This window comes from Rhinolophus sinicus, linkage group LG02 (assembly GCF_036562045.2).
Source record: "Rhinolophus sinicus isolate RSC01 linkage group LG02, ASM3656204v1, whole genome shotgun sequence".
Taxonomy (NCBI): Eukaryota; Metazoa; Chordata; class Mammalia; order Chiroptera; family Rhinolophidae; genus Rhinolophus; species Rhinolophus sinicus.
Window position 1 is genome coordinate 118286361 of NC_133752.1, and position 288358 is coordinate 118574718.

At 35.3% G+C, this 288358-nt stretch overlaps 2 protein-coding genes and 1 long non-coding RNA gene across 13 annotated transcripts; 2 read left to right on the top strand and 1 right to left on the bottom strand.

The window, feature by feature from the left end:
- Positions 1-2124: 2124 nt before the first annotated feature.
- On the top strand, positions 2125-30157 carry EPYC (epiphycan). The gene is made up of 4 exons (XM_074324861.1): positions 2125-2260; positions 4679-4857; positions 22705-22878; positions 28735-30157. The coding sequence occupies exons 2-4, from the start codon at positions 4693-4695 to the stop codon at positions 28903-28905; spliced, it is 510 nt and encodes a 169-aa protein (XP_074180962.1). The 5' UTR covers positions 2125-2260; positions 4679-4692; the 3' UTR covers positions 28906-30157.
- A 17495-nt stretch (positions 30158-47652) lies between these two features.
- CCER1 (coiled-coil glutamate rich protein 1) lies at positions 47653-48916 on the top strand. The gene has a single exon (XM_019742155.2). The coding sequence runs from the start codon at positions 47667-47669 to the stop codon at positions 48849-48851; it is 1185 nt and encodes a 394-aa protein (XP_019597714.2). The 5' UTR covers positions 47653-47666; the 3' UTR covers positions 48852-48916.
- A 15264-nt stretch (positions 48917-64180) lies between these two features.
- Positions 64181-230875, bottom strand: LOC109452884 (uncharacterized). 11 transcript variants are annotated; one of them, XR_012493882.1, is made up of 6 exons: positions 230772-230875; positions 217133-217272; positions 187436-187539; positions 144083-144172; positions 132292-132610; positions 111145-113263 (listed from the first exon to the last, which is right to left on the bottom strand). It is a non-coding gene; the product is annotated as an uncharacterized LOC109452884 (long non-coding RNA). The 11 variants fall into 11 exon arrangements; XR_012493886.1 differs by lacking the exons at positions 111145-113263; positions 132292-132610; positions 144083-144172 and adding exons at positions 64181-68049; positions 76023-76078; XR_012493883.1 differs by lacking the exon at positions 144083-144172.
- Positions 230876-288358: the final 57483 nt, after the last annotated feature.

Below are 288358 nucleotides of genomic sequence, written 5' to 3' on the forward strand. Positions count from 1 at the left end.
CTGAGAACTGAGGTGATGGATGGCACTAGAGGGGCGTGGGAGAACTTGGTTGATGTTGGAATTCCTTCAACATCACTTTGTCTGCAAGCTAGAAACTTGCCCTCAAGGATTACACATTCCCTGCCAAGGTGTGGGGACACTTGAAGCCTGGGAAGTGCTTGGGGACAAAGCCATCAACCTCTTCTCTTCCTGTTCGCAGTCTTTTGATGCATACTCAAGGTGGTGAAGGTGACTGTTCTTCCAAAAAGTGGCCCTTGGACATGGTCATTGTTAGAGCTCATTGGTGGGCTTGGCAGTGGGTGGGGAAAGGAAAGCGCTGAGGATGGGAAGATGAGCGGGCTTCTGCTGAAACCACCCCTGGTCTCCGTGTTTAGGGGGATGAGACCTGGCAGCAACAGCCAGAGGGGGCTCAGCCTTGCCTGAGGGGGCTGCATGCTTGGAAAGTGACCCACCCGGTGTAAGTTAGGCTGCAGATGAAATATCTATTGAGAGGAAGGGGAGCTTCTTCAAACTGAGGTGCCAGTCATCCAAGGACCCCCAGCCCATTGGCCCAAGTGCAGGTCACAATTTCTGTGGGGAGCCTAGGGTGGGAGGTAGGGCCCTAGGCACTGTTTGGCCCATGGCAATGATGCTCATGGATGAGGCTTGACTCCAGTGACATGTCCTTGAGAAGACCATGAGATGATGGGATCCAGGCTCTGTGAGGGGTCCTTTCACACCTAACCTCGCTGATGGCAGAGTTCACCTGGTCAGGTCGGCCCAGTGTGCTTTGTAATGAAGGCTGAACGTGTAAACTTCATAAAATAAATAAATGAATAAATAAATAAAGAGCTAGATAGATGATAGATAGATAAAGAAAATGTGTTGAGAGAATTCACAATATATAAAATCATCTAACACATAGTGTGGGACGTTGCTGCTAAATAGAGCCAGCAGAGAAACTCAGAGTCAGGCCCCTTTCTAGAAAAGTTTCTGAAAGTAGCCCTTATGTGATGTGGTGAGACTGCAAGTATGCTGGGAAGAAGTCCTTACCTCCAAGATGACCTCTCTCCTGTTTGAGAAGTCTTGATAGACTTCATACTTTACCTAGTACCACTGCTTCTGTTACAAATAAAACTGAACCCAGAAAAACTAATGCACACTGAGACCAAGTCGTTTGGAAACAGGTATGGATGGTGAGCCCTGAAGAGATGGGCAAAGAAGTTTTGTGGGAAGGAAAAATAGGAGGGAAACAGAAAGGAGAGTGAGCGTTACCACTCTATCATTTTGCCCAAGACCAAACAATACAGTATTCACTTCCTGATGCACAAGTGAGAACTAGACACCCAGATTTCTGTAAAGCATACCAGAATACAACATGCAAGTTTCATCTTTTTCTAGAATGTTTGCTGTATGAATGGAAGTGAATAGAAATGTAATATAAATGTATTTTCTCTCTAATCTGTAATAAAACCCAGTTTCACAAACCATGTCAGATTCCAAGAAACTACAACAAATCTTGTATTCGGGGAAAAAAGTTTGTTTTTTTTGTGTGTTTTTTTTTTAATGTAATTTGATTCGTTTGGCTCTGATAGATAAAAGAGAGAAAAAAAGTGTTTTTTTTCCCCCAAAACACTCAGATCATATTTATGATTATTTCTAAACATAATTTTTTGTAAATGTTCATACAAAAAGTTCATTGTTTCATTGCTCTCAAAGCATTCCAAGCAATCAAAATAATTTATCTATATATATATGTACTTTTTTTTTACTTACCTAGCATTAAACAGGTAAGGCTTTGCCATATTTACTGAATTTCAGTTAACATTAATAAAAAGTGAAGAAAGCAATTCAAGACATGCAAGGTTTAGGAAAATTATGTCTTATTAGAATATTTTTGAAATATTCATCTATATTATTACTGCATACATTAACTTCTTTTCTTAATTGGTGACTTTGTTATAGATGAGATATGTTAAAACCAATATTTTTCATTTAAAATTTTTAAGGTGACACATTGGCAATTCTAACTTCTTTAATATAATTTCAAGAGCTTTATATACTACGTAATTTGGATTCTACTGCTTGAGTGACTATAAAGTAGTTTGGGGTTTTTAAAGACTGTGAAGCATTTCTCAAGGTTAGCTTTTCCAAACAGAAAATTGAGTGTTACAAATTCCACCTCCCACAGACCAGAATTCACAGCCATTGGTCAGGGGCAAATACCACTGGCTCTGTGTCCTCAGTCACTTCGTGCCATTTCACCAAGTAGGAGCCAAAGGTAAGTTTTTACACTTGCTTTCTTCTTGGGTTAGAGACCTTTTTTTTTCCCCTACTAAAACAACCTTTAAAAAAATAATTCAACTTGCTTTAATATTTCATGGTGAGCTTTGATTCAATGGATTGGGTCTAATTTTTCTATGTTGATATTTACATTATTCTTGGAAAATCCAAAAGTCTGAATTAGCTTAGGAATGAATAACATACAGCAAAATCGTTGATCTTAATAATCATGACAGATGCCAATAAAATTATAGCAGTTTCCAATATGTTCCTTAAATGAAGTGCCCTGAAAGAGACCACATTCTTTGCCAGTGTAGACAGGCACTATTGATTGCTAATGATTGAGATATTATGCAAAAGAAGAAAATGATGAGATTTCAGGTATTTAACAAATATTCTGATCATATTGGAATTATGCATTTAGAATGTCTTTTTAAGCTATATATTTTAAGCATATATTTTCAAAATATCATAAACTGGTGTCAGGTGGACAACAGTTTCAAAGTTTCAACAAAGACACTACATTAAATAATAATATAATTACTTGAAGGAAGAAACATACTTTCTGTTTAAACTACATATGGATGTATGTTCTTCATATGTCTGAGATTCACACAGACTGCCTTGTTGCTGGTAATTTTAGGGGATATGTCAAATGCAGGTAAACTCTTGTATGTTGACATTTATAACCAAATATCAAGTATGAAGTGAGAAAAAGAATCAGCAAGTACATAATTTATTTGAAAAATGAGAGTTGCCAGAAGTGTACAAGAAAAAACATATATATATAAATACAAATATATATATATATATATATATATATATATATATATATATATATATATATATATCACTGTTAATGCTTCCCACTTGAATATGGGAGAATAGTTGAAAGGTTCCTGGAAGATTTGCAAATCACACAGTTTTATTAAGTAAGACTTTGTTGGTAATTGCATAGAACAGTTCCAAATCTGCAATCCTGCAAAGGCCTCTGCAAAGGCAAATAAAACAGAGGCTTAGTTTATCCAGTGTGAATAAAAAATTTGTTTGAAGAAATCATAGGAGGGGATAAAAAGGAGCTCCTTGTACTGCTTCTTATTCTCAGGGGAATTTCATATCCTTCTGCCTAACCCTGCTTCATAAAGATTTTCTTTCAAGTAACTGAAGGTCAGTTTGTCTGCCAGTGCATTCAAGTTTAAAAGTAATGTTTACATTGAATTCCCTTTATATGTGTGCATAGGTACAAACATCATGTGTACTGTTTTTAAAGTAAACCCAAGAAGTGTACCCCAAATCCAAAACTTTTAAAAGTAGACATACATGATAAAAAGCTTTACAAATACTTTGCTTCCTCAATAAATAATCACTAGCTGACATTTTGATAGGCCCAACTTAGATGTTTAAAATTAATCATGAGTTTTTTTCCTAAACTAAAATGTATTCAAAGGAGTACATATAAAAAAGAAAATAATTCAAATGGTAATATCTTGATTAAATCCCCCAAAAGCATAATGTTATCATGGAAAATAATTGTGCTTATTAAAGAATTACACAACAAAATATTTCTCTAATTCCACATATGTGCAAATCCTCCTCTAAGGGAATTTTGCCAAACAGTGCCTTTTAGACATGTATTCATTCCTATGAATTCTGAGTTTAAACCTTAGATAGCTATTAAGAATTAAAACAAAACACTAAAGACTAAGGGAAAATAACTTTCTTTTCTACTCCATTTAGTTAGGAACATGTTTTGAAAAATATTGCATGAAATTTTAAAGCATACACATATTAAATCATCTATATATTAATAATACCCAGAGGCAACAAAGAAGTAAAAGAAAGAAAAAAAGAAAACTTCATTATTTTGTCTGAAAAAGCCCTAGGCTTGAATGTACAAGAAACAGCTATGAGTCCTAGTTGTATCACTAACCAACTCTATCTTGGTTTCCTCATCTGCAAAATAGTGTAACAGTTATAGTGATCACCATCACCATCACCATCACCATCACCATCATCATCATCATCATTCCTACTTCTCAGAGTTGATGAAAAACTTAATGCTTAGCAAATTATAACAATCTTAGATAATGTAAAGACTTTTGTGAATAAGTGTGTCACAGTCTTTCTGCATCCCATTTTCCCCCATGCTTCTCTATAAAATAAAATCAATTTCACTGTAATTGCAATACCTACTGTGAAAACGTGGAGAGGTTTGTGCATTAACTTGAACGTCTGGTATCAATAATCCTCAGAAGTCATACAATTTCTTGTGTTATGTTTATAAATTATCCATGTAAAGAAAACTACCAGCTTGAGTTCCTCAATGCTGACATTGATCTATCATTCCTATTTAGTGCAAACTATTCATGAGTTATTATCAATTAAATATTTATGCATTTTAATATTTTATGATTAGGAAAATTTGAAAAAATGAAAGCATTAGCAAGACTCGTTCTGGGACTCATCATCTTTGATGCTGCTGTGACTGCTCCAACTTTAGAGCCCATCAACTATGACTCAGAAACTTATGATGCCACCGTGGAAGACCTGGATAATTTATACAACTATGAAAACATACCTATTGGTCGAGCTGAGGTAACTTTTGGAAGCATTGTGTGAGGAATTGCTGGGGATTGTTCTCTTCAAGTAGATTTTTGTTTATTTATAAATAGAGATGTTCTATCTTAATAATTTCACACAAGCCTTTTCTCCAGAGCATGTCAATCTGTTAGAGATAAACATTGGGACACTCTTTCACTTTCTTATGGTTCATTTCATTTCCTTTTCAAAGAGTTTCTACCAAGTTAGAACAGAGAACCATTAGAAGAAAAAGCAGTAAGAAAAAGAAAAGTTAAAATAATACATATGCAATTATGAGGAAGTTTGGGGTAAAAGAAAACAATGTGAAATTAAAATAAATTAGAAGAAAATAAAAAGAATGCAAAGAAAGGACAATGGGTTTGGAACTTCACTGCAATTCCAAGAGTGAATGTGCTTTCCTAAATGATTCTCTCTCAACAGTGATGTAGGCAATGGCATAAATCTGAGATGACATGCTCCTAATTCAATACTAGGCTTTTTACATAACTAAAGGATACAGACTAATTTTTCTGAATCAGAAAACAAACAGACCTTGAAATGCTGGAGTGTAATTAAAGTACAACATTGACAAAAAACTAATTAAGTATAAATAAACCAAAAGGGAAATTGCATCATTTTTTCAGGATCATAACATATTTCGGGCAGTCATTCAAATGTAAATCTTAAAATAACTACTTTTGATAACTAGGAAAATGAGATATTTTGACAAAAGCACATATTTAAATTGTACGGAACTTAGGTATATCTTCATTAAGATAGTAAATGTTTTCATTATTGTTTATGCTACCTTATGAAATACAAGAATCAGACTGTCACAGTACAATAGTTTTCACAAGTCTTCTCTCCTTACCCTATTTTTTCACTTCATCTTTCTCTCTTTTGCCATCATTTTTTTCACCCCACCCCTTTTCTCTTTTCCACTCTTTAGTAAATTTTCAGGCTTGACAAACCGATCACTTTTCTTTTGCACATTGGTTGTGATTCTGTTTTCAAAGTCTTTATTAATATTCACTCTTTGATTCATTTCCCTTATAGTTTTGTTATGCTAAGGAGATTTTCTGTTGAGAATGTATGGTCATTAATACCAATCTTGCTGTACGCAATCTCTATTTCTCTAACTGAAGGCATCAGTGCAGCGTAGAAGAAGAAAATTCTCTAATGCTTAACTCATTTACCCTGCTCCTTTTTGCAATGTGTATACATCTTAAAAAAATAATTCAGTGCATATCTGTTGCTATCAACCAAATAAAATATTTTAGTTTAAACTTCTTTGTCATTTCTCAAAAAAAAATAAAATAAAATAAATAATAAAATATATATATATATATAGGACTGAAGAGGTTGGATGAATGCCATAAGTGAATCCACTCTTTTGAGTAGGGTTGGGGAGTAAAGTCAAGGGACTGAATAGTGAAGTCAATGAGCTTTATCTGCAAACCTCTTTTAAGCCATTTCTTGCTTATAGGATCCATTTCGCTGCCCTGGAGGCCCTAAACATTCTCATAATATTCTGAAATTCTTTCTGCCATCAAAAAATATAACCTAATAAATATACTTACATAATATACAAGTTTATTAAGTATTTTTGCTTTTAATCTTGGAATAGCAACCTTCTTTCAAAGTACCAAATATGTGGCATTGTCTCCTTATACACCCAGCCCCCACCTCATGCTCACATCCCTGATTTCCACATGGGCCTAGCCAACCTCAGAATCCCAGTAGCAACTGAGGGCTCCAGAGTGTCGCTGACAATCACTGTGGTTGATTGAAATATGTAATCATCCCTGATTCCCTGATTTAACAATTATTTGTGGTGAAATCATATTAGAAAATTAATTTATAGTTAGATGATGTGTATATATATATATATATATATATATACATAGATATATATGTATATATATATACATATGCTATGATAACATAACGCATTTGAAAACATAAGCTATACATGATTTTTTTTGTTTTAAATTACAAGTTTTGTCCAGTAGGAAAAATCAACAAACCAACCCACTCACCCGTCACCTATGGGGAAAAAAATCCAAAAACAATATGATAGAGTAAGTAAGATGACATGAGAGACAAAATTCAGAAAAACTTCAGCTCTTCTTTTGTAAATTGCTTTCCAAACAAACAAATAACTAGTATTGAATTCCTTATGAGAAGATATGAAATAGAGCCATAGACCCAGCCATGTGAATGATTCTATAATATAGCTACTCATGATATTAATTTCTTGAATGCAGTCTTGGAAATTCAGATTCTGGTGACTCCTGGTAAGATTATTTGTCTCATCTTTATAAAGTAAGGGCAGTTGTTCCACATGTTCGTGATCCTATTCAACACTTTTTGAAGGAACACTGATAACACACCCATAGAGGGTACAGCTGATGAAATAATTGATGGTAAATGAAGCACATGGAGAATGGTGAGATCAGATTCTTTGCTTTTTGTCCTTAATGCCAAGAGTATGGTTGTCTGTTTTAGCCTAGAATTTATGTTATCTGTAGAAAAGGCAACTTATATTCTAAAATTGTAAATTTATGGGAAAATGAAAAATGTTTCTAAATGCCAGTTTCTTTCTTATAAATTCTAAGACTTGGCATTTTAGGCCAATAGTATAGATCCTTTGGTCTAGACTTCCAGTGATTAATCCTTAATGCTTCTGACATATGTGATAGGCAGAATTCTAAATGCCTCCTAAGTGGCCCATCCCTTGGTGTGTCCATGCTCTCTATAAGGCTTAACATCATGAATTCATTGGGATATCGCTCCTGTAATTAGGTTATGTTATATGGCACATTTGAAAATTTGAAAAGGATATTATCTTGGTTAGCCTGACCTAAACTCCAAGCCCTTTACATCAGTGTTTTGAGGTTGGGAACAAAATTTGAAGCATGAGAGAAATTCAATGCAAGAGGAATTGTTGCTGGCTTTAAAGATAAATCAGTCCACATAGCAACAAATGCAGAAATCTCTAGATGCTGAGAAGCGGACAGCCAGCGAGCCCAGAAGAACAAGTGTCCTATAGATACAAGAAACCCCGAGCTCCACATGGAACAAAGCCACTGACCATCACCTTACTTTGGCCTTGTGAGACCCTAAGGCTAGCCCTGGACTTCTGAGTCATAGAAACTGAGAGCTGAAAAATGCATATAGTGGTTTTAAGCTGCTTGGTTTCTGGAATTTATCACGCAGCAATAGAAAACTAAAATAAGTAATAATTAAACTTTTTTTTTTTTTTCTGGAACCCAAATTTGAATTTACTGCTGCAAAGCTTGCATTTGTAAGTCCAGTGATTTATCTGGGCAATGAGCCAAATCCCACCCCCCCATCTTCAGGTTTAGAATCTCAATAGAGCTTTATTGATTTCTACTGTTGGTGGTATGTTCATTACCTCCCTAGTGTTTGGGAAACGTCACAAAAGCATTTCTGGTTTTGAAAATTATATGCAGTAATAGTATTCCAGACTGTGATTATGATTTCTGCTGATCTAGAATACCCAGAACCTGCTGGATTCTGTGGTAGAAGCAGCTTTTAGCCCAGCAATTCTATCACAATGCTCTATCTTACCCAATGGATACATTTGTTGGTATGACGTAAAATTGTTGCAATTTTTACCGAGCTTTTATTTTACTTTAATGGTATGAGTAGGAACTGACTATAAGCTGTGAGACTACAATATAGACTTTTTGCTTCCTGGTGACTAATAGCTAAACCTGATCGAGCACTTATTGTGTGCCAGGTACTGTTCTAGGCATATCTCTACCTGATATGTGCTAGTACCTGATCAGTCCCAGGCATATCATATGTATTATCTTATTTATTTCTCACAACAAAACTATAAAGTGTATCATTATTGTCAATGAATAGATGTGGGTATTGAGACAAAGAGCAGGTAAGTAACTGGACTAAGATTACACAGTTACTAATGGTATATAATCATAGTGATGTTATCTTCTCATATCATAATATAATCTTCAGCAAATTAATAAAAGATTGTACTATACTCCCTCCATTTTCTACCATTTTCCAAATTGTCCTTTTAGCTTGATATTGGTTTTAATTAAACTGAATGTCAAGTGCTCCAACTCTCCTGAAAGAGAAAAAAACATTATTCTTCTACGGTAAATAATGTGAACTACAAGCAACCTGTATAGACAACTGACTGTTAATCTAATTACTATAAGAAAGAAGGGCTTAAAACTACTTCAAAGAATAATTGTGGATAGACATTCTCCAGCATATATCTAAGTAATGGGCATTCACTTCAATACATATATTTATTATTATATTTCTATATATAATAGCATATACATATAGTATTACCATACATGCTTTTAAAACTGCCTCAAATACTGTCTAGAATGAGATAAAGTATGCATTCATAAGTAAATAAAAATAACTAATAAAAAATATTGGTAATAATTGACCAATAGGAAACTTCTTGAATGAGAAATGCTTTCTTTACTATAACACACATTGATTTTAAAATTAAGGCCATTTTTTTCTTTTTCGTAAAACAAGTAGCTAGATTGTTTAAAATTATCCCTATAATGAAAATTTCATTGAAATAGATAAATTCAGCTTCAAAAATAACATTTATAGATGAAGAAGCTATAAGCTTTGTCAAAGGAACGAAAATTAAACTTAGTGGATCTGTAAGGATGGGAGAGAACTCAATGAAGACTGCTGTACCAATTAACAATTGAGCCATGATTTCTTTTCTCTTGTCATCATGATAATATGGTGCCAGGCAAAATAATTTTAGAATATATGTTAATACCCTGCAACACCAGAAATTACTTAAATAGAATCAAACTAATTTGGGACTACTTATAAAAATAAATGTCTATTTTAGATAACGATTTTTAAGAAGAATCTTAAAATGAGGTTATCTAAATGTAATCAATTAGTAATGTAAGACATGATTATTATTACTATTATTATTGTTATGAACAACTGAGGGTCAGAATTTTGCCCAAGGTTAGTCAGCTAGTAAGTTTCAGAATAAAATTTAAACCAGATCCTTTTAATGTCAAACCAGAGAGACTTTGGCGATAAAAAGCTCCATTATTTTTCTGCTTCTCTTTAATCTTTACTTTTGTTAGCTGTGTCCAATACTGAGGTTTCTTTTCTCTGAAATTAAGTAATTTGATTATTAGGAATCAGAAAAACAAGAATTTTCAAGTGATTATAATGAAAACAATATCTAAGCAACTCTCTTAGCTGTCAAAGTATTTAGGGGCGAGAGAGGTAAGATGATCCTTCTGCACTGAAAGCTGCTTTGTCAGGAATATGGGGATTGAGTAATCTTTGCCAAACCCCTTTCTTCCTCATCCATTTTCAAGATAAAATAGAAAATAAGATACAGCTCTCATTGCCAGTGTTCATGGTCACATTTTTTTACATAATTAATATGGATCACTTAAATCAATTTGAATACTAATGTTTAGAGCAGAATTCCATTGCACTTAACGTATCTACATGCCAGTATGTGAAACCCATCAGAATGTTCTTTAGTAACCCAGGCTGAACAGCTCAGAGCCTGTTAATGTATCTGGAAACAAACTGTTGATATAATGGAACAACACAGAATAGCTTCAAGATTTATAATCACCTAGTGGGTTAATTGGGGAGAAATATAAATTTAAAATTCTGTTTTGTTTAGTAAAAACTTGAGTCTGTGCTGAAATAAAAATCCAAATAACATTCTGGATTTCAAATACTTAAATAAAAATGGGACACAAACCCATAATTTAAATACTATCTGGACTTACTGGTTAAAAATTTACGGGCACAGTGGAGATCCTAAACGAAGAGAATAAGTAGGTAAGGACATATGCTTCCCAAAATGACTTTGCCTGGGCACTAAAATCATTAACACATATACACTGCAAAGAACGGTGGGAAAAACCACTGGTTTTGGTGTTGCTCATGTATTCACTTGTTTTATCCTCGGGAGGCAGTTTTTCACAGTGTTGAATGATGTGGTCTCTGGAGGCTGACTCCCTCTGTGGGAGTCCCGGTCCTTCATACTGTGTGGCCTTGGGCAGTCATGCAACCCCTCTGAGCCTCAGACTCCTATTTATGAGATACCTAGTGAGGATCAAATAGTGGTGACTATTTAATGTAGAGCCTGGCACATGGCAAATCTTTAATACACCTCAGCTTCAGTATCAAATAACTTATTCAATCAAAGCCACTGAAGCTTACTCACTGGTGACCAGAAAAGTCTCCATGGACGTGATGGGATTTGAGCTGACTGGGCATGGGTTCACTTTAGATCCACTTAGAAATATTTTTCTGAGAACGAGGAATAGGGGCAGGTAAATTAGACCAAATCCCTTCTTTTTCCTCAGAACCTCCCAGTCTAGGCATCTTATAAACACACACAGATACACACACACACACACACACACACACACACACACACACACACACACACACACATATATATATATATAAAACAAGATGTGGAGTTATCTATTGGGACATAGGTTTGTATGAGTTCAGTCACAAAATATGTACATATGCTGAGAGATTATGTCCCCAAATCTGTCATCAGTCTCAGACCTGACAGCAAATTTGAGATATAAACTATTCTATTCATCTATTTATCCATACCTTTTCTGAACAGTACTTAAGGCTACTTACATGAATACAAATGTGTACAAAAATAGATTTATAAACATATAAAATAAATACAAATATAGATAAAATATCTATATGCAATACTAGCTCATAATAATGTATAAAATATATAGTATTGAGTATATTGTATTATATAATTTATAAAACTAATTTATAAAATATATAATATCAAGTATATTGTATTATGTTCTCCACAATATTACATCTTGTATCATTTATTATTATTTGTTATACTACATTATGGTATCTAAAATATAAAAAAGTGAGGCAAAGAAAAAATAAGAGTCAGGAACATACTATGAAACCAAGAGCAAGGTACATATATGAAAATGCATACTATTTTTATTATAACACATATGGATATATATATATAATATTCAAATTTTTCTAGGCAATAAGTGTTAGGTTTTAAGGAATCCCATATATGCTCCTCCTATGACTTACTTAACTTCAGAATCAACTGAGAGAGACAGAAATGGGACTCAGGCAAATGAGTTCAAAATATCCCCTTTATTTCTGATAAAATGTAGGTTGAAAAGTATGACTTAAGTCTGAAGCGCCTATGGACTTCCTAATACAAAACTCCAGAAATAGACTAAGTCAGCAGTTGCAGGCAAGATTGGTCAACCACAGGCCTTAGGACAGTGCCTGATTCAGTAAATCTTAGTATGTGTGTGGAGGGACAAAACACAATGCAAGCTGTTGACAAGGAAACAATTCCCCTCACCCAGGCCTCATTCCTTCTACTCACCAATTACCCAGTCATTCTTCCTCCCTTTGGAAGGGTGAGGAAAGGGGCCAACAGAGGATGCATCCTCTCCACAAGACTGTGGCCTCTCCATTAGGCTTAACTATTAAGTTCAATAGAGTTCTCTCCTTCAAGAGAGAACATAATTTTCTCTCCTTCAAGAGAGAAAATCAACCCATTTTTAGGACAGTCATGCTCCAACTTCCCGAGACCTACTCCTATGCCAACCACCAGTCTTAGATGTCCTCTGGCAGTCTGTAGATCTTGACCCCAGTAGGTTCTGAAATGGATCCAAGCGCATTCATAAATTAATTTCAAATACCTCTCTGTACCTGAGATCGAAATTTCACTATCTGTTCTATGTTCTACCTCAAATTATATCAAGCCACATTATCTAATAACAGAGCTCATGAGAGGTTCTGCAATGAATCAAATACTAAGTAAATAGACTCCAGTAATACAATTCCAGAAACAGAAAATTTTGTTTCAAATAAATTTCCAGAAACACAAATTTGTATGTAGCCCCTCTCCTTCTATGACGCTTTTGAGGAAAATAAAAAACTACAGATTAACATCTCCTACAAATTTAAGTCTAAACTTGTTTAAATCTAAAGGGATTGAGTACAAAATCAGAATTGCTTGGCTTGTGATTTCAAAGTCCAAAGAACATGCACTCCAAAATGCCCCATCCTCAATTCCTTCTGCTTCACCTCAGCTAGACGGATTCTTAGTGCCGGGGTCAAGCTGGATCCCTTCAGGAACTGCCACCTGAGTGGACTCTTACAGATACAGATGTAGTTTCAACAGAGGCACATCAACTGTTATTAGTTCATTACCAACTCTCCCATGGCCTTGATATTTAAAGAAAATGAAGCATTAATTGCACACACATTATTATCACCACACTGACCCTAACCCCCATCAAATTTAAAGACCAAGTTAATACTGAGTCCCTAAAATATTTCTCCTAGGCAAAAGAATATTCCCCAAACCAGTACACAGTGTTGCCAAAGACCGCAAAAGAGACTTGGTGGTAACTGAGATGTCAGAAGATGAAAGAAATCTTGGTATAGCTTCATCCAGGTGTTGTTCAGCTTATGCTCACTGTCTCTCGTCTGCAAACTTTGAGGCCAAACACAATTTGGAGAAATTTCCCCCTAGGAGTTAAATTATGGCAGTGTTTTACCATTATTGGAGGAGCTGTTCTCTAAGTGTAGTTAGTACCTGAACTGGCGGCATCCTCATCACCTGGGAGCCTGTCTGAAATGCAAATTGTCAGGTCCCACTCCAGACCTAATGAATCCGAAACTCTAGAGGGGGCCTTGATCAGGGGACTTAACAAATCCTCCAGGTAATCCTGATGCACTTATCATATGAGCAGCACTGCTCTAAGAAATGACTCCTAACACAATAGCTTTACTCTCAGTAGCATTTGAGATATCCCTGCTTTCTAGTGTAGTTTTTAAATATGCTAGGGGGCAAGCCCAATCACCAGGCATACTTGAAGCCTCTCTCTCTCTTTTTTTCCCTTTCATCCTCAAAACCTTTGAATGTCCATTGTTTTATAGCCCTGGGTTCCTGGCAACTGATGCTGCTTTGTGTCTATCAAGTGAGAGATGCTCTTGTGAGCAATAATTTTCAGCAAGGGGTGTTCTCCAGCCCAGAAGCTACGTGCCCCAGTGGCTCCTATCCTTCTGCTATGGTATTTAGGAAATGTACCTCCCAGAGAGTTTCTGCTCTTCCCCTTGTTTTGTTGTTGTTGTTGTTGTTGTTGTTTCAGCTGGAGAACCAATCTCAGCAGATTCCTGAAAGGATACTGCTGTTGTTTCTGAAGCCTGTGGCCCCTGGGGGCCTAGTGAACAGCAGAGCTTCTATTATATTCCCATCAAGATTTTACTCAATATTTCCAAGTTCCAGGACTTAATTAGCATTTCTGTCTCCTGCATCCTATTCTGCAGAATCAGTTTCCCCTCTCGAGTGGCCATGTAGATGAATCACTTCTAGAGTTTTCAAAAATCCTAATGCTTAGGCCATACCCCGGACTATTGAAATCAAAATCTCTGGGAGTGGGACCCAGATTTAGTGTTTGACTTGTCCCTGCTATACTTTCACTATGAGTCAGTTACTATTTTTATTTAAGCAGTTTAACATGTTTTTGTTTTGTTTTTTAATTTGCTCCCTTTACTTCTCTAATACTATGTGCTAAATGAATGCCTTCTCTTCTCTTTCTGGTCTGGACTTTTGTCTTCCTAACAGAGTCTTCTAGAGTTAGTCTTGTAGCATCTTCTATAGAGACAGATTTAAAACAAAAAATCAGTAAATTATAAATCTGTCCAAAGTAACATTGTTCAAGAATGCTTTAGAAATCTTCATATTTCTGAGTTGAACAATCCTACCTCAGATATGTTCTGTCATCATACTAATTTCTAACTCAGGACTGGACGTGACATGTTATTGTCCTGCCTAGCCCTCTTTGATCTGCTTAATTTTCACCAGATCTTTCCTAATTTCACAAATTTCTTATTCTAACACTTCTAGGGCAAGTTACGGTAAACTCTGTCTAGAGTCTGCTAGGAACAGAGAGGCTTGCCCTGTGTTTATTAAGGTAGGTGAAATAATTCAAGAATCATGCGTGGTATTTTTGTCATTCATCAGGTTGTGCAATTACTGGCTCGTGATGTCAGTGCACCCAATACAAGATACAGACAGGTAGGCCCTAAAGGATAATCACAGTGACATCATGCCAATTTCTCATGTCAGATTTAATGTGGGCTTTAAAGAGGTAAATGCTATGCATGCAAATATATACTATTCACTACATTTCTTAACGTACATGAGAAGAAGAAAAGACGTCTAAAAAAGATGTTAAGGCTAGATCAAATATTTTTATAAGTGTGTTCTCTTTCGAGTTATTAGAACTCTGATTAAAGACATAAATATGAAAGAATAAAATCCAAGATATTTAAGATAAAAATACATCTACTATAACTATATTGAATCTCCAACATATACAGTATGGAGATACAAGGGGATCAATACATTTGGTACTGAGAGGAAAAAGGAACATCACAGAGTCAAATGTGGTCAAAGCCAATTAACTACTCTTCGGCAGCCTTCTATTGGCAGGATAATTTCCATCGTGTTAATGACTGCAAAAATGACTTATGATAGGCAACAAATTTAGATATTTTGGCCCTTAGAAAACAGCCCTTCCTTTGCCCTATGCTATTATAGAGCCGACTTACCTAAAGTTCTTGGTTCTGGTTCTACAGTCATCAACAATCTTTTGATTACAGTTCGGTTCCCAAGTGAGACTGCAGAAACTACAGAGACTATATTGGTGGCAGTAAGAGGGTTCAGGTTAGCGTTCCAGTTAAAGTAATTCTGCCTCTAAGAGATAAAGACAGGCTTCTAAACTTGCAAAATTTTGCAAGCCTTTACCACTGATAGTGAATGACAGAAAAAAGTTTTAAGGTAATAGTTATCTCTTTCAAAGGCAATTAGCTATTAGCTGGTCCTCCCTTGGCCATCTACTATAAATGCACATGCTTTTCTGTTCCAAATACCTTATATACATCATCATCATCATCATCATAAGTGAACAGCAATTTTTTGCAGAGAAGTTCTACATATTAAAAGACATGGTTTATTATACTTTGTGCCTCAATAAAGGCTGTGTTAGAAAGAACAATTTGCTTTGTGTTAGGGTGGAAAAGATTGAAACTTAAAAAAATACTAAATTACTCCATTATAAAATAAAGAGCTAGAGCTTGGAAGGTTCAGATTTCTTGGTTTTCAGTCCAACTTCTTTGTTTTCAATTACTGTGATTGACTCCCTCCCCCTATCCCCATTCTCATGAGATTACTGATTTCAGCCTACACTAAATTGTCCTTCTGGCATCCTTACTGGGGGAACAAGGGCAATAAGGGGAAAGGGAACATGAACTGACTTTGCTATGAGATAATGTTGCTACAGCCTTTGCCAAAGTTCCCTACCAATATTATTTGGGGACATTCAATTAGAACTAGAAGATACATTTGTCAGGACTAGATACTGGAAACCTATCAAGTTTTTGGAGCCTAAGGGAATGACGATGAATGGAATCCCTAATAAACTGGGATAAAACTCAAGGAGAAAAATCTTTCTGACAGCTAAATATGTAATATTGCCATTTTCTGGCAACAAAAGGAAATGAGAAAATAAACGTGAACAACAAAAAAATGCTGAGGTCTCACAAGAGACTAGAGAGGGTATGATTAAATGAAACCTTCAAATCATGAGTGCTTGTTTCTTTTGCACTGAATTTTTCATTTAAACATTGCATTAAATACAAAGAAGCATTATCATTTAGAGTTATGAATTTATGAAGAGTAACCATAATCTGGATAGATATTTAAAAAACAAAACAAAAAATGATGTACATGTTTTCATAAATACATGTATAAAATTCTAGCAAGTCAATATTAAATATTACGATTTTATACTATTATGATGTAAACCAAAACATACTAATTTTGATATTTGACCTGAAGACATTTATTAATTATATACATTTATTAATTTTGACTTATCAAGTTAATAAATTGCTGAGATGTAAAAATAAGTAAGTTGCAATATGGTGAATTTATTCAAATTTGGTGGTATAATATTTCAGGAAGTACTACACCAAAGAACCAAGATCAAAGAACAATTCTTTGTAAAAGAGAAATCAGAGTGAATAAGAGACAAAAATAAAAAAGAGCTAATTTTTTTTTCTAATGTTAACGATATGTACTAGGTAAATCAACAGATACAAATATTAAAATTGTTCCCTCAGTATAGTTGGGAAATGGATAAGAAACAAAAGTTGGAAAGGTCTATATTAGGGCAAATTATATTAGCAGCTGTGACAAACAACTCCAAAATCCCAACAGCTTAACACAATAAAAATTATATCTTGCTGAAAGTATTGTCTACTGCAGGCAGCAGGTTTACTGTCCTTAAAGTAGTTATTCAGAGATTTAAACTTCTTTCATGCTAGAACCTCACCATCTTCACTTTGGGACTTCAAGTCACTATGGTATCTTCTGTTGACAGATTGAGGGAAGGAAAAGAATGTGGAGAAAGTATATTTGCTCTTCACTGATTGGGACCAGATGTGGTATATTACTTTCTCTCCCATTCAGTTGGCCAGAACTAGCCACGTGACCCAATCTAGATTCAAAGAAAGTGGAAAATACATTTTAGGTAATTATATAAATACCAAGGAGGAAAATGCAACAGTTCAGTGAATGCATGGAATTGTCTTAGCCACCATGTTTAACCAGGCTTACGTTTCATTCTGATATAAAACTTATTTCTCACAAAAGTGAGAGAAAATTAATGCTGCTGAAATTTTACAATCTACCTATGTTATGTTATGTGATATTTTTGATACTTGTCAATTTCGGGGGAAATGTGATTGACTGCCAAGTGCTCCCACGAGGCTACGTGACCTCCGTGTGGTCTTCAGCCTTGTGGTTCAACACTGAGTGTTCAGCCTTCAGGGTCGTACATAATCAGTCATGATCAGATCAGACTGTAGGTTGATGAATGATGTCAGGGAAAAATTATATAAGGATTAAAATATGAACAAGAAAGTCCATTTATGAGTTTACAATGTGAATAGTCCTTTCCCAGTGATGCTAATGGGCACTTTCCCTCCCCAGAGCCCTTTTTTCTCAGAACGAAGATACCTAAGAAACTAGATTATTCAGCAGAATTTTATTTGGCTGACTACAGCATCAAAATTAAGGAAGTTGAGCAAGTCTGTGGCAAGACTGATTAGATTCAAATTCTAGTCTTAACAGCTTAGAAGTTGTGTAACCTCAGGGAATTTATTTAGTCCTCCCACCTCTCATCTTCCATTTTGCAAATCTATCAAATGTGCCCAATTATTGTACCTTCTACATAGGATTGTTCTGAGAATGACATGGGAATCAATGGAAAGAGCTTAACAGTTTCTCCTACATACCCTGTTTCCCCGAAAATAAGACCTAGCCGGACAATCAGCTCTAATGTGTCTTTTGGAGCAAAAATTAATATAAGACCTAGTATTATATTATATTATTATATTATATTATATTATATTATATTATATTATATTATATTATATTATATTATATTATACCTGGTCTTATATTATAGTAAAATACGATTGGGTCTTATGTTAATTTTTGCTCCAAAAGCCTCATTAGAGCTGATTGTCTGGCTAGGTCTTATTTTCGGGGAAACACGGTAGTGAGTATTCAATCCATGCAGACTATTTTTAGCTAAGTCATGATGAAATCAAGTGCAATTTCTTTTCTCTGAGTCAGAGATGATCTCTTTAGTGACTATACTGTTTATGTTCAAGAAATTTAATATCTCTCTCCTACATACAGTGTTGTTCTTAACACCAAACTCTTCTTCCCTAAATTCGACTTTCATAGGCTACCATGCTCTTCATTTTACTTTATCTTTATTTAGCTGTGTTATCATCAATAATGAGTCAAGATTTAAGAAGATGCTCTCAAGGACTTGGGAGAAATGGTCCCTTCACAGTTTGCATTTTTAAGACCAATTTTGCATCATGAGAAAAACCTAAAGTAATTTTCATTTCTTGGGGTGGGAACCTCACTGTGACTCTGTTTCTAATACTATTTTATGTATTAAAATCTGCATTTTTCCTATTCTGATAAGAACAATTTTATCTTTATTTTTCAATGAATATTAATAAGTTAACTAGGATCTCAGTGTAGACATGCTTTCTCATTCCTTAGGGATTTACTATAATGTCTGTCCTTTTTTCCAAATTGTACAGAACAAGCAAAGACAAGATTAACAAAACATTTTCCCATCTCTGCCTAAGTTGGCTTGTTAAGTCAAAATTGCAATAAATGTAGCTGAGATAAAGAGGATAGGAAAAAAGATAAGGGAAACCTCCTCAGTGTCAGGATTAGTTAACCGATGTCTTATTATTTAACACATATTTAGCAGAGTCATTACATTTTATAAATCCAGGGAGCACTATTCACATAAAATGTCAAATGAATAGTGCCTCTCAGAATTGTGTGGAATGGCTCTGACTCTGGGCATATAAACTCACCTTTCCCTCAAATATAGACTATACCTAACCAAATCCTTAGATCAGTAGTACGGTCAAAACCAGTTTCACCTAATGAAGTCAAAGCATACCTCATTTAGTTTCCTTTCACAATATGTTCACAACTATAATGAAGGTCCATTGGCAGCTGTGGAGATGTCTGACCCATAACTAATCATGTTTCACACCTGCTCTCCCATGAATTTTTAGTATGTTAAAATATTTTGTTACTCTGAAATCCAAAACTCCCCTTAAGGTATCTAAAATTCACATTGTTTACTTGCACTTATTCAACAATACTTATCAGCCTACTAATTGCTAGACATACTGGGGGAGGAGCTGGGAATGTAATGGTGAAAAAAATGAGATATATATTTACCCTCATGGGGAGATATCTATTAATCAGATATTCACATATACAACATAAAAATCTGTATCAGTTATCTGTTGCTGTGTAACAAATAATCCCAATTTTAGGTGGCTTAAAATACCATTTACTTAGCTCACAATTCTGTAGTTCAGCAATTTGTGTTGTGTTATGCTCCTAGTTTGCACTAGGGTCACTTAGGTATCTGCAACCAGCTGCTGGGTTAGTTCAGGGATCACTGGAATAAGTTGGGCTTAGCTTATATGGTTTTCCTCTACTGTACATGATCTTTCAGCTTCTAACAGGCTGACCCCAACTTGTTCATATAATTACTGGACAGGGTTCCTAGAGAGCAAATGAAAACATACAGTGTTTCTGGAGAACCATCAAAATTGATGCAACATCAATACATTCTGTTCACTAAAACAAATCAGAAAGCCAGTCTAAATTCAAAATTCAAGGAATGATAAATTAATCTCTACTTCTTGATTGTAGGAGAGCCAGCTGTTCATGTTTCCCTGGCCTCATTTCTTTGCATGCATTGCCTCACAACTTCATATCACAGTATGAAAATTGGTAAGAGAGGAAAACAGACAGGAGCCTAACTCACTTCTATTCACTAGTGACAATAAATGTGTCTACAATGCAAAAGGCTCTCCAGGCACAGTCCTTTGAGGTTACAATTCTGCAAGTCTACTGAACTGAAAGGCATTCCTTTTCCTTGGTCTTAAAAGTCATTTAACATTCCCATTTTAATAATAAGTAAGCATGAACAAAACAGTTTCTGATAAACACAAAAGCTGTTCTGCCTCATTATATTGGATGACAAGTGAGATCTTACAGCTTCACATCAAATCAGTGGAAAAACAATTATGTGCAAAAAATATGGGCAAACATGTTTCCTTTAAAGCTAAAGATTCAAGGCAACGTGTCTGGAATGTGTTTCTCCCTTTAAGCTGCCTTCATTCCATGAAACATCTGTCTCAATTTCCGCTCTTTCTGGAGCCTTCTTTTGGTCTCTCTGCAGATCCATTCTTTCTGAATCTGCCTCATTCTGACCCTGCAGATGGAAACCATATGTCTGTTTAAGGAAGTGTGCCCATTCTTCTCAAGTGGAGATTTCTGGCCATAATAGCTTCATGTATGGCTTTCTAATGCATCAAATGCAGTATAATTCGATCAATATGATTGAATAATTTGATCAATATGATTTGATCAGAATAATTTGATCAATATGATCTGATCAGTATAATTTGATCAATATGATCTGAACATTCATTACAGTATAATTTACTTTTGGTTTGATTTCATGTTTTAAATGTGTTAAAGTAAGCATTAACACATTCATTGATCCTTCTCAGCAAAATCTCTAAAATGAAGCATAGAGCTGTGAATTAGATATATTTTGCACAAGCAAAGTGTTTGTATTATAATCAATAAGTACTTGTTGATCATCTATTATGCCACAGCCTCGAGGTACAAAAATATGCGACATGACTGAGAGAGTCTACCAGGCTTGGATAGGCAGAAAGGGATAGAACCAATACAATACAGTGTAGGAAGGCCTGAAAGAGAAGACTCTGCAGAAGTATGGAAGGAGACACAATTCAGAACTGTGAACTGACACAAGAAAGTGTAGGGTTTTGTTTTGTTTTGCTTTTTAAGGATAATTTTCATTGGTGAAGCAATGTATTCAAATTTATCTAAGTGATGTTAAATAATATGTATCTTTAAAATGTTATGGTTACCCAAAACATGTATCTGAAATATCCATAAATATCTGGCCTAATTATTTGACACATGAAAATAATAGCTTGTATATCATTTTGATATTAAATGTTAGAAAGTCATTTGTGTGTTTTTTTGCTTGTTTAATGAAAACAAATAAAGAAGAAAGGTGAAAAGGATCGAAAGGACATATCAGGATGATAAAAGGGGAATTTGAGATTTCTGAAGATGCTACAAGAAAACTAGGCCCCAGTGGGTGGGTCTTGCATGTTGTCAACCAATAGTCTTGAGCAGATTTCATGATGTCACAAGGTCATCAGGCAGGTAGATGTTTATCAAGTAATACAAAGGCATAGACACTGAAACAAGGGAAGGGAGCTGAGAGTAAGGGATTATTTTAAATGCAAACAGTGTTCTTAGAAGCAATAACTCATTACTTAAACTGTGCAAGTAAGAAGAGAAAACAAAATGTAATCTAAAACATAATCACTGAAAAATTATTTGAGCATTTTTTCAATTTTATAAATGCCTCCTATTGTCAAAGCTCTCAAAAAGGTCAATGTTAACATACCCAGATATTGTTAGTAATACTTTGTTATTCAAAATAATAATATTGAAAATATATGAGAAATGGCATATCATAATCAAATCATGTAGTTTTCATGTCCCCATATATTTTATTTTAGTAGAAATGATACTTTTCAGTAAAATACAATTGGGGGAAGTATAAGTTATAAAGGAGCAGAATGTTTGAATCTAAGACACCCAGGATTAAAAAGGATTGGAACATGCACATCGATTTCTTACTAGTTATTATTTAGAATTAGGGCTGCAGGGTGAAGGGGACTTTTGAATTTCACTTTTCACACTTCTGAGTTAATTTGAATCTTTCACAACAATAATGCATTCTTGTAATGCTATTTATTTATAAAACAATGAGGTTTTTTTAAGCCTATGTAATGAACAAACATATAAAGATGTTTAAAAGAGCGAGAAGACCAAAAAAGGGGGGTGGGCATTGGAAACTATTACTAAGATTTGAGAATCCAAACTAATTAAGAACAACGTTAGCAGTAACTGGAACCTCATGTGCTCGCCCAGGGAAGCCGACCAGTCACGCTGTGTTGAACTTCAGAACACGAGCGACCTCTTGTGGCAAAGGTGGATACATCTTATATTCGTGTCACGGGCACACAGAGCGATTGAGAAGGTGGCCTGATAAAATTCTGCTTCTTTTTCAGATTGAAATAGCGACAGTGATGCCTTCAGGGAACAGAGAGCTCCTCACCCCGCCCCCCCAGCCCGAGGAGGCTGAAGAAGAGGAGGAGGAGTCTACACCCAGGCTGATCGACGGCTCTTCCCCACAGGAGCCCGAATTCACTGGGGTTCTGGGTCCAAACACCAATGAAGGTCAGGTCCATCAAAGCTGAACTGTAATTAAGTCCACTTGGTCATCCCTCAAAACTAACAAGCTCCATCTCCACGGGGAACACACATGACCCAAGGAGAAAGTTTTGCACTTGGCTAGGTTGAAGCAGGAGATACACATGTATTTTGTATTCAAGTATAATGTAGTTTCGATAATTCAGCTCTGGCATGATGGAAATTTTCACATAATCAAAGATTGGGAATATTGGTCTGGCATCATTATGCAAAACTTTTCCGGTGGAATGCATTTCTAGAACAAAGAATACACTATTCACAAAATCAGAATCTACTTATGTCTGAGAGATCAGGCCACAGCAGTTCCAGTTGACAAGATGATTGATGATGATGATGATGGTGATGGTGGTGGTAAGAGTACTAATAATATTTTGCATTGATTGGGCACGTAATATCTGTGGGCTATAAGGCTTAGCACTTCACATTATCTCATTTGATCATTACAACTTCTCTGTAAAAGTGTTATTATTAATCTTTTCATTATTACGGAGGAACCTAGCTCAAAAGGTCAGAACTTGTAGCTACTAGCTTCACACACTAGTAGCTTGGGCTTGAAGTGAGCTTGTTCTGATTCTTGTCTGTGTATGTGTTGGAAAGCAGGCTTCTTCTCAGTCCTAGGAAGCAGCAGAGAGAGGAAAAGAGAGGAAAGCATTCCATTATATTGGACTCCATCTTGTATGACCTGAAGGTGATCTAAACCAAAGCACTCTAGTTAATGAGAAGAAATTCCTGGTGCTAAATGTGATTCTGTGATTTGCCTATATTTTTTGTTAGACTTTATCAGTGCCAGCCTTGGGGGTATTCAAGTGGATTTACACTCAAATATTTACACACACATACACACAAACACACATGGAGAATGACATGATGAGGTGGGTTAGAAAAATTGAGTAGGGTTCCCATTGCAAAGGTTTAGTTAGCATTAAGTAAGTATCTGTATTCTAAATTCTGGAGATACAAAACTTTTCTTAAAATGACTACTCTTCTCATGAATATTCCTATCTAATACAGGAAGACAAACATGAACAAATTTAGAGGTCATAATGTGTTACAGGTAATATGAGAAAAGTTTGTACAGAATATAGTAAGAGAACACAAGAGAGAAGAGAGCATTCAGATCTGACGCTGTGACCTGCTGGATATACAGTCTTGACCAAAGCACTTGATATTTTTCTTGCCTTAATTTCCTCATCAAACAAATGGGATAATTAATAATAGATCTTACCTCATACAAATTTGTAAGGATTAAATGAATGAATTTAATGCCTGACCCATAGTAAACATAATAAGTGTTATTTATTCTCATTATTCTATTTTTGATAAAACTTTATCTTTTCTGTCACTTTCAATAAATTTGTCAGGGAACAATACAGTGCTGTTAACTGTAAACACAATGTTGTATAGCAGACCCCTAGAACTGACCCATTTTTGCATAAGTAAAACTTTATACCTGTTGAACAATAACTGTTGATTTACCCCCTCTCACCAGCCCCTGGTAACCACCCAACAACTCTGATTCTGAGTTTTTAGCTGTTCACTAACTATTTATGTAAAAAGTTGTTTTTGTGTGCATGTGTGTGAAATGCCACCTATATGCCAGCCACTAAATTGTTTTATGTACATTCACTCTTTGAAGAGTCACAACAACACTATGTATTCAGTGTTGTTATCTCTGCTTTATAAATAGGAAAACTAAAACCCAACATACTATAAAGTTGTCCAAGATCCTGGAGGTGGTACATTGTGGTGCTGGGGTGCAAACAGAGACCACTACGTCCTAACTCTCTAATGAATACATCATAATTTTTACACATAGCTAACTACGGAGTCTCAAAATGTATGAAGAATAAGCTGTTTAAAATTGAAGGGAAAAATAAACAATTCAACAATAGTTGGATACTTCAAAACTGCATTTTTAACAATGGGTAGAACAACTAGCCATTAGGTCAACTGGAAAAGAGAAGACTTGAACAACACTACAAGTCAATTAGGCCTAATAGTCATCTACAAAACGTCCCATCCCCAAACAGCAAAATATGCCTTATTCTCAAGTGTACAAAGAACATATCCCAGGATATACCATATACTAAACCACAAAACAGGCTTCAACAAATTGAAAAGAGTTGAAATCATACAAAATATTTTTTCAGATTACAGTGAAACTAAAGTAGAAGTCAACAACAAAGAAAAATTGAAAAATTAACCAATATGTAGATATTTACCAGCCCTTTCCTTAATAACCAATGGGTCAAAGAAGAAATCTAATCAATGAGTTGATCAATGTGGCATTTATACTTGTATATAACATCATACACAAGTATTAACTGAAATGAAGTATTTAAAAATAAAATTAAGAAAACAATTTTATTTATAATAATCACTAAAATAATAAAATGCCTAAGAATAATTTTTAACAAAAAAGGCACAGATTTGTATACTGAAAGGTACAATATACTAAAAGACTTTGGCAAGGCAAAGGAAACAATCAACAGAGAGAAGAGATAACCTAAAGAATGGGAGAAAATATTTGGCAACCATACACTTGATGATGGGTTAATATCCAAAATATACAAGGGTGCCAGAGAAATGTATACACATTTTAAGAAAGAAAAACACTGTATTAAAATTGTAATACTAACTATATACTGGTAACAAAAGATGAATACAAGTCATGTGTATACCTTTTTTGGCATCCCAGTATACAGAACTCAAGCACTCAATAGAAAAAAACAAATAACTCAGTTAAAATTTTGGTAAAGAACCTGAATAGACATTCCTTGAAGGAAGACATACAAATGGCCAACAGGTATATTGTAAAGGTGTTCTACATCACTACTCATCAGGGAAATGCAAACCAAAACTACACTGAGATATTACCTCACACGTTTTAGAATGGCTATTATCAAAAAGACCAAAGATAATTAGTGTTGGTGAGTACGCAGAGCAAGGGAAACCTTTGTATACTGTTGGTAGGAATGCAAAGTGGTATAGTCATTATAAAAAAGAGTATGGAGGTTCTTCAAGAAATTAAAAGCAGAACTACATATGATCCAACAATCCCATTCCTGGGTCTAAGGGAAATGAAATCAGTATCTTGAAGATGTATCTGTACCCCCGTGGTCATAGCAGCATTATTAACAGTAGCCAAGATATGGAAACGGCTTACATGTCTGTCAATAGATGAATCAATAAAGAAATTGTGGTATATGTGTACAATGTAATATAATAAAAATATAATTTAAAAAGCTTTAAAAATTAAGACATCCTGCCATTGGCAGTGATGTGAATGAACCTAGAGAACATTATTCTAACTGAAATAAGCCAACACAGAAAAACAAATATGTATAATCTCACTTATATATGGAATCTAAAAGTGTCAAATTCATAGAAGCAGAGAGTAAAATAATGGTTGCCAGGGCCTGGGGGAAAGGGGAGTGGCTGATATGGTAAAATGTTGGTCAAAGGGTATAAAATTTGTTATTCCGGATGAATAAATTCTGGAGATATAATGTACACCATGATAACTATAGTTAAAACGCTGTACTGTATACTTGAAATTTGTTGAGAGTGGATCTCAAGTGTTCTCACCACACACGCACACACACACGCACACAAGGTAATTATGTGAGGTGATGAAAATGTTAATTAGCTTGATTGTGGTAGTCATTTTGCAATGTACACATATATCAAAACATTATGCTATACACCTTAAATACCAGGAGTACCCCAAAAATGTACACATTTTAAGAGATGTTATCTATGTATTACTTTTTGAAGTTGAATTGAATTATATGTAGTATGACGTTAGCTCAACAGATGGCATTAATCGAATGCTAGCACCATTCATTGTATCACAATTTTAATATGGTTTTTTCCTTTCTTAAAATGCATACACATTTTTTGGCACCCTTTGTATATACAATTTTAAGTGTCGATTATACCTCAATAAAGCTGGGGTGAAAGAGATCTAAATGAGGAAAGATATCACATTTGTGGTTTGGAATACTTAATGTTAAGAAAAAAATACTCCCAAAACAGATCTACAGATCTTTTATATAGAAAGTCATAAGTAATCCATTACACTATTTAAACTAATAAATGAGCTCAGCAATGTGGCAAGTTGTAAAATCAATGTAAAATGTCATTTTACTTGTATACACTAGCAATGAACTAAACCACAATGGGATACCGTGTCACACACATCTAGTTGGCTAAAATAAAAGACTTTGACAATCACAAGTGTTTAGGATGCAGAGAAAATTGGAACTCTCAAACATTGTTAGTAGAAGTGTAAAATGGTGCAACTACTTTGAAAAACAGTTTGGCAGTTCCTCAAAATGCTAAACATAGAGTTAGTATATGACCAGCAAAATCAAGCTAATTAACATTTTCATCACCTCACATAATTACCTTGTGTGCGTGTGTGTGTGTGGTGAGAACACTTGAGATCCACTCTCAACAAATTTCAAGTATACAGTACAGTGTTATTAACTGAATAACACATTTTATATCTTTTGACCAACATTTTATCATATCAGCCACTCCCCTTTCCCCCAGGCCCTGGCAACCATTATTTTACTCTGTTTCTATGAATTTGACACTTTTAGATTCCACATATAAGTGAGATTATACGATATTTGTTTTTCTGTGTTGGCTTATTTCACTTAGAATAATGTTCTCTAGGTTCATTCATATCATTGCCAATGGCAGGATGTCTTTATTTTTAAGGCTTTTTAAATTGTAAGTTTAAATTTAAACTTATACCCAACACAGTTGAAAACATATGTTCACACAAAATTTGTACACAAATGTTCACTGAAGAGCCAAAAAGTGGAAACAATCCAAATTGTCATTAATTTATGAATGAATAAACAAAGTGATGGTATATCCATACAATGAACTATTATTGGGCAATAAAAGAAGAAGAAAAAAAGTACTGATACATGCTACATGTATGAACCTTGCAAACGCAATTTACAGTGGAAGGACCCAGTCACAAAAGATGATACATCGTATGATTTCATTTATATGAAATGTCCAGATTAGAAAAATCCATAGAAACAAAGTAGTTTAGAAGTTGCCAGGGCTAGAGGTAGAGAAAAATGGGAAGTTGTTGCTGATATCTATCGAGTTTCTTAGGGAGGTGTTTAAAATGTTCCTAAATTAAAATGTGCTGATGCTTACACAAGTCTGTAAATATATTGAAAACCAGTGGATTTTACACTTAAGTAGGGTAAATTTTATGATTTGTGAAATATATTCAATAAAGCTACTTTTTAAAAAATCTAGTTCTGGGCCCTGCTATCTTCTTGATATTTGCTCACTCTCTCCTTCATTTCTCTTCAACCATGTTGACTCTTTTCTCATTATAGAACATTCCATGCTACTTAGAATTTGAACTTGGTATTCTTGCTACCTGGGATATTCTTACTTTGGCTCTTTCAATGCCCATGTCTTCCTGTCATTCCATTCTCAGCTCCATTGCTATCCTTTAAGATAACTTTTCATAGCCACCATCCTTTCTCCATAGTTCTTATTGTTTTTGGAAATAATTTATTTTCTGTAAATTTATCTTTTCACTTCCTTATTTTATATTCCCATTACTGAAATATAAGCCCTACAAGGGCAAGCACATGTCTATGCTGTTAATTGGTTTATCCCCATTTCCTAGAAGGTGCTTGATGTATAATAATTACGGAAAATACATTTTTGGATGAGGGAACGAACAAAAGGGTAAAAATGGGGGGTGAAGTAAAATGGACTATGCTACTAATCAATACCAAAAATGTGTTATATCTTCTCTCATAATTTATTTTCATCTTTTTTAGAATAACAACATTTGGGAGCTGCATGAAAATACCTTCTGCGATGCTAAAAACTTGACTTATATTCGTAAAGCTCTAGAAGATATTCGATTGGACGGAAACCCTATCAATCTCAGCAAAACTCCTCAAGCATATATGTGCCTACCTCGTTTGCCTATTGGGAGTCTTGTCTAAATCAGATAATGATTAGCATTATCATGCTTACTATAACAAAATAATTCTTACTGCTCTCTTCACAAACGACAGCATGATACTTTCACATTCTGTTTTGAAAAATGATATCATAACATAAAATACAACTCAAAGTTTTAAGATGTGATGGCAGTTAATTACTCTTAGAAAACACCAGATGAGTCAGGAATAAACTAGAAGGATGTACAGAAAGAGCAAAACTAAATTATAGTGAATATTTCACAAATATTCTTATAAATCACGTGTAATTTGCAAGTTTTAGGGATTCATATTTTATATAATTTCAAATTGATCATATAAGAAAGAAAAATTAAAAATGAACACTTTAGTTTATTATGAATTTAGATTTTTTAATTAAACTTTTCTATTTCCTTTTTTATTAAAGCATGTTTCTATTTCCAAATTCATTAAAGAAAATGAAGAAAATAATAAAAGTATTTGAAAATTACAATGGTCTTGTGGGAAAATATTCATTATAATTACAACATGCAAATAACCATAACAATAATACACAGAGCTTCAGTTTTTGAATAGTAATATTTTGTCATCTTAAAGACCTGTCAACTCATTTGAGACCTTTGCTAAACTGACTAGTTAGTTGGTGTATTTCTGTGCCTGTGAAAAAAATAAAACACAAAATTGGAAAATATAGATGATAATATGATAACCATTCTAGGGAAGAAGTTCAGAAATGTCTTCTAAGTAAAGTTGCTCTTTCTGAAATGTATGATTGTAATACAGGCATATGGTTACAAGCTGAAAGATAACAAAAAATACACAATGAAAGTTGAGTTTCCTTCTACTAATAGCTGCAAACCCCAAGTTCCACTCCCAAGAAATAACTAGTCAATAGTTTCTTGCATACCTTTATGAAGTTTTCCATGAGAGACAAAAACTTGCACATAAATAATTTCCCCCTTTTTACACAAATATATATGGGCATGCACTACATGTATATACAATCACCATTCTATATGTATCTATCCATGTAAACATGGACTTTTAAATACAAAAGATAATCATTATTCTTAGTCTTGCTTGTTTCACCTGAAAAATTATTCTTACTGATTTTTCCATATCAGCACACACGAATACAGCTTTATTGATTCCGAAAATCAGATATCAGCCCATTATATGGATGTATATTTTGTTTTTGTTTTTACACTAAAATCGCTAAGAATATCCTTTATGTACATGTGAGAATACATCTATGAATAAATTCATAGAAGCGGAATTCTGGATCAAAGAGTGTATTATTTTAAATTTTAATAAACGTTACTAAATTGCCTTTCAAACATATTACACATACATTTTCACCAAAAGTGTGGGGAGTGCATGGTTCTCTACAACCTCGCTAAGATGGTTTAATATCAAACTTTTTCATCACTGCATTATCTATTTTTGAACTTATATATTAAAGTAAAAACTGAGACAATTATTTGGCATTACATCTCCAACATTTAAAAACATAATATACATTTTTATTTTCAACTATCTCTTTTAGGCAATTATAGTTCTTCATCTCAATTATCTAAACTTTTTCTCATTGCTCCATATCATTCATCATATGCCATTGTTTGTAAACAATATCGCTAAATGTAGAATTTCTGTAGTGTAACAATTGAAGAGAATTGTTCTAATATCTCTCCACTTTAGCTGCATAAGCATTTCCTCATTTCAGTTAAAAAGTATGAACACAAATATGTATTTAATAAGAAAAGTATACGTTAATTTGCTTGAGACCTATGGAGAAAAACTAATCATGCATTTAATCATAATTTGTTTAAAAGCTTACAATAGAATAACCATCAAGTACTACAATCTGATGATAGGTAGAAATTGTAAGAGTTTGGGTTCTGAATTTTTAGATACACTCCCTCACAACTACATTATTGTGAATCAGACTAAAAGTAGAATTTAATCCTAATAATATGTCTCTACATTAGTTTCCTATGGCCGCTTAAAACATATTGCTACAAAATTAGCAGCTTAAACAACACCCATTTTTTATCTCATAGTCTGTGTAGGTCAGAAGTGCCTCATGACTAATCTGGGTTCTCTGCTTAGGATTTCATGAGACTGAAGTCAAAGTGCTGCCATCTGGGCGCTTCACAGAAGACATGCAAACTAACCCACTTCCACTAGCTCATTCAGTTTGTTGGAAGACTTTATTTTTTGGGGGTTGTGCAACTAAGGTCCCCAGTCCCTGGATGTTAGCTGTGGGCCCCTCTCACATTCTAGAGGAGGCCCAAATTCATTATATGGCCTTTTCCATATTCAAAGCCAGCAATGGCATGTTGGATCTTATGTTATGTTAAGATACTTCTGATCTTATTGCTTTGCTCTTGTGCTGCTATCCCAAGAAAACTCTCTGCTACTAAAGAATTCAGTTGATAGTGTCATACCCACCTCGGTAATCTATATTTTAAAGCCAACTGATCTGAGACTTTAATTACATCTGCAAAAAAATTTAGCAGCAGTACCTAGATAAATGTTGAATAACCAGAGATCAGACATCTTAGAGAATGATCTTTAAAATTCTACCTACCACCTTCGGCAAATCCTGGTAGGATTAAGCAAATGGTGACTCCCCATAGACTACCATCTTTTTTCTCTACCCTTAAATCTTCTTAGAAATATATAGAAAATATTGGTGGTGGCATTGATAACAATAATGAAATATTTGTAATATTTAATGAAGCCATTTTATTATCATATTTCTAAAATAAAAGTAGTTATTCTCTTTTTGGACAAAGAAACAGACTAAGAGCAGCCCTAACTTTTCTAGTTCTGTATGCCAACGAGGCAGCCAAATTGACGATTTGGTTTTGATTCTTTTGTTATAGTTCAAGAAAAAGAATTGCATCCATTTTTACCAAAATTCGAAGTTTTAGCGAAATTCTCATTGCTAACACATTGCTAAATTATTTTTAACATAGATATATAGTTTTAGTCAAAACTATCTTCTAGTGTTACTTTTATTTGCATTTGTGGAAAATATGGAGGGGAAGCAATAAGGAGGAAAGAAAAATCATCCACTAGATATCACAATATGCATTTTAAAGAGATTAAATCATTAACACTGACAGTAGACAAATTGACAATTTCCAGAATGTCCATAGAGTTATTAGACAACTTTACACAATGTTAATTTATTTAAAATATTAAGAGCTACAGGACACCATTGATATAAAGATGATAAAATACAAGAAACCATACGAGTGTATACCTCAGCCAGTCATTAGTGCCAGAAAATAATTTTTAGGCTGAGAGGTTAACTTTGAAGCATACTATAAATTTGTTTTAAAGTTAGTCCATAAATATACAGACATTGTTGTAACAGCAACCAACACTTGGGTGTAAACACTGTACCAGGCATCTATTAAGGTTTATTGATTCACATGTATTAGATTGGCGTAAAAGTAATTGCGGATTTTGCAATTATTTTTAACTCGCAATTATTTTTGCACCAACCTAATATTAACTCACATGTATTAATTCACAACATCCTAGGAGTTGGGGATAAGTATGACTATTCCAAGTCACACATCAGAGAGAGAGCTTAAGTAACTTGCCGTCGGTTAAGGGCTGATGTCACAGTCCTGTGAAGTTCTGTTCCACTCCACTGTTCTGCCTCAAAAACCACAGACATGGCTTTCCCCTGTTTTGTAATGCAAGAAAATGGTATACAGACTGGACAGAGAAGGTGCTATGGACTGAATGTTGTGTCTCCCCAAAGTTCATATATTGAAGGCCTACCCCCAATGTGATTGTATGTAGATATGGAGCCTTTGGTAGTTTAATTAAGGTTAGATGACCTGATAAAGATGGAGTTTTTGTGATGGAGTTCTTATAATAATAATAAGAAAAATAGTTGTGTGTGCGTGTGTGTGTGTGTGTGTACTAAAGAAAGACCATATGAGGACATAACAAGAAGGCAGCCACCCACAAACCAGGAAGAGAACTCCCACCAGGAACCAAGTCAACTGAGACCTTGATCTGAAACGGCCCAACCTTCAGAACTATAAGAAATAAAATTCTATTGTTTAAGTCACCAGTCATTGGTATGTTTTTATGGCAGCTCGAACAGATTAATATAGATGCCAAGCTCAGTATTACCTTTTTGTATGTCACAATTACTTCCAAATGGCCAAGGGCCTTTGAGTCACATTTGAAGAAACATTTCTGGGGTGGAAAGTAGTCCCCCAGATACCCTGCCTCTGGAAGATCAGCAAAAGGATGGAATGAGATGCACAGGGCCCTGAGGGTACAGGAAGAATCCCAGCAGGCAGGGCTGACTTACTCATTATTCACAGTAGGCACAGTGCCCGGGGCTCATGACAAGTTTAGGGACTTATGCAAATGTTTTTTTTATTTTTCAATAAAAAGAAAACATGATAATAATATAATAATAAGCATGAAGTAGAGAATCTTGCCTACAATATATTAATCTCTATAGCTTAAGACATGAATTATATTCTTTATTATATTTTTAATAGAGGAAAGGGCTCATGAAAGCCACAATGCCCTGCCCAGAGGAACATTATTGATGATCTCAGATTCCCCAGCAAATAGCACAGACTACTCTCTGTCCTCACAGCCTCTCAGTGCACCATTATTATGGAAGGTGGCGGCAGGGAGTTGACCAAAAAAAAAAAAAAAAAAGGAGAGAGAAAAGAAAAAATACCGGGATAAAAAGACCATTGTTATACAAACGTTATAGGGCAAATTGACATTCTTACAGGCATTATGACTGCCTACTCACAAGGCTGCTTTGCAGATGTAATTCACCATGAACTCTAGAAGGAGAAAGTGATTACTGTAACACGGCAAATGTGAGGATAAGATTTTAGTATTCCTTCTCAATGTATCCTATTTAAATATCCATTACAAATGCCTCACATTCTTAACTGAACTCTCTAATTCTAAAACCAACCCCTGATTAAATGTGGTATCTTTTAAATAATGTAGCTTTTTTTTCTACTTATATTCATTTGATACACATATTTAGTTTTTTTCTAAATATTACAGGTTATTTTCCATGGGAAAGGACACTGCATTCTATTGACCCATAACAGAGTGTACTTTAAAACTATTAATAAGCAAACATTTACATACTAAAATTTCTAAGTAATCATTACTGAGTACACATGGTTTTCGGATGACATGACTGTTAGTCATCTGGAAATCCTGAGTTGTTATAGGATTAATAATATTTTCAAAGGATGATAGCGAATAATATCTACACATAGTACTATTATGAGGGTAAAATTTACATCCTATTTCTCTTGAAATCTGTAGAAACATTGTCTTTGTAGTTAATCTCATTACAAAGTTAACTTTTATAATTTGCTTATATAATATAAAGATTCATAAATGAAAAACTACCACAATGGTATTTCCAGATGCACAATATGCCTCATTAACCCAACAACTTCCCAAATTATGAAGAGAAAGCAATGAGTAATTTTTAATCCCCTTTTTAAATCCTTTTATCTCACTTTAGAAAGCTTGAAAGGCTTAATACTTTGTGCTTAGTCTCTGTGACCACTAGATGGCGCAGACATTTTTGTTTTCAATTAATAGTATGGGTGAATAGGATAGAGAAAGGCAAGCCTTTGAGAGTGCATAAAATGCGTTCTATTATTATTATTATTATTATTATTATTATTATTATTTTATATCCAATAACATTGCATTGGATACAAAGATAAGTCTAAAAATATTTGTTGTATTTTATTTTCCTGATCAAATATATCAGGTGTATCCAACTTCTCTCTAAAGAATTTTATTTATGTTTAATTAGCTGATTGAAAGATGTTAAAATCTAATAAATATACTTAATTCCACTGCACCAGAATAAATAACAATTAATATTAGCAATCTGGAATAGTTTAAATATCGTATTCGTGGTAAAATATAAAAGCAAACTGCCTAACTTCTCAGTTTGTTTTGTATAGGGACTCCTGCAGGCAGAGTTTTCAATGAGTGAATACTGCCACCAAGTGTTAGAATGCATTCAAATCCCACAAATGCACAAAATCAACAGCAATACTGTTTTTCCCTGAAAATAAGACCTAACCGGACAATGAGCGCTAATGCGTCTTTTGGAGCAAAAATTAATATAAGACCTGGTCTTATTTTACTATAAGACCGGGTCTATAATATAATATAATATAATATAATATAATATAATATAATATATATAATATGTAATACTGGGTATAATATAATATAATATGGGTCTTATATTAATTTTTGCTCCAGAAGACGCATTAGCGCTCATTGTCCAGCTAGGTCTTATTTTCGGGGCTACACTGTATTTCACTGAGTTTTCAACGTAACATCATGGTCTGCACGACATAAAGCATAGCAAAACCATGCTACCATATGACTCTTATCAGAATTTCAAAATGCAACACTGTCATTAAAATCTCCTAAATAAAGTTGTAACTAGTTAATATAAAGGACATATTTTGATAAATTGACTTAATATATGTGGCAAACAGACTCTAATGTGACCCCCAGTGACTTCCCATCTCTGGGTGTTCATCCCTTTGTTTAATCCTCTCCCTTTGAGTGCTGTCACAAATAACAGAATCGCCAAGCCCATGATTGTGACCCACATGTGTGTGCGTGCACACATATACTTATCATGCTAGGAAGCACTAGGGAGAACCTCTTTGCTGGCTTAATGGAGTGAGGTTGAGGAAACCCCTGGCCAGGATCAGTGAGCAGCTTCTGGGAACTGCTTTTGTCCTCTAGGACCTGTGAGTGGCCTCTAAACCTGAAGGCATCCTTCAGCCAACTAAAGGCATCCTTCAGACAGCTAAAAGGTGGGGCTCTCAGTTACTCAGCCACAAAGAAATTCTGCCCATAACATGAAAGATCTTGGTAGCAGATTTTTCTGAAGTGAGCCCCAGGCTGAGAACCCAAACTGCCAGATGCCTTGATCACAGCCTTATGAGACCCAGAAGGGAGGACCCAGCTAAGCTGTTCCTGGATCCCTGACACTTGGAAAGTCTGAGATAACACACGTACATTGTTTTAAGTAACTAAGTCGGTGGGAAACTTTTATGCATAATAGAAAACTAATACAATATGAGCTCTGACAATTAAGTTTGAGAACTCATCCTAGAAAAAGTTCTACATACCTCATAGCTGAATATCTCTATGGTCACCTTTGAAATACTCCCCTCTGGAAGCTATGCACCAATGCCAGCGCCTAGTCCACCCTTCAAAGCAATTTTGGAACTCTTTTTCTGGAATGGCCATCAGAGCGGTCATCGTATTACCCTTGACGTCCTGAATGTCATCAAAATGTCTTCCTTTCAATATTTCCTTTATCTTCGGATAAAGAAAAAAGTCACTGGGGGCCAGATCGGGTGAGTAGGGAGGGTATTCCAATACAGTTATTTGTATACTAGTTAAACACTCCCTCACAGACAGTGCTGTGTGAGCTGGTGCATTGTCGTGATGCAAGAGCCATGAATTGTTGATGAAAAGTTCAGGTTGTCTAACTTTTTTACACAGTCTTTTCAACACGTCCAAATAGTAAACTTGGTTACCTGTTTGTCCAGTTGGTACAAATTCATAATGAGTAATCCCTCTGATATCAAAAAAGGTTAGCAACATCATTGCAACACATTTGTGAACTTAATTGTCAGGCCTCATATATAAACATATGGTAAATGTGTTATATTTCAATATTGAATAAGAACATTTCATGTTTCAGTATTTAAAGAATATGGATGAATTAAAATATGTCTTTAAAAATTTTCCTTAATTGAATTACTGATGGATGTGTTTAACATGTTCTGGTGCTAATTTTCTTGGATGATTTACCAGTAAATGAACAATTTGTATTATAATGCCAATGTGTTGAAAAAACTAAAAATCATAAATTGTAACTTGCTGCTTCTTCTACTAAGAGGAAGAGTGGGGCAAGACAATACAGCATTAATATTTCTAATAGGGAGGATGAATATGAACGATATAGTTCTCACCATGGGAAAAGTATATAAAGCTAGTATTATTGGTATAAAGTTCACACCAACTGATCAAAAAAAATGATATCCTTAATTATCTATTAGTTTTTTTTGTGTTTTTTTTTAAACAAGGAAAAAAATGGATGGGAATTCCATGATAGCAACATGGTCAATTTCTAAAGCTCTCAATGAAAACTCAATATTGTATACCACATTTATCCTAAAAATAAATCTGGAATATAACCGTTCCATTCTGAGATAAGCAGAGCAGGGGGAGCTCAACTTCCAAATGTGTGAGTCTATATCCAGAAAGATACACTGGAGGCTAAAATTGTCCGTATTAGACATTTGAGTCAAGCAAGCCACAGAGCACGTAAAATTGAATGAAGCCTGTAGCATCTACAGGTCCCACAGCAATGGTTGGAGTCCTGCTCCAGGAACCCCCATGCTGTTCTCAGTCTTCAACAGGAATGCATAAATGACCTTTGCAAGCTTCAGGGATTTCCCACATTTTGCTTCTATGTCATTTAATGGAGGCATGTATAGACTCAGTTTCCCAGTGGGCACTGTTTCATTTTGCACAATTCCATTCACCATGGTAAGGCAATAAAGGGATATACTCTGGGACAGTTTTCTCCAGGATCAAGCCTGGTAGCACTGCTTGATGCTTCTAAAACGTGGGAGAAGAAAAGGACACAAGGGCAGGGATGCTTATTTTTGTACAGGCACAGGGTTAGTTATCTTTACATATGATGTATCCACTTCTTTAAAATTCCTAAAGTTTCTACAACATGGAGGGACCTAGAGGGACATAAAGGGTATTATGCTAAGTAAAATAAGTCAGACTGAGAAACATAGATACCATATGATCTCACTTATATGTGGAATCTAAAGAACAAAATAGTTGAACAAACAGAAAAACAGAGCCATAGATACAGAGTACAAATTGATGATTACTAGATAGGAGGAGGTTTGGGGGGATGGGTGAGAAAGGTGAAGGGATTAAGAAGTACAAATTGGTAGTTACAAAAGAGTCATGGGGATGTATAGAACAGTACGGGGAATATAATCAATAATATTGTAAAAACTATGTATAGTGTCAGATGGGTACTAAACTTGTCAGGGGATCACTTCATAAATCATGTCTAACCACTATGATGTACACCCGAAACTAATATAAAATAATATTGAATGTCAACTATAATTTAAAAAAAGTCATAAGGATATATTGCAACATAGGGAATATAGTAATATTCCAATAACTATGTACAGTATCAGATGGGTAACAGATTTATTGGGGTTATTACTTCATGAGGTATATAACTATCTAATCACTATGTTGTTTTGTATATTGAAACTAATTTTTAAAAAGTCTCGAAGTGTTTGAATATGATAATGATGATATTTAACGGTTACTAAGTGCTTACTGGGCATCTGCACTAAGTGCTTTAATGCTGTATCTTATTTAATCTTTAACACAACCCTATGAAATGAGGTACTGGAACATGCCATGGGTAAGAAACTGGAGGTTAATCGACGTCATAGGAATGGCGGCAGCGGGGCGCACTTTTTGAGTTCTCCGTCGGATCTTATCAGAAACGGGAAGCTTATAACCCATCAAAGGACTCTCTGCTCATCACGCAGAACAGCGAAGAGACTCGCGCAGGGATTTCTTGCAGGTGGGGAAAAATTGGGCGAGCAGTGGAAGAAGGAAGGGAGCGGAGCGGAGACACGCCGCACCTGCGGCGGCGGTGGGGACGCGGGTTGGAATCGCGGTCCACACCTGTGGCGGTAGAAATTCGGCCCCCACCCTTGGGTTGTGGAAATCTGCTCCGCACCTGTGCCTGTGAAATTCCAGCCCACACCCACGGCTACAGATACGCAGGTTATCCCAGGACGGAGGAGAGCCCGGAAGCCACGAGGTGGGCGCCCTCGCTCCTCTCCCGCTGCAGGGGCAGCATATCCAGCATTAACTTCAGCTAATAACCTCAGTTGGTCCTTGGGCCGGACAAGGAACACAGACTCCGTGCCTGGGCACCTTCCCCCGCTCTTCCGACCCTACCCCCGCCTTCCTAGAGACTTGATCTAGCCCCTGCACTAAGGAGCAACGGCAGATTACAGAGGCGCCTTGGAGCCCCAGCTCCGGAAAGACAGGCGGGCCCAGGGAGGAGGCTAGGAGCTGGGAATCTTCCGCCCCCAGCCACCACCTTTTCTGGCCTGCGGGAAGAGTGTTAAGACAGCGGGGCTGGGAAAGAGAAGACCCCTCCTTCCATCCCCAGCCCCCACCCTTTCTAGCCAGCCTAGAGCGGGGCAAACACATCCCCAGCTGCAGAGACGCAGGGGTTCCCAGGACAAAAGAGAGAACACAAAAGCCAGGTGGCGGACTCTACTTTGCGTCCCACAGCAGACCTCTCTCCCCCGCAGAGGGAGGATATCTAGCATTTGAGGCTATTAAACTCCATACCTGGGCCCCTCCCCCCGCTCTTCCAATCCTACCCCACCCTTCCAGAGACTTGAACTGGCTCCTGATCTGAAGAGCAGTGTCAGATTACAGAGGAGCCTTGGGGTTTGGACTAAGGGAAGACTGGCCGCTGGCTTTGGTCCAGGGAAGAGGCTGAGAAGAGTGTGGTTTGCCCTGGACTAGGAGACAGAAGACTCATCCACCCCCAGATACCACCGTTTCTGGCCTGTGGGTGGGGTGTGACACAGCTGGGCTGGGAAAGAGAAGACCCCTCTTTCCATCCCCAGCCCCCACCCTTTCTGGCCTGCCTAGGGCGGCAATTACATCAGCAGAGGCACTCCCAGGGATCAGCAGTAAGTGGCAGATACAGCACTCAGCTTTCAGCAGCTGAGGAATTCCCTGCCGGCCACACACACACACAGGGAAGAGGTGCCCTAAGACTCAGGAGAGCTGGACACAGGGCTGGTGGTGCTATTCTCGGTGTGCATATGTGCCGGCAAGGGCAGAAACTGCACTGACTTTGTAAAACCTACTGTCCAGACCCCTCAGCCCCACGCATCTAAAGCTGCAGCCTCAGAGTCACTCTGGGCATCAGGTCACCGGCTCTACCTGCACAATACGCAGGGGATTACTTGGTGGGCTTAAGCCACAACTGGCGCTGTCTTTTTCTTTTTTTTTTTTTTTTCTGTTTTGATTTGTCTTTATATTTTTAACGTCTTTGCCTGTGTCGAGTGGGGATTCTGTGCTACAGCAGAGAACAACTTGGAGATTACTTGGTGGGCTTAAGCCACAACTGGCGCTGTGTTTTTTGTTTGTTTGTTTGTTTTTTGTTTGTTTTTTGTTTGTTTGTTTTTGTTCTGTGTTGATTTGTCTTTATATTTTTGACATCTTTGCCTGTGTCGAGTGGGGACTCTATGCTATAGCAGAGAACAACCTGGAGATTACTTGGTGGGCTTAAGCCACAACTGGTGCTGTGGTTTTTGTTTGTTTGTTTGTTTGTTTTTTGTTTGTTTGTTTGTTTGTTTTGTTCTGTTTTGATTTGTCTTTATATTTTTGACATCTTTGCCTGTGTCAGTGGGGACTCTGTGCTATAGCAGAGAACAACCTGGAGATTACTTGGTGGGCTTAAGCCACAACTGGCTTTTGTTCTGTTTTGATTTGTCTTTATATTTCTGACATCTTTGCCTGTGTCGAGTGGGGGTTGTCGATTGTTTTTTTACATGTGAATGTATTTGACTTTTTCCTTGTTGTTATTGTTGTGCTTGGTGATTTGCTTTGTTCTGTAATTGCCCTACCAGTGCCCAGCTTAAGAGGCACAAGATTCAACATACCCAGCGGCCAACTCCAGACCAAGCCAGAGTACTACCGGGTTTGACCTACAAGTGACACACTCAGAGGGGATTCTTTACAGGCACATAGAGGCCAAAGGGCAAACCACATCTAAGCGGTCAATCCTCACGCAGCAGAATACCCGTGGGCAAAGCCAAGTCTCACAACTAGTCAGCCTAGGAGTTAACTCCACCTACTCACAAGAAAAGCAATTAAGGATCTTCTTTAACAGGACAATATACACAACACAAGAGTCACTTTTAGAGCACACGGAGAAGAACAGTGCAAGTCAAATATAAAGGACATTTATTATATACTAATCCAGCAAGAACTAAGAACTCCAGGGCATCTACCTAATACATCAAGCAAACACAGAGAGTCAGCCAGAATGAGGAAACAAAGAAACATATCCCAAATAAAAGAACAGAAGAAACCTTCAGAAATGGAACTAAATGAAGCAGAGGTAACCAAACTGTCAGAGACAGAGTTCAGAATACTGATGATAAGAATGTTTAAGGAACTTAGAGAGGACATCAAGAAGGATGTAGAAATCATAACGAACAACCAGTTAGAACTAAAGAACACAGTTACCGAAATAAAGAACTCACTTGAAGGAATTAACAGCAGGTTAGATGAAGCAGAGGATCGAATCAGCGACTTAGAAGACAAGTTAGCAGAGATCACCCAAACAGAACAACAGAAAGAAAAAGAATAAAAAACAATGAAGATGGTTTAAGAGACCTATGGATAACATCAAGCGCAACAACATGCACATCATAGGAATACCAGAAGGTGAAGAGAAGAAACAAGGGATTGAGAACATATTTGAAGTAATAATGTCTGAAAATTTCCCTAACCTGATGAAGGAAACCAACATACAAGTCCAGGAAGTGCAGAGAGTTCCAACCAGGATAAACCCAAACAGGTCCACTCCAAGACACATTATAGCTAAAATGGCAAAGATTAAAGACAAAGAGAGAATCCTAAAAGCAGCAAGAGAAAGACAGAGGGTTACATACAAGGGAACTCCCATAAGACTATCAAATGACTTTTCTGCAGAAACATTGAAGGCCAGGAGGGAGTGGCAGGAGATACTCAAAGTGATGGAAAACAAAGGCCTACAACCTAGGTTGCTTTATCCAGCAAGGCTATCATTTAAAATTGACGGGAGATAAAGAGCTTCCCAGAAAAGAATAAGCTAAAGGAATTCATTACCACCAAGCCAGCATTGCAAGAAATACTAAAAGGACTTCTGTAAATAGAAGAAAGACGAAAACAATTTATCCACAAATTTAAAAATGGCAATAACTATGTACTTATCAATAATCACTTTAAATGTAAATGGTTTAAATGCTCCAATCAAGAGACATAGGGTGGCTGAATGGATAAGAAAGCAAGACCCTTGTATATGCTGTATACAAGAGACTCACCTCAGATCAAAAGACACACACAGGCTAAAAGTGAAGGGTTGGAGTAAGATATTCCATGCAAATGGAAATGAGAAAAAGCTGGAGTTGCAATACTTATCTCTGACAAAATAGACTTTAAAATGAAGAAAATATTAAAAGACAAAGATGGACACTATATAATAATAAAGGGATCAATTCGACAAGAGGATATAACCCTAGTAAACATCTATGCACCCAACATAGGAGCACCTAAATATATAAAACAGATATTGACTGACATAAAGATGGAGATCAACAGTAACACTATCATAGTAGGGGACTTCAACACACCTCTGACAACAAGGGACAGGTCTTCCAGACAGAAAATCAATACGGAAACAACAGCCTTAAATGACACATTGGACCACTTGGATTTAACCGATATTTTCAGAGCATTCCACCCCAATGCTGCAGAATACACGTTCTTCTCAAGCGCACATGGAACATTCTCCAAGATAGACCATATGTTAGGCCACAAAGCAAGTCTGGATAAATTTAAGAAAATTGAAATCATACCAATTGTCTTCTCTGACCACAGTGCTATGAAATTAGAAATGAACTACAGGAAAAAGACTGGAAGACACACAAATTCATGGAGGCTGAATAATATGTTACTAAACAATGAATGGGTCAAACAGGAGATCAAGGAAGAAATCAAAAGATATCTCGAGACAAACGAAAATGAAAATACAACGACCCAAAATCTATGGGATGCAGCAGTCCTAAGAGGGAAGTTCATAGCACTGCAGGCCTACCTAAAGAAACAAGAAACATCACTAATCAACAGTTTATCTTCACACTTAAGGGATCTGGAAAAAGAACAACAAAATAAGCCCAAAGGGAGTACAAGGAAGGAGATAATAAAGATCAGAGCGGAAATAAATGAAATAGAAACCAGAAAAACAATACAAAAGATCAATGAATCCAAGAGTTGGTTCTTAGAGAAGATAAACAAAATTGACAAACCTTTAGCCAGACTCATTAAAAAAAGAGAGAGAGGACCCAAATTAATAAAATCAGTAATGAAAGAGGAGAAGTGACAACAGACACCGCAGAGATACAAAAAAATCCTAAGAAATTACTATGAGCAACTGTATGCCAACAAATTTGACAACCTGGAAGAAATGGACAATTTCCTAGATGCATACAACCTCCCAAGGCTAACTCAAGAGGAGACAGAAAACCTGAATAGACTGATTACCACCAAGGAAATTGAATCAGTAATCAACAATCTCCCAACAAACAAAAGCCCTGGACCAGATGGCTTTACAGGTGAATTTTACAGAGCGTTCCAAAAAGAATTGTCACCTATTCTCCTCAAACTCTTCCAAAAATCCAGAGGAGGAAGACTCCCAAACACTTTTTACGAAGCCACTATCACCCTGATCCCAAAATCAGACAAAGACACCACAAAAAAAGAAAACTACAGGCCGATATCGCTAATGAACATAGATGCAAAAATCCTCAACAAAATACTAGCAAACAGAATTCAGCAATATATTAAAAAGATTATACACCATGATCAAGTGGGATTCATCCCTGGTATGCAAGGGTGGTTCAACATCCGTAAATCAATTAATGTGATACACCACATTAACAAAATGAAAAATAAAAATCATATGATCATATCAATTGACAAAAGCATTTGATAAAATTCAGCAGCCATTCATGATAAAAACCCTTAAGAAAGTGGGAATAGAGGGATCATATCTCAACATAATAAAGGCCATATATGATAGACCCACAGCTAACATCATACTCAATGGGGAAAAACTAAAACCATTCCCTTAAAATCAGGAACAAGGCAAGGCTGCCCACTTTCTCCACTTCTATTCAACATAGTGCTGGAAGTTCTAGCCACAGCAATCAGACAAGAAAAAGAAATAAAAGGCATCCAAATCGGTAAGGAGGAAGTAAAACTGTCATTATATGCAGATGATATGATACTATATTTAGAGAACCCTAAAGACTCCACCAAGAAACTATTAGAGCTGATAGATGAATTTAGTAAAGTAGCAGGATACAAAATTAATATTCAGAAATCAGTTGCATTTGTATATACCAATAATAAAACATCAGAAGGAGAAATTAAAAAGCAATTCCATTTACAATTGCTCCAAAGACTATAAAATACCTGGGAATAAATTTAACCAAAGAAGTAAAAGATCTGTACTCAGAAAATTATAAGACACTGAAGAAAGAAATGAAAGAAGATACAAATAGATGGAAACACATACCATGTTCATGGATAGGAAGAATTAATATAGTTAAAATGTCCATACTGCCTAAGGCAATATATATATTCAACGCAATTCCTATCAAACTACCAACGACATTTTTCACAGAAATAGAACATATAATCCTAAAATTTATATGGGATAACAAAAGACCCCGGATATCTTCAACAATCTTGAGAAATAAGAACAAAGTGGGAGGTATAACAATACCTGACTTCAAATTATACTACAAGGCTACAGTAATCAAAACAGCATGGTACTGGCATAAAAACAGACCCATAGATCAATGGAACAGAATAGAGAGTCCAGAAATAAATCCATGCCTATATGGCCACTTAATCTATGACAATGGAAGCAAGAATGTACGGTGGGGTAAAGACAGTCTATTCAATAAATGGTGCTGGGAAACTTGGACAGACACATGCAAAAAGATGAAGCTGGATCACCTCCTTACACCACATACAAAAATAAATTCAAAATGGCTTAAAGATTTAAATGTAAGATCTGAAACCATAAAATTCCTAGAAGAAAATATAGGAAGAAACTTCACAGACATTACCCGGAGTAAGATTTTTACTGATATATCCTCAGGGAAGTAAGAGGAAAAATAAACATGTGGGATTACATCAAACTAAAAAGCTTTTTCACAGCAAAGGAAACCATCAATAAAACAAAAAGGGATCCTACTGATTGGGAAAAGATATTTGCCAATGATATATCTGATAAGGGGTTAATATCACAAATTTATAAAAACTCACTCAACTCAACTCCAAAAAACAAACAACCCAATTAAAAATGGGCAGAGGACATGAAGAGACATTTTTCTAAAAAGGACACACAGATGGCAAACAGACATATGAAGAAATGTTCAACCTCACTAACCATTAGAGAAATGCAAATAAAAACCACAATGAGATACCACCTCACCCCAGTCAGGATGGCTATCATCAATAAATCAACAAACAACAAGTGCTGGCGTGGATGCGGAGAAAAGGGAACGCTGGTGCACTGTTGGTGGGAATGCAGATTGGTGCAGCCACTATGGAAAACAGTTTGGAGATATCTCAAAAATCTGAAAATGGAACTACCTTATGATCCAGCAATCCCACTCCTAGGTATCTATCCGGAGAAATCCAAAACTCCAATTCAAAAATCTTTATGCACTCCTATGTTTATTGCAGCACTATATACAATAGCCAAGACCTGGAAACAACCGAAATGCCCATCAGTAGATGACTGGATTAAGAAACTGTGGTACATTTATACAATGGAGTATTACGCAGCCATAAAGAAGAAAGAAATCTTACCATTTGCAACAACATGGATGGACCTAGAGAACATTATGTTAAGTGAAATAAGTCAGAAAGAGAAAGACAAATACCATATGATCTCACTTATATGCGGAATCTAAAGAAAAGAATAAGTGAATGAACTAATCAGAAACAGTTTTGGAAACATGGAGGAAAAACAGAGGGTTGCTAGAGGGGGGCGGGGGTGGGGATAAGGGAAGGTGAGAGGTTTTGGGAACGTACAGAGGGATAGTGGATGGGGGGAGGGGGGTTCACACAGTGTGAGGGATATAAATGATAAATGTCTAAGTTTTGCTTTGTCTTGTGCACCTGAAACTAATTAAATAAAAAAAAAAACACACACACAAAAAAAACATAACTCCAATAAAAAAAAAAAAAAAAAAAAGAAACTGGAGGTTAATAATTGGTGAACTGAACTTGAAGCATGTCTATTTTTTAATAGCCTTTATTTTTTAGAGTAATTTTAGGTTCACAGCAAAATTGAGCAGAAGGTACAGACACTTCCTGTAACTTCCCTTCCCTCACTGATACATAGCCTCCCCCATTATAAACATCCCCCGCCAGAGTGGTACATTTGTTACAGTTGATTACCTACATTGACACGTCATTATCACACAAAACCCATAGTTACATTAGTGTGCACTCTTGGTGTTGTGCATTCTACGGGTAAACGTATAATGATAAATGTATAATGATAATATACCCATGGTATATACATCCTGGTAATGTTGGCTTAATCAACTGAGATTTTCATGGTCTATCACAATTAGCAAAGTGCTTTCTCAGACCTATTCCATTTGCTCATTACAAGAGTTCTATTTAAGGTGCGTGTGTAGTACAGGGCAGCGATGTCCTTAAGTATTTAAGCCAGGCTTAACTACTAGCCCTGAAGGACATTAGTCCCACGACCTTAGGCAAATCAACCTCACAATTCCCTTATCTGTGAGAGTGGCAATAATGCCTACCTCACAGGGTAGGCATGACGATCATGTGCCATGGGTCCATCTGCACACAATAAGCAACACAATAAATGTTTGTGGTCTTGTTTCAGGTAGCACAAACTGCAGCTCCCAGGAGTTAGAAAAGTAGGCACTGGCCATAAGGTAAGGACTGTGGCCCAGTTTTCCTACTGGAATAGCTTTCTCTTTATTCTTATGCCTCCCCACCGCCATCCGCAAAGGTGTAGGATATCTTTTTCAATTCTCGCACCTCCCCTCCCCCCCAACCCCAACCAATGACTTTAGCTGAAGGGCCATCTTCTGTACCCCTAAGCCTGGAGGTGGTACAAAGGGTTCAAATACACAGCCTCAAGCCAACAGACTGGGGCAACACAAACACAGCCTAGCCTCGCTTTGCCTCTCTTAAAATCTGCGTCATAAGCCCCCGCGAATGTTCACAGGGCACGTCGTTCCAGCTGGAACCCCCACCTCCACGCACAGAGAAAGCCATCGACCCCAATTGGCTGTCACCCAAGGCAACCAAGGACGCAGTGGGCACGCGGGGGCTCCGTCCGGTATTTAAAGGCTGCCTGTCTGCGCCCCACAGTCCCACCAGGACGGCGACCGTGAAGCACTTGGGTTGAGACCGAGCAGCAAGATAACGCGCAACCCGGGCCTCCCCCATCCCCAGCCCGAGCCTCCTCCGAGGCGGGTGCCTGTGGGACCCGGGTGCGGCTCTCGCTTCGTGTAGCCCATCAACATCTTCCTCCCCCACCATCTTTAACCAGCCCCAGTCCCAGCCAGCTAATTTGGGCGAGACAACCCCAGCGAGATTTACGACAGAAAAGCGAGTTAGTAACGAGCGGAGAAAAGGGGTCCCCCTGGTGAGGAAAGGCGGGATCTCAGCGACAGGCACGTGGCGCTTCGAGGAGAGACACAGGGTGACGAGGCTCTTTAGACCGTGGGATCTGGCCAAATTTGAAGACAGCCTCTGGGACGCTTCCATTTAGACCTCTCGAAGCTCCGTGAACTATGACCCAGACCCTCAACAAAAGGGAAGACCCTCTTAACCTGGGAGGCGGCTGGTCATCCTCTGCCCCGTTTCGCACCTGGTCTTCCAGCCACCGAAGGCGCAGGGGCGCTCCGACTTACAAGCGGCGGCCCCGCTATGGCCCCAACGCTGCGTTTGAGCCCCCGAGGAAACAGCAGAAGCAACAGCACGGCCAGGGCCCATGGTTCCAACCACCCCGAAGTCCCTATAGGGCCGTGCACTCTAACCGGCGGCGCTGGGGAGGGCCCTGGCGCCCTCCTCGGGCGGGATGCTGGAAGCACCCCGGCCGGATGCAAGCCATCCGAGTGTGTGGCATGCATCCGCTGTGCCTTTGCTGCTGCTCCTGCTGGCAAGAGCCTTGGAACCCTGGCTGGACGAGACCCTCTGGCAGGAAGAAGCGCTGGGGCCGCAGGGGCCGCGGCCTGCGCCGCCACCCTCGCCGTTCCTTCCCCAAAAACCCGCCCGTGGATCTGAGCACGCTGCTGCGGCCGGTCAACCTGTATGGGTGGCGGGCGCCCGGCATGCGTGCGCCGCACAACACCACCCAGTTCATCATGAACCAGGTCTACGAGGACATGCGGCAGCAAAAGAAGCTGGAGCGCCAGCAGGAGGCGCTGCGGGCACAGCAGGCCCAGGCAAGCGGCCCCGCCTCCCCGGCGGGCTCCTCCTCCGGAAATGACGCGCAGCCCGTCGGTGGGGAGGAAGACGCCGAGCTTCCGGAATTTTTGTTTAGCTGTGTGCAGAGCTCCTTTCTCAGCTTCAGTCCTGTCCCCGAGGCGGAAAACCAGTCTCCCTCCCAACAGCTGGTGGAGGAAAAGGAGAAAAATGATGAGTCTGAGCAAGAGGAGTGTGATGGGAAGGATGAGGAGAGCGAGGAGGAACACGAAGAGGCAGAGGCCCAGGAGGAAGAGGAAGTGGAGGAGTCTGGCTCTGGGGAGGAGGAAGAGGAAGAGGAAGGAGAGGAGGAAATAGAAGTGGGAGAGGAGGGGCTGGAGGAGGATGAGCAGAGAGAGGAAGAGAATGATTTGCCTCTGCAAATACCTTTATCATTCCTAGTGGAGGCTGAAGAAGAGGGAGAGAACTTTATGAACTGTTCTTTTTTTAGCCCCAGTCAGATAATTCCTGAAGTGCCACAGGAAGCTCTCCTTATGGACATTAACTTTTAGACATCAGGAAAAGGATTGAGGAATGGGATGGAACTGATTTGAGGCTAAACTGGATTAACAGCTTATTAAAAAAAAAAAAAAAACGAATTAAAAAGTGAGTTCCATTAATTAACATCCATGTAAACCCCTTCTTTGGCCATTATAAAATGTTTAAAAATTGGTGTGTTTGTGTATGACTATGGGACAGGGGAGCTTTCAAATCTAATTTAATTGGAAATTATTAAAGGCCAAACTATTTTTATTACTACAGTTTGAATATTTTCATTTGGTATTTCCCCTCTACACACCAGTTTTTAAAATTCTGGCAATACTGAAAACTTTTTTTTATAACAAATTTATACAATTTATGTACTTTATGAGCTCGGAATCAATAGCTATTTGCACTGTTACATGCATAAGAAGCAAGTGCCATGTCTGCTGAATGTCTATTAGTGCTTTTAGCATGATAACCCAAATAGGTGTTTTAAATTTTATTTTCCTTGTAGACTTTCCACCTTCAGAGTTCATTTTCGAGGCCTGTATTTTGGTAACGCCACCTGCAGTCTCTTGTGGCATCGCTCATTTATATTCCTTGTTCCACAGTGCGATCGATCTTCCTCAGAAGAGCATGAAGTTGCTTCTGTGGAACTGTTTATCTGCCATGGCCTCAACAATCCATAAATCCATGCATGGAGAGGATTCCCCATGGTCAGAAGTCAACTTGCACATCTAGTTAAAATCCAAGGTAACTGCTAGCTATGGAATGTGGCTTAGATTTTGAAGCCTCATCCCAAGATACATTCTTTGTCATAAGTTCACAGGAACCATAAAAATAGTTTGTGCAGAATTGATTTTTAAGATTGTTGACCTTTTGGGGGTGGAATACCTTATTTCTTTCACAGATTTTTTGTCTTATAAAGGAGAATAAAATGAAGATGTGTTATGTACAAGCCTACATGAGTTTATTTCTAATGTCCAAACAATTATGTGTGGAAAATAAATCATTCAAAATGATAGCTGTTATTCAGACATTTTTAGGAAGTAATAATACATGTCTTCCTGGGCATTTAATTCTCATAATTTAATAAAAGTTTCTATCCATAGCATATTTCCAGAAGAGGTGGAATCCCTAGATGAAGAATTCGAGCCTGGTTTCTCAAAAATTGCATCTTTTGACAAACTGTACTTCTAAGTATAATCTGAACGACAATTTAGTATTTATTTGGTGAAGAGACTGTATGGTGATGTCTTACCTGGAAGTTGATTTTTACTCATATATTCCAGTAAATTGCAGCCTTTGGGGTGATAATATTAAGTTGTTAAAAAATAAAAAACTTTAAAAATATTTAAAATAAATGAAAGTACCTTGCTTCTCACATATCAGATACCTGCTCAGCAATACTTCTGTAGCCAACATAATGAACAGAAGAAGAAAAACTAAAACAGACCGTGTGGGAATTTTTAAATGATACCAAACACTCCAACTATAGCAGGGAACAACCATTTAATTATGCTGTAAGAAATTGTTTCCTGCAAGATGCAATTTCTGAGTTACCTATAAAACTAATTTTAAATTGGCCACACATTTGCAGTTCTAACACTATATGCAGAGGAAAATCAAAAATCCAGCTCCTGGTCAATCCTGACACTGGTCAATAAATTCTTACAAGTCATAGCCCCAAAATACTTTATCTAGTATTCTCAAACAATCACTAAACCTTAAGTATGTTCTCATTAAAGAAATCCTTTCATTTAGGACTGAATTTTGTCACAATCATATCTGTACAATTCTCAATTTACTCTTATAAGAGATCCTACTTTTACATTTAAAAATGCAACATATTGTCTCCATATGCGTAAGACATTATCCACTAGTCATTGTAGAGGATGTAAACATGAGCAATGCCTGAGGAGTTTACTCTAGTTCACGAACACATTATCCATTAAATATTTACTGAGCTACTAGGGGCCAAGCACTGTGAAGAGTAATAAGCAAAATCCCACTCTCATGTTGCTTATAGTTCAGTAGAAAAGACAAGCACTAAATGAAGAGTTAGATAAATCAGTCACTGCAACTATTCTAAAGGAAATGTACCACTATGAAAGTATATATCACAAGGGAACCCAAGAGTGAAGCTGATGAGGTTTACTGTGGGCAGAGGAAGCCGTCAGTCTAAAGGCAGAGAGCTGGGAGGAGCTTGGTGCCTTTGAAGAACTGAGGACATAAGAACCAGAGTGTCCTGAAAGAGTGGCCAATGAGAATTGAGAGAGGTAGGCAGAAGCCATTTCATCTCTTCATTCCTGTGCTATCTATAATTTCTGAGTAGACACCAGGAGGAAACAACTAGCCATTGATGATTCTCTACCCGAATCATCGATTAGCTAGATATTGTGGTGGTCCCTTGACTAATCCTGAAGGCTGATATGAAATGGTTAAATCATGTCAGGGGATGGGGATTGGTCATCCTATTACCCTTTTCAGAGACCTCCTCACACCAGCCTGTAATGACAGGTCCCTAGGGATTGTTGCTCAGCGTGATTGGAGCTCCATCGCTGTAAATCCCCAAGGACAACCTCTGCACAGCTTGTTCAGTACAACCTGATGATGATTCAATGGTATCAGTGTTAGTACAGTTCAGAATACACCCAGTCTTTAGTTTTAGAGGTAAGCGCATGCTCGAAGAAAACACGATTTTCTAAAATAAGCTCCTTATTCTTAAGATCATTTCAAACTTGTTGAGTGAACACCATGATAATGAGGTGCCATTACCCAATTATTTGAAGAATGCAGGTATTTCCTTTTTCAATTATCAGAAAAATAACATTATAGCCGATCAGTCTATTTAGAAGGCCTAGGCTTGATAAGAATCTTTGCTGTCTATTCTCAGTATTTTTACACATAGAGATTTTGATGTTTTCCTTTCCTAGTGACTAATAGCATTTCTTGATTTATCTTCATTACTTTGTCTTCACAGTAAATTGAAAGGAATTGTTTTTTTCCTGTGAAAATACTAGCCCTCTATGGATGGTAAATATACTTAACATTTAGAGATCACCTCTGAATTCTGAGTATGGATTCATAAATTTTTATAACATCTGCATATGAAGAAGAAAGTAACCCCAACATATTTAGTTTCATTAAAATAAACATAGGAGGTGAAATAACCAGTCTCCTGACAGCTACACCAACCCTACAGAGTCTGGGAAGAAAATGATATAAATATCGCTCCATAGCAGGTCTTGGAGTAAGAGAGTGAGAGGCTAAGAAAACAGCTTCTTTAGCAGCATAATAAAATGATATGTGGAGCTATGTTGTTGGTATTTAGATTCAAATTAATGCAATCACAATTTAAAATTACTCAGTATTAATGCTTGCGAATCACTTGGGCCTTGATTATCTGTGTATTTAAAGCAAAATCAGAATGTGGCTGTAACTTAGCTGTTTGAATAGTAGCTTTGTCCTGCACCTGTTTACTTTTAGCCAGTTAATGGAGCATAGCCTGACATCAAGGTCAGCTGATGGAAAAGAAGAGTTTGGACATCTCTGTGTTGTCACTGCTGCCTAGAAGACCTGTGATGGAGGCCTAGGGTCTCTGTTTCCTTAAATGTAGTTGCCATACTCCATTACTTCTCAGGCCTATTGTGAAGACCAAATAACCAAATATTTAAGAAGAGTTGCATTATAGACTGTAAATCTCTGTTAATCATTATACACTAAACTACATTTTATGATCAAAATGATCACAATTTCTGAATGTGAGAGCAGTCTAGGTTCATTAACAAGGTTCAGGAGAGTTCATTTCATTGCAATTATTTTAGACTAAGGTATCCAGATATTTCAGTTGCTTCCACTGAACTAAGAATGAACCTACGGGTCCTTGAAATTGAGTTTTGGTTTCTGGTAAAATAGTGTGCAAACGTATTGGTCTGCTGCCTTGATATTGCAAGTGTGGCCCATGGACTAGCACTCCTGGCACCCCCCACCCACCCAGAGCTTCTTAGAGATGCAGATTCCCTGGCTCCACCCAGACCTACTGAGTTAGAATCTACTTTGTAGCAAGTCCTGTGAGTGATGTACACATAAATTAAAGACTTAGAAGGTCTGTGGTTTAGGGGTTAGATCCATTGCAGAGCCCTCATAAGAATTTAATGTTTAAGATTTTGGTTTCTGGGTTCAAAACTTCTGTTATTTATTACGTGAGTAACCCCAGGCATGTAACTAACATTTTGGCTTCTCATTTTCCTCATCTGTAGTATCTACCTCACGGGATTAAATGATATGAAGATTAAATGGGCCAAAATTTACCCACACACACACTGTTTACAGTTGCTCTTTTGTGGGTATTCCACCCATAAATGAGGGAAGGTGAGTAAGTAGAGCAAAGCCAACTTACATTTCAGATGTTTCCACAATATATTGAAAAAGAGAGACAGTAACATAGAAAAAAGCTTAGACTACTTAGATGTAGGTAAATGATATGGAGTGAAAAATAATCTAAACTTCACAATGATATGACCTTTTCTTTTTTGGCCCACATTCTTCTTACCCTAATATCTTTCTAAGAAACTCACTCATTCACACTTGATATTTGCATATATAAACTCAGCTTTCCTCTGCTTTGGAACTTCACCTTTTTCTTTCCTTTGTTTTTAAATTTTTCATTGCTCCACCCTAAGGTTTAACCTTCGAGAGATGTGGGGTTGGCAGTGATAAAGCAGGACTCCAGCATTTCTCCTAAATGCCATCACAGAGTAATATGGCGTGCCCTATAATCCTCCAAAGGGGGGCAAAAAAAAAAAAGAGAATTAAAATACCAATTCGTATTTATGTAGCTCTTTGCAAGGCAATTTCACATTTATTATAAACGTGTACTTTGGTACTTAACAACCCTGGACAGTCAGAAAGCAGGAATTACCATCACCCCCATTTTACAGATAAATCTCAAAGGAATTAAAGTCTTTAATCAGGGTAAATTGGTTACACTGAAAAGCTAGGACTCAAAGCCTTTTCTTTTTCCTTTGTGAGTTCTATAGGTTTTGGCTGCATCCAGCTCTCTACCACAATGCACACATTCTGTCCCCACTGACTTCCCTTAGCCTATACCTGCCCCCATGTACCATGCACATACTGCTGTATTCAACAAGAGGAGATGTTTCAAAATTGAAATGAAGTTTCTCTGACTAAATAACCCCTGGAAAGGGATTGATTGAACCAACTTCTAAGAACCTCTCAACTTCCAGTTTGGTACTCTGAGCGGAGGCCATTAGTGATAAATTATTGGAAGTCCATTACACTCACACTAAAACTTTTGCCAGAGTTCATTTGGATCTCTCACAGGGAAATCCATGTCTTTTAAAATCTCATCGTTGGCCACTGCTCAAAATGCAAAGTCCATTATTCTCTGTTATCTCAATTTACCAATCCATCCTCCCCTAAAGTCTTGCTGGTGTCTCCCCTCTCTAATCGCTCTTCTCACCATTGTCCTCCTTCTGTCTTTTCCCTGTTACTTTGGAAACCTCCAGTCAGTGTCAGCTACACAATTGGCAAGACCCTATACAAAATGTAAATGTAGTCCCCCTTGTAAAAACCAGGAGGGAAAAAAGCTTTCCCCTTTCTTCTGTGGTCTCTTTCTAAACCGGTCCCAGTGATTTTTTAAAAAATTATTTAATGTCATGCTCCCTCAGGGGAGGTGCCAGTACAGACCCTCTCAGGACCCTGGTCTGCCCCACAACATCCAAATCTCCCTCTGCCTCCCCAGGGGGCCGCAGCAGTTGCTGAGCAGTGGGGGAGTGGGGTGAGGGAGCGGAAAGTGGCTGAAGTCTTGTCCAGGATGGCAGGGAGACAGTGGGGGACAGAACAACAGGTGAGGCAATGTTCTCAGACCCTCATGTATTCTCCATTATCCCAATAGATTACACTTACAAAACACAAAAGACAAAATTAATCAGAATTTCAAAGTGATTTCCACAAAGCATTAAGCCCCAAGTGAAGAGTCCCTTTTGAGAGTGAGGCCTGGTTTGAGAGCACCAGGAGCACACTCAGGAGGCTGGGCCTGCCGTGCCACGGGAAACAGCTTTCCCAGCATTCTCAACCTTTCCCAGACAGAGCCTTGTGGCTTCCTGAAATCTGGTGCTCCTCCAATGAACTTGGCTTTCTTTGAAGCTGCCTGAGAATGCACTGCTATTCTCTCATGTTCATGGGAACTGGGCTAGGGGAGGGAGACCCAATTCCAGCTCCACGGTGCTGCCCACTTATACACAATTTTTTCAGCCTAACGTAAATGCGGTGCATATCATGACCATGACCGTAGCCCCTCTATACTTCTCTTTTTCATCTGCCAGCTTCCTGTACACTATTCACCTTCCACTGATCATTTTATTGCCTGCAGAGCACAATCTTCCTCTCCATCCCTAAACCTTCCCTCGTCCCGGCTATGTTGGAAACCCAAGTGACAAATTGCTATTTCATGGGTCCTTGACTTCAACCACATTGGCCTTCAACCCTCCTTATTCACTTTATTTTGTGATCATACCCTTAGTGTTCTCATAATCGGGAGTCAATAGACCAATGAAATCTTAAATTTTAACTCTCCCTTTATCGGCAACTTTCTTCTCTTGTTCTGTTCTCTAATGCTTACTCTTACAAAGAGTGACACAACTTTTTAGGAGAGAGGAAAAGATTATTTGGATATAGTAGAAACAAAGTTTTGATTTTGTCTTGAGAATTTTAAATTGCCTCATATCAAATTGTCCTGCATCTTATGTTTCACAACTTTTATAGTTAGCTGTCATGTACTTTTGATTGTGCTATCACATTTCCAGCTATTTTATACATACAGAACACACTAACATTTCCATTCTAGAAATTTGAGGAAGGGGGACACGCTTTCTTATCAACTCTCCAGCCTGCCAACTCTCCACATAGGCTCACTGTGCATTTCTCTTTGACTTCACTGAGACTCCCAGGCCCTCCAACAATCACTTTTCTTTTATTCTGCCAAGTCGTTTCTGGCTTCATTTTAATCAGTGATGTGTCTAAATTTCATGATTACTTAACTTGCTTTTTGAAACTATCCTCATTTTTTTTTTTTTTTTTTCCATTGAACCAGCCCAGAAAACCATGAACTCTAGGTCAATGACAATGATCCAAAATAGTATTAAATCATTGCATACTTCACATGTTTCATCTTGGTTTTATCTAATGTAATCTTCACAATGATCTGACAAGAATATAATTATCCGCAATTCGCAGATAAGGAAAACAACGATCAGCAATTTCAATAACTCATTCATGGTATTTCTGAAGTCAGAATCTGTGATTCTTAAACTCCAGTATGTGAAAATCTCATCTGGAGGACTTATTAAGATTTCTGGGTCTCACCTCACAGATTCTGACTTGGGACAGTTTGCAAGTGATATAAGAATTTGCATGCTGAGAAAGCTCCCAAGATGGTTCTGACTGTGAGGATTACTTGAGGCTCCCATCACAGTCTTTTCAGTAGGTCTTTATGTACACTTTCCCTGGTAGAGGAGACTATTTGGAGGGAGAAGGCAGTTTGGGACGCCCTAGTTCTTTCTTTTGAGCCCTCATAGTGCTATTACTATTGCTCTCTTCTGAGCAAACTGAGATTTGAATGACGTGTGTCCAGAACCAAATTAGCTTTGAAAAATAAATCATACAGTGACTAACACAGAATATCAGCTCTATCAGTCTATTATATAAAAAATAGTTTTACATAAGTTATTGACTCAACTTGAAAACACAGGATTAGTTATTAGCAAGTCTAAGGCTTTTTCTTTTTTACTGATTTCTTTTTTTTCCTGCTCATTTTGACTGTTGTGAATTTTAAATAAAAAATTTCAACAGTACCATAACCTATGGCTACACTCTAGTTCTGACCATAAGAAAAGAAAACATGTGAAGACACGCACTGACTTTTCTGTATATTATTCACATGATGATTATGAGTTAGAGAATCATCATTGATTCTCATAGTTTGATCATTCTGTTCTTTGCAGGCTGCAATTATAATGAAATGTTATATAAAAATAATATAAATAAACATGATTTTTAAGCATATTAAGAGCAAAACCAGCCAGCAATTTGTTTTTGTTCAATAACCTGTGATTTTTCTGGCTTATTAATAATCTATATGTTGTAAGTTGTATCACCTTTGAAAGTCTGAGATTCTGCAGACATTATAGGCAGTTTCACTCTTCCATAATTCTTATACTTGCATGTTAACCTGATTCAATTACTTTCATATTATGCAAAATTTCCCAATTTATCTGAAGAACCTCTGAAATGTTATATTCCTTTCATTTTTTTCTTATGTCAGTGGTTTCTTTATTCGATGTAGACAGCTGGGATAGCATATGTTTCTTTAAAAGAAACCTTTAAAATTTGGAGAGTACACTTTTAAAATTCACCAAAAAGTAGGGGTATTTGCTTCTTATAAGACTTATGAAATATCTGGAAGGATTCAAACATCAACACCCAAGAAACCCCACTCTACACTTGAAGGTATAATGTAACACTAGGAGTTAAATCCAGATATGTTTTCATTAACTTTTGGTGCAATTTCATGTAAATCACTGAAATGAATGGCATTATATATCTTCATTTATTAATCAAAAGTAATAAGGCTTGCCCTGTTATCTAAGAATATATTTTTTAAGACCAAATGAAGTGATGAAAGTAAAACACGTTGAAGAAGGTAGGAGGCAAGAGAAGGAAGAAACAATGTTTATTGGTCATCCAATGATTAATTAATTAATTATTTAATTAACCAAGTGTTCTAGGTCCTATGCCAAACACATTCTCTCTCTCTCTCTCTCTCTCTCTCTCTCTCTCTCTCTCTCTCTCTCTCTCCATTAATCCTCACAATCCATTCAGTGGAGTAGACATATTGTGCCATATTTTAAGGAAAGGATACTCAGGCTCCAAGAAATTAAATAGTTTGCTTAAGGAACAAGGGTAAGTTATGGAGCCTTGATTAGCAAGTTCTTTTGGCTCTACCTTCCGAATGTATCAAGAATCCAACCACTTCTCATCACCTCCACTATTACCTCCTTGGTGCAAGTTACCACCAAGTCTTGCCTGGACTATTGCAATAGTTCAACTCTTAGCCTACTTTTGCCTTTGTCTCCCTATAGTCTGTTCTTAACATACAGGAGGAAACCTTTTAAATTTGTCAGATCATTCACACCTCTGCTCAAAACCCTCAAATAACTTCCTAACTCATTTGGAATATACGCTAATGTCCTTAATGGGTCATAGAGCCCCTTGCATTATCTGGGCTCCTATCTCCTATTATTTATTTGGCTTTGATCTTTGATCATTCTATTTTTGCAGGCTGCAATCCAGCCACACTAGCCAGCTGCACCCACTACCCTAGACTTATAGTTCCTCAAACCTTGCAGTCATGCTCCTTCTTGGGAACTTTTGCATGGGACTGTTCTCTACAACAAAAATCATCTTTCCCTAGTTGTTCTAGTGTGTATCTCCTCATCTCTTTCAAATCTTTGCTCAAATGTCACCTTCTTACTGAAACTTTACCTAAATTGCTTCATACCCAACCCTCACAGTGGACCTCCCTCTCCCCTGCTTTGGGATTTTTTTTTTTCCTTACAACATATCACCATCTGCCATGGGTAAAAAACATTTTTTTGACAGTTTCTCCCATTTCTCCACTAGTAGATAAGCCTCTAGAGTGTAGGTACTCTTAATGTCTTTTTTTACACTGTTCTATTCCACTTGGGAGTGGCTCAAAGTTGAGTCCCTCTCCTGAAATTGCTGTTAAATGAAGGTGAGCTGACTCACCAAGGTAAGTACTTTCCATTGGGGAAGGCCCCATTCAGTGGCTGGTGCATGAGAGGATGAAGGCCCAGAACCCTTGCCATAATCTGAGACAATTCTGAAGGGCCATCCAGCTCAAGAGCTCCGAGGAGTCAGGCTGAGATATTTTTTTTCTTTTTTTTTCCAACCATGTTACAATTCATCTTCACCCTCTGCCCAATTCTGCTTCTCTCACTTCTTTCAAAATATTGTTCCTGAGAGTATGTCCCAATAAACTTCCTGCAAGCAAATCATCATCTCAGACTTTGTTTCCCTGGGAGCACAATGTATGCCCCAGCACTAACAAAAATCTTGGCAAATAGGAGGTGCTTAAAACAATCTCTTTTCAATAAATAGAAGAATGAATGAAGGAATATGGAATAGAACAGACTAGGATAGAATACAATAGGATAATGGTTAAGAATTTGTTCTAGAGTCAGGAAGATCTGTATTTGAACCACTCTGCCTCTTAATCCCTGTGACTTAGAATTATTTATTTAACAATTAATTTTCCTCGTCTATGATAGAGATTATAATAGTACCTTCTCAGAGAATGTTTGTTAGGAGCAAATGTGATAAAACACGTAAACCTTCCATCTTAATGCCTGGAACATTTAAGTTCTTAACAGATGCTATAAAAATAATTATTACTGTTACTATTTATGAAAGAGACATAGTCAGCTTCCTAAATCAAGAGATTTTCCTTTCTGTGGCTTGGTTGAAATCTATGACCAGGTCAGAATAACAAGAAGAAAATAAATGGGGACCCTTTTCTCCATCATCCCTAGGAAAATATATGTGAGAGTAAAAGTGAGAAATGTGAAAATAGTCACAATGGACACAGGTTAAATAGGTTAAATAAAACTATAGTCACAGACTTCTACATCAGAAAAAAATATACCAGTAAGTATTTTAATTCTGTTAGAGTGGTTAAAAGGGCAATTAGTTCAGCCGTTTCTAGTCTGGATTTAGTTAAGTCATTCAAAGCAGTTTGTCATCTGAATGAGTCTAATAGGTAAGTATGAAGGAACACTTCAGAATCTCTCACTTTGTTCCGGTGTTTAATCACTTGGTACCATCAGATTCTCCTTCAAATAACCTTTAACATATTTCTATAATTATTATCTATTTTATCCAGTTTGGACGAGTACACTAATGTAGGACCACTGACCTCTGTTTTTTGAGCCTCAACTTCAGTACTTTAATTAATCAAGTTATTCATTGATCCTAGTGCCAAGTATTGGACTGGGCTTGATGACAAGTTCTAATTCATTATCCTCCTTCTGTCATCTGACCTCCTTGGAGTCCTCGAGTCCCTTTCTTCTTTTCTAATAGTCTTATTTTCATTTTTTGTTGATCTTCTTTGAATGAGCTCCAATTTCTCTACAACTCTCATAAATACTTCAGGAAAAGCTTGATTATTGCCAAATATGGGATAAAGATTACTACTCGTGATAAGCTTGTCATACTCCTATTAATATACTCCAGCATAATGTTAGCTTTTTAAATAATTGCTTTATGCTGCTGAATCATCCAATTTGTGTTATATGATGAATTGTAAGTCATTTCCCCCCTCAGTACTTGAGCACATGTCTTTCTTAAATCATTTGAATTTGTTATTTGTTCCTTCATACAATCTTTCATTTTAACTTATTAAAAAATCAGTCCTACATTTTAAAGTTGGGTTTTGTGTGTGTGTGTGTGTTTGCAAATTTTAATAATTGTTATCTTTTTTAAAATTAGCAATTCTTCCTATACCCTTCCTACTTTGGTTCAATTCAACCCAATATTTGGCACCTATTACATGTCAGGTGTTGTGCTAGATATTAACACTACAAAATGGACAAACACAGGCCTTATTGAGAAGTTCTCAATATAGAGGTGACAGAAAATTCTAAGTGCCCAGATGGAGGAATCCATACATTCAGAGAAAGGTCACTTGATGGACTCGCTGGTGGAAATGATGCTAACCTGTGCTGATTGAATGGGAATTAAATAATGAGAAGAAAGAAGTACAGCATTCCAGGCAGAGTGAACTATGCAATCAAAAGTTTAGAGACTTGTAACAATACAAATGTGTGGGGACTATAAACAGCTTCTCATCCCTGGTATAACATGCAAGCTGAGGAATGGTGAGACATTTAAACATCATTTCAATCTCATTAAGGAACTAATAGAACAGTATATAAGCTTTGCTATTTGGTACAGTTGATCCTCATTATTTGAAGATTCCATGTTTGTGAATTTTCCTACATTCTGACATTTATCAGTAACCCCCAAATTAATATTCAGGTGCATTTGTGGTTCGTGGACATGCGCAGAGTGGTGAAATTTTTAGGTTACCCAAGCTGCACCTTGCCAGCTGAAATCAAACAAGGTGACTCTTCCTTTTCTCATTTCAGCTTTCATGCTATAAACAAATATCCTTTTGGAGGTCTATTTAGTGCCATGTGTTTTTGTGTTTTGGGGGGACTTTTTGTTGGTGATTTCACTATTTAAATTGGCCCCAACTATAACACTGAAGTGCTGTCTAGTGTTCCTAGGAGCAAGAAAGCTGTGCTTTATGGGGAAGATATGCCTGTTAGGTAAACTTCATAATTAATAAAGCTAAACTAACAGGAAATGAGTTCCATCTCCAAACAAAATCATGGCATTGCCTAAATTTAAATTGTATCAATATGAAGGGTAGCTGCAGCTATCTCATATGGGCATTTAAATGCATTGTCAGCATCACCAAGCCATTGATCGCCACAAGCAGTCAAGTCCTGGAGTGAAAATTGTCTGCGTTGATTCTGTGCCGACCACATACAATTCCACCAAACTAGGCATGTTTTGCATTGTAGACATTCAATGAGAGCTGATGACGAATATAATGGTGCTGATGTTGGCAATGAAAGGCAGAGGGTTTGTGAGGAAATGTTGCACATTCACCTAAAATGGAACAGCTGCACCCAGGCTAGGAATACACACGCTTTGAGGGTGTGCTTGATACAGTTAAATAAATCTTGTGCTTAGCAAATGGCTTCTGCGTGCACGGCTCTGTGCGAGGAAGAATATGCGGAGCATTTGAGTTTAGGAAGGTTCATATTATGACAGTCTGCTGGGGAGCGCATGCGACAGTTAAATGGTTTGGGATATAGTTTCTGGGGGAGAGTATGAGGGTTACCAAAGGGTGGTGGCGGGACAAATGGAAAAGAGGACACACATGTGAAGCTTTGCAGAAGTTGCCTGCTTCGGAAGCCAAGCGTTACAGCCTGAGTAACTAGAATAGGTAAGCCGTTCGTGGTCTTACGAAATTCAGGAGAAGCAACCAACTGAATACAATTTCATACAAGCTGAGTTTAATATGTCAACATACGTTTCAGTGGAAGTACGTAAGTGACTGGTTGGTAAAGTGGGTATGGATCATGAGCTTAATTGAAATAGGGTTGATTGTTCGAGAAACATCTGCTTAAAAAACAACCTTAAATCCTAGAAAGTGAAAATCCTTTCACTATAAAGTGAAAGCAATCAAAAACATACATTAAAAATGTAGAAATGCATATATATACATATATATATATATATATATATATATATATATATATATACTATATAGCACATATGTGCTGCTACATATGTGTTCAAATGTGTTGTTTCATTGAATTATCAGTTGAATCCTGTAGTTCGGTTGCTATAAAATGAAAAAGGCAGGAAAAATGCTTTTACTTAGAATCACAAAGGAAAATAAATTAAAAATACACCCCTCCCCCCAGAAAAAGAATGAAAAGGATGAAAATGGGGATGGAGGGTGGTAGAAAGAGCTCTTAAATCTTAAAGACTCTTTCTCTGCTTTAGCTTTAGTCTAGGTACCTATAATTTCTTATCTGGAAGGTTAGAATAGGATTCTAACAGGTTTTCCTATCTTTTAGTTCATCAGTGCTCATTTATCTTGCAGTCTGACATTTAACATTTCAGCTATAATTTTTTGCCCCGCTGCTTAAACACCTACAGTTGCCCCTCCTCTCTTATTACACGTTAAAGTTTCCTCCAGTCTCACACTCACACTGTGGGCTTCAGGCTCACTGTGGGGCACTCAGTATTTTCCAGACATAGCAATGTATGTGCAGATGGGTAAAACTTTTCTAGTGCTACTATTTCTATTCACATTCCTACCTCTTCCCAAATACTCCTAGAAACATCCTATGTAGCTTACAAGTTTCAAGTCAAATGTAATACCCTGAGACCCTGTTCCGATTTCCATGCCCCAAACAAATGTTCAGTCCTGTGTTTCCCAAATAGCTAGCCCAGGCTGACCTTGGATTAACAATTTCAGCCTCATCTCTGTGCTCATGGGAGCCTGTCAGGACTGCTTCCTTTGAGGGTATTGCATAAAACTTAGCAACCAGAAGGATAACTCTGGATTTTTTTGTTTATTTGTTTACTTTTATCAAAAGTATTAAGACACTTGTAAATTTGAAGCCATATCTATGTCAATATCATCAGACTCAATTTAATTGAAACTCGCCTTAAGTGTGCATGAAACCTACCAAAGCCCAACCAGTAATTTTTGCATTCTGTACCACATACACCTGCTGAGACATGAGGAGTGTCATGAACAAAGCAGCTTTAGCAAACATTTGCTACAAATAAACTAGGGTATGCTTCAATGTCTGATTATTGGGGAAAATATTGTAAAGCATGGTCTTTCAATCAGACCTCTCCATTACATATACACAATCAGATTACAAACTTTGTCCATAACGTTATGTTTAAATTTAATAACAACTGTATGGACCTGATTTTATAAAATAATAACAGTGTTTGGTTTGTTCCTTTGGAACATGACTCAATGTGCAGTTTCAGAAACACAAATTGAACTTGTAATTATTACTCAATGAGTGTGATCCTAAAGCCAATTGCCTATCGTTTGATTTCTCTAAACTGATAAAAATGTGCTATGTTTTTTAAACTAAATTTTATTATTAGTTTTAAGTGTACAAAACAACATAATGATTAGACATTTGCACCCCTCACAAAGTGATAACCCCACCAAGTCTACCACCCCTCTGACACCATACATAGCTATTATAATACCATTGACTGTATTCCCTATGTCGTACTTTACATCCCATATATATACACACACACGTATATATGTATTCAACATTCAATATTATTTTATATTAGTTTCAAGTGTACAGCACAGTGTTTAGGCATTTATATAATCTATGAGGTGATCTCCCCAATAAGTCTAGTATCCGTTTGATACCCTATATAGTCCTTAAACATTATTGATTATATTCCCCATACTGTATTTCACATCCCCATGAAATGTGCTATATTAATGAGACACGGCCAAGATAAGAGAAATTCTCTGAGCTTCAAGCCATTAAAATTATGTTTCACTTTTTTGTTCTTTTCAAAACTTATGTGAGATCCAGCATATAGCCTCTCACATCAGAGTCAACATAACTTTACAGGCTCTCCTCCCAAGCAATAGTTTAATGCTCTAGGCAAACATGTATTAAAAATAATTAAACTACTGAAGACAATTTGCAAGTTGCACTTTCCAAGACAATCTTTATTGTTGTTGTTGTTGTTTTTACAAAACTGGGCAACATTAAATAAATTTGATAGCTTGAGGAAATAAACTTTCTAAAAAACAATTAAAATATTGGTGAACATTGAATAAATTTTGTAAGCATTATTTCTTCATTAGAAAAGGTCACATCTTCAGATTTTAATAAAAATTCTACTTCATTTTTTTTCTTGCCAATATTCAAACCCTCCCACACTTTGCTCTGTGCAAAAATGTCAGTCAATCCATGATAATTATTGTTTCTTTCTTGTACAGTGTGTCCACCTCAATTCTTTTGTCATTTTTTATGAAGATAAGCAACTCCAATTATAACCTTGTTACTAAAATGCCCTATTCTACAATGATTCATTTCACCTTATTCTTATTCTCCCTGCTCCATTATGGGTGAAAAAAAAAAATCTCACTTCTCCAAACCTTTTTTTTATCTTTATCTAATTGCAGATAGGTTAATTGTCCTATTCTATTATGCCCTTATTTTTTTTTCTAATTCCTAACCATAGGGATTAGTGGGGCCAACTTACTCTTTACTTTATGTTACCATTTTAAAAGACATTTAAAGTGCCATATATCATATACAGAGGGTGCCAAAAAATGTATACCCATTTTAAGAAAGGAAAAAACTGTATTAAAATTGTAATACAATGAATGACACTAGCATTCATTTGATTAATGCCATCTTTTGAGCGAACGTCATACTACACATTGTGACTGTAATTCAATTCAACTTTGAAAAGTATTCCATAGATAACATCTTTTAAAATGTGTATGCAGGGTGGCCAGATGCATCAGTTGGTTAGAGCGGGAGCTCTGAACAACAAGGTTGCCAGTTTGATTCCCACATGAGCCAGTGAGCTGCTCCCTCCACAACTAGATTGAAGGACAACTACTTGGAAACACACTGTTCCCCAATACTCCCCAATAAAATTCATTAAAAAAAAAAGACCATCTATTTCTAGAAACAAAAAAATGTATGTATTTTTTTGGCACTTCCAGTATATAGTATATAAAATCAGATCAAGTCCGCCCCACTTTTCTGTATCATTCTTTTAGAATTACCATTGCCACTCTTTCCTCACTTATGTTTCTCCTGTTAGCCTGTACATTGCATCAATTTTATCTGTTTTAGCACCCAAGTTCCTTAAGACCTCTCAATGCCTACAGAAGTGCATTTTCATGGCTCATCTGCTGCAAGTAGCCATTACAAGGTATTGCATCTTCCCTGAAATGTCCATCTCAGCATCTCCTCTCTTTCACCACATTAGTTTCAATTTAATACCCCCACTCAGCTGCTCTGTGACCTAATAAGCAAAACTGTAATTAAAGCATTTAGAATCATAGGATAGCAGAGGTTTCTGTGGCAGTAACCCCTTTCCTCTTCTAAATTCTTGGCTCAATTGCTTCAATACTAGTATAACCAATGCTTTCACTTCCTGAAACTTTTCAATCCATCTATGTCCATCCCAAATCAGAATTCCTTCCTAGTAACCACTGCTTAAGCTCCCCTAACAAGCCCACAGAATAATCCTTAGGGAAGATGCAAAACTTTGGGGCACTGGACAATTACAGATTCTTGTTTTCCATTTTCAACTAGCCTTTGTGACTGCCTAGTACTATTTTTATCTATGTCTTATTAATTCCCCAGTGAATTTTCCCTACTTGCCATTCTCTATGTGGAAGTCTTCAGTCTTATGTCCTTCAATCCTTATACCATGTTTCCCTGAAAATAAGACCTAGCCGGACAATCCACTCTAATGCGTCTTTTGGAACAAAAATTAATATATGACCCACCTTATTTTACTATAAGACCGGGTCTTATATAATATGATACGATATGATATGATATGATATGATATGATATGATATGATATGATATGATACCAGGTCTTATATTAATTTTTGCTCCAAAAGATGCATTAAAGCTGATTGTCCAGCTAGGTCTTATTTTAGGGGAAATAGGATAGTTGACATTTAGATTTACTTTTATATATAGGAGACTAATCATTGAAGCAATCAACGCTAAGACTTGGGATACTACAAAATGAAATTAAAGGAGAAAGAACCTGGTAACTTTCCATTCAGAGAGTAAGAGAAATAGTCTAGGCTATCAGCACAAGGTGGAGGTTTAGGAGAGTAAAATAGGTCCACCTTGAGGGACTTGATGAGACTCTGGAAAGCCTTCGCAGTGGAGCTGGAATATAGGCTGGGAACATGGCATAGGAACCAAGGGGAAAAACACTTCAGGACTCAGCTCTAAAGAAAGCAAATGCATTATGAAGCATGGCCTGAGCATTAGATATAGGCCCCAGAAGTAAGAATGATCTTCGTGTCAAATAATGCATTTTGAGAGCAGGAGCCTAGAGCTAAAACAGTCCCAGGATGCAGGGGGTGAACTCGATCCACACAAAGAGTAGAACTAATCTTATTGTGGGAACAAATAGGTTCAATTATAAGAATGAAGAAGTGAAGAGAATGGAGCCAAACAGCATCTTGGCACAGATTTTTTTCCTTCCCCTTTCCCCATTTAATATTGAAGAGTCCATAAAGGATCTCTTGAAATATTTTAATTCTCTCTGCTTAAGAGTTGCGCCTTAAACCAGGACAGACTCACTCTCAGTTATCCATGAATATTGTATTTTAAGGGTCATATTACAAAGAGGAAGACAACAGAAATATATTATGATATTGTCTCTTTATTGACCTAGGATGAATGAGTGATGATCTCAATTTATATTCATTGAACAGCTTTTATCCTGAGAACAGCTGCGGTTTCAAATGAGTTCCTCTTTTTCTTTGTTTGATTTTTTTTTTTAATACTTCACACCATTCACTTGGATTAGAATATTGAAACCACACTACAAAACTAGAGAGTCTTGTTGCAAGGCAATTAATAGCAAAAAAGGATCAAATTATAGGATGTTCCTATGTCTATAGCAAATGAGGCCCCAACTTAACTAATTTTTATTTGCAAAACCCACAATATTCTATTAAGAAAAACACAGGTAACCATTCCACCTTTAAAGTTAAACCATACCTCCTTCTACTTCCTTCTAGAACATTGTTCTTACAGTGCTCTTTTGAGAAGTTTCATGTGGGTTCCTGACATTCTGCCTTCAACTTCCTCCTCACTCTGTCCTTCTAAAAAATTAAATAAATCATTTATTTTAACTTGACTGTACTTCCATGTTAACCCTCTCCTTTCTCTTTTCTGGCAGTTTTTTAGTTAAACATCTGTTATCATTAGAGTGCTCTTGAAGAAATCATACAAAGTCATTTTGATCTCTAACTTTAATATTAAAAAAAGTTGGTCAATGATTCTTAAATGTGTTTTTGTAACAAAGTTCTATAATTCTAAAAATGTATTTTTAAAGAGTTACGAATTTACAAAATTTATAGAACTAAAAGCTATATGAGATAAGTTGGTTAAACTCCCTATTTTACAAAAATAAATATTATTTAGAATAGAGTATGTGCTTGAATAATATTTTTTCTCATTGATTTATACTTTTCTAATTGATAACATCAGTACATACCATATGAATGCATAAATAGCTGCCACTACTGTTATTTTTATGAAAATGAAGTACAGTTCTATAAAACATATGGTATAATAATCCACTAATTTTTTTTTCTTTTACGTGAATGAAATTCAAGCCATATTTTGAGAGCTAAAGAGAAACCCAACCATGTTCCTCAGCTTCTCAGTTAACTGGGCTGACACGAGCCTTTTTGGTCTGGTCCCAGGAATTTCTTCAATGCCTTCAGGAAGAATCTCCTTATGATATATATGCCTCTGAAAGATACTGAAAGGGAAAGAGATGGGAAGGAAAGATTTTTTGATATACCTTATGAGTGTTTTTCACCTTTTTGTGTTCTGAAAAAAAATTTGGTATAAACTTGCATTTTGCCCTCAATTATTTTAGTTATCAAACTAATGTTTCTTTGAATGGAAAATGATAAAAAGAGCCACAGGACGCTTGGACTTTATACAGTTTATTATTTATGTATTATATAGGTTATTGAATGATGTTTGCTCAAGGAGACTGTGCCTATTAAATGAAATAACGTATGTGAAGAAGCTAGAGCATAAGGAAAATCAGTATAAGTCCTTTTATTTTCCTATAAGATTAGAGAAGGGTAGAGGAAGAATCATCATCAGTATTTCTTTTTTTTTCTATTTTCCAACTTGTATGTCGTTACCACATCCTTGTTCCCAAAGTTTTCAAAAATAGTAAGCCCAAGATGAGGCAAGGGCAGGATTTTGCAAAATGTGGTTTCCCAGATCAGCGTCATCAGCATACTTGGGCACTTACAAATGCAAATTCTAGGGTCTCATCCCAGACCCAGTGAATCAGAAACTGGGGTAGGGACAGTTTATAACAAGGCTTCCAGGTGACGCTGATGCAGGGGACATTAAGAACCACCAGCACAGGGACTTTGTCACTTTCTTTTGCAAAAGGGCCTCCTCACCTGGCCTACAGGGTAGGGATTGCATTCTTTACTAATTAGCTTCTACACAGAAATTTACATCAGAAGATTTAACATAATCAACCCCATATGATTCTCTTCACAGACACAAAATATATCCCAGGTCTTCAACACAGAGTTGGGGAAATATTTCTTGGCTTAGCTATTTTGTGCTTGCCAATGGCACTCTAATTTGATAGCAATACTATTTTCCCTGCCTCTTGCTTATGATATAAAGTGTTTGTCCTTTTGGGGAATGTTATGCTCTGCTTCAGTGACTGATCCACGAATTCAATTTTTCATTTATTTTACAGTTTGATTTCTCATTGGGTGAATCTCCCAGTGTCTCTCCTTGTACCACTTAGGAAAAATATAAACATTCAAACAGTGGAACGAGTTATTGAGAGTCATTTTTAGTGACTACTTTGGCAATTTTCAGGAATGCCCTATGAAGGTACTATAATATTTATCATTCTCTGAAAATATGTCTCCAGCATATTTTTGACTCTCACAGGCTAGAAATTTCCTAGTAGATGATATAAAGTGTCATGATATTGTACCAACCAGTTGGACCACCACCAATAATAACTAGCTTACATTCTTTCATTTTCACAGTATACACTGCTTAGAATCAATACCACAAAACTTTTGCAGATAAACAGGTATCACCTTGCAAATGCATCACCACGCATTTACTCTCTGGTTTTAAGAGTGAATCCATAATTATTCACCTAAGTAACTCAATAACTTAAAATTTTTTAGGTAAGCTGTCGAACATTGTATAATATTTCTGCTGTAAAAGACTTGCATTGGATCTATATAATGAGGTCTACCCATTTTTGTAGCTATTATGGCTGTAGATAATACACAGTTGAGTCACTCCAAGATAAAGAATAGTCTTAAGTATCACATAGAAAGCCATTTTCCAATGTCTTAGCTAGGATGTCATAGTATTTTATTGCATCCTTCAAATGCTTGTGCAGACGTTCCTTTCAACCACCTACTTAGGTGGTCTAGATGTCCCTGTTGATGTTACAGCTCATGAAACCAGCATTTGAGCACTTAATTATGTTCCAGGCATTGCTTTTAGATCTGAGGGGATCCTGTGGGATAGCATTCCGTGGGAAAGCTCAGAGAGGTCATGGGTTTGTCATTATACCGGACGTATACTTGGGTGCAAATGGTTTGAAGTATGAAAATGGCATTGCCATCAGGCCGTCTTCTAATGAGGACTTTGCTCCCACACAGCTCCTGGCCTTCAGACAATTCTTCAAGCTCCTGGGCCTCCCCTTCACTCATGTTTGTTCCCCAAGCTCGGGGCTCCTGGCATTCAGGGTTTCCTACTTGACTTTCTATATGCCGTCCTATACGCACTCCCTTTTACCTCTCCACCAGTACACCCTCTGATCTCTCTTTCTTTCACAGTGGCCCTTTTTGGACAATAAGCTGGATCCTGCTTATCCATTCCAACTTGAACCCCACTTATTACGAGCAGCAAAATTGCCTCCTCTACTTCCACTAGAGGGCAGTAAAAGCTCAATCTTTCTAAATAGAATTGTTTGATACCCTGTGGATAGTCACTGGGCTTCCAGGTAGTTTTAATCAGCTGACTTATTCTAGAAAGGGTTCCAAAAAAGTTGAGGAGGGTGTTTAGGAGTAGGGAACAGATGCAATATAAATTCTGCCTCTGCTTGAAGAAATATTTTATTCCTAAGATCTAGACAATGGGCTTCTCCATCTACAATGCCCAGTGTACGAACAAAGGAAGCTGTGGATGACTTGAGGGTACTATCAAAGGCTTCTGGGTAGATTACAGTAGTCTCCCCTTACCCACAGGGGATATGTTCCAAGACCCCCAGTGGATGCCTGAAACCACAGATGGTACCGAACCCTATATTTACTATGTTTTTCCCTATACCTACAATAAAGTTTAAATTATAAATTAGGCATAGTAAGAGATTAATAACAATATCCAATAATAAAAGAGACCAATTATTACAATATACTGTAATCAAAGTTATGTGAATGTAGTCTCTACCTGTCTCAAAATATCTTATTGTACTATACTTACCCTTCTTCTTGTGATGATGTGTTCACTGTACGTAACTGAGACTGCAGAAAGCAAACAGTGGATAAGGGGGGAACCACTGTATAGGAAAACTCCAGGCAGTGTGCTACATTGGCTGAAGCATCTTCTCTGACTATACTGACTTATTAAAAAAAAAAGAAAGAAAAAGAAAAGTAGTACTGTGACACTGTGACAGCACTGGCTGCCTGAGCTGTCGTGTATGTAATAAATGGTCTCTCTCTCTCTCTTTTTTTAAAATTAAAGTTTATTGGGGTGACAACTGTTAGTAAAGTTACATAGATTTCAGGTGTACAATTCTGTAATACATTATCTATATATCTCACATTGTGTGTTCACCAGTCTTGACTATAGATTGGCCAGGAAATAATGAGCTCTGTGTTCTGACTTGAAAGCATGACTCAGGTCTGTCCAATTTTTGCTTCGATAAACTTAAATTTGAAATAATAGACATGTAAAATGTTTTCTAGTTAGCAATGGAAGTTTAAGGTGAAAAACTATGATATAGTTAAAAGGCGCAAAGAAGCCATATGTAAATCGAAGTTATGAGGGGGCATAAAATAATGAGAAAGCTGATGTGGTATAAAGAAGCAGCTACTACCTGAGAGAGCAGAAAATAGGTGATCTCCATAGTGAGCTTTTCATGGCTTTCCACTTGTATTATATGGGTGCCTTTATGTAATAGGATGTGTATTCTCAACCAGTTTTAATTTTAAAAACTCAGCTTCTTTTTGGTGTATTCCAAATAGTCATTTACTCCTTTTTAGACCATTCTCTACCAGGTTTCTCTTGTTCCTAACAGTAGTTGAAGACTTATCTGTGTTCACATCCTGTCAAAGACCGTCCCTCAATGATTACAGTTAAAGCCTTTTGTAGACCACTGTGTTATTACTGGCAATAAGACCACTTTCCAAGCATTTTGCTGATTGCTCTTGTCAAGTGGTGCCTCAATAGAACTCTGAAGACTCTTTTAACCTCTGAGATGAAGGATTTGATTGACTATCCCAAGATGAGCCTACAAAGTGGTGATTCCCACTCTGGGAATCTCTTAGTTCCTTTTTCTCTTTGCTTGTGGCTCCTGGAATGATCTTCTCTTTAAGAATGGCTTACTCTGAGGAGTCCATTAGCAATGTAAGTCTACTCAGATCTTTTAAGAGCTGGCCAAGAGTTACAGACTTTCATTTCACCCATTTATTTCCATAGAAACAGAGAAGAGCTCACTTGTTCCTGTGAGTTTAAGATTAACCCCCCACTACTTTCTTGACTTTGAATACACTAGTTAAACCCAGGATGAATAGTTCCTTTAATATTCTCTTTACTTGTCAGATGTGCCCTTCGAACCACTTTGTCTTCCACTAAGGAGAAATCATAGATAGACAGTACCCAGGTATATGTCATGACTTCTCCATACCCTTTGTCCTAAAGGTCAGGTACATAGAATTCAATCTTCTTCATTTAACATAGGTCCTAAACTAAAATACCATTGTAGTTCACCACTTAGTTCTTTTTTCTTGACCCCTGATTTCATCATGTCTGATTTATATGGTTCTATCCACTGAACACTAGGACAGAGCCATATGTTGTGTATTTGGCTTCTTCTATTTTTTTCCAGATTCACCCTGTATTATCAGTGGTGTGAGATGAAGATTAAGAATAAAACGCTAGAGTGTGCCATGGGGAAAATATGAAAAAGCACATATTGAGATAAAGAATAGCTCACTCAATGCAATATAGAGAGGATGTATTCTAGAAATGTACACTTGAAACCTATATAATTTTATTAAGCAATGTCACCCCAATCAATTTAATAATAAAAAAGAGTTTATTTGATAAGCAAAACCTCAGGCAAGTGGTAAAGTGAAAGGGACCGGTAATTTGAAATAAATTAATTTGAATTTAAAGAAGCAAATATCTTTAGACCATCTGCACATTTGCAGTATAGGATTTTTTTTCTTCAGCAACAGATTATTTGATAAGAATAATACCTGTACCATTTTAATAGCTTTCTAACTGATTTCCCTGCATCCACTTTCTTGTCCCATGATCCACTTGCCACCAATATATTTCATTTTCTACCAAAACACAGAGGAGATCAAGTCAGTTTCCTTTTCAGAAACCTTCAGTGTCTTTCATTGTCAAGAAGGGTCATTATGTGCATACCAAGCCATTGTAAGCATTTTGATTAATCCATCCTCTAGACTTGTGCCCATCAGGTCTCTACAAAATGAAAACCTCACCAACCTCACCATATACTACTAGCGTAAGCTGACGCTTTAGTGACTGCCAGCACCTACTAAGTAGTGATGTCAAAGCCCATGCAAAACTAGCCACAACCTGAGCTACCTGAAGGTCCCCTCATGAAGAAGTTTGCCACGTCTCTTTTTCATGATGAACTTTTGTCTAGAATATTCTTCCGTTTCTTCACGGGTAATTTCTTCTCACTCCTTAATACTTAGATCAGGATGACCCTGCACTGTGTGTGCTTTTTAAATCATCATTATGATATGGCAAAATGATGTGTATCTTTCTCCCAAAGAACCTGAAGTTTCTTATTACTCTTTGTGTCCCCAGCAGACAGAGCTTCACACTCAGCATATAATATGCTTCATTGGAGGAGGTGCATTGGAGAAAGAGAGGAAGACAATGTTCAACTGTCAGCCCTTTCAGGGATTAACTCAGCAGTGGAAAACCACTTTGGCCAAGGTTCCTCATTCAATGAATAGTCAATAAAAGGGCATAAAGGCCTGCCCATCTTGCTTCAACTTGGGACAGTTCTAATCATCCATCTAACTTTACTGCTTCCTGCAAGATTGGTCAAGGCCATTGTTGGGCATACAATGCTTCTTGACTTTTGTCTCAATCATTAGGGTTTAGAGGAATTACCCTCTTCCTTGCCCTCCCTTCCCCAGGTGTTGTCTAATGATCTGCATGAAACACTCCATCTCAGAATCTACTTTCTGAGGAACTCAACCCATAACAGTTGCTACCAGGAGTGCTCCAGGGAAGCAGGAGATACTTAGGAGTTTGGAAACTAGATCATTCACCATGCAGATAGCAATTGAACCCCAATAATGGTATTTGGGGGGCACATATAAAGTCTGGCACAAAGTTGCACTCTAGTTGTTAAAATTTCCACCTGTGTGAACTGGAATGGTGTACTAGCACAGTAATGAAAGGGAATGTAGTAGCATTGTGTCACTAGTTTGAAAAATATGGAGACAATAGTTCATTATAAGGTCAATGGAATTGAATGTCTCTTGCTCAGCTTAACTGACTCTCTGGAAAATGAAAACAACAAGATGAGAATAATTAATCACCAATTGAAATCTAATAAAAAGTCAGAGGGTCTCTTTGGTAGCATACAAAGAAGTTCTCATTCCTGTAGAAGGAGGGCAAAGAACACCGAGGACCAGGCAAGAGACTTAATTAAAAACAAGACTAGTCTTATATTAAGTTTTGCTCCAAAAGGCTCATTAGAGCTGATGGTCCAGCTAGGTCTTATTTTCAGGGACACATGGTAGAATAACCAAGCTAGAAGAATGTTTACACTCCCACATGGGGCAGGTCTGCAATGAAGGTCAGCACCCTCACGGGAGAAGAATGAATCATAATATATGGTTTGGAGATATTTGGGTTGATGCACTGACCAATTATTGAAACCCTAGACTCCCCTAATATCTCTGAGCCTACAGAAATTACCAACTACTTCTTATAAAAACTAGATCCCCTTGAAGACGATGCAGAATCTCTTCCACAGAAGATTTTTGCACACTCCTCTCCTAGCTGTCCCCCCACCTTCCCTCTTAACCACTAAGCCTATTGCTAATGCTAAATAACTGAATAACCCAACAAGAGACCTGATAATGGAGCAAAGAAACTATATTCTAAAGAAGTTTTAAGACCTTGCAGGAGCTATAGCTATTCAACCAATTTGTGTTGAGATGCACATGATTAAAATTCCTTTATAATCTGATGCTACTATAGTGTGGAGTGGACGTTATGCTTGATTCCTCCCAGAAGATCAGTTTAAACAATCCAGTTAGTCCACTACGCTAGCTAGGAGCCAGTCCTTTCACTACCTTCATGATATATTCTCAGTCCAATCACTTCTGATCTTCATTACTCTCACCCTTCTCCTAGCCACACTGTTCTTTTACCTGTACATCTGCTTTAGCTTCTTATCTTGGCATCTGTACTTGTCCTCTACAATCTACTCTGTGTAGGCAGAGTGGTCATTTTCAAAATGTAAATAAGATCACACCGCTCTTCTCTTCAAAACCATCCAATGACTTCCTGATGTTGTCATATTTCAAAATGTCTAGAACAGTGTTTGACAACATTAGATGGGCTCACTAAGTATTTGTTAAATAAGTTAATCAGAAATGGGCCAGTGATCCAACTATAGTTTATGACATGTGAGTTGAAATGCATTAAGTGTCTTTTGAGAAAGGTTCATTATTTCTAAGGTAGACCCACAGGAAAACACAAGACTCTCTCTTTTTCCTCTGGATGCATTTATGTTGAGAATGGAATTGCAGCAGTTATGTTTGAATCAGCCTGAGGAGGAAACACATGGAAAGATTGAATGATAGGGAGAGATGGAAAGACCTGCGTCTTTGATGATACCACTGAGCTATCAATCTGAGCTTTCCCTATGTTGTGAGAGGGAGTAAACGTCTAACTTGTTATGACAGTGTTCTTAAAAATGTAATTGTATTTATGGTTTCTTTTCTCACAGCCCTTCCTACTATGTAATTCCATAGACCTGATTCTTTAGATACATCAAAACTCCAGATGTCCAATTCTCCATCTGTGCTTTTGCTCAGGTATCTCCCCAGTCCCTTGTTTCTACACATGTAAAATTCTACTCAACTCTAACACTTCTTCTTATGTGGTCCAATTCAGAAATGTCCTTCCCTGTCATGTCTTCCTGACACCTCTTTGCTGATTACAATCACACTTTCTGCTATAGTCCCACAATTCATTGTTTATCTTCTAAGAATTGATCAATGCTACACCTATGAAAAAATATATAAAATAGATATGGTTTTTATTTTTTCCTTTGGAAAAATAAAGAATAGTAAGAAAGCATTTTCACAAATATAACTTAGAAGTAAAGCATATAATTTTATCATCTTCAAAATTGTATAGATTATAAAATTGGAGCTGGGAAAAACCTTTTTCTAGAATTCATGAAACAATGCTTTAGATTGAGTTTCTCACTTTTCTTGAGATGATTCTGCTTCACACAAATTGTTGTTCAAGAAGGATTACTGAGTCTAGAAAGGAAAGAGGCAGGTGAGTCATTCTTTCCATCCTTGCACAGAATAAATAAGTCACTGAATTTAACATCTTGATTTTGTTTATTCAAAGCACTGACTTTTTTAGATTTTTTAAAATATCTACATTTGAAAATAAAACCAAATAACCAATTATATTATTAACAAGATATTCACTTCATCTGTTATGCTATTTAAAATAATTTGAAAAACTTCCCAGTTTTATGTTTAATTATTTTATATTTCTTCTATATGTATGTTGTTAATAATGTTTATTAAAACTGAGTATTTTGAACATATTTCTGTGCTCTAAGTTTGTTAAAGTAAGAGGAGACCAATGGTGTGAGAATAAGCATTGGTGAGTCAGAAATCTGAAGGTCAGCCTCCTTCTGTTTTTTAAAATAACTTTAGACAAATGGTTTCACCCTCTGTTTAACTTGTGTTAAACATGGTCATTTCCCTTGTCTTCTTCCAGATGTATTCATTCAATGACTTATTTATTATGAACCTAGAAAAGCACAATGTCAGTCTCTGTAGAAGAAAAAATTTAAATATACAGAGGCTAGCAAAAAAAAAAAAAGTATACACATTTTAAGAAAGGAAAAAACTATTAAAAATTTAATACTCAATATATACCAATAACAAAAGACGAATACAAGTCACATTTGACTTCTGCAATTACAAGAGATGCTCAAAGTGGTTACCATCAGCATCCAGACATTTCTGATTACGTCAAACTACTGCTTGAGCAATGTTGACCAAAGTGTCCACTTGTATACATTTTTTTGGCAGCCCTGGTTTATATAAAAGACACCAGTTACTTCTTTTAAGCATTTTACAATCTAGCTGAATGAATAAATAATGTGATGTAGTCAATACTGTTTCACGAGTAGCACTTACCAAAATAACTATAGAAAACCAGAAAGATCTCTGTCAGGCAGGTAATCGTGAAAGACCTCACAGAGGGGGTATGTTTTGAACTTTGACCTTCATGTTTTTGACGGGATTAAGAGCATGGATTGTAAAGTAAGACTGCTCTGTTCAAACTTCAGGTCATCTGGAATGAATGCTTACTTATCTGTAGACATAACAATACTTATTTTATAGGGCTGATGAAAGATTTAAACAATTTAATACGTGCAAAGTCTTAGAACAGTGTCTTTTATGTTGTATGAACTTAAAAATGTTAACTATCGTTTTAGTAAGTGGTGAGGAATGGTAAGCATCCCAAGCAAGGAAAACCACAGGAGCAGACATCTTCAGGACTCTGTTGACCTCTGTGTTAGTTTCCTAGGGCTGCCATAACTCACCAACACAAATTGGGTGGCTTAAAACAAAAGACATTTATTTTCTCATGCTCTGGAAGCCATAAGTCTGAAATCAAGATGTCAGCCAGGCCACATTCCCTCAGAAAGCTTTAGGGCGAATGCTTCCTTACTTCTTTCAGCCTCTGCTGGCTCCTGGTGTTTTTTGGCTTGGATAACTCCTATCTCTGCCACCATCTTTACATGATCTTCTCTTCCATGTCTTCTCTCCTTCTGTACTCTTATAAGGACAGATGTCAGTAGACTTGAGACCTACCCTATGCTAGGGTGACCTCATCTTGAGGTCCTTAACTTAATTACATCTGCAAAGACTAAGGTCACATTTACATGTTCCAGGTAAACACATCTTTTAGGAGGCCACCCCTCAAGTTAATATACATATTTATAGACATTTCAAAGTACTTAAAGGGGAGTTTTGGAATCGAATTACAAAAATGAAAAAGTGGCTTTAAATACCTAGGCACAAGGTTAGTAATATAGCCTATTGATCTTGGTGAGCCATTGAAAATGTGAGTGACAAGATGAAAACTGTGATTTAGAAAGATTAACCTAGTGGCCGAGACCAGAATTTGCTGAGTAGAGAAGAATTTGGAGCAAAGACTAATCGGGAGATATGTGAGAGAAGCTCCCAGGGAAGTTCAGACTTGGTCCAGCATCATGATGCTGGAAATCAGAAACATACTTTGAGGCAAACATTTAAAGAACTTGAAAAATTGGTTAGAGTGGTTAAGAATACAGAACAAATAAAGGGCTCCTCTCAGATATTTTGCATCAGCTACTCAGAGAATTCTAGTAGCATTTTCAAAAGCAGAATTAGGTCCAAAGAGGGAGCCCTCTTTGGAGGATAAGGTGATTCAATTTGTGTGTGTGTGTGTGTGTGTGTGTGTGTGTGTGTAGGGGAAATAGTGAACTTGTGTTAGGTATTCATGACCACATTCTAGAAAAGAATAAGGACTTGAAACATAGACTTGAGAATCTTTTTTATAATTATGATTCAATGTTCCTGAGAGAGTTTATGTCCAAAAGCTTTAAGACACTCTGTTCAGAGATAGTCCTTTAAATGCCATATATGGTAATGTTGTTATTTGGGAACTTGGCTAGAAGAGGGAAATTATAATTTAACACTTATTCAACCATTCTGCCAAAATCCATTTATATGAGATAAAAGAAATATAATGACTCTTCTTCCTTTCCATCTTTATTAGGAAAATAGCCTAACTTCAATCGGCTTTGTTTTTGAACTGTAATTACTTCAGTGACTGTGGTATCTGGTCATCTCAGCAAAAGCATTCTGCCAACATTTTGGGTCATTTCAATCTATCATCTAGATAAAGGTCAAGCTTGACCAAAAAGTAAAATTGTTTCTTCTGTTCTCTTTGCCAACATACTTGCTTTTTGGTTTTTGCAGATTAAAAATATTGATTTGCCATACTAATATGACAGCTGATACCAACTTTAAAACCTCTTTCAGTATTACTAGCATAGGGATAGGCTTTGCCAATAGAGTAATACTTCTTCTAATGAAAAAAATCTACTCTTTTATCTACTACATTGTTGTTAAGAGCGGTGCCATCAGAGATTAAAAACACAGTATATAATCTATAAAGAAGAAAGACAAATGAATAATCAATAACAAATAAATAGTAAATAATACCTTACTATCAAAATAATATCAATGGGTTGTCAAAAGACATGGAAGGAAAGTTCAGAGAAGCTGCAAAAAAAGTTAGAGATGCAGGGAAATCTGCACAAAGCGCACTTACACGTATCAGCAGGTAGACATTCAGACAGGGCTGTCTCCAAGTTAGTTTCTCAAGGTGAGATTCTTGAGCCACCACTACCAAGATCAACTTAGGGGCTTGATAAAAACACAGATATCTGGACTGTAATTCTGGGTACTCTTTTTCTCCTGAGGTATTCTGTTATGTGCTCTGTGACTATTGAAACATTAAGGCTGTTTAGAAGACTCCAACGAAAAAAAAATCCCTGGCTAGCCCACAGCCAGTGGTGACCTGAGATATGCAGAGCAGTTGCAGTCTCTCCTGTCCTCATTCTGGATGGAGAGGCTCAGCTTGATGGGAAGCAGGAAACTCCTTTCAGTCTGCAGTCACCCTTTAAAAAAGGTTAAGTGAGCTTTACCTGCAAAACCAATCAACTGATCCAAATCCCCCACAGCTCATGTGAAGTCTGAAATTCCTTCAGTAAAACAGAATTCTTTAACTCTTTCAGATCACAAGGAGATAGGAAACTGATTAAAATGGGTATGCCTTGTTATAGGCAACTGATCGTTGTGAAGTCATTTCAGTCGAATTATGAATTTGTGTGTGAAAAAAAAATAAACTCATATTTTGATAGAGGGGGGCAGTAAAGAGACCCATAAGGCAATAGGTGAGCAACATGGTATAACAGGGAGAAAATGGACATTAGAATGAGACATAGATTCAACTCTGGAATTTTATAATGTAAAAAAAGATGTTAATTCTTTTGGACCCTGTTTCCCACCCTATGAAATGGAGAATATTATCAACAGTATCAGGGTTGCTGCAAAGATTAATGTGACAGTGGCGTCTTGGCACACTCTAGGAGCTCGATGGAAAAACTTTTTAATTTTTTTTCCTGGATTTGAAGAATGTTTTATCCTTAATATTGTGCCCTTAAGAGGGGACAAATGGTTCAGAACTACAGAAGGATAAGTCTTCACATTTTGCTCACGATATGCCAGCAAGTGTAATGTGGAATGCGGTAAGTGGGGATAATATGACTGACACTTTAAATATAACCTACTCCCATGCATTAGCAACATGACCTGGCCGTTGTGTGTCACCCAGCAGGAAAATGGGATAGCCTATTTTAGGATGAAGGTCCTGACTTAGGCATTTTTAAAGGCTAGTCTCACCATTTTAATTTTACTCCTGTCCCAGTTACTTTTTGATCCCTTGACTTTTAAATCATGTTCCTCCTCCAGGATATCAGAATAGATGACATTTTCTGCACCCAGATCCACTGAATTACTTGCCCTCTTCCCTCAGTTTTAGCAACTGCTGTCTCCATCTTTAGTAATTGCTGTCTCCATCAGTAATAGGGGTACTATTACTCCTCAGTCCACACCCCTCTTCATGGGTAGAGGACGTACATTGGTATCAAATGAAATACTTCAAAAGTCCTACGATTCTGTTAATAAATGGAATGTTGGCAACAAATATGTTGGTTTTCTTCTTAGGTTTTTAAAACCTGAAATATTTGTCTCACATACTTAATGCTTTACTTTTAACGAGTTGGTTTTATGGAGAGAAAGTTTGGATCCAGACGTGCCTCTGTAAACTGGTCGAGATTTCCAGCTTTCCCTCTTACCCCCAGCCAAATGCAGTAGTTGCAATCAAGTGTTTTAATCTCTGGAGAACATTAAATCTAGTAAGTCTTAAAAGGCTTTATGTATTTGTGAATATAATACACCAAAATGTCTGAAATATATTTAAGGGTGCTTCTCATGTTCTTCTTATATGTGGCGAGGCCATAATTTTAAATGTATTCAATGGTCAAATACTGGACGACTTAGTTCTGAAGGAAAAAGGCATAGTGCTAGGAGAGTTTATAATAGGAAATGATGATTTACTTCTGAGAGTTATACGAGCCTTCTTAAGGAAGTGTTAATTAAATGAAAATCTGAAATATAAATCAACTCAGATATGGGTTTGGGGGTTTTCTGTGGAGAAAAAGCAGCATATACGTGGTCCTGAGGTGGGAAGGGGCATGGCACATGCTAATTGGCCTGAAAGAAGTTGGGCAGAGGAGTCATAACTGAGTGCTGACACTTGAAAGATAGGCAAAAAGAACCAGCTTATGCAGCTTTGGAAGCCATATTATTGATTTTGTTCTTTCTTTTAAGAGCACAGGGAAGTCAAGAAAGGTTTTAAGTAGGAAATTGACACAATCAATTTGTATTTAAAAAATACTACTGTAAGCTATTGAAAAAGGATTGATTAGAAAGGCAAAAGTTGATAGAGGGAGACTAGGTAGGAAGTCTTTGCAAGGTCCATGAGCAAGAAGCTGGCATCAAGGGTGGATGTGAGGGTAGTCTTGATGGCAGTTATTGGGGTAGTGGTAAGAGTTGTGTTGTGGATGCAGAGAAGTGAGTGACTTTTAGAAGTATTTATGTATAATTATGACTTGAAAACATTACATTGGAGGATGTAAGGAAAATAGAGATTTCAATGATATCACTCAGGTTTTGGCTTGTAGTTTGCTCATCTTTTGGATGAATGGACAAGGGCTTTGACTGTAGCATATACATATAAGTATATATAGATACATGATAGATATGTAGATAGGTTTTACATTTGGGGTACTATTACTCCAAACATGCTAACAGAAAGGAACCTAGGATGAGCTTATTTGGGCAGCCTTTGAGCACCTAGGACCAGAAATCTTCCCTTCTGGTCATGGACGCTGACATTCTTTTCAGCAAGTCCCAGAGATTTAAAAATGATAGTATGGTTATATAACATGTCCCTGCCTATTTTGGTTTTTACCAACAACAACATGTATGACCAGCTTTTTCTTTTACCCATCCATCTCATCAAAATACATTCAAAGTTCACATCAACACTTGTGTCAGTGAGGTAGTATAAGAAAATCATTAACATGTGGATTTTAGGACACATTATTGATGTACAAATCTTTGTTTTGATATTAGGAGCTTGGACAATTTATATACTTCTTTGTATGGCAGTTTTTATAAAAACAAAACATACATCTACTGTAATAAAACTTACTCCACAGAGTTGCTGTGAGAGATAAATTAGCTAATACATGTAAAAAGCTTAAGAAAATGCCTTACATTAGACTTCCTGATCTCAACCTATCTACTCAGTGTTGTAGTGACCATATTAAGAGTCTTGTACATGACACTAAGATCTTGAAAAAGTCTCAACCAAAGGTATTTTCTTAGAATATATTCCAGCTACACTAAACAGGGCTGAAGGAGGGCAAAGTTTCAGAGTTAGAAATCATGCTTTCTATTTTTGGCATGTTTATTTTTAGCTGACTGTGAGGTATTCAAGGGACTATTTTAAAACATCTGTGAGATATGTTGTCTGGTGTTTGGCAGAGGTCTGGAATAGAAATAGAAATTAATGATTCTCATCACATAGAAGGAAAAGGAAACCACTTAGGTAGCTGAACTCACCTATGGAGATAACATACAATTATCCTGCACCTTGAGTTTTCTGGGAAACAGACTCTGAGATGGGAATTAGCATGTAGGCAGTTTAATAGAGAATATTCTTAGAATCAAAAAATGTAAAAGAATAAGAATCAGGATTGGGCAGCGAAGAAGCTGGGCTATGATAAAAGGGCTCAGGTGACACCACAGGAAAGCTGAAACCAGAAGAAAATTTCAGAATTGTCCAAAGTTAAGGAAGGGAAGGTTTCAGGCTTTTATAGTACTGGGTTGACCAGTCATTGAATGAATGTTCTCCTAACAGATTGGGGCTCTCTGCCAGTATTCCCAGCATCTGGGAGATTGGGTCCCTCTATGCTGGATTCAAGAAGCAAGTGACAACATCTACCACAGTGTAAAGAAAGGTGTTAAGACCAACCTTTGAAGATTTCAATGTTTACAAGTCCAAGAGGTGACGATAAGATAGAAAAATAGAATTAGAAGGAAAGGGGAGGCCATATAAGTAGAAAGATAAATGATATGTTGGGTAAGATATACTAAGAAAGAGAGTATATTATAAAGGATGGAATGTTACAGTGTCAGATGTTGCTGTGTTTGAAATGTAAATATCCATTGCAAAGCACAGACTAAACCCAAAGGATGAAGATAGAAGGAAATAATAAAGATTATAATAGAGATAAAGAAAATGCAGACAGTAAAATCAATCAAACCAAATTTATTTCTTAAAAAAATGAAAATGACACATTGTGAGCAATATTGAATAATAATAATAATAATAATAATAATAAAGAAGACTCAAATAACTTAAATAAAGAAGGAAAGAGGAAGCATTACTACTGATCTGATAGAAATAAAAATGCTTATCCGAGCAGCATAGGGAATATAATCAACAATGTTGTAAAGATCATGTAAGGTGCCAGATGGGCACTGGACTTATCAAAGGGATCAATTACTTCATAGACTGTGTAGATGCCTGACCAATACACTGTACACCTGAATTGAAGTAGAATAATATTGTATGTCAACTATAATTAAATATGTATACAGAAGATGCCAAAACATGTACACACATTTTAAGAAAGGAAAAAAAGTGTATTAAAATTGTAATACTCAATATATACCGAAAACAAAAGATGAATACAAGTCATGTGTATACATATTTTTGTCACTCCCAATGTATGTATATAGTCACGTGAGGTGGAGTACAGCATAAGAAGATAGTCAATGGTATTATAACAGTCACATAAGATGTCAGAGGGGTAGCTTGAGGGAAGGGGGGGTTATCACTTTGTGAGGGGTGTAAATGTCTAACTATTATGTTGCTTTGTACACCTGAAACTCAAAAAAAAAAGAAAAAAGACAAAAAATGCTTGTAAGAGAATACTTTGAACAACTGAGAAACGAGATAATGTCGATGAAATGAACAAATTCCTTGAAGGACACAAACTATCATATTTGACTCAAGAATACATAGCATTTCTGAAAGGAACAATAATAAATAAAAACAGTGAATTGGTAATTTAAAAATCTTCCCAGAAACAAAAACCCAGGATCTGATGGTTTTACTTGTGAATACTACCAAAAGCTTAAAGAAAAATTAATATCAACCTTTCCACAACTCTTTTAAAACATGAATGAGAAGGGAACACATTCCAGCTTATTCTATGAGGCCAGTATTAATCTGATACTAAAACCAGGAAAATACATCACAAGAAAAGAAAATTATACACCAATATTCCTTATTACTATAGATACAAATATGTACAACAAATTATTAGTAAACCAAATCCACTAACATAACAATGTTTTTGTGCCATGACCAAGTGGCATTTATCTGAGAAATACAAAGTCGGTACAACACCCTAAAATCAACCAATGTTACAATGTTAAATAATAAAGGATAAAAACCTCATGATGATCTCAATAGATCTAAAAAGAGCATTTGACAAAAATCTGTGATAAAATACACTCAACAAATTAGGAATAGAAGGAAAATTTCTTAATCTGAAATTCCTTGACCTGATGAAGGGCATTTATGAAAATGTGGTCTTTATTCCTTTGTAGTATGTTGGTGTGTTGGGGGGGGAACATAAGTGGTGTATTAAGAATATGAAGATTCTGACCTGCTGAATGAGGAAGCACAAGCCGCTCACATAGTTTGGCAGGTAGCTCCTTCAGCATTCAAGCCCCCACTTTGGGGAAGCAAAAACCCTGGGGTCATTTTGATTGAAGGCATAATTTCAATACTCGCACAAAAGAAGTAAAGTCACCAGATTTATTATTTACAGCTTCCAGAAATGGGTGGGAAGGGGTACAATGAGCAGTCTTCTGTTCCAGGTCATGACAAAGCAAGAGAAAGAGAGCAGGGTAGCTATTCCTTATAAGGTGGTTAGGGTAGAGGTCACTAACTTTTCATGTGCTCAACTCTAAGTGCTTATTTTAAAAAGTGCCCTGGGAATAACGAAGTATAAACTTGTGATGGGAATCTTAAACTCAAGTTCTTATCTAAATACCCAGACTCTGGGGGTAAGCAGAGTTGTCATACTGCAAAATGCTTAGGCAGTGGCTCAAAATAGGTGTTTTCTCACCGAAAGTGGCTTTGCAATATTTCTGGACATTCAAATAAAGGTTGGCTAGGCGTTTGTCTTATTAGTTTGAAGTTTGGGAGAAGCATAAGAGATGAAAGTGTACATTTTGTAGTCATTAGCATATAGATGATGTTTTTAAAGCTAAGGGGCTGGATAGTATAAATTGAACATTATAGAGTCTATGAAAATAATACACTTTTATAGGATGAATGATACACTTTTCATGAATGCCTTATTAGAGATATTGGGGTTCCAAAACTAGGAGTTCTTTGAAGCATAAATAGATTGTGCTTATAATAAAACTAAGAAAAACACTGTATTATGTAGGGCAAGTGTGAAAAATAATTAATGACTTTGATTTCAACTATGTTAAACTTCACAAGATATAAAACAAGTCTTATAGAAATGAATAGCTGAAGAAGAGAGAACAGAATCTGGAAGAGAAGAAAGCTGAAAAAATAAAGATGTTGGTGCTTTCAACCAAGCAAAGATATCTGAAGTTAAGAGATAGGATATAATGTTACAATATCAAAGGAGAAACTAAGGAGGGAATTACAGACTTATAATTGATTGTGGCTGAAAAATAGCACTCCAAAGATATCTATGCCCTAATCTCTGGAACCTGTCGCTGTTACCTTATGTGGCATAGCTTTGCAGATATAATGAACTTGAGCATTTCAAGATGGGAAAGTTATCTGGGATCATGTGGGTGGACCCCATGTATCCTCATAAGAGGGAAAAAATTCAGTGAAGAATATAGATTTTTTGAAAAATGATTTTTATATTTAGATATCTAATAATTATTCTTATTTGTATATAAATAGATATATAGTATAAATGTGGCAAATTGCATCAATAAGTTATCAATAGTTCCATGAATGTTTATGGGAGAAATTAAAATTTAATACACATTGGCATTATAGAAATGTACCTAAAATTAATAACCATATAGAAAAATAATAATAAAACTATAAAGAGAAGCTTGTACAACAGTGATGATCTCAGGAAAGTAGGTATCTGTCTTTATTTTAGCTAGAGATGTAATGGAAATATATTTACTAATGACAAGTTAAATCAACAGTCAGCAGACTTTATATTTACTGGTTGCCTACTACATATTTACACCTGATGCCTGGAAATACAACAATGGATGAGACAGTTTTTACCCACAAAAATTTTGCAAACTATGGCCTGTTCCTCTTAATGTGGTGAATGTATCAGAGGAATCAGAATCATCAGTAGTCCACTTCAATCCTCTCACATAAGACTCTTGCATAAGGTCCCAGAACCTACTCTTTTCCCTCTAAAAATAGACATTATTTATTTAATAACTGTTTCAGATATACATAAAATTTGTGAAGACTGTGCAGAGTCCCCATATATCCCTCACATGTTTTCCCGTATTATTAACATCTTACATTAGTATGCTATGTTTACTACTATTTTGATGCATTGTTGTTAACTAAAGTCTGTATTCAGATTTCTTTAGTTTTTGACTCACGTCCTTTATCTGTTCCAGGATCCAGAATTCATTTAATTGTCACGTCTCCTTAGTCCCCTCTTGGCTGATGACCTTTACAATTTTGAGAAGCACTGGTAAAGTATTATGTACAATGCAATGACATTGGCACATTTGGAATTCATCTAATGTTGTTCCCATAAATAGACTAAGATTATAAGTTTGGGAAAGAAATTGGAAGAGACAAATTTCCCCTTACATCACATATCAAGGGTACATACTATCATCATGATTTATGACTGTTGATGTTGACCTTGATTACTCGGTTGAGGTAGTGTTTATCAGATTTCTTCACTGTAAAGTTACTCTTTTAATCCCTCTTTCCATACTGTACTCTTTGGAGTGAAGTTACTGTGTTCACACTTCACTTAAGCCCATATCTCCCTTAGGACAGAGCATCTACATAAATTATTTGAATTCTTATGCATGAGGGATTTTTCTGTTATCTCCTATTTTAATAATTTATTCAATCATCTATTTATATCAGTATGGACTCATGGATATTTATTTTATCCTTTGGGTTAATGCTACTTTATTCCATTGGGAGGTCTTCAGTTGTTTTCTATGCTCCTGTGATATTTTCCATTAAGGTGTTTTTTTTGTTTGTTTGTTTGTTTTAATACTCCCTTACTTTGGGCACAATGAAATGCTCTGGGCTCACCTTCCCTGTCTTCAATGTCCAGCCATTTGTCTGAGGAGCCATATTTCCTTTTAGTAGCATTAGATAACAAATTCTCTGTGCTAGGTGTGCTTATTGCTTCTACCATGTCATTTATTTTAGGTACTCTCAGCTGACAAAAGAACATAGATATGTTTACACTAACATGTATAGATAACCATAAGTATTTTAATATGTAACATCTATATTTAAGCTATGAAGCCAACTATATAAAGCTAAACATGAGTTCTTACTGATTTTCCCAATGCTATTCCATCGCCGCATGAGTCATTCTAGCCTCTTCCCTTTACTTCCCTGTATATTCCCATTCCAACAGTGAGAAATCTGACTCCTACCATCCACCATCCATTTATTTCATTTTTCAGCTTTGGTATACATGGACAGTCTTGCACTGCATCAGGATGTTTCAAACAGTGACTGCATAGACAAGATTATAATGGAGCTGAAAAATCCCTATCATCTAGTGACATCATAGCCATTGAAACATCATATCCACGTGATTGTGGTGATTCTGCTATAAAATAAACCTACTGCACTGCTCGTTATATAAAGGTATAGAACATACAATGATGTACAGTACATGATACTTGATAATGATAATACATGACGATGTTACTGGTTTATGTATTTGCTATACTATGCTTTTAATTGTTGTTTTAGAGTGTACTCTTTCTACTTATACAAATAATTTTCTGTGAAACATATGCCATGTTATGCTGGCAGCAGCCTCATGTATATTGTGTTTACTGTGTCTCCTGATTGCAGCATTTTCTCTTGTATTATTTTGTACAATAACATGCTGTACCAGCTTGTAGCGTAGGGACAATAACCTATACCATACAGCTTAGGTGTATAGTAGGCTATACCATGTAGGTTTGTGTAAGTACACTCTATGATGTTTGCACAACCACAAAATCACCTAATGACACATTTCTCAAAACGTTTCCCCATTGTTAAGTGGCACAAGACTGGATAGTAGTAGTATCAGCAGTGTTCATCCCTGTACCCACCCCATATATTTTCTTAGCAGGCTTCTCTGGTGCTTCTTGAACACATCAGGTATGATGGGTTAACCAAGTTAAATAAATTTAGCCAAGTTAAATTTCTGAATCTAATTATATACACTTCTTTTCTTCATTTATAAAATTAAAAAAATCTGTCTTCTTAGAAGGATCATAATTTTGCATTTTTTGTATTTTAAATATTTAATACTAAGTACTAAAATTAAATGTAGTCTATCTTAACTTTAATTTTGAGAGGAATCCATAATAAAAGGGAAGTAAATAACCATAGCAACAATCACAATGATCGTTTTCTGCATTTCATCTCTTTTCATTAATAAGTAATAGATTTCTCATTTTGAATGTAATTAGATGATACTGTCCACCTCTGCAGACTCTACTTATTAATAAAAGTATATGTAATTCGTTAGGAAATGTAAAAATGTGAGCAGTTCACTGCCAAAAAGAAGAAATATTTGAGTCCAGCTTTAGGATTTATCTACAGTGACCTACGTCAACTAGCTTAAGGGGAAAAAAAGATGGAGGTGGTTTAGATTAGGGCTATCTCACAGGAACCCAAGGGAGGAAATCAGGCAGCCCCAGAATTATGCTAAAATGAGGGATGGCCATGTCATCTTGACTTGTTTTCATATCTTTGTTTTTCTCTGTGCATCATCTTTATCTTTCCCTCTTGGCCTCTCTGGTTCATATGTTTGGTAAAATATGATTATTCTATGCTTCCTGAGCTTGTGCTTTGCTGGTTCAACCACCCCAAACAATCTTTACCATGTCCACATTCTCAGTCAGAGTCTCTGAGAGCCCTCTGATTTAATCAACTGAAGCTATAAGCAAAAGGGATGAACTGATCTAAATGGCTGCCAAGGTTGATCACTGTAGAGAAGCCAGGGTAAAGAAAGGATGGTTGTGACTAGGCAGAATCTCCAAAAGTGTTCATTACAAATCTTAATGAGACATTGAACTTGGAGTTCTGTTCATCAATAAAGTAGCACTTCTATCTAGGTCAAAATGTTGGCCAATTTCTACCTTTTAAATGTTAATAGGTCTATTGCCTGAACCATTTCTCTGATATATTATTTTGTCCAATATCTTTTTATTTAATTCCTATAACATTACTTTCATTCATTATTATTAGTCATATCACTGTTTTGGCCGTGAAAAACAGTGGGGATTCTGACCGTTCAGATGGAAGGAAGGCTGAGAGAAAATCAAACATTCTCTTAAGGGGCCTGCACAGGTACTCATTCTGGGCTCCAGCAGAAGAACTGTGACTCTGGGGGTGTCAGAGACATATGGAAAGAGACTGAGTTGTGTAATTTTGAGGTGAGGACTGAGGTACAGTGCCCACTTATGCTGTGTGGGGCCCTCCTCCTTGCAGCCGCCAGACAGGCACCATTTTTCCTATGTTGAGCCCACCTCACAGGCCAAATCTGAATCTGATTGGCCAGTGAGCGCCACAGTTCCATCCTGCTGACTCACTGAGACCCTGCCTCACCCAACTTTCCAGAGGCTTTATCAGTGAGCAGCTGAACCTTATGGGAGCCGGCAGGGGGCAGCAGGCCTTGGAGTGGCCTGGCTTTTTGCGGAGCTACCCCAGACCTGGTAATGGTGGCAGCCATCCTTGCTTCACAGTGTGGCCTCTCCTACACACCTCCAAGTATAGTACAGGCAGCGATCAACTGTGGATCGCTTTGTATCTCCTACCACGTACTCCTTAGCCAGTCACAGGTGGTGGCTGACCTTGGCCTCCCATGGAGCTCTTCCAAAGAGGCCCCAGAACCAACATACTTGGAGCTTGGCTTCAGACCACAGCAGAGCACCACCCAATTAGCCCCACAAGTGGCACACACAAAGGGTGGTCTCAATAGGCACCAGAGTCCACAGGGGCAAATCCTGCTCCATGAAATAAGCTCCCTGCATAGCAGCCTATAAGCTGTGGATGTGGCCAAACTCCACAGCCAGTCAGCCGGAGGGTCAATACCACCCACTGACATGACAACAGCAATCAAAGCTCAACTATACCAGGAGGGCACACACAACCCACACACGCTGGACACTCCTGGAGCACCCAGAGCAGGTGACCAGGGAAACTGTGTCATTGGGCCCCAGTGGATTCCTACTACATATGGTCACAGATCCAAGACTGGCAGACATAGCAGCCCTACTTAATACATAGAAATAAACACAGAGAGGCAGCTAAAATGAAGAAACAAAGAAATATATCCTAAATGAAAGAACAGGAGAAAACTGCAGAAAAATAACTCTATGGAGTTCTCTAAGCAAAATGGAGACAAGCTACCTACCAGATAGAGTTTTAAACAATGTTTATAAGGATGCTCAAGGAACTTGCTGAGAATTTCAACAAAGAAATAGCAAGCATAAAAACAACAAACAAAAGCAAAGAAAAAAACAAAGAAAAACAAAGAAAAAAAAACATAGAAACTATAAAAAATACCAGTCAGAAGTAAAGAATGAAATAACTGAAATGAAGACTGCACTGGAAGGAATAACCAGCAGTTTACATGAAGCAGAGGATCAAATCAGCGATATGGATGACAAAGTAGCAGGAAACAGCTAATCAGAATGGCAAAAAGAAAAGAGAATTCCAAAAAATTAGGATAGATTAAGAGACTACTGGGACATCAAACATAACAACATTCACATCATAGGATTACCAGGAAAGGGAAGAGAGAAAGCAAGAGATTGAGAATCTGTTTGAAGAAATAATGACTGAAAACTTTCCCAATCTGGTGAAGGAAATAGACATACAAGCTCAGGAAGCACAGAGAGTTCCAAACAAGATGAACCCAAACAGGCCTACACCAAGACACATTATAATTAAGATGGCAAAGGTTAAAGACAAAAAGAAAATCCTAAAAGCAGCAAGAGAAAAGCAGTTACCCACAAGGGAACTATCAGCTGATTTCTCAACAGAAACTTTGCAGGCCAGAAGGGATTGGCAAGAAATATTCAACATGATGAAAATCAAGGACTTACAACAAAGACTACTCTACCCAGCAAAGCTATCATTTAAAATCGAAGGACAGATAAATAGCTTCCGAGACAAGAAAAAGCTAAGGGAGTTCATCACCACCAAACCAGTATTACAAAAATGTTAGGGGGACTTCTTTAAGATGGAAAAATAAAGTTCAAAAATATGAATAATAAAATGGCAATAACTACCTATCTATCAAAAATTTATTTCAATGTAAGTGGATTAAATAATCCAATCAAAATATAGTGGTTTAATGGATAAGAAAATGAAACTCCTACACATGCTGCCTAGAAGAGATTCACTTCAGATTGAAAGACACACACAGACTAAAAGTAAAGGGATGGAAAAAGTTATTTCATGAAAATGGGGGGAAAAGAAAAAAAAAACCAACAAGCTGGGATAGCAATACTTATACCAGGCAAAATAGACTTTGAAACAAAGGCTATAACAAGAAACAAAGAAAGACTCAGTAATCCCACTTCTTGGTATTTATACGAAGAAACCCAAAATGCTACTTTGATGGGAGGTGTGCATCTATGTGTTCATTGCAGTATTGTTTACAAAGACCAAGATGTGGAGGCAGCTTGAGTGTCCATCGATAAAAGAATGGATAAAGAGGAGGTGGTACATATATACAATGGAATATTGCTCAAACATGGAAGGGAATGGGTTCCTGCCATCTGCAGCAGCATGGATGGACCTGGAGGGTATTGTGCTGACTATAGTATAAGACAGAGAAAGACAGATGCATCATGATTTCACTTATATGTGGACTCTAAAGAACAAAATAAACAAACAAAACAGAAACAAAATCATAGATACAGAGAACGTTTTGATGGTTGCCAGGTGGGAGGGACATTAGGATGGGTAGTGGGTAAAAGAGGGGAATGGATTAAGAAGTAAAATTGGTTGTTACAAAATAGTCAATGGGATGTAAAGTAAAGCATAGGGAATATAATCAATAATATGTTAATAGCAATGTATAGTGACAGGTGGGTACTAGACTATTCAGGGAGATCACTTCTTAAATTATATAAATGTCTAACTATATGCTGTATGCCTGAAATTAATATAAAATAATCCTGAATGCCAACTGTAATTGAAAAACTTAAAAGGAAGGGAAAAGTGAAAGGCAATAAGAGGTCCAAATATCCAGGCATAAAACAAATGAGTCATGGGGATGTAATGTACAGTACAGGGAATATAGTCAATAATACTGTGATAGCATGGTATGGTGTCAGATGGTGGCTGAACTTATGGTGATCACTTCTTTAGGTATAAAAATGTTGAATAACTATTGTGTACACCTGAAACTTATATATTATATGCTAACTATATTTTTAATAAAAATATTTTAAATAAAGAATGTTACAATGTTACCAAAAGCATGGCCAACTTCTTTAATTAATACTTGTTAAATTGAATGTATTTTACAAAATAGTTTTTATTGTGAGAGCAAAAATGGTATGCATTCATTGGTATTGGCAACCATAACAAGATAAATTTAAAAATAAGAATACTAATAAAAATAAATAAAGATAAAAATGTGTTTCTAACTGCATTTATAGGGTCTCTGAGCATGAAATAAAAGAAAGGTGGTGAAAAGTGGGGAAATCTCTATTTTAGGCTTTTGTGAATACATTATGCAATTCCTGCAGCGTTGAAAAATTTAAGTTTGCATACAGTGTGACTTGCCAGAAGCAGATAATGTATGCATAACCACAGATGGAAGTTGATAGCTGGGATTTTGTCTTTAGTTTATCATTATTATTATATATTAATTGGAATGGATGGGTACCTACCCACAGGCTTTCACAAAAAGAAGAAAAGGGCAAAGTTAATCAATGTGTAGCTCACAGCTCAACTGGGTATAACGAGAACATCACAAATTATGGGAAATATTTTGCATATATTCTTTAAAATTAAATTGGTTATATTTGAATAATTGTGGAGTGCTTAAAAAGAAAATCTAATAGTCTAAGAAGTCAAAGTCAGGAGTGTGGAAGAGATGAGAGTTCACCATCTTGTTGTACCAGTTCTGGTATAATTCCCCTGACAACTTACCAAAATGGGGGAAAAATATAAAATTGGCCCCAACATTTCAAAAATAAGCTCACTTACTCTGAATTTTACCAATATTGAAACAGTTTATATTAATGAAATTCACAAATATCCATTATTAAAGTATTGTTCATATTATAGTATATATTATACATATTCATTTCATTTGCATAATGGAGGACATTATGCTTTTTTTAAAGACTACTGTGTCTCAGTTTTTATCTTCAGAGAGTTTATTGTCTCTTATTTATTATCTTATATTTAAACAACTGCAGTATAATGGGAAGGAGATTTAAAAACAAAAAATAAAAAACTAATACACAAGTGGGAAAGTAGGATATATAACTATTATTTGGTTCCGCTTTTATATAGTTACTTGAAGGAATTTCTTAAGGAGGTTTGGATTCTGATCTCAGGTCCATCACTTTCATTCACTCCAATATTCCATTTCTTCACTCTGCACCATTCAGATGCTTAATTCTATACTTCACAAGATTCTTAGGAAGATAAAATAAGACCATAAACTCCGAAGTGTCATTCAGACTACACTTGAAAATTATGTCTCCAGTCTTATGTGAGGGTGGGGAAAGAGATAGGAGAAAAAGATATATTCAGAATGAGGAGAATTATTACACATTAATTGGTAGGGGGAAGGAGAGGTGACATCAAGAAAAGAATGCTCACCCACTATTGATCATCAAAATGCCATTTTTTCCCCAGCTGGTTTCTTCTTTCTTTTTCAGGCAGGGGTTGACATTGGTTGTCCAAACTTCACGTATTTCCTTGGGGGTAGGTGTGGGTAAATGTAATTCTTAAAGAGAGAAGCCAGAGAGGCCTGACTGATTTAGTTAAGAGGTCCCTCTGATCAAAGTGGAAGGTTTTGACAACTCTATACACCTCTTAAATATGAGTTATATGGTAAAGACATGGATCCCCTTTATACAGTAACATTAGTAATCATTACCTAATTGTTTCCCAAGCTTCAGTTTTTGAACATTGGCTTTGTTAAATGAACCAACCAGTATTAAGTGTATTCTTGGTGTTACTAGTCAATAAGTAAGAAACAGAGAAACTAAAGGAGATTAAGTGCAGCCGTCTTTTGAAGAATTTGCAATTTTTTTTTTTTTTAGAAAACAAGACAAGCATATAAACAATAAACAAAGCGAAAGTCACATAAAGCTATATACATTATTTTCTAAGCACCAAATTATATGGTAACAGGTACGGAATACCATAGGAAAGGAAAACGTAGTCAGGCAAAGTGCTCTGTAGTCCCACCCAACTTTGAAAGCAGAAGAGGAACTTAGAAATCATCTACATAAGCCCTGGTTTTATACTCAAAGAGATTTCAAGCTTGTGGCAATGTGGCGTAAGTTAGAAGTAAAGCCAGAGCTACAATCATAATTTTCAACATCCTAGGCATCTTGTATTAAACAAAACTTGACCTTGGCAGTAAAAGATGAGCAGGCTTTTGATGACCAGATGAATGAATATTTTAGGCAAGCAGTTTAAACTGTAAAACAATAATTTTGGGAATTGCCTATTTTTTATTATGCATCAATGGGTCTATTCTGCAAGTAGTTTTACTGATTTATAGGATTTATTATAATAAAAAGAAACTTAATAAAACACCACAGAGATGCCAAATAAAAATATTTGCTGCATTGAAAACATGAAAATAATTTGACTATGCAAAAAAAAAAAAAAAGCCTAATTTATACTTTCGTCTTTTACAATCCTAGAAGAATAGATGATAGAAATATTTGTGGCCTTACAATCAAAATTTTTGGCTGAGAAAGAATGATTGTGAATTATGTTTGGAGATTGAATTCCCAACCCTCAATCTACCACAAATTAGCTGTACAACCCCAATATTGTCATCTGAAAAGGAGAGGTAGATAATCTCAGATTCGCCTTCTGAGTCATCATTCAGACTTTATGCATGAAAATCTGGCTGTTGGACAAACATCATTTGTGAGCTAACATTTGAAGAAAGAGCAAAGTAATGAAAGTCATAAATGCTTACTTGATATCTTCCTGAGACTAGTTTTTCCCTTTGATTTCTAATTGTTTAAAATTCTTATCATTATTTTGATCCTGTTTTCATTAATTTTCTATAGACTCAGGAAACATTTATTTATCACACACTCTGGATTAAACACTGTACCAGGTACTGAAAATATGGAAATGGAAGGCAGTTCCTTCTCTAAATACAGAGATAATTAAGGTACAAACAATACGGCATCTTTTAGGGTCTATTCTACCCAAGGTACTTAGGTAATTTAAATGTTATTTAATTTCTCATAAAAGTCTATAAATTATTACACCATTTACAGAAGAGGAATTGAAGCATACTTGTATACAGGAAAACCCACAAAAAATAGAAGAGAATGTGTAACATCTTACATAATACAAGTGGAAAATAGTTTATATTTTTAAAATATAAACATCTTTGAAAAGGTCATCTTTATTTTACTATCTTCTGTTGATTTAAACTTAAATAAAATTTACAAATACAATTTTAACTTATCTCAAAAGAATCACTGAAAATGGTTCACACATTGAAATAACTACATTTAAATGAATTATCTGAAAATAAGTTAGTTCATTTTTTTTACTCTCCCAATTGTTTTTGGAGAGACTTCTGCTTGGGGAAATGAGTAAGCTTTTGCAGTGAAGAGAATAAATGTAAACTATTCAATTATGTATTTAAAAACACAAAGGAAAATAGAACAGTGACTGCAAGTAAGCTGTTCAGACTTTGGTCTTGTGCTCTGACTGGCAAACTCCTAGTCCTCCTTAAAGACCTATCTTAAATGCCCCTCTATTCAACTGTCAACACATTTTATTAGCATGAATCATATTGCTCTGTTAGATGCTGGGGAAAAAGATGAAAATATAAGGTCTTTGACCTCAAGATGCTACTAGTTTATTATTATTATAAGAAGACAGATATTAAGAAATAATTTAAACGTAATGAAAATGTTGCCTACGGTTCATGTATCAGTGTGTGTGTGTGTGTGTGTGTGTGCGCGTGTGTTTGTGTGAGTGTGTGTTACTTTTGATTATCTAAATATGAAGATTTAATATAAGAAAATAAAACCTTACAAATGATGGGGATATGTGGTGGACATTACCCTTCAAAGAACTTCTGCAGATAGTTTGGTCAACAAAGGACCACCGGCACCTCAATACCCCACTCCCCCGCCCCCGCCGGCCCCTGCCCAGATCCGTGCTCATATAGTTCCTGGACTATATGAGGAACTATATAGTCCACATCTGGAGACTGAGACAAGGGTGGCTATAACGAAGAACCATTTTAACCCAATGTAGAACAACTTGAAAAGTCAATAGTCCCTCCAGAGCTCCGTTTCAGATTCGCTACAACTGCCTGCATCACAGTTTGACTTCTTTTTTCCCTCTTATATTTCTTCTTTTCTCTTCCATGCACAGTGGATCCATGATAAATGCCTTGCATGCTATATATAATCCAGGTGTCTGATTCTGGAAAACACCTACCTGGGTGGAAAGCACTGAGGATCCGATGTCAGAAAAGTCACCACAGAAGGTTTCAGTGGGTAACACCAAAGCCAGTTTTTCTCCCCGTTGAAACTGTTCTGACAAAAGTTATTAATGACGTCCTTGTTGCTGAAAGTAATGAGCTTCTTTCAATCCTTTAACCTGCAGGAATTCATACTGCCGACTTTTCCTTTTCTCAAACCGGATGGTAATTATAATAAGTGCATGGACTATAAATACAAAGTCAAATCCCATCCCTAGCACCTCATTAACTATGAGATTTTGGGCACTTTTACTTAGTCTCTCTGTATCTCAGTTTTCCAGATAATCATTGCATCTACTTCCCAAGGCTGTTGTTTTTTGATGAGTAAATGTTCAGAATAGTGCCTGCCAAATAATAATCGCTATATATGTGCCTACTATTTTTATCCTTTTATTACATTTCATCTGTTTCTCCTTCTACCTCTCTAACAGTTTCATCTAAGACTATTTACTTTCTCTTTCTGCCCGGATCACCACCTTAAATCTTGATGCTCTCTCTCCTTGACTCTCTTTTGTAGCCAATATTTGAGGAAGAAGACTCTGAAACGATTATAATTTTAAAAATTGGGAAAATATTTTAACACAATTTTCAGTATTGTTCTCTTGGCCCAATTTTTGTTTGTTCGCATGAAGATAACAAAACAAATGTAGCAAATTTCTGTGTAAAGATGATATCGTTCGTGTTTATTTGTTCTGACATCGTTTTTCATTGTACCTGCACACAGACGCGAAATTATTCACTAAAGGATTAGAGGAACGTAAATTATAATTAGAAAAGAAGGTAATAAACAGACTTAGAAAATAACATTTTCACAGAAACTCAACAAATATTAAAAGAAAAACTTACTAACCCCTTGAAATCAGTATTCACTTGCAAAATTCCATCACATAACACAGCTAGTATCTGCAAAACCTTTGAATAAGCCATCAGTTAACGTTATTACTGAAACAATGGATTTGAATATAGTTTTATTTTTAGAAAATCACTATCAAGTTAATTTTTGCATAATTATTTCAATGAAAAGCAGTGTTGCAAGCATACACTTCATGAATCTTTGACCTTTAGGTTGTGGACTCAAGCCTTGGAATTTCTTTCCCCCAAACTTGATGGTCTGCCTAAAGCAAGGTATATGCAATACTTTCAAGGTAAAACATTATTACCTTGGAAACAATTTTATGATTTTAATTGCATACCTTATTGCTCCATTTACACTGGAGAGTTTTTCTTAATTTCTGAAATTCAGATGACTGTCATAATAAAGAAGCAGAGAGGGGAAATTGTGAACAATCTTACGGTTGCCGGTGAAATTTCAAATTTCTCAATGTTGATTACCTATGTTTAATGAAATCAGCTTGCAATATTGCTCACTTTTCAATGATTGATGAAGTGGAGGAATTTAGAGATATTTGGAAATCAATTCTACTTTTTGTACCTAAAAGCAGATTGATATTGTTAGAGGGATGCAGTGGTGGGACGATAATGGAGCCTTTTCATCTTTTGTATCATTTTGGTAGAATCATTCTAAAACTAAATGTTTACTTCATTCTGAAAGCTGAGAATTATAATTCATTTTACATGCATACATTTATCACTTGAATTTACTAATGAATATAGCACATTACATTCCAACTTGGATCCCATATCTCTCTTGTTTGAGTGCATAAGACTGTAAAAATTTTTGAGTAGCTTGTCAATCATTTTACTTACCTTTTTACTTCCCTCACTATAAAGAGTCTTTTGAGAATAAACCTTATACTATGAACAAAACAAAAATCACAGAGGCTGTGATCAAAAATGCAATGTGAAATGGAGAGTTAGAAATTATTTGATTAATTCAATTCCCCCAGCATACCATTTACTAACAATGCAGGTAATCAGCCTGCCCTCTTTTCACCTGACCTTTCATCTCTCCTCTCCCATCCTTGCACCAAATTATCTTATAGCCATCCTCAGTACTCATTCTTCTTGTGTAATAATAATGCATTGCCATATATCAAGCTCTTATAATGTAATAAAACCTTCTGTGCAAAAGTACTTGGCATATTTTGTCTCTTTTAATTCTCTGAATAACCCTGGAGTTAGATAGTATTTTACAATTAGGAAAATGGTTTTGCAGGCTTGAAGGGGACTGTACAACAAGAAGACATAACAGTCATCAATATTTATGCCCCCAATCAGGGAGCACCGAAATACACCAAGCAACTACTAACAGAACTAAAGGGAGAAATTGACCAAAACACAATTATACTAGGGGACTTAAATACATCATTGACAGCTATGGATAGATCATCCAAACAGAAAATAAATAACGAAATAGTAGCCCTAAATGACACATTAGATGAAATGGACATAATTGACATTTATAGAGCACTTCATCCTAAAACATCAGACTATACATTCTTTTCTAGTGTACATGGAACATTCTCAAGGATAGACCATATATTGGGACATAAAATCAGTCTCAACAAATTTAAGAAGATTGAAATCATACCATGCATATTCTCTGATCACAAGGCTTTGAAATTGGATATCAACTGTAAAAAGAAAGCGGCGAAAAAACACAAATACATGGAGATTAAACAACATACTTTTAAAGAAGGACTGGGTCAAAGAAGAAATTAGAGGAGAGATCAAAAGATACATAGAAACAAATGACAATGAAAATACATCCTACCAAAATTTTTGGGATGCAGCGAAAGCAGTTTTAAGAGGAAAATTTATCTCATTACAGGCCTATCTCAAGAAACAAGAAAACTCCCAAATAAATAACCTCATGTTACACCTTAAAGAACTAGAAAAAGAAGAACAAGTAAAACCCAAGGTCAGCAGAAGAAAGGAAATAATAAAAATTAAAGCAGAAATAAATGAAATAGAGAACAAAAAGACAATAGAAAAAATTAATGTGACAAAGAGCTGGTTCTTTGAAAAGATTAACAAAATTGACAAACCCTTGGCTAGACTTACTAAGATAAAAAGAGAGAGGACACTGATTAACAAAATCAGAAACGTAAAAGGGGAAGTTATCACGGACACCACAGAAATACAAAGGATCATCCAAGAATACTATGAAGGACTATATGCCACCAAATTCAACAACCTAGAAGAAATGGACAAGTTCTTAGAAACATATAGCCTTCAAGGCTGAACCATGAAGAACTGGAAAATCTAAACAGACCGATCACCAGTAGCGAAATTGAATCAGTCATCCAAAACCTTCCCAAAAGCAAAAGTCCGGGACCAGATGGCTTCACTAGTGAATTCTACCAAACCTTCAAAGAGGATCTAATACCAATTCTGCACAAACTCTTCCAAAAATTGAAGAAGAGACAGTACTCCCTAACTCATTTTATGAGGCCAACATTACCCTGATACCAAAACCTGGTAAGGACAGCACAAAAAAGAAAACTACAGACCAATATCTCTAATGAATACCGATGCAAAAATCCTAAATAAAATTCTAGCAAATCGAATACAACAATGCATTAAAAAGATTATTCATCACGACCAAGTGGGGTTCATCCCGGGGCACAAGGATGGTTCAACATCGCAAATCCATCAATGTGATACATCACATAAACAAAATAAAGGACAAAAATCATATGATTATATCAATTGATGCAGAAAAAGCATTTGACAAGATACAACATCCATTTATGATTAAAACACTTAATAAAATGGGTATAGAAGGAAAATACCTTAACATAATAAAGGCCATATATGACAAGCCCTCTGCTAATCTCATAATTAATGGAGAAAAGCTGAAGCCCTTTGCTCTACGTTCAGGAACACGACAGGGATGTCCCCTATCACCTCTGCTTTTCAACATAGTGTTGGAAGTCCTTGCCAGAGCAATCAGGCAAGAGAAAGAAATAAAAGGCATCCAAATTGGGAATGAAGAAGTTAAATTATCACTCTTTGCAGATGACATGATGCTATATATAGAAAACCCTAAAGACTCCACCAAAAAGCTATTAGAAACAATCAACGAATACAGTAAAGTTGCCGGCTACAAAATCAACGCACAAAAGTCCATTGCCTTCCTATATACTAACAATGAAATCTCAGAAAAAGAAATACAAAAACAATTCCTTTTGCAATTGCAGCAAAAAGAATAAAATACCTAGGAATAAACTTAACCAAGGATGTGAAAGACCTATATGCTGAAAACTATAAGACATTTTTGAAAGAAATTGAAGAAGACACAAAGAAATGGAAAGACATTCCATGCTCATGGATTGGAAGAATCAACATAGTTAAAATGGCCATATTACCCAAAGCAATATACAGATTCAATGCAATCCCCATCAAAATCCCAATGGCATATTTTAAAGAAATAGAACAAAAATCATCAGATTTGTTTGGAACCACAAAAGACCCCGAATAGCCAAAGCAATCTTAAGAAAAAGAACTATAATGGAGGTATCACACTTCCTGACTTTGGCCTGTACTACAGGGCCACAATAATCAAAACAGCATGGTATTGGCAGAAAAACAGACACATAGACCAATGGAATAGAATTGAGAACCCAGAAATAAAACCACATAAATATGGACAGATAATTTTGACAAAGAAGCTAAAAACATACAATGGAGCAAAGACAGCCTCTTCAATAAATGGTGCTGGGAGAATTGGATAGCCACGTGCAAAAGAATGAAACTGGACTGCTATTTGTCACCATGTACCAAAGTTAATTCAAAATGGATCAAAGACTTAAGCATAAGACCTGACACAATAAACTGCATAGAAGAAAACATAGGTACTAAACTTATGGACCTTGGGTTCAAAGAGCATTTTATGAACTTGACTCCAAAGGCAATGGAAGTAAAAGCTAAAATAAACGAATGGGACTATATGAAACTTAAAAGCTTCTGCACAGCAAAAGAAACCATTGACAAAATAAAGAGGCCACCAACTGAATGGGAGAAGATTTTTGCTAACAGTGCCTCCGATAAGGGGCTAGTATCCAGAATATACAAGGAACTCATGCAACTCAACAACAAAAAAACAAACAACCCAATTGAAAAATGGGCAGAGGACTTGAAGAGACATTTCTCCAAAGAGGACATACAAATGGCAAATAAACATATGAAAAAATGCTCAACATCACTAATCATCAGAGAAATGCAAATCAAAACCACAATGAGATATCACCTCACCCCAGTCAGAATGGCTATCATCAACAAGACAAATAGTAACAAATGTTGGAGAGGTTGTGGAGAAAAAGGAACCCTCATACACTGTTGGTGGGAATGCAGACTGGTGCAGCCGTTATGGAAGGCAGTGTGGAGGTTCCTCAAAATTTACGAATAGAATTGCCATATGACCCAGCAATCCCTCTCCTGGGTATCTACCCAAAAAATCTGAAAACATTTAGAGATAAAGACACGTGTGCTCCAATGTTCATTGCAGCTTTGTTTACGGTGGCCAAGACATGGAAACAACCAAAATGTCCTTCGATAGATGAATGGATAAAGAAGTTGTGGTACATATACACAATGGAATACTATTCGGCAGTGAGAAAAGATGATATAGGAACATTTGTGACAACATGGATGGATCTTGAGAGAGTAATGCTGAGCGAAACAAGTCAGACAGAAAAAGCAGAGAACCATGTGATTTCACTGATATGTGGTATATAAACCAAAAACAACAAAAGAACAAGACAAACAAATGAGAAACAGAAACTCATAGACACGGACAATAGTTTAGTGGTTGCCAGAGGGTAAGGGGGGTGGGGGGGTGGGGGGGGAGGTGAGGGTAAGGGGGATCGAATATATGGTGATGGAAGAACTGACTCTGGGTGATGAACATACAATGGGATTTATAGATGATGTAATACAGAATTGTACACCTGAAATCTATGTAATTTTACTAACAATTGTCACCCCAATAAATTTAATTTAAAAAAAAAAAATAAATAATAATACTGTATAGAGATGAGATGAATGATGGATGATTTTCTAATATAAACTTTGCAATTAAAATCAGTGTTTTTAATATTAGGGAATATTATTCATCTTTCTTAAAGTGTAATAAATATGTCAGAAATGACCCTGAGATGAAAGACCAGGATTCCTTTCTGGGTTGTATCAAATTTTCTTGGTTTGATTTTTAACTGAACACCTGGATAATGTAAAGTAATAATTACTTGACGATCTGATGGCCTGACTTGAAAGCACGCCTAAAATGAATAAATGAATACGCAAAGAAATACCTTCTGCTATATATAGTTTTTCCTTGTAGTGTTCTTTGGTTTCTGGAAGAATTAATCAATTTATACTATCCCATCATCCTTTATACCTATTTCAATATTATTTCCATATAATATAATATTTGTTTCTATGATGGTTTCTCCTCTGCATCCACGAGCTTCTCGAGGGAGGGGACAGTATATTAATCCCTATTACCTTAATTTAGTAAAAGTAATTAGACTTTTTTAACTGATGGCAAATTTTATACTAATGTCATAAAGTTTATTTTCTCCCCCAGTCTTCCTAGAAAGATGCCTGTTTTCAAGTCACCTAGAAACTCTCTCAGAGAAAGAGCAGGCCATTTACCCATCATATGCTGGTGATTTAGCCCAGTAATGGCACATCAGGGCTGCTTTCAGCTGAACAGCAGGTGTGTCTTTTCTGCTGTCTTTCTTCACCTTACTTACTAAAGAAGCTTAAAGGGCCTTACATTTACTCAGGAACTTCTAATTATCTATAGATATTTACTATTCTTAGCAGATGGTTTGTAACCTAAATACAAAAGTACTATTGATTTATAATGTATAAGATGCTCTTGAGTCTGACAGAATATGTTCTAATCTTTTCTTCACTACTTAGTAGAAATAGTGATGTTAATAAGAGCTAACACTTACTGAACAGTTACTGTGTGTCCGGAGCTCCCGGACACACTTTAGGTATGCTTTTAACTCATTTAATGTCTTGCTAAAACTGGGCAAATGCCTATCCTTTATCCATAAACTTGAAGTATGTCTATGTCCTTCTCTAGAGTTAATGATGTACTGAATATAAAGGACCTGTCACAATTCATAAAGCACCAGTCACAAGACTTCCTACTGATAATAGTTTTCCTAGCCTCTTTCCATGAACAAAACTCTTCTTGTTCAATGATGGTGGTGTCATGCAGGGTGTCAGGCGTGGTCTCTGGTCCCACTCCTGTGGGGACAGAACCCCAAAAAGCAGTCTCCAGGCTCTCGGCCTCACATAGAAAGGTGTTGGCTCAGGTAGTAAATGGCCATCAACTGTGATTGGATGGCCATCAGCTGTGGCTAGTTGGCCGTCAGCTGTAACCAGTGAGCCATTGGCCACTAATATAACTGCTGTGACTACGCTAGAAGAAAAGAGAGAAAAAAATGGGGGCTAGCAAGAAGATGGTGGCTGCCTGGCAAGAGCGGATTGCAGAGAGGCAGATGCCACCAGCGAGAATATACTAGTATGACTCCCCTATCTATGGCTCCGTGGGTTTTCCTTTTTGGCCTCACCATATCCTGCGTTCTTGTGTGGGGAGTGGGAGCAGAGACCCTGCAGGCCGCCCCGCATTACACTCCCCACATAAAAATGCAGGACATGGTGAGGCCAAAAAGGAACACCCACGGAGTCATAGAAAGGAGAGTCATACCACTATAGTCTCGCTGGCGGCTGGGTTGGAGACACAGGATGCAGGTGCCACACTATCCGCAAACTGCTGTCCACGTCTCTATCTGCCAACCAACCAACCCCTGTGTGGGGGCAGAGCCCCAGAAAGTAGTTTACAGGCTCTCGGCCTCACGTGGAGGGGTGCTGGCTCGGGTAGTAGATGGCCGTCAGCTGTGGCTGATTGGCCGTCAGCTGTAGCCAGTTAGCCAATTAGCGCTGATATAACTGCTGTGGCTACGGAGGAGAGTGGAGGAGAGTGAAAGAGAGTCGTCGGTGGGTTGCAGACAAAACGGACAGCAGGTCGCACGTCCAGTGAACCCAGCCTCCAGTGAGACCGTAGTGGTATGACTCCCCTACCTATGGCTCCGTGGGTGTTCCTTTTTGGCCTCACCATATCCTGCGTTATGTGGGGAGCGGGACCAGAGACCCTGCAGGCCTCCCCGCACGACACCCTGCTAGCTGCAATCCGCTCTTGCTAGCTCAGCCACCATCTTCCTGCTAGCCTCCCATTTTGCTGCTAGCGTAGCCACAGCAGTTATATTAGTGGCCAATGGCTCTGGTTATAGCTGACGGCCAAGTAGCCACAGCTGATGGCCATACAATCACAGTTGATGGCCATTTACTACCTGAACCAGCACCTTTCCACATGAGGCCGAGAGCCTGGAAATTGCATTCCTGGCTCTGTCCCCACAGGTGGTGATTCCAACATTCACAACTTCTACCACTGCCTGAGCATGTGCATTGAGCCAGGAGCTCCCTAGGTGTTTTATGTAAACTATCTCATTTCATTCTTACAATGATCACATGTGGTTGCTAGCATTTTCTCCATTTAATCACTGTTATAAATAAGTAAGCATCCCTTGTAAGCCCTTGTGCACAGTTTGAATTAAAATAGCCACTTAATTTTAATTCATAAAAATAATTTTGTACGTATAGTTTAGGTTATATATATTTGTTATGCTCATAATCATTATTTATGAGAGTTGGATATTGGCCTTTAATGTGGTATGTAAAGTAATTTGTAGTGAAGTATGGATAAGAATGCCTGTTGTCGTTCAATTCTGGTTATCTGACAATGTTCCAAGATTATTTGGTGAAACGTCATTTGGGTAATCGTGGGCAAAAGCTCACTGATTGTAGACCACATGCAGCCAGAAAAAAAGTAGTAGGAGTGAATGGTTAAGAATGAAGATCCTGGTCTCAAAACCCAGGTGGTTTAAATCCCAGCTCTGTCACCTAATAATCCTCTCACAATGAGCAAATTACTTAAACTCATTCTGTCGCAATCCCCTTATTTTTAACATGAAAATAATAATTATACTTATCTCGTAGTTTTTTAAGTTAAACTTTTTTTTTTTTTTTTTTTTTTTTGAGATAATTGTAGGTTCATTTGTAGTTGTAAGGAATAAAACAGAGAGTTCCCAGGTACTCTTTACTCAGGGTCCTCCAATGAGAAAGTCTTGCAAAACAGTACACTACTACAACCAGGATATTTTTATCAGAATCCCTCATGTTACACTTTCATAGCAACATTCATTCCCTTCTCACATCCACACATCCCTTACTTTCTATGGATCATTAATCTGTTCATTTCTGAATTTTGCCATTTCAAGAATAATATGTAAATGAAATCACGTTTTTGGATTGACTTTTTTCACTCAACGTATTTCTCTGGAATTGATCTAGTTAGTTAACTATCAATAGTTTGTTCCTTTTCAATGCTTAGTAGTATTCTATAGTATAGTTATACTACAGTTTAGCTATTTGTCCACTGAACGATATCTGCATTGTTTCCAGTCCGGACTATTACAGCTAGAGCTATTATAAGCATTTGTATACAGGTTTTTGTATGAACATGAGTTTTTTCGTTTCTCTGGGATAAGTGCCCAGAATGCAATTTCTATGGTGCTTGCTTATTTATTTATTTTTTTTAAGAAATAGCCAAACTGTTTTCCAGAGTGGCGGTTACATTGCCACCACCAATATATAATTCACTTAGTTTTTTAGCACTCTCACCAGCATTTAGTGTTGTCACTATTTGTTGTTTGTTTAGTTATTCTGATAGGTGTGTAGTAGTATATCATTGTGGTTTTAATTTGCATTTCCCTGGTGGCTAAATGGTGTTGAATATTTTTTTAATGTGCTCTTTTGCTATCTGTATATATTGTTTGGTGAAATGTCTCTTCATATCTTTGCGATTTTCTAATTAAATTGTGTTTTTACTGTTGAATTTTTAGAATTCTTTTTATTTTTTAGATACCAATCCTTTGTCATATATATAGTCTGCAAATATACATATATATGTATATATATATATACATATGTATACAGTCTGCAAATATTTTCTTCAATTCTAGCTCATATTTTTACACTTTTAACAAATGTTTCATAGAACAAAAGTTTTTAATTGTGACGAGGTTCTATTTATTAATTTTCCTGTTAGGAATCATGCTCTGTTCCTAGTCCTAGATCAGGGGTGTCCAAACTGTGGCCCGTGGGCCAACTGTGGCCCGCAATCCATTTTTACTGTGGCCCGCAATCCATTTTTAATTAGCCCGCAGCAAATTCCAAAAATATATTTAGTTTACTTAAATAAACCAGTTGAGACAATATGTACTTCACCTCGAGTGAGTGGCCCGGCTGTTTGTGTATTTTACCGCATATGGCCCTTGGTAAAAAAACGTTGAAAAAAGTTTGGACAACCCTGTTCTAGATTGTAAAGATTTTCCTCTTATTTATAAAAAATTTATAGCTTTACATTTTATACTATTTAAGTTCATAACCCATTTTGAGATTCCCTTTTTTTTTTTTCTTGGAATTTCTTCTTTGATTTAGGGACTATTTATAAATGTGTTGTTTATTTTCAAAGAATTTAGAGATTTTCCTATTTTCTTTCTGTTATTAATTACAATTTGATTGCATTGTTTGGAGGACACTGTAAGACTTGAACTTTTTACATTGTTGAGGATCACAGAGGACAAAACAACCTTGTTGTATATGATAGGTTTATTGGAAGGGGGATAGGAAATACGAGTATGATGAGAAGTTATAATCAATAGAGAAGGAAAAAAATGAGCACAAATATAAATCATCAAATTCTACCTCGGCTTTTCTCATATTTCTCTTTCTACAATATGTTCTCATAATCTGTTCTCACCAAGGATGTATTAGATATGTTCATAAGTCTTTCTCAAGCAGTGTTTTCCTGAATTGTTTTTTCTTGCAAAAACCAAAAAGATTTATTTCCGTTTAAGACCTTTGATGTCAGCTGCAGAAGCTTTCCTTTAAAGGTGAAAGAAATTTTTATTTCGACTTCCATATTTACTTGTTTACAACATCCCAAGAAATTTATTTGGATTTGAAATTGTACAGATTTAGTCTTATGAGAGGTGTTATTTTTTTATTTGTTCCACATTCTGTCTCTACCATTCCTCTCCCAACACCCCTCCCCCCCTTTAGAAAAAGTAAATTAAATTGGCTCAGTTATTTTTGAGTTATGAGACAGGAAAAATATATTTTTTCCTTCTCTTAAAAATTGCTCCAAGCTTTATTTGTCCTGGTTTAACTTAAAAGTAGATTTAAACTTCACACTTGGCAGTATTATAAGAGGAAAGAAAAATATCAAGCCAAATTAAAAAAAAATATCTTATACAATCTAAGGCTTAAAACATGAGTATTTTGCTCTGTTTTTGCTATCCAAATATATTATGCACATTTTCATGTAAAAGTACAGGTGCACAGGAGAATATTGTAGTCTACTTTGATTAAATAAAATCATCAGTGACTACCTGCTATAGAGAAAGTGTCCAGAAACCAGGGGGGAAAATGGAGATGAGTAAGACTTTGTTCCTGCTACCAAATAGTGTAAAATTGGCATACAGGATTATGACAGTGTAAGGCAGGAGTATAAACAAAATTTTATGAGAGTTTAGAGGAGAAATAGATCCCAGCCAGCCTTAAATTCTATCACAAATCCTGTTCCAAGCAGCCATCATCTACTGTTTGAACCAAAGCAATAATCGCCTGACTCATCACTCAGATTTCACTATTCCCCTTAATCCATTCTGTCCAAGTGCCCCAATTGAGATATATATATATCTCATTAAGGTAATATATATATATATATATATATATATATATATATATATATATATAAAGGTAAATGCGGTTATATCATTCCTTTGCTTAAAACACTGTTTCCCATTGCACCTAGAATGCAGTGCAAATCATTTGCTACACCCCACAAACTCACACATGACCGAACACATGCCACCCTCTCCTTCAGTTCCTTAAATGTGTTAAGCTTTTTCCTGCCTTTGACTCTTTGCCTTTGTTGCTCCCTAAGTTTGAAATATTTTCTCCAAAAACTTGCCTTGACTTAATCCTTTACATAATTCGTGTCACAGATCAAATATGCATATTAAATGCTGATAACAGTGCCTAGCACATAGTAAGCTTTATTTAAGTGCTCGCTGTACATGATCACGTAATCTCACATAACCCTTATGCCACTTAAAAAAAAAGACATTAATTGGTGGTATCTCCTTAACATTTCATAATACACAACACATGAGTTTTTTTTTTTAAATTATGATTATTATTTGTCTGTTGGTGTATTATCTGTCTTCTATTACTTGTTTCTAAGCTACTGGAGGTAAAGACTTTGTCAGTTTTGCTTTCAATTGGATTTCCAGGACCTAGAATAGTGTCTGGTATATTGTGGTCATTTAATAAAAGTAACACCACATCAACTTCCTGAAAGAAAAAAGAAAAAAACAAAATAATGAAAGTTAAATGATTTCAGCTTGTTTTAAAATTAAGAGTCTTTTTAAGACAAAGATCTTGTACATGGCACTAAAACTGCATCTAAAACTGTGTTTGTGTTAGGAGTGGGCATGGATGGTAGATATTTATTTTAGGGTTTGGATGATACAGTGATCAATGTGAAGACCAATTAATGCTAACCATGATTTTTTACCAGAATGTCCCACCCCCAACCCTAGCCTACCACTATGATTATATGTTTTTGAGACCTGAATGTTTTGAAAGGTTTTACATTTTAATTCTTTTTTTTCAGCTTCATTGAGGGGATAATAGACAAATAAAAAATGTATATATTTAAGATGTACAACTTGGTGTTTTGATATAAATAGACCTGTGTAATGATTACCACAACCAAACTAATGATCATATCCATTATATCACAGGTACAATTCTTTTAAGTGTTGTAAGTACACTTAAGTACACTTAAGACCTACTTTTTTAGCAAATTTCAAGCATACAACACATTATTATTAACAATATACATGTGTACACATGTACATTTGAGCTCTCAAACATATAACTAAGAGTTTGTGCCCTTTGACCGACATCTCCCCATTTCTCCCACTCACTAGCCCCTCATAACTGCTATTCTACTTTCTGCTTACCTAAATTTAACGTTTATAGATGTGACATATGAGTGATATTATGCAATATTTGTCTTTCAGTGTCTGTCTTATTCACTTAGTATATGACCTCTAAATTCATCTACATTGCCACAAATGCAGAATTATCTTCTTTTTTAAGTCTGTAGAATATTCCAAAAATGGACTGTCAAATGCTTTCTCTGCATCTATTGAGATGATTATATGATTTTTATTTTTCATCTAGTTAATGTGGTGTATCCAGATTATTGATTTGCATATGTTGAACCAGCCTTGTATCCCAAGGATAAATCTCACATGATCATGGTGTGTGACCTTTTTAACATGCTCTTGAATTTGATTTTCTAGTATTTTGTTGAGGATTTTTGCATTCCTTGGAAATTGGCCTGTAATTTTCTTTTCTGGTGGTGTCCTTAATCTGGCTTTGGTATTAAGGTAGTTCAGACATCCTAAAATGAGCTTGGAAAAGTTTCTTCCTCTTTGATTTTTAGAAAAGTTTTAGAGGGATTTAAAATTTGTATTTTAAATGTTTGGCAGAATTCACTGGTGAAGCCACCTGGCTCTGGGATTTTCATTACCTACTCAATCTCATTACTCATTATTGGTCCATTCAGGTTTTCTTTTTCTCCATGATTCAGTCTTGGTACGTTGTATGCTTGTAGAAATGTATCCACTTCTTTTAGGTTAGCCAATTTATTGGTGTGTAATTATTCATAGTAGTCTACTCTGGTCCTTTGTATTTTTGTGGTAAAAGTTGTAATGTTATTTCCATTCTCCATCACTATGAGAAAATAAATTTCTGTGTTTAAAGCTTCCCAGTCTGTGACATTTCTGTTATGGCAGCCTAGCAGACTAATGCAATACCATGAATTCTAATCCAACACCACAGGGTATTTTCTAATTTTCTCCCTACCTACTTATTACTTACTTCTCTGACAGTGAATAACTTGTCTCTCATCATCTCTAGTATATTTATTTATATATTTATTTGATCAGTCCACCTGCCTGGAACCTTCATTTCCACTTCTATCTCCTGTCTTGCACAGATGACCTCCTCCCGCTGCTTGGGCTCTGTCCCCCTGCAGTGACACTTAGTTTCGTGTGGACACCGTCATCCCCTGGCTCTGGTTGTGACTCTCCACTGCACGTGGGGACCCTCCTCACCATGCTCTGAATCTCCTATTCCCTGATACATAGAAGCCTCCTTAAGTCACGTGGGCTCTAACACCTTATCACAGGCCACTGTGACTCTCCCCACCATATGCCCTCCATCGCCAGCTTAGACATCGACCTTGCTCTGCCCCTCCTCTGTCCTTAGCCAGGAATTGTTCTGGAAGGAAACAAAACAGGGTAGGGAAGGGAAAGAATAAAGAGCATTGATACATTCTTCCTTAGAGTCAAGTCAACTGCTTTTTATTAGCACTTACAGGTCCAAACAAACGTCAATATTTTATTCAAAATAAAAAGTAGCCTGCAATTTAGTGATGGAAAGAAAACATTTATGGTTTGATTAACTTAAAATATAGTAATTTAAGGTAGTCTAACAAAATACTGCTAAGTAGATGTTAGTCAGGGGATATAAAATAACATTTAGAGCCTGTGTTTGTCTGATGGTGGCAAGGGTGGGATTCATAGAACCAGATAGTATTTTGGAACAGTAATGCTTTGCCTTGCCTTATTTTCTTGTATGAAACCTTGCCCTTATTCAGTCAGAAATACCCACGTAGTGCAGCGGAGAGGTAGAACTATAGTAGGAATGAAAAGATGAAGAAACAGTTAATACTCTTTACATCTAAAATAGACTTTAGGCTCTTGAGAATCAAAATGGATGGTCTGAGGAAAGAATATAAATGTTACATCATAATAATACCACTGGAAGGTGATGAGAAGGACAGTGTAACCACCTTGTTCCTTATTTCTGGAAGATGGTGACCTGGGCTAGGGAGCTGGGGATTGGAGAATGCAGCAGGGGTAAGGCATGATGTGAAGAGAAGGTCAGAGCAGGGGACTAGATGGAGAGAAACAACATTAACCTCAGTGACGGCTAGACATTGTGGGTGGCTGTGCTAGCAAACTTGGAGGAGGTAAGCCAGTGTCTAGATTTGTGACCACTAAGGGATTAGTGTATTATGCAGCAATGTATAATAAAACAGATTTTCAACTCTATTAAGGGTGACTTATTTGGGCTATTGGGCTCTTCCTGTCTTCTCTCTGGATGTGGGTCTTCTACTGAAAGTCGCCTTTCTCCACTTGGATGCCTCCCTATGCCTTGAGACTTTGTGAAGCTTCTTCAAACTGCCCCATAGATGCTATCTACTATATTTCCAATGGCCAAAGACACTGAAAATATTCCAGAATCAGTGGGTTGTATCATTGATGCAGAGAACACTTGGAGGTATAGAAAGTAAAGCCTGTAGGATCTGCACTTGACTTGAAGTGTATAAAGTTAAATCCTGCCTCTATTGCATACATACGATCTCATATCCAGATAGAAATCAAGGACCTGTTATTTCGACTAGATCTATGATTTTAGACCAGTCACTTTTACCTCCCTGAGTCACAGTTTCCTTAGTTATAAAATGTAGGTAATAATATGTATCATCGAGGGTTATTGTTATAAATAAATAAGATGACCTTTGTAAAAAAAAAAAAAAACATGGGCATATAACAGGTTCTTAATAAAGTAATATTTCTATCATAAAAAAAATTGACAAGTGGTTCATGCTATTTCAAAAATGAGCCTGTTTAAACAGTAATCAATAGCTTGGTACCATGCTTTTTCTACTACTATTTTTAAAACCTTTGTATAGAATTAATTAATTCATTCATTCGTCAGATATTTATTATTACTGTGTGCCAGACACTGTGATAAATACTTAGGACACAGCAGAATTAAGTTAAACAGGATCCAATTGTATGGACCTCACAGTATAACAGGAGAACAGGCATTAAACAATGAATTAGCAACATTTAATTATAATTGTGAGAAGTGTTGCAAAAGAAGTAGACAAGGCTTTCAGTTCTCTACCTCAGGCCCTTGGATCTTTTCTCTTGGAACCTTTAACTTCCTTGTAAGAAGTGTGACCCCCTGGTGTAGAGCATAGATGAAGAGATTTGGAGACCACATAGAAAGACAGAAGGATGCCAGCCAGGTGCCAGGCATTTCAGTAAAGCCGCCATGTAACCTGTAGATCAGACCACACATTAATTGGATACATATTCCCCCCAATCAACATCATGCAGCACCAATTTACACGGTCAAGTCTAATCCAATTCCTGCTCCAAATAGTGAGCTATGATAAATGATGATAGTGGTTGTTTTTCCATTAAGATCTGGGCTAGTGTGTTATGTAACAGAATATAAAAGACAGATTTCCAATTCAATTAAAAATAAGAATTGTGTCCAATTCCTTTTGTTTTAAATCAAGGTCACATGTATAGATAGATGTGATAAGAAACATAAGTATATACAAACAATCAAAAAATTTTACCTGAGTGAGAGGTCTGATTTATTGGGAAGAGCTGAGGAGATACAGTCTGCGTGGGACCAGAGCCACTGTTTTAACTTTGAGATGAGTGGAGCAGCCATGTGAAATGTCATTTCCTATCATTGAATGAGGCCTGCTGTATTTCTGGCAGAGGTCACTTTCAAGTAAACACTGTCAAACAGAAAGTCTGGGAAGCAGGCATGTTTATATAGGGCAGATTTTCTTTCACTGGCTCTGTGCAGTGTTTCAACTCCTGACTTCAGATAACATTTTTGCTGACAGGCCTGAAGAAGAACCATATTGTATCACACACAAAAAAGTGTCAACAGCCTCACTATCCAACATGTAGGCAGTGAAATTCTAATCGTTACGATTTGGTTCACTGGGTTTTCTGTTTATCACCGGGCTCTGTATTCTGACAGTGTGTCTCATTTGTAGGTTACACAGAGAGGGGTCAGCATAGTGACAAAGAAACAAGACATCAGGAGTCAGAAGGACTTAAATGGTGACCTAGCTTTGCCACTTACCAGCTGTGTGACTCTGGAAAAGTTACTACCACTCTCTTACTTATGGTTTTCTCAACTGCAAAATGGGAACAATAGCTGTCTCACAGATGGGAATTAAGTGAATTAATCTGTACGTACATTTTTCTTGAAAGAAAGAAAGGTAACAAGCATTCTCTTTTTCATCATCCCAAAGTTATTTCCCCTTTAGTCTTGCACATACTATGCTAACAGTGCTTTCAGAAAGTCAGTCTAAAATATAATTGCCTACTTTAATAAATAGCAATTTTGTAATAATTTTCCTCTTTCTTCTGAGTGCACGTCTTGATGGCTTTGCTTGCTTTTTAATTGTATGAGTGTCTGCTAAAGTGAGGAAAGAGCATTTTGCTTTGAAAAATAAAGAACCTCAGTTCTTTCAAAGCTATTCAGCAGTAAAAAAATTCATTTACATATTCATTAAGCAGAATAGGAAGAAGCAAATGCTCATGGCTCTTCATTAAGGTACTTTTGAATCAAGCTCACAGAATCACAGGTGGTTTATAGCCATTTTTGCACGAAGGTTTTAATATAGATTTTGGATTCTCAGCAGTGACCAACTTGACAGCATGGGGAAGTATTATTTCACTATTTTTTTTCTAGCAGAAAACTTGGGTTATTTCTCTTTAAGACATATAATATGAACTACGTGGTTTACTGCTAATTTAAAATAAAGTCCTCTGTGTATAAATGTCATAAGACTTAAAAGGTTAAAGTTATATAGTTTATTTTCTAAACTACTCTATTTATGAAATGAGATATTTGGTTGAAAAGTTCACTATATTTGACTGAACTATCAATGATTTTGCCAGTCCTGGGTTAAGACAACTTTTTGAAAAACAGTAATTCAATTATTTGTATATTATTTTTGGTTTTTTTTAAAAGATAAAGTGTCTGGTGATTGATATTAATACCTTTTTATTGTACTCTAGAAATAGAAACATAACTGTTCTATCAAATAATACATTTTATGCCCACTAAAGATAAGGACATATATATAAGTAAATTTTACAAGCAATCAATAACAGAGTGTTCTTAAAAATGAAAGTAATAATTGTGATTGCTGGATTTTATATTCAAATTCATTTGAGAGAGGGGAAAGGATATGTTAATTATAAAACTTTAATATATACTATTTTAATATTGAAGAAAAGAGAACAAAAAGACAAATGTCAAAAATACTCCAGATTTCTGATAAGATTTATAAAATGATCAAATCTGTTTGTAAAAGGCCCTTATTAATATTTGTCTTGTTCAATGATATGTCTAAGGGAATAGGACACTTTGACATTTAATAGTTAAATCATTCTAGGAATATTTATATAAAGAATTTTTCTCATTTTGTCCATTTATTGTGGTGTGCTCATTGAATGCTTATGTTCCTTGTGCAGGAGAGGTTAAGTGGATAGAGTTCTAAAGGTCTGAATTAGAAGTAATCCAGGGGCTAAAGTTGGAACAAAAAGTTACTTGGAACATTAGGAAAAGAGTCATTATCATAAATTAGTTTTTTCTGATCTGGGTATCAAGTTCAATTCCCGTGATGAAACAAATGTTGTTTTTATTTGTTTGTTTTTTTTCCATGTTGCCACATTTTCCTTCCTTCTTATTTCTTTTCAGCTCGAAGAGTGTGTTTTATTTGTGGATAATCTAGTGGTAAAACATTTATACAAAATTGCTTGCAGTGCCCTAGTTATTAAAAGATCTGATAAGCGCCATTTGATAGGGAAGAAAATCATCTCCAAGTAATCTTGGTTTTGCTCAACCTTTCCAATTTCTTTGAACTATATAAAATATTCAAAAGGAGCAAGAAAAACAAAGACGACTATTCATGGCAGATACCACCATACACTTCATATGTCATTTCAACTTAAATCTGTAGACTGATATGGGGATTTTCTTTTAGCCCATATTTCTTCCTGAACATAAAATATTATCACACCAGATTAAGAACAGAGATTAGGCACTTGTCCTAAAACTAATATTTGTATATACATTGCTAAGTATAAATTTGAAATCCATATAATCTCTTTTATGGTTCAAGAAACTGAAAAAAATCAGTTTATGCAAAATATTGTGCTTTACAAAATCCCATAATTTGGTTAACAAAGTGTGATAACCTTAAAAGAAAGCATTTTCTTTTCCTCAGGAAGCATGAATCTATTCACGTAGAAGGCCAGGCATAAATACATTCAGAATTTTAAAAATAAAGTAATTGGCAAAACATACATAGCATAAAGTACTGTCTGATTGAATTGATAATTACTCTGACCCTAATGAGCAGCCCCCAGACTCCTGAGTATTCTGATCAGGTCCAAGTGTATAACCCTGCCTAGAGGTCAAAACTAACTGCGCCCATCACATTCCCACATATAATAGTCAAAACAAGAAATCCTCACCATCTTAGTCCATTTTACCCCACACTCTGATGTACCTCTTCTGATCTGAACTCGATCTCTCAGAAAGAGAAGGAAAAGAAAGTCCTTCTCTTAAAATCCTACCACGCTGTTCTTTTGAACTCCAAATTGATAATCAGTGAATTTCTTTAAATTGCTAGTCTCTTCGCTGATTGTTCCCTTCACATCTGTGTTTTCTTTTTTAAAACCAAGCTTTCCCCTGAAGAAACTTAAGCTTCTCTTCCAATAGCATCAAAGCTGTTTTTCTTTTCTCTCTCATACCATGGTCCTCAGGGCCAGGAGGGAAAGTGGGCGTCCTTCTTGCCCTGCATGGACAGTTTCCAAACATAACCATCTCTTCCTTCTGCAAACACCTTGCTCGTCAGAAGCATGTGCTATCACGTTGTATCACCCCTCCCTCGCCTCACTGCTGTACCCACCCATCTCTTTTCAAACCTCCCATTCACTCAAAATTTTAGTTCTGGATTATTTACTCAGACTCCACAGTATAATTATTTTTTGTTCTCACCAAAACTTTTAATTAGTCGCCATGTGTCTTCACTTCTTTCATTGTCTAGTAGAGACTTTATAGTCATGGTAATACAATAGTAACAATAGTTGTTTATTGAGTACTATCTGAGTGCCAGGCTGTTCCAAGTGTTTTACATGCTTTATATTGAATTTACCACAGTATTCTGGGATATGGTCTAGGATTACTCCCATTTCTCAAATGAGGAAACCCAATGTCAATCATTAACATCACTGTGTTTTTCAAGTGGTCCTCAATTCCCTTACCTGTCAATTCATTTTCTCAAGCACGCACTCAGGACTGCTAACAAGCCTATTATGTGACTGGCTTGTTTCACTTAGTATAATGTCTTCTTGGTATAATGCCTTAGTATAATGTTGACCCATGTTACAGCATGTGTCAAAATTTCCTTCCTTTTTAAAACTGAGTAATATTCCATCGCTTGTACATTCCACATTTTGTTTATCCACTCATCTGTTGATGGAGACTTGGGCGGACTCCACCTTTGACTATTGTGAGTTCTGTGGCTATAAATATGGGCATACAAATATTTATTCAAGTATCTGTTTTTAATTCTTTTGAGAACATACCTAGAAATGGAATTGCTGGATCATACAGTAATTCTGTTTAATTTTTTGAGGAACCTCTATACCATTTGCCATAGTGACTGCACTATTTTACATATCCACTAGCAATGCACACTCTTAACTTCTCCAGATCCTCGTCAACACTAGTTATTTTGTTCTTTTTTTAAATAATAAACTTTAGGTGCATTTTTTAAAAGAAAAATATATGCCAAGATATATTACATATTAAACAGGAAATCTGAAAAAAACAACAACAACAAAACAAAAACAAATGCTGGGACATCAAAGGTCTTCATCCTCGGTATAAGTATAGGTGAAGACAATAGCCATACAAGGACAGCAAAAGAATGAACCAATCTCAACCTTGACAGAGGGGAGAGAGGGGGACCAACAAAAACAAAAAAACAAGCCAAAGAATTGAACACAAGCCAGTCCTCAAGCAGATTACTAGTCTGATTTTATGCTGCCAGTGTGATTCAAAGATCTCCAATGGAAAATTTAACCTAGAGAGGATTTTGTTGAACGTTGCCTCAGGATGATTCGTAAAAGCTAATGCAACTCTTTTATCCTTCAATTGATGATAAGACACGTTCTCAAATCATTAAATGTGATAAAACCTGTAACTTAGAATTGAAGCAATGATATTTCTATTTTGTAAATCATTCCCATTAATATGTAAATACGTTTAACATCCTTCATCTTAAACAAAATCCAGAACCTCTACTTTTCTCAGTCACAGAACAATTTATGTGATTATTTCTACAGATACTTTCTTAAAAAAATAATAGCTACAAGACTATATCTACCTTCTCCAGTACCATTCACCGTTTTTTCACTTTTGTTTTCTTTTTTTTTAATAATATAAATAATATGTAAGGGCATTATCATTGTAAAAGACACAGACAATACATAGGATACAGTTCAAGTATCTTCCAATACCTCCTTCCCTTCTTGGAGGTTTACCTCCTTCCAGTTCCTTTTCTATACATTTACATGGTATATATATGTATATTTGGGATTTTTTTTATATATAACTGAAATATGCTGGATTTATTGTTTCCAATCTTCTTTTCTTTTTAATTTGTTCACTTAAGACTATGTCTTGCACAACTGTCCATGTCAATGCATTTAAGTCTACCACAGTGTTTTTATTGACTGTCTGGTTCCATAGTATCTCGATAGGTTCTGCAATGTTAACTGAAATAACATATAACAAAACCAATTTCACCACAGACTAATTTATATAAACAAGAGTTAAGTTCCTATAGCATCTCATCAATAGTAAAATGAAATGATGTTAAACAAAATGACAATATTCGAGAACCTGCTGTATTCTGTAACATAGATAAACACTTCCATTACTGACAGAAATTTGTCATTTCTAAATTTTCATGATTTTGATGCTGCAGAATAGATTCTTAGAAGTAGAATTATTGGTTCTGAAGGGTATATACATTTCACATTTGACAAACATAGTAAATAGTACCATACACACACACACAGAGCATTTTATATCTATATGTATATATATATCTATATGTATATATATATATATATATATATATATATATATATATATCTATATATATACATTTCCATGGCTTATACTTTAAATGACAGTTCAATAGATGACCCATCTCACCACATCACCAATGCTACTTTGTTAGTACCCCAATACTCCAAGTTGCCAACTCCACAAATACTATTCTATCTACCTTTTACTTGACACCTGTGCCACCTTTACTGCAGCTGACCACTCCTTCCTGCTCAAACAAGTAGGGGCTGGATTTTGGTAAGTATGTGGAGTAAATCTAGCAGAAGTTTTCCTCCAGAATTCCCTGTAACCTCACTAGCCAGGACAGAGTTTCATGGCCATCTTAACTTCAAGGGAGTCTGGAAATTGAGTAACCCAGGATTTCCATGTTAATTTAGATTAATCATAATTCATATCCTTCGATAGCTTTACTTAAATGAGTGTTAAATTCTTAACCAAATATAAGTGGAATCATTTTACCAACCAAGGGCTACTAACGAGGTGTCAGTATAATATTAATAGAAGAAAAGTATATAAAACTGCCTCATTGCATAATATTATGCATGAGGTTATAAATGTTACATTGATTTGGTATCAGAAAGCCTGGGTTTGGTCTTAGTTCTATCAGTAGCAATGTGACCTTGAGTATGTCAGTAAGCTTCTGATTTTCTTATCTGTTAAATGAAGCTGATAGTACCCACCTTGAACTCTTCCCAGAGGTGCTGCAAGAATAAAAATGAAATAATGGATGTGGATGTCACTGTCAAATCCTGAAGCATCATATAGATTGGATTTTTTTAATTACATACGTTATGTATTAACTTTCATTTTGTTGGTAGAAAAGACAAGTATGATAAATTAGCCTTTGTAGCACACTCATTCCCTGAGCCCTATCTCCGGCATGTTCCTTGAGTCTGTATTTCCTCTGAAATGAAGAAATTACATTTTAATTTGTCCCCTGGAAACCCTGATGCCACTGTTATCTCCTATTTGTGCCTTTGCCTTCCTCTAAGTAAGACAAAATGAGAAAAAGACAACAGGCATGGACTTTTAACCTCCCATTTGCTTCTCTTTTATTGAGACAGAAAAGCCCCCTGAATTTAAAAAAAAATGGTCAATTCTGGGATTACAGAATAAAATAAATGGTCCAAGATTATTCCTGGCACCAGCAACAAGCCAGAGAAGGAGAGACCCAGAAGAATTGAAAAGAGAAGTATTGCAGGCTCCAGCCTGTGTCCTTCATGATAAATGAATAGTGATGCTAGAGAGCCAGGACTTACTGGGAGTCGCCTGAGGAGGTTGCATTTTCAGAAGTGCAGGCTTTCCATACAACCACACTCCCAAATTGTTTTGAGCCTTCTGAGCAAACAACTCTGTGCTTCAGCAGATGTCTACTGATATTACATTGTTTTTGTGTGTGCAGAATATTTCTATTTTCAAAAGTTGCTGGAATACTTTTAAAAGTCACTTTCTTGGTGGGAGTGGAGAAGAGGAAACAGGAGGGGTCTCATTCATTGGTAGAAACCTTGAGAAGTATGCAGAGAAAGTAGGGCAAGCACAGATGGCTTGGTTATTTACTGGGTTCAATGCCTGTCAACAAACACTTAGAGGGAGGTCTGACCAGAGGCCTCGAAACAAATCCTGTCTACTGCAGGATGTTGCAAACGTCTGCTATAAAGCAAATAGGTTCCAGGGATGATAGCCCTTTCCCCATGATCACAAGTGAGACTAGACTCAGATGCTGAGGAAAATAAGTAAAGAAATCAAGTTGCATCTAAAGAAAGAATCAGCCTTATTCTAGCTAGTGACTACGCTTCCCACAAATTCAACAGCTCCAAGATACACAGACAAAAATGAGTTTCAGGGCCCCAGTCTTCTAACCTTCCAAGATGGGCATAAGAAGTTATTGATATAACAGGCACGAAAGGGTATATTTCTAACTTAGAGACAGATGGTTACCACATAGGTAAATACCTTTCCCACTGATGATACTCAAACCTACCTACCTCTTGACAATTTCACCCAAGCCCATAGATACTCACTGGGATCCTGACTACTCAGACTCCTGTTGCTCACACCCATATCTTGTATTTTGTGTCCATTATTGAATTGACTCCCCCCTCTCCCATCCCATTTGTCCTGTTCATAAATGAGTCCCATGACTTCGTCATACATGTGAACACTGTATATTGGAGAATCCACTTGTCTTCTTTGTAGTCAGCGTCTGCTAAACATGTTGCTAATATCGAAGCATCACCAATCATTTTAACAAGTTCCATGAAGGCAGGGATGAAGCTGAAGCCTGTCTTGTTAGCCACATGATACCCACCTGTAACATATTAAGTGCTCAGTGAATGACTGAGTGAATGAATCAATGAATGAATCATACTGACAGCAGACATGATGTATATCTGATTACCTTTCCAACAGACATATTAGTATTAAGTGATGGATTCAATATAATTTGTACATTACAGACATCAGGGAAATTCATGCTTAAATAGGATTGTATGGCCTAACCTGAGAACACAACCGATCAGTAAAACTTTGTTTCTATGGAGAAATGTGTTCTCAATAATTAGTCTGCAAATGAACTTTTAGAACACAAACCATCTGTATATTGAGGACTGACTGTCTTTAAATGTATTTATTGAGTCATTTGTCCCCCATCTCAAAATGTAGGATGTGTCTTAACATGTTGCTTTGAGCTTTTTCTTTTCTCTTGTATCTTTCTTCCTTTAAAAATGAATCCTCTGAAAGCTTTGGCCATGTGTCAGTGCTGTATTCACAAAGATTACAGATCAGCAGGGCTGCTGTGCAGCAATTCGGAAACCGAGTACATCCTGTGGACTGCAGCACACAGCCCACCATTGTGCAGAAGGCACCGGTGTCCCAGAACAGGCATGTGAAATTTACCAGCTGTCTTGTGTTTGTCATTGGGGATAGGGTGGAGGTGGTTGGCTGTAATCTAGATTCATTTGTGAGTTTTACTTGCAAGTTTACTTTAAAGGATTCATCTAGATTCATCTAGGGGGAGATGTTAAACACATTTTTATTTTCTGTGATCTGTAACAACTTTGTAATAAACACACACACACACACACACACACACACACACGCATGGACTGCACAACCTGTATTCTTTATGGTTAATACCTACTTTGTTGTAAGGATTCTATTTACTTCTATATAAACTCTCAGGCCACTCTAAAATAACCTATGGAGGCCATCAGTCTGGTTATTTTTATTCCTAATGTAGGTCTGTTTATAATAAAAAATAAATCATTTTGGAAGGAAGTGGGAGTGGTAACAAAGGAATTAGCAGTAAATCATTTTTTGTGATGACACACAGAGGCTTGTTTTTTGTGTTGTTTTTTTCTAATAGACATTCGTGCAGATGAGTAATGATTGCTAAACTCGTTTACTGTATACTTTCTCCTTATCCTTTCTATAGTCTGTGCTAACTATGACAGAATCAAGGAAATGAAATTTCAAGATGGAAGGAGCCTTGGAAATCATCTACATCAAGCCTCTATTTTACAACAAAGAAAAACTGAGGTACACAGAAAGGATGAACAAATTAGAATAAAATAATGATGGAGTAAACGAGCACTGGACATTGATTTTCAGTCTAGCACTTATTTTACTGTTTTACGTTAATTTTTCATTACACAGGTATAATATAAAGCCCTTGTCTACACTGAGTTCTGAGACTTGGGACTCTATATTCTTGAAAACCTACAGATGCACAGGAAATATTGCCAGAATTGGATATAATATAATATATAATCAAGATAATATTAATATAATACATAACTAATATAATATAATAAATGTAATATAATATAATATAATATGCCCCTTTTAAGCTTCCCAAAGGGATAGGTAATCCTCTATTAGTGTTCAACCACTTGACACCCAAACATATATACAGAATGAAGGACAAATGCCAAGGTAAGAAGGAAGTGCAAACCCATAACCTAACAGACAAGCCAAGTATTAAACCTACATATACAAATATTAAACCTGTATGCTCTGTATACAATATAATTGTGAAGATATTTATGAAATAAAACTTTCTGGAGACTTCTGGTGTAGTCTAATCCTCAGGTCTTTCCATAGGATGAGCAGGCATCCTGCGGAAGTACAATGTGAAGGACTCCCGCTTCGAGATGTGCAGAGGAACGAATAGGCAAAACCAGTGGTGGTAGAAACAGTGCCCTACACACACATATATCACATATCTATTTTATCTACCAATAAAAGTCATTTAGAATCATAAGCTCCTCTTTTAAAGTATATCTGTTTCTGAGGAACTATTTTCATAGACTGAACATTTCAGTCTTTGGGGTAAATTTTTTTAATCACATAATCTACATTCAATGAGACAAAATAGTCAGTATTCAAAGAAATGCAATAAGCAGGTGTTTATTGTGAAGCCCTGGAGATCCAAGGATGAATAAGACACATTCACTGTCTTTATGAGACACGTGATTTTCTTGTTCCATCTGTAGCATCTGTAGTATTATTTACTTCTGCTTTTTCTTTGAATCCAATTTCAATCACCTCATTTTATTTAACTTAGTTTAATCCTAAGCAATCACATCTGTCAAGTCATAAATTTCAAGTTCATAGTTTGTCTTTCTTATCATACATTAAAATGCACATACAACTGTTAACATATAATAGGACATTTATTGGTGCCTCATCTAGAATCATTCATACCACCAGTGTTATACAAATAATGGTTAGGAAAACATGCTCTCAGAAGCACAAGTCTATGAACAAATACTATATTTCCTCTACTCCATAAAACCACTGAAAAAATACAATTGATACAGCAACATTATTTACAAGAGCAAAAAATACATCCCCACATCAATTATACACCTCAAATGTAGGATGTAAATTCAGAAACTATTAAATGAAAAAAATGTGCATTTTAGAATCAGTGAGATAGGGTGATGGAAAAATTCATGGACTGGGTATAGTATTACCATCAAAGAGGAAACTATATTGTTTTAAAAACTAGCATTTCGATTTTACAGAGAAGTAGAGAGAAGGAGGAATAATTTTGAAACATCTAGTGCAGGTACATCCTAGGTGATAGCTTACCCTGGGAACGTTGAAATGGAGAGAGAGATAGAGAGTACTGGGTACAGATAAGAATGTTCCAGAATGTTAGAAAGGTGAAAAGGAAGTTTCATCCAGAACCTTGTAGGCCTGGATCCAAGAGCAAGTAATGAAAGTCATTCAGTGTGTTTCTACTGGCAGTGGTCCTGTAGAGTTGCTAAAGTTTGTCCTATAATTTATTCAACTAGGAATTTTTGGGGCTCCAACTATATTTTCAGATAAAGGAGAAAAGTATTTTTTTCTAAAAAAAATTCTTAAACTTTTTGGTTATTTTGTAGCTGATTTAATTTTTTTTCTAATGGTTAAAATATTTGCGTCAATGTTATCAAAGTTAGGTAGGACAGTTAGGTCTGAATACGGTCCCAGATCATAAAATGTCTAAAGAAAAATAGTCTAGAGATCACCATCATTTTTAAGATTTGTACCTAAATCAAATCCTTGTTTAAATTACCATATTACCCATCTAATAGTAAGTCATTGTTGTTGTTTTTTGTTTCATTTTTGCTTTTGCATTTTAAGACTTTCCATTTAAAATATAATTTAGATGGAAAAACAGAAAAATCCAATGTGTTTTCCCAAGGTGAAGATGCCAGTAGACTTTAAGCTGGAAGACATTAGAAAAATCAAGCAGTTTTAAATTTACTTTTTTAAGTAAAAATTGAACACATCTAAACAAAACAGAAATTCAAAGATCATAGGGGAAAAAACAGATTATTTTAGTCTTAAACCTGAGCCAAGACATTATTATAAGTTCCAAAGTCCAGTACATTTATTTAAATCTTTAATTTATTTTACAGAATTTCAATTTGGAGTCACCCTCACTTCCATTTTGGAAAATACTTAGCAATCATTTTGAAAGGAAAATGTGATATGCTAAAATTCAATAACCATGTGAGTTGTGATATTGAAATATATAACATCATTCTGACTTTCAAAGACTATATGGCCTATTTTCATTCATGTTACTCTGTCTAGTAAAGTGTTGATTGCACAATTCTTGAAGACATTTAAACATTTGCTCATTTGATACTTGCCATAGGTGGCAGCAGTAGGTTGTTGTTTGTTAATCTGGGCGACCTCTCCAGTGCTATAAAACATATGAAGCCAGCTGGGGTAAAATTTGACTTAGTTGCAAGAAAGCCACCAAAAATATGCAATTAGAATCTCAAAGCATAAATGTGAAATACCAAGTGAAATGTAATCAACTTGAAACCACCTCTTATAAAAATAATTTAGAATAATCTTAACAAATTTAACATAAACTATAGAAAGGGAATAATTTAAGAGGTGATTTAATGATGATTATTTTTAGTCATTTTTTTCCTCTGAATCAGAAAGATAATTCTAAGGTTGAAGTCCCCGAATTATAAAAGAAATCATTAAAATAACATTTGGGTTTCAACTATCTTGATATTAAATATAAAAGATCAAGACTGAAGACGTCTTACTTACATTTTCGTCTGCTTTGTTGCAAAGATGTGCTTTTGGTTAGTCTGGTCAATTTGGCCTTCATCTTTATTATGCATCAAAATTGAAGTGTTTTTAGGAAATGCTTAGTTTTGGGAAAATGACATTGACTGTGTACACTTCACAGTCATAAGAAGACCCACCTTCCCTGATATATTCATGCATTTTATTTTGTTAGTTTGTGATCTGTTTTCCTCTTCCTCACTTATGGCATGGAATAACGGATGATATCTCTAACATGTATTTATAATATTGTGGCTGATTTTCACTCATATGTAAAAGGGAAGATAAATGGAGCTAAATAGGGCTTGAAAGCAATAAGACATTGAAAGTATTTAGTCAAAGGAATTTGTATGCAAGGCTGTTTCATTTATCCTCATCAATTTTCAGTGCAAATAAGACTATGCAATCCAGTAACTATATTATGAATATTCATGCTGGATTGTCTGTATTTAGAATCCAAAGAGCTACGAGCATATTTTCACATAATGTCGTGTTAACATATGTTTGTTTATATAATTTTGTTTTTCTTTGAATAAAAATAAATAAGTGAATCTATTATAAGATTGGCAACATAGGAAGAGTAATTGGGCCTTTGCAGAGGGTGTATAGTTCTCAAACCTGGTTTGAAAATCACCCTAAAAGCCATTAGAAATAAGAACTCCCACTGTACCCAGTGGGAAATAACTACAGCGCAGTAGGGATTTCTCGTTTCTGCTCCAGCTACCTGTCCCTACTATGTGTAAGAAAGTCCCTAAGTCCTGAGAAAGTGTACAAGGCTTTCTTTTTCTCTTCAGCAAACTGCTTTCAGGTAGTCAGAATCTCACCATCCTATCTTGATTGTTAAATCACAGTGTCAGAGTAGGATTGTCCCAACAGGCTGTACACAGCTATTAGGTAAAGAGGAGCACACACTAATGAAGAACACTGGTGTTTGATAGATTTACAATGTTAATGTATGAACACTCTCCGTATTTCATATTTGAAGAAAAAGGGAATATTTTTTCTTTATATTAACTGTATACATTTTAATTCCATCTAAGAAATTCCTTAACTTAGCTTTATTAAAATGTTCCAAGTTATTAAGATAAAATAACTGTCCAAGGGCATTCATCAGAAAATAATACAGATTATGTATTAGGACACTTGTAAATCAGGTGGGAACAGCTGATATGAGTCAACTGAATGAAAGGAAGTGTTTCATATCTTACTGTCTTCCCTCTGTTTCTTTCCTTATCTTTTTCATTGAATATTTGTTCTGATCTCTCTTCTCCACTTTCAGTTTATCCAAATCTATTATTTTTTTAAAATCTAAACTCTAACTATAAACTAAGCAAATGCAAATAAGCAAAACGCCCAAGTCTCTAGTTTCTCCCCCACACAAAAATTTCAGTCCTCAAAAAGACATGCCCACATTTGTGCATATGTCACATGCGCGCGCACACACACACACACACACACACACACACACACATACACTTTCTATTTTCAAGAGCTGGAACTAACAAGACAGGACAGGGATGCAGAGAAACAACAACAAGGCAGGAAGGAGAGAGAGGTATGAAAAATTTGCCCCAAATGTGTTGAAAGGGGTCTATACTTAGGGAAATGTGTATAGTTTTCCACACAGACTCTTGGAGAGTTGGTTAAATCTTGGGTTGTATGGTGCAAGCCAAGGAGATCTATATTATGGATGGAGAGTCCCCAGTTGCAGAAAAGAGGCATGCATAAGCTTGCCATTGACATAGGGAAGCCACTTACTTCAGTGAATCATGTGGATTAAAAGGTTAATCAAATTGCCTCTCCTAATATCTGGACTGAGTACAAACTCCTGGTGCTCTGTTCAACTCAAGAGAAGAATCATGATGATACTCAGATTAAACTTCCTATTGGCCAAAGACCTGGGAGCTCTGAGCAGTAAAGTGACTCAGATTTATAATAGCATTAAAAAATTAGTGATCAATTAGCAAAATCTTTGTAATATTTTAGACTAAAAACTATAAAATATTTAAAGAAAAATTTAAAAGTAATTAAATTAAAAGATATACTCATGGATGAGCAGAATCAGTATTGTTAAGATGTCAATTCCATCCAAATTGATCTCTAAATCCCAATAAAAATCTAAAAAGCTTTCTATAGAAACTGACAGACTATACTTAAAATGTATATAAAAAACAAACAATCTAGAATAGTCAAAAAATGAAAGGACTAATATTGTTTGATTTTAAGATATACTATAGAAATCAAGACAGCATGGTTTTGGAGAGAGGATAGACATATAGAAGAAAGGAACTAAAGAGAGCGTCCAGAAATAAACCCATACACAAAATTATTAATTAATTTTCAATAAAGATGCCAGGGTAATGGGGATAGAATAATCTTCACAAAAAATGATGCTGGAATAATTGGATATTTATGTGCCCCCAAAAAAGTTCACTTGAAATATATTATAGATGTAGAATCTAATACAATAAAATTTTTAGAAGAAAATGTAAGAGAATTCCTAGTGACACTGAGTTAGGCAAATTTTCTTAGAGCATAAAAATAATAAACTGCCCAAATTTGATAAATTTAACTTCATAAAATTTTTAAAAAGTTCTCACACCTCAGCATGGCTATCATCAATAAATGAACAAGTAAGTGTTGGCAAGGATGTGGAGAAAAGGGAACACTTGTGCACTGTTTGTGGGATAGCAAATTGGTGCAGTCACTATGGAAAACGGTTTGCAGGTTCCTCAAAAAATTGAAAATAGAACTACCCTATGACCCAGCAATTCTACTTCTGGGTATTTACCCAAGAAACTCAAAACACCAATTTCAAAAGATATATGCACCCTTACATTCATTGCAGCAGTATTTACAATAACCAAGATATGGAAGCAACCTAAGTGTCCATCGATATACAAATGGATAAAGAAGAGGTGGTACATATGTGTAATGGAATATTACTCAGCCATAAAAAACAATGAACTCTTACCATTTGCAACATCATGGATGGACCTAGAGAATATTATGCTAAGTGAAATAAGTCAGAGAAAGACAAATCCCATATGATCTTACTTATATGTGGAATCTAAAGAATAAAATAAATGAACAAACAAAACAAACAGATTCATAGGTGCAGAGAACAAAGTGATGGTTGCCAAAAGGGAGGGGAGTTAGGGAGATGGATAAAAAAGGTAAAGGTATTAAGAAATACAAACTGGTAGTTACAAAATAGTCATGGGGATCTGAAATACAGTATGGGGAATATAGTCAATAATATTGTAAAAGCTATGTATAGGTCAGATGGGTACTAGATTTATCAGGGGGATCACTTCATAAATTATATAAATGCCTACACCTTAAAATTATATAAATGTTATATTTCTTAAATTAATATAAAATAATATTGAATGTCAACTCTAATTTTAAAAATATATAGTCATGGGATATAAAGTAGAACATAAGAAATATAGTCATTGGTATTGTACTATGTACAGTATCAGTGGGTAGTAGACTTGGGGTTATTACTTTGTGAGGGGTGTAAATGTCCACTCACTATGTTTTGTACACCTGAAACTAATAATAATACAAAAAGAAAAGCATGCATTAAGTGAAAAAAATCTTCTGTGTATGATAAAAAACATGAAACTAGAACATACCTACAAGGATTTTTTAAAACTTAACAATAACAAGTTACAAATACACTTACAATGTAACCCAACTCAAGTATTTATCCAAGAGAAATGATATTTCACACCAGTTCTTGTATGCTAATGTTTACAGCAAGCTTCTTTTCATAATAGCCAACACAAGAAGAGACACCAAATTCCATCAACTGGTGAATGGATAAACAAATTGTGGCACATCCATACCGTACCACTCAGTGCTGAAAAAGAATGAATACTAAGCTATTTAAAAAAAAATAATGGATGAATTTTAAAAGCATTATGCTAAACAAAAGAAGTTAAACACAAAAGTTTATATATTATATGTTTCCATGTATATAATGTTTGAGGAATGAAAAAACTACAAAGATAGAGACCAGATTAATGATTGCCAGAGGATGAAGTGAGGAGAGGAGATTAACTGTAAAGGAACTCATGAAACTTTTCAGGGCCAGGGGATATTTCATATTTTTATTTTGGTAGCGGTTGCATAATTATAGACAGTTGTCAAAATTCATCCAACTGAACACTTCAAAAAGATAACTTTTATTATATGTGTAATATATCTTAACAAAACTGATTAATTAAAAATAAAATAAAAATCTTCCCATGTGATTCCATTTCATCCCCAAATACTCTATTACTCCCTAAACTTCACATTGGGACTTCATTGGATTGGTGTTTTTTAGAGCACTAGAAGCAGACCCAATCTGGAGTGCAGTGTAGAACATAATGGGGGGAATAAAATGTTCAATGTAATAAAATAACCATTAATAGTTATTCAAACGATGTTTTACACATCTTAAGTAAAGATGTTATTCCCAAGACATGATAAGATTGTCAGATTCCACCCATTCTAAAATAATTGGGAAAATATTCAATGCCCGGTGGGAAATATAAACAAAGTTAGGGGACTGGGCAAGTATCGAGTATTGACTGTGTAATAAAATTGCAGGTGAGCTGACAAGATTAGACTGATAGTTACTAAAACAAACAAACAAAAAATAGTATTAAGTAGACACAAATATGCAATCATTGTTTGCTGTTTGTTTTTGTTTTTTACTTGCTAGCTATCACCAAGCAGGGATCAAAGGCTGGGAAAGAGTAAATCATACAATAAATATTATTTGATGTGAATCAAGAAATATGTAAAGCAATGGACTAGGCCTTGGGAGATACAAGTGGTTTAAAGGAGGCCCATGGGAGAGTAGGAAAGACTAAAAATGCTTCTTCTGGGAAGGAGACCAAATATAGGAAGACAAATGTGAGAAAAGGGAATTATTAATTTCACTCTATGGTTTTATGTCTTCTTATGTTTTCATTATTAAAGACACATTATTATTATTTTTTTAATGTAGAGCACAATTTAACTGCAGTATATTTAGCTCTGTCTCTATAGCTTCTATCTATCTAGAGTCAGGTGTGTATGCCACAGTTTTAATATAGAACCGTATATTTTAGGAGATATTTTTACTCTGTAATATAAAAAGTTTGACTCATTAACTACAAAACAACAAAGAAAAACTAGGATAATTATCACCAATTTATAAAGGATTATCTTATATTCATGATGTATTTAATCAAGTATTATGCTATTCTTGCATTTAATCAAGTATTATGCTAAAATAAATAAAATAAGCATTCAATATCCTGTTACACTAACTAGAAATATCTTGTATAAGTTGAGACCCCAATCATTTTAAAATTAGATAATAATTAGTAAAATTTAGTAGTCAATATTAAAGTCTGGACCACCTAAAACAAAGTTTGCTTTTCTCTCCTAACAAATCATCCTTTTGAGTTATCTTACTAGTTTAGATGACAAATATTTTCAGTTGACTAAAACTTGTATCACAAGTCTTACTTTTAACAATCTTTAACAACCTGGGCCTTAAAATAAGAATATTAGCAATTTATTTCCATGAACCTCTCTACCTGAGTATAGTTCAATTTAAAAAATAAATAAATAAAAATAACTGAACAGTTAGTTTTTTGACTAAATAATATTACACTAGGGATAGATTCCCGACTTTTTATGTGGAGAGGTTTTATTTCTATCACTAAACTGCTAATGAGGAGTTGGGTTATAGGTAAAATAAGTTCCATGCACTCAGCTTTTTCAGTACTAAAATAAATCAACAAAGCCAGAAGCAAAATCAAGTTAGTATGCCAAGGTTAGAAATACTAAAATAAAGCTGGAATAGGGGAGAAAATAGCAAAGTAGAAATAAGCTCCACAGGTCTGATAAATGGAACAGGTAAAATACAGTATGGGATTAAAACATTTTTAGTCTGGACTGCAATCTGATCCTGACTGTAGAGTTAATTCCTGTATTTTCAGCCTGACTGTATCCTAACTAAACTTCAATATATTTGATTGTTTTTTCTCTCCCTCTCTCCTCCCTTCCTTTCTCCCTCCTTCCCTTCCGACCCCCTCCTTCCTGCTCTTCCTTCCTTCCTTCCTTCCTTCCTTCCTTCCTTCCTTCCTTCCTTCCTTCCTCCCTGCCTTCCTCCCTGCCTGCCTGCCTGCCTTCCTCCCTTATCTTATTCAAGAATTATTTAATGAGCACTTACTACATGTCAGCAACTTTACTAGACAAATGTAAGTATTTTAATCTTTTTAAATATCAATGCATTATTTTATTTAAAATTTAAAACGTTACTTAGCAACAGAGAGTTTATATTATTCTAAAATAGTGTTAATACTTTTCTCATTTAGCAATACAATTGAGTATAACATGTACAAGTTATTACACAGTAATCAATGGTTTCATTTATTTTATTATTTCAATTAATTGCTTGAAAATTTCTACTTGCATAATTTTCAGAACGTTCAATATTCTGTTTTGGAGGCTTTTCCCTTCCCTAAGCTGTTTAAGAACTTGGACACTTACTCTCTGTATGGGAAATTGGTCCTGCATCTGATGCCTGGAACAGAGGTACATGGAAAATTTGTGGCCAAGCCTTCTCCTGACGCGCTGTTGCTTTCTAAACAGTGGAGGCAGCACTGCAGATATAGAACTGTGTCTCCATTGAAAGGATTATTAAAATGCTTGGGAGTACAAATCATACAGGTCACCGGATCAGGCTTTCTATCAGCCATACCCCTGGAGCTCCCATTTCCACTTTTCAAGTTGCACAGACATTCCCCTCCTGGGGCTCCATGGTTTGCGGTGTCATCCTCACTTACTTGAGTCGCTTCTCTATGATACCCTGAAATGATGACATACAATAGAGAATACATTCAACAAGACGTGGTACTTTTCATTCTCTCCTCTCCTTTGATTTTGCTTACTTGGGCAACATTTACTAAGATGCAGTGTGACTTGGTTATTCCTCCTAGTTCCTGAGGTGTTGATTTCTTACATTGAGGTTTTGGAATATAAGAATACAGAAGTAAAAAAAAAAAAAAAAAAGAAGAATGTGTTATAGTGGGATGGCGGATAGAAGATTAGAGGATGTAGTCCTCTTGCCTCATAATTTGAAATTAATATGATGTAGAACAAACTGCTTGATTTCCTCATTATACAGGCCCTGGCTCTCCAAATCAGGAAGAAGATAATGAGAAAACATTTTATAACCATCTTGCAGATCAATGGGTTAGTTTATTCTGAAATGGTAAATTTTTCAGCTTTAACTCTCAATATGATTCACATTTTCATCCTTGTGGGCCTTATAATTAGTGAAAATTCCTCTGAAATAAGATGGCTGTCACTCTCAGCTTTATGTGCTGCTATAATTGTGTGTTGCCATACTTTTGTAAGTCTTGGTAGACATCCTATATGGAATTTCCCCAGGTAATAAGAAGGAGGGAAATGAATCAGTGATGGTTGCCCAATGGGAATGGCCCTATGGGGAAAGATGTTCTCCAAAGGCTAAGAGAATAAACACTACTGCTTGTTGCACCAATTGTGGGAGTTGAGATCCTAGTCAAATGTAGCACCTGTCATTTGGTGATGACTAAATCACCAAATGAGCCTGGTGATGCCAGACTTTAGATGCTAGACACTATGGCCAATAGTATAAGAGAGATTGAAGAGTGGTCTTTTATTGGACCATGTTGTTCTGTTTTGCTTGGTTTGGACGAAATGCTTTTTATTTTTAGGCCAATCTAACCTTTTTAATATAAAATGACCTTTACTATACAAACAGCAATCACTACAGTATCCACATAGCAGTCCAAGGATGGGGCATGGCAGGAAGAATGGTGGGCGGGAAGGCATTCAGGGTCCCTACCACTTCCCTTGCCTTCAATCACTCTGTGGCCTGTGAGAGCATGAGGTTTTAGCAAAGGGCAGATCAAGCCAGCCAGAGAAAGGAGGGCCCTGATGCTGAAACTGAAACAGACGAAGCACAGCAGGCCCCTGCAACATGCCATCCCCCACCATGGCAGCCTCCAAGGAAAGCCAGATTCATTTAAGAGGTTATCAGAAGATGGTTGGGACTGAGACAGTCAACCATCATGGAGCAATAAAAGAGATAGCCATAATAGACTAATGACAAGGATAAATGATGGTAAAAGTCATAAAGATTGAATTTTCCAGCTACCTGGATGGAGAGGATATTCTAGAATCAATTTAAGAAAAGCAAATGAAGTAGCATTTTTCTACTTCAGAGGCATGGGCAGATTCATACTTGGTACAAATACATTACATATTAATAATAACCAGTGTCATCTAAAAATAAATAACCACTGTCATCTAAAAATAGATCTGTAATCACAACGAACCTCTTCAATCCTTAACTTGTAAATATCAAGTCATTAAGAAAATATATCTGAAACTTGGAAATAGCCAAAAGAGATCACTATTTATTTTCTTGGGGTCATGCAGTGGGACTTCCTGTCTCTGGGTGCGTGTACCTCTGTTTGACTTCCCATTTACTGTTCATTAGTATATTTCACTGAAGGAAAGGTGTTAATTTGTAAAAACCCAATAGTGGCACAAGTAATTATTGTCCAATATAAATGAAATAATTTTTGCCTCATAGCTTTGCAAATACATTTTATTTGGTAGAGATTCAACCTGTATCAGTAAAACTACAGCTGTAATATCTTGTAAGATATTAATCAGTTTTGTATCTAAATTCACAATCTAACTGATGCATCCTATCTTTCTGCTGTAAGAAATACTTGTGCTCTCTCCAATTTACTTTGGACTTGTCTTACCAAGTTGCTGGTTCCCTCATTAATGAATTAAGTAAATCTTTGACACATACTCACTTTGTATTTGAAGGACAGCCAGGCTTTACATTTTTGGAAGTGATACGTGTTAGGAAGAGAACATCTTGCTACTCTTCTTGGTACTTGGATCAAGAGATAGGAATAAGAACTTCCTGCTAAACTGACTGTCAGAATTTATCACTCCTGGAGGCATACCACCACATAATTCTCCTTGCTGGCCATGGCTTCCGTAATTTTTGAAACAAAATATTTACAAATGAAAAGAGAAAATGGGAAATTGCATAAACAAAACAGGTAATGATTAATAATATTCTTAATCTTTTTGGCTAAAGTAATTTAGAAATTAAATGAGGTAAGGGCAAACATAGAGTGTTCACTTATTTATTCAAAAAATGTTCCTGAGAATACATAACCATGAAAGATGCATTACAGTATCTCTGAATGTGTTCATATGTTTAAAATTAACATACATTAAAACTGACTTTTTTTGCCTTTGGCATGAAATTTTAAGTTTTAACACATGCATAGCTTCATATAACTACTATCACAATAACTACTACCACAATTGTTGCATTACTCCGCACTGTACATCAGATCCCCAGAAGTTATTTATCTTATACCTGGAAGTTTGCACACCTTGACCAGCCTCTCCTCATTTTGCTCCCTCACCCAGCCTCTGGCAGCCACCGATCTATGCTGTTTCTATGAGTTCAGCTTTTTCATTCTATACATAAGTGAAATCATGCAGTATTTGTCTTTTCTCTGTCTGATTTATTTCACTTACTATAATGCCCTCAAATTTCATCCATGTCTTTCCAAATGATATATTTGGATTCCATTTTTCAGGTTAAGGAAGTTCCTTTTTGTTTCTAGTGCTCTGCGTTTTTCGTTTTTGTTTTTATAAATACATGTTGAATTTCGTAAATGCCTTCATTGTATCAAGTGATATGATCATTTTTTTAGTCTACAAATGTGGTAGATTACATTGAACATTTTTCCAATATTGAACTGCTATTGCATTTCCAGGATAATTGCACTTGGTTGTAGTGTACTAATCCTCTTATATGTTCTTGGATTTGATGTATTAATATTATGTTAAGAATTACTTGAATCTATGTTTACATGGAATATTTGTCTATGGTTCTCTTTCCTTGGGCTACTGTTGTGAGGTTTTGATGAGAATAATCCTGACCTTATAAAATGAGTTGTAAAGTAGTCACTCATATTTTATTATCTAAAAGAGATTGTGTAAACTTGATGTTATTTTTATATGTTTTCTCTAATTTTTCAGCAAACTGTATGGGTCTACAAACAATCTTTTTCAGAAGGTTTTGAACTACAAGTTAAATTTAATTGTTATATGACAATTCTTCATGGGTGAATTTTCATGTCTGGGATCTTTAAAGAATTACTTTATTTTGTCTAAGTTGTTGCATTTATATTTTAACTTCTTTATATTATTTCCTTATTGTTCATTAATTATCTGTGGTATCTGTGGTGATATCCTTCTTTTATTTCTGATATTGGTAATTTGTGTCTTTTGTGTTTTCTACTTGTCAGTCTAGTTAAAAGTTTATGAATCACTGGGAGTGACAAAGAAATGTACACAAGTGGACACGTTGGTCCATGTTGCTCAAGCAGTAGTTCATCATAATCAGAAGTTTTTGGACGCTGATGGTATCCACTTTGAGCTTCTCTTGTAATTGCAGAAGTCAAATGTGATTTGTATTCATCTTTTATTATCAGTATATATTATTAAAACTTTAATAGGTTTTCCTTTCTTAAAATGTGTATACATTTTTTGGCACCTTTTGTATATTAATATTTGCAAATATAAATACATAGAATATATTGTAAAGAATGTACATTTTTTTCTAAGTAGTTTGTGGGTGAGTACATAAATTCATGATATATTTGCTTATATCGATATACATATAAATAAATTGATTAATAGATATAATTGAGGCAAAAGACAACTGGTGAATCTGATCCTTGCACTAATTTTGTAAATTTTTAAAAATTTGAAGTCATTATCAAACTAAAAAGTAGCAAAAAATAAGTCAACAAGTAGAAACACTTTATATGGAAAAACATGTGCAAGAGAATCAGAATATTGCACAAACTCCGGGGCATTGTAGATTTTGTGAAGGAGTGGTGTAGGATAGGATTCATTTATTTGTGTTTTTTGAACCACTATGCACAATGCTAAATGTTAACTAACATTAATTAAAGTGGGAAAATTTAATTTAAAAATTATAATTACTGGGTATATTTTTAAAAAAGAAGAAAAAAAGCGGAATGCATGTCTTGTTTGTGTGAGACTACACAAGTTTCTCCTTCCTTTGCAACAGTTTCTCCATTTGCAATTGCTTAGGTCAGTCTGGGTCATGGCAGCCCAATATCTATTTTTAGAAATGAGGGTGGGAGGTCTTGCCATATTCTTTATTCCAATTCTATGAGTAAATTTGAAATAATATGAAAAACATTTCATATGTTTTTCCTTACTATTTGCTTACTATTGTAAGCAAATCTGTTTGCTTACTATTAATATATCTACAAGTGAAAATGGCTTACTGAATTCTAATCATCCAAACCTAATAGACACTAGCAGCTTTAATTTAGTTGAACGAATATCCCTTCTCTATTCATCTGTCTGTCTCTGTCTCTCTCTGTCTGCCTCTGTTTCTCTGTCTCTCTCTCTCTCTGTCTCCCTTTCTATAGCCATCTGCTAGATATTTGGCGTATATTATAGCACGTATGTGGAATATATGTATATATTCCATTTTCTTAAGGAATAGATCCATGACTTTGTGATGAAAGTACTACTTTAATTGCTAAATTGTGTCCGTCCAACTGTGTGTTTAATCCTAACTCAACAGGTCTATGAATAAAAAAGTGTCTCAGTTTATAAATTTAACTTTACACTCAAAGAGAGATGGGATGTTGTCTCTTTTCAACAAATGTATCCTCAGCACCATTCATTTCTATTAGCTTCAAAGCATCCTTTACAAGTAAATTTTTAATAACTGATTTAATGAACTGCACCAGATCTATGAAATTCCGTTAAAACATTTTTTTCAGACTCATTAACATGATTCTTATATAGCATAATCCAATGTGTTTAATTATGAGCCTTTTCAGGAACAGATAAATGACCTAAACTATTTTATATTGATTATAAATCTATGTATATTGTATGAATAAAAACAAGTTAATAATGATTTATTTTAGCTACTAAATATTGAAGTTAAATTTAGACGATATAGAAAGAGACATGGTCATACACTGAGAATCGCACTGTCATTGTTTATAATTATGACTGAAGATTTACTGTTGCATGTGATCAAGGTTTTCAGGATATAGAGAGTACAAGAAGAATTCTAAATAACTCATTTAAAAAATCTCATTTCAAGTTTTTATTCAAAATAAATGCATATGTGTCTTGTCAAAAAGGAGACTAATTAGTTTTGAAATATTGCTTTGAAGTTGTCGTGCAGGAGACCCTGCTCGCTGCGCCATTTGTCGTGCAGGGAGGCCTGCGGGGTGTCTGCTCCTGCTCCTCACACAAGAACGCAGGATATGGTGAGGCCAAAAAGGAACACCCACGGAACCATAGGTAGGGGAGTCATACCACTATGTTCTCACTGGAGGCTGGGTTCACTGGATTTGCGACCTGCTGTCCGTTTTTCTGCCAACCCCACGACTCTCCTCCACTCTCCTCGGCTCTCCTCCGTAGCCGCAGCAGTTATATTAGCAGCCAATTGGCTAACTGGCCACAGCCGACGGTCAACCAGCCCCAGCCGACGGCCATCCACTACCCGAGCCAGCACCCTTCCACGTGAGGCCAAGAGCCTGTAAACTACTCTCTGGGGCTCTGTCCCCACAGAAGTGACCAGGCATTCTTTTAGAAGCAGGCAGAGAATGATGGTAAAATTTTATCTCACAGTTCTTCAAGCTCATAAATGTAAGTGATGGCTAAGATTAATGACTTCTTGTCATCGAAGCTTAGAAAATTATCCATTTCTTGGGCAGAGGAATAGACACTTCTCCACAGAGGACATACAGATGGCCAATAGACATATGAAAAGATGCTCAGCATCACTAATCATCAGAGAAATGCAAATAAAAGCCATAATGAGATACCACCTCACTTCTGTCAGAATGGCTATCATTAATAAATCACCCAAAAGAAAGTGCTGGTGAGGATGTGGAGAAAACAGGACCCTCGTGCACTGTTGATGGGATTGCAAATTGGTGTAGCCACTATGGAAGTTCCTCAAAAAATTAAAAATAGAACTTTCTTATGACCCAGCAATTCCACTCTTGGGTATTTATCCAAAGAAATCCAAAACACTAATTTGAAAAAATATATATGCACCCCTATGTTTACTGCAGCACTATTCACAACAGTCAAGCTATGGAAACAGCTGAAATGCCCATCAATAGACAACTGGAAAAAGAAATTGTCATACATTTTTACAATGGAGTATTACTCTGCCATAAAAAAACAAACAAACAAAAAAAACACAAATAAACACAAATCTTACCATTTGCAACAACTTGGATGGACCTAGAGTAGGTTATTCTAAGGGAAATAAGTCAGACTGAGAAAGTCAAATACCATATGATCTCACTTATGTGTGGAATCTAAAGAACAGAATAAATGAGCAAACAAAACAGAAATAGACTCATAGATACAGAGAAAAAACTGATGGTTGCTAAATGGGAGGGGGTTGGGGGATGGGTGAGAAGGTGAAGGGATTAGAAAGTACAAATTGGTAGTCACAAAATAGTCATGGGGATGTGAAATAAGGTATGGAGAATATAACCATAATGTTACAATGACTATGTAGGGTGTCAGATGGGCACTGGACTATTCAGGGGGATCACTTCATAGATTATATAAATGCCTAACCACTGAACTGTACACCTAAAACCAGCATAAAATAATATTGAATGTCAACTATAATTGACATGTCAACTATATGGTATTATAATAGTCAGTGGTACTATAATAGCTACGTATGATGTCAGAGGGGTAATAGACTTGGTGGGGTTATCACTTTGTGAGGGGTGTAAATATTTTGTACACCTGAAACTAATAAAATTAAATTAAATTAAGAAAAAAAGAAAACTATCCATTTCTATCAAGAAAGGAATAAATTGGAATATTTTGGTAAGTTACTCTATCTCACATTCGAATACCTTTTATTTGTAAAACAAGTAATCCTTTCCAGAAATTCATTTTTATGTTTAGGAAGCATTAAAATGTGCCCTTTAAAAATACTACTTGCTTCAAGTCTGTCAGGTTTAATGACAGTGACACTTTACATATTGAAGAATGAACAAAATATCTCAGCAGATATTTCCCTCCTAATGCTGTATAAGTAGTTTTTCCATTTCTTAAAAATAATTTTGTCTTTCTAAAGTTTACTTGTCAGAAATGATAAAAAATAAAAATGGATTTCATACTTTAAATTATGCTAGCCTTAAGTAAAATATGTTTTAAAGCTCACTGTTTCCCTCTTTTCTAGTATTAGACATTACTGGTGATATAGAGATACATTTAAAAGCTATTTATTTATTTATTTATTTATTTATTTATTTATTTATTTATTTTTAAGGAGGGCACAACTCACAGTGGCCCATGTGGGGATTGAACTGGCAACCTTGGTGTTACCAGCACCAGCACCACGCTCTAACAAACTGAGGTAACCGGCCACCCCACACCCACCCAAAAAAAATCAACTTTTTTAATGCTATAGAAATTGAGGTAAGGATGCATAAAATAGTAATGTGTTTACTAAGTAGAATTTATAAATCAAGGGAGATGCTGCTTATTTTTTATCACGAATATTGATAATAAAATATATACAAACTGTAAATGAAATAACCATTTAGGTCATCATCAGATTATTGATTTAAAATTGTAATTTATTTCTCAATATAAGTTTGAGCAGAAATTATATGAAAAATAAGTGATCAATTAAAAGTATAATAATACTTGGGAAAAACTTCCATCTGGAATTATTACGGTGAGTTTTATTATCAAATTCAAACTTGTTAAAGGTCATTTGGGAGTAATTCATGGGAATAGTAATTAACGAGTTATCTGAAATTGTCTATCTGTGGAAAATAAGGTACAATTTGTGGAATACAGTATATTAGCAACTTTGAAAATTTAATACATATGAAAAAGACCTGTATTTTGTAATTGTGAGAATATTTTTAGAAGACTACATTAATATATTACTTTTTCTTATCATTAGTTTAATGTTCAATAACACAACAATAATTTATCTTAGTATGCTTAAATTTTTCTTAGAGTATTTAAAATAGAAATATTTTCTTATGCAGATATTTTTTTCTGAAAATATGTCTTACATTTGAATAGTAATGTGTTTGTTCTATAAGTACATGCTTTTCTAGTTTTTTTACAGATAATTGATGTTGACTCAAAATCTAAGCATGTTATGAATCGTGATCATGTTTGGCTTTATAAACTTGCAATTTGACAATAAACTGACGCAACTCAGCAAACTGACAATCTGACATATCATCAGGAAAATAATGGGCACCGGAGAACTGGTTCAACAGTGAAGTTCTCTGAGAAAGGCTGAGAGTCACTGGGCTCACGGAGAAAATGCTGTATGCCGACATAGGACAGCAATAGAGAGTCAGTTGGTAGAGAGAATGGAGAAACATTGGATGGAAGATAGCAACTGAGAAAAGGAAGGAATCTTAAGATGGTATTTCTTTCTCCAGCAAAACCTAGTGTTCAGACTGTGCTCTTTAGGTTTCTGTATAATCAAAGAAAGAAGTCAGCATACAGTTGAAAATGCCTACTGACCATCCAACTTAAACATAATATTTCATTCTCTGTTCCCTGGTGAGATCCTGGAGTAAAATAATTTGAATAAGGTAAGCTTCGTACCTATAATCAAAGCCAGTGTAGAAGGTATGTCCTACCTAGAGATACAGGTCCTGTTGGCATCAAAAGAAGGCATGTTAATAAGAGTGAAGCTGGGCAGAGAAGACTGATAAACCAATAGATGATAGATAGATAGATAGATAGATAGATAGATAGATAGATAGATAGATAGATAGATATAGATAAAATGTTGATAAACAAACAAACAAAAAAATGTCCCAGTGAAGTTGTAAGAAAAGAAAAAGTGCCTTGTGTAGAAATAAGAACCTGGAGTGCAGAGACAGAATATTGACTAAATCAAGCAAACAAATAGGAGGACAGCTTCTGAATATCCAAGAATTTCAACTGCTCTTAAAAATTCTGTGAACCATGATGTTTGGGCTTATCAATTACATTTAAAGAGCTAAGAAAGATGTGGATACCACTAAAGCTTTTTAACCTCCTCAGGTCTGAGATCTTCATGTGTACAGGAATGTTTTGAAGTGGAAATTTTATCCAGGTTTAGTCCTTTTCCAGTGAAGAAAACACCAGAACTGACTATAGTGTCAGTATGAATCCCTAAGCACTTTATGGATATTTTCAACCTCCTTGTCCATAATCATGGAGATCAAATCCTGGTTTTATGGATGGAGAATGATGCCATTTTCCATTGACATAGTATTTGTTCTGATTCTCCTTTGGAAGGACTGACTGAGGGCTGAAAGCCTTGGAAAAAATAATGAAGAATAATCCTAATGGTTTACTTCAAATTCAGCCTTGGTCAAGTAGATGGAAAAGTTGTATTGACTATGGAAGGCATAGAAAAAGAGGTACACATGAACAAACATCATAGAGTTCTTCTTAGCCATTCATGTATTCTGACAATTAGCTGAAACATCCCTCTGGCCATTGATCTATGGGTGCACAATGGTATATTTAGATGTGAAAAGTTCCCAATATTATCTCCTAAATCAAGCACACACCAAGAACATTGGTTGTGTTTTAAGTGCCTGAGTTGGCAGAGAAGGAACATTCTTTAATAAATAGGGACATTTTTAAAGGCACAAATGAGCGGTTGATAGCAGAGAGTAATTGTACCACTTTAGTGAAGACATTTGTTTACTAAGAGTATGGTAGAGCTATAGAAGATGGTTCAAATGAAGTATACACTTAGTTTGTCCTGGGTTGTTCAGAGTTATGAGTAAATGTAGCAGTATTTCAGTCTACTGGGAAGTCTTTGCCCTGGGAGTGTGTATCACAGGTATTTGTATAGTATTAGTCAATAAATATCATTAATATCTGAGCCAGATTGTGTTCTGGGAAGTGTATGCATATCAGTGAACTCGTCAAAGTCCATTCTCTTTCAGAAATTTGAAACTTACAAGTCTGATACAGGACCATCAATAGTGACTGTAGACTATGTTTACATTTTGAAACACCACCTAGTGCCCCGCCAGGATGGTGTTATTGCCAGCCTGTCAGCCAGTGGAGAACAATTCTCTTTGCTCTCTCTCCACCATGGGTTTACCTCTGAATGTCTCTGGACCTTGCCCAGTTGCTGTGGCACAGAGATTCATCTTAGTCAATCATCATAGTCCATTGTAGACGTGATTACATGGTCATAAAATTCTCAGGTTGAAGAATTTTTTTGAGTGGGTCAGCTTCTGTTATCCCCAAATTAGATGTGGTACAAGCTATCTACTCTTTGATTTAGCTTTTAAGGTGTATGTTATGAATCTAAGATATTGAATTTCTTAAAGAAAGCCGCCTAAATTCTTTGGCAAGAATAACATTTCTGACTCTGAATTAGCTGCTCCAGGATATGATTACCTTGGCTAAGCAGGAATTTCTCTTATTTCGGTACCTACTAATACGTATTTCCTGGGGCTGGGATGAAGATGGGGCTGTAGCCATAGCACCTACTCAGATATTAATGAGAGAGCTATGAAATACATTTGAATAAAACTTTGCCTCAGGTGATTATATATGAATGCAATCATTAACTACACCTAAGTCTGTGTTATATGAAAGATTTTTCAGGAGACATCCATGAAAAGGATGTCTCAAAGCAAGACCTAGGGAATGTTTATACAATGTTAACAACTGAGTTTTAATGAGAAACAATATGGTGACCTATTGATATAACTGAAATATTTTAAATTTTAAGGGCACATTATTTGAATAAAAGGAACATGAAGAAATAATTTTATATCCCTTTTTAGATCTCATAATTTATTTCTTTTAATTAAATTCAAAGTCTAGTGTCTTCTAATTTTGTAGCAAAAAAAGGGATGCATAAGGTATTTTGAGAAGTTGGGTTGTAAAAGTGGTATGCTGGTTTTATGGGATAACATAATATATAAAACCTTCCATTAGTGCATGACCTTCAATGCCCTGTAATTATCCATTTATTTATACATTACCTACTCTTCAACAACTGTAAGACATCTTGGGGTTAAGGCACATGTTTTAATATTACGTCATTGACCAAGGGTAGCTTGGATCTTTCCTATTCACTTTATTAAGTGGGCAATTGATGAATTTTATTAAATCCATCCTAGCATGACTCAGCTAAAGTTACTGGTGTACTTACTGTCTAGTGATAGTTGTTCAGGCCAACTGTAGACAACATACTCAGGTGAAAACAAACAGGCTCTTCATTCTTAAATTTCAAAAGGCAAACCTATAAGATGAAAATTCATTTTATATAAACCCTCCTTTTATAGGTTGTTTTAATAAATGACATAGATGAAAAGGAATTATTAACAGGAGCTGCATATCTTGAGTCAAATAAGGCGCAGAGGTATTCAGGTCAAGCCTAACTAGAACATGATATGTCCAGTACTTACAGAGACATGATTAGACATATAAATGAAGTGGGGTAATGAGATGTATCAACATACAGGCAATTGGAGAGCCATATATAAGCACTATAATGGGATGACTAAGCCTCAGAAAATTTAGCTTTTAAGAAAGAAGAACTGCAGCCAGGCATAAGGAAGTACATTTTGATCCCTGTTATCTTACATAACCATAGGAAAGGTTCTTCCCACCCTCAGAGCCCCAGCACGCTCTTTGTTTTGCCCCCAGCAAATCACTTTAGGATCATCTTGCTTTGGAAAATTGTTTCTATTTCTATAGTAGCACGTCTTAGTAGGGTAAGGTGATTTGGTCAAGAGATGGCTGATGCAATTGTATTAATTAAAATGGCACTTTAAGGTAATTCTGTGCAAAAGTTTTTTTGCATTCAAATGACAAATGGATACAAATGCCATAGCCAACAGTGAATGGAAAACAAAATCAAAGCAGCAAGCTCTTCCTATTGAATCAAGACAAGAATAAAAATTGTCATAACTAAAAGTATTTTAAAAGATTCGAACAGCAAAGCTTATAATGATGAGACATAAATTAGGTCAATAAAGTAGTTAAATCTAATTTATCAGCTTTGAAGGCATATATATATATATGTATATATATATATATATATGTGTACATATACATACATATGTATATATGTATACACACACATTTAACTTAGAAAATAAGCATATTTACAGAGAGAAGCATAACTTTCAATTCTTCCAACTATCTTAAGTAAACAAAAATAACTTCACCTTACATGTGCAATATATGCTAATTACTACACAGAGGAGGCAAAACTCTACCTCTACCCATTTTAGGTTTTCAGTTGGGACTCATACAAAGCGACAGATTAACAACAGGAAAACCATTTATTAATGCATGCAGCGCATATCATGAGAGAATAACCTAAACCCAAAGTAACTGAAATGGGGTCTCAGAATTCCAGTTCATACAAGCCGTCTTCAACAAAGGACAATACATTTGTAGAGAAATGACAGGACAGAGGAAAGCAGTTTTAAGCTTCCAAAGGTAGCTTAGGTGAATACCTGTGCGAAGGTACATATATGGGAGGAAACTAATGGAGTAAAGTTTGTTTGCAGATTTCTCTGGTGCCATCCATGTCTGGGCTGATAAGAGTCTGATGCTAGTTAAAGGAGAATTTATATGTTGCCTTTAGGCATAAAAGGGGGAAATTTTTCTGAGTTTGTTCCTTCTTAATTGCTTTCAACTCAAATTAATTTTTATGTCAAAGAGGCATATGAGTATGGCGTGACATATTCTGCTTTCTTTTAAGTAGAAACAGGGGAAGAAAAACACAGATTAAAAAAAATGAAAATCACATTCAATTTCAACAACCAAAGAAAATTGCTGTTAAAACTTTGGCATATACGAGATCTGACAATCAAGTTCGCGAACTTGTTGAACTGATGTTGCTAACCTTTTTTAATATCAGAGGGATTATTCATTATACATTTGTACTAACTGGACAAACAGTTAACCAAGTTGACTATTTGGAAATGCGGAAAAGGCTGCGTGAAAAAGTTAGACAACCTGAACTTTTTGCCAATAATTCATGGCTCTTGCATCACGACAATGCACCAGCTCACACGGCACTGCCTGTGAGGGAGTTTTTAGCCAGTAAACAAATAACTGTATTGGAACACCCACCCTACTCACCTGATCTGGTCCCCAGTGACTTCTTTCTTTACTTGAAGATAAAGGAAATATTGAAAGGAAGACATTCAGGACATCAAGGGTAATACAACAACAGCTCTGTTGGCCATTCCAGATAAAAATTTCAAAAATTGCTTTGAAGGGTGGACTAGGTGCTGGCGTCGGTGCACAGCTTCCCAAGGGGAGTACTTTAAAGGTGACCATAGTGATATTCAGTAATGAGGTCTGTAGCACTTTTTCTAGGATGAGTTCGCAAACTTAATTGTCAGAACTTGTATCTTTAACTTGATTCAACTTCATTTCATGACTGTTTGAAATATTGTTTTTATTGTACTGCTCTATTAAATTAACTACATTCATTAATCTTGAAGTAGTTATGTAACTGGAGATTATTACTTGGCTTTGTGGTTGTCTTTATTTGCTTATTAATTTATTTCCCATGAAACAAATCAAAATATGTGTTTTTATTACAAATTTGATTTGATATTGTAATTTTTCATTATAGAATTTCCATCTGATATTTTTATTATGCTTTTTATGTCTCAGCAGAGACTATTTTCATTCATCACGAGTGTATTTTTTTAATCTAATTGAGCATAGTGTAATAGATGCTGTAAAGGACTTGTCTGATAATTTCAACATATGTATCAATTTGGGGTTGTCTCCATTCATTATGTTATATTTTGAGAATGGGTTACATTTTCCTGCTTATTTACTTATCAAGTAATTTTGCATTGAACACCAAACATTTTGAATGTCATATTTTGGAGATTCTCGATCCTGTTATATTATTCTAAAGAATGTTTATTTCCATTTTTTAAAAGTAGGGAATTAATTTGGTTTTGGTTGGATTCAAACTATAAATTCTGACACTTGGGTGGCAGCTTGAATTGCAATTCAGTTCTTTCTATCAGCACATAGCTAAACTTTGTTCAATCTGCCTCAAGCTTATGTGGTTCAGATTCAGCCAAAGTGTTGGAAAGAATGTATACCCAGAATCTGGGGCACCTCATTTCTAGATTTTTTTCTCCCTCACTTTCCAACAGATGCAACTGTCTTGAAATCTTTTTGTTCTTCAAGCCAGAAAGACTGGCTTGTCAGAGTTTTAGCCACATCTGAGGTACCAAGACTTCGTTTCCAAAGTCTAAATTTAGAGGAAAAAAACAAAACAATACACCTTGTATTCCCTGTGTTTCCTTCTTACAAGTTTCAATTCACCTCTAGAATTTGCCTGGTTCTGTTTATTCTCCAAAGCCTAAAAGTATTTATTTTTGATTTTTTTTTTCAGAGTTAATAGCTGTTATCTGTGGTAGTGTCAGTCGGTTAAGAATTTGCTTAGCTATATAAAAAGTTTATGAGAGAGAGAAAGTTGTAAGTGAGTGGCCACAATTTGGTGTATCAGTTTGGTTCTTTGTGTTCTTGGAACATGAACTATTCCAGGAATTCTGCTGATATCTCACCCCAAATGAGCCGTGTTACAAACTGCAGCAAGCTGCCAAGATAAATATCTGGGTGGTCAAGCATGTCCATAACTGCATTCAGTCTTTATGGATTCAGCAAGTTCTATAGGATTTCACCATGCTCCCCAGTGGAACAGACTATGGTATGGACCCTCAGGCCCTGCTCTGGTCTAACTCCCATTGGAAGAGTCCTTAATGTGGTTTCCTTTTCTCAGTGGCCACCAGCCCAGGGGATCCAGCTCGTCCAGTCCCAGTGTGGCTAGTCCAATGCCTAAGGGAATCAATGAAGTTCTGTTCTGGCTACTCTAAATATTTGAATGTCTTAAAAAACAATCTTAGATTTTTTTTTCCCTTCTCTTTTACCTTTTCTTCCTGGATGATCTTATCCATTCCCAAAGCCCTAATTACCATCTCTATGCTAATGACTATCAAATTTATATCAGCAACCCACTTCTCTCCCTTAAGTTCCAAATTGGAACACCCAACTGCCTAATTTGCATCTACTTTGAATGTCTCAGATATCACAAATTTAACTTGTCAAGAATCAAACTCTTAATTTGCATCTCCCTCCTCCCCAAAACTTCATCTTCCCCAAACTTTCTCCAATGAGTTGTAAAGACCTAGGCTAGTCTCATTTTAATTTTAAAAATTCCTATAAATCTATGGGGGGAAAGCAAATAACCCATTGGAAAACTAGGCAAAGAATAAAAACAGTTCATTGGACAAATGTATGAAAAGATACCAAAATTTACACATATTAAGAGGAATACATTTATTCAAAAATATTATTTTTCACATATCCAATAGACAAATGATCCAAAAATTTGAAAACTACTGTATCTGTGAGGCCAGCACACAAACAATGGATCGAGCTCCCCTGAAGGAGATAAATATCTGGCAATGTTTACTAAAATTACCAATGCATTTATCCTTTGATTCAGAAATCCCACCTCATGTAATCTAAATAACAATTGTTTTTAATATACATACAAAGCTGTTAAGTGTGGCATTCTTCAGAATAACAAATGATTGGAAACAATGTAAGTATCCAGCAATAAGGAGCTGGTTAAAGAAATTATCTTTTATCCTGGAAAAACAAACAAACAATTAAAAAAGTAATTAAAACAATTAAAAAAGTAATTAAAATTTTAAAGTACTGATAGAGATTTTGAGGTTATTTTTGTAAAGAATTTTAAAAAGGTGCATAATCATGTATATTTTGTATCACCATTTGTAAAATAAAGTGATAAGTATAACTACATTTGCTTTTAATTACAGACAAACTGAAAGAATAAATGAGAAACTAATAAAAATGGTGGAGTGAGGTGGAGGGACAGAGCTGCAAGCATTTTTTTTTTTTAATAATTTTGTCTTTGAATCACATAAATATATTAACGAATCCCAAACTTTATATAAATTAAATTAATAAAATAACAGAATAATAGAAAACAAGTAGCAACTCGTTGTAATCAAGAAGAGCTTATCTAGGAATCCTTTAAGATTAGAAAATGTGTTAATGTAATTCACAGTTTTACGATTTTAAAGGAGAAAATTTGTGTTATTGTCAAAGTTTCAAAAGTAAAGAAGGGTGTGTTAGAATTTGATATTGTTTTTATAATGCATCATTATCTTTCTCCTCTGTTATCCCCAAGAATCCACACAGTATGATTTTTGAACTCCAGCAAATTAACAGTCCAGCCTCCAGTGCCTGAGTCATAACCATACCAATTAATTTAGAAAAGTTAGTACTGAAGAGTGACAGGAAATTAGTAACTATGTATAAGAATCTCTGAATAATCTGTGAATATTCATTTCTTAATCAATGCTTTAATTATTTTAAGAAGTGCAAAAACCACTGACTGTGTGTAAGAAGTCTTAGAAATCATAGAACAAACGCTAAAGAAACGGATCTTACAAAACAACGATCATGCATCAGAATAAATAGGGGGACTTGTTAAAACACTGATTCTAAAGCCTTAACCTCAAAGACTCTGATTTGATAGCTCTGGAGTGAGGCCTGAGGTTTGTGTTCCTAACAGGCTACCACGTGAGGCTGATGGTGCCTGGCAGAGAATGACATTTTTGAGTTGGACTTAATTAGACCATGGCACTAAGATAAAACTCTTCAAAGATGCATAAACGGAGACCACTGGAAAAGAGAAATGAATTACAAATAATAAAGATAAAGAAATGTGTTAAGTGGATGAATGTACATTGGAGCTCATGACTTATATTAAAGGAATACAAAAGAACTTGGAGATCTCTTAATTTACTATACCTTCTTTTTTTAACTTTCTGCATCTTTGCACATAACATACTTTTTTTTCTGTCATAGGGCCTCCTCTATCTGTCAAAATTGTGAAAGGTATTATAGATGATGTGACTGTGTCTTGGGTTTATTCTGAGGGGATTAGGGGATCCCTGAAGAATTGTAAGTAGGAGAACAACGCGTGTAGGGGAGAGAAATCTTCCCTCTACCTTCCTAGGTTCTGTGACTGGCCTAAGAGTTAAGCTGACATAAAGCAGATTAATAAGAGAAAAATATACACATTTTATTTAATATTATTATGTGCACTCAGGAATCTTCTAAAGGAAAACGAAGAACCAAAGAAACCATTAGGCCCAAAATGCACCATTTTTTAAAAAGAATGATAAATGGTGGGGATGTAATAAAACAAAGGGGCTTGGCTGAGGAGAAGTAAATTGTGGAGCAGTGACTAGGAAATACATAGGGGTGTAAAAATGAATGATAAGAGTTTTTTTAACGTTTGTTTGCATAGGTCCATTCTGGCATGACTCCCAGTCTCTGGTGATAAGAATGCTCTTCCTTTCTTGGTACAGCAAGGGCACCTCTCTCCTGGGAAACTTCCTGACCTTTTTTTAGGTAGAAAGAGAGAGGTCAGACAGCCCTTCCTGCAGCTGTTGTTTCCCAAGCACCTTCAGCTCAAAATAATTAGTATGCCAAAAAGATATATTTTGGGGTGGCATTTTCTGAAACCCCTTTCACATGATAATATGGTATTTTATTTGGATCCCTATGACAGCAGTATGGAAAGTGGCTTGTGAAGGTCAAGTCAGAAAAGGTATTGAAAAATTACAATGATAGACCACACTTAAGTGGTCAATTAATTCTGGACAAATGTGCCAATGTAATGCATTAGAGAAAATAGTATCTTTTCAAATTTGAGGCTAGACCTATTGGATCTCTGTGGGAAATAAAAAATGAACCTAGACCCTTACTTAATACCACGCATAAAAATTAACTTCAAATAGATCATATACCTAATATAAAACCCCAGACTACTAAATTTTCAAAAGAGACCATAGTAGAAAATATTTGTGCTATTGAGTGAAGCATAAATTTCTTGAGCAGAGCATAAACAAACAACAACAAAAAAGCCCATAAACTGTAAAAGAAAACATTTGATAAGATGGATTTCATTACAATGAAAAACTTATGTTTTTTAAAAGATACAGTTAAGAAAATGAAAATGCATGCCAGATATTACAAGAAAATTAGTAATGAAAAACATATATTTGACATACGGTTTGCATCCAGAATATACATATTTTTAAAAATAGAAAAACTCGTACAACTCAATAATAAAACAAATAACCCATTCAAAAAAAGAGCAAATTATTTGAACAGGCACTTTACAAAAAATATATGTGAATGGCTAATAAGTTTATGAAACAATACCCCGCATTATTAGTTATCAGGGAAATGCAAATTGAAACCATGATGTGATCCCAATTCCCACCCACAAAAATCACTAGTTAAAACAAAAACAACACAACTAACAATGGCATGTGCTGGAGATAATGGAGAGCACTCAAAATACTCTTGTATTCTTGATGAAATGCAAAGCATACAGCCATTTGGAAAACAATTTGGCAGTTTCTTTTAAAATTAAACATATATTTTCCATGTGACTCAGGCACATCCTCATTATTTTCATGCTAGAAATCAAAACACATGCCCACATGAAGACTTGTATGTAAATGTTAATAGTGAGATTGTGAATAATAGCCAAAACTGGAAACAAATGTCCATCAACTGACCAATAAATAAGATGGGCTAATATCTGTTGTATGGAATACTACTTTGCAATTGTAGGGGGTTTGAGGGACTTGCTGGTTGTTATATAGATATAGATGATATATATATGTATATGTATATGTATATGTATATCTATATCATCTATATCTATCTATCATCTATCTATCTATCTATCTATCTATCTATCTATCTATCTATCTATCTATCTATCTATCTATCTATCTATCTGTATATAAACTAACCACAGGAGCCAGTAACACAATGAGCTTTATTGAGTAGCTCTTGAGTTGTATGAGATGGATGTCCTTCCCCACATGGGACTTTCCTACCCCACATGGGTAGCATAAAGAGAGGGGCTACCATCCAGAAGGGGAGGAGGGCTGGGAACTGCCAGGTGACTGAGGATCAGAGAGGACACTTACATGTCTGGTAACTTCCGAATGGCGATAGAGGTCTGGTTCTTATAACCAAACGTAATGTCTCTGTCTTGTTAATGGCTGCAGATGTTGAATGTAGTTTTGCAGGGTACACAAAGCAGGCAGATCCTAAGTAGCTAAAAACCTGCTCATGTGGCTATTTTTAAAACAATTAGATGTGTAAAAACTGGAATTTGGTGCCAGCATGCTTTTGAGCTAGTGGATTTCAATGTGCTATGAAGAAAACTCAAGGGCCAGTATACATGGTCCATCTTTGGCTCATTTATACAACAGTGATGAAAAAGGGAACACATGTTGATATATTCAATATCATGCATAAATCCGAAAAACATTCTTGTAAGTAAGTTAAGTACAAAAGAATATATAGTGTTTGATTCTATTTATATGAAATACTAGAAAAGACAAAACTAAAACACATCAGTGGGACCTAGGAGATTGAGGACAAACAGTGAAGGAGGAAGAGGAAGTGTTGGGGAGATAAAATTGTTCTGTATGTTGATTGCGGTAGTGGTTACATGATTGCATACAATTACCAAAACTCACAAAACTGTACATTTAAATGAGAGAACTTTATTGTTTGTTAGTAAATAAAGCTGAAAAGTAATTAATGATGAAATCTATTTTATATAAGAATTGTATTTCTAGCAGAAACATGAATTAAACTTAATTTTTGATCAGTTTTCTATTTTGATCCTTTCCAGTGGTAAGAATTGTTTGTCATTAAGAGACAGAAATATGTTTATTGATTAGATAACAGTCACAAGAGAAAGATGTTCTTGAAAGAGGGTGTAAGGCAGGTAAGTTTCAAAAAGGTAGATGGGAAAAGTAAGATTATTTATATGAAAGCTTACTTTGTTCAGGCAAGATAACAGGACACTCTGGGCAACCAGTGAGAGCCAGAAATTTCTGGAGGACACATATTTGTGCTTTGATTGATGGATTGCCTCAGAATGAGTAGTACAACATACCACAGATTACACAATAAATAAAGCGGAAGTTGTAGAACACCATAAAGAAATGTGTTAGTTTATAATCCCCCCATCTGACCTTTGTGGTATTGAAGTTTACTTGTTATTATTCCTCACTGTTTTATGATGCAGCTGGAAGGGTAGATGATACAGATTTCTGATATTCCAAAAAATCTTTACATTGTCTTTGTAATACAACTTTCAGTGCAATTTGCTTATCTGGGAAATTCCATCTAAAATCATGGGGCTAAATTTAAAATACAAACAAACAAACGAAAAACAAAACAAAAGAAAAACAGTCAAGAGCAACAACTCTTTCTTTTTCTTGTCCTAAATCTCTTCCCACTTCTCCTGTAGCCACACATGCACCCACAGCTCTAGTTTAGAACCAATTTATTCTGACTTAAATCTTCCAAAACTTCTCTGGAGGAGGGATTGAAATTGTGTGGTTTCAAGGAGGATCATAGAAGACAAACAAAATAAGCCTTAATGTAATCTGAGATAGGCACATAACTAGTAATTATGTCCCATAGCTTTAATGCACTTCTATTCCATTTTAGAAGGAATTTTTCTAACAGAGCAGGTAATTATTATGTAGGATGAAGCAAATATGGAAGCTTTAAAAGATTTTCTGAAAGCATGTTGCCCACAGAGTGTTCAAATTTTTCTTTAAATTTTTTTGAAAGCTCACTTTTATTTTTACAAATTGAGTCTTATCTTCAGGGATATATATTCCATATTATTTTGTATTTCTTCCTTCTCTACTGTGAATCAAGTTAGATAGTTCACCTTATTTCATAATATACATCTTAATTTCCCCCTTGTTCATATGTGATAGATAATATAAACTTCAAGGAAACTCTATATTTTGTTATTCGTGAAATGAGGATATCTGGGTTCTGGTCTAGTTTTATGTCATCTCAGTTTAGTCTTCTTTACTCTGAAAACCAATGCCCTCCTCATCTCTAAAATGAGACAAATGATATCAACTCTGTCTGCTTAAAAGTGAGGTTATGAATATCAAGTGCTGTTGAGACAGCTTTAAACACAGTAAACATCTATAAACAGAAGATGTGCTCAGCTCCAAAATGGAATAAGAGTAAACACACTACACAAGGTCATTTTCATTCATTTATGCATTCAATAATTCAATGTTTCCTACTAAACAAATACAAAGCATCTCTTAAGTTCCAAGGATCGTCCAATATGCTGGAGATGAAGAGATGTACAGGACACAGAGTTTAGCTTTCAGGCTCTCAAAGACTATCTAGGCTGAGACACAGATATGTAAGCAGCTATTGCACAGATATATAAGCAGCTAAACTTACATGTGACATATAAGTTTAGATGCCAACATGACAGTTATACATATAATTCTGATGTTCAAGAGAAAGTTCCAGACTGAAAATAAATATTTGCAATCATCAAATTGGTTCAAGTCATGGAAGAAAATGGAATGTTTTGAAAAGACAATTTTAACTAAAAAGAGGACAACATTAACAGACAGACTGAAAACAGGATCAGGATGCTATCAAAGGATTCAAAGGAAGAATGTTACAGAGAAAAGTAGTATTAGAATTAATGAAAAGAGAATTTTAAGGGGAAGAGGGAAACGGTGCAGACAACAGAGAGGAATGCAACCATGATATTGGTAGATGAATAGCATGAGAAAGAGACCCAAAGTAGAAAAAAATCAAAGGAACTGTTAACATTAACATAATATTTTAGCATTGTGAATGAAGCAAAAATTCAAGTTTTAATGGGTGAAGTAGTAAATAGATATCGAGCAAGAACAGAAAAAATGTGTGTCAAGTGTTTCAGAAGGTTTGTTGCAAAGTAATACAATAAAAAAGATAGTAGCTTGAAAAGGAATTGGAGTAAAGGGAAAGAGATTTTTTGTAATTGATTAATCAATTATAAACTGACTTCATATTGCTAATAATAGAGGACATCAAGACTAGATTCTGAATCAATGTTTTCTGTAGTTGAGAGAGGTACTGTATCATAATGTTTAAGGGTGTGAATTTTGAAATTAGGCATCTTGTGTTCAAATCTCACTTAACAAATTGGTACCTCAATTCATTTACTTATTAAGTAGGAAATGATAACTCCTATCTCATAAATTTGTTGTGCCTGGCATATAGTAAGTACTCAACATGCGTTAATTATTTTACTACTAAATTATTATTATAGATTTTTTTTCTATAAAAGCACAGAGAACTTTTAAAGTAAATATGTGTGTACTTATTAGCTAAGAATTTGGCTCCAAATCAATTTCTGGTCAAGAGTTTATACCATTGCAAACGCTGTTCTCTCTTTATGAGATAATGACTTTTTCAGGAGTAGGGGAAGCCTATTAGAGCATGGAGTTGTCAATAAGACCTTCTTTAACTCAAACAGCAAGTTTTATATATGTTAATATCAGAATATCATTAGAGAGCAAGATCTTTTCTCAATGATAAAGATACGTTCTGAGCACAGGGTACTTGTTCTCAATAAGTACAAATGTTCTTTTAGTTTTAGGTTTTTGTGTGGTTATGGAATCAAACTTATTAGGTCAGACTTGGCTCTAAACACGGATGGAAAATGGATGTGACAAGCAAGTTGAGTAGAAGCTTTTTTCTCCTATAGTTTAAAACAACCTGATTCATAACTCCTTTCCTAGAGGCCCATTCTGATTCTATTTGACAACTTTTTAAAGGCAAGAATGTCATTTCAATTAGGAGAAAACACTAGACATGTTTTGCCATGGCAGTTGAAAACAAGGAAATATAGAGATGATAAGGTGATCTAGGAAAGACCAATTTCAATTGAGAAAGAGAAGGGATAGAAGATGGAGAAGAATAAGAAATGGAAAAAAGAGGAGGGGAGGAGGAGCAATGGGAAAGGGGGAGGGAGAGAAGAGAATGGAGGAGGAGAAAGGAATGAGAAAAAGGACCAGGAGGAAGAAGAGCAACAATGCAGCCATACCACTACCCGAAGACATGAACTACATGTGAAGGGGAGCAGAATTTGCCACCCCAAAATATGTCTTTTTGGCATAAGGATTAGTTTAGGCTGATTATTTTTACAGTAAACAGAGGAAAAGCTCTGAAAACCAGTAGACTTACTCTTTTGTAAGAGGCATTTACACTTATAAGATAAATCTCCATTTGCAAGGGTGTCTTCCTGTGTTGCAGGAAAAGTTGACTCTTAACCTCCAGAAATTCCTGTGCAGGGCGGAGGCAACAACTGAAATCTGCATAACAATCTTACCTTTTTTTGTACTTTTCATGGTAACCTCCCATCACTGGACTCCTTCCTGTCTTTCCGCCAACATCTTATTTCGTGTCTAGCTGTAAACGTTATTTAAGGTGTTGAGTTGGGCCATTTCTGGGAGTTACACAGTTTTCCTGGGTATCTCCCATGTACCCGTATACAGGAAGTATACTCGTACATGTTATTAAACTTCTGCTTGTTTTTCTCTTGTTAATAAGTCTTTTATTAGAGGGGGAATCTCAGCCAAGAACCTAGAAAGGTAGAAAGTAAAATTATTTCTCTACCCCAACACGTGAACGAGCAAATTTAAAAATTTGTTTTTAAAGAACCTCTCAGCACTGTATTCCAACTGAGTGAACCTAATGACTCCCATTTGTTTTTGCCGCTGGCAGAACTGCTCTTTCCTGGTGGTTAAGTGAGGGGCCACAGAAACCTCCGATAAAACCCTGGGAGTGAAGCATCTATAACCAAGAGGATTTTGGACAATTTTAGCTGAAAGTAGAAAGATAGAAAATGGAGATGGAAAATATATTATTAAATAAATAAATTAATTAATTAATTAAAATAAATCCTGGAGAAAAAGGAGACTTCCCTCATTTAACACATGAGTTGAGGAGAAGAGAGTTGAAAACACGTGCAGTGAAAGAGAGGAAGGAATATGGAGCTGATCTTCCCATGGCCTCTGAGTCTCTGAGAAGTGAGGAAACATGGACTCAAGTGACAGGGCTTGAAAAGATTTAAAATTGTTTGCAAAAATCTGTGGGATATACAAGGGTTAGTGTGATGTAAAAGCATTGCCGTGGAGCATTGTGAAGTGGGCTGAGATTGTGAGACTCACAGGGCTCATACATCTCACTAGATCTTGACTTATTCAGAGGCAGTGAATAGGTCTTATCCTTTTCGGAAACTCAGAGCCTAGCCCCATGCACAGCACACTGCAGTGAGGAAACTACAATGCATGTGAAACGTTTTGTAAATTTTTCGTGTGAACCTGAGAAGAAATTTATCTTTCAAGACACACTGTGGGTAAATGGGCTAAATTTAAACTAGAGTCTAGTGGCATTGGTCGGGACAGGCCTCTCACATACTCTGCACGCTGCACCCTGGGAGGAACCACAGACTGAGCTTCTAATCTGCCTATGCCCTGCCTGTTTATGCCAGAGTCCATTATTACAAGGAAGTTTCTTTTTCCTTCTCACTGAGATAGAAAAACCATAGGCATTCAGGGACATAGCCAAGGCGGAGGGGATTAAGGCGGAGACCATAACAAAGCCAGAGGAAATAACTTTAATAGCTAACAAAGCCATTCAAGCTGCAGAGCCCACCAAAACTATCAGCTCAGGTGTAAGGGAGGGGAGAGGGTGAAGCATGGGTAGAGGGCAATCAGCTTACAGAGCCGGCCAAAGTTAACTGCCCAAGTGCAGGAACTCAGAGACATTATAGTTCCTAGCATAGCCCTGTTCAGGGGCATTCCATTTTTGGATCCCGCCCTCTCGCTAGAGAGTTTTTTCTCTTGAGATTTACAATAAAAGTACTGCTTAACCCTTGTCTCTCCGGTCTGCGTTCTCATTCTTTGGGTACGTGAGACCATGAATCCTGGGAACACACCAGACACCGATTCCTATATCGTCACCACACGGGGACCTGCCCTGACCAATCAGAACTGTGCGATGTGGAACCTGCAACTGCATCTGTACTGACCAATCAAACTGTCTGATTTGGAAACCTCACGGAATGGACCAAAATGGGAACTATGGGCGAGATATTCCTCTATAAAAGGCAGCATGTCCTTTGTCTCGGTGGAGCACAGTTTCGATTACCACCAGATATTGCATTTCCCTGGTTTGCAAACTGTTCACTTGTTCAAAAGTCTCCTTTTGATATTATTTTGGGGAACTTTTGTCCACATGTGTATTAGACAGATATCAGTTCAGTTTTAATTATTTTAATATTTAACATGTATCTAGCTATCTATCTCTATTTAAATATGTCTATATATAAACTTTTTTCTAATTTTAAAAATTGGTATGAAAAAGCAATGAGACTGTTTAAAGAAGGAAATTGTTGGAGGTAATAAACTATTCTCATTATATTTCAAAATTTTCTTACAGGTATAAATCCTTTTCAAGTCTAAAGTATGATTTAAATAACTTTATGTGCTCACATCATCCTATGTAATATAGTAAATAGTATATTGTAATTTGCACATTAAGTACAGACTTATTTTTTTAAGTAGCTGAACATCTACACAGGCGAAAGCTCCAATATTTTAGAAAAACAAAGAAAATTAATACCGGGGGTGCCAAAAAAATGCATGCAAGTGAACACTTTGGTCAACGTTGCTCAAGCAGTAGTTCTCCATAATCAGAAGTGTCTGGAAGCTGACGGTAACCACTTTGAGCACTTCTTGTATATGCAGAAGTCAAACGTGACTTGTATTCATCTTTTGTTATCGGTATATATTGAGTTACAATTTTAATACAGTTTTCCTTTCTTAAAATGTGTATACACTTTTTTTTTGGCACCCTCTGTATATGTTTTGATGAACTGTACTCCATAATGGCAAGCAGATATCAAAAAACTGACATTTAGGAAAAAGGAACTATGAATGAGTCAAACTTCGTAAGTATTCATGAAAGTTTATCTAATCAGTCACATTTGGAAATACATATTTCACTTGACAGATTTTGCACATTACTTTCCCCTGCTCTCAGGATAACACAGGAGGGAGAAAGCTTCCATATGCTATAAGTTAGTTTCCTCATTTTTCTGAACAATTTTTGGCGGAGGGGGGTGAGGGTATTATCAATGTCAAGGTATGGAAGTTGAGGAAAGGATAAGAAAAAAAAAAATACCTCTTACCAACTAATATTAGGTTAAAATCGATTTTCATTCTTTTCAGTCTCAACCCACTCTTACATAGAGCATTGATTATTGCCAGAAAAATTGAACTAAAATAAGAATTTAGCTATTTTAGTATTATTCACACCACTTAAAAATGTGCCAGTGCTGCTAATATTTAATAGCTTAAGTCCTGATAATTGGTAACTCTTCCTTTTCAATGAAAAGCACATTTTCAGCATCTCTAGAACTATCACAGCCATAAAGCTTGAAGGAATCAGAATTGCAACTGTTTTCCTATTTAGAAATCCTTCAAGTATTTATGTCCTTCCTCTATAGCCTACTTTATTATTTCTTTTTTTTGTTCTTATTTGTTTTAAGAAAAACAGCAATGAACACTAAATTCTAATCTTGATAGACCTAACATGGCTGCTAATCACAGCAATCCCTGTCCTCTTCACTCCATTGTTTTTCAAGACATAGAGAAGAGGAAAGAAATATAACCTTTCAATTTAAGCTCAAAAGTCAGTTATATTTAAGCATAAAATTGTTTGGAATACATTGTTTGTTATAGGGGAAAACGTATTTGCTTCTTCAAGGTGAAGTGCAATTTAATCTTGGGGTAGTAGACATGGTTTCATGTAAAAGTCTACCTATGATATAGTTTTTAGAAAATTGTTTTTGTGGTAACAGTAATAATTTGTCTTAAATATTTTATTCATAAAATAAGGTGATCCCTGTTTCTGTTAGCATTACTTACGGCGAGTAAAAGAATAACTCTGGGTTACTTAGGCAAAAAGGAAAGATTCATTGGAAGAGCAGATGGTGGTAGCCTGTGTAGCATGAAAAATATAATTGATGGGAAACCAAGTGTCAGAAAGGATATGAAACAAGACAGCTCTACAGATTCAGGTAGAAGGAAATAAGGGAGAGTTTCCTCAAGCTACTCCCTCTGCCCATGTTTTTCTTTCTCTCTCTCTCTCTCTCTCTCTCTCTCTCTCTCTCTCTCTTTCTTTTTAACCAAGCCTTTTTTTTTTAGGCTAATTCTTTCAAAATCATATAAACCAGAGTGGACAAACAGTACTTTTTAATCCTTTTTTTTTCAAATCATACCAAAAGTGTAATCTGACTTAAGTTTAAAATTAAGTTCCAGTTGAAATCTATAACTAGAAGGGAAAAACAAAAGGCACAATAATGCTAGATTGTACTTCAATGTAAATAATGGATAGAGGGAATAAACATTTCTAATTTAGTCTGAAAACAGAAAACTGTCAAATAGGATTTATCAGGCAAATAAGAAATAAAGCAGAATAACCACCTGTGCATAGCAATTTTTTGAGACTAATGTTCTGTCTCGGAAAACATGCTTTCAAGTTAGGTACACAGGAGACAAATTAAAAACTTCCTCTGACACTTCTGACTATAAAATATCTGTGCTAGTAATATAAACTAAACAAAAATAAAGGAATGTTGTTTTGTTTTCCATAGTCATATAACATCTCTTGAAATATCTATGGCTCTAAAAATATTTGACTCTATTGTAAAGATAGTTAGAAAATTATATTGGTTTCCTTTTTCTGGTGAAATACACAAGATCAAGGAAGGTACATTTTGAAGTGACTTTATGTTAAATTAATTTTATTTGGCTTGGTACATAAGTAGATGTGCTGTCTCGTTGGTCCTTCCTATAAAAGAGATAATACAGAAGAGTGAAAAGGGCACACGTTCTGGTGTTGGGATATTTAGGTTTCAGACTCAACTTTTCTCTGTAACCTTGAGTGATTTACTCACTAAATCGTGTACTCCTTTCTGCCTCCCTAGGTGATGCCCACATGTTTCATAAAGAGTGTAATAACTTCCCTAACTCCCTACAATATATGATAGACTTTATAATTGGGTAAAGCATTCCGATGATCACTCAGTGAGAAAGTCAATTGGGGCATTAAAGCAGTGGCAACAATTCTAAAGGATATGACCTAATTTCACCCAGGAGCCTCAAGTTGAAGGAAATGAAACATAAGCACTTTCTGTCACTTTGCAAATCTCCTACACCCTAAACCCTCCCTTTCTTATTCTTGAAGGCTACAGAATGTAGGTATTAAAACATTCCGACATAATCATGGTTGCTCTTCTTCCTTCAAGTATTTCTCCTTTCAGAAGTATTTTTGGGAATGAATCCTTAATGCTTTATGACATATGAAATAATTCAAAATAGTAATTGCTGACGAGAATTTTCAAATCAATAGGTTTGCTCAGTGTGTCTTCATTAAGTGATTGAGTAAAAAATTAAGTTATATTTATGTCTATACCTGTGTCTCCACACATAGGCATAGTAAAGTGACTTGAAGAAAGAAAATAAACCAAAATTGGCAAGTGCTGGAATTTGTAATTTTTTTTTTTAATGCCTTTCTACGTTTTTCCAGATTTGCTGCAAATATCACTCATACGTAAAGACATCTGCTAGACTTGAACCTGAGGTATAGAAGGAAAAGTCTGGGTGTTTCTGATGGAATGTTTTGATAAATGAGTAGGCCTAAAAATGCTGCCAAGTATCTCTTTCTTCCCCATTCTAGATTTTGAGAAAGATTCATTTTCTAAAGTTCAAGACAGGGATATTCTTTTAAGTATAAATAGAAATAATTTCTATGTATGCAGATATCAAAAATAAAAATTGGGTGACTAGAACAAAAGTTCTCTTTCTGTTATTATATTTAGATTATATTTTTGGCCTTAGGGAATCTAATATTAGTATCTCCATCTGGTAATATTTCTTTGGTGATTCAGTTTTAAGATTTTTCTCCAATTCAGCTTTTTTCTGTGTAATTTCTTTTAAAAACAGAAAATGACATTAGCATACTTTCAAAGTAATGTTAGTTTAAAAACACTAATGGACCAGCTTTCTCTCTCAAGTACACAGTGACTAACTCTTCTAGTCTCTGGGGTTTGAAATAGTCCTTGGAATTAAGGAAAAAGGCTTCATTTATTATCCAAGAATTCATCATAAATTCATTCTTTAGAAATTATTTTTAGATGGCAAGATGTGGCCCTCAGACAAGCAAAAAGATCAAATGTGTAAAAAAGAGCTCAAGATTTTAGATCCAAGAATGCTATCTAGCTTAAACTCCAATAATAGTAGTCCACAAAATCATTTTTTTTATAAACATTCTAGAAAAACAGTTCTTTCCATTGAGGCAATTTCTTTCTTTCTTTTTTTTTTTTTTTCCCCCGTTAAATTTCAAAATCAAACAGACAATATCTGAAGCCGCTGCAGCTCGATTTGTAAAAGAGGGAAATGGAGTTGCTTGGGTTGAAATGGGACCTTCCTACCTGTCTCTGGATTCCTGCCCTTCATACCCGAGCTGGAATAGGGGTTCTTCAGAGTTCTTAGGATGTCTCACAGCCCAATTAGAAAATGTATCTTACAGTCTAAGATTTATAACACTGTCCTAATTTTATACACATAGTTTTGGTTATTTCTGGGTGAGGGAGGGTGAGAGGCAATAAATGAAAAAGGGACGCAAGCAGCTAGTCAGGCTGTAACATACATATTTGCCCCAATTCTTAGCCTTTCTAAGTTCTCCATTTCACTCTAATAGACCTCAAAAGTAGTACTTTGTAAATTACCAGTACCAGATAAAATGCAAGCCATTAACAGAATATCATTCTTTTACTCTTCCAGCAAATAAACAAACTAATAAACAAATTAGTTAATTTAAGTGCAAGCTCTCATTTTAGAGACAGGCTTTTGTTGGCGCTCTCAGTTAATCTGCAATTAACAAACTGGGCAGACTATGACTTTGGCTGAAATAAACAAACATTTAAGTATATTTTTTAAAAAATGCAAGACATTAGAACGAGTTTTTACCTCGTGGAAGAGACCTGAGGATGGAGTAGGATATACTCAAGTATTACTGAATTAAATATTGTCATAGTTAGAAGTTTGGTCTCAAAGTAGAATTTTTTTAGAGCTGTCACATAAGTGAATACTCAACAAAGTGACAACGATAATCACAACCACTATCCCAATCATAACAAAAACATTTTTTGACTAAAATCTATGAGACCACTTTTCTGCTTGGGCCCATTTGTTCTCATTCTCTACTGAGGACTGAGCCAGTGGAATGAGGCTTAAAATCCAGTATGATCATGGACTTCATTTAGAAATAAGACTTTTACAGCACTGTGAAATTTCAAATATTGAAATGGCATAGAGAGCCTGTTAAAGGCCCTTTTCTGGGGGATCTCTGTGATCTGTAACATTTGTATAAATGACAGTACTTCTTAATAACCATCCACCATCACTATGCTACCCTAAGAAACAGATAACAGCAGCACATTCTCATTTGTTGGACAACAAATGTATGTTTATTTCTGTACATTTTCTAAGATTGGAGTGATTGAAAGACATTTTTCTGGCTTCTAAGCATAACACTGAGAAGCTGTATTAAAACTGACATTGATGTAAGTACTATTTTTTTTAAAAAGGTTTTTATTAAAATATAGCTGGCATACAATATTATACTAGTTTCAGGTGTACACCATGGTTATTCAACATTTATATACCTAAAGCAGTGACCACCATGATAAATCCAGCAACTGTGTGACAAACCTCTGTACCACACTATTACAATATTATTGACTATATTCGTTATGCTGTACTTTACATTTCCATGATTTATGTGTTTTATAACTGGAAATTTGAATCTCTTATTCCTCTTCACCTTCCCCTACCCCTTTTTAATTTTTCAATTACAGTTGACATTCCATATTATTATTATTATTTTTTTTAATTTTATTAAATTTATTGGGGTGACAATTGTTATGGAAGGAGAACTGACTCTGGGTGATGAACACACAATGGGATTTATAGATGATGTAATACAGAATTGTACACCTGACATTCCATATTATTTTATATTAATTTCAAGTGTACAGTACAATGGTTAGACATTTACATAATTTTAGAAGTGATCCCTCTGACTAGTCTAGTAGTACCCACCTGGCACTATACATAGTTACTAACATATTATTGATTGTATTTCCTGTACTTTAATTTATATCCCCATTGACTATTTTTTAACTTCCAATTTGTTCTTCTTAATCCCTTCAACTTTTTCACACTGCCCCCAACCCCCTTTCCATCTATCTCCCTGATAAACCTAGTACCTATCTGACAACATACATAACTATTACAATATTATTGACTATATTCCTTATGGTATACCCTACCATATGACTGCCGTGACTGCCATGTAACAACAAATTTGCACTTCTTAATCTCTTTCCCTTCTTCACCCACATGCCCAAGTCTCCTCCTATCTGGCAACCATTAAATGTTGTCTGTATCTATGAGTTTGTTTCTATTTTGTTTGTTTGTTTCTTTTGTTCTTTAGATTCCATATATATGTGAAATCACATTACATTTGTCTTTGTGTGTCTCACATACTCCACTCAGCACAATACCCTCCAGGTCCCAACCATGCTGCCACAAATAGCGAGAACGCATTCCCTTCCATGACTGAGGAATATTCCATTGCATATATGTACTCTCTCCTCTTTATCCATTCTTCCATCGATGGACACCCAGGCTGCCTCCACATCTTGGCCATAGTAAACAATGCTGCAATGAACATATGGAGGCACATGACCCCTCAAAATAGCGTTTGGGTTACTTTGGATAAATACCCGGAAGTGAGATACTGGATCCTTCTTTGTCTCTTGTTGGAGCCTTTGTTTAAAAGTCTATTTTGTCTGGTATAAGTGTCGCTACTCCAGCTTTTTGTTGTTGTTTTGTTTTCATTTTCATGAAATATCATTTTCCCATCACTTTACTTTCAGTCTGTGAGTGTCTTTAAATTGAAGTGTCTTGTAGGCAGCATATGCAATTGTTTTGTTTTCTTATCTGTTCAGCCTTTCTATATCTCTTCATTGGCGCAGTTATTTATCCATTTCCATTGAAAGTATTGTTGATAGATGTGTAGCTATTGCCATTTTGTTATTCACATATTTGTTGTTGTTGTTTTTTTGTCTTTTCTCTCTTAAAAAACATCCCTCCAACATTTCTTGTAATACTGGTTTGGTGGTGATGAACTCCTTTAGCTTTTTCTTGTCTGGGAAGCTCTTTATCTGTCCTTCAATTTTAAATAATAGCTTTGCTGGGTAGAGTAATCTTCATCATTGATCCTTGCTTTTCACCACGTTGAATATTGCTTGCCAATCCCTTCTGGCCTGCAAAGTTTCTGTTGAGAAATCAGCTGACAGTATTATGGGAGTTCCCTTGTGGGTAACTAATTGCTTTTCTCTTGCTGCTTTTAGGATTCTCTCTTTGTCTTTAACCTTTGTCATCTTAATTATAATGTGTCTTGGTGTGGGCTTGTTTGGGTTCATTTTGTTTGGGACTCTGTGCTTTCTGGGCTTGTGTGTCTATTTACTTCACCAGGTTAGGAAAGTTTTCAGTCATTATTTCTTCAAATAGATTCTCAATCCCTTGCTTTCTCTCTTCTCCATCTGGTACCCTTCTGATGTGAATGTTGGTATGCTTGATGTTGTCCCAGAGGTCTCTTAAACTATCCTCATTATTTTGAATTCTCTTTTCTTTTTGCTGTTCCAATTGGGTGTTTTCTGCTACTTTGTGCTCCAAATTGCTGATTCAGTCCTCTGCTTCATCTAGAGTGCTGGTGAGGTCTTCTAGTGCATTCTCCATTTCAATTCTTTCTTCACTTCTGACCTTTTTTTTTTTTTCTTTATGGTTTCTATTTTTATTTATTTATTTATTTTTTTGCTTGCTATCTCTAAGTTGAAGTTCTCAGTAAGTTCCTTGAGCATTCTTATAACCATTGTTTTAAACTCTGTATCTGGTAGGTTGCTTGCCTCCATTTTACACAAAATTTTTCTGGAGTTTTCTCCTGTTCTTCCATTTGAGATGTGCTTCTTTGTTTCCTCATTTTGCCTGTTGCTCTGTTTGTTTCTATGCATTATGTAAATCTGCTACATCTTCCAGTCTTGACCAGGTGGCCATATGTAGTTAGGTGCGCTGTGGGGCCCAGTGGCACAGTCTCCCGGGTCACCTATGCTGGATTCTCCAGGAGTGTCCCTGTGTAGGTTATGTATGCCCTCCTGTTATATTTGAGCCATGATGCTATTGGGGATGATTGACCCTCTTGCTGACTGGCTGTGGGGTTTGTCCATGTCTACAGCTTATGGGGTGCTGTGCTTTTACCCCAGTGAGTGGGATTTGCCCCAGTGGGCTCTGGTGACTGTTGAGACCACTCTTTGTGTGTGCCACTTGTGGGGCTAATTGGCTGGTGCTTTGCTGTGGTCTGAAGCCCACCTCCAAGTATGTTGGTTCTGGGGCCTCTTGCGAGGGGTTCATGTGTAGTCCTATGTAAGCCACAGCCTGTGACTTGCTGGGGATTACCTGGTAGGAGTTAGGAAGTGATCTGTGGTTGTTTCCTGTCTGGGCTATATTTGGAGGTGTATAGGAGAGGCCATGCTTGGAACCAAGGATGGCTGTCTCCAATACCAGTACTGGGGTAGCTCCGCAAAAAGTCAGGACACCCTAAGGCCTGCTGCTACCTGCCTGCTCCCTTAAGGCTCAATTGCTGATAAAGCCTCTTGTAGTATGCAAGTTGGGTGAGACAGGGTTTCAGGGAGTCATTAGAGTGGGATGAGTGGTGTTCAGCAGGTTAATGTAGATTCTGGTTTGGTGCCAGTGCTAAGCCTAGAGCTACTCAGCAATCTCAGCTGAGCTAGTCTCAGAGCACACTGAGGCCAGTTGCTACCTGCCTGAGGCCTGCTATCTCTGATAGTTTCCCAAGAAAAAAGTGTGAGGGGTTGGTGGCTCACTGAGAAAGTGCCTCCGGCATTGGGTGAATTGGGTAGGGCGGGGTCCCAGAGGAGCTCATCACACCAACCAGATTCAGATTTGGACACGTTGGGGAGGGCTCAACAAAGGAAAGATGGTGCTTGCCTGCTGGTTGCATAGGAGGGGTCGCCACACAGGGAAAATGGAGACTGTCCTTCCAGTCCTCACCCTGAAACCACATAACCCAGACTCTCCCCAATGTCTTCACCGCCCTGAGTGACTTTCCCTCCACTGGAGCCCAGGGTGAGCATCTGTAAGCAAGTGAGACTATGCGCAGGCCCTTTAAGAGGATGTCTGGGTTTCCCACAGCCTTTTATCCCACCAGGATGGTTGGAGTTCCGCTGTTCTTCACAGATAGATATTGTAGGGGCTCCTCTTCTCAGCACCAGTACTCCAGGCTGGGGAGCCTGATGTGGTGCTTGGGTACTTTGCTCCTCTAGGTAGAACCTCTGTGGCCAAATATTCCTCCTGATTTTCAACCACCACATGGAAGTTTGGAGACAGCCTGTTCCATGTCTCCACACCTCAATGTTGCTTCTACTTTATATCACTTGTTATAAAACTTTTGTTCAGCTAGACTTCAGATGGTTCTCCAGGTTGACTGTTCTATAATTTAGTGATAATTTTAATGTTTTCACAGAAGGAGGCAGGCACAGCATTTATCTAATCTGGTGTCTTGGATATTTCTATTGTGAGCACTACTTTTAACTGTAGTATTTTGGGGAAAAAATATTGATGTTCTTGTCTGAACACCAGTCTTACAAGTGAGGGGGGATATCCCATTTAATGGCATTGTTATATAAGCTTTAATATTCAAGCCCCTAATGTCCAAATACAAGGCTAACATTACAGTAAGTAGTTGGCCTGTGCTTTTTTTAAATTCAAGCATTGCAAGTATATTCAAAGAGAAAAATAGATACATTTATTGAATCTATTTTTACTTAAAATTTCACTTTTCATGTTTTACATCCAGTAATCACCATGGCATATATTCAGAGAATATTGCAATAAATGATATATGTCCACAATATATGAATCAATGTTTTTTCAATGAGTATTGATCCTGTTTCTAGTTTTAACTGCTAACATGGACCTGGTCATTTTTTATATTGATGATAGACTCTTCTTGTTAGAAATCTTAAATCAGCCATTCTTCATATGCAGTTTTATTTGCTTCCTGAAACCAATATTACTATTATTTAAAGACAACTTCAATATTTTTTGCATGAAAAAGTGAGTTTACTACTTAACATCCATGGTCTTATCATTTAGGAAAATAACTGAGCAATTTCTCTTGAGATTTTACTCACTGGAAAAGGGTTTTTTAAAAGCTCTGGACTTTGAGGCAAATCAATTGGCATTGTTTCTTATGCCTGAATAAATGTTTGTATTTTATAGCAGTTTCCTAGCATTCTCTTTTTAAACAATGCCTCTTCTCAAAATCAACATTGCACTCAACCATGCTTCTATTTTTATTTTCCTTGATCAGTACCAGGGGAAGAAGAATATAATGGGCTCTTCAGAAAGCCTGTTTAGGGTGACATGGGATTCAAGGGAAAGCTAATCATCTAATGATTTCAAGGCAGTTTAAATTCTTGCTACCCAGTTCACTTCTGTAAACAATCGGTGCCTGATGAGTGTCCAAAGGGCTAAAACATTGCACATTTCTGTTACATTTACAAGAATAAAGCAGTATACATCTAGAAAGCATGTGAAACAAGAATTACCAGGTTCATTTGCCAGAACTTAGGTCAGAAAAATTAGAAGAAATGAAATAGAATATAAAACAGGTTATAAATATGAGTACATATGTTAGTTTGATTTTTTTAAATTTGTGACATCCAAAATAATTATATACAATTGTGTTGAATAAGAATATATTTTGAAATGAAATATATATGTATATGTATATATATATATATGAGGATTTGGAATCGCTTAGTACATATTTAACTTGAAAGAAATATTGATTAAAATAACTTAATTTTAAACCAAGTCTGTATAGTAAAAATCGAAGATTGAACAGGAAAGCCTTGAAAATAAATTACATTTTTACCCAAAAGCATGATAACTTGAAGGCTAAAAACTCTTCAAATAAGTAGTTATTTATGCAAAGTGTGGTTTTTTACCTAAACTTTTAAATGTTTAAAACCTACATTTGTTAATTTTCAGTGATTCAACATTTCAAATGAGTTACCAGTTTCATAGTTTCCTTTTCCTTAAACCAAAATGAAATCCTTTAACAGAAAGTCTTTTGGTAGTGAATCACTAGCAATGAATAGCTCAAGGCCTTGTTTAAAGAACGTCAATAACACCAAAAAGCAGAAGAGGATATGAAAAGAAAGAAAATCTGGACTAAGTATGGTCTAAAAAATTAATTTAAGACATTCTTTTTCCCCTTGCTTCTTCCAACAAAGTAATAACAGTTGGGAGTTTTTCACATAGAATTGGCCTTAAGTAGTCCATGAAATACAGAGAATGTAGAGTCAGAGAATTGAAGCTGAAATTATTTCAAAGACCTCAACCTACACTATCCTTAAATATGCAAATAGAAGACTTTAAAGAAAAGTCTGGTTGTTGGGGAGAGAAATACAATTTCATGTTAATTCTCAGACTCAGGACTGCAAACATACGTTATATTATGGGATTGAAAATACCTAACTTAATATTCTAAGTGAAACACTGAACATATTGTGGCAACACTCCGATATCATTAATGGAATCTGTATTAAAGTTACCATAAATAATGTATTCATTAAAAAAAATTTAAGTTTACCATTTATTTGCACAAAGGAATTACATTAAAAGATTGCACTATACATCGTACTAAAAACTAATTACTTTATATGTAAATACATAAATATGGGTTATAAATAAATATAAGCATACAATATATTCATATTCCAAATCTTGTTTTCTTATACCACACACAATGTATATGTGTGTATGTTACATATGTACTATACATATATATGCATAAACTATATAAATTATGTATACTATATATTGTTTGTGTTATATATTATAAGAATCAATAGAAATATATTTTTTTTACTAATAAATGCCAACTTCTTTCAGTTGAAGATACACAAAAATGAATTCTTCACATAATGGTGTGAAATATGAGGCAGATAGAACTCAGTCATGAAAATTCATTAACATGAATAGTCAAATATTAAGATCAAAATTAAGATGTCAAGAGTCCCTATCTTAGAATACACATAAATCTTTTTTGTGAAGTGAGTTCACAATCTGTTATATCCTATCATTTGGTTCTAGGATATAATTATTTTACTTTGCTTACATGTGAAGATGGTATAAAAAAATCAAAAGAATAAGTAAAAATTTAGGATGTGGCAAGGATTATGTTATTAAATAAGTAAATGTAAAATAATTTTTACAGTCTTGCAAAATACGCTATATATCCAAAACTTCCAGTTATAATAATAGCAAACATATGACATTTGTTATGTGTCAAGCAATGTTTTAAAAACTTATATTAACTTATTACTCATAATGAACTGTGAGGTTTTACAATTGGCATCAATAATAGTTTCCTCTCCTTCCAACCATGATCCATGCCTGCTGGGAGATGGTATAGTATGGTGCAGTTTGTCATTATTAAGTATTGCCCTCCTCTCTTCTCAGGGAGAACAATTCTCAGATACTCCTCATTTATATTGACTTATTTTTTTTAATTATTAATTTCAAATAAATATGGTCAAACATACCAGGTTTAAACTCTTTATGACTACAGATCTAATAAAACTATAATACCAAGCAGATTTTTAAATTAAAATTGAACAAATCTATAAAATTATCCAAGTGGTATTGGTCCTTGTGTGTGATGGTTAATTTTTAAATCTAAGAATTGCTATTTTGACATATCCATCAATCTAATAGTGTTCCCCAAAATGTAACTCTGGAAAATTTTTAAGTTATTACTTAAAGAAAAATTCATCTTTGATGCAAATAAAAATACAACACACAGAATATTTTTGTGATAACAGATCACATTTTTATTTTATTAAATAAATTAAGAAATGAATATCCCACACTATATGAATGTCTTCTATCAGGCTTGGAAGCCACCACTGCTTGGCAGGTTTCCTAGTGAGCCCCAAATTGCTCACACAATGGGAAGTTGTTAGTCCTGATCATATTTAGCAAGCAGCAGCATCTGACACCATTGATTACTATTCTTCTCGAAACATTACGTACTTGGCTTTCAGTATACCATACTTTTCTGGGTTTTCCTACCACCTCTCTTGCTGCTCCTTTTCACTTTCCTTTGTTGAATTATCCTAATTTCCTTGACCTCTAAAATTAGAGCTCTAGGGCTCAGTTCCATCTATACTCTTTCTTACCTATACCTCCTAACCAAAATTTCTTCCATATTCATGCCATCATCTACAGCCACCAGCCTCACATATTTGGATTGTTGCAATAGTCTCCTAACTGATTCATTGCATCTTATCTTGGACCTTTACTATCTATTTTTGGCCATGCAAACAGAGTGATTTTTTTTCCAAACATGCCACATCTCTTTAATCCTCAGAGCCCATCAATGACTCCCATCACACTCAGAATAAATGAAATCCTGATGGTGGCCTCCGGATCCCTACACAATTTGATCCCATTCTCGCTCTGTCCTAATACTTTCACCTTGCTCATTTTGCCCCAGCACACTGATTTCCTTGCTATTTGTTGAGTACAGCAGGTACCCTACAGCTGAGGCTCTCTACCTAGACTGCCCCTGTCTGGATGGCTCTTTTCCTGGATAATCTCAAGGCTTGCTCTCTTCTATTTCTTTATCCAATCAGTTCTGGGATTAGTTATCACCTGTATAATGCGGTCTTCACTGACCATCTTTTAAGTTGTAACCCATAAACTCACAAATCTCATTTCATTCTTTGCCCTGCTTATTTTTTTCATTATCACTTGTCACCATTTTATATTCTATGCATATTTATTTATTATTTATTGTCTGTCTTCCCCCACCAAAATGCACACTGCATGAGGCAGATAATTTTGTGTGCCTAATTTCTCTATGCCCAGTGCCTAACAGAGTGAGCAGTATATTCTGATGAACACATTTTTGGGAAATAGTGAATGTAGAATAATTCATCTTTACTACAATGTTAGAGGTGAGCCAATTGTTTCTTCTTAAATTAGAAAATGTTGCAACTAATGGCAGCCATACATGCTTATTCAAGTAGAATTCTCAAACCCATGAGACTATATCTGCAGAATTTTAAGTAGGAGAAACACTGGCACAAGCTTAATTATGTGAACTTTGGATTTCACAGACTTGGTTCAAATCCTGATCCTGACACTTACTGGCTCTGTAACATCTGGCAGCTTACTTAACCTCGCTAAACCCCAATTTCCTCATTTGCAAAATAGATATGAACATGCCAGATGATTAGTATGAGGGCTAAAGAAGCAAACACATTTGTAATAATTATTAACTATATTATAATTTTGGTTTTAGTGTTAACGTTATAGTATAAGACCTTTATGATAAGAACTGTATTTCTAGATGGGAACAGAGACTGCGATTCCTTCATTTCGAGCCAACCCAGCTGATTCAAGGTAAACTCACACCTGTGCTGGTAACCTCAGTAGCATCCCACTCTAACGATTTGTTCTTCCTCCATTAGAAAAAAGATGTTACACATGTATTTTAATTCTGTTCCTGCCAAGAGACCATGAGCTAAAAGGAGCCTTTAGAAAAAAAAAGGATCATTTCAGTTTCATAATTTGATGTTCATTCAATGCAGTGAGTTTTTAAATGAATGCTTCTGAAAACATGATGCATTCTAATACAGCCCCATGGGAGAATAATATAATTCGATATAATTGTACGTCAAACAAACATACCTGAAAAGGATACTTCAAAACCAGTTTTACTTATTGAGCAATCACTATTGAATACCTCTTAGGTACCAGGCACAGAGAATGCAAAGATGAAATAAAACAGTCCCTTCTTCCAGCAAATACAGGGAGCAAATGCTCCCTCTTGAAAGCCACTGTTGCCATTAGCTATCCCAGGAACAACAGAGCAGAGAAATATGCCTCATAATGACTCCCACAAGAGATGAGTTAACTCCTGCAACTTTCAGAAAGAAAAGCAAAGGATCAAGGATCGCATGGACTGCATTTATTCTCATTTAATTAAACAAACAAACAAACAAACAAACAAACAAATAAGCTACATCATAAACCATTCTTTTAAATCATTATTGCTTGTCTGAAATAATACTTACATTGTATAAATAGATCTAATCATTAAAGTACATTGCTGGCTCATGAAATCTGAAGTTAGAGTGAACAAATGAAGACTAGGCATGTCACTTCCAAAAGGTCACTTATTGCTGATTCAGTTGTTGAATGCTAAAAGTAGTATGTACCATATATGCAGTGAAAAAAAACAAAAGATAAGCATCTGGAGAAAATTCTTTGATACACTAATAATTACTTGATTCTTATGAACAGACTACTTTCCTCTGGAAGGAAAAATCTCATCAGTATTTCAAAGGTAATAAACTGGTATCTTGATCAAACTGTCCCCCAAAGATAAATTGTCAAATATATAAACACCATTCATCTGTGAACACCTTTGATTTCTCTCTTTCAAAAAACAGAAACTCTCATCATTTTCTCTAACAGGGCATAAAAATAGAACACTGGGAAAAGCACCATCCCCTTAATGAAGTTTTCTTATTGGAAATGCCAGTGTCTCAGAGTTATGCTGACGTTTGCGCCTTTCGATTTTAATGGTGCAGCTTTGTCTTTTGGGCAGCTTGCTCTGATAAAGAACACAATGTATACTTGCCTATTTAGAATTCAGATGGCAGTGAGAGGTAGGTCAGGGATCACTTAGATTGCTCACCAACATCTCCCTTTCATGGCTCTAAGTCAAAATCTATAATTCAGAGAAAATCTTATTTAAAACCTTCTCAATCACACAAACCATGACATGGCAACCAAGAGACACTATTTTGAAACTTAGGCTATTGATATACATATTTGAATATGTTTACATATATATGGGGTGCCAAAAAATGTATACAAGTGGACAATTTGGTCAACGTGGTTCGCCGTAATCAAAAGTGTCTAGACGCTGATGGTAACCACTTTGAGCACCTCTTGTAATTGCAGAAGTCAAATGTGACTTGTATTCATCTTTTGTTATTGGTCTATAATGAGTATTACAATTGTAACAGTTTTTTTTCTTTCTTTCTTGAAATGTGTATACATTTTTTTGGCACCCTCTGTATATTGATAATATTTTACAATGTAAAATTAGCTTGAGGATACAAATTTTAAATTGATGTTCACTTGAATCTCTTACAGAGGCTCAACTGAAGAATCATCGAAGACAAAAACTGTGTAGTCTTTTAATTTGTAAGCAAAGGTATACTCAGGGTCCCTGGTGGATGCCACTCTGTCCAAAGCTTTCAATTTCCTCACTGTTCCTCTCTTTGGTATTGTTCCTGGATCGTACCCAAGACATCTGCTCAGCTGTGCTCTAGTCTCTGAACATGCTGTTCTGTCCCACTCACTGCTGACACTGGGTGGTATGATACAGTTCACCATTACTTACCCTGCCCCTTCACTCTTTTTCTAAGCAGAAACTCAGGATTGTGGCACATCTTGTGGCAGTACTTATGTTGGCTAACATTGCAGAAAGAAAAAACTAAAGATTTCAAAAGTAAAGGACAAAGGCAAGTCAGATCATCAAAAAAATACTTGATGAAGAAGAGCTCAAATGCTTTAGGCAGTTATAGAAGCAGCTCCACGTTGAAATATAAAAACCCGGTATTTACCATGGCGTAAGGTTTACCATTATCCTAAGCACCTTACACAGATTATTTAGTGTAATTATTACAATATCCCTCCAAATTAGATAGCTCTATCCACATTGTACAGGCTGAGGAATCTGGGAATCAGAGAAGGTAAGTGACTCTGAAGATAAGTATCTCCTGAGGTCAACATTCTTAAGAATTGAAAAGAAGATGAAATAAAGAGAGAAAAGTATAGTCAGCGATCAGAAAAGAATAGAATTCCTGAAGGGTCTATATTTTGAAAGAATTAAAGAAAAGGGACAGAAATGGATTAGACTGTATTATAAAATAAGTAGTTGCAGAAAATATGAGGTGGATTTGGAACAGGTCGACCGATTCCAAATATGTAATTTACATTTATTTACATATCTACACATGAGTGACATCATGGTGTTTATGTGTACGGATGAAAATGTGCTGCGCATCTTCTGAATGCACGCAACATATGCCAAAGCAGCCCATTCTCAAGTATATGACAATAAGAGGAGCAATTTAGCTGGATATTACAGATAAAAGAAAAAGGTGGCAGTGCCTTGAAATCTTGTATAAGAATATCTAGATTAGGATTCAGGCTATTGTTGAGGTTTGGATATTAAATATTTTAATTTGGGTAATGGGTAGAAATGGGTGTTCACACCAGAATATATTTATATGCAGATAAAGCTATATATATATCCTAATAAATTTCATAATTTAGACTAAATTAATGTTATATATCTATGCAAACATGATATATACGTATAACATCATTTTATTATATCACATATATAATATATACATATAGCTATATGTACAATTAGCTAACTTATAAGTATAATAAAGATACATATTAAATTAATTTAGCTATCATGAATCATTTTTACATAATTATTAAACTGGATTATACTATTTACATGTATGAATTATTTTAGCTATTATATATCATATGTGCTATTTATGATATATTACCCATTGTAGTTAACAGTTTATATGTTCTTCTTGAACACTCATATTCCAGTCAATGTGTGCATTGATGATTTCATTGCACTTGGATAAATATCTAACAGTGGAATTTCTGGTAGAAGGTTAGGTATATGCTTAGTTTTATAAGAAAATACAAAAAAATATATTCCAAAATGGTTGTACCATTGTATACCCCTATCAGCAATGTATGTGGATTTAAATCTCTCCACATTTTGGCCTATGCTTAATATATGAGGCTAATCTGGTGCTTTTAACGTGTCTGAATTCAACTCTTTAAAGAATCTAACGTGTAGACATATTTTGGCATTAATGGTATATGCTCTTAGGGTCTAGAGAGTATAACCCAGATACATTTCCTTTAAAATTCAGTAAATTACTGAAATTACATTGGGGGAAATGAGGTGAGTCAGCTTTAAAAGTGAGCTATTAAAACTATGGTACATAGAAAGCACTTTTGATAGAAAAGCAACAGAAAAATAAGCAATTTCACTTCAAATAAAGTAAGTAGAGAAAATATGATTTTGAAGTGCAACTTGACATTAAAAAATGGAAGGTTTTTTTTTTTATGATTTAGGAAAAGAAGCTGGTAACAGTGTGGCAAGTTACTCCATAAAAAAGATCCTTATAACTAATAAAAATATGCTGCTTTCTTGTTTAGTCTCACTTTGTACAATAGCACCTTTGTAAAATAGAGTCTCTGCTGGTCCAGAGAGCTTTAAAAGATCACTACCCTAGAGTCCTTTAAATGATAACCTTATAAACATAAAGTCAAAATGTGTTGAAAATTACTACATATTTAATTAAAACTAATGTTTTAATATGTACTTTACAATAGTTAGATTTATGACTATATAAAATTTTATAATGAATATACAAGGTCTGACAATTAAGTTTGCGAACTTGTTGCAATGATATTGCTAACTTTTTTGATACCAGAGGGATTATTCATTATGAATTTGTACCAATTGGACAAACAGGTAACCAAGTTTACTATTTGGAAATGCTGAAAAGGCTGCGTGAAAAAGTTAGACTGCCTGAACTTTTCGCCAACAATTCATGGCTCTTGCATCACAACAATGCACCAGCTCACACGGCACTATCTGTGAGGGAGTTTTTAGCCAGTAAACAAATAACTGTATTGGAACACCCTCCCTTCTCACCTGATCTGGCCCCCAGTGACTTCTTTCTTTCCCCAAAGATAAAGGAAATATTGGAAGGAAGACATTTTGATGACATTCAGGACATCAAGGTTAATACAATGACAGCTCTGATGGCTATTCCAGAAAAAAAGTTCCAAAATTGCTCTGAAGAGTGGACTAGGAGCTGGTGTTGGTGCATAGCTTCCCAAGGGGAGTACTTCAAAGGTGATCATAATGATATTCAGCAATGAGATATGTAGCATTTTTTCTAGGATGAGTTCGCAAACTTAATTGTCAGACCTTAGTTTTCATATATAATTTTATAATAATGTGTTCTTCAAAAACAATCCCCATTCTTGGATCATTTTAACTGCTTGTTTTGTCATAAACCAGGAATATGCAAAACACTGTAGCGCTAGCCCATGCATGATATAAAATAGCATCTAGCTGATTATTTTAATAGAGGGAAAACATTTAATTTTTCTTTATGCATTTATTTCATGAATCTCCCACTAGAACAACTTTGCTCTGCCATCTTCAATGTTGTCATTCTCCTTTGGCCTATTTTTCATTAGAGGAACCAGCATGTTACTTCCTAAAGAAGATTTAACTTCCCTGACATGTATTCAGCATTTTTCCTCATCATCAACTTGGCAGCTTTTTCTCTGTACCAATCCCTTCATCTTTTCTCATTAGCTCTAGGAAGAAAGTTCTATCAAGAGCTAAGGCTTCATTTTATATTTATATTCCATTTCTTCCTTATTACCATTCACAAATCTCCTTCCTAGCACAAATTTTTCCTACTAAGTCCAAATTTGTGTGTTTTCTTCTGTTTTTGAACTCGATTTCCCAAGAAGTACGTCATCTTCTGTTCTTAACTTTAAGTCTCTAAGTCTTGTCTATTCCTGCATAGGAATTGGCTCCAGTATAGGAGAAGGGTATAAGAAATTTACTAAATGGAGAAAGCCAGCATAATACCACTTTTTGAGTATCCCTTTTCCGTTGATCAGATTTGTGCTGGAAACTTTGTCTTTGCATCACCTTTCACCTCAATTTCTGAGACTTCTCATGCAATAATAATCTATCAACACTTGGGTCAAGATCCCAGGTTTATGTGAACAATGACTCTTGCTATTTCCATGTGCCTTACCCACTCTGTTACTTAATGTTTCTCCTGTATTCTTTTAACCAGCTTCTTGATCTTGAACTATCATACTCAAATTCAATTCATTTCAACAGATGCTCCTGGTATTGCCACTAAATGCCAGGGACTGTGACATGCCCTGAGAACACAAGCTTGAAAATGTATTCCCATTTCTCCAAGGATTGATGATGCTTTTGTTTTCTCTCCACTCCCCCGTTGCCTTAGTCTGCCAGCTGGATTCTATCATCACTGCTCTACTGAAATTGTTCTCAAATTGCCAATGGTTTCCTTGTTCCAAAATTAAATCATTTCTTAAATTAATATTCTCTTTCTCCTTGACTTTTCTCCTATTTTTGGCTCTGTTGAGCATATATTTGCACCTCTGCTGCCTCATCCTGTTTACTACAAAGTGTTGGTTGTACTCAAACCTCTACAGCTGCTTTATTTTTTTTCCTTGAGGTTATTTTACTGACCAACCCAATGAAGTTTGCCTAATATTAGATCTTGATTTTCTATTTTCACTTTGTACCACTTTCCCAAAACAAAACAAACAACAATTAAAAATATCAACCTTCAAGAGTTAAATTAATGAGGAACTATATTTTATTCATCTTTTTTTATTCATTCATCAACACCTTTTATTTATGTCTAAGTCTGCTGTTTTACCTAAATTTTATACCTGTAAATTGAGAGGTAGATTAAATCTTTCAAGTTTTCTATTTAAATTTATAGTTGCTTGCTTGACTTAAGCATGTCTACTTCCACCAAAACGTTCTAAACACAAAGTGTTCTTAATTTTAAACATCCATAGCTTAATGAATGTTTTTTCTCCTCCACTTCAGCCTCTCTGTATGTATCCATATTTTTATTAGTAATACCTTGAACTTAGACTTGAATTCAAGAGTAAGCAAATCCTATTTGGGAAAGAAACGATAAGCCGTCTCTCTTTGACACATTATCATTGTTTCAGTCATTCAGAGTTGGAATTCTGGAATAATATTTGAGTTTCTTTTTCACTTTCCAGATAAAAGAATTTGCCAAATCCACTATATTTAAGTTCAGCAGTAAAAGCAATAATAATTAATTCCTGTTATTGGAATATAACTTGGAAGTTTATAGTGCTTCCTTTTACATATTATTTTATTAAATGGAGAAGAGATTGATATGTAAAAATATCACCGTATTATTTCATCATAATCCTGTGAGCTTGATGTAATTATCCCACTTACTAGATGGGTATGTTGAGACAGAGTTAATTAATTTACAATTCAGGATTTATGCTAACTCTAACATGCTGTATGGCACTGCTTCATGATATACAGTGACTTCCAAACTTGTTTTTTTCTATCCCGTATCTACTACTTGCATAATTTAGGTTTTATTAACTCCAATCTAAATAGTAAAAAGTTTATTTGTAGGACAAAACTTTCTTATTTCTTCATACTATTTATTCTGTGCATCGTTATCATTCTCTGTTGTACTATAATCCACTTAAAATAGTATTTTTTTTTTCTGATTATAAAATGGATAAAGAGATTCCCAAAGCCTGAGGATGGTTTATGTATTGTCTTTTGGCATTCATTACTGTGGAATAAAGATCTGAGGTTCTTTTAAATTTTGTTTTGAAGGTGTTTTTTTGTTTTGTTTTTTAATTGAATGTAGAAATTCATCTGCATTGGTACAAGTCTATGTCTAATCATTGAACTGTTTTTGTCTATGCTTTCAGTTACTTGTGTTTCTTTAAATTTCTCTGCTCTCCTTCCAAAACCCATGTAACAAGTTTACTTTAACTCCTTCATTTGTTTCAGTTTTACTAATATTTTCTCATTTTAATTTGTGAAAAGGTGAGAAAAGGAGGAAAAGAGGGAATGAGGCAAAATAGTCTGAAAGTTAATGAAGAAGATTTTACCTTAAAATGTTAGAAAAAAAATGCAATACAAGGTGAGAGGTTTTGGGAACGTATGGGGGATGGTGGATGGGGGAGGGGGGTTCACACAGTGTGAGGGATGTAAATGATAAACGTCTAAGTTTTGCTCTGTCTTGTGCACCTGAAACTAATTAAAAAAAAAAAAATGCAATACACATAAAATAAAATAACAGAAGATTGTGAACAGAATTCAATGAAACAAAAAACAAAAATACAATAGTTTCAACAAAGCCGAAAATTGGCTTGCTAAAAAGACAAATAAGATGAACAAATGTTTGATAAGACAAATAAAGACAAAATCATCCTAAATTTTAAAGAACAGATAAACTTCTGGGGAGTGATTTATATACTGCCTGGTCTTTGCTAGCTAGTGTCTATTTTCTTTCAATTCTTCAAGATAGAAATATTTAATAACTGTTTCTGCTCAATAAAATGTAAATATACTATAGTATATATATTTATTCTGAATTTAAAGATATAATTGAGACTAACAATATGTAAACTAAAGATTGTAGAATAAAATTTACTAAGTAAAGAAAGAAAAAATATCTCTCACTTCCTCTTCCTTAGACCTTTTAAGTTTAAACCTATCTAGAGGGAAATGCATTTGTTTAATTTACTCAGGAGATACAAAATTTTAGATCAATAAAGCTTTGTTGAATGTACTAGATAGAGTATAACACTTGAAAGTCCTCTCTCTCAAGTTCCAAAACAGACATTCATGGTGAAGCTTCAGGAAAGTCTTCCTGGAGAAGCTTCAGGGAAACCATCAGATTTATATATGAAGTAAGAGCCATACGGGAATTCTATGAGTCAAATAATGTAAGAACTACATCTAGAAAATATTTTACAGATGAAGATGTTGTTCTGCATGTGTGTGTGTGTGTGTGTGTATTTGTGTATGTGTGGAGCAGCTATGTAAAACAAAGACTATGCCATGCTGTGTATTAGTACATGCAAAGGATGCTGGCATTTGTAAATTCTTGATTCTCAGATTTAAAAAAAATAATATGTTTGTGTGTGTATGTAGGTATATGTATGTATTAATATATGCATGTGTGTGTGTGTGTGTGTGTGTGTGTGTATTTTGATACCTCACCAACAATGTGTATCACAATATATATCCATATGTATCACCAGTTGTCCCTTTCTTCGGTGATATCTTTGGCATACTTTCTAATGGATTTCATTTAATTAAAGCTAGAACTTTCACTCAGGGGAAAGCTTTGTAATAAATCCCTTAATTTTGCCTTTGACAGGGGAAAAAAGCCATTTGCATGCTTACTATTCATCACAACACATGAAATTTAGCCTTTGCCTATGCATTAAAGAAGGAAGGTGAAAAATTTCTCACATTTTATGAGCACAGAAGTTATGATTTTCAGTTGTCCTTGCACTAATGAAATATAGGGTGTTTGAGCAATACCACCTTCTATATGGGGGTGGGAGGAGGGTCCTGCTTGTATGAAGACTCTGGCCCTACAGAAACAGCACTACATGTTTAATTTAATAAGGTTTTATCATTTTTTTTTCTGTACCATCAAAACGCGAAGAACATATTAGACATTATGTGAATAGACTGACTTTTCTTAAAGCTGTTATTCACGTTTTATATGTGTGTGCATATGTGCATAAAATGTGCCACCCTCTAGCTCATTAACATTCCAGAGTATGGGTGAAGAATTCAAAATGATATTTCAATTTTATTGAAACAGTATCTCCTTTACTGCTAATTTTTTTAAAGTTATATTTTTTGCCACACTGAGTCAGAAATAGCTAGATTCTACAGAAAGGAGAAAAAGCAAAACAAAAGATGTTTTTGAGGGTGATGTATTCATGGTATCCTAAAAATACAATGGTCCACCATTTCCTTCATTTCTTGAACCATATGTTCTTTCCTCTTTAGGGGGGATATAGCACAGATGACATCTGGAAGGCTTTTCCTGCCCTTAATTTTTAGTAAATCTCTGTATTAAATAAAGCTGAAATATTAGAAGAAGTGATATGGAAATGTATATGCATGCTTTGTAACTAACAACAGTACTAAAATTTCAATATAGAAAACATTGCTTTTACATTTCATATCCAATTTATTCAGTCTGTGCATTAAGCAGAGCTCAATTAAACAAGCCAGCAAAAGTAGACATTCATTGTTTAAATGAAGACATTTCTCTTTCATAAAAATACAACCAAAACAAAATAAAGGTGAACACTCATATTAAGCCCCAAATCAGAAGTGAAATACAACTTGGAAATCTGAAAAAATAAAAATGTGTTTGTAACTAAATTTGGCATAAATCTTGCTTACTTGTTTAATGAACATTGTTATTTCAGTCAGAAAGCACGCTAGATATCATAATATAACCATGACCCAGATATGTGAGGCTGAACTTTAAATGCCTCCAGCTGTCTCTAATTAACACATATCCCTCACCTTGAAATCTGAAAATAAGTATAACATCAAGGGGTGTCATCAGTGTTAAGAAGTATAAACATAGCATCATCAAACAGTATCTGAGGAAAATCTAGTCTAAATGACATTTGTCTTAAAAAATTAAGAAAATCAAATAGTTATATATATTTCATTTCATAAAATTGTATCAAATGCCACATATGAGGAGCATCATAGAAGTTGTTACAATAAATGGTTCACACGATAAATCAAAATTCTTAACATCAGCTTCTTCCATAACCAAAGATTTTGATATAGCTAATTAATGCCCTGACATCAATTCAATAATTAAAGTCAAATTTAAGACAACCTGGATTCCAAATTTGCTTTAATCATTGGCACTTTTTCCCCACAAACTTTAAAAATAATATTCTGTTTCATATTTAATATGGGTCATCAACTAGTAAAGAGAATGTGCTTCTGTGCTGGCTTTGGCAGCATATATACTGAAATGTGCTTCTGCCTAAGAGTATATAGAATATTCCTCAGCTTTCCAAAGAGTTGTGCTAATCCCGTAGCCACTAACCACATGTAGATATTTAAATTTAAATTAATTAAAATTAAATACAATTTAAAAATTCAGTTCCTGCTTCCTCACATTTCAACTGTTCATTATGCACATGTGGCTAAAGGGTACTGTATTGGACAGCATAAATACAGAAAATTTCTATGTGGCTGATAGTTCTATTGGACGGGGCCACAAATACAGTTCTGTAAGGGATTTCAGAGGTAGGCACTCAGAAATTCAGGACGTGTTAACAATGACAGAATTATTTGACCTGGAAAGAAGAAAAAGGTCCAGCCTCATGATGGTTTTTTAATGACAAAAAAGGATACAAAGAGGCATCCAGTTGTTTTTCATATACTGGGAAGAGACAGAAGAGACTGATTTAGGTTAAACAAAAAAAGTGAGGGTTATTAAAAAACCGAGTAACTTATAGGAATCTTCCCCTTCATGGCTTCTCTGAGAAAGCTATATACCTAGTGAAATCTGTGAATATTTATCATTGATAATTAAACTCAATGCTTAGGTATCCTTTAAAAACTCAGAGAGATGGAGTTATTCAATCAATCAGTCAATCAACTAACTACTCAGTATTTATTGAATGGGTACCATGCATCTGGCACCAGAGGGAGGTTATACAGCAAGAGCACTGACCACGATTTACCTAATTCCTCCCCTTACAACATTGCATTCTTGGAATGAGCAAGATAGTGAATACATAAACAAGTACATAAATTGCTTCTGATAATAAAAGCGGTCATGAGGAAGATAAAATAGCGTAATATGGAGGAAGTGATAAAGGGTAGTACATGAATTTGGGAAGTCAAAGGAGACCCCTCTGAGGATATTTGTGTTGAGATTTCCATAGGATGGAGGAGCCTAACCATGAAAGAATTAGATAATCTAGAGGAAGACTGCCCTAACTAGAAGAGTTCCAAACCTTCAAACTTCACAGATAAAGGGGAAAACAAAATCCACTGTGTCTGGAGAATGATGAAAGTGGAAAAGAATGGCTTGAGGTGAGTTGGAAAAATATGCAGGACCCAGTTCATGCAGTGTCCTGTGGCGCATGATATGGAGTAAATGTTATTCTGGATGCAATAGGAAACATACGGAGGATTTAACAAGATTATTCTGGCTATTTGACAACTAGGATGTAAAGCCATGAGGGCAAGGGTGGGGCAGTGAGAGCAGTCAGTGAGAGGTATCAGAGTCGAACTGTGGATTTATCAGTAGAGATGCCAGTAGGTTGTCAGATGTAATATGTTTGGAGGTAGAAGAGGATCCATTGATGGGTTGGAAGTAGTGGGTAAGATAAAAAAGAAGTAAAGGATTGTTTTTAGTGTTTGACCTGAGCTAAGCTATGAATGGTGGTGGGACTCACTGAATAGTGAGGATTTGGTGGAGCCATATTTAGGCAGAATTTCCTGTTTAAAATATATTGTAGACCTGAATTTGACAATGTGCAACAAACATTTGGATGTAGTGGTCAGTAAATCAGGGGAAGTTCCACTAGAAAGAATTAGTAAGGATTTAGATAATTTGTACACCTATCAAATATCTTCATTTAATTGGCATTATTAGAATACTACCACAAATGCAAAATATATAAACTTTTCATGTGATTGAGAAAGATTCCCCAAGATAAATCATCTGCTCAGCCATAAAGTAAGTCTAATTCAAAGATTAAACCCTTATAAATTCTGATCTAAAAAGTACCATAGAATTAAACTAGAAATTATAAACAATAAAATATGAAGACATATGCAAATATTTGGAAATTAAGTAACACACTTGTAAGTAAACCATGGATTGAAAAACAAAAAAACAAAAACCAATGTAGGAAAATATTTTCACTGAATAATAATAAAAATATAACACATTCACATTAGTGAATACAGCTAACACATTTCTTAGAAATTTGTATTTTTAAATGCCTATATTGTACAGAAGAAAGGATTGAAGCAATGATTTAAGCTTCAGTTTATGAAGCAAGGAAAAAAAGGAAATTAGTTTCATTGTAGATGTAAAAGTTATTAAAAATAAGATAAAAGTAGAAATAAATTAAATAGAAAACAGGAAAAAATAGAGAAAAAATTTAAAAGCCAAAATTGTATTTACAGGTTAATAAATTTGCCAGCTTTACCTACAAGAACAGGAGAGAAGATACAAATTACCAAAGAGGAACAAAGATCTAAATAAATGAATGAAAGCTATATTCATAGTTGATGTAATTGGCCAAAGAAACTCATAAGAAGTCTACAAAAATAGTACTAGACCTAATAAGAAAATGTAGAAAGTTCATTGCATGTAAAGTAAATACCAGGGGTGCCAAAAAAATGTATACACATGACTTGTATTCATCTTTTGTTATCAGTATATATTGAGTATTACAATTTTAATACAGATTTTCCTTTCTTAAAATGTGTACACATTTTTTGGCACACATTGTATATGCAGAAGTTAGTTGTATTTCTGCATACTAATTGCAAACAATTGAATAATGAAATTAAAATATAAGATTTACAATAACATTAAATAAACTTAAAATGTTTGGGAATAAATTTAACAAATTACATGCAAGACCTCCACATTTATTTTAAATTTTTAAAATAAATTTAAAAATAAAATGAGGTTTTAAATTTTTACATTAGGAAAATGCATGAATTCCTAAAAGACATGTACAAGAATGTTTATAACATTTTACACGGTAACCCCAAGCTAGAAGAAGCCTAAATGTCCACCAAGAGTAGTATAGATAAGTGCATGGAATATCCTTCAAAACTACAATGTTGGTAGTTTGTCAGTATTAAAAACTACCAATATTCAAAACAGTGTGAATAAACCTCATGCAAATAATATTTAATAAAATAAATCAGATGGAAAAGCATAATGTGTGATTCCATTTATATAAAGTTTAAAAACCTGCACAAGATAACATGTGTTAAAAATTTATGTTTTTACAAAAACTCATAGACACAGAAAACAGTTTAGTGGTTACCAGAGGATAAGGGAGGAGAGGGTGGTGGGAGGGTGAAGGGGGTCAAATATATGGGGATGGAGAACTGACTTTGGGTGGTGAGCACACAATGAGATATATAGATGATGTATTATAGAAATATATACTTGAAACCTATGTAATTTTACTAACCATTGCCACCCCAATAAATTTATTTTAAAAAATTATGTTTTTAGTAGTTATCACATAGGTTACCCTGAGGGTGAGAGTGTAGTAACTGACAGGGGACCAGAGGGGGCTTCCAGCATGTTGGGTACACTCTCTATGCTCCGGGTGCTGGTTACATGGAGGAACTCACTTTGGGAAAATTCACTTAGTTGTAAACTTATAATTTAGGCACTTTCTCTCTGTATGTAACACAAAATATTTCAAAATAAAAAAGAGCAGCGTAGGTCTTTTAATGCCTCCCACTGAAACAGTGTAATGTGCATTACTGCCTGTGGAAAATCTGGAATGTTCCAGACTTTACATATGCAGCCTGTTCAGAATAGGATGGTCGTAGACTTTATCATCTAGACTAGGACTAGTTGATGTCTTAAACAAATTGGACATCTTCAATTGACTACTTTCTGAAAATTATAATATTTTAATTGGACAAATACTTTCTCTAGAGGTGCTGAGCTATCTAGCAGATCAGAGCAAATTCTGTGCAATGAAAGTTCTCAAATTTTAGTAGCTTTTTAAAAATTGAATGTGTGAACATTTTAACCCAGGGGTTTTCACGGGTTACTGTATTGTGGCACCATTAAATTCCTTTCTTAGACAAACATTTTTGCAAGATAAAATTCATCAAATAGGATCTCTATTTATGTTTATTTTGATTGTTTTTTCCAAACTTAGGTCCTGTGAAATTGTAAGGATGATTAGTTTCAATTTCTTCCTTTACAGAATATAAACTTATCAAAATAAAAATGGGAATGCAATTAAAACTGATTTGTACCAGTGGAACTATTCCAAAACACAATTACAAAACTAAATCTTAAACACTGTATAAGCTTTCATCATTTAGTTTTTTTCAGTTCCTCCCTTGCTGTTGTGGGGATAAATTTGAATGTTTTCCAGTTTTCATATTTTATTTTAAAGAAATCTGATTCAATAAAAACTTCAAAAGCCAGACTTATTTGGTGTTCAAATTGTTAATCACTTTGATTAAAGATTTCAAAGAAATTTTAAACAGAATGTAAACAAATCATTTTCAATTTTGAACATTGATAGAGATTATATTTGCATTCAAAACGATGTGAGGTATCTCACCTTTGATCTAATAAATTGCCTAAAACTTTAATTTGATTACATGTATTGGATGAAACAATATCATATTTATCAGAATTAATTTTTTGATATTTGAAGTATCTGATTACACATAAAATTTGTATTATTTGGATGTTGTGAAATTCTTCTGTTAACGGAACTAACATAATAACAGCTTTACTTTCCGTATGTGCACAGTAAACTTGGACTTGAAAGCAAGCTGTTTGATCTAAATGCTAAGTCAATCTTCACGAAGCAAATTGTCAACTTACTTGCTGAAGTCTAGGTTCTTAAAGTATTCCTAACTTTTGAAGCAGATGTTAAGGTTTTGCAGCAGTTTCTGGTCTTCCTGTGTTCAATAATATCACCGTGGCTCCTGTAATAAATGGTAAATATCAGCAATCACTTTGTGGTTATATGTTTGTCAACTTTCTAGAGAAGTTGAAATGCAGTAGACATTTCACTAGACATTGACTTTTATTTCCATTTATTGCTGCTAAACGAGTTTACTGTAAAATAAAGAAATGTGTTCCAAGCCAAAAATAAATATTTGCAAATTAAGAAAAAAATGAGAAAATCACTGTAGCAAGAATATCAAGATTTTTCTGTACACTTTAGAACAGGATTGCTCAGCGTTTAATCCCCACGTGTATTTTATATGCAATTCAAAAGTATAATTTTCCTCACTGGCTGGAGGCCAAGTGACTCTGCATCTCATATGGTATTACAAAGGCCATAGCTAAACTGGTTGGTGTAAGGCTGGGGCAACAGGGCCAATGATTCCTTACTCCACCTAGATCAGAAGGAGTTAGTTGTATCTACACGAGAGCAGTTCATTTCCTGCTAACATTCTGAATACTGACATTGGAAAGGAGATGTTAGCTACTTTATTTTTCTCTAACTTAGAAAAGTTTCTCTGGGTACTTTTCAGATTTACCTTCATTAAAATAAGAACTCTGCTCACTGCACATGTATCTTATGCAATTAGATCAGACTATGACCAAGGATGGAGGTATCAATTGTTGGTCTACAGAACACATCCCATTTCATATTAATACAACTTATAATAATACTTCATTGAAAAATAAAAACTCAGAGACAAATGTTAAAGTGCATGGCATTCTGGGACACCAATGTGTCAAGTTAAGAACCCTTTAAAGTTTCTATGTTGGAATACACATAGAAATTATGTGCATTTATTCTTTAAGAAAGGGTTTCTTAAAGAATAAAGCTTTCCAGAAAAAAAAAGAAAGAAAAAAGAATAAAGCTTTCACAATAAGAACTTTTTCAGACTAAAATGTATCTCACTGATCCCTACGAATCTCATTTTCAGATATTCTAGTGACTTGTTATTCTTTCACAGTTCTCTTGTTATGGAAGTGAAAAAAAAAAAATGAAGTACTTACAAAAGGAAAAAAAAAAGCAGTGCATGAAGAAACATAAGCAGAGCATTCTTCAAATTGACCAACAATTCTATGTGGGTGGTAGGGTAATTGGAAGGCTAGTGAACTTCTACCACTTTTCTTTCATTGGCTAATAGATGCCATATTGTTTTAATCTATTAAAATTGACGACAAATTAATAGTTCACCAGATTGTTTTTGTGGGTGATAATTCAATTATTCTTTGGTCTCTACTTGGAGCTGGTAGCTTTTCCATTGATTTAATACTTGGTGTTCAATTTCACAGACATATTGCCTGCGGATATTCTACAATATAATACTCTCTATACATATCTCTAGAACCTTTGATTTGTGGGGCTAATGTAACTAAAACCTGATGACATCTTACTTAATCTGAATATTTGTATAGTGAAATAAACATGTGGCAAGAATTGTCTTCTAATAGAATGGTTCAACCAACAATTATGATTTCCCCCCCCCATGACCTCAACAAATCATATTAGTAATGAAAGCATTTTCCTTAAAAGTGGTAATAAACTATTGTATTTCAGGTTCCATAAAATTGCCCCTATGGTATTCTAAAATATTACAGACTTGCAAAAATCGTAGTCTTATATTGTCATCTGTAGAAAGAGCAAACCTGATTCCCAAAATAAAGAAGTCTTCAAAATATAGTAAGATAATTTTCATACAATCATTGCTTATTACTCTCATTTCCTCAGCCTGGTCCCCTCTATATACATTTCTTATTGAAATTTAATTTAAGTAATTAAAACAAAACGTATTTTGCATCTTCCTTTATTTTTCTAACTGAATTTTATTTCACGGTTGTTATTGTGACAAGACCAAATTGAACTGTGAATAATTGAGCACTTTGCATTGTAATAACGGCAATAATATTGGCTAATCATCACATAATCATTTGGTTTGTTCAATGCAATCTAGCTACTATGAAGGGAAAAATAATTCACAAACTCAGTTAATTACTATTTTTTCCCAGTAATCTAGAAAACCGAGCAGGGCCCATAATTTTTAAAATTACTACATTAAATATGTATTTCAAGTTGAGTTTTAGGTAATCTTATTCAGCATCTAAATTGCTAAAGGTTAATTTTAGATATTGCTGAAGCAGTCATGCAGGAAGAATTTACAGGGAAACTTCAGGGGAATAGATGCTCATAAGAGCCTTGGGTCAAAATTCTGATTATGCCATTAATTTATCCTATAACTGGAAGTAAGTCTTGTCAAACCATGAGTCCCAACCATAAAATGAGAGGTTGACTATTGTCTCGAAGGTGCATTCCAATTTCACATTTATCAACAGAGGTCTGAAAAAAGGAATTGATATATAGCCAAAGACACTCTTAAACCCTAAGAGTGCTTTTTCCACCCAATATAATTCCTTTTTATCTGGTTGATTCCTTCTCTACCTCCAGGTCTTAGCTAAAATACCATTTCCTCCCCTTGGACTCCTCCATCTCTCCCATATGAGATGGGTGTGCACCTGTAACATCCTGTACTTCCTTCTATCACAGAAATTCTCAGTCTCTATTAATTGCCTATTTACTGATATATTGTCTTGAGTACAGGGCTGTCTTATTCATAGTTTATCTCCAACATCTAGCATAACGTTCAGCATTAATAAAGGCACAGTAAACGTGTTGAATGAATGAAATACTAAAGTATGCATTGGTGAAGGCACTTTTAAGAAGTTCTACTTTGGGATAAGTATAAACTGCAATCCTAGCAAAGTAAGTAATTTTACACCAAATGCAAATGAAAAATTTGAAAGTTACTCTTATACAGCAATACAAAACTGGCAAATGTTACTATTTCATTATGTTTCCCTTTAACTTTTTTTTTAGTTGTTTTTATTGAAAATGTGGAAAAAAAAAAGATGATAAATGGCCAGAAATTTGGTTACCTATGGGTAGATTAAATGGATACTTTTTAAGGATATTTTAAATGAAAACATATTTATTGCTAAAAAGAGCTTAAAGTTATCTTCAATTAGGAGATTTAAATGCATACATGCAAACTGTATATATTCAGCCTAAATGATAAACTACATATATTCAAAGTACATAGCAACAGTTAATTGCTTAATTGTTTTTGCCTTCGGAATCATAATTCAGATGACTAGAAGAATACACAAAAATAAAAACATTAAAAAATAATGATAACTGTCTTTGGATAACCAAAAAGACACATAAGGCATTAACTGTAACCTAATCCATAAACATATCTGCTGGGAAGATGTACTATGAAGTTAAATACATATTTTGTTCAATTGTATGCATGCTCACAATGTTTTTAAAAATCTTATTTTTCAATGTATAAAAGATGACAAGGCACCATAATTCTTGCTTGATCTTTCTTGAAGTGCATTCTTTATATATCAAAGGGCAAACTCACTGGCTTGTTCAGCACAGGAAATGAAAAGCAAGTTCTAAGAAAATAGGTTACAAATGTTAAATGCTTCAGGACATGAGGCATGCCCCAAAAGAATTTCCTAACAAGATTGAGTACAGAAACAAGGGATGGCACAATGCAAATAAAGTAACGTTAATCGGAAACATTCCTCAAAGAATCTTCCCTTGCATGATGTTAAAAACCTCACATCTAAAGTTATAATAAATTCCTTTTTTTTCCTGAAAACAAAATAATATTATTTTCAGAAGCTATATTTAATCTATATCTACTTTTTCAGGCTCAAATCAACTATGTAATTTTCCAAAACCTGAAAAAGAAAGCTTATGTTATTATAAAGTACATCTAGTTACTGAGCTGTCTATATAATCTGAATAGGGAGAAACATGCTATCAAATAATACTAGGAAATTCTGGTGTGCAACTGTACTATGCCAAACCCTTATGCAATGTATATTATTAAACTGTCTTAAAATGAAAAGCTTATTACTCTAAGTGAAAAGTGTAGTAAAAAGTCTTAAGTGTAGTAAAACTAGGTTTTTAAAGACCTAGTTTAAACCATTTAAGACAATTTAGTTTTATTAATTAATAAGCACATACTTTTTAATCTTCAAGATTAATGTAATATGCAATGAGGATCTAAAGACTTTTGTTCCTGAATATGCAAACAAATCCCTCTAATATAGATGAGGACATTGAAGTCTATTTGAATTTCTCTTGGGAAGCAAACATACTCATAGTCATTAACTTTTGAGAGTAACTTCCATTTAGTGGAAGAGTATTGAACTGGGAACCAATTCCTAACTTTGACAATTTTCCTCAGTTTACTAGTTGTGTGATCTTGACCAAGTTATAGTTGCTTTTCTCTAAATATTAGCTATTTGATAACGAGGATAAAACAAATCAATCAATATATAGAAAAAATCGACAACTAATTTCCTTTCTTCCCTTTCACATGTAAAAATACTATATGTGTCTATTAATGAAGCATCAAACCAAAAAGCATTATACATTTTAGTGTTGTAAATGTTTTTAATGTGCCGTGAGTCCTGTCATATATGACATACATGACAAATGATTACACGATAGTTAGGTAACTTAGGGTCACAAGTAGTGCAACCACAAAAAACACACAAAAAACTTGTCTCTCTAAACACACAGTCCTATGTTCTTCCCAGTTGCACCTTCATCAGAGGTTGAAATCTTTATAAAATTCTTGCATATAACTTCCTACTTAAGAAGTCAGTCTACCGAAGAACACTGACTTGGCAATGTTGTTTGAATTTTTATGTTTAGTCCTTTCACGGGTTTACCCAGCAACCAAGTTCAGTCAAAATAATTTATGACCATCACTTTTGTAACATAGAAATAAAAATGCTGACTATTATAAGGATCTATAAAGATTTGCATTCTAGAGCTATGCACTGCATGTAACCACAGCATGGTAATGACAAAAAAAATGAAGAGAATAAATGAACCTCAAGATTAAAATGACAAAATGTCAATGAACTGAAAATAGAAAATTCTTTTAGATGAGAGATCAAAAACGTAAAATAGGCAATATTATGCAACCAACCTACAAACTTTTTTCTAAAATCCCAAAGGCATTGACAACATCCTGACATTAGCTCTTGTTGCCTAAAATTCAGGTTTAAAATATGCTCTGGAACTACTTATTAGAATATTGAATATTATGTGGGAGAATAGAGAAGGCAGTCTTTTTTATGTTTCATCCCACTTAGAGATAAATTAAATTCTCTTCAGGCTGCTTTATAGAGTCTACCAGATGAAAACTTCACCTAAATTTAAAAAAAATCATGAAAAGTATCTATTAATTATAACACACAGAAAATATTCCATGGGTAATTCCTTTGTACAAGACCACCTCAGTTTTTCTTATATAGAAACCTCTTCCATAAGCAAGACATCATTTTCTTGAAATATAGCTCCCTCCATAATATTTCTGTAAAAGTAAAAATCATGAACCAAGTTAAAATACTTAAGATGTAAAGAGGATAATACAGAGCCAATCATAAGAGGAAAGAATGTTTGAAGGACATATCACAAAGCATAGAATGTCGTCCACTTCTCTAAGTTTCTGGATTTAAAGTGGAATTACATAAAGTGGAATTAATTCATTTAATCACAATGAAAAAAAAATAAATATAAATAAATATATATATATATATATATATATATATATATATATACTTTGTGATTAAATGTCAATTTTAATCTACTATATGAACAGAAATAAGTGTTCCATTCCACATGAAAACTCTTAGTCTTATTGAGAAATGGGAATAGATACAACAAAGACAGGAAAATTCCAAAATTCTAAGAGTTGGAATTATAAATTGAAGCTCAAGTGAATGAATTTCATACATTGTTCATGTTATTGTGGACACGTGGCACCTCTGTGAAAGTGTGAATTTGGATGTCTTCTTTATCCAACATTAATGTGTTTCCATTATAATAAATTATTTTAAAAAGTAATAATATTTATGAAATGCACCCTCTACTAATTGTTCAGGCATGTTTTTTACATTGATCTAATTTTCATCCTCACAACAGTCCTATGAGTTTTGTATAATTATTTACATTTTATAAAGGAGGATTCAAACCTCCTTTATAGTGATAGGTGAATTATTTGCAGAAAATAACAGAGTGGGGATGACGCTTATTTCTGTTATTTTGAATATTTTGTGTGTGCTAAATTATAATTTAATTAATATGGACATATTGATTTAATAATTCTTATTAATTATTTCAATTATCTTGTATTTATAACATTTGCATTTTATTTTTTATTCCAGTTTTATTAGGATACAATTGACATATAACATTGTGTAGGTTGTATATGTACATTGTATTATTTTAATATACTTAAATATTGCAATACGATTACCACCATAGCTTTAAATAACAACTATACATGTTACATAATCCCATTTCTTTTTTGTGGTGAGAACATTTAAGATCTACTCTCTTAGCAACTTTCAAATATATAATACAGTATTGTTAACTATATTCATCATGTGATATAATAGAGCTCCAGAATTATTCATCTTCTAACTAGATGTTTGTACCCTTTGACCAATATCTTCTCATTTTCCCATGTTCCAGCCCTGGTAATCACCATTCTACTCTCTATTTCTATGAGTTTGGTGTTTTAGATTCCACATAAAAGTGAAATTATACAGCATTTGCCATTCTTTGTCTGACTTATTTCACTTAGATAATATCCTCAGGGTCCATCCATGTCACCTCAAATGGCAGAATTTCCTTCTTTTGCACGGCTGAATAATATTCCTCTGTGTGTATTAGTGTGTGTGTGTGTGTGTGTGTGTGTGATCACTTATTCTTTATCCATTCATCCATTGATGAACTTTAGGTTGTTTCCATATCATATATATATATATATATATATATATATATATATATATATATATATATAAAATAGTTCATTGTACTATTCCTTTGGAACTTTTAAGATTTGATCAACTTCAGAAGCATTTTAAAAGCAGCATGTCTCTTAGGTATTCTTTATTTTTCATAGCAAAGGTTTTAACTGTCAGTCTGGTAAGGATAAACTCAGGACATCAATGATTATTGGTGTTTTCATTCAAATTACTAAAATCTCCCAGATATGTAGTCTTATTATCTCTATCAATGTCATTCTGTTAAGATATATACCTGTCAGTAATTTATATCTGTTACAGAGAATTAGATGGGTCAATGGCAGCCTAACTCTCATCTTTATTAAATAATATTCTTCATTATTCCCAATTAAGTTTAGTTATACTTCATAGGCTTTTTAACAGGGGTATAACATGTTTTTATTAATTACCATGTACCTGTATTTACTCAAACAGATTTACTGAGTGTCAATTATATCTTACGCTTTATGGTACCTACTTGCAATATATTTATACGAGGTAGGACAATTACATTCACAAACTCATCCTAGATAAAAAGCTACTTACCTCATTGCTGAATATCACTATGATCACCTTTGAAGTACTCCCCTTGGGAAGCTATGCACCGATGCCAGTGCCTAGTCCACCCTTCAAAGCAATTTTGGAACTCTTTTTCTGGAATGGCCATCAGAGCTGTCATCGTATTACTCTTGATGTCCTGAATGTCTTCAAAATGTCTTCCTTTCAATATTTCCTTTATCTTCAGGTAAAGAAAGAAGTCATTAGGGGTCAGATCAGGTGAGTCCCAATACAATTATTTGTTTACTGGCTAAAAACTCCCTCACAGACAGTGCTGTGTGAGCTGGTACATTATCATGATGCAAGAGCCATGAATTGTTGGCGAAAAAGTTCAGGTCATTTTCATCTAACATTTTCATGCAGCGCTTTCAGCACTTCCAAATAGTAAACTTGGTAAACTGTTTGTCTAGTTGGTATAAAGTCATAATGAATAATCTCTTTGATGTCAAAAAACATTAGCTATATCATTTTTACTTTTTATTTGGACTGACAGAACTTTTTTGGTCATGGAGTACTGGCTGACTTCCACTGTGCACTTTGATGCTTTCTTTCAGGGTCATATTGGTACACTCATGTTTCATCACCAGTAATAGCTAACATGGCCCAAAACATCATCTTGCCTCTCCAAAAGGTCTTGGAAAACTTTGACTCTTCTTTGATTTTGTTCATTGGTGAGCTCCTTCGGGACCATTTTTGCACACACCTTTCTCATGCCAAGATTTTCAGTTAAGATTTTCCTAACTATTGCTCTATTGATGTTTACTTGGTCTGCCATGCTTCACACAGTCAGCTGATGACTTTGACACACAATTCCAGGAATTTTTGCAATGTTTTTACCAGTTCTGCTTGTTACGGACTCCCTGAGCTCTCTTCATCAGTGATGTGTTCTCTCCCCTCAGAAAACATTTAATCCATTGGTACACTGCTGTTTTCTTCATGGCATTATCCCCATTTATTATTATAAACTTGGACTAACATGTCCCTGATTTCACTTCCACTCTTGCCAAGTTTAACAAGAAATTTAATGTTTGTTCGTTGCTCTAATTCGAGATCAGACATTCTCGAAATGGCACACAAAACAGACAACAATACTGAATGCCACTCAGCAAGACCCTTCCACATGTCCACACGAACACAGTTGGAAGACACAGATATACCAATGTTATGAAACCTTACCAAGCTGTTTGTACAGTGCTGCCAATATAAATACATGGTGGCAAGTTCATGAACTGAATTGTCAGACCTTGTGTAGTGTATAGTTTAGTTAGTAGTATTGTACCAATCTCCTGGTCTTGATCATTGTATTATAGTCATGTAAGACGTTATAGGTGAAGGTTACATGGAACTCTGTACCATTTTAGCAATTTCCATATTGAGTTTAAAATTATTTCAAAATAAAAAAAGTTTTGTTTCCAACATTAATATGGTAGAGAGGTAGTATACTTGAAATTCAATATTTTACCTGTATGATGACTTAGTACACTTGTTAGGAAAATGGGTCATGAATCACTGCAATATTAATGATTTTCAACTCATATGTCTATCTGTCACAGACAAGCTTCCCTATCAATACAGTAATTAACTGAGCTGGAACTAGGAGAGAAATGGGATACCTGGAATACTACTTGAGCTATCTCTGGTTGTGTTCAGCTCTAGAAAATAACCATGTATCCAGACTATCTCACTAAAATATTTTGGGGATTGTAGCACAATGGTGTTTCCTTAAATTAGCTCTAAAATCCGTATTTCATTTTCCTGCCTCTGAAATAAACCTAGTTACATTAATCTAACTTCCATTAAGAAGGCATCAAAAGGATTCTTGTAGTGCATCATTCTTTCCAAAACACTCTTATCAATGCGGATGCCAAGAACAAGAGTCCATTTTAAGGATCACATGAGATAATATATATATGAAAAGATTTTACAGTCTAAAGCAAAATACATGTTGAAATGCTGCGTTCATTTCTGCTTGAATCTTTCTAACATGATTTCTAATCTTCAGAATTATTCCAAATGTGTAAAAATGAAAAGTGCATGGTCTCTTACAAAAGGTAGACAGAACTTTGCAATACCTAGATGAAAGTGGACAACCCTCAACATGCCTGAATCTCAGGTAACTATGAAAACAGAGAGGAGGAATCTGGAATTGTTGTATTTTATTACATAATTACGATAAGTTACCTAGGACAATTGTTAGCACATATAAGGGACTTGCTTATAATGAGTTTCATTCCACAGCCTTCCTACAAAAGACAGTAATTAAATTATCCTTTCACCAATGACCCAAACATTCCTTGAAATGTGTCCTGCCCATTACAGTACAAAGCTACAGTTTCTTGATTCATTTGGAGATAATGTCTTGATGATTTCTACATTGACTACCTAAGGATTAAAGGAGATCTGAAGTTCTGAAGATGAAACAAACAGACTATGAGTAACCCAGAGAGCATTCCCTGTTATTATAGCTACAGAGTAATACATTGATTTGGGTTTTTACTGTTCTGAATTGTTTTTAACATAACATAGCTTTCATTGTATAACAAAACTCTACTAGACTGTATTAGCTTCTGATTATCTTAGCCCTCAGCACAGTGCCTGACACATAATACTCAGAAAATTTAGTGGGATCAATAAATGATGAATGAATAAAACATTTTTGTAATAATATTTGTGAAAAATAATTAAGTGATGCAATGCATTTCTATGCAACTATAAGAACAAGTAAGACGTAATTATTAGGATACATAATGCAGTTTTATAAAGACGTTTTCAGAAGAGCTTCACTGAATAGGTCATCTTTTTAATCTAGACCACATCTGTTTAAATTTACAGTCAACTCCTTTTGTATGGTTGTAGGTGATTATATATTCAGGAGACTGATAATGAATGTATGTGCTAACAGTATTAAAAAGGAAACAGTTTGTTCAAAGTTATCAATGAATCTTTCTCAAAAAGGGACAGAATTAGATTGACTTATGTAAGAACTTAGAATTCAACACCAAATGCTTACTAGAGAAATGCATTTCCCAAGTGAATAAGTAATGAAAAGTTGAGATTCATCTATTTTTTTCACAAGGTCTCTAACATCAAAGTCTTCTATCTCTACTTGCTCTTGGCTGCCAAGTCTGTTCCAACACCTGTGAAAAACCTTATCGGGCATGGGGCGGGGGGAGTCACTTCATAAATTACATAGATGTCTAACCACTATGCTATACTCCTGAAACTAATATAAAATATGAGGTGTGATCAAAACATATGGTGAATGCTTAAATTAAAAACAAAATTTTTTACAGAAAAAGAACATTTCCATTAATCCCCCTTGAAATACCCCCCCTTGCATCAAACACACTTATCCCGTCGTTCTTGCCACTTTCTGAAGTAGTTCTGGAAGTCCTCTTTCATGAGTGTGTTTAGAGTTGCACAATCATGGCTACCTCAATGTCCTGAATCGATTCAAAACATTTACCTTTCATGGTCATTTTGACTTTGGGGAAGAGCCAGAAGTTGCTCGGTGCCAGATCTGGAGAATAAGGTGGATGATAACACACCATAACATTCTTATTTGACAGAAATTGCCATATACCAGAAGTAATGTGTGACACAGAATCTTTCTGTTGTGATCAGAAAATATGGTGAATGCTGCTGCTGAGTGTCATCCAATGGAAAGTCAGGGATCTTCAATATGGGAAGCAGTGCTTTGAACCTTAGGAACAGTGTGTGACAAGTTTCAATTTGTTCAGTGAAATCAGTGGGATGTGACCTATGGTTGAGAGAAGCTGTGTTTTAAAGTGTGCCATAATCCTCCATCATGGCAATGCTCCGTGTCACACATTGCTTCTGGTATACAGGAATTTCTGTCAAATAAAAACATTAAAGTGTGTCCTCATCCACCTTATTCACTGGATCTGGTACCGTGTGACTTCTGCCTCTTCCCCAAAGTCAAAATGATTCAGGATGTCCAGGCAGCCATGACAGCGTAACTAAAGACACTCACAAAAGAGGACTTCCAGAACTGCTACAGAAAGTGGCAAGAAAAATGGGATAAGTGTGTTTGAAGTGAGGGTGGGCTAATGGTAATGTATCTTTTACTGTAATATATATATTTTTAATTTAAACATTCACCGTATTGTTTGACCACACCTTGTAATATTGAATATCAGCTATAATTTAAAAAAAACAGTCATGGGGATATCAACTATAGCATAGGGAATATAGTCAATAATGTTGTAATAACCATGTACAATGTCAGATGGGTAATAGACTTGTTGGGGTGATCACTGTGAGGTATATAAATGTCTAATCACTATGTTGTTTTGGACACCTGAAATTAAAATAAACAAAAAAGTCCTAACATCTAGAACTTCAGATTCAGCCTGCTGAAGTCTTCAATTTCTTCTTGCTCAGCTGTCAGCCTCTTCCTCACAGGATGGAGTAGTTCTCCGTTGGTACATAATCACCAAGTGACAAGACTTCTACAATGACTCCTACCATCTCATAGTCCGATTAGCCTCAGTCACCAACAGAAATTTATACCTGTGAGCTCTTCTAGTCAATCACCAAACTCCACAGGCAGCATTTCCTCTATTATTATTGTAGATTAGTAGTTCTTGTTATTAAACTTCAAGTAAATGGACTTCTATAGCATATACTCTTTTGTATTTGGTTTATTTATTTTTATCAGACAAAGGAAGTTGGAATTTATCTACTATGTTGTTTGTATCAATAGTTTATTCTTTTTGTGTTGAGAAGTTTTCCATATTTTGAATATATTGCAATTTGTATATACATTTTCCTATTGTTAGAGATTTAGATCATTTCCAGTGTTTCACTATTATGAATAAAGATACTATTGATATTTTCTTTTCTTTTTTTATTGGGGTGACAATTGTTAGTAAAATTACATAAATTTCATATGTATAATTCTGTATTACACCATCTATAAATCCCATTGTGTGTTCACCACCCAGAGTCAGTTCTCCTTCCATCACCATGTATTTGATCCCCCTTACCCTCATCTCCCACCCCCCAACCCGCTTACCCACTGGTAACCACTAAATTATTGTCTGTGTCTATGAGTTTTTGTTTCTCATTTGTTTGTCTTGTTCTTTTGTTGTTTTGGGTTTATATACCACATATCAGTGAAATCATATGGTTCTCTGCTTTTTCTGTCTGACTTATTTCGCTCAGCATTACACTCTCAAGATCCATCCATGTTGTCACAAGTGTTCCTATATCATCTTTTCTTACCACCGAATAGTATTCCATTGTGTATATATACCACAACTTCTTTATCTATTCATCTATCGAAGGACATTTTGGTTGTTTCCATGTCTTAGCCACCGTAAGCAAAGCTGCAATGAACATTGGAATACACGTGTCTTTATGCATAAATGTTTTCAGATTTTTTGGATAGATACCCAGGAGAGGGTTGCTGGGTCATATGGTAATTCTATTCGTAATTTTTTGAGGAACCTACACAGTGCCTTCCATAATGGCTGCACCAGTCTGATATTTTCTAATAAGTCTTTTTGTGGACATATCTTTTTTATTTCTCTATTAAATGCCTAATCAAGTTGTATGAACATAATTAATTGGGCTTTTCAATATTGATATATAACATATCTTCTAGTAGAAGTCTCTTATTAGATAGTATATTCATGTATATATTATACATATTAATATGTATATAGAGTATGTTATATGCTAATATACATGGATTGTATATATACCAGTTTATATGTGTGTATGTATGTGTTTGTGTATGTATTTCCCTTCTTTGTATGTGACTTACCTCCTTGCCTCCTTGCCTCCTTAATTACTTAATGTAATCTTTTCATGAGAAGACTTTTTAATTTTCATCCAGTACAAATTTTCTTTTCTTTTGCGGCTAGTGCTTTATGATTCCTTCCAAAGAAATATTTGCTTCCGCCAACTCCATCCCCCAAGTTTCTGAAGGTCTTATCCTATGATTTCTTTTAGAATTTTTGTAGCTTTGACTTTTACGGTTAGATCTATGAACCATCTGAGATTAATGCTAGTGTATGCTCTGAAGTATGAATTTAAGTACATTTTGTTCCATCTGGAGAGCCAGTTTGCTCACCATTTGTTGAAAAGACTTATTTTCCTATTTGACTTCTTGGGTTGAACATCAATTGACCATATAAGTATCAGTATATCTTAGAACTCTCAATTCTGGTCCTCTTATCTATATAGCTAGTTTTAGCCATCCTATTTTGATTACCACAGTATTAAGGTAAGTCTTAAAATCAGGATGTGTAACTCCTCCAAATTTGTTATTTTTTATGATTGTTTTGGCTCTTGCAGATCTTTTGCATGTTCACATCATGTGAAATTGTCAATATATACAATAAAGACTGATGGAATTTGGATAAGGAGATCAGTGAGTTTACATGTTAATTTGAGGTTAATGAAATCTAAACAATATTGAGTCTTCAAATCATATATGTGGTATATCTCTCCATTGATTTAGGTCTTTTTAAATTTGTCTTTGCAATATGCTATAGTTTTAAGCATGGAGGTCTTGCATGGCATTTGTTAAATTTATCCCCAAAGATTTTATTATAAATAAATTAAATTCTTTATTAAAGCAATTGCTTTTTATTTCCAGATGAATAACAGGGCAGTTAATCTTTGAGTAAATCAGTAAACATTTTATACTTTTTACATAGTCTTCTTCTCCCATGAATGTGTTTTTATACACATCCATGTATTAACTCATTTTATTTCCTGCTCATACATGGTATACAGTGACAGTCACCCTTACAGTTGAGAGGCGATTTTAGAAACACTCTTCTATTACTCTTATTCTTTAACTAATTGCTTTCGTGATTGTGCAGAAAAAGATACATCTATCAGTGCAAATCTCAGTAATATTACTGTGGTTTCTTCCTAATTATACAGACTTTGTTCTTTTGGAACAAGGTGAGCTATAAATAAATAAATTAGTCAAATAAGCTGTCCTAAAAATATTGATTACGTTTTTTCTGCAAATATCAAAAAATAGTTAGGTGGATCAATTAAATGTAGCTTCAAACCCTTTACAGACAATCTTCAGGAAAGTGTAGTTATTCTTACATAAAATATATACCAATGTCGATTGGATATTGAACAGCTGGTATAGAAAAAAATTGTGTTTCAGAGATTTGTTTCCTTTCATCTTCTGAGCAGCAGGGAATTTTATTAAAATGGGATCAGTTGGTTTGATGTGGCACTTTATCTTTAGCACTATCTACTTTAGTATATTTATCTCATGACTTGTTTGAAATCATATAAACTCCTTGGAAAAATCAAGGCCTGGGAAAGAAGTCTGTTTTCTCTAAATATTTCTGCATCTAAAAGACATGTCAGAAATATAATGGAGATTAAAAAGAAACTATAAATAATTGATTAAGCATAGGGGGAATTCAACCAATTTAATATTGCTTAACTATCACTGAATCACTGTATATGTAGTGATATTGTTTCTACATCTTTAGTGAATTAATTTCAACCTCTATATTGTTGAATAACTTTCAGGTAAACACATTTAGCCATTCTGAAGTAAACACAATTTATGAAATAATATTGTGTTACATAAAATATTAGTTTCCAGATATTTGAACAAAATGATGGTTTCTCCAAATATTTTTTACAATAAAATTGAAAAACTTATAACCAATCAAATGAAATAGATTTAGATCTGCATTATAATAATAAAAACAGGAGCAACAGTGGTAACAAGAACAATAATGATGTCCAGTGCTTATTTGGGCTTCATTATCTATATGCTGGACCTGGTGCTAAGTCCTGTTTTCACATTGACTCATATTATCCTAGCAGAAAGGGAGATTTAAGGAGGTTAAGTATTTGCAGCATGTTAAATAGCTGGTTGGTAGGAGACATAGAACTGGAACCAAGACTCTAATTTCAAGGTCTAGCCTTTAAACCACTCTAATAATTCTCATTAGAATCAAGAGGGTTATTTGATAAAAAACAGTACAGGGAATCGAGTTTTCCCGTAGCATGAGTCCTTGTCTTTTTTAAATAATTTTACCTTTCCACAGGTAAGGAGAGGTCCATGAACTGATAGTCCTAAATTACAATGGCAGATGAATTCTTCATGGCTGCTACGAGGGGATGGGAGCCAGCACCTCTCACTGAGCTGAGAATGAGGACCAGTGCTTTTTCACTGTGCATTGGGCTTTCCTAGCCCTACAGTAAAAGATCTTTAAAAACTCCGTTTTTTTCCAGGTACCTCTCATTTTTATTCCTCTGACACATTTTTCACTGCTTTCTCCTCACCACCCACATCAAGGTCAAATATCTCCCTTTCCCACTGTGGGGCTTGTGCTACTGCCTACATCATTTCACTCATTCCTCCTACCTGCTTTCCTAATGTCTCCCCTCATTTTAAACAAGTGCATCTTCCACCTACCTGCATGAAGACTTGAAGAATCCCTTAGATTCCAGCTACTGGTATATAAATAGATATATATTTTCCCAGGCAAAAGTTACTCTGAAAAATGATAAGTTTGCTTTTCCAGTCAAGTATAAGCCCACTATTCTATATATACTCTTCTAAATGCAAGTTTTAAATGAATATGCTTCCTTACTGAGTCTTAAAATAAATTATGAAACTTTGTATGAGTTTATATAATCATGATTTGAAAGTTCATTCTTCATCCTTTATAACTAAGAATAACAATTCTACTACCATATTTTTGTATTAGTAAGCTTCATGATAGTTTGTGATTTTTGCATTACCTGCTTATTAGCCAGCAATTTAAAAAATCTTAATTGAATTTTACTCACTGATATGGTATTCTATATTATTTTTAAAAGTATAAAAATGTTTTAATACAAATAAAAAGACATTTTCCATAAAATAGATTTTATACTTTGGTCAATTTGTTCATGAATTTATTCGATAAATACTATTTGCCACCTACTATGTGCCAGGCAATACTCTGTGCACAAGGATTACAGTGGTTTGAAAGACATGAAAAGTCCCTGCTTTCATGAGGCCTACGTTTTAGTAGAATAAATAGTAAAAAAGTTAATAAAAAGCAAAGTAAGACACTTAGTATCTGAGAGACCATAAATATTTTTCAATTAATGATCAGTGACCCAAGGAGATAAATAAAAGGAGGGGGATGGAGTATAATAGTGGTGGGGTTATGTACAAGTATTTGATGCTTAATTTAATATGGAATACTTGGAATTTTAGATACTTTTAAAAACCTAACAAAGCACTGCTACATGTGATCTTGTCAACCAGTATTTCAATGTGTACCGACTCCAAATTGATTGTGTTATTTACTTCAGAGATTGTGGTTTTCACTTTTTAGCAATGGAATGAGAGTGTGGAGAATAGGCCTTCATCCCCATCTAACTTACACAGAAAAATCCTAGGATGTCAAACTTTCCTTATCCATAACACGAGGGATCTGGACAGTCAGAGTTTTTAACCAGGGGTCCACAAACTCCTAAAGAGTCTGTGGGCAAAATTCATGGGAACTATAGAATAAGAAAAATTATCTTTATTTTCAAAAACCTCTAACTGAAATTTAGCATTTCCTTCCATTATGAATAAACTGTAATTGTATCAGCACTGCCTGTGAATTTTTCACTAATAGAAATCATAGATATTTTTGTATTATACTATCATTGTTATGTATATTTCAAGTTGTCATTTAATCCCATTATTATTGAGAAATTATGATGATTGTTAAATCCACAGCATGATCATGCTATTAAATACATTAATAAAGAAGCACATATACTACTGACAAATTTTCTTTTAAATACCATAATAAAATAATTTTAATATAATGTATTTCCTTTATAATCATATGTGTTTATTTTGTGAAATAAAAGAACAGGATGAGAGAGTGATTATTTGAAATGAAAATATATCAGTATAAAATAGAATTAGAATACATATATGTGTGTGTATATATTCTGCTTTAAAATACCAGTAAAAGAGGAGCTCTGCAGGAAGTGATATTTGAACTGACAGTGAAATATGAGGAGCAGAAAGTCATATTTGAAAAAGAGCGGGAGGAAATTCCAGGACAAGAGAACAGTCTAGAGAAAAGTCCCAAAGCAGGAAGAAACTTAGTGAATGTTACTGGTGGCAGGAAAATTTATGAGTGTGGCGAGATCGAGAATTGTGTGTTTGTGTCCTGCCACGCTTGGCTGCATGAGTGCATGAGTAGAATGGGTGGACAGATGAATTTTAACCAGAGTTGTGATTTAGATAAGACTTTGAAAAGTTATAAGAGCAGGGAGGATATATGCTAGGAATGATCACTAAGGATATTAAGCAAAATAAGGAGAACTATGATTATTTGAGGTGGAAAGATAGAAGAGCAATGGTGAGAGGATGGTAGGATTAATAAATTGTAGATTCTAATGATGTCTGAGGATTGTTAGAGCTGGATATTAGAAATAATATGTAGGAAGGCTGCTTTAGTAATACAAGTAACAAATGACAATGGCTATTGTATTAATTAGCTTGGGCTGCTAAAACAAATACCATATACAGGGTGACTTAAACAACATAAATTTATTTCTCACAGTTTTGGAAGCCAGAAATCCAAGATATGGGTGCCAGCGAGGTTAAATTTTAGTGAGAACCTTTTTCCTGGTTTGTAGATGGAGGTCTTTTTGCTGTATTTTCACATATCCATGAGAGAGATCATGTCTGTTTGGGTTTTTGTTGTTGTTGTTGTTGTTGTTATCATTTTAAATAAGGGCACTAATTCCATTCATGACAGCTCCACCTTCATGACCTAATTACCTCACAAAGGCTCCACATCTGAATAACATCACATTAGCTATTAGGGTTTTAACATATAAATTTGTGGGGCAGACATAAGTATTCAATCCATAGCAACTATGGAGATGCAAAGAAGTTTATACTTCAAGATACTTTAGTTTTGTTATTGCTAGGATACTGGAAAATAAACTCAGTTAAGTGAGGAGTATTTCCTTCAGACTTCATTTCTGGCTCTCAGAATGTGTCTGACACACAGAAGGTGCTTAATAAATGTTAACAAATTAAATGAATGGATTATATGTGTAAGCAAGATGTAAAATGGCTGCCAGGTTTCTGAGTGGATGCAATTTTTAAATTAGGAAGGAAGCTATGGAGGAAAGGTTTGTGGTTATTTCTTAAGCATTGATATGAAACTATATATACATATATATGTATATATATGTATATATATACATATATATGTATATATATATATACATATATATATATATATATATATATATATATATATATATATATGATCTTCTTATGAATAACAATCTTTTTGGAGCACCTAATCCAGTTCAAACACTATGATAGCCACTCTAACACAAAAATGTGTAAGGTACTTGATTTCTTCCTTCCTAGAAATAAGAGCATGTGAAGACTTAGTTGAAATTAAGCAAGTATGGTAGAAAAGGGCAATGAATTTCTCTTCAGCAACTAAACATTCAAAGAAAGTGCAGAAATACCTTCAGCGTCTTCATTGAAAACTGCTTTAAATCTTGAATTTTATTCCCAGCTAAACTAGCAATCAAATATGAAGAAAACGACATGTTTTAGAATTCAAAGAATAAGAAAATCTGCCCTCTTTCTAAAGAGTATTATTTGCAGATATACTTTAACAAAGCCAAAAAATAACTCATGTAATCAATAAATTGTGGAAAGGCTTCAAAAATGAAATTAAATAAAATCTCTAGATTATGCTCTTACTAAAGCCTAAGAAATCTGCCTAATATTGTCCTTTTAGCAAATATATTATTAAGCCATAGGTTAACTTAGTGATTTGTTGAAGGTAACTATTTCTTATTCTGTAAATAATTAGGAAACAAAATAAAGCCAAGGGAAATTAGAAATTCCAGGAAAAATAGACAGCTATTCTAGAGTGTTATAATACAAATAAGAAGTAAACATTATTTTGAGCAAACTAATTAAATAGGGGAAATATCATATATTTGTTTTTGATGATTAATGTGTTTCATTTAAGTGACACAGATATACTAATATAGATTTCCTTTTTTCTTCAAATCCATTGCCACTAGTTATGTAGTTATGCAGAATTTCAATATTTTATACACTTGATATTGCAAAACTGTTGATTTTTATATTTACTAATAAATTATCCCCAGGTATGGAAGATTTAACCACTAAATTGGAGGTTCTTAGAGGACAGGGATTCTGTCTTGTTCACTGACGTGTGAATATCACCAAGAACAGTGCCTTCCTTGGCACACAATAAATGTTTCTTGATATAATCATAGGACAGATCATATCTGTTATTCACTTTAATAATGTTTGGGGCAGGGGAGGTGGAGAAAAATGTAGAAAAATAATTGGTTATAAGTATTCCTTGGTAATAACTGTAACAACTATGATAAGTATATGTATAACAAATGAATGAACAGGACATACTCCCTTCCCTCATGGAATTCACAGCCCAACTAGAGACCAAACATAAATAACTGGAAAAAATAAAATGTGACAGGTTCTACAGTGTTGGCATTAACAAAATATAATGGCAAACGAGAAAAAAACATGAGTTCACTTGAGAGAGGCTGAGGGGGCTAAGGAAGGAAGACATGTGTGATAAAATTTGAACATGAGTAAGGATCCTCAAGAAGGTTGGGGATGGAATGTTGCAAAGAAAACAGCGTATCAAAAGGAATATCACAGAAAAGAGCATAGTCTATACCAGTTTGGTGTAGAGGAAGGGCTGGACACAGGATTGGGGAATCAGATAGAGACCAACGCAGCACTGGAATGAGTTTAAACTATGCTTTGTGCTTTCTGTACAGATACTTAAAAAACAAACAAACAAACAAAAACAAAAAAACTGTGAACTTTTTCATTACAAAAAATGGTTATGAAAGGTATTGTTCAAAAAAGAGAACTTGGCAAGCGAAGTTAAATCTCATTTAGAATAAGAGTAAAAATGAAAGAAAGATACTTAGATTATAATGAAAAGAGGAATCACCTTCCTCAAAATCGTAACTTTACATGATCCTTTGTATAATAACAGTCCTATAGAGAAAGAGCAGCTTCTATCCTTCCAGCCAAACACAAAACAGCACCATAAAACTATTTAAGAAAGTTGCTCATGGGGTTCAATGGTCCTTGAAGTTCAATTTTACTGTATGTGTTTTTCTTAAATATCTCTATGAGTGAAGGCTTGTAGTGCATCCATGTCTAATGTCTGTTCCTTCTAACAGTCCTGGTATTACAAATGTAGAAGCCACCACTAAAGCAAAAGAAATAAAGAAGGAAGGAAGGGAAGGAGGGAGGAAGGAAAGAAAGAATGAAAGACATAACAAAAGAAGAAAGAAAAAAATCACACTGATTAATGTACTAGGAATTCCTGCTCATTGGTACACTTCAGGATGTATTGGCAGAAAGGCAAATATGCATCTTGCTTGCTTTCATTTTCCCAGGGCATAACTTAATCAATGCTGTCATCTAGCTCCTGGTAACAGACTCATACCATAACAGCCCACCCACGCCACAAGATCAATGGAACCCTGGAAGCTACAACAGAAAGAAATTAGAATGTGCATCAAGTTTGTGAAGCTTATACAGAAAACACATTTGTTCTTCATGTATTTTTAAAGAGATTCTTGCTTTATTATATCTTGTAAATGGTTTCTCTGTTCAATACAGCAGATAGAATTGAACTTCGGTGGTATCTCATTTTTCTGAAGAACAGAATGCCATTCACTTGTAATAAAGATTTTAGTGTTGATGTTATCATATTTAGGTGCTCAGTTATTTTATAGGGGTTTTGTAATGTCTTAGAAAGAACTTGGCATTCTTTCTATGCCAAGAGCTGATTTATTTCCCTGATTTTCTTCTTTCCTTACTCTTTAGCACTCAACAATTGTGTCTTATTTTCAATTTTGAAGGATTAACTTTTTGATCAGCTGTCCCTCATGCCTTGTCTTCAGTAGCATGTTGAGTTGTATAATAGGGAAAATAAACCTGATAATTTAGATTAATATTTAGGAATATGCATTCATTTACATCTATTTTGCTTTAGATCATATGCGTTTTGGATGAAAATACTAGTTGTGGCATGTAATTAAATAATTTAACCCTAGTACTAATAGAACTGAGTTGTATTTAAAAATACTGTTTCATGCAAATAAAAACAAATTGCATCTCTCTCATTCTGCACAAAATAATTTACTGCATTAACATATTCCTTTTGATTTTCCACATTAGGTATTAGCCATTTGTTTTCCTGACACTGAGTCATTCCTAATGGAATAATTCATTGAAAATTGAATAATAAGTTGAAAAATTCTATTTTTTGTTGATTTTAACATTTTATGGTTTTGACAGCAAATACCATAAAATCTGTGAGTAAAAACAGATTTAACTTATTGTGGTTTATGTTTTTCCAATATTCGAAGATAATGTTGGGCTCAATATTCCTAGATTTACTGAAAAAAGTTTATTGATTTAAAAATGTTTAGAACAGTATATAATTTGTGTGTTCTAAAATTGTTGATAGTTTCTACAACTATTCTAAAGAAATATGATATGACTATCATGTCCATTGATGTGAGATTTATTGTACTGGTTAGATAATGTAGTATTGGGTCAAGGTCCCTCCACACAAGTTTTAATATTTCCGAGTAGTAATAGCAATGAATCACATTCTTATTCTTTTGTTGTTGACCACTGTCTGATTTGTAAATCTTGGTTTCCTTTTTCAATGACTCATTTTAGTGAGATATAGGATTTTTAATAATAGATTTTATGACTTTGTGTCTGCATATTGTGCACAGAGTATTAAACTAGTTTTAATTCATACTATCAGTATAATTTAGAAAGGAAAGGGGTTCATTAACTTTCTTATTACCAATTTAAGATTGTTTCCTTATTTCCTTTCTATTATAAGTAATGATGCACAACTTCAAAATAGTTTGCTAGTGCTATTTTGGTTATTTTGAAGCAACATTTTAAGAATTTAATATCAGCAGTGCATTTATAACATTTCTAGCATCACTGGAACATGGATAAAAATATTGACATTTTTCTGCAGGGATTTAAAAGAATCACCATTAAAAATGATCAGAAAATATATGTGCTCTTGATTGATATTATCTAGTCTTAATTGATTCAATATTTTGTCAGAGCAATGAAATTTAAGTTTTTATAGTTGAGTGTTAGTAGAAAAATGACATCAATAATATGATGAAAAATTACATTGAGTTATGACATTGCACAATTGCCTTATTGTATTATTTCATTAATGCATGCAATAAAAAAGTAATGCTCAAATATTTCAATGGCTAAATTGTTGTTTTTCTAAGATTGTGTGAATACAAATAGATACAATTCTAATTTTTCTGAGCATAATAAAGCATATGCTGAAAATTTCTTTCAGCTATGTATTTTTTCATAAACTGTGTGTGTATGTGTTTGTGTGTGTGTGTGTGTGTATAATTGTACACACAAATAGAAAATACAACTCTTAATTCTCTGGAATTATTTCATAGAGATATTTGAGAAACATATACTGAGGTCAAAAACTTAATGAATCTAAGTACCATTATTTATTTTCCTATTTTGTTTACCAAAGCTTTCATATGATATCCTAACATTTGACTTAAGAATAGACCAGTTTCAGGGCTAGCCTAAGAGAACTACATGTATAGTGTATAACAAAAGCTGTAGAGTAGAGAATGAATTACGTTTGGGGTTATTAGTAGGCTACCCGAATCTTAGCACTAGTTAAAAATTTTAGCAGGGAAACTCTCTACCTTTTCAACCAGTATAATTTAGGTGTAGTACACTTATAGTATTGGTAGCATGGGCCATTTTCACCTCACATGGGTCCTCTACTACCATTTTATGTCAATTTAATTTTTTTTTGTTAAAAATTGTTTTCAAGCAAGTGTGTGTGTGTGTGTGTGTGTGTGTGTGTGTGTGTGTGTGTGTGTACTTACACATGTCAAGGATTTAGGTTTGGGATTAGATATTCCCAAGTACTTCATATATACCAAAAAATGTTACCATAACCTAGACTTTGCATGGCACATACAGTTAACATGGAAGTTGCATAAAATAGAAGAGAGATAGAGGAGAGTGGTTTGTAATATCACATAAAATGATATTTATAATGCATGTCTGAGTCACTATTCATGTCTGGTCTCAACTGGAAACTCAGAGAGTTTTTTCTATGAAAATGTGGAATAAATAAAGATGAAGTCAATGCTTGAGATGGTATAAAGACGAATTGGGAAGTGTTGAAACTGATGGTCTATATTTATTTTGTTAGTGGGAGCAACACTTTCTAATAACACTTAATCAGTAAACACATACTATATTCCAGGCACTTTAATTAATTCTTCACATATATTACCTCATTTAATCCTCACAGTAACCTCACAAGGTAAGTGTTGTATCAATTTTACGCGGTCGGACAATGAAGTTCATGAATTTGTTGCAACGATGTTACTAACCTGTTTTGTTTTTATATCAGAGGGATTATTCATTATGAATTTGTATCAACTGGACAAACAGTTAACCAAATTTACTATTTGGAAGTGCTGAAAAGGCTGTGTGAAAAAGTTAGACGACCTGAACTTTTTGCCAACAATTCATGGCTCTTTCATCACGACAATGCACCAGCTCACACAGCACTGTCTGTGAGGGAGTTTTTAGCCAGTAAACAAATAACTGTATTGGAACACCCTCCCTACTCACCTGACCTGGCCCCCAATGACTTTTTTTTTTTATTGAAGATAAAGGAAATACTGAAAGAAAGACATTTGGATGACATTCGGGACATCAAGGGTAATACGACGACAGCTCTGATGGTCATTCTCAAAAAGAGTTCCAAAATTGCTTTAAAGGGTGGACTAGGTGTTAATGTTGGTGCATAGCTTCTCAAGGGGAGCACTTTGAAGGTGACCACAGTGATATTCAGCAATGAGGTGTGTAGCACTTTTTCTAGGATGAGTTTGGGAACTTAATTGTCTGACTTCGTATAGTTGAGAATACTGAGACACAGAGTAGGTAAGTATCAGTCACTTATGATGCCTGAAGTGCCGTTCACATTGTTGAGAATACAATATTCAATAGGATGTGAATTTTGCCTTCTAGTCTTGTGCAAGGAGCAGCCCTACCAAGATTATAGTAAGGAAAAGAGCTGGAGTTGAATCTGTGTAATTCAAGTTTTGAGACCATGTTCTTCAATATTTTACCCATCTTAGAGAATATTGCTCTTCTAGAAATCTATTTTATTTTCCACTTATTTACTTTTATTCAAAATTTCATTGGTCATATGCAATCTATTAACATGGGTACAAATCTACTAACGTAGGTAAAAATTACTAGTTTCTTCTTTCCTATTGCAACCACTCTGATTATTGAATCGAAGGACACCAGGACCTTTCCATTTGAGTATCAGTTCATTAGATTTATCATAGTAAATTATAACTCATTGTCAATACTATTTTGGGCATTTCTTTTATGAAACAACTTTAAATATTGGCAAAAATTACTGATGATCAGTTTCCCAGACTTTAGAAAGCTTCATACAAAACATTGCACATATCCATAATTCATAGCCTAGTATAATTTTCATAACCAGTTCTATAATTTTATGCATCAGACCTTGGTCAGAAACAGTGATATCTTTCAAAACTACTGTATTTCATGAAAAATAAATTTAACTTGAATTATTTTTGCTTATACTCCCCTTTTATAGAACTCTACCTGCTAAGTTTTTGAGATCTCATGAGATACACAATATCATAAGGATGAAAAAGACAGAAATCTTTATAAAAACTGATTTTAAAATAGTGCTCTAGTTAGCTGTTCTTTGAGATCTCTATTGGCCATTTTTCTGGCTTGTTAATGTATTAAAAACATTTTTTTAGGAGAGCCTTTGTTTATGGGGATAATTTCATCTCACTTTTCCACCTTCAGCCACAAGTTCCCATTAAGCATTTCAAATTTTGCAATAAAATGTTAATTATAACTAAAAAAATGGTTGTTCATTAAGGCATAAATATATATTTATTTGAAAACATAAGATCATTGACGTCTATATACTTTCCATAGAATATGTCAGCTTCTTGTTGATACTCAATTTTTATCAGTCATTTGAGAAAGACAATACAATTGGAGGATATCCTAAAAGATAAGTTTGTTTGTTTTCTTTCCAAAAACTGTGAAACTTGTCCTAATATCACTATAATATTCTTGTTGGGAATGTTTTCATTTGAAAAACACATATCTACCTTATAATATAGTCACAGTTCACTCTGATCTTCATAAATCTTTAGTAAATAAACATTAGCATGAGTAGGTTGGTTCAAATGTGCCAGTCGTTAATCTAGAAGAGCATAACTAGTTTATTCGAATGAAAAATCCCTATCATTATACAATATCATTTATTACTGATATTTGAAAAGAGATCAATATTGATTATCAACGGAAACTTTAATTTAAAAGGAAAAGATTATATGTACTAGAAGAATTATGAAGCGGGCAAGTAAAAACTCAAAGAAACTGTTTCACTATTTGAAGATGACATAAATAATGTATTCTGTTAATTTAGCCTCTCTTAACAATAGCTACAAATGTCCACTTATATCAACAGTAATGCAAGCATATGTGAAGCAGATACTGACAGTCGCTGAATACTAGATATCCCATAATGGGTTGAGTTTTGTTTGATATGTCAATGTCCTGCTTATAAAAAAACTGAAACAAACCTCCCTCCAAAAAAAAAAAAAAAAAACACAAACAAAAAACACTTGACTCCCTTGCCAATAGGGGTGGTCATATGATCTATTTCTGGGTTAATAAGACATAGGTGATTTATTCTAAGAAAGCACCACCTCCTCCTACCTACTGTCCCTTCTTCATGTATGAGTATGGTTACATGCCATGCTTAGAGCTGGAACAACCATTTGGGGATCTAAGGATAAAAGAAGACAAGGGTAGGAGAGCAGCTCAGAACAACCCTAATTGACATGCTGTACAAAGGAAAACCAGAAAAGAGTAGAGTTCTGATGGGATTGTATCAATTTAGGAAGCGATGCCAATGGATCTTGCCTTGCTAGACTGCATGAATTATGGAAAGGCTGTGTCAGGAGCTTGGATTCTTCCATTTAGAAGTAGTGCAACATTTGGCAGCAAAGTGTACTTCTCTAAGACTTTTACTACATTTAAAATCAAGAGGTTAATCTAAATTATTTTTAACTGTGGGGATGGAAGTTCAAAATTTCTAGGTTGTAGTTTTATATTGCATATATAATACTATGTTCTTATAGTTGCAAACATAAACTACATATAATAAAGCTTGATGGCCCCTACACCAGGTAAACAGATTCCGGTGATTATCAATAAAAAGTGGCAAATATCCCATGAAGGAGTTATCACATTCTGTGAGGGGTCATCACATTTTCAAATTTATCAAAAGAAGAGACAGCTTACAGTACATTGAATCAGTTTCAACTGATTTTTAAGGAGCTTTTAAAATGTCATAATTTTGTGATTCTTGATCAAGATCACAATGTGGTTGGTGATGGAGCTGGAAAATTCATGATTTCAAACTCAAAGTTCTTTCTTCTCTCTAGTGTATTTGTATATCTATTTATAATAAACATAAGCATTTATTTACAATTGGACATAAAAAATAATGTGACTGTGTCAAAATTTGGAAATTAGTCTTCAAAAATTTAAATAAGAAATTTATCTGATTCTCATTGCCTTTTAAATTGTATGAAGCTGGAAGAACTTAAAAGTAGACTAATAATAAAAGTTGAGACCCTGGGTTCTTTATAGCTATGACCTTGCATTTCTCTATAAAACTGCTTCTTTATGTGTTTGTCAATATACTCTCAAATTTTTACAGTCCAATCTAAGAACTGTCATAGGAGGCTTAGAGGAAATATGGGCATATATAACCAGCTATCTGGATGAGTGGCTTTCATTTCAGATAAGCTTCAAAAGCTCCTTTGTTCACATGTAGCAGGCATTCTGTAGTGAGTGATGTCTTCTCTCAACTTCACAGTAAATATCCATAAAAATATTCAAAAAGACTGAATTGCCAAAACTGAAAATGGCAGAGTAAACTAAATATAAAAGAAACCTATTTGGTAAAGTCCAGGGGTCCACTCATACTTGGTGCATTGTCTATGGTGATGTGTTGAGAAATCGATCCTTAGGGTACCCATCACACTTCCATTCTCTGAATTAGAGAACTGCAGAGGAACACTTTTTTCCAATGGCCCATCCACCTCCCCCAATTTTTTAAAAAGAGAGATTGAAAACGATACTGATCTCAACACTATCCTGTTGCTCCCCTCTATTTCCATGACCCAAAATTGTCCTTCATACTCCCAAATGCTTGGCAACTGCCTTTGCAGATATAGCCAGTCACCCACTCCACTCCCATTAGCTTTTTTCTGCCTGGATCCCTTCAACAATACAACACCTAGTAGGTGACATGGCAGGAACTAGGATGTGATACATAGAAAAACATGATGCTAAATTACCAAAGGGAAAACTTGTTGTCAGGAAAGACAGATACAAGAGCACCCACCAGACCTGCATGCTTTGACCTGCATGCTTTGAGGTGTAGTGTTTTGTATCTTTATTCTCATAGTAGAAGCCCTGACAGTTGTTTCTTCTTTTTGTAATCAAGTGCCGGACTTAAGCTTTGATTGCCAAGCATCCATTTCAAGAAGGCCATACTGTGTGCCACACAACCATGTAAAGAGCCAGCCTGCCTTATCCCTTTCTTTTAGAGATCTTTGTTGATTTCAATAAGTGACCACTTGAGCCACTTGTTTCTTTCTTTTCCCTGTTTTAAATCCCCACTCTGTTGTTTTAAATTCACCAAGAACAAATGAGCCCAGAAAATCCTAGACCTCCACACATGACCCCAATAAAAGTAGAACCCCAGGCCCATCTCATTCTCTCTCTCTCTCTCTCTCTCTCTCTCTCTCTCTCTAATTTTGACCTTGCTTTGTGGCCACAGGTGTGCCATGTAATTTCCAGGTCTTGTAAGTAATGAACATTGTCTGCTGCAAAGTTTCCTGATGGTTATTGCTAAGGGTGCCTTGCAATCACAATAATAGACACAAGGGCTGGTCCAGCCACAACACTGATTATACTTAGGATGAGACAGCCACAAAACAATTCTATGAATACAACACGGAGCACCCCAACTCAGAGAACTTGCAGGAGGGTGAGCCTCAGTCCACCAGCCCTACTTTCAACAAATTTCTACTGGATGTCACAGAGTTGGGATCCTCATGCTCCAAACTGACCTTCTGTCTAGATCTGAGTGGGGACATTTATAGTACCCTAGAGCAGAAAAAGCACTACATTGACAGGGATGAACATCTCAGCGCCTCCAAATTCTCGGCTCAGACTCATCACATCTCATCTAAGGGTAACTGAATATTCAACAAGCAAAGCAAACCAGAAAACAAATGAAATGATGGCTTAGAAAAGACAAGAACTGTTATGAAAAATGAGAGCAAGAGCTTAATTTTGAAAATGGTTTTCTGAAAGAAAGAGGACATTTAGAACATCAATTTGGAACATCAATTGTGTGTTCTCGGCAAGATATGAAAAAGATTGGCATCCATAAAAAAAGGAACATGAATCAACAAGAGGCGACAGGGTTGAAAGTTGGTCATTCAACAAATATTTGTGAGGTAGGAAATACACACATAAAACTTATTCTCAGAAATTCCAGACTTGTTTCCAAAAATAAGATAAGAAATTAAAATATGTAATTAATTGTTGCTACAGAGAACAATTGATGCTGCAGAAAGTCTGCTCAGAGGAAGTGTAGAGTGCTCAGAGGCAAAGACAAAAATATAAAGACAAGGAAAGTGAATGAAAACTAACAGCAGTTTTAATCTAAATATTGGCAAAGTATAATCAGAAAACAAACAACAACCCTCAGATGAAACAAAATAAATTAAAAGATAAACCATCTCTGTAGGAAAAGAAAGAATAAAAGTCTACAAAGGGTAACCATAATTCCCACAAACAGAAACAAGGTTCACATATGCTGATAATTTTCTCTCTTAATTTCAGGGCTACCAAGGAAAATATTCTGTACCCACCTACAAAGGGCTGCTCCAGTTCAATGGGCTTCTGATTTAGGTGTTGCCTTCCAGCATCCCATGGCCTCATTCTCACGTGTGTGCACAGCCGGGGTTTGCTTTCTTCATTTTACACAGAGGGTAATGGTGGGCATAGGAACCTAAAAGACAGTATTAAATGGTCAGTTAATTAGCAGCAGATTTGAGATTACATGCCTGGTCTGAATGAATGTCAGTTTAGAAATCATTCACAGCATGAAATCCTTTCTTACTTATTTACTACATTTCTTTACAGGAAGCACTGCTGCACATGAAATCGACTTTAGTCCAGCTGACTTTTTCAAAATTAACAATGTGAATGAAGAAGGAGGAGAATGGCATTCAATGGGCTGACGAGGAAGACAAAAAGACTAACTTTGCCCACCTCCATTGTTTTTATTCAGTGAAAGTTTTATACATAGACAATTCGAATGTTGTTTTTATGTCTATCGTAAATACTCAGAAATTTTAAAAAGACATGTCTAGTTTGTTATAATCCTTGGATCTTAACTATTGGTTGACAAATTGTGCTTGCCAGTGTACTTACTCCCAATTAATAAAGTCCTTAAAGTATGCGCTGTAAAAATTTTATTTTCTTTGACAAATTTACTTTAAAATGAGTATTTCTACAAACTCCACTTGAACACCAATGGGTAATCTGAAACATTATATAAAGTGCAAACTGTCCACCACAGCTTCTGGTATATAGTCAATATTCAGTAATTGTCTATTTGATTTTCACTTATGTTTTAGTAGATAAATGTCTTGTGACATAGCTAATTCACTGTTTACAAAGGGCCCTCATTTGGGAGAAATCAGGAAGTGGGGAGCATTGAGAAGAGTCTTACAAGGGTATTCTATTCATACCTTTCAATAGAATGCCTTCAATTCTTTCAATGTTTTCCAGATGGAGTGAAATAAGGCATGATATTGTTGCTTCCTTAAATGTGTGAATAGTAACACATTGTGACTATTGTTAATTAATTTATTTTTCATCTCTCCTTTCTAATAAAAATCATGGAGTTCCCACATAGGTGATTTGCCACTGAGTTTGTCTTTATGAAACAAATAGATGTTAGAATCTTAGAAAAACAGTATTATTATCTCTGGTAAGAATAAGTGAAAACTGTCAGCTGTTTCATATTTTTTCATAAAATTTCTGTTCTATTCAAAGCTTATTTCCTCATTCTAATAAAAAAGAATCAGCATTAATTGATATGTACTAATAGCAGTGGTAAGAAACAAGAAAAAATTGATATTTTTCCTATTTCGTTTCTACTCCTTTATTTATTGGTTTGGTTTCTCTCTGATTTCTTAATTTTACAAAGGATTTTTGCTAACTAAATAGAGGAGAGCAAGTGTCAGTTTAAAAATTCACAGCCAAAATTTTCACTGTACTGTGCTTTAAAAAAAAAAACAAAAATTCATCATGATGCTTTGTTTTAATAATGCAGGAAAGTCGGAAATTGAAAATAAAATGTCTTTAATCTTAAGAGTAAAGATGATGCAAAAACTTCTTCCATGATGAATTAATTTTTAAAAAGCAGATTTTAGATGATTAGGTGTAGCCTAATCATCTTATAAAATCAAATTCCGCTACATAAACACACACATATGCATGCATATACATCCATATATATTTGATTATCCATATATGACTATATAATCACAAGATACATTACTTGAATCACTTTTTATTCTTAGCTTATAAGCCACTATATTCACCTAGTTTTCTTCTTACATCTCTGGTTCCTTACTCTTATCTTCCTTTGCTAGCTTCTCTATTCTTTCCAGTCAGCTAAACTTCAAAGTCCGCTAAAAATCTGTTCTTAAATTTATTCTTATTTCATCTAGAATCGCTTTCTTAGTGATTACATCCACACTCTAATTTTAAATACCCTCTATAGGCTGATGACCACCAGCCTTCTATCTCCATTATGGATCCTTTCCCTGACTCCAAACTCACATCCAATTGCTTACTTACTTCTCCACTTGAATGACATATGATTATCTCAAAGTTAACACGTCTAAAAATCAAACTTCTGATTCTTTCACCACCCCAAACTTGTTCTAGTAATCTTCCCACTCACTTTATGACAACTCCGTCTTTCCAGTTCCTAAGCCTTAAACTTTGGGTGGCATCCTTGAATGTCCTCTTTGTTGCATACCCTACATCTAAGCCACTACCAAATCTTACTGGCTTTCCCTTCAAATTATATCGCAAATGTCACCATGATTTCTAGGACTACACTAATCCACATCCATTTCTGGCCTGAATTATTGCAAATCTTTGTTGTCTCCCTGATTTATCCTTTTCCCCCGTCAGTCTTTTTTCAACACAGCCAGAATGACCTTTTAAAACTAGACTGAAATAATTTTACTTTTTCTCAAAATCCTCCAACACTTTTTTCATCTGTCTCAGAGTGAAAATCAGAGTACTTACTCAGACATATACCCTTGGCCTTCCCCACCTGCTGTCATTAACACTTCCTTTTTGAACCCTTTCCCTCCACTTCACCTACACGTGTCCTTGGGGCCTTCAAACACTCCAGTCACACTCTCAGTTCAGAGCCTTTGCTCTTGCCATTCTATCTGCCTGGAGAATGGTTTGACTTATCAATTCCGCTGTGCAGTTTTTCCAACCAGCTAATCTAAAAATTCAGTATATCACTTCCTATCTCTAGTTAATGTTGTTTTTTCTCCTTACCACATACATACCATTATATATTTTTTCTCTTAATTTTATTTGGTTTGTATGTTTTACTAATCAAAATATAAGTTTTGTGGAGGAAAATAACGTTTTTGTTCAATTCTGTATTCTCAAAGCCTGCAACAGTACCTGGCACATGGTAAGTATTCAATAAATACTAACAATCACTCTCTCCAGGCATAGGATAAGAAAAAATGAAGGGGAACCCATTCAATTCTTTTTCATACAATTTTAAATAACAAGATCATAGGTCAATTTTCCTTTTCTTTCTTTTTTTTGTTTCAAATATAGTATGATGCAAAACTTTTTTCGTTGTAAAATTGAAAGTTCTCACAACATTTTCCTCACTGGTTGATAATTTCAAAGTTTAGGGTCTAAATACTTATTCATGCTAGATAATGTTCTCATACATCCAAAAATGTAAACCATTGTTAACTGCTACCATAGGGAAAACCAATGACTTATTATTACAGTGCAGGACAACTTGGCAGGTACAATGATTTATTTATACAAGGATAAGGAAGTTCAATGCTGGCTTTCATGTCAGGTGCATTTATAAGTGCAGATTCCATTAGAAAAGCAAGGCAAAAAGAAGGCTGTGTAGGAAGGACCTCCAAAAGACCCACAGAATGAGAAAGCCCTGTGAGCAATATTCAGAATTCTAGTTAATAAGATAAATATTAGATGGAGGAAGTAGACGACCATAGATAGCAAGGGCCTTGCTTTGAATTGAAATTTAGGTGAAGATTCCAACACACAGTTACGGGAATCTGAAAAATCTACTTGGGTCCTCAACTACAATGGTAGATGATGGAAGCTGATAACTTACTGAAATCAGAACGTAAAGCAGTGACCAAGGCAGAAACCTGAATTTGAATGACACTCATAATAATGGGGAGAAAGAAGATACAAATTCTGAAACAAGGCATTAGAGGCTACATTCAGCAAGATAAACTTACACTAATGCAGAAGCCTAGTGGTCAGCACTGGTATTAAATATTCCTATTCAATAACTGCAGATCCAGTGAAGGAATGCAGTGGTTGCCCATTGGACACAGTGTCTTGGGTTGTATAGGTTCTGAGGCAAAGAATGCATTAGTATGTTAATCGTGCCTCCTGCCTTCATTGTCCTGTACCCTCGCAAGGTGGTGATGACATGGGATCAAAGGAAGCTAGTAAAGTAATTTCTCTCTCTTTTTTTTTAACAAACTTTTTTTTTCCACTGTAACAAATTTATTTTTTATTGATTGATTGATTCATTCATTCATTCGTTCGTTCATTCATTCAACCAAAAGTTATTTGATTGCTTCTTAAATGTCATTCTGAGCCAGGAATTGACAACAGAGCAACAAATATGACAAATGTATTCCTTGCCCTCATGCAATTTTGCTGTAGCCATAACCTTTCTCTTTAATGTATTGTCCTATGTGGAATAAATGTTTTAAATGTTCCTTTTAGCTTTACATTTTGTTCTATCTTGAAACATTTTTATATTTCAGTCTGATATGAAATGGCATTTCACAATGCACCAAGGAACTGCTCAATGGTCAGCGGTCTCTTTCCTTTAGTTAATAATAGTCTAGGATCATTCCCAAACCTAAGTAGTCATAAATGCACACATTTGTAATGGATGCTGGATATTTCCTAGATCAAACTCCTTATATTATATATCTGAGGCCCAGATAAAATATAATTCATGCCAAAATTTATGTAAAAACTAGTCAACTCATCTGGGATTAGAATGGAAATCCCCTGATACCATAGATGACTGCACTTTCCTCTATGATACTGCTTAAAAGGCTTCATATTAAAACCATATCTTAGAGTAGATTTTGTGTTTGCCAATCACATCAGTACATACCTTGTTATTCCCTTCAAATTAGAGCATTCATGTTGTTTCTCTGGGGGGAAAATGGTTTTAATTTACCTATGAATTTCCCTTGTATGTAGAAATGAAAGGGATTGTTGGGGACAATGAAGCCATTGAAAGACATTAAAAATAAAGGAAAAAGGGGAGAAGATCCTAGATGGCTGAGTAGATAAATGCTGTGCTTCCCTCATCCCATGAACACGTCAAAATTACAACTAAATTACAGAACAATCAACCTGGAGAACCATCTGAAGTCTAGCTGAACAGAAGTTTTATAACTAAAGATATAAAGAAGAAGCCATGTCAAGCCTGGTAGGAGGAGAAGAGATGCAAAACGGTCTGGCCCCAAACATCTGTGTGGTGGTTGAGAACAAGAGGGATATTTCAGCCTTGGAGGTTCCCCATGGAGGAGTGAGAGACCCCAGCCCCACACCAGGCTCCCAGCCTGGAGTACTGGTGACGGGAAGAGGAGCCATCACAACATCAGCCTGTGAAAAACAGTGGGGATTCCAACCGTCCGGGTGGGACAAAAGGCTGCAGGAAACCTAGACATCCTCATAAAGGGTCTGTGAACTGCCTCACTAGCTCTCAGGCATTCACCCTGGGTTCGAGGGGAGGGACACTGAATCAGGGGGCATCAGAGACATACGAGAAAATAATGAGTTGTGTGGCTGCAATCTGAGGACTGCAGAGATAGTTGCCATTTTCCCTGTGTGAGTTCCTTCTGCTGTGCAGCTGGCAGGCGGGCACCATCTTTCTTGTATTGAGCTCTCCCCCCATGCCCATGGTTAAATCTGAATCTCAGTTGGTCTGGTGAGCTCCTCTCCTTCTACCTTGGCCTTACTGAAACCCCCACCATACCCAATTCTATACCACATGAGGCTTTATCAGCAGCAGAACCTTATAGAAGCCAGCAGCTTGCAGCAGGCCTTGAAGTCTCCAGTCTTTTTGCAGAGCTACCCAAGACTAATAATTTGGAGAACCACCCAAGAGTGAATAATGGTGGCAGATATCCTGAGTTCACAGTATGGCCTCTCCCACCTGCCTCTAGGTCCAGCACAGGCAGCAACCAACAGTGGATCACTTTGCAGCTCCTACCAGGTAGTTCCCAGCCAGTCACAGGCATTGGCTGATTGTGCCTGCACCAGAGCCCCTCCTAAGAGGCCTCAGAACCAACATACCTGGAGGTTGGCTTCAGACCACAGCAGAGCACCACCCAATATTCCCACAAGCAGCATGCAAAGGGCAGTCTCAACAGGCACTTACTGCAGTGATTCCACTTCACCCTGTACAGCAGCTCATAAGATGTGGATGTGGCAAAAATCCCACAACCAGTCAGCCAGTGAATCTCACCCACTGACGTGTCAATAGCAATCAATGTTCAAATATAACAGAAGGGCACAACCCACACAAAAGACACTCCTGGAGCACCCAGCCCAGGTGACCAGGGAGACTGTGCCACTGAGCCCCACAGGACACCTACATACATCAGGCCACCAGGCAAGCCTGAGAGACATAGCAGATCTACATAATACATAGAAACAAACACAGAGTGGCAGGCAAAATGAAGAAACAAAGAAATTCATCCCAAATGGAAGAACAGGAGAAAACTCCAGAGAAAGAACTAAATGAAATGGAAGCAAGCAAACTACCAGAGACAGAGTTCAAAACAATGGTTATAAGGATGCTCAAGGAACTTAGTGAGAATTTCAAAAGAGATATCAAGCATAAAAACGGACATAGAACCCATTAAAAACTACCAGTCAGAAGTGAAGAATACAATAACTGAAATGAAGAACTCACTAGAAGGAATCCCCAGCATTCTAGATGAAGCAGAGGATCAAATCAGCAATTTGGAGAACAAGGTAGCAGAAAACACCCAAACAGAAAAAAAAAAAAAAAAAAAAAAAATAAAAATAAAAAAAGAATGAGGATAGTTTAAGAGACCTCTGGGACAACAACAAGTGTGACAACATTCACATCATAGGGGTACCAGAAGGAGAAGAGAGAAGCAAGGCATTGAGAACCTATTTGAAGAAATAATGACTGAACCTATTTAAAGAAAAAAAATTGTCTTAGCCTGGTGAAGGAAATACACATACAAGTCCAGGAAGTGCAAAGAGTCCCAAATAAGACGAACCCAAACAAGCTCACACCAAGACACATCATAACTAAAATAGCAAAGATTAAAGACAAAGAGAGACTCTCAAAGCAGCAAAAGAAAAGCAACTGGTAACTTATAAGGGAGCTCCCATAAGATTTTCAGTTGATTTTTTAACTTTTCAGGCCAGAAGGGATTGGCCCAAATATTCAACATGATGAAAAGCAAGGACCTACAACCAAGCATACTCTACCCAGCAAGGCTATCATTTAAAATCAAAGGACAGACAAAGAGCCCAACAAGAAAAGGCTAAAGTAGTTCATCACCACCAAACCAGTATTAAAATGAATGTTGGCAGGACTTCTTTAAGATGTTTAAAAAATAAAATAAAAATATGAATAATAAAATGACAATAGCTTCATATCTGTCAACAATTACTTTTAATGTAAATGGATTAAATGCTCTTATCAAAAATATATGATGGCTGAATAGGGAAGAAAACAAAACCCTTACATGTGTTGCCTACAAGAGATTCACTTCAGACTGAAAGACAGACACAGACTAAAAGTAAAGAGATGGAAAAAGTTATTTCATGAAAATGGAAACAAACAAGCCAAAAATTTGAGATAGCAATACTTACACGAGACAACATAGACTTTTAAACAAAGGTTATAACAAGAGACAAAGAGGGACCCAGTAACCCCACTTCCTGGTATGTATTTGAAGAAACCCAAAACGCTCCATCAAGGTGACGTGTGCATCCATATGTTCATTACAGCATTATTTAAAATAGACAAGATGTGGAGGAGCCTGGGTGTCCATCGATTGATGAATGGATAAAGAGGAGGTGGTACATATATGCAATGGAATATTGCTCAACCATGTAAGGGAATGGGTTCTTGCCATTTGCTGCAGCATGGATGGACCTGGAGGGTACTGTGCTGAGTGGAGTATGTCAGAAAGAAAGACAGATGCAATGCGATTTTGCTTAGATGTGGAATCTAAAGAACAAAACAAATAAACAAGACAGAAACAAACTCATCGATATAGACAATATTTTAATGGTTCTCAGATGGGAATTGAGAGGGTGGGTGAAAAAGGGGAAGAGATTAAGAATTACAAATTGGTTGTGAAAAAGGTAGTCATGGGGATGTAGGGTAAAACATAAGGAATATAGTAAAAAATATTTAATAACTATGGTGTCAGATGGGTACTTATTTGGGGTGACAGGTCGGAGGGAGTTAGGGACAGGGTGAAAAAGTGAAGGGATTAAGAAGTACAAATTGGTAGTTATAAAGTAGTCATGGGGATGAAAAGTAAAGTATAGGGAATATAGTCAATAATATGGTATTAGCTATGTATAGTTCAAGGTGGGTACTAGACTAGTCAGGAGGACCACTTTTTTTTTAGTTTGTTTTTTATTGGGGAATATTGGGGAACAGTGTGTTTTTCCAGAACCCATCAGTCGTTGTCCCTCAATCCAGTTTTGGAGGGCACAGCTCAGCTCCAAGTCCAGTCGCCATTTTCAGACTCAGTTGCAGGGGGCACAGCCCACCATCCCATGAGGGAATTGAACCGGCAACCTTGTTGTTGAGAGCTTGCTCTCTAACCAACTGAGCCATCTGGCCGAGGGGGATCACTTCTTAAATTATACAAATGATAACCAGTATGATGTACACCTGAAATTAATATAAAATAATATTGAATGTCAACTGTAATTGAAAATTTAAAAAGGGTGGGAGAAAGGTGAAGGGCTATAACAGGTCCGAATTTCCAAGTATGAAACAAATAAGTCATCGGGATGTAACGTACAGCATGGGGAATATAATCAATAAAATTGTGATAGCGTGGTACAGTGTCAGATGGTTGCTGGACTTATGGTGATCACTTTAGGTATATAAATGTTGAACAACTATGGCGTACATTTGAAACTGATATAATATGTGTTGTCTATATTTTTTAATAAAAATATTTTAAAAAGGAAAAAGTGATGCTATAAACTCCAACTTGAGAAATCAAAGTTTTTAGTTATCTTGGTATATTAAACAAGTTAACACTGAGAAAAAGATATACATATTTTTTTTAAATCACAAAACTTTTGAAGGAAAAATTGTTTAAATAAAAGATCAATTGTGTTCACAGGTGCATCCCTCTTCATTGTTTCCATTTTGTTTTCACTAGTCAGAAACATTTTTATGCAAGAATCAGATCTGAGGAAAATTGGTGTGGGGAAGGGGGAGGGCTGAGGCAGGCACCTCTTGTCTTAACTGGTTATTGGTATTGTCCCTTGTTGACTGGTTAGTGTTGCTGCTGATAATCAATGACCGGCTATGGGTAGCTCTTGGTAGCTGGTGAAAAAGCACTGCTTCTGTTAGGACACATGGAGGTTTTCCTGACGTCACACTCCCCTGAGGTGACCATCAGGCTCCATCACTAACTCAACCATCTGCCCTTACTTCCTTTTTCCTCACACTTCCATTCAGGTGAACTCAGTTCTACTTGCAGCTCAAGAGCAGCCTGGAAGGTAAAGGAGGCACCGAAGCTGTAACATATGCATATTACCACCTGATGTCTCTTTTGATCAAGCTTTGTGTTTTATATAGCACCTTGATTGGTCCTTTTTCAGAATGTTCCACTGCCAAATCATTCTGAGTGGTGAGCTCATTGGTACTACAGAACTCTCCCTCTAACCACCTGAGCAGAGTTATTTTCACGGCTTATTTGCTCCTCATCACAATCCAGTTTCCTCATGGAAGCCTGAGGTCTCCAAACCAGCAGAGGCTGATGTTCATTCCATCAGAGAGAAGCATACTCAATACTAATCAATTTTTTAAGTATTTATGCTGAGATCTGTAGGGACTATGAGGAGAACTTTTATGAGAACGTTTTTTGCGACTTTGTGTAGACTGCTGGCCATGGACATAAATTAATCACATCAGGCCTCTGAACATTGGGGTTTCAGACTGATCATGCCTAGAAAATCAAACTAGCTTCTCTCTATTATTTCCACTTTCACTATGCTTACCTATGTCCAAGATTCCTCTTATTATAAGGATACCTGTCATATGGAATTAGAGCCCACTGTAATGTTAATTCAACATTTCAACTTAATTATCTCTGTAAAGATGCTATCTCCATATACAGTTACATTCTGAGGTACTGGGGGTTAGGACATCAATGTACAAATTTTTAGGAAACAATTCAACAACACTGCTATTATTAATATGTATATACTTTGGTGGGAGGAAATGAAAAAAAATCAAGAATTCTGTTTTGAAAATTACAGTAGGATATTTGAGAAAAGATAAGAAGTAGGCAGCCATCTTAAGGGTCCTACGGCATCGTCTACTATAAGTAATATTGGCATTTCTCTATTTACCCTTATCAGCAGACAATATAACTTCCTCTTCATAGAACTCTTTATGTGCTGTTTGTGCCAGCAGTCTAATCTTTATGACAATGCTTTATGTTTTTGGTTCATACTTTTTTGGCTTCTGAGAACTTTAACACCTGTTTCTCAATTCGTCTCTCCCCTCGAACCATCACCATCAGTAAGTGTGTGACTTCAACACTGATGAGGACTAACCTACCAATATGTCTCATTATTCCTAAACCTTTTTGATCTTGAAAATCTTAACTCTACTTCACTTTGCCACTTATTTTTAATGACCACAGCTTCCTTTCATTCAACCAATAGTCATTGTGTTCATACGATGTACCATTCTCCTGGAAAATGCTAGGGATATACACAGATGAGTAATGCCTGCTCTCTGCCCTCAAGGAGTTTTTGGTCTTGAGGAGAAAGGAGACAAGTTAAAAAAATGCATTATGCAATAAATTTATTACTTCTTAAATTTATTTACTTACTCAACAAATATGAAACAATAATAGGTGACAGAGTTGAAAGCTTTCATTGCTCTGCACTCTACATGTTTTGCATACTTAACTCATTTTAATCCTTAAAAAAAACATGTTAGACAGGTCCTATCATCATCCCTGTTTTATAGTTGAAAAAACTGAGATATGAAGAGGTCCAATAAGTTATCCAAGGTCACACAGGTTGTACTTATCAAAGCTAGGACTTGAACATAAGCATGGCTCCAGAGTCCATTCAATCACTATATCATGCTGCCTTTTCTGTAAGGACATTTAAGCAGTGAATCTAAATTGACACCCTTGAAGTGATATATACCTATGTGCATGACGTTGACTAGCATAGAGAAATGGTAACCATGCTACCAAGCCAGCCGAGGGTCCAGAGCAGTCCCCCTCCCTACCACCAGCCTGACAATTTGACAGTCACCCATGCCCTGCCAATAATACATCAGAGAGACAAAATGGACTTTGGTCATCATAAGGTTAGGATTTTGGATAAAGGTATTAGAATAACATGCAATCAACTTGGCTGGACCTTTAGTGAATCCACTGGCTTCTCAAGAAGAGCATTCCTTGAGCATCATGGCCAAGTCAGGACTTGCCCCAAGAGTGAGAACTTAAGGACCTGAGCTTAAGGGTAAAGGGAGCAGGCACACTAGAGAGGAGGAATGGAGACCACCATTTTTTATAATGTGTGCAACCTCAAAATAATTCCTTCCTTTGCCTCCAAATTAAAATGGACCCCATTTCTCTGCAAGGACAACTCCTCCTCTGGCTGTATAATGCTTGTATTGGGCAGCAGCACTTGCAGTTAAAATGAAATTTGGAAGCTCTTAAGGAAAAGAAATTGGACACAGACTAATGGCAGTTAGAAAGTGAATGAATTTTTTTTGAAAATTTTGTTGACGATGGAAAATCTGGCAGAGGAAATATGTCTGGCAGCAAACATATCATTTATAACAAGGAATCAAATGTGCATGACTACATTCTTAATTTTATAAGAGATTATTTGTCTTTACTATTAATGCTTTCAGGAAATATATTTATTGAGAGATAATCACATTTGTATCTACATTGGACCCTATGGGAATATGAATACATCTTAGATCTGAGGTATGCATTTGGAGTGGAAAAGATGGAGTCACAAGGCATGTGACTCATGCCATGAAAGAGGAGGAATATTTGGCTAAGTGACAAAGTACACACTTTAAGAGAGGAAACTGCATGAAAACTAAGGCACTGAGAAAAGAGTAAGTCAATGCAAAGTACATGGAAGACTCTGGTCTGATTCATTTAGAGAGAGTGCAGAGGAGGTTTTGAAAAGTAGAATATTGTGAAGTTTGTAGCATGCAGTGCAAGGTTAAGAACAATGGTTCTGAATCATATAACCTTGGATTTGGCTCAACACAGAAGCAGTAAGACTCAAGCCAAATTAGGTTACCTCTCACAACCTGTTTTCTCTCTTTTTTTTTTTTTTTAAACTCAGTGAATTAAATAAAATAATGTGACACATTTAGCACAATGTCTAGGAGAAATATTAGCTTTTATTGTTTTCACCACACTCATTGTTATTCTAAAAGTAGCAAAGGCTGTGTGAAGGCCTTGAACAATGTATAAGGTTGGATACATTGTGGAAAGTGCTAAATTCTTGAGTAGAACAGTGATAAATTCTTAATAAGGTAATAGGATTTCATCTGATAGCACATTGAAGCTAAATTGGAAAAAGAATAGTAAGAATACATGACTTTGATCTCTTGTCAAGGACGTGAATCTTCATAAAGACAGACTTTCTAATTGGAAGTTAGAAAGCCCAGCTCTTAGTTTTTTTAGAAATACTCTATTTAAATTTTCTAATTTTTCAATGATCTAGACACCAAAACTGCTCCCCTTTTCCTTTTTCTGACTGGGGCCTTTTTATTAATTATCCACATCTTCAAAGACACCGAGTAAGGGCTTGGACAGGCTGTAGAACACAAATTAGATATTTCTACTTGCCTCGAGAAGTGTAACATTGTTGACCAACTCAGAACTTTGTGGTTCTCATTGTTTCTTAGTATTCCCTTTCTCTGAATGTATTTTATGGATTACTCCCCCACGCTTGGGAGGAAGGCAGAGGTAAGCAAATGACCACACAATGGACAATTGTGCAATTTCAAAGCACAACACTCTGGTACACATTAAGTATTTTGTATTTAATTAACAGCTTAGTAGATCAAATTGCATATTATTCTAATTATGCAAAGCTATATTGAAAATAAATGATGCATGTATCTCATTATTTTTATAAGAACACTTCTAATTACTAAATAAAGGTTTAATAATCTGCAACTGGGTTAACCACATATGTGGCATATGGGAATATACCAGTTTTATATCAACCTCAGACAGTAAATAATCAAACATCACCTCCAAATGCATACATTTAATACAGAACCATAATCTCCACTAGTTGGGAAATAGAATTGTCTGATTACACTCAAATTTAGTTAAAAAGACAATCTTGTTACGACCTAATTAACTCAATTTTGCTTTAGCCAATTTAAAATTTTTGTGTGTATTTTGCTTTTTTGTCTCATATGTTGATTCCCTACTTGCAAAGTATGAAAATATTTCATATCATGAAATGGTTTGAGAATAACACATGCTTTCTGATGATAGTTGTGGGGGGAAAAAATCAAGCCTCTAGCCTAACTTAAATGAATCTATTTGTCTTTGCATTGCTATAATGGCATGTCAGTCAGGGAGGATAGCAGTTGATTTATTTTTTATTTTTTTGGTAGTTCATTTATTTGTGGAAGACTTCTATTGAAATCCATGCTGCTGGGGTCAGAGTCACTGTCAGTCTTATGGAATAGCCCCTTCAGTATTCCTTGCAATCTTATTGGTGTCATATTTTGAGTACATATTCCAGTTCTATCATTAAGATACTATATTGCATTTTGATTTGCAAAGATAGAACAAAAATAAGTAGCTAAGACATTAGCCAACAAAGAAAAACATTTCTGTCTCTTCAAAAGGTTTTACAAGATTAGGAAATACAAAGACCTGTAATGATTTTTCTTACCTGTCTCCACTCAGCAGTGTCACATTGGGCATTTACACTCCTAGATGGCCTCAGTATAGAATGCGAGCATCTCTTTGAAATCAGATATTTCTGTGGCCTGTCAGATTCTAGGGAGAGTGAAAAAAGGAGCTGGCTGGGTAGAATGAAGCTGACGAAGAATTGTGGGAAATGTAGTAGGATAGTAACTCAATAACACTGTGAATATAAAAGGGAAGGGACAATACTATCTAAAATGTAGAGATCCTAGTATCTGAACTGATTTGGCTGTGCCATGATAGTGTCACCCAGGAGAGTCAAATACAGGAAACACAGTATATATAAGTCATTGTCTCGGTGATTCTGGACTCAATACCTTGGGAACTGGATTTGAATATCTTGTGCATCAGCCTGGAATATTGACACAGCCTGGCATGAAACTGAACTTCCTAAAGTACTAGTTCAGCTTTGTCAGTCCTGCAAGGAACACTTCAGAGAACATCAACACCTGGGTGGCCTGTTACAGACTCTCACAGTGGGTTTTGTTTAGCTCACACTATGTTTTCATTTGTAAGCCAACATGTTAAAACTGTGATAGGTGATATAAATACTCGATTTCTGGCTTTTTATAGAAATTGGTACATCTGGCAATACTGAGCCCAGATTTTTTTATTGCCACAATAGACTGGAATTGAGAGAGGCATATCCTTCAGCCAGGGGATATATTTCCCACAGCACACATTGTGCCCTTTTGTTTCCCTGATACTGTGATCAACTATTGACTGGGGTTTATCATCAACCTTACAGCTTACCTTATAGCTTTTCTTTTTATACTAGGAAGATGTGTGTGTGTGTGTGTGTGTGTGTGTGTGTGTGTGTGTGTGTGTCTTCTGTTATATATTTGTCACCTTTTGGGAAACCTACTTGGAATTTGTATTCGTGACACCTTCTTTTTTGGCTTCTCATTCTCCAGTCCATGATTAAACTACTCAGCCTGACATACATTTAATGTTCTCTGATTGCATCTCAGTCATCCATTCAGTGTGTGTTTATTGAAAACCTATTATGGTGTTACATATTGGAGCAGTGGTGGCGGCACTAATGGAGGGGCTGCTAGGGTCAAAAAGGCACAGTACCTGCTCCCACAGATCCTAGAGTCTATGAGGACAAAGAGATTTCACAGAATTGTAATGCAATGTAGTGGTAAGTGCTGTAAAAGGGTGTGCTCATAGCACACTATTTTTACAGAAACTATCACTTCTTGCTCAGGCTGTGAAATCTGCGAAGCTTTGACAGAGGAGATGGCACATGGACGACACTCGGAGGAATTTATGAAGCTTTGTAGATAAGTGTGTAATGCTTATGAAAGTAATAATAATAACGTTCACAGTTCTTTGACACTCCCTTTTTTTCAAACTACTCCTTCCCTTTGTTATAGAAGCAACCAGAGACTCTGGAATCTCTCTTTCCATTCTTCATCCTCATCTTCTTCATGATAAGATGAACCTTTGGAGGTTCAGCACTGTTTCCACCTTCCCTCTGCTTCCCAAGAACCCTCAGAGCTCAAAGAAGCGCTATGGTCCTCAACTACTTTTAGTTGATCTCTGCATGGGTAAGATGTTCCTGTGTTGCTCAGTCTGGAAGAATTTACAATTTGTGTTAGTAAATGTTTTCCCAGTTTTGAGTTTTGAATAATTTGGTGTGTGTGTGTGTGTGTGTGTGTGTGTGTGTGTGTGTGTGTTTAGAGGGCACAGAAATGGACAATGGTGGAACATTTTCTGAACTCTTACGGTAATTTGAGATTTAAAAACACTGACATTGACAAATCATTTCCTAACACCCACAGTTATCACTAGTTAAGATCTTTTACTGTGGAATCCAACTGCATGCTTTTTTTATATTCTATTTTTCTGAGTTAATTCAAAAATTCTTATTTATCTTTAGTAATTTATAATGTACATGACAGAATTAATGCATCTTGGTTTATTTTGGTTTTAAATGATCTATTTATAAATCCCGGAAAAGCTGGTATTTATAAAGCTAATTGACAGAAGATGAATGACCAACATTAGAAACTCTAGCAGGACTGACAAAAGTATAATGCATAGCCTGGGAAATGAATATTTCCCAGTCCTTCTGCAGTTATCTTTTGATCTGAAGCAAATGTGATTTGTTTGTCAAAGTGTAGACTTATTTATTATATTTGACCAAATATTTAATTATTAAAGTCATGCTTTGAAAAAATAAAACTATATTCTGTATAGCTGTATCTATTCTTAAATAATTAAATATAATTAAAATATATTTTCAAGTTTCCAAAGACATATAAGAAGTAAAACATACTATACTATAGTACATATTTCATATATCTATATCATATATAATATTGTTTATTTTTGTCCACTAGAAATAAACAACTCTCAAATGAACTCTAGAAATATCCCCTTAAAAGCAAATCAAAAGCTAAATAATAGTTTTCCAAAATATTCCTAAATTTAAATGTTTTAATGCTTTTGAGTCTTCCTTTACATTTCAGAAAAGGTATTGACTTATACGTCAAATTCAAAATTTCTAGATACTTAACCTCTAAACAGCACTTATTTAATAAGTCCAGGCATTTTAAGTTACGCACTTGTGTTTGTTTCGCACAATAATTTAAGTTAATTCAATGGCTCTAATTCATGAAAATCGATGTACTTTTTGTGAGGCACAAGTACAACTAATTCAGTACTTCGTCCTGAATCATAGTTTGAAACTATCAATCAAGATATTGAAGAAGAAGCCTTGACTCTACAATTTTTGAAATGAGACCAAAACCTAATAGAGGAACATTAAGTGGAAAGCACTTTCTGTTCAGTTTTGGTCTGCTTCATAAAATAAGTTCACAGTTGGCACCAATAACTTTCAAATTCACAGAAGACTAGGAAATTCCTCTTAGAGTGTGACCCACACTCTTCTGTTGCTCCAATTGAATTTCTCTGTATTGTTTTGTACTCTTATCATGGCTATACACTTGATCCCACTATGTGGTAGAAATGTACATATCTTAAGTGTCTATTGTTAGCATATGAAACATCCTTGGCTGTGAGATATTACTGGTTACTTGAATGAGTGCAGAGTGGTAGCCGGAGTTACAATCAGGAATCGTTTTTTACAAGACAGTTATGGGCTACAAACACTGCCTTGATTTAAGAGACCAATTCCAGAAAGCTTGGATGAGTTTCCCTGGGCTTACCACATAGTGCCCAAGTGTCCTGTGAAGATTATGTGGTGCCAGGGTATGTACAAAAGTGGGGAATTTAATAGAGCAATACTATTATCTTGTTTTCTGGCCATACAAAAGTAAACTCCAGCGAGTATACTTGTGAAAGTCTGGAACTAGTCCCATGGAAGTGAGTGGCACGACACAAGTAGGGTACAACGGACACAGGTAAAGACACTGAATTTCAAGGTAAGACTCTGTTTAGGAGCAGTTTGCTCATTTGACACATATTTATAGATGATTATTCAGCACTGTGGATCTGCCAGAGATGGGGATGAAATATAAGTAAGATACAGTCCTTATTTTCAAGAGTCTCAGAGTTTAATGAATTATTTAGGTACCAACACAGATGGTTATGTACAATGAAGTAAATCACTGATGATTGATAAAGGTACAAGAGATCATGCAAATTTTGATGAGAGACCATTTATTCACCCTGAACGTTTATGGAGTAGGGAAATGAAAGGTATTCTAGATGAGGAAACAGAATGCGCAAAGACACAAAATGGCGTGCTCTAAGGATAGCAGAATTATTTCATTCTTTGTTGAGCATAAAGTGGAAATCAATGTACAGCCAGATTTGAGACCGGTGAAATAGGCAGATTTCTAGTCAGGAGGATCTTGTTTTTCCATTTTATGGTAAATCTACCCTGTACATAATGGGAAGTCACTGGAGGGATTTAAGCAGGGGAGTTTTACAGGTATAAATTTTATTTTACTTTGAATACTCCTGCAGCTATGCAAATGATACAGAAGAGGAGTTCAAGCAAAAGGTAAAGATTGTAGTTTGGAGGCTATTGCAGTGGTTCTTCCAAGGAATTATGAAGTCTGACCCATGAGAATGGGTTTAGTTGGGTTAAACGTAAAGGTGGTAACAGGTTTGAAATGTATTCAAGAAGTAAAGGAGAAGAAAAGGTGTGGTATGTATTAGTTATGGCAGAGACGATGCCATGTGTTCAGCACACCCCTTAAATTTTCTTCCCAAGCTTACAAATAGACTGCATTTCCCAGCCTTCATTACAGTTAGGGTGGCCTTATAACTGTGTTCTGACCAATGGCGTACAGTTAAAATGGTTATTTGCTACTTCTGGTCCTGCCTTGTAAAAACTTTTTGTAATCTTGCATTTATTCTTCTTACTCCTCTGGATGCAAAGGATCCTGAGAAGTAGTCTTAAAACCTCAGTGGAGGGCATGTAGTTGATAGAAGAAGTCTGTATCTCTTAGTGACTCTAAGAAGAAAAGCCATGTTACTGAACTGTATTGAACTTTATTGTACTTAATTTGGCATTTGTTTGTTAAAACAGTAATTTACCTTACCTAAGTTACATAAGTAAAAAAAAAAAAAGGAAAACACAAAACAAAAAACAAAGAAACAAAACCAAAGTAAAATGAACATATTTAGATGGGAAAGGATTATTTCAGTTTTCACATGGTGAATTTCAAGTGATATGAAGCAATTACCAACAAAAGGAAACCTTAAGAGTAGATAAGGTTATTCAGGAGAGTGATTGATTATGGAAAATAGTAAGTAAAGGATGAAATTCTGCAACCACAAAAAGTTAAGAAATATAAGAAAAACAAGGAGCTGAAGCTGGAGAGAAACTCAAGGTCAAATCAAGAGGAACTTGACCTTCCCTTTAAAGTGTCAAAATTTTACTCTTCAGATGATATAAATCTGATTGATTTAACAGGGGAGTGATATGGTAAGATTTGCATTTTCGTTAGATTACCCTTATAGCTCAGGAGATTATATGTGTGGGCCTAAAAAACTAAAAAAGAGTTAAAAGGCTACTTCTGTAGCCTTCGTGGTTAACCCAAACCTGTCTTGGAAACAACATAAATAAAATTTCAAGGACAGGAAATACATATAATAGAGAAAATGATCAAAGGTGCCAAATACAAGAGTGATTTTCATTTTTATCGCATTGAGTTTGTCAATATGGCAGTCAACGGGGATTTTAGCTATATCTTTATGGGTTGAAGCATGACTAGAGGGGGGAAACAGAGACTTCAAAAGTAGAAAAGCTTTATGAGAATATACTGGAAGAAACTGGATTTTAGCCAGAGGCATGTACGTAGGGTTAAGTGATTTTTATTGTTGATTTTTATAAGGATGGAAAAGATGTACGCATGTTTACATGCAAACAGGGAAGAAAAATCAGAAGATGAAGAGAGAAAGCAAAGTGGGAGAGGAAGTGGAATCAAAGTCTAAACTGGTGGTGGATTTAACTTGAATAAGTCTTGAGAGAACATGAGTATCAGAGACTAGAGGAAAGGAAGTGAGGAGATACAGCACTGATGTCTGTAGGTGTAGATGGCAGGAAGATGAGACAGTTCATACCTAATTTTCTCTATCTTCTCTAGAAAAAAATGAGGAGAGAACAAGAGATGTCATCAAAATGGCCACGTGAGGTGAGCCTCTGGAAATCTCTGCTAGAATTTATAACAAATTGAAAACTATAACTCCACAAAGGACTCCCTGCACAGCGGACAGGCAAAACAAATAGGGTCACTACTGAATTCACCTAAAGGGATGCAGTGCCCTATGACCCAGGTGAACTGTTAACAGAGGAGAAGCCCACCTTCTGAGGAATCCCCCCATTGTGTGAGAAGCTGGAATAGTGCAGAGAAAACATAACACTACAGTGTGAGAGAGACAAAAGGGCTGCAGTCAGAGAGAAAATAAAACATTCTACCAACACGTACTGGAAAACAAAAGAAAGACCTCTTCCTATCAACCTGTTGAAGAACCCACTCCTGCAGATGTCTAGGAAGGGAAATAATAAGTCAATAATTGCCATGAATAACCAAGGCAACAAGACAGTTCAGAAAGAAAGTGAAAAGTCTTCAGAAAATAACGTTAAAGATATGGAAATATGTGACTTAAATGACAGAGAATTCAAAATTGCAGTTCTGAAAAAACTCAACGAGATTCAAGAAAATACAGAAAGGCAGTTTAATGAACTCAGAAACACAATCAAAGAACAACATGAGCACTTTACCAAAGAGATTGAAATTTTCAAAAAGAACCAAACAGAATTTCTGGAGATTAAGAATTCAGTAGAAGAAATTAAGACTGAAATAGCCAGTTAAGCAATTAGAGTTGACCAGATAGAGGAAAGAGTCAGTGACATTGAAGATAGAAACCTGGAAATGACACGGATGGAAGAAGAAAGAGACTTGAGAATTAAAAGAAATGAAAGAACTCTACAAGAACTTTCTGACTCCATCAGAAAGAGCAATATAAGAATAATGGGCATACTAGAAGGAGAAGAAAGAGAGAAGGGAACAGAGAGTATATTCAAACAAACAGTCGATGAGAACTTCCCAAGCATGTGGAAAGAACTGGATCCTCGAATCCAAGAAGCAAATAGAACACCTAATTACCTCAACCCCAACAGGCCTTCTCTAAGGCACATTGTATTGAAGCTGTCAAAAGTCAATGACAAAGAAAGAATCCTCAAGGCAGCCAGGGAAAAGAAGACGGGAACCTACAAAGGAAAACCCATTAGATTATCACCAGATTTCTCAGCAGAAACTCTACAACCCAGCCAAGAATAATATATGCAGCAAAGATATCCTTTAGATACGAAGGAGGAATAAAGACCTTTCCAGACATACAGAAAGAAGCGGAGGGAATTTTCTAATACATGACCTGTACTATAAGAAACACTAAAGGAGGCTATTCGACCACCATCAACAGGACAATTTGTGGCAACCAAAACATAAAAAGGGGGAGAGTAAAACCCTGAACCGGAATATGGGAGTAGAGAAAGTAAGCATGCTGAAGAAAATGGAATACTCTAAACATCAAACTTTCTTTTACATAAACTTAATGGTAACCACTCAAAAAAAAAAAAAAAAAAAAAAAAAAAAATCCAGAATTGAAATATGTACTCTAATAAAGGAAGAAAGAGAGGGAAACATCATAGAATACCACCATACAGAAATAATAGACAACAACAAAAAGCAAAGAAACCATGGAGACACAATCTTACCAGAAAACTAAAGATAGAATGATAGGACATCCTCACATATCAATAATCACCCTAAATGTAAATGGACTGAACTCACCAATAAAAAGGCACAGAGTAGCAGATTGGATCAAAATACTAAACCCAACAATATGCTGTCTCCAAGAGACACATCTCAGCTACAAGGACAAGCATAGATTCAAAGTGAAAGGGTGGAAATTGACACTCCAAGCAAATTGTATCCAGAGAAAATCAGGTGTAGCCATAATAACATCAGATGAAACAGACTTCAGGGTGAAAAAGATAACAAGAGACAAAGATGGATATTTCATAATGGTAAAGGGGACTATACAACAAGAAGACATAACAGTAATCAATATTTATACCCCCAATCAGGGAGCACCGAAATATAACAAGCAACTACTAACAGAAATTAAGGGAGACATTGACCAAAGCACAATTATACTAGGGGACTTAAATACATCATTGACAGCTATGGATAGATCATCCAAACAGAAAATAAATAATGAAATAGCAGCCCTAAATGACACATTAGATGAAATGGACATAATTGACATATATAGAGCACTTCATCCTAAGACATCAGACTATACATTTTTTTCTAGTGTACGTGGAACATTCTCAAAGATAGACCATATATTGGGACCTAAAACTAACCTCAGCAAATTTAAGAAGATTGAAATCATACCAAACATATTCTCTGATCACAAGGCTTTGAAATTGCATATCAATTGCAAAAAGAAAGCAGGAAAAAACACAAATACATGGAGATTAAACAACATACTTTTATAAAACAACTGGGTCAAAGAAGAAGTTAGAGGAGAGATCAAAAGACACATAGAAACAAATGACAATGAAAATACATCCTATCAAAATGTTTGGGATGCAGCGAAAGCAGTTTTAAGAGGGAAATTTATATCATTACAGGCCTATCTCAAGAAACAAGAAAAATCCCAAATAAATAACCTCACGTTATACCTTAAAGAACTAGAAAAAGACGAACAAATGAAACCCAAGGTCAGCAGAAGAAAGGAAATAATAAAAATCATAGCAGAACTAAATGAAATAGAGAACAAAAAGACAATAGAAAAAATTAATGTGACACAGTGCTGGTTCTTTGAAAAGATTAACAAAATTGACAAACCCTTGGCTAGGCTCACTAAGATAAAAAGAGAGAAGACACTAATAAACAAAATCAGAAATGAAAAAGGGGAAATTATCATGGATGCCACAGAAATACAAAGGATCATTCAAGAATAATATGAAGTACTATATGCCACCAAATTCAACCATGGAGAACTGGAAAATCTAAACAGACCGATCACCAGTAACGAAATTGAATCAGTCATCCAAAACCTTCCCAAAAGCAAAAGTCCGGGACCAGATGGCTTCACTAGTGAATTCTACCAAACCTTGAAAGAGGATCTAATACCAATCCTGTTCAAACTCTTCCAAAAAATTGAAGAAGAGACAGTACTCTAACTCATTTTATGAGGCCAACATTATCCTGATACCCAAATCTGGAAAGACAACACACACACACACACACACAAACTGTAGACCAATATCTCCGATGAATACAAATGCAGAAATCCTAAACAAAATTCTAGCAAATTGAATGCAACAATGCATTAAAGAGATTATTCATCATGACCAAGTGAGATTCATCCCAGGGGCACAAGGATGGTTCAACATCCGCAAATCCATCAATGTGATACACCACATAAACAAAATAAAGGACAAAAATCATATAAGTATATCAATAGCTGCAGAAAAAGCATTTGACAACATACAACATCCATTTATGATTAAAACACTTAATAAAATAGGTATAGAAGGAAATACCTTAACATAATAAAGGCCATATATGACAAACCCTCAACTAATATCATAATTAATGGTTAAAAACTGAAGCCCTTTGCTCTACATTCAGGAACATGACAGGGCTGTCCCCTATCACCTCTGCTTTTCAACATAGTGTTGGAAGTCCTCGCCAGAATAATCAGGCAAGAGAAAGAAATAAAAGGCATCCATATCGGGAATGAAGAAGTTAAATTATCATTCTTTACAGATAAAAAGATGCTATATATTGAAAACCCTAAAGACTCCACCAAAAAGCTATTAGAAACAATCAATGAATACAGTAAAGTTACTGGCTACAAAACGTACAAAAGTCCATTGCATTCCTATACGCTAACAATGAAATCTCAGAAAAAGACATATATATATATATATATATATATATATATATATATATATATATATATATATATTCCTTTTGCAATTGCAGCAAAAAGAATAAAATACCTAGGAATAAACTACTTAACCAAGGATGTGAAAACTAGAAGACATTTTGGAAAGAAATTGAAGAAGACACCAAGAAATGGAAAAACATTCTGAGCTCATGGATTGGAAGAATCAACATAGTTAAAATGGCCATATTACCCAAAGCAATATACAGATTTAATGCAATCCCCGTGAAAATCCCAATGGCATTTTTTAAAAAAACAGAACAAAAAAATCATCAGATTTGTTTGGAATCACAAAAGACCCTGAACAGCCAAAGCAATCTTTAGAAAAAAGAACAATACTGGAGGTATCACACTCCCTGACTTTAGCTTGTACTACAGGGTAACAATAATCAAAATAGCATGGTATTGACAGAAAAACAACATGTAGACCAATGGAATAGAATTGAGAACTCAGAAATAAAACCACATAAATATGGACAGATAATTTTTGACAAAGAAGCAGAAAACATACAATGGAGAAAAGACAGCCTCTTCAATAAATGGTGCTGGGAGAATTGGAAAGCCATGTGCAAAAGAATGAAACTGGACTGCTATCTGTCACCATGTACCAAAATTAATTCAAAATGGATCAAAGACATAAGCATAAGACCTGACACAATAAACTGCATAGAAGAAAACATAGGTACTAAACTTATGGACTTTAGGTTCAAAGAGCATTTTATGAATTTGACTCCAAAAGCAAGGGGAGTAAAAGCTAAAATAAATGAATGGGACTATATCAAACTTAAAAGCTTCTGCACAGCAAAAGAAACCATCAACAAAATAAAGAGTCAACCAACTGAATGGGAGAAGATTTTTGCAAACAGTGCCTCCGATAAGGGGCTAATATCCAAAATATGCAGGGAACTCATGCAACTCAAAAAAAACAGAAAAAACAAACAACCCAATTGAAAAATGGGCAGAGGACCTGAAGAGACATTTCTCCAAAGAGGGCATACAAATGGCAAATAGACATATGAAAAAATGCTCAACATCACTAATCATCAGAGAAATGCAAATAGAAACCACCATGAGATATCACCTCACCCCAGTTTGAATGGCTATCATTAGCAGTCTTTTCTTAATATTGCCAATTAAAGAAAATTAATTTAAAAAAAAATAAAAAAATAAATAAATAAATAAATAAATAAATAAATAAATAAATAAATAAATAAAAATAGAATTACCATATGACCCAGCAATTCCACTCATAGGTATCTACACTAAAAATCTGAAAACATTTATCCATAAAGACACGTGTGCTCCAATGTTCATTGCAGGTTTGTTTACGGTGGCCAAGACATGGAAACAACTAAAATGTCCTTTGATAGATGAATGGATAAAGAAGCTGTGGTATATATACACAATGGAATACTATTCGGCGGTACGAAAAGATGATATAGGACCGTTTGTGACAACATGGATGGATCTTGAGCTTATAATGCTAAGCGAAATAAGTCTGACAGAAAAAGCAGAGAACCATATGATTTTACTGATGTGTGGTATATGAACCAAAAACAACAAAAGAACAAGACAAACAAATGAGAACCAAAAACTCATAGACACAGACCATAGTTTAGTGGTTACCAGAGGGTAAGAGGGTTGAGGGGTGGGAGATGAGGGTAAGGGGGGTCAAATATAGGGTGATGGAAGGAGAACTGACTCTGGGTGGTGAATACACAATGGGATTTATAGATGATGTAATATAGGATTGTGTACCTGAAATCTATGTAACTTTACTAACAATTGCCACCCCAATAAACTTTAATTAAAAAAAAAAAAAAATCAAACAGAAAAAAAATGAGCAAAAGTGCTGAACAAGGTGCTGGAAAATGTGTATATTAGAATGGTCCCTGAGGACACCAGAACCTTGTAACCAAGGACATATTAAAATATCTATACATAGTACAAAAATTATTTATTTTGAAACCAAGGACAATAATTGGTGTGAAATCTCCAAATTTTCATTATAATGATTAATTCAAGTTATAGATTTCAGTTTCTAAAAACAATTACTTTGCAGTGACTTTGAGGTTTGAATGCAATGAATTATATTTTATGTCATTGCTGAGTTACACTTTCTATTGACCATGTACATAAATGTGTTTACTATATAATTAAAAATAAATTAGTGTGAACGGTATAGTGACTGAGACAGGGCCTGCCCTCGTCTTCATTTGTTAAGCCTAACTGGGACCACAGGTAGACCAGGAGTTCATTCTGTTAGTAATTCTACCTCGCAACACTCATTTCTCATATAGCATCCTAAAGCATGACTACAGGAATCCTTCTGAAATAGAAATCCAAGGGTATCAGTACTTGGTTCATGGAAGAATTTCATGAAATGAGATTGCCTATAAAATAAGCCTCAGGTGGTGTTGATGACAAAATCAATACCATTATGGAAATGTCAACACCACTTCTTCTGAGAGACTTTTCTTGAAACACTCAGGTTAAGTGGGGAGCTTTTCCTCGATGCTCTTATCAAACCAAGCACGTCTCTGACGTAGCACTCCAGGCATGGAATTAGGTTCCCTTATCTCCCTCCCACAATAAACTCAGGCCCTTGAAAATATAGACTGCAGTCTGTTCATTTATATTTCTAGAATTTTGAAGACTGCTTGGTATATTGCAGGAAATCACCCACTGGTAATTCAATAAAATTTTGAAAAGAAGTGAATTAAAGTGGATAACTATACTCATATTCAAGGAAGATGTAGATTTCTTTGGTTTAGTGCCAGACCACACAGGTAAAGCTACAGTTTAATTCCTCAAAACCAAAAACGAAAAACAAAACAAAACAAAAAAACTTTTGTTGGCAGCAAGAATATAGGGAACTTATATCTCATTTATACATACAATAGCTGCCATGATATCATTTCTTATTTGTTTAGAAATGCGAAATTAAAATACGAGAGATGTGCGGAGTAAATTTGTGCTATTGCACTCAACTGTAACGCTGCATTACACAATACAATTAGCAAAAGACTTTCTGGCCTGGGATTTTGTAGCTCAGGAAGTGAAACTTCAATTACCAGTTAAAGTCACTGCATTGCAGCGGGAATGTAAATTGCAGAATAGATAGTGTTCTTATATTGGTGTTTTAGGGTTTGCTAAGCAAAGAAGAAATATGGACAAGCTGTCAGCAGATTGTTATGTTACTAAATCTTTACCTTGTGTTCACTCTTTTAGTCTTTATATTGAATTCAGTTCAGTTTTGTGAAAAAATAAAGATAAAAAGGTAATTGAATGCTCATTTTATAGGAAAGCCACTATGCCTAGAAATAAAATTATCTATTTTATGAAATGTACTGCTTTGTAGTATTAATAAAGAAAATACCACTTCCACTAATTGTTATTATTAAACACACTTCAACTGTTATTAAAATGAATTCACATGGAATAATTTCTTACAAGATCAAATATTCAGAGGCTATATTCAAATTTGAAAGTTCCAAATTTTCCAAAAATGGTAATTTTAGCTCAACTTTAAAATAATTGATAATTGTAACACATTATTCAGTGCACTGGTACTAATTTTGAATTGTTTTAGAATTATTTCCTGTCTTCTCAAGTGAATTCACAATGTTAGTACTGCTAAATTTAACCTGTCACAAAATGATGCTGTAAGTGCAAGAATATTAGACATGTAAATATTCAAGAAGCTATATACCTCTCTGTGATCTTAGGAAAGTCACCGAACTACTCTGAGTTTCATTTTCCTTTTTCATCTACAAAATTACTGTATTATGAATTGTCCTGTCATCTATGGAGAGTTTTTGCGATGATCAAAAGATTCAGTTAAAACATTACTTACATGGAAATTATTTTTTAAATACTAGATGACTACATTTCCCTGATATTTAGAGTAATTTGGAACTACTGGTCTATAGCGTGTACGTTAGTCACAATTTGTTTTCTTCCATTGTGTTTTTGGAATTTTCTTCACAATTGAAAACATCCATAAATAGAAATAATATATATGCACATAATACTCTGTTTTTACTGCAGTCAAATTTGCTTATTCTTTTTTCTTTAAGTTCCAGGCTTCTCTGTAGCTATACTAAAATATTCCTGATTTCACATCAGTTCTAAGAGTGGGAACTGAAATTTTTCTTTTGTATAGACTCCTTACTTTATCCTAGTGGAGGCTGACTTAGTAAGCCTAACACTATATCATCTCGGTCATTGACTTAAAGCAGACATGAGTCAGTAAAATAATCCAAGTATGGTGTTTCAGATTAGTAAATTCATCATTCTACACGATGATGGTGATAGCTATCTTCACTGGTAGAAGAGTGCCACTCTGAAGACTCTGCTATCATGCAAACTTTTTGTTTTGCTCTGTTTTGTTTTGGTTCTTGTAAAATCAGTGAGATAAAGGTGGGTTGCACGACCGAAGTTGGAACATACCGGAAGAGCCAGATTCATTCAGCATCCCTCAAATGTGTGTTGGCTGACCCTCTATGGCTGGGTCCCTGTAATATAAGGTCATCATGTAGACTGAGAAGAAAAATTGTTGATAATAACTGTCCTGTGAATGGACATGTCTAGTGGCCAATTAAGTGGTGACACATTGACATTAGGTTTTAGATTTTGCCTTATTGCATTAGAGTTATATTTTACTATCTTCAAGCCTTAGTAAAGTCAGACAAGAAAACCTCTCAGCATTAGTTTCCTGTGGTTACTGTATCAAATTACCACAACTGGGTCACTTAAAACAACAGAAGCTTATTAACTTTCAGTTCTGGAGGCCAGGCATCCCTGAAATCAGTATAACTGGGCTGAAATTAGTGTCAGGAACACACTCCCCCCCAGATACTCTAGGGGAAGAATCTGTTCCTTGCTCTTCCAGCTTCTGGTGGCTGGTAGCACTCCTTGGATTGTGGCATTCCTTGGACTCCATCTTTAAGACCAGCATCCTCAAATCTCTTTCTGCTTTGTCTTCACAAAGAACACTTGTGATTGTATTTAGAACCTATGCAGATAATCCACAATAATTTCTCCATCACACAATTCTAAATTTAATCACATCTGCAAGACCCTTTTTCCTTATAAAGTATCAATTACAGGTTCTAGGGATTAGGAACTGGTATCTTGGGGGATGAAGGCATATTCTTACTATCACCTTCTTCCTCTTCACCTTTATACTTGGTGGCCAAAGGAATATTGACCACTTAATCCAAATGTTCCAGCATACCCTTCAAAAAATGATGAAAAATAAGAAGAACAAATGAAGCAAGACCCATACCCACAGGATAACTAAAAGAGATAGAACACCCAATCTTCAAATTACCTGTAAGTATAAAAAGCACTCTCTCAACTGGATGGAGAGGCAATGCAGCTTAGGAAAAATAGCACAGAAGACAGACCAGAAGAGTTAGCCTAAGATTGACCTAGTATAGCTACAGAAAAATGGGTCTATCTTAAGTGAAATAATACTGAAAAGGAGTCATAGGAAATTAGAGCACTTATTCTAAAAAGGGACATAAATTCCATGTGTCTACACATACACACACACACACACACACACACACACACACACACAACCTGTTCATGAATGTTAATAACAGCTTTATTTATAATTTAAAAAATAAAAATGTCCTAAATGCCTATCAACTGAAAAACAGATAATCAAATCATGGCATATCCATGCAATAAAATAAATGCCCTTTACTTAAATGTGGTTCTGCTTCTTCCAGGCTTAAGTTCACGTCTACTCATCTACCACATGTCATAGTGCCACACACGAAATAAAGGAAGTGAGCCAAGGAAACCAAGACTACCGCAGAAACAGAATTCACCTTCATATCTGCTACTTAATTACGCTATTTAAACCTTGCCTATAAAGAGCTTTACAATGTATCCACATTTTAAATTAGCTGTCTTTTAGGACATCATCTATTGTCACTCAGACTTTAATGATTTAACTCTGTGTGCTTGTTTGCCGCCACTATTGTTCATCTACCAATGGTCTTGTAGACTTCTAGCGAGCTGTAATTTGAGTCTTGTCATTCTTGATGCCATAGCATCCCCAAACCAATCACATCTTACCACCTACACCACCACAACTCTGATCCAAACCACTCTGAGCTCTTGCCTGCAGAGTTGCAATATTCTTTTCCTACTTCTGTATTTGTTCCTCTACAATCCATTCTCCATTTTAAAATTCAAGCCATATCAGGTTACTCAGTTGTCAAAACTCTCCAATGACCACATCTCATTCAGAGAAAGAGCCAAAAATCCTTATAATAGTCTGCTGTGAGACCCTTAGATCATATAAAGGATTAGACTGCCAAATCCGACTCAGGTGAATAAGAGGTGGTACTCAGTATCAAGCCTTACTAATAACGTCAAGATTAATTATGAGGCAAAGGAAAGCAGAGGAGGTCTAGCACACAATACCCCATGTTTTTTCTCACTGTATCAGGATTTGCTCTGATGCAAATTAACATACGAATTCACTAAGTAATATATACAGCTATATTATTTACTCAAAGGCTTCTGTTTTGATAATGATATGTCTCTATTTTATTCTCAGGTTCACGACATTTTTCCTCAAACCATGTCCTAGCAACCCATTAATTCCAAGTTTTGCTTTTTTTTTTTTTTTAATCATATGCAATCCTAGATAAATCAGGTCTATTCTGCTGAAAGCGTTCCATAAACAAAGACTCTCTTGCTAGTAAATGAAACTGATTTGCTTGCCAGAGTTTGTTATTGGCATGTTTATATTCGTATTTGATTGGCTCATCTTTTTTTGTTTCCACAGTTGTCCCTCTGTAAAGGGACAGAATGGATTGCAGTCCTGCTCCTTGCCCATTTTTTTTCCCCAGGGCCCTACCGGATTTGGCTTTCATTTCCTTGATGGCTTCATCTGCCACTTATCTTCCTCTAGTTCATTCCATCTCAGCCATTCTAATCTCCTTTCTTGTTCTCAAAGACACCAAACTTCCATTTCTGGAAGTTTATGCACTCGCTAATCTTTCTGCCTGGTAGGTCTTCCCAGATATTTGTACAGCTAGCTTTCTCTTTTAATTCAGGTTTGCTCACAGTTCTTCTTGCAGAGGACTTCCCTAAACATCTTATTTATATTAGAATCACTTTTCCTCTCTAATATTCCCTTTCTCTACTTTACTTCTCGCCGTATCATCTATCATGATCTAACACATCAATATCTTACTTGCACATTTTTATTGTGCATCTCTCCCCATTAAAATTAGGACCACAAAGCACCTTTTTTTTTGCTATTTTTACCAGTTTTGTACCCCCAGCATTTTGAATGGTGTCTGGGACTAAGCAGTCCCTCTATTAAGTGTTTGTTGACTAAATGAATGAAATAATCATCACTAAAAAATTATGTTGTTACCCACATTAGCCATAACTCTCTAATTTCTCCCTTATTTTCTATACATGAGCTCATTTCAAATCCATTTCCACAGACTAATTGTATTATACAATATTATCTTCCTTTGGTAGGCATTAACTTGGACAATTTTTTTTTTCCAAATGCCTCTTCCATTGGGTTAGCAAACTGTTTCTTTATTTTAATCATGAAAATTTCACACTTTCTTTGCTTTCTACCCATCTTCCCTCATTTACAGTTTCTTCATGTTGAAGCAAGACAACACTTGCTTTAATTTCTATTGTCTAAGATATACCCAGATTGTTACTTGACCTTTACTGGAATACTTTGTAAACACTGAAGCTTGGATTAAGTGTACCTATTAAGAGTCCCATCAACTTATCAATTCCTAGCTTTTGATAATATGATATCAAAACCTTAGGTACCCAATAAAGAATGTCAGTTTCTTTCTCTATTTTTTCCCCCCCCCAAAGATCTATTGATCCCAGAGGTTGTCAGGTTGTCATTTATGAATTTAGTGAGATAATCTTATAACCAACACTACTATGGAGTACCTGATATATACAAGACATTTTACCATATTCTGGAATTCACTATTGGAGACAGTATTGCTCCTTTCCACTTTTTCTTCCTTTTTTTTTTTTAACAGATACTGGACTCATAAATAAATTACTTCAATTCAGTTTAAGTGACATATTTGTATTAGAATTCATATGGAATTTCAAAGGAACAATGCATTTTGCTTGGGCTAGTTATCTCTATTTAGTCATTTATTTAGTCAAAATTAGAGATAGGAGGTGGATTCCCTCTTACGTCTTATTTCGTTTTGTATCTTGGTGTGGGCCTAGAATGATGGATATGTCTTCCATGATTATTCTATTATACAAGTGTGGTTCATAGCCATTCTAACATGTTTTATGTCATGAACGAAAGGGCCTACATTCAATTTCCTCTTCTATGAAATAATGTTAGCAGTGTGCACTTGGCAGAGTTCTGGGCATTAAATTAGAGAATATAATTAAAATATGGAGCACAGTCTGTGATCAGCAAGAGTTGCTTGAAAAACCTGTATAGCATTGTGAATATAGCCCAGGTCCTGGAGTTAGGTATTTTTAGTTCAAATACAGGTTCTACTATTTACTATCTGTGTGATCTTCAGCAAATGGTTTAACCTCTCTGTGCCTAAATTTCTTTATGTATAAACTTAGGATAATAACAGTACCAAGTTCATAGAGATGTTTGAGCATTAAATGTGGTAACTGCATGTAAGTCATCATAAACAGTGCTTGACACTCAATAACTTAGAATGATAGTAACCTTTATTCTTTCTTTACTACACTTATTTTAAGGAGTATTATGAAAATAATGATCAAAGACAATACCACCTAACAATACAGTGTGAATAGGCTGTTACTAAGTATAAATACTCTATTGTTATTCTGCTTTTGGTTTACAAATACCTTTATTCTGACTAATGCTTAATCTTCCCGCCTCATCCACATGTATTTGCCTTTTTATTTTTATATTGACTCCTGCCACATAATTTAACTCAGCATTAAATTCATTCTTCTGTAATATTTGTATTCTTTCCTGTCTGCTTATTGGGTTGTCTGTTAATAAATACCCATTAGCACTTCCAAATATATATTTATAAATGCAAACATTGAAATTATTTGTAGAGCATAAAAATGCCACAAATGAAACACATAATACTGTAACATATTTTCATTAAAACAAATGTCTTATTTGAAAATGTACTTGTACAATTATTGTTTTGTATTTTGTTCTATTTCTGCTATATTCGTGACACCTGTATAAGAATTGGCATAATGTATTTCTGAGATTACCTAATCTTGTCTCCTTCCCAATATTTGCTTAACAGGAACTCAGAAGAAACCAAGGGCTTCCTAACAAACACTCCTTAGATAAACAGAAGGTGGCCTTTGGGATGTTTAAATAATCCCACAGTTTTATTGAGGCATAAAGCAAAGTTTGAAATAGTTTTATGGGCCAGTGTTAAATATCCAATCTGGCCAGAAAAAGTTCATCTCAAACTTATTTAGAATTGTCTTACAGGGAAATCCTTTTCTTCCCAGAGTATATACTAAGTGCCTTTCATGCATTGTATTTTCTGATTTGCCCAGGTTATCAGGAATCTTAAAAGCATATGTAGTGCAGTCCTAGAAAGTGTGTTAAGTCTAACAAAATTATTTTCACATATGCAAATTATCTTTGATTTTTTCAATTAAATTTATTAGGGTGACATTTGTTAGTAAAACTATATAGGTTTCAAGTGCACATTTCTATAACACATCATCTATGTATCATATTGTGTGCTCACCACCCAGAGTCAGTTCTGCTTCCATCACCATGTATTTGACCCCCTTGACTCTCTTCTACCATCCTCCCCTTACCCCTTGGTAACCACTAAACTGTTGTCTGCGTTTATGAGTTTTTGTTTGTTTATTTGTCTTGTTTATTTGTTGCTTTCAGTTTTATATCCCACATATGAGTGAATTCATATGGTTCTCAGCTTTTTCTGTCTTACTTATTTTGTTTAGCATGATAATTTCAAGATCCATCCATGTTGTTGCAAATGGAAGTATTTCATCTTTTCTTATGACAGAATAGTATTCCATTGTGTGTACATACCACATCTTCTTTATCCAGTCGTCCATCGAAGAACACTTCAGTTGTTTCCATGTCTGGCCACCATGAATAAGGCTGCAATGAACGTGTATCTTTATGGATAAATGCTTTAAGATTTTTTGTGTAGATTCCCAGAAGAGAGATTGTTGGGTCCTATAGTAAATCTATTCTTAATCTTTTGAGGAACCTCCATAGTTTTTTCCATAGTGGCTGTATCAGTTTATATCACCACCAGCAGTATATGAGTGTTCCTTTTTCTCCACAACTTCTCCAACACTTGTTATTACTTTTTTTGTTGATAATAGCCATTCAAGCAGGTGTAAGGTGATATCTCACTGTGGTTTTGATTTGCATTTCCCTAATAACTAGTGAAATTGAGCATCTTTTCATATATCTGTTGGCCATTTTTATATATTCTTGGGAGAAGTGTCTGTTCAGGTCCCCTGCTCATTTTTTAAATTGGATTGTTTGGTTTTTTTGTTGCTGAGTTGCATGAGTTCTTTGATTTTAACAAACTTTCCCTTTAAATTAACCTTATCATTATATTTTTCTATAAAATGACATCACTTTGGAGAGAAGGAAAAATTAATACATTCAATAAATTAATACATCTTCAAGATCTGGGAAACTTAATGAGTGAAGGGACTTGTGTCTCTTTTCTCACATCAATAGACTAATAGCTCCCATTGACATCAGTGAAAATTACAGGTAAGACAATGGAAAAAGAAATATACCACAAATAATACAAATTTTTTCACACTCCCATATTTAGCTGTCAATTGTTAATTTCATCTTGAAAGGAGAATTAGACTGAAGTCTAATTCATGGAACAAATTACTCTGGCATTCATGCTCTCAGGATAAAAAAAAATGTATACGGATAATGCTTTCCTGTTCACCCATATGAAAACTTCTGTAAATTTATTTTTCACTTCAATTATTCGTTTCAAGAAGTTTCCAACATTATGTTTCCGGACATAAGACTATACCACTAATGAAGTTTGAATTGGTGTCATTCACTGACATTATACTAAGTTTTATTGTACTCAATAATGTAGGCTAGAGCTGTGTTAAAACACAGAGATATTTATAGCTTGAGTCCAATTGATAAGAAAATCACCTAAGATACTCATATTATTAATAGATATCTTTTCTCAGTATTCCTCTTCCATGCATTCATCACCATAAATAAAAAAAATATATAAAGTAGAAGACAGTATGTGCAACCCTTAAGGCAATCAAACTGTGTTAATATCAATAATGAACCTACACATCTACCAAATGATAAGGAAAAATAATAATGTAAATATGAAGAGTGAATAGAGAAGAAATGTGAGTAGCCAATTAATTATGGTCAACATCATCCACACATTTAAAAAATGAGATGCCTGTGGTCCTTATTTAGATTAGCAAAACTGAAAGTATCATAGTGAATTAAAACATTCTCATACATTTCTTATGACAGTATGGATTCCTATACTTTGGGGAAGAAACTTTGCATTATCTTTTTAAAAACAGAGAGAAATAATATATTTTGACCCCACAATCCTAAATTTGTGAATAAATCATGCGATATGAGAGTAACGATACAGTGTGTAAATGAACAAGAATGCTTATTGCAACACTGTTTGTATAATGAAGAATAACAGTTAAGGACAGGATGGCCATTGTGCCATGTAATAACAATGCCATGCTCCACTCTTCTTGCTCTGTGACCTGGGAGATTTAATCTGTATGAACTGCATTAAGGATTCACTTGCATTCTGAGACCCTTTCAGGTGGGTTAGATAGTGATGGGAAAGAAAGGAAGGGCATAAATTCAGGGTATTTATTCCCCAGACTTATTCCCTTCTAGGTTTCCCTGAGTTAGTTATGTCCCTCAGACAAAGGCCACAGCTCCTGTCAATAATTCTTTCTAAATTCTGATATCTGCTCCCTTCTCTTTCCTGTTCAGGCTTCTTGATGTTAGTGTGTCCCTAGCTGTTTTTTTTTTTCCCCTGTTTTTTTTTTAATTCCTTTTTAAATAGTCCCTGTTCTAAGTTATCTTCAGATGGGATATACCACCCAATGTCACATGTGATCTTATTGATACATCTATCACTAAAAGAACAGTTCAGAGTGACGTCATAGGAATGGCGGCAGCGGGGAGCACTTTTTGAGTTCTCCTCCGGATCTTATCACAAATGGGACATCTATAACCCATCAAAGGACTCTCTGCTCATCACACAGAACCGCTAAGAGACTCGTGCAAGAATTACTTGAAGGTGGGCAAGTTGGGCGAGCAGGGGAACAGGGAAGGGAGCCAAGTGGGGACGTGGCCCGCATCTGCAGTGGTGGAAACACTGCTGGCATCCACAGCTGCAGAGACGCAGGTTATCCCAGGACGGAACAGAGAACACAAAAGCCAGGAGGTGGGCTTTTTCCCTGCGTCCCACAGCTGATCTCTCCTGCCGAGGGGGCAACATGTCCAGCATTTGAGGCAATAACCTCAGCTGAGACCTCCAGTTGGGCTCTACCTCAGACAAGGGACACAAACTCCATACCTGGGCCCCTCCCCCTATTCTTCCAGAGATTTAAACTGGCCCCTAAACTGAGTAGTGTCAGATTACAGAGGAGCCTTAGTGCTCAGGCTCTGGGAAGACCAGAGTGCTGCTCTGACCCAGGGAAGAGGCTGGGAAGAGTGTGATTTTTGCTGGGCTGGGAGAGAGAAGACCCCTCCATCCCCAGCCCCCACCCTTTCTGGCCTGCCTAGGGCAGGGCAATTACAACTGCGGAGACATTCCCAGGGATGAGCAGTAGGCGGAAGACGCAGCTCTGGGCTTTCAGCAGCTCAGAAAACTCCCACCCACCACACACACACACACACACACACACACACACACGGAAGAAGTGCCCTAAGACTCAGGAGAACTGGACACAGGGCTGGTGGTGTTACTCTCAGTGTGCATATGTGCAGGCAAGGGCAGAAACTGCACTGACTTTGTAGAAACTACCATCCAGACCCCTCAGCCCCACGCATCTAAATCTGCAGTCCCAACGTCACTCTGGGCACCAGGTGACTGGCTCTGCCTGCACAATACACAGAGAACTCTTTGGTAGCAGAGGACAACCTGGAGATTACTTGGTGGGTTTAAGCCAAGATTGGCGCTGCTTTTTTGTTTGTTTATTTTGTTTTGTTTTGTCTTTATATCTTTGATATCTTTGCCTGTGTTGAGTGTGGGTTGTCGGTTGTTTTTACATGTGAAGGTATTTGATTTTTTCTTTGTTGTTGTTGTTGTTGTGCTTGGTGATTTGCTTTGTTCTGAAATTGCCCTACCAGGACCCAGATTAAGAGGCACAAGATTCAACATACCCAGAGGCCAACTCTAGACCAAACCAGAGTACTACCGGGTTTGACCTACAAGTGACACACCCAGAGGGAATTCTCTACAGGCACATAGAGGCCATAGAGGCCAAACCACATTTAAGTGGTTGACCAGCATGCAGCAGAACACCCTGCAGTGGGCAGAGACAAGTCTCACAACTAGTCAGCCTAGGAGTTAACCCCACCTACTCACAAGCGAAAAGCAATTAAAGATCTTCTTTAACAGGACTATATACACAACACAAGAGTCACCTTTGGAGCACATGCAGAGGAGAAGAACGAAGTAGTGCAAGTCAAATATAAAGGACACATACTACATAAGATAACCCAGCAAGAACTAAGAACTCTAAGGGATCTACCTAATACATCAAAGCAAACACAGAGAGTCAGCCAGAATGGGGAAACAAAGAAACATTTCGCAAATAAAAGAACAGAAGAAACCTCCAGAAATGGAACCAAATGAAACAGAGGTAACCAACCTATCAGAGACAGAGTTCAGATCACTGATGATAAGAATGTTTAAGGAGCTTAGAGATGACATAAAGAAGGATAGAGAAATCATAATGAACAACCAGTTAGAAATAAAGAACAGAATTACTGAAATAAAGAACTCACTTGAAGGAATTAACAGCAGGTTAGATGAAGCAGAGGATCGAATCAGCGGCTTAGGAGACAAGTTAGCAGAGATCACCCAAACAGAACAACAGAAAGAAAAAAGAATAAAAACAATGAAGATGGTTTAAGAGACCTCTGGGATAACATCAAGCGCAACAACATGCGCATCATAGGAATACCAGAAGGTGAAGGGAGGAAGCAAGGGATTGAGAACATGTTTGAAGTAATAATGTCCGAAAACTTCCCTAACCTGATGAAGGAAACCAACATACAAGTCCAGGAAGTGCAGAGAGTTCCAACCAGGATAAACCCAAACAGGTCCACACCAAGAAACATTATAGTTAAAATGGCAAAGGTTAAAGACAAAGAGAGGATCCTAAAAGCAGCAAGAGAAAGACAGAGGGTTACATACAAGGGAACTCCCATAAGACTATCAAATGACTTTTCTACAGAAACATTGAAGGCCAGGAGGGAGTGGCAGGAGATACTCAAAGTGATGGAAAACAAAGGCCTACAACCTAGATTGCTTTATCCAGCAAGGCTATCATTTAAAGTTGATGGAGAGATAAAGAGCTTCCCAGAAAAGAATAAGCTAAAGGAATTTATTACCACCAAGCCAGCATTGCAAGAAATACTAAAAGGACTTCTGTAAATAGAAGAAAGATGAAAACAATCTAACTACAAATTTAAAAATGGCAATAACTATGTACCTATCAATAATCACTTTAAATGTAAATGGATTAAATGCTCCAATCAAGAGACATAGGGTGGCTGAGTGGATAAGAAAGCAAGACCCTTGTATATGCTGTATACAAGAGACTCACCTCAGATCAAAAGACACACACAGGCTGAAAGTGAAGGGTTGGAGTAAGATATTTCATGCAAATGGAAATGAGAAAAACCTGGAGTTGCAATACTTATATCTGACAAAATAGACTTTAAAATGAAGAACATATTAAAAGACAAAGATGGGCACTATATAATAATAAAGGGATCGATCCGACAAGAGGACATAACCCTAGTAAACATCTATGCACCCAACATAGGAGCACCTAAATATATAAAACAGATATTGACTGACATAAAGACAGAGATCAACAGTAACACTATCATAGTAGGGGACTTCAACACACCTCTGACAACAAGGGACAGGTCTTCCAGACAGAAAATCAATATGGAAACAACAGCCTTAAATGACACATTGGACCACTTGGATTTAATCGATATTTTCAGAGCATTTCACCCCAAAGCTGCAGAATACATGTTCTTCTCAAGCGCACATGGAACATTTTCCAAGATAGACCATATGTTAGGCCACAAAACAAGTCTTGATAAATTCAAGAAAATTCAAATCATACCAATTGTCTTCTCTGACCACAGTGCTATGAAATTAGAAATGAACTACAGGAAAAAAGCTGGAAGACACACCAATTCATGGAGGCTGAATAACATGTTACTAAATAATGAATGGGTCAACTAGGAGATCAAGGAAGAAATCAAAAGATGGGATGTCGTGAAAGCAGTCCTAAGAGGAAAATTCACAGCATTGCAGGCCTACCTAAAGAAACAAAAAACATCACTAATCAACAGTTTATCTTCACACTTAAGGGATCTGCAAAAAGAATAGCAAAGTAAGCCTAAAGGGAGTACAAGGAAGGAGATAATAAAGATCAGAGCGGAAATAAATGAAATAGAAACCAGAAAAACAATACAAAAGATCAATGAATCTAAAAGTTGGTTCTTAGAGAAGATAAACAAAATCGACATACCTTTAGCCAGACTCATTAAAAAAAGAGAGAGAGAAGACCGAAACTAATAAAATCAGAAATGAAAGAGAAGTGACAACAGACACCACAGAAATACAAAAAAATTTAAGAAATTACTATGAGATTCAGCTGAATCTATAATATATTGTAACTTAAGCTGAATTGCGGGGTTTCTTGGATGTTCATTATATTAGTTGCCACACGTTTTACGCATGAAATACTTCATAAAGTAAAAACAAATTATGTATTAACATGCATTGTGTCATATTTGTGCTACTGCCCTCAGCTGATCTATAGAAATATAACTGACTTTTACATATTAAAGTTGTAACCTTGCTACATTTACTTATTAGTTCTGGGAGTATTTATAGCTTCTTTGGGATTTTCTACATAGACATACATGCCATCTCTAAACAGAAAGTTTTATTTCTTAACATCTAATCTGCATGTCTTTTATTTCTTTTTCTTGCCTTATTGCATCAGCTAGAACTTCCAGTATGATGTTGAATAAGAGTGGGGAGAGACAGCATTCTACCCTTGTTCCTGATCTTTGGGGGTAGGGGTAGGGAGCAGAAGGCATTTAGTCTCTCACCATTAAGTATGATGTTACCTATAAGTTTTTAAAGATTTCCCAGTTAGGCTAAGATAAAACCCTTCTTTTCCTAGTTGACTGAGAGTTCTTAGTCACAAACTTGTCCAATGATTTTTCTGTATACAATGAGATGACCCTGTGGTTTTTATTATTTAGTTGTTAATATGAGGAATTACACTGATTGGTTTTCAAATATTGAACGATTTTCTGTACTGGTTTCTTTGGGCTGCTGTAACAAATTACTAAAAACTGAGTTGCTTAATACCTCAGAAATTCTCACACAGTTCTAGGAGCTAGAAGTCCAAAATAAAGCGTTAGCAGAGCTATTCCCCCTCTGAAGTTTCTAGGGGAAATCCTTGCTTGCCTTCTCCTAGCTTCTGTGGGATACCTGACAAGCCTTGGTATTCCTTTGCTAGTAACCTGCTATAAAAAGGTAAGGGATTATAATAATAATAATAATAATAATAATAATAATAATAATAATAAAGTATATTTTAATACTACAAAACTATTCACAACATTATCGAAATGCAAAGATGTACACAATTAAAATTCATGACATAAATTGGAGGAGGTCCTCAATAATCCACAAATGAGAAAATGTTTTCCAAAATGATTTACTAGTAATGAACTACTTGTTTTTCTTTTATTCAATTACACCTGAGGCTTTTCTTCCATATAGATTTAGGGTTATTTTTCCTTTCCATTGCTGACTTTCTTTACTGTTTTCTATTGAATTTATTTCAATTAACAATTTTTCCATTTCAGTGTATTACACATCTGTTTTGGATCCTACTAATAAGAACAGAGACTATTAAATAGCTTTCTACCTCAAATTAAATCAACTTTTAATTTTGTTTAATGAATAATTCTTACTAAATATCTCCAGGAAATGCAAATTATTTAGCAGAAAATATTTAAATTGATGAGTTCACACTTCTTTTGTGTTTTATTTTTTGATGCAATGCACCATCATAGATAATCATCATAGACAATAATTTTGCAATATGTTTTCAATAATTAAATTTTATTATTTAATAATTCCCATCTAGATTTACAGAGAACTTAATAGACACCTAATCTAAACATTGGATCCTAATACACATTGGAAAGCAAGCAAGCTCTTTAAGTGTGTAGACACTAAAATATTTTTGGCTCGTTTTTTATTAGTGAAATATCTATGCGTTTGTGATATTTTCTATAAGACATCTAGAATACAACAAGCACACACAGAAAAGATTGTTTCTTTGAAGAAAGACACTTGTTTTCAAACGCAATGTTATAAAGAAAATTTACATGGAATGGATATTGGACAAGTGTGATGAACTTCAATAGTAGAAAGCTGTTCCTAATGGGCTTTATCTCATTTCAATTCAAGAGGATAACCTTGTTCACCAGGCTTTTGATGTCTGAAAAGAGCATTTAGAGTTTCTTTGCAAATGCTTCTCTGGAGTACTCTTTTCTCAAACTGGCCTCAAAATACAAGGATTTCAAAGCAGGTGTTGTTTAGAGAAAAGGTCTTTAGCCTTCCTTATCTTACCAGTTTTGTTCTAATTTTGTGTTTGATAATCATATAGCACATAGTAGGTTCAAATTCCATCATTAAAATATATGTCCCCAGTTCTGAAAGATGGAGATATTTCAGAAGATGTTTTTGTAATTATATTAGGTATTTAGTGTAGTTCGTTCTACATCAGTGTGACATTAATTAATATAATTAAATAAATCATAGCAGAGCATATTAGAGCTCCTTGGATTAACAAATCGTAATTTATTACAAGAAGTATTTCCTGGCAACCAAGCAAAACAACAAAGAAAAATAACACACCTTACAATGAACATTCAACAGTTTTTCTTCAATATAGTTCAATTACTCATTTATATTTTAAGTGTTTTCAACTCTATGGCAATGGCCTTTCCTTTTTTCTTTGAATAAAAAGATTAATGATAATTACATTTGAGTAAAAGGTAGCGTCTCTCACTACACTTAGTACATAATAAGACAATATATTCCTGAGTCACTGATTAAAAGTGATTAGTACATAATCATGCAAAATGAAACTAAATTCACCAGGTTGTTTGAAATGACCATTAACTACATGAATGGCTTATTCTACCAAAAGTCCCAGGAAAGGGTAATTACTGCACCAAATATAATTTGAATCCAATATTTAATTATCCATAATAATCAATCCTGTACAGAACTTTCTGACTCAGTGACACAAGAAAACATTTTATAAAAAAGAAATTGTACCTATTATAGTATATTTTGTGATAGTGAAGTAAAAAAATAACTAACAACAACCAGGAGGGAATATAAAAAAATTACGTGTACCCAGTAAAGCTTGGTATCTGTGTTTGTAAATGCTTTGATGGTATATCTAGCTCACGTTTCATAACATATATTATTGGTCTTTATAACCACAGAAATATACCTGGGTTTTGGTCCCAAGCAGATTTTAGCAAAAGATACAGAACAGTTCTATTATTCCCCAGTTGACTGCTTCTTCTTTTTATTAAATCTTTTTGGTTTATATCTTCAGATATCCTAGTAACGTCAATTGATGTTAAAAATGGCAACAGCCTGCCATTTAAAGTCCTGTGGAAAGCGGATATCATTATCTCTCCCTAGCAACAGCAGAAATATTACATCATCTGCCTGGATTGACCAATGTATTGTAGCTAAGAACAGCTTCCCATTTCTACAGAAACTACTTTTTAAAAAATTAAAAGAAAATTATCAAAGAAAGAAATAATTGGAGTCACTAGAATCCTCTTGTTACAAGTGTCTTTGTTAGAGGTAATATATCATCTCTTGTCAAGGTTAAAGGCAGATAATGGTGTTCCTGATTAGAGTGTGGCCTTCCAGATGGCATTCAGAAATCCCGATATCTTCCACATTGTGGCTCTGCTTCCCAGAGGATATGTTAAAAGAAAAATTGCGCAGTCTACCCTGAAGAGTTTCTCATTCAACAGATCTGGGGAGAAGCCCAAGAACTTGGATTTCTAACCATGTCCCAGGTGATGCTTCTGCTCATCTGCAGACCAACCACTGAGAAACTCTGAAGTGGAAATAGACACAGTGATCCCACTCAGAAGGATTTACAGGTTAGGCCTGGGAGTAGCAGATAACACTGTATTCATCCCATTAAATATTGGTCAGGCCAAAGGTTTCATCTACATGCAAGGGAGGCCAGGAAATGTGGTTTAATTTTATGTCCCGTAAGAAGAGGAAATGGAGTTTTGCAAATAGCTAGGTATCTCTGCCACAGGTGCTAATTAGTTCACATTGTTATTTTTGCCTTCCAGAGGCTGTTGAGTGGAATAATAAATAAATCTGTTCATCTATATTTAACTATCAATCTATCATCTATCTAGCTAGCTAGCTAGCTATCTATCTATCTAATCTATCTACCCACCTATCTTTTACATATTTGGATTTAATTCCTCTTTATCCATACCATAATTAAAAAGGGGGCATTAAAAAGTAGTATAACTTAAGAGGAAATTTTTTTCAATTATCATTGATATTCAATATCATTTTACATTAGTTTCAGGTGTACAGCATAGTGATTAGACATTTATATAATTTATGAAGTGATCACTTTTCCAAATTAGTCTAACACCCACCTGACACCATACAATATTATTGACTATATTCCCTATGCTGTACTTTATATCCCATTACTATTTTGCCACTACCTATTTGTATTTCTTAACCCCTTCACCTGTATCACCCAGCTCTCCAACCCCTCTCCCTTCTGGAAACTATCAGTTTGTTCTCTGTATGTATGAGTCTGTTTCTGTTTTGTTTATTTTGTTGTTTAGATTCTAAATATAAGTGAAATAGTATGGTATTTTGAAAAGACATATGTATCCATATATTCACTGCAGCATTATGTACAATAGGCAAAATATGGAAGCAACCTAAGTTGTCAATCAAAATGAATAAAGAGAAGATAGTACATATATACAATGGAATATTACTCAGCCATAAGAAAAGAATGAAATCTTGCCATCTGCAACAACATGAATGGACTTAGAGGGTATTCTGCTGAGGAATCTAAGTCAGACAGAGAGAGACAAGCACCATATGATTTCACTTATATGGAGAATCTAAAAAACCAAAATAAATGAATAAACAAAGCAGAAACAAACTCATAGATATAAAGAACATTTTGATGGCTGCCAGATGGGAGGAGTTTAGGGAGATGGATGAAAAAGGGGAAGGGATTAAGAAATACAAATTGGTACTTACAAAATAGTCATGGCGATGTAAAGCATAGCATAGGGAATATAGTCAATAATATTGTAATAACTATGAATTGTGCCAGATGGGTACTATATTTATTGGGGTGATCACTTCATAAGTTATATCAATGTCTAAACACTATCTTGTATAGCTGAAACTAATAAAATATTGTATGTCCACTATAATTGAAAAAAAAAACTTATTTAAAAAGAAAGTAAATATGATATTGAAAATCTTAACAGTATCCCCTCGTTGAATAAAAAATATGACATTTTCATGTTAAATACCAAGTAATATAAAATCATGTAAAGGGAACCATATAGAAAAAGATGTAACATTTTAAACAAGAATTAAGTGCAAAATAAAAAATCATAATAGTTAAATAATGTATTTCTATAGATGCTTTACATATTTAAATCTCACAACATCTGTATGATGTAGATGCTGTTACAATTCTCATTTTTCAAATGGTACTGAGATGGACAGAGTTTCAGGTACTTGCCCCAGATCACACACTACTAAGTGTTGTAGATAGGATTCAAAGCCAGACAGTTTATGGTCTTAGACTGCTTTTCTATTACTGAACAAGATGATGGACAAGAGCCTTAATGCTTTATTCTGATTACAATAAAACATAATGAAATGTCAACACAATAAGCTTTTTTCAATTAAACTAAAGCCTCTTAGTTCCAACTACAAAACAAAACCAAACAAAATGTTAGGAAGAACATATAAATTATAAATGTAAAAAGAACTATGCAACATTAATTAACCTTAGTGCTCAATGCCACTAATAATTTTGAGAGGATTATTATAGCTTTATTTGTATTATACTTTTTATTTTGATATAATTAATTGTAGGTTCACTGTAGTTCTAAGAAATTATACAGAGAAATCCTATACACTTAACCCACTCACTTTCAGTTGTAACAGCTTGAAAACTTATGGTACAATATCACAACCAGGATATTGATACTGATACAGTCAAGATACAGAATGTCCGTATCACCACAAGGATCCCTCATATTGTCCTATTAGAGCCACACCCACTTCCCTTCCCCCTTAATTCTAGAAACGACTCATTAATCTATTCTCCATTTCTATAGTTATCATATCAATAAGGTTATATAATTGTAAACAAACAGTATGTAGTCTTTTGGGGTTGGCTTTTTCCACTCAGCATAATTCTCTAGAGGTTGATCCTGGTTGTCACATGATATGAGTGTTTTTGCTTGTTGAAGGACACCTGGATTGTATTATTTGTGGCGATTATAAATAAAGCTGCTATAAACATTTGTGTGCAAATTTTTGTGTGAACATAAATTTTCAGTTCTCTTGGAGAAATGCCCAGGAGTGTAATTGCTAGGTCATACGGTTGTTGCATGTTTTGCTTTTTAAGAAGTTGCCAAAGTATTTTTCAAAGTAGCTCTATCATTTACATTCCCACTATCAATATATGAGAGATCAGGTTTCTGCACATCCTGGCCAACATTTGGCGTTTTCACAGTGTTCTTTTTCGTTTAGATGTCATAACTGTGTAGTGATTTCTCATTGCAGTTTTAATAGAATATATTTCTCTAATGGATAATTATGTTGAATATATTTTATGTGCTTATCTGTGTATCCTCTTATCTATACAGTCATGGGTGGCATAATGACATTTCAATCAACAACGGACTGCCTATACGAAGGTGGTCCCATAAAATTATAATGGAGCTGAAAAATTCCTATCACCTAGTGACATTTTAGCCGTTCTAATGTCTAGTGCAATGCATTACTCCCATGTTTGTGCTGGTGTAAACAAACCCACTGCACGGCCAGTTGTATAAAAATACCATCTAGGTTTGTGTAAGTGCACTGCATGTTCACACAATGACAAAATCACTTAACAACACATTTTTCAGAACACATATCCCATCATTAGAGGCATGACTATGTTAAATCTGTATATTCTCTTTGAAAAAGTATCTCATCATGCCTTTTGTCCATTTTCTAATAGAACTTTAAAAAACTGTTAACTGTTACACTTGGAGAGATTTTATGCATTCTAGACACTAATTGTTGTTGGATATCTGGTTTGCAAATATTTTTCTCTCTTTGCAGCTTGTCTTTGTTTTCATGCTACTAACAGAATCTTTCAAAGAACAAAATTTTTAATTTCGGTCTAAATTATCAACTTTTCCTGTTATGGATTGTGCTTTTAGTATGAAGTGTAAGAGCCAAGAACCCTTTTCTAGCCCTAGATTCCAAAGAGTTTCTCCCATGTCTTTTTTCTCAAAGTTTTATAGTTTTACATTTTCTATTTAATTTTATGACCCATTTTGAGGTAATTTTAAAATAAAGAGTGAGACCTAAGTCACGGTTCATTTTTTTTTGCTTATGGATGTCCAATTGCTCCACAGCATTTATTGAAAAAGCTGTGCTTTAGCTCTGTTTCCTTTAATTAAGTTGGGTATACATGTGTGGGTTTATTTCTGGTTCTATATTGTTCTATTGATTACACATAAATTTGACAAATTGACAAATCAGTAAAAGTTTGTCAATTTTACTGATCTTTTCAAAAGCTGAGTACATTTTTAGATGTTCTGAAAAATGTGTTGTTAAGTGATTTTGTCATTGTGTGAACATACAGTGCACTTACACAAACCTATCCCCACGCTAATTTCCAGATAGTCTTGACTGCTATTGCTGTATAATAGGACTTGAAATCAGGCAGACTGATTTCTTGAACTTTATTCTTCTTTTAGAAAATTGTTTTTAGCTGCTCTTGTTCTTTTGCCTTTACATATAAAATTTACGATCATTTTTCCTATGTCTACTAAAAACACTTCCTGGTATTTTGATAGGAATCATTTTAAACCTGTGTATTAATCTTGGGAGAATTGACATCTTTACTGTGTTAAGTTTTCAATCAACACAATGTGACTTTTTAGGTCTTATTTGATTTATCAGCTATGAAGTTTTCAGCATCAAAGCACTGTACATGTTTTGCTAGACTTAAATCTAGACTCCCCTCCCTCCCTCCTTTCCTTCCTTCCCCCTCCCTCCCTCCCTCCATCCCTCCTTCCCTCCGTCCCTCGCTCCCTCCCTTCCTTCCTGTGGTTGTAAATGGTATGGTATTTTAAATTGGGGTTCTATGTGTTCATGCGTAGTATATAGAATAACAATCGATTTTTGTATGTTAACATTTTAACCTGTGACCTGTTGAAAAATCATTTACTAATTCTAAATAAATTTTTGTAGATTCCCTGGGATTTTTCTAGTTGAATTAATGTCTCCTGCAAATAAGAAAAGTTTTATTTCTTCTTTTGATCTTCATGTCTCTCATTTCTTTTTCTTGCCTGATGGCACAGACTAGAATTTCCAGAGATATGCTGAGTAAGAGTAGTGAGAGTGTTTCCAGCCTAAAAGGGAAAGGATTCAGTATTTCACCACTAAATATAATGTGACTTGTAGTTTTTTGTTTTAAATAGATGCCCTTTATCGAGTAAGGAAGTTTCCTTCTACTTTTTTCCCCTAAGAATTTTTATCATAAATGAGAATTAAGTTTTGTCAAATGATTTTTCTGCATCAATTGATATGATTATATATTTTTCTTCTTTATTCTGTTAATATAGATTATAATAATATTCAAATATTGAGTCAGCTTTGTTTGTATCACTGGAATAAACCCCACTTGGTCATGATGTATAATTCTTTTTATATAAAGAATTATATAAAAATTGCTGAATTCTATTTGTTATTTTCTTAAGAACTTTTATGTCTCTATTCATGGCAAATAATTGTCTATAATTTGTTTCTTTGTTTTAGTGATGGTTTTGGTATTAAGTTTATACCACCTTTACAGAATGAATTGGGAAGGGATCCTTTGAATTTATTTTCTACAAGAGTTTATGTAGAATTGGAGTTAATTCTTCTTTAAACCTTAGAATCCCATATATCCACCTCATTAGGTCTTTAACTACATTGGTGGATCTCTTTATTAAAACGATCTGAGCCAGGATAATTTGAAATTACAAATTCAGTGACCTTATTTGTTGTAGGGCTATTAAGGTTATCTATTTCAGGTGAGTGAGTCATGGTACTTTGGTCATCTCATCTATATAGTAAAATTTGTATGCATAGTGTTATTCATAATAACCCCTTATTATTTTTCTGATAATTGTAGGGTATGTAGTGATGTTCTCTGTTTAATTACTCATATTAGTGATTTGTATCTTCTATCTATTTTCCTTTATCAATGTTGACAGAAGTTTGTCAATTTTACTGATCTTTTCAAAGAACCAGCTATTTGTTTCAATGATTTTATATTATCTTTTTTCAATTTCATTGATCTCTGCTTTTATTTTTATTATTTTCTTCATTCTACTTGGTAAGGTTCATTTTGCACTTCCTTTTCTAGGTTTTTGCAGTGGGAGTTGAAATTATTGATTTGAGACTTTCCCTCTTTTCTAATGTATGCATGTGGTTCTATAAATTTCCTTCTGAGTACAGCTGTGTCACACAAATTTTGAGATCATATATTTTATTTTTCCTTCAATCTAATGAATTTGTATTTCCATTGAGACTTTTTTTTTTTACCCATAGATTATTTAGAAATGAGCTGTTTAGTTTCCAAGCAGTTTTTTAAATAAATGGATGCTGACTTTTTCTGCTTTTCTTGAGACAATGTTATGTACTTTCTGCCCTTTTCAAAAATGCAGCTCTTTTAAATTTATTTTGCCAAGTGGAATTCATTTGCAATTTTCATCAATATTCTCAGGTATGCTAATAATTGTATTGTATTTTTCCATTTACTTATGTTTAAAATATAGTTTTTTCTCTCAGTTTTTCTTCTTTTTAATAAACACATTAAGAACTTCATATATCCACCTGATTAGCTCTTTGACTAAATTCTGCAGGCTTTTAACAAATGTTTCTTTCATTAAAATTCACTTCTAAATACTTATTTTTTTCAGTAAACAAAGAACTATCTACACATTTTTAAGTTATCAATTACATGAATTAATTATTTCTATATTTTTGAGGTTTGTTTCTAATTTTATTGTATTATGGTTGATGAATGTCACTTTTGTGAAGGAGCTTATGTATTTGTAAGAATTATTTACACATTCTAGATGTTTGTCCTTTGTCAGTTACTTTTGATAGAGACCTTTTAAATTTAAGGATGATAAATTATCAGTCTTTTTCTGTATGTTTAGATCACAAATGTCAAGCTACAAAGTAGGAGAGTATATTAGCAAATCCTATAACTTATGACACTAGCATAGTCAGGATAATTGCTTGTTGCAGGGCTTACCAGCAAGCTCACAGTTGCAAGTGATAATGTTTGAGTGGCTTAGAGTAACTCCAGATCTCCTAGAAGCATAAATCTCACCTTCCAAGCCAGGTCAGATAAGAATAGCCCTGTACTTAGTCTAACATATAAGTAGATGTCTACAGAGACCATGTCACATTGGCCAAGAAACCCTGATGATGTGCTCTTGTACACACTTTATATTGCAAGATACGCCACACTACAAACCCAGGAAATAACCAGTCTAGTACAGTCCAGTGAGGGTTTATTCCTGATTTCTCCAGTTATCTCCAGAATTTCTGCTAACAGGACCTTTTACCAGATAATGTGCTTACACTAAACATGGTCACTATGAGTAGGGAAGTAACATGCAGACTTATAGAGGTAAACATGATCAAAGAAGGCTTTTTCATTACACTGTTAAAATTTTTACAGGAAAAATATATTAATTTATTATTGTTATAATTTAAAATGCATGATATAAAGGTAAAATATTTGTACTATTTAGTAGCTCTCTTGCAGTTTAATACTTGTTATTTAATAATGTCACTTTACCATATTCAAAAAGTATATTTATAAATTTCTCTATATCTTTACAAGGCTGATAGATATAATGAAGTCATTAAAAGTTGAATTCTGGAAATAGACCACCTCCATTTGAGTCAAGCTTCTCTATGCAATAAGTGTGTGATTTTAGGCCAAAATTAGTCTGTAAAAATAACCATCTTAATAGTTCCCATATCATTAGGTAATTTTGTATATTAAGTACGGTAGGATTTTCTTTCTTTAATTAAAGTTTATTGGGGTGACAATTATTAATAAGGTTACATAGGTTTCAGGTGTACAATTCTGTAATACATCATCTATATATCATATTGTATGCTCACCACCCAAGGTCAGTTCTCCTTCCATTACCATATATTTGATCCCTTTTACCCTCATCTACCACACACCCCTCCCTCCCTACCTTACATTTAGTCCTTAATACATACCCTGGCATAAAGGAAGCACTCCATAAAGGTTAGAGATTATCAGATACTAGATATAGGAAAAGTAAGCAGGCAAAAGTGAAAACATTTTTAATGTTTTAATTATTCATGTCCAACAACAGTGAATTTATTTTTATGTGTAGTCCTATTTGAATCATTTGGAAACTTTCATTCATGTGTCAGAATCATGTTTTTGTTTTAAATTGTTAACAGTTGTAAAGATTATAAGTGGACAAGACTTCATTTGGCAGCTTAAGAAAAACTGATTGTCTCTTAGCAACCAGGGCTGATGATATCTCTGAGAAGAAGCATTTAATCTGTTCTGTTCTCAAATCTCCTTTCTCATTATTGAAACAATATAGATATAATTAAGGCCTTTGCCTGAGATTCAAAATGATATAAGAAAATAGAATGACTGCAAATTGTCCTTGGATAGGGTAACTTGCTCTTAGTGAGCACACTGTCTATACATTTGAGCAGAGACATGATGATGTGATTTTTTCCCCCCATAACCTGGTATATTAAGAGCTGAAAATTTGTAGGACTCATTTCTGTCCTTGGTTGTTTAAGTACTGAAAAAAGGAAAGTGACTGGAATTTTCTTGGAGGAGGCTTAGTTAGATATATAAAGCAAATTTTTTTTTTTTTCTCAGAATACTTGATCCTTTAAGAAAAGTAAGATTGGGGGAAGTGTACTTTTCCGGGAGTACAAAAATCACATGTTAAATAAATCAATGAAACGTAATTGAAATGTTCCTTATTAGTTAAGTACGAAAACTGATTATGAGAAAGTAAAGCTAATATTCCCAAAACAATAATGGCTCAGTGTTGCAATACAAAAAATCATGATCAACCATTTCATTCTCTATAGTATTTTTAATAGTTGATGAGAAATGAAAACTAGGATGCTTTTTGTTCTTTTCATTTGAAAATTCCAAGTAGGCACTCATCAAATAAATCTATATTTATTCCACTTCCAGTCCCCATTAAAATATGTGAGGAGACTGAGATTACCATGGAACCTAAAGGAAGCAGCTACTCCAGCCAAGGACTCTGCCTTTTCTAAGTGCAGATGCTCTTTGAATTATATTATTTCCACAGCAATTTAGCAGCATGAGTATTTAGAAAAAAGTGTTTCCTAAAATACCTGTTATTATGTACATCTATAGAAATTGTGAGTCAAGATAAGGAAACAAGGTTTTACTGAGGTTTGAGGTTTGAAGTACTACTATTGATTAAGTTTAGAAGAATCATACGGGAAGTAATGATTAAACTCAAAGAGTGCAGAAAGGCCTTTTTTTTTTTTTTTTTTCTTGGATGATTTTCTCATAGGTAATGCCAATCTTGAAACTGTGGAATTCCAAAATTTCTAGAAGCATTTTTGACAACAATACCGTCAAAGTTGGGAATAAATGCCAGTGGGATTCTCATTGTTTTCTTCCCTTAGCTTCAATCTATGATGAAAAATTTTTCAACAGATTTTTCTATTCATTTCTTTTTTTCTTTAATTATGTGTTGAGTACACTGCAGTTCCCTGCTTCATGGTAAAATATTGTCATAGGAAATATTATCACTTAGATAATATACTAGATATCTCAGTTTAAATATTCTCCATGGCTCTTTCTCATCCCTACAACTTTAAACATATACATCTAATATAATACCAAATATTTTATGAAGTTCATGGAGCCATGATAAAGGCTATTGATAGGCTGCAGGTATTTTTTTAAACATCACTAAATTTTGAAAAATTGATGACAGGAGGTTCCTGAAATAGCCAAATACTCTGACCTGTACCATTTGTCACATTGGTTTACAAAATGAATTTAATTGGAAACATTTGGACAACACTAAATATATTTTCCTAGATTTCTCTATTTCTTTCAAAGGAACTATACCATCCTTTCATATGTCAATGCTTCCCCAAATTCAAATAATCTGCAATAGTACCCTTCATTTCATCAACCTCCTGCATCCAGCTGCCTCCATTAGTCCTTTCCTTTATATCAGTAGTTCTCAAACTCGTGTGCTCAAAAATCGCTGGAGACCTTGTTAAAACATGGGTTGCTAGATCCCATCTGCATAGTTTCTGACCCAGTAGGTCTGATGTAGAACCAGAGTATTTGCACTTCCGGCAAATTTGCAGCTGACGATGCTGTTGGTTCAGGGGTCATACTTGGAGAACCGTTGTTTTTATACACATGACCACTATTTGTAGTTTTGCCCTTGTCAGCTTGCAATATTTACCTACTTTTTCCCAACCTCCCATTACCACTTCCACCCCAAGTGACTTGTTCTGCTCATTTTAGCTTCATGGAAGTTTTTTCAGCCATTGATTCCCAATACTGTACATAGTGTTCCCGTCATCATTTAGGAATCTTTAGTGATTCCTTAATTTTCACTCATTCAGAAAATATTTCTTGAATGCCTAGTGTGTACTAACTACTACAGATAGTAAAAATACAATAGTGAATAAAAGAGACAAAAATCTGGTTTTATTGATCTTACATTTTAAGAGATTAAAAAAAGAGGTGATATTAAGGGAGAGATAAAAATGATATTAAATAAGTTCAAAATTATAGAATGTTAGCAATGGGGCTATTGAGGATGAGAGAAAATATTGAAATGGGGTTGAACCCTTAGGTAGAATGGCCACAAAAGGAGACACTGTGAAAGTGACACCAAAGAGAGAAAATTAATGATACTGAAGACTAAGCAAAACGTTAAGAGCAAGAATGCTGGTGGCTACTGTAAAGGAAATGAGAGGAAAATAAATATAATGAGAGGAAAATAAATAAATATAAATATAAATAAGTAAAACAACTTTTTCCGTGGCATTTAAAGTTACCCATGGTCTTATCCCCTTATATTAACACTGTTAATTACTGTGCTTCCCTGAAAATAAGATTGAGTCTTATACTAAATTTTGTTCCAAAAGACGCCTTAGGGCTTATGTTCAGGGGATGTCATCCTGACAAATCATGCTAGGGCTTATTTCCCGGTTAGCCTTATTTTCGGGGAAACACGGTAACAAAATGCTCATGCACAAAGACTCCATGAGTGCTCCCATCTTTCAGATTTTATTCTTGTCTTTCTCCTTACTGATTGCATACCCCTTTTTTTAAATTTATTGGGGTGACAATTGTTAGTAAAATTACATAGATTTCAGGTGTACAATTCTGTATTACATCATCTATAAATCCCATTGTGTGTTCACCACCCAGAGTCAGTTCTCCTTCCATTACCCTATATTTGATCCCCCTTACCCTCATCTCCCACCCCTCAACCCCCTTACCCTCTGGTAACCACTAAACTATTGTCTGTGTCAATGAGTTTTTGTTTCTCATTTGTTTGTCTTGTTCTTTTGTTGTTTTTGGTTTATATACCATATATCAATGAAATCATGTGGTTCTCTGCTTTTTCTGTCTGACTTATTTCGCTTAGCATCATACTCTCAAGATCCATCCATGTTGTCACAAATGTTCCTATATCATCTTTTCTTACTGCCGAATAGTATCCCATTGTGTATATATACCACAACTTCTTTATCCATTCATCTATCGAAGGGCATTTTGGTTGTTTCCATGTCTTGGCCACCGTAAACAAAGCTGCTATGAATATTGGAGCACACGTGTATTTATGGATAAATGTTTTCAGATTTTTGGGGTAGATACCCAGGAGAGGGTTGCTGGGTCATATGGTAATTCTATTCGTAATTTTTTGAGGAACCACTACACTGCCTTCCATAGTGGCTGCACCAGTCTGCATTCCCACCAACAGTGTATGAGGGTTCCTTTGTCTCCACAGCCTCTCCAACACTTGTTACTGTTTGTCTTGTGGATGATAGCCATTCTGACTGGGGTGGGGTGATATCTCATTGTGGTTTTTATTTGCATTTCTCTGATGATTAGTGATGTTGAACATTTTTTCATATGTCTATTTGCCATTTGTATTTCCTCTTTGGAGAAATGTCTCTTCACGTCCTTTGCCCATTTTTCAATTGGGTTGTTTGTTTTTTTGGTGTTGAGTTTCAGGAGTACCTTGTATATTTTGGATATTAGCCCCTTATCGGAGGCACTGTTTGCAAAAACCTTCTCCCATTCAGCTGGTTGCCTCTTTATTTTGTCGATGGTTTCTTTTGCTGTGCAGAAGCTTTTAAGTTTCATAGAGTCCCATTCGTTTATTTTAGCTTTTACTTCCATTGCCTTTGGAGTCAAATTCATAAAATGCTCTTTGAAACCAAGGTCCATAAGTTTAGTACCTATGTTTTCTTCTATGCAGTTTATTGTGTCAGGTCTTATGCTTAAGTCTTTGATCCATTTTGAATTAATTTTGGTACATGGTGACAGATAGTAGTCCAGTTTCATTCTTTTGCACATGGCTTTCCAATTCTCCCAGCACCATTTATTGAAGAGGCTGTCTTTCCTCCATTGTGTGTTTTTAGCTTCTTTGTCAAAAATCATCTGTCCATATTTATGTGGTTTTGTTTCTGGGTTCTCAATTCTATTCCATTGGTCTGTTTGTCTGTTTTTCTGCCAATACCATGCTGTTTTGATTATCGTAGCCCTGTAGTACAAGCTAAAGTCAGGGAGTGTGATACCTCCAGTATTGTTCTTTTTTCTTAAGATTGCTTTGGCTATTTGGGGTCTTTTGTGATTCCAAACAAATCTGATGATTTTTTGTTCTATTTCTTTAAAAAATGCCATTGGGATTTTGATGGGTATTGCATTAAATCTGTATATTGCTTTTGGCCATTTTAACTATGTTGATTCTTCCAATCCATGAGCACAGAATGTCTTTCCATTTCTTTGTGTCTTCTTCAATTTCTTTCAAAAATGTCTTATAGTTTTCAGCATATAGGTCTTTCACATCCTTGGTTAAGTTTATTCCTAGATATTTTATTCTTTTTGCTGCAATTGCAAAAAAATTCTTTTTCATATTTCTTTTTCTGAGATTTCATTGTTAGTATATAGGAATGTAATGGACTTTTGTATGTTGATTTTGTAGCCAGCAAATTTACTGTATTCATTGATTGTTTCTAATAGCTTTTTGGTGGAGTCTTTGGGGTTTTCTATATATAGAATCATGTCATCTGCAAAGAGTGACAATTTAACTTCTTCATTCCCAATTTGGATGCCTTTTATTTCTTTCTCTTGCCTGATTACTCTGGCGAGGACTTCCAACACTATGTTGAAAAGCAGAGGTGATAGGGGACAGCTCTGTCGTGTTCCTGAACGTAGAGTTGATAGGGGACAGCCCTGTAGTGTTCCTGAACATAGAGCAAAGGGCTTCAGTTTTTCACCATTAATTGTGAGATTAGCTGAGGGCTTGTATACCCCTTTCTTTACCTGGGCACACAATCTGTACATTGTCAAGTGAAATACTATTGCTGATAAAACCTATATCATTTTCCCACCTATGATGAATTCTCTTTTCTTTGAACCTCTCATAGCACCACTTCTTTTACACACACACACACACACACACACACACACACACACACACACACACACACACACACACAGTCTTTATCTGAGCGTATCTAGGGAAGCAGATGTGTGAGGGCAAGGGTTTCATCTAGGAGCGACCCTGAGCAGGAGGGTTTATGAACCTGGTGAGCATCCTTTGCCACTTCTGTGAAGGACTTGCAACACCTTCAGTCTTTCCATTACAGGGTGTGATATTTACCATCAGTAAACATATTGGGATGTTTGGTCCTACAGTAAATAATCAGGGGGGCCCTAGGAAGAGTTTTCTGTAATTCTAGCAGTTGCCATTAGATGGCAATATAAATGGTTCTGGGAATACTACTCAAAGATTATTTATTAAGTGTTGCTAATTGAGACACAAGAGATTAGTCACACAATCCAATATCTTAATTGTTCTTCCTAATAACATGTTTTACTAAAATGAAGATGGTCCCATGATCCCGATCACTAGTTATAGATTAATGATCTTAGTAATTACCCAGGCCAGTCAATGAGAAAGACACAGCGATATTTTGAATAAATCCAAGGCAAAATCCTTTCTATTCACTACATACCTACAGATAGGCAGCCATACATTTAGGCCACACAAAGAATGTTTTTGCACTGCATGTGAGGGGTCGCAGGTCAGTGATTCTGAATTAAGGAAGAGGAAGATTTTATACATACTCCCAAGGACATTTGGCAATGTCTAGAAACATTTGAAGTTGTCACATTAAAGGGGATCACTACTTACATCACTTAGGAAATGCAGGAATGCTCCTTAACCTCCTCCAAAGCGCAGGACAGCCATTCCTGAAGAAAGTATTATCCAACCCAAAATGTCAATTGTTTTCACATTGAAAATCCGGTTGGAGAGCGTCCAATCACTATGACCCTTACTATATATCATCAAGCCTTGATCTGAGAAACAAACATAAAGTGTCTCAGGTTGGCACAGAAAAGACTAAGACAAGCACAGTCTCCTGAATGAGAAAAGATTCTGCCTTCACTCCCCATAATACAGAGGTGTTTTTCACCTGACATATATCTCTATGACTAGTCAAACATTCAACTAGCTGTTTTTAGCCTTAGTGACAGAGAAGAGAGGGACAGTGAGGAAGAAATTCACTTGCATTTCCAGAGAAAAAGTGGCTGTGGAGGAAATCCCATCATCCCAAAGCGCCAATAGCCTAGGCCAGTCTCATTTTGTGTCAAGCAATTAATGGAACCCATTTATTAATTATTTACTACAATCCTTTAATATATATGTTTATATATTAAACTAAATTAAACATATTAAATTATATATTATATAAATTATATGTGAACATATTATGTTTATATACTATAAATAATATGTGTGTGTGTATATATATATATATATACATATATATATATGTATATATATATATATAAAGTCCCATTTCAACTATATATATATGTGTATTACAAGGTCTTACAATTAAGTTTGTGAACTTGTTGCAACGATGTTGCTAACCTTTTTTGATATCAGAGGGATTATTCATTATGAATTTGTACCAACTGGACAGTCAGTTAACTAAGTTTACTATTTGGAAGTGCTAAAAGGGCTGTGTGAAAAAGTTAGGCAACCTGAACTTTTCGCCAACAATTCATGGCTCTTGCATCACGACAATGCACCAGCTCACACGGCACTGTCTGTGAGGGAGTTTTTAGCCAGTAAACAAATAACTGTATTGAAACACCCTCCCTACTCACCTGACCTGGACCCCAATGACTTCTTTCTTTACCTGAAGGAGAAGGAAATATTGAAAAGAAGACATTTGGATGATATTCAGGGCATCAAGGGTGATACAATGGCAGCTCTGATGGCCATTCCAGAAAAAGAGTTCCAAAATTGTTTTCCAGTGTGGACAAGGCACTGGCATCAGTGCATAGCTTCCCCAGGGGAGTATTTCGAAGGTGACCATAGTGATAGTCAGCAATGAGGTATGTAGCACTTTTTCTAGGATGAGTTTGCGAACTTAATTGTCCAACTTCATATTTGTGAATGAAAAGTAAATGGTAACCAAGAGAACCCAGGAGTAAAAACTAGAAGAGACTTAGCTTTGATGGGTAGGCAAAAGTGTATTTATTGAAGGAGTCTTTGACGATTAATTTTATGTGTCAACTTAGCTAGGCCATGATACTGAGATATTTGGTCAAATACCACAATAGATATCTCTGTGAGGATATATATATATATATATATATATATATATATATATATATATATCACAGAGGATATATATATGTATATATCACAGAGGATATATATATATATTGTGTGTATATATATATATAGTGATATATATATAGATATATAGATATATATATATATATATATATATATGATTAACATTTAAATCAGTAGACTTTGAATAAAGCCCACTCCATAATAGGGGTGGGCCTCATTTAATCTGTTGAAGGTCATAAAACAGATTGAATTCTGCCTCTAAACTGCCTTCAGACTCAAGCTGCTCATTGGCCCCAAAACAGTGAGTCAATTCCTCAAATCAATCTCTTTCTCTCTCTCTCTCTCTCTCTCTCTCTCTCTCTCTCTCTCTCTCTCAATACACACACACACACACACACACACACACACACTCCATTCATTCTGTTTTTCTGGAGAACCCTGGTTAATACAGAATCTGATAAAGAATGGCTAAAAACGTTACTGACAAACCCAGGAGAGATTACCTTCCAAGCCACTGAAGGAGTTTCAAGTAGTGTTAAAAGTTAGGTATTCAGCTGTGTCAAATGCTATAGAAAGTTTTACATTTTGCAACACAGAAGAGACCAGTGAATAATTACCTTTCATCAATTGTAACTTAAACAAGAGGAGTTCCAGTGGCATGATGGAAGAAAACTGTAATGAGTTAAAGAGTGGGTGAATATGACTGGAGACAATAGATTTGACAACACTTTCAAGACATTTAATAATGTTAGATACTGTATGTATCACCACTTTCCATTCTCACTTTCATTTCCCAAGTTGAAGTCCAATTCCATTGTGTAGGCTATCACCTCCGGACTGTTTGGCTTTAAATAACAGCTTTATTGATATGCAATTCACATACCATAAAATTCACTCTTCTAAAGTAATACAAGTCCGTGGTATTTAGTACGTTCACAGAGTTGTGCTGTTTATCACACTCCCCCTGAGTCTGCCATTCCCTATTCATCCACTCATTGCCTCCACACTTACCATCTTAAAGTATATATAACTAAGTCTCTCCTGGTCCAACCACCTGTAACAGACACTGTTTACTGAATTGTCGATTATTTTTCATCTGGCTTCAAGGCCCTTTCTGACCCCTTTCACACACTCTCCACTCCCACAAAGCTAGGTGATTTTTATATTTTTAAAATTTCTGAACAGCCTACTTGCCTTCTACGCAACACATGCTATCTCCCAATCTGGAACATTCTACCCCCACCAACTTAGCATCATATATAATTCCTACTCATCATTCAAACTCACCTCATATATTATCAACTTCAAAACATCTCTGCTTTATAACTGATTATCTAAAGGTCACATTGGCTGTGCATAACAAAAATTATAGGAATTGTGCTTTACCAAAACAGAACTTTAAAACTTTCTCATTGAAAAAGTTGAGATATGAGCAATCTCTAAAGTGGGACTGGTGACTTTTAGTCATGAGGGACCCAAGCTGTTTCTAGCTTCATGTTTTACTAAAACTAGGATATGACCCATGTTCCCACAGACCAAATTAAACTCATTTACAGAAGAAACATCCTAAGCAACAAGATGGGGAAAAGAGGAAAATCACATAAATCTTATCCCTATTTCGATCATAAACTCTTAGAGGCAGAGATTGAATTAACATTGATATCCACTGCAGTGTTCACCATATTTTTTTTCACATATGTTGTAAAAATCATAACTTACTCCCTTCTAAATTTAGAACCAATTGTGATAGAGACATAGGAGTAACATGGGGATGACTAAGAAAGCTGGATTGGAGTATTAGAACACAGCGTGGACCAAAGCCAAAGTTGTCTTCCTACAAACATACCCGTAAATTTATCTCAGGCAATGAAATCACACAACTACAGCTTTACACAATGCTATTAATATTTTGCTTCCTGTACAGAGAATAGAAATGAAGAAGTTTTGTACCAGAGGTGAGTTCAGAGGATGAGAGAAAATGACAGTGAGAGAGATGAGTTATGAAATTGCAGCACCCTTTTACTAATTCCACCAGCTAAACAAGTGACTGATTTTTCTGTGGTATCACAAGTAAGGAGTGAAAGAAAGACCCAGAAGTGTTTTTTCAATACATTTATACCTGAGCAGCGGAGTGAAACTCTACTGAAGCAGGAAGAGTGGGTAGTTACTGCTTCTCTTAAAGTGAGTAGTACACCTTTATGAAAGTCGCTTAAGAGAAAATTTTAATTCCTTTACCTCTAATGACTTTCACATGTTGTACAATAATTGTGACAGGAGCTTAGCATCATATGGATTTATCAACACTCCCACTTCCGGTCTGATGATCATTTTTAGTGATTTCTTTTTCAAAATATTTTTTTAAAGATTCAATTACAATCAACATACAATATTATATTAGTTTCAGGTGTACAACATAGTGATTAGACGTTTATATAATGTACGAAGTGAAGTGATTTCTTAAAGAAATGAGGAAAGTGGCAAGTTAACTGCTTTTGTTTAAAAATATATTATAACTTATCTAGAACTTGCCAAAGCAAATCAAACATGTATTATTTGCATAGCAAACACATTTTTTTTCCTTCTGTATTTTATTGTTATTTACTTTGGTCACAAGTGACCAAATTACAAAATGGAGATTAATAGGTGACAAACATTAGGAGGTAGAATTAATCAATTCTTTATTAACATTTTTTTAACCATCTATTCTAGTCCTTATCTGATCAGGTTATTGTTTGCTTTTTTTTGTTTTTAATTGTTTGTCTTGACTGCTGGATTGCAAGTTCCTTAAGTGAAAAAACTGGGTCTTAATTATTCATAGAGTTCCTAGAATCTAGCACATCTCCCAGCACTAAAGTTATTTAATATAAGACTAATAAACACTCTGTATTTTAAGATGAGGAAAATAACATATTTCCAATGTGGAAAGCAGGTAGTTTCTATCTACTTGTCGGTTTTTTTAAAATTTACTTTTACTTATAATTGACATACAATATTGTATTAGTTTCAGGAGTACAACTCAGTGATTCAACATTTACATACATTATAAAGTGATCACCACAGTAAGTCTAAAACAATCTGTCATTGTATATAGTTATTACAATATTATTGACTATATTCCCTATGTACATTATTACATCTCTATGACTTATTTTATAACTGGAAGTGTATAATTCTTAATCCCTGTCCCCTTTTTCACCCCCTCTCTCCCAGCATTATTCTGGCAACCATCAATTCGTTCTCTGTATATATTAGTTTATTTCTCTTTTGTTTGTTCATTTGTTTTGTTTTTTAGATTACACATATAAGTGAAATCATAAAGTATTTGTCTTTCTATGTCTGACTTACTTCACTTAACATAATATCCTCTGGTTCATCCATATTGTCACAAAAGGCAAGATGTTATTTTTTTATGGCTGAGTAATATTCCATTGTATGTATAGACCACCTTCTCTTTATCCATGCATCTATTGATGGACATCTAGGTTGCTTCCATATATTTGCTTTATAAACAATCTGCAATGAATATAGGGGTGCATGTATCTTATTAAATTAACTGTTTTTTTAATTAAATATATTGGGGTGACAATGGTTAGTAAATTTACTTTTTTTTTTTTTTAATTTTCAGATGAATACCCAGAAGTGGAATTGCTGGGTCTACTTGTCTACTTGTTTGTGAACAAAAACAATGAGTATAGAAATGAGGAAATAATTACGTTTCCAAGTTCACTCTGTTTTAAATTTATTTAGCCCTTAGAGCATATAAGTGAGTGAGAGAAGAAGCTTAAGAGCAAGACACAAATTTCTAAAGCTTTAAGAAATACTTCATAGCTTCATAGGGATAAAGAAATAAATTACAAGTACTATACTAAAAGCATGGCAGCTAGCACAAGTAGATACCTACGCATATGCAAGAAGTGCTATAACTATAAAATTTAACAGATACTTGTGCTTGATCAGCATCAAGAGACCCCATTACTCTAAGTAATTACAAGCATATAATGGGATATTGTTGATTCAACACATCTTCTTGAGGCTTTTCTCTGAATCAGTTCATAGTGTTGAGCATATAGTGCTTAAAAAACAAACAAAACAAAAAAACAAACAAACAAACCAAAACAAACTTTCAGGGAGATTGTGCTTAGTGATTGCAGACATATACAGAAAGTGGTACTTGGAGATACTAAAAAAAAACAACTTACCTTATAACAAATATTTTTTTTCCCACGAAACCATTTTTTTTTATAGCAGGAATCAATTTTATAAATTCAAATGTTGGGATATTAATTATGTCACAATTTATTATCCTACCAAACCCATATAAATGTTGTCTATAAAATAGATTGTAGCTGTTTTATACATTATAAATCATCATGTTCCTGCCTTTAATGAAATAACTCAAGAGTAGATGGGATATTTTTATTGATTTTTTCCCCTGATTTCCTGGATGTATCAAAGTTGGAAATGTTCAAATCAGCCCTTACTTTATTAGTCTTTCTTAGTTTCTGAGTCAGTTCTATTCAATGAAATCAGCAGCGTCTGTTCAGCCAGAGGGTATGGCCTAGGATTAGTCTGTTATCCATAAAACCAACGTCTTGGGTAAGTTCTAGTTACTATGATGTTTCCTGTTTAGCTTTCCAGTGTCCCCAAACATTCTCTTCCTCTTCTTTCCTCTCTTTCCTCTCCTCACCAACATGGTGGACACATCTATATGACTATTTTTTTCTTAAGATTTTCTAACTGATCCTTCAATGATATGCTAGGAATAAGCCCTGTCCTAAAACCATTTAACCTGGAAGGAAACTACCACCCCCAGGAACTGAGTTCTAGTTCCTATTCTTCAATACCTGACTGGGGTTCTTCTTGAAAAAATCACCACTAACTCAGGTTTTCTCCAATCTGAAAATTGACTATTATTGACTATTAACTCCTTCTTTCATGTACCAAAGTGTGTCTAGACCCTGTCTGAACTTCCCTCTCTGTGGACATTGCTCACTGTCAAACAGCCTGCCCTTAAGCAATCCAACTGTTGTGGTGGTGTGTGTGTGTGGGGGGGAGGGGAGTGGATACTTTCATTTTTAGATACTATATAAACCTAATATCCTGTCCCTCCCTCCCTACTGTTCACATTACTGAGAACTCAGCATATCTCAATATGCTCAAATTATGATATTTGTCCAAAGAAATCTTTCATTTTGTACTGTGTACCCAAAATAAGAATATAGAATGAATGTCTCAAGGAAGGATAAAAAAAGTCACACTGGCACAAAATATGTTTACTAACATTGACTAGCAAAGAGCAAGACTCAGAGCTGTTCTTTATCCTTTTCAGACAAACTGCTTGAGTTAAGCACAGTTCAACTAGTTCTGCAGCATTAGTTAGACCTCCAAGCTTCAAATTTTACATTGTTTAATATTTGCCATTATTATAAAGAGTCATTAACCCACATTCCTGGCAACAGCAATATTTTGTTGTGAAAAAGCTGATCACTAAGAGTATGGTAAATACATGAGTGCATAGGAAATTTTGATATACAGTGTTTGGGAGAATTGAGAAATAATGTTCTTGAAACATATTTGAATGGATGCTTATTCTGTAAATCACAAGCATTTAAATAAGAAGCTTAGAATGATGTTAAAATATTTTTGAAATCGTCCAAAATATTTTCACATATAATTCAAATTTATTTTCCAGCAATCATGAGAATCAAATCATCTTCAGTAAAATAGTATTTTCTCCAGCAAAGAAAATATGTAATTGTGTTACAGAGTCATTTTTTAAGAGGAACATATTTGAGAAAAAGCTAGATATGTAAGCCGATCCTCATTTTTAAAAGTAAAGGAAAGCAAAAGTGTTAAGTTTAAGTGCTTTCTTATGAACATCAGTTTTGTAAACTATGTACTCTAGCAACAGTGATTATTAATAATTTGTTAAATAATTTTGTGTGGCATAAACTCAATTATAATATAATTATTTGTACTTTTGATAATTCCTAGGGTAATTTTCTATGATTGACATTTTAAAATATGTGTTTGGAGATATCTATCCATCTATCTATCTACCCACATACCTACCTACCTATCTATGGAGAGAGGGAAAGAAGGAGAGAGGAAGAGAAGGGGGGTAGAGAGAGGGAGAGAGAGAGAGACAGAGAGAGAGGGAGAGAGAGACAGAGAGAGAGGGAGAGAGAAAGAGATTGCATTATCTGTACTTCATTTCCTTTCGTGTTGCTGTGCAAAGATTTATCCAGGATGACCACTAAACTGAGCCAATGAATGATTGCCTAATGAATGCAGAAAGAAGAAACAATTTCAGGATAACTATTTAATGCGCCAGGTTGTCTGGGTCCATAAACTGAAGAATGAGAAAGAGTTCCCAGTCCAAGTTCCAACTAAAATGTTTAAAAAATATGGAATCTCCCTAATGGAATCTTATATGACTAATTTTGTTCTAAGGAGACGTTGATACATATATGGCTAAAATTCATCAATAAGAAGCAAAGCATTTTTTCAAACCATGCCTTGCTCCATTTTTCTTGTCTTTTAATAAATGTCAGAGATAGAATTGAGAGCCAATTATTTAGAATATGAAAGAGAAATTGTGGCTTCAGCCTGAGTCATCTGAGTTTCCTGGCTTTTTGATATAATTGAGATTACATTTTCCATTGTGGAGGATAATGAATTTTGGGAACCTCTTAAAAATATTTACTCAGGATAAGTTGTATCATGTGAAATGGATTTGAGAGAATAGAATTTGGTATAGCTATTACATCACACTCGCTTATTTCCTTTAAGCACGATGTATACTTGGAGTGGCCATCATGATGCCATCCTTCTTAATCAACCAAAAAAAAACAACACTAATATTGATGATTGACAAGGAACAAAGAGAGGGAGTAAACCACACCTCTGCTTTCCTCGTGACTGACTCCTGGAATTCGGTGTTTGTACTCAGAGCCCAGGTAGAAGGTAGTAGACTGGGACAACGTGTAAATATCGTCTTCACTCTGAATTCCTCCTGGTCTTATTTATAAAACGAGGATGTGTCTATGTAGTTTCTGAGATCCCTTCCAATGCAACAAGGAATTACCATGGCATATGCCTGTGGTAGCCACAGGAAATAGAATTCCTATGGAATTATCAGAAACAAATAAGATTGGTTTTTCAACCATGGGGAAAATTAACATTTAAAAAAATATTAACTCGTGGCACAATTTTGCCAGAATTAAAATAGACTAACATGAGGGGGAGCAAATATAAAGCAAGAATCAAATGGGAGCGATCCCTGACAAAGCAACTAGAACAAACAGACTAGAAAGCACAGAAGGAGCTATTTGTGGCAATGCCAATCTGACTATGTGGATGAAGAGTTTCTTACAAATCAAGAAAAATTAAATATAGAACCCCTGCAAGTAAAGCATAAACTGGTATAAGTGCCAAACATATAAAATATAATTACCATTTTGATCCCAGACTGCATCAGCATGACGTTAAAGTACTGAAAACAGTAAATCAATATGTAAAGAACATTCAGAGAGAAAATAGTTCTCTTGAAAAGTCTATTTAAAGATGCACATAAAAGCCAATATATTAAAAAATAATAGAGAGGAATAAATATCCCAGAGTGTGCCCCAAATTGGGAGAGTTGGCCAGACAGGGAAGGATATCCTTTATCTTTCACAACAGAGAATCAAAGGATGGTGTTTATTTTCTGTAGCTGATAACGAAAAATGGAAAGTTTAGGCAATATAATTTACAGATATAGAGGTAATCATTCTTAGAAAAGAACAATGAATCCACTATACTCCTAAATTAGCCAGAATAGAAAAGAAAGAATAACAAAATAATTAAAATACATGATACACATATTACATAACAACAACAACAACAACAACAAAGTTTAAACTTAGATACTTGAACCAAACAAGACATCTGATCAGGCAGCAAATGGAAATTTCACCAAACCGAGATAGAGTGCGTCCTGGAAACTTGTAAAGGGAATAAAATACACTATAAAAGAATAATAATCAGTTCAGCTCCGTATTTTTCATCAGTAAAACTAGAAGCCAAAATATAAAATACCTTCAAAATTTGGAAAAAAATGATTTTTAATCTGGAATTATATACTCTTGTGGTGGGTTATATAACTATTGAGAGAGATTCACTCCTTCCTAGTAATAGGATTATTTGTGTCTGTCACTTGACCTGCAATTTGCCTGTGCATGTGTTGCCATGGCACTGACCACAGATTTTGACCAGGTGACAAGCTTTGGCAATTGGGATGTGAATGAGCAGGGTATTTGCCAGATCTGAGTTGGAAGCTTTAAAGATTATTGCATGATTTGGTTTGACATCACACTTGCATTCCTTGTGGAATTCATATCCTAGACAGGGGCCACTCTGTAAGCCTGGGGCTGGGAATGAGAAAATACAAAGGCATGCTGAGCTGCTGAGCTGCGGAGCCACGCCAAGCCAAGCTGCATCAAACAGAACTGAGGCTGATCCACAGTCCTCATGCAATGAGAGCCAGAAATAAATATGTGTTGTCTAAATTAACTGAGATTTTGGGACTGTTTATTATCATAGCAAAACTGAAAGTACAGACATAAAAGGGACTCTTAGCCCGAGGAGGAAATTTATTGTATTCTCAGCATTAATTTCCCCTTTGTTCTAAAGTTAGCACAGAGATTTTCATTCGAAAACGAATTCTCCAAGCTCCAGTCAAATAATTCAGGCAATTCTATGCACAATTCTTAACTCCATGAGGGAAGATAAGTCTGTCATGAGGCACCCAGCATATCCCTCTCATTTGGCCACACTGATTGGATCAGAAATGGATACATGACCCTTTCAGTCATGAGGAACAGCTTGGTAGTTTTTATATAGTAGCGTGGTTACTAATGAGGCAAAAAGTTTTCTCTGTATTTAAGCCTGGGCAGATATAAGTTTATATCCTTCAGCAGTCGTCATGCGCAAATTGATTGTTTAAAAGACCCAGACATGAAAGTAAAATTGAGACTGAACTGTGATGATATCATTAAGATCTTGAACACAACTATTCAAGACTGGACTTTTCTTGAACTAATAAATCTCTTTTTATGCTTTAGCCAACAAGAGATTATTTTTCACTCATAACCAAAATAAGGTGTAATGTAGCTCCAAGTTAGCCTTTCTTAATTTGATGAACCACTCAAGTAAAATAAGTGAATCAAGAAAGAGGAAGACCTTGAACTGAAGAAATATTTCACAGAACTCAATGAAGCAGTTTAATTCAGAGAAACAAATGTGCATTTTGTGATGTAATTGGTCACATGCTGGGGAAAAAAAGTGCCTTCAAGAAAACTCCAAGAAGGATTTCTTCAAAAATGTGTCTCAAGCAATGAAAATAATTTTTAAGAAACTGGAAGATATGAGTAATTGAGTTAATAATGTGCATAATTTATTTATATTTTATTCTCCCAGCAAGAGAAAAGAAAGGCAGTGAGAAATATACAACCATAACACTAATAACTATACGTACAAGGAAATCATCATTTGTAGTTGATATCAACTACAAAAGACATTATTTTGAGAAGCTAATAGAATATAAGAGAGGAGAATACATCTGTCCATTTTGCCAGAAGATAAATATGTTTCCAATATCAACCCAATTTTTAGATGAAATTGAAAGAAGTCTAGAGATGGAAAAACATCTTCACTTAGTAAATAAGTTTTATGAAATGTTGAGAAATCAAGAAATAGAAGTCTAACTATTTTATCTTGTCATTATAACTGTCACTTAAAAGGTACTGAATTGTGAATACTTGTGATATGTTTTGTAAGTTAGTTAAATTCTCAACGAGCACAGCAGAAAGTGATCAAAAGGAAAGCTAAGTCAATGAAAATAAAGCTATATCTAAATCTATCATCTACAGGTATGGAAGCACCTCTCAGAACAACTCGTAAGTAGTTAAAGTAATTGCCTCTTCCAAAGGCCTGAGAATGCAGAGGGTTAGGTAGAACGGGGGGAAGTTGCTTTCATCACAAGTAATTTTGTACAAACTTGTACACCTAGATTTACTACTTGATTTTGTGTATTAATTTTTACAGGTAACTGAGCTAAACTCAGCTATTAAATGCTTTAATTAAATTAAAATAAAATTTTGAACTACATGCAAGAATTCACAATTGAAAGGCAATCTCCCTAACATAAAACCACACGAGAACAAAAAATAACATTCTGAACTCTAAAAAAAAATAATAGGAAAACAAATACCCAATTAGTAAAAATGGACAAAACATTTGAAAAGACTCCTTGCCAAAGATACAAAGATGACAAGTAAGCCCATGAAAGGATGCTCAACAAATTAGTCATTAGGGAAATGTAAATTAAAGCCGCAACACGATACTACTGCATATGTAGTAGAAGGTCTAAAATTAAAATTACCACACCAAGTATGAGAGATGCTGTGGAGCAGCTAGAACTCTTGTACCCCTCTGATGGGAATGTAAAATGTTACAAACAGCTTGGAAAACAGTTTGACTGTTTTTTAAAAAATGAAACACACCCCTGCCAAATAACCCAGTCACTCTACTCTGAGATATTTACTCAAGGGGAGAAAAGGCATATCCACATGAAACATTTGTACAATAATGTTCTTAGCAGAGTTATAAGTCAAAACCTGGAAACAGGACTTCCAGAATGACAGTATGAGGAACTCCATGAACCTGGTCCTCAGTAAAGTAACCACAGCACTGAAAATTATTTAAAAAAAAAAAAAGAAAAGAAAAGAAAAGAAAAAGAAAAATCACTTAAAGTTGTTGGAAATTGTCCTAAGGAGATACAGCAAATAAAAAAACATTTCTTCCCTAAAATCTAGTAAATCTTAGTAAGAATAATGAGCATTTGTGACTCTTGAGCTACAACCTGCTTCCTTTTTCTCCACCCCAGGTCAGCATGACAGAAGCTCCACTTTGGTCAGATGTGACCAAAACCATGTGGCTTTATCTCACCCCAGGTCCATCCACATCAGAAACCATAGTATCTTCCCAGAAGGACAAGGGTACAGGCATTTCTTATCCTCCCAAGTGCTGCTTTGCAGAGGCTAAATTCCAAATACATGGAGCCAAAGGGTAGAGGGCTCCCTTCTTCCATTCACCTCTCACTCATACGGTGGCAAGACAGACTGAGAATACAGGGCCCAGTATGTTGATACATATTAGTTCTTGCCTCAGCTTGCTCATGGGACAGAGATTCCAAGCTGGAAGAGGGAAGCCGAGGAAGCCAACAGCTACCATCCTCACCCAGCACCCTGCTCATAAAGCAGAGGAGTCACTTCAAGAGAAGTGATCAACTGTCCTCTCCCCAGCTCTAGAGTGGTGACTCAGCAATTTTTGCTCCTGGGGAGAAGCAAGGCATAAGCTCTCCTCAGGTGACCCGACTTTATTGGGAGTAGACTGTGGGCAAATTTAAGCCTAAAGAAACTCCTGAAAACAGTGGGGATTTAGACAGGACGCTGGTAGCTCTAAGAGAGCAACAAGGTAGTAAAAGGTAGGCCACTGAGTATATCAGAGAGAGCCCCGGGAAGAAGCACTTAAAAAGACCCCTTCTAGTTTCAGAACAAACCTCAAAGACTGGCTTCAAAAACTACCCCTGCAATGGGACCTGTATTTAATGGATCGGAAGGTAGAGCAATCTATACCCCAGAGCACTGCCATTGTCATAATCAGCCGGCAATTGGTAGAGCCTAAGTGTTGGGTGTAATACCAAGAGGCTCAGGCAGCATAAGAGAAAAAGCAGAAGCCTCAAGGAGAACTTGGATGAAACACTCTCATGCTTCGGTCACTGTGACATGTTCATACCTGCACCCTATGAGGACTGATATCCGAGGTAACACATTGCAGGGAAACAGACTTCACTAAAATAATCCAGCCAAATCCCTAATCAAGTCAACAAGCAAGCAAAAGCTAGACATTCTGATCAGGGGACATCAGCATCTAGGGTTACTACATTGCCCAATGGCCATCTTTCAACAAAATGTCATGAAACATGCAAAGAAACTATGATCCATACACAATTGGGATCCATACATAGGAAAACGTGACCCATATACAGGAAAAAAAGCAAGTAACAGAAACATTCTGTGAGAAGGCCAGACATTTGACTTAGCAAACAAAGTCTTCTAAACAACTACTGTATATATGTTCAAAGTACTAAAGGAAATGATACTTTAAGAAATATAAAAAGGAATTCACTTCTGGCTGACAGTGTATTCAGCTTCACTGACCTACTTCTCAGTGAAACTGGTGAAAATTATAAAAGGACAATCATTTAAAGTGATTATATTAAGTGAAAAATTCCAGAAAAATTAAGTACATACTGTAACAGTTTATATAAACCTCTAGAAAATGTATACTACTTATTGTGACAGAGGCAGATCAGTTGTTAGTTACCTGGCTGTGCCAGGGGTGTGTGACGGGGAGGTTGACAGGTGTGATAGAGGGATTACAGGGTATCACAGGGAGACTTTTAGGGGATATTGATATGTAAATTATTTTGATGGTGGTGATTCTTTCATATATGTATATACGAATATATATGTGTGTGTGTGTTTATATATATAATCAAAATGTATCAAAGTTTACACTTTAATTTGTACAGTTTTTATGTAAATTCTTTTAAAAATTATTTAATTTTTGGTCAGTTACAGGTAACATTCAATATTATTTTATATTAGTTTCAGGTGTACAGCATAGCAGTTAGACATTTATATTTAGGCAGTGATCCCCTAATTGGTCTAGTACCCACCTGACTCTATACATAGTTGTTGCAACATTACTGACTATATTTTCTATGCTACACTTTACAGCCCCATCACGATTTTGTAATCACCAATTTGCATTTCTTAATGCCTTCATCTTTTTCACCCAGCTCTCCAACACCCCTCCCCTCTGACAGCCATTTGTTTGTTCTCTGTATCTATGAGTTTGTTTCTGTTTTGTTTGTTCATTTATTTTGTTTTTTTATATTCCATATATAACTGAAGTCATATGGTATTTGTCTTTCTCAGTCTCTACATTTATCCATGTTTTTGCAAATGGTAAGACTTCATTCTTTTTTATGTTCAAAAATATCCCATTGTGTATATGTACTATCTTCCTTTATCCAATCATCTATTGATGGAACCTTGGGTTCCTGCCATATCTTGGCTATTGTAAATAGTGCTGCAATGAACATAGGGGTGAATATATGTTTTTTAATTAATGTTTTGGATTTTTTTGGATAAATACCAAGAATTAGAATTGCTGGGTCATAAGGAAGTTCTATTTTTAATTTTTTGAGGAACCTCCAAACCATTTTCCATTGTGGCTGCACCAATTTGCAATCCCACCAACGGTGTATGAGTGTCCCCTTTTCTCCACATCCTCACCAACACGTTTGTTAAGTTTTTTATGATGGCCATTCTGACTCTAGTAAGGTGATATCTCATTGTGGTTTTTATTTTCATTTTTCTGAT

Coding starts and splice junctions, on each gene's coding strand:
- EPYC (XM_074324861.1), top strand. CDS start 4,693: ATGAAAGCATTAGCAAGACTCGTTCTGGGACTCATCATCTTTGATGCT. Junction 4,858..22,704: donor TACCTATTGGTCGAGCTGAG/GTAACTTTTGGA, acceptor CTTCTTTTTCAG/ATTGAAATAGCGACAGTGAT. Junction 22,879..28,734: donor CAAACACCAATGAAGGTCAG/GTCCATCAAAGC, acceptor CATCTTTTTTAG/AATAACAACATTTGGGAGCT.
- CCER1 (XM_019742155.2), top strand. CDS start 47,667: ATGACCCAGACCCTCAACAAAAGGGAAGACCCTCTTAACCTGGGAGGC.